Raw genomic sequence first — 288,358 nt, 5'->3', positions numbered from 1 at the left:
GGATGGGTCACCTCTTTCCTCTGGGCCTCAGCTTCCCCAGAATCCATAGAATGGGATGACCCATCCCCGTGCTACATACTTCTGAGGGGAGGCAAGAACTCATACTTCGGAGGCCAGCAGCTCTGTGTTCTAATCCTGAGACCAAAGCTTGCCAGTGGCATTCGGGAGCCTTCACACCTCATAGCCTCCGTTTCCTTGACCATGAGATGGGCGTGGTCGTGTCCAATACGCAGAGTTATTGCAATAAAGCGAGACAAAATAGGTACAAATAGCTGACACGTGGTTTATTGGTTTATTGTCTCTCTCTCTCTCCCGCTAGAGTGGCAGCCCCACGAGGCAGGGACTTGGTCTCCTTCACTGCTGCACCCCAGCACCCGGGGTGGTGGCTGGCCCTCAGTAGGAGCTCCCTAAACCATCGCTGACTGAATGGATGAACAGAACAGGTGCTCGATATACGATAGGTCTGGTTGTGATTCTAAAATGTGCTGAGACAAAAGCTTTTGAAGTTCATGGTTGTTGAGAAAGGAAATTCTGGAAAGTAAGAAATAATCTTCAGGGTTGGCATGGGTGTCTCTGTCACTCTGTCAGCCAGTGGAGGACACCAGGGAAGCTGGGCTTATCTGGACCAGGGGAAGACATGATGTGCCCACAAGAGCCAGGCGGCAGCATGCACAAGTGAGGTGGGAGGTACTTCGCAAACTGGGGAGCCCCCGTGCATCCTGTCTGATAGGGGTCCCTCTTTCCAGCTGAGTGCGGCCAAGGTGGGAATGCAGGACCAATTTGCCAGTGCAGCTGATTTTACAAGAGAAGCCAGAAAGCCAATTGAAGACAGATCATTTTTAAAAGAAAAACACAGATGAGAGCAAACAAAGCCCATCTGTGGGCTGGCTGTCGTATCCCAACCCTCTCAGGCAGTGTGGGCAGAAGGAGGGAGGGCCCAGTGGTGGGGCCCCTGGAGTGGCGTCTACGGGGTCCTCATCTCTCCAGGCCTCTCAGGCAGTCCCAGCCCCTGAGACACAGGAAATGCTGACATGCTGCCGAGATCCAAAAGGCAGGGTCGCACACAGCCAGGGAAGCAGCCGCATCCCTGGGTTCTTGGACTCAGGGTGGATCCAGACTTGGGGCTCCCAGGCTCTGGGTAAGTCAGCACCCATAATCTGGCCCAGGTTAAAGTTCAATAAATATTCACTGAAAGAACCTCTTCAGTGTGACTTTGAACACAGACCTCCATCTCTGGGCCGCATCTTGTAAAATGGGCACAGTTATGTAGCCGCCCCTACCTCACAGGGATAATGGGGAAATCAAGTGAGATTAAAGGGACAAAAGTGTTTCCAAAGATCAAAAGTGCTTTACAAATGCAAAGTGTGGTCGTCCTTGTCATCATTATTACCATGAGCAAGACAAGTTTGGCCAGAGCAGAAGAGGGGGCCTGGGACCCAGAAGAGCAGAGAATTTACAACGACTTTACAAGGAGGATCCGGATCAAGCCCATCAGAGCTCTTGTGCAGAAGGGATGCTGCTCACGAGCTCTGGGACAGACCGCGTCAAGGGACACGGAGCCCACAAGACCTTCTCCCCGGCCACCTGGTGTCCAGCTGGGTGGGCGCCCCAGTCAGTGCAGCTGCATCTCCCCAGATAGACGGCTTCCAGCAGAATACACAAGCCCCAGAGCAGCTGCCCATAAAATATAGAAACTATATAAATAACATAAATATTTTCTCATATATCTTAGCTATATAAATTATTCTCTTTTGCCCTAAAAACTATATATGCGAGGTAGACAAAAAAAATACCCTGTGAGTGTTTCCCTTAAAGCTGTAGAAGGAGAGGTCCGTGGTCACTGGTCCCAGGGGCCCCAGCGGGGCTGAGGTGGACCTTTGGGGGCAATTGGAAGAGAAAGGGGTGGGAACAGGGAAGTAGAAGAGGGGAGATGGCTGCACAGGGAAGACCTCACAGGCCGAGGGGCCCTCAGAGCCTGACCCGTGCCCTTGGCCTGGTCAGTGTTAGTGGCCGACTGTGGCCACAGTCCCTCAGAGGCTACCCTTTATCTTCCTGCCACCCCGGCACTGCCAGCCACGGACTTGGATGCAGATGGCATGTTGGTGGACTGGGCGCCCTCTTCCTGCTGCCTTATGCCTAGGGCTGAGCCAGGGTGGAGGCAGGGTTGGGGTCTCAGAGGAGGAGGATAGAGCGGGCTGGCAGAGAGAAAGTCTCCTTGCGGTTGGGGAGTGGAAGAAACTAGGGAAACAGCCCTCTGTCCTTTTTCTCTTCCTGCCAAGATGTGGGCCAGCTGCTTGGGTCAGCAAAGTCACTCTCGGGAGGGGCCTCAGGTCAATTTGGCTTCTCATCAGAGCCTCTGCTGCCAAAGATCCTTCCAGCATCCCTCTGGAGGCTGCCTGATCCACCGAAGACGGGGCAGCTTCTCCTCACCCTTGGAGATCACGGGGAGCCCCGGGGGCTTCTTCCTGGGCCTGCACAGATGGTTTCTCAGCATTCGGCTGATTCTGAAGAGTTTCCTGTCTCAGCAAAGGGTCAGCAACTCTGGGTTCCGGGAGAAAGGAAGCTGACAGAGGGCGCGGCAGGGCCAGCAAAGCAGCCAAGGGCGTCCCGAAGGAGGTCACTTCCTCCCGGCTGGCATCGGGCTCTGCTCTGGGAAAGCACACAGCTTCCAGCAAAGTGACACCTGCAAGGTCTTGATCCTGAACCAGAGAGGTGTGTGTCACTGAATGAGAGCCCTCAGCCTGGCAGGTCCAAGGGGTGTGCATGCATGTGTGTGGGGGGGTGCCTGTGTGCACCCGTGTGTATGTACCATCTTCTCTCTCCTCCCTCTCAGGGCCTCAGTAGGCAGCAATGGAAAGGTCCACAGGATCAGAGGGAATTAGCAGTCACTTCTCTTCCTCAGGTAAGAGCCAAAGTGGCGGACCATTAGTAAATGAAGGGGTCCCCCAAGGCGCCAGGCTTAGCAAAGACTTTCCCACACCTATAATGCTAGCCCTGGTAAAAATCTTAATTAGATGAGTAGCTGTGAGTGTACAAACGTAACCGAATCAGAACTCATAAACCAAGTCTTGTGTATCACGAATGCCAGCTGCACTGGGGCCTCACAGCACAAGTGGACCCCCGGTCACACTTACAGCTGGACTGACCCATCCCAGGCAGACTCCGGCCTTTGCTTCTGACTGACCCTGCCTCCCTGAGCCTTCCTGGCCCAGAAGCTCACCTCCCAACATCTTGCTGGCTTTAGGCCACTAATCCCAGGAATCGAGATGGCGGGATGCACCCCGTCTCCTCTCCAAAACCTCAGTCCTGCCCTTCTCTTGGCCTCCCTTATTTCCCTCCACATCCTTCCCACTCTGCCCTCCCACTCCAACTCCTCAACAAGGCTGGGGACCCTTGGGTTCAGGGGTGGGGCTCCCACCTTTTGAGTTGAGGGAGGGGAAGGCTGATGGGACCCAGTGGGGAGAGGAACACATGTGCACTGGCATGCACGTGGGTGAGTGCACACACGCTGCGTGCACCTGCCCGGGGGGCTGGCTGGACATCTGGGTGGCGTCGAGGTGGCCCGGTGCCATGCGAGGTCCTGGCAGAGTCCAGCTGGCACACTGGGCAGGGGGCCTAATGCTTACAGGTGTACACAAGCTCCTCCTGCACGCACTGCTGGCACTCCACGTAGCAACACCACTGCACCTGGCAGTGGCAGGAGAAGGCCACCAGGCGGCTCTGGGTGTCGTAGCCCCGCCCACAGCATAGGCTGCTGCAGCTGGCCTCCCGGGAGCACACCCTGCCCGCTGTGCCGGGTGAGTACTTGCTGGGCCGGCAGAAACTGGGTGAGTCCTCCATGTAGACCAGGTCCCCAGGCCGTGGGGCCGGGCCCTTGGTGGAGCTGCCTGCTCTGGCTGGTGCCCACAGCTCCAGGCGGCCCAAGGCCTCGTTGGTGGCGCTGGACACCTTGACGGCTGAGTCGTGGCGCAGCTTTAACACCTGGCCTGTCTCGCGGAATGGGGAGAGCTGCTTCCAGCAGGTGCGCACGGCGCAGGAGCCCGACACGCCGTGGCACTTACACGTGGTCCTGAGGCCACTCTTCACGGCCTGCGAGGAGAGGCAGAAGGGAGGCGTGGTCAGAGACCCGGGCCCACAGACCCTAGAGCACCAACCCTGGCTGGGGAACAACAGGAGGATGGGAAAGAGACAGGGGAAGGTCCCCATGGGGGGTGCAGATAAGACTCTAGCTGGCCCACGTGGCACCTTAGTGCAAACTAGCTCTAGGCGCCCCTTCCTCTGGGCAGAGACGGTCCTCACATCTTGGTGAGAGCAGTGTGGGCCGGATGTTAGCCCCAGCTCCTCCCCTGGCCCAAAGTCCTTGTGGAGCAGACAGCTTGCACAACTGAGCACAGCAGCCCTGGTTTACACAAATTCAGTGATAAGGAAACAGAACACAGAACTCAATTTCTTAAAGAAATGGAGGCCTAGCCTCTCCCAGCTTTCTGGTCCGAGTAGACCTAGATACTTTTTACCCTCCCGCCCTCCCACTACTGTGTGACCTCAGCCAAGTTCCTTCCCCTCTCTGGGCCTCCTCTGTCTTCCCATCTGTAAAATGGAGAAGGGACAGGGGTTGTACCAGATCAGTCTTCAAACTACCTCGGCTTCTAGGACCTCCAGGAAGGCCAGTGCTTGGAATGGAGACCCTTCTCCAAACACGTTTCTGCCTCACCAAGGCCCCATCTGAGCCAAGCTCCCACCTGCTGCCCAGCCGACAGTGATGCCCAGGATCCTTCTCTACTTCCTGGTACCTGGTAATGGTCCAGAATGGATGCCCAAGGAATGTTGGTTGCAAGGATGCGGTTCATCCTGGGCCGGCTCTATGGGTGTGCTAGGGGGCAGGGCGGATAATGGCCTAGAGACCTCGCTCCCCAGCCCTGCACTCTGGCTGGGAAGGGCTTGGGTCACCCGGGAACGTGCTCACCTTGATGCCCACGTGGGTGTTGTGGGCGTCTACCCGTGCCCGCAGGTCTTTGCTTCCTCTCTTGGGCCCCAGGAAGTTGTTCAGGAACTTGGTGCTGTACTTGAGGTTGTCGCCACACACGCCCCACTGCCAGGCCTGCCGGCTCTCCAGGCCTGGAGAGTCATCACAGGTGCAACGCTCCATGCGCCCGGCGCTGCAGGCCCGGGCCAGAGTGTGCGTGAGGGCGGCCGAGGACACCGCGTACAGGAAAGCCGTCTCCTTGAAACCTGGGCCGGGCCCCGGGGGGATGGGGAGGGAGGAGGAGAGTGGGCTCAGGGGCTGTCTGCTGCCCTCTGAGGATAGAGTGGGTGGTGGGGCCACTGTGGCGAGCAGGATGAAGGGCCTGTGAACCTGAGGGCACAGCTCAGGGCAGCCTCCCTGTCACCTGCCCTTTAAACTCAGCATGCAAGTTGCTGTTTAAATGGAACTTCCAATTCCCAAGGGAGTGTGTGCCCAGGTTCTAAGGGCAGCAGGACAGGGGCTTCTCCTTCTACTAAACAGGTGAGAACACAGATGCAGAGAGAAGTGACATGGGCATCTGGCGAGTGGCGAAGCTGGGTTAAACCATTGATCTTGACTCCAAGCTGATGTGTGAGCAAGTTGGACCAACCCGTTTCTGAGCCCCTGATCCTCTGAAAACAATCACAACGCTTGCACCATGGGGTACAGCCCAGAGCTGGCCTCCCCTGTGAGCTCGCTACCTTCTACCTGCTCTCTGATATACCTGGGGTGCTTGTGACGCTGAGGTGTGGGGGGGGGCATCAGCTCTGCTCAGACGCTCCCAGCCACGGGGAACAGTTGCCTAAAAGGTGGTGGGCTGCTCTGATCCACCATCGCTCCCTTTTTTGTCAAAGGATGACCTTTTCCCCCACTTGAGCTGAATGCTTTCTGAGGGAAGATGGGGTCTTGTTTGGCTCCATATCTCCAGCATCCAGCACAGTGCCTGGCTCATGGAGAGCCTCACCAGATGCTTAGTGAAGTGATGGCCAAGTGGAGACACGGGGCGGGCAGGGAGGGAGGGAGGGAGCGTGGGAATGGAAGGGAGGGAGGGAGGGACAGACTGATGCTTATGACCAACAAAGAAGCAGGTGAGTCAATGAACAAATGAAGTCTGTTGTTGGCCTGTGTCATGTCACTTGGCCAGCTATTAACTGCCATCCCTCCTTAACTGCTCTCATACCTTTGTGAGTGTGAGTGTGTGTGTGTGTGTGTGTGTGTGTGTATGGAGGCTGAGGGAAGGGACTGGGGGACCACCCATCTCATCTGTGGGCTCTTCCAGGAATGGGTTGTGCTCCTCCTCTCCTCTCTTGTGTCCTCCTTGCTCCCCTGCCCCCGCCAAACAGGGAAAAGCTAGGCCTCATTAGCTCCAGGACGCTTCTTACTCAGGACTGCGCTGGGCTCGTAAGGGCAACGTGGTCTTGGGAACGTTGGAGTGGGAAAGGCAGCCTCCTCCCCCCAGCCCTCCTCCCTCCCAGCCCTCCTCCCCCCAGCCCTCCTCCCTCCCAGCTCTCCTCCCCCAGCCCTCCTCCCTCCCAGCCCTCCTCCCTCCCAGCCCTCCTCCCCCCAGCCCTCCTCCCTCCCAGCCCTCCTCCCCCCAGCCCTACTCCCTCCCAGCCCTACTCCTCCCAGCCCTACTCCCTCCCAGCCCTACTCCCTCCCAGCCCTCCTCCCCCCAGCCCTCCTCCCTCCCAGCCCTCCTCCCCCCAGCCCTACTCCCTTCCAGCCCTACTCCCCCCAGCCCTACTCCCTCCCAGCCCTACTCCCCCCAGCCCTACTCCCTCCCAGCCCTACTCCCCCCAGCCCACCTCCCCCCAGCCCTCCTCCCCCCAGCCTTCCTCCTCTCAGTCCTCCCCCCAGCCCTCCTCCTCCCAGCCCGCCTCCCTACCTCTCTTGAGCAGCCCCGTCCTCCCCTCTAGGCTGCAGTTCCAGCGCTCATGCCGGAACTGAAACTGGCACTCGAGCAGGCTGAGGTGTGCGGCATCCTGCAGGGTCTCAGCCAGGCCTGGCTCCCGCCGGCAGAGCTGCTTCTGCCGGCGGGACAGCTTCAGGAGGTCACACTGCTTCAGGTGGGCCCCACCCTGTGCTGGGGCAGGGGCGGTGCCCAGACCCGGGAAGGGTGTCAGGACCTCCCGCCCGGTTAGGCTAGAGGGGGCAAGAAAGAAGGGAGACCAGTGACCCTTGGGTCGTGACAGGGGAGGAGGAAGGATGACAATCCCTAAGAATGTGGGGCAGGTGAGTGGAAGGGCCTTCCTGGGGGCTGTACTATTCGCCCTTCTAGGAGGGAGGCTGGCCCCATGGGGTCATGCCCCCATTTTACAGAGCAGGAAACCAAGGTGCTTATAACAAGAGCTAGTGCAAGATCTCAAACCCAAGTTTTCCAGAAGCCAAAGTCTCTGCTCTTCTTACCCACCTTATTCCCCAAACTTGCCCAATCAGAAAAATCGTCTGAGGTGCTTATTAAAAATACAGATGCCCAGGATCTATACTTAGCAATTCTGCTTCTCTTGGTCTGGAACAGGACCTGGGAATCTGTATATTTTCCACATTCCCTGGGCAGCTTTGGGGATCTGGGCAGTTTGGGAAACATTGCACATAGCATAGGCTGCTGCCTGGCTTGTATGTTCCTAAGAGAGGCAGGCAGAGGGATGTCAACAGGAAGAAGACGTCCAGCCAGTTTCCCTGGTATCCCTCTCTCCCTTACATTAGGTTGCTGCCCAAGTAATGCCATGCCAACCTAACTTGTTTCCATAATCCCCAGAGAGATCTTTAATCATCTGGCCACTCCATGCCTGTTACAAAAAGATACTTAGGGAATACCTGAATGGATGGAAAGGTGGAAGGATGGAGAGGTGAAGGGAGGAAGGAAGGATGGGTGGATGGACTGACAGGTGGATGAACATGAAGGAAGTATATTTGCATCAGGCCACCAGCTCCAGACTCTTTGCTCTACTATATCTGAAGTCCATGGATGCTGACGTCAGGCTGCCACGTTCCAGTAGCCCGTCACTTCCTAGCTGTGTAACCTAGAAGCACTGATTTTCTCCTCTGGAAAATGGAAAGTGTGATCCTCGCTACCTCCTGGGGCTGCTGGGAGGATTATTTGAAAAGTTACTAACCACAGGGCCTGGGACTTGCTGTTTCACTTTCCTGCTAGCTGGAGTTTCTCAAAACTCTTTCCTCTTGCAAGATGTTTTACTCTCTAACCTGGGCAGAGTCTTCCCTTTGTACAGATAAGGAAACAAAGGTTTTACAAAGAGGCAGTGACTAACGAGTCTTACAGCAGATCAGCAGCAAGGTGGGGACTACAGTGATTTTTTTTTTTTTTGGCTGTGCCCCGCGGCATCTTATTTCCCCCACCAGGGATCGAACCCATGCCCTCTGGACTACAAATAGAGCTCACCCTCCCTCCGCCCAGAAGCGGTCCATGAGATGTTTCTCCCAGTTCAAAATATATACTGTCCTGTACCCTGGTGGCCCTCGGAGTGGGTGAAATATACATCATTCTGGCACCCAGGCTGGAGGAAGCAGCCCCTTTCTGGAATTTGCTGGCCTTGTGGCCGTGGTAAAAGATCAAAGGTGGAACGAGGCGATGGCTCTTAAAGCTCCTGCTTGGATGTGGCACTTGTCACTTGTGTGGCCAGGTCTGGGCTGCAGTGCTCAAGTGCCCCCAGCCAAGGCAAGCCCTGAGTGGTCAGAGAGGCGCACATCCCACAGAGCCAAGGGCACGGCTCTCCTCTTTGGAGCCACCTGCCCCAGCCAGGACATCTGGTAAACCTTCCCCATTTACCCCAGGGAGGGTGTGGGTCCTGGCCGGGTCCCAGCTGCCCCCAGAAAGTGCCCGTAGATCCCAAATCCATCAGGTGCAGCCAACCCAGTGTGGAGCAAATCTCGGAAACCCCCGAGGAGAGACAGATGCTATCGGGCTCCTCCTGGCCCAGCCTGGCCCTGGGCTCCCCTCCCAGACAGGGTGAGGGCAGGGACCCGTTAATCATTAATCTGGGGGCAAATGGGTAAATTTCCAGTCCACCAGGTCTACACCCAAACCCCTCCCTGCAGTCTGGCAGGAAACCCTTAGAGCTTGACCCTTGGCAGGTCCAGAGCAGAGCCCAATGTCAACTCCAGCCCAGGAGACCCCACCCTGACTGACTTCCGGTGTGGAGGGCAGCTTGGGGGCTGCAGGAGCAAAGGGTGCAGCAGCCATCTAGCCCCTCAAATGTCTTCCTCCCCACACCAGGGACTGGTGTGAGGGGCAACCTCTGTTCACGCAGTTCTTGTGTTTCAGAAGTTGGGATCTCCCTTGTAGTAGTGATTAACAGATGAGAGAATGAGCAGGGAATGATGGGAATTTTGGCCAATAGGACAGCAGATCCTTCAAGGATCAAATTCCATTATAAGAACAATAGCTATTATTTTTATATCATTATAGCTATATTAAATAATATATAATGTATAATTTATATTCTATTATATAATATTATCTACCACAGGGTTTTTTTTGGCCATGCCATGTGGCTTGTGGGGTCTTAACCCCCTGACCAGGGATTGAACCCAGGCCCAACAGTGAAAGTGCCAAGTCTTAACCACTGGACCATCAGGGAATTCCCTTATCTACCACATTTTGAGTGCTTATTACTAAGCCCTTTAAATTACTCTTTCAGACACTTGTTGGGTTGGCTGCCTACCTGTTCCTTCTATCTACATGGTCACCCTGTCAGCCATTTTATACCATATGATCTTGCTGCTCTGGCCTGCTGATTGGACTACTGAGGATCACATGACCCAGGCTGGGCCAATCAGTTCTTTCTCTGGGAATTTGGAATTTGACTTAAGAGAGCATACATTTGCTTTCTCTCTTTCTTTGACTTAAGAGAGCACACAGTTGTTTTCTCTTTCTTTGGGCTCGTAACTCAAGAGATAGAAAGCTGGTCCAAAGAGAGAGAAAAAGAATGAACCAAAGCCATAGAGAGGAACAGAGGTGAAAACGGGAGGGAGAATTTGGGGAGCTTTTCAGCGCCTGGCCCCAGAGTCTCCCTGTGGTCATCTCTGTTCTTACTTGAGACACTCCTATCTGTAGAACAATGTCAAGGCTGAGATGAGAGTCAGTCTGTCTAATTAAGGGTGCCGTCCCTGATCACCATCTTCTGACAGCTGTGCAGTACCAGCACACCCTACCCTGCACTTGTGAGCCAGGCTCGGCAAACACATTTTCCTCCCATCAACAGGCCACTGTTTCTTTAATTTCGTGTAATAGACCCTGTGATTGATGGCCCCAGGAGTCCAGTATAAAGTCGGTTAATTTTATTAGCAGTAATGACACTTAGTAGCGATTAATGGTCAGGAAAGGCAGCCAACCGCACAGGAGCTTCAGGCCGTACTGGGCCCTGGTCTGCCCAGGGCTGCTCTCCAAAAAGGCCCCCTCACACTGCCTCAGGGGCCCCCATAGGACCTAGGAAGACAGCCGAGAGACATACCAGGACCCAGTTTGCCTTTCATTTGTTTTCTATGTTGCACTTTGGGACCATTTTTTCTTTGAAGAAATAGTGGCAGGACATCAAACTTAGAAGATACCTCAACTGATTTCCTTAAACAGTGCTAGTAAATGCTCTGACACAGGCCCTGTGGATGCCAGGGCATCTGCTAGAGACGGTTTCTTCTTGGACCTCAGAAGAATTCTAGGTGTTGCAGGTTCCAATCTATTCCGGGGTCCGTGGGCATGATCCGTTCCCATTGAAGAAACCATTCTATCTGGCACTCCAAGCCTGAGAACCCCACCCCCCAAGCCCTTCTGCAAAAATCTCTACATGTTATTTGCATCTTGAGGGTAAGATGTACAACCAGAGCAGATCGAGTGAGCTTTGTTGAGTCTAAGGAGTCCAGACAAAATCTGGGGTTTTAATGAAGACACCTCCCCATGGTCAGGTGGGACGCTATCAGTCAAGCAAGCGAGCGGTGTTCTGGACTGAAGAGCAGAGGACAAATAACCTGTAAACTTGCTGATTAACCTTCTGGGCTGAGGGATAAGAGCACCTTCAGGCTCCTGCCTGACTCAAGTGCCCCTGAGCCACCTGGGACCAACCCTTCCCCATCAGTTGCTTCTGCTTTGGCCCAGCTGGTCTGTCTCCCCCATTCCTGTTTCCTGTCGGGCTCTCCCAGGTTGACTTCCAGCATCTTTTGTCCCATTAGGAAAGCAACCACCCCACGTGACCGGCTCCGTTCACCTCCCTTCTTTGCCCCCAGCCTGTGCCCCCTCTGTCCTTTGCACCCTCAGCCCATGGCCCTTGGTGGTCAGGTCGATAAGACTGGAAGCCCCCACCCTCACACAATGAGATGCCTTTGGCTTTGACCCCAGAGCCTCCCCAGACACTTTCCAGGCCACCACATCTCCCTCCAAAGTGGGAGAAGTCAAGGGTGCCCCTCCGGACTTCATCTCACATCCCGCGCCCCCAGACCCCCTCTGTCCATGCCTGGTCTTTCCCGCCCATGCCTTCTTTCACCCTGCACAAGGCTCACACCATCCAGTTTTGGCTAAAGCCGCCCCATCTGGGATGACCTTGAAGGAAGCAAAAGTAGGTTCTCCCAGGCTTTGGGGAAGCCTCCCAGGAGACTGCTTTGGTCTATGGTCAACAGGACACCAGGGACCAGCGAACCCCTGAGCAGAACTAGAGTTCACCCTGGAATGATCACCCGCCACTTGCTAGAGTGTGGGGACCAAAGGACCTCAGGCCCCCAAAGCTGTTCTGGCCTGGGTAGTCTGGTCCCAGGTCTGCCCTCACTCACTGGTGACCCCAGGGATGTCCACTCACCCCCTGAGCTCATTCTATCTAACAAATACACCTTGACTAGTGGGAGAGCATGACTGGAGCCTCAGTTCAAATCCCACCTCCGCCTCTTACTAGCTGTTCTACCTTGGGCAAGGCACTTCACCTCTCTGTGCTTGATCTGTGAAATGCAGATAATCACAGGACCTATTTCACATGGTTATTGTGAGGATTAAATGAATTAACATCTGTAGAGCTCTTAGAACAGTATCTGGCACACGGTAAGCGTCATTCTTAAGCACCTACTACGTGCCAGGTGCTGTGCTGGGTGCTGGGACACACAATCATAACCTCAAGGAGCTCACAGTCTGGAGGGAACTTGGCTGGATTCAGAGCACTGCAAACTCTCCCCAGACCCCAGGGGACAGGGAAGGAGAAGGCTCTGAACCAGCCCAAGTCCAAGAGGAACAATAGCTGCTCGGGGGCCTGGATCAGATCTCCTAATACCATCTGGGTAAGACCCTGACCTCAGCCAGTCCCCTCCTGCCTGTAGTGGGAGGCCCGGGGTGGAGAGGTGGCTGAAGGAAGCTCTTGGGAGCTCTCTGGAGAAGGCTCGGCAGGTGTAGAGCACTTCCCATCACCTGGGGGTGCCCAGGCTCTGTTCTCCCACCCCCACCCCCATCCCTGTTTCTGCTTGAGAGGGTCTGATGGTTCCAGAGGAGACCGCCTCTGGGATGTGGGTGGGTGAGCAGGTGGGTGGCACAGGACAAGACTGGCGGTTCCCAGGACACCAGGTAATGCCAGCCTGTCTGGACATTTAGCTGGAGGGACCAGGAGCTGTTCCTGGCACCAGGGCTGGTGCCAACTGCAGGCAGCTACCTGGGAACCAGGAAAGCCTTGCCCTGCCTGGAGCATTGGCCTTGGCCCCGCAAAACCCTATTAGATGCTCTGATAACAGGCTTCCTCCGCTGCAGGGCCATTTGCATGGTAAGTGCACCTTTTGTGCTTTCATCTCAAATATCTCAGCCCACCTCTCCCGCCCTCACTAAATCCCCCTACACACACACACACACACACACACACACACACACACACTCACACTGACACTTACACTCCCCACCCCCACCTGCCCTCTCCAGTCCCCACCTTTTCCCAGCAGGGGAGAGTTAGTGAGGACAGTGTCTGGCCCAGGAAAAGAGGGCACATGGCTCCGGGCAGTCCTTCTTCAGAGAGGGGCCCCCTCCACACCCCTGGATCCTCTCCTCTCCTCCCGCCATCTGAGGGGCCCCGAGGTTTACTCTGCTGAGAAGCACATCCCTCTCTCCATCCTTCAGACTCCTCTCTCCTTGACAAGACTCACCGTCACCTCATACGTCCTCCATGAGGATGTCCTTACTGAGCAGCCTTAATGGCAGATTTGGCAGGTGCCGTTTCCCACTTTTCCTCCAACTCCCCCTCCCCCATCCCTTCACTCACTCTTTTATTTAAATATCAATATTGAGCATCAGCTTCAGGCCACAGAAGAGCAAAACAAACCAGACTGCTCACTACATCCCTGTCTGGGTCTCAGCCTTCCTTTCCTCCCCACCTCTTAGCCTCAGAAGCCACCTTGAGGACTGAATCAGCACACCTCCCCGCCCCCCACCAGCCCACCCCTGGTTCAGAGAGAAAAGAGACTGGCCCAGCTGTGGGCTTTATCTCTCCCAGAACAGCTCCACTTCCTGTTTTGCAGCCACCCGACTGGGCTGCCTGCTGAGGATGGCATCGTGGAGACCAGTGTGCAGGAGCTAAGTGGGCAGCAAGCAGGCCGCCCAACAAGCTTGCTTTGCATCTCAACAATCTCGGGTATTTAGAGCCTGGCTGGTGCAACATCTGTGGAGGAAATGCTTCCCCCTTCCTCCTCCTGTCTCCCTGCCACTCCGCTCAGGCTCAGGCTGAAGCTGAGGAGGGGAAGTCTTTGTCCCTGGCATGGATGGATCGGGTGGCACAGTGGCCATGGAGGGTACCAAAATCACTCCTGTGCAAAGGAATCCCTCCCCTTCACGAGTCTGGGATGATGAGCATCTCCCCCACTTCCCTGGCTGGGTCCAAATGTACGCCACTTGAATCATTATATTCTAGGGCTGGGGAAACCCTTCAGGATCACCCAGTCCAGATGTTTTGCCCTGATGGCTTCTGGGAGGTACCCCAGAGGCTTCTGCAGTGCAGGCAGGAAGGCAAGAGGTTTGCCAAGTATGCAAGTCTCTGCTTTGATCTGTCTGGTGCCCTGGAAGTTCATGTAAGATTTTTGTCCAAGATGATCCACTGAGCTGGTGGCAGGGCTGGGACTGCACCCTGGGTCTCCTGATTGTTTCCATCAAGACTGACGGTCTCTGCTTTCAGTTTTAATGTAACACTTCAGGGAAGCAAAAGCAGCCTTCACCATAGTAAATGTCTACGGTGATCGGAACGCAAGGCTGGTAGGATTGAAGGGAAGGAAGACTGGTCAGGACTCCTCTGGCCCCCTGAGCAGCTGAAAGGAGAGAGGGCCCTAGTCTAAAACTCAGTTTCTTTTCAGCCAAGAGTCAGAAATAAAGCTTGGAGCAGTGGCCTGCCAATTCATATTGAAGTGTGAGAGTCTGATATAATAATGCCAGTACCTGAGAACATACTTTGCTAGACAGAGGAAGCTCAAAGGAGAGAGCCTGGGATCATGAAGAGAAGAGAGAAAGGGGAAGTCTGGGGTGAGGAAAGGAAGGGGAGGAGAGAAGGGGGGCTGGAAGCCTTAAGATAAGCTTCCCCAGCTTCTTGGGTTCACAGGCCCAGCCCTGACCCAGGGGAGGAGTCGTTTAGGGGACACAGCATGGGGATGGCAGAGAAAGGCAAGTAGTCGCTGATGCTGTATCATCTAGGGGCAGCCAACACCCACACCCAGCTCTGCCCCGACCATGGGATCCTGGCTCATGGGCTGGCCAACTTTGGCCAAGTTTTTTTTTTTTTTTTTTGCGGTACGCGGGCCTCTTACTGTTGTGGCCTCTCCCGTTGCGGAGCACAGGCTCCGGACGCGCAGGCTCAGCGGCCATGGCTCACGGGCCCAGCCGCTCCACGGCATGTGGGATCTTCCCGGACCAGGGCATGAACCTGTGTCCCCTGCATCGGCAGGTGGACTCTCAACCACTGTGCCACCAGGGAAGCCCTGGCCAAGTTTTTTTAACCATAGTAAGTTGACCAACTAACCAGCTTGGCAGGCTCTTGGATGGTCACCCTTATCCCTGTGGACAGGCAGGCTCAGGCTGGGCTGTGGGCCCTGGGAGGGCCTGGCCCCTGGTGAATGCCCTGTGATGTGGACAATTCCACAGTTTACGTATGCTCTCGGAGGAGAGGTTCCACGCTGCAGATTCCACTTGTCCTCCTGCAGGTCCCAGGGATGGCTCATGCCCCTCCACACCCCTCCCCTCAGCCCTAAGGATAGCAGGAACCTCCAGCCTGGTCAAGGAGCTGCTCCCTGAGTATGCCTAGTGAGGGCCCGAGTGGTCAGGACAGCCCCAGGGTATGGATGGAGTTATAAATGGCTTCCCTGAGAATACAGCAGGGTCCTCCAGAGCAGGACCAGGACAACTTCCCACCTCGGAATCTCCTGGATGCAGAGCCAACCAGGGTTGTAACAAAGGGCCCCTCCCCTCACGCCAGGCCATGCTCTTCCTTGTCTTCCTGCCATGGCTAACTCAGTCCAACCTCCATGCCTTTCTTCATGCTGTAATTGCTACCTGGGTTGCCTTTCCCAGTCTAAAAGCCCTCGTGGATCCTCTGGACTCTTATAACCACAGCCTTTTTCAACACTTGACTCAAAAATGCAGGGAATGGGAAAGGTGATCCTGAGGCCCTATCCAGCTCTAGTAGCCTAAGATGCTTGTCTGCCTCTTCCAGGAAGTCCTCCTTACTTGCCAGCCCCATCCCACTCTAACCATCCAACTTCTTTGTCTTCTCCCAGTTGTTCGGATGTAGTACCATTAGTTCTGCACGGCTCACTTATTTTCTTCCTCCTCAGGGCTGTATAGACAGTCTCTCCAAGTAGGCTGTAACCCCCTTAGCAGAGGTCCTGGTTTCTCATCCCCTGAGGCACCCCCATCCCCAACCCAGGCACCTGCTGACTGCATACATCCCTCAGGTGTTAACTGCCAGGCAGAGTATAGCTCCAGGCTCTCCCTCAGTCCCCTCCACTCCCAGGTCCAACCACCGGCCTCCCTACTGTCTCACTCCCAGGTTGCAGGGGTTACCTAATATCCCCCATCCTCACCACCAGACCTTCCCAAGCTCAAGCCTCTAAGGCTCTGGAAGGGCGTGGCTCTGGAGGGGTGTGGCTCTGGAGAAGCTTCCCTGTGGCCATGCCTGCCCCAGCCCTCAAACTGGGATCTGGACCGACCCAGATCTCAGGGCAGTCTGGCCTCAGTCAGTCAGACCCTGACTCCTCCAACCAGCTCAGCCCCTATGGGGACAGGGAGAGCTAGGCTGCCTTCCTCTGAACCCCAGTTTCTGGGGACAAGCTGTGCTTGGGCAGCCAGAGCCTCCCTTTGATACACAGTGAGAACTCAGCCCAGGTCTTTCTTTAAAACTCAATGTACCCAACCTCTCGTGATGACACGTGACAGGTTCACAAAATTTTATCCAAGATTCCGGACTCCAGAAATCTCCGACAACTACAATTTTGGGGTACAGTTGTGGCGAACTCATATGGCAGCAAGACTTGGCCTGAGCCAAAGTGAGAATATTTATGGTCTATATTTATCCCAGCATGTAGATGTTTTTCTGCAAAAATAATCGTGTCCGATTACTGGGGGCTGCCCTATACCTTGCTAGGGATATGATGTTATACGTGGTATGAGTATTATATTATCTTGCTAAAATTTGAAAACTCCTGAAATCTGAAACACATCTGGCCTCAAAGGGATTGTCACTATGGGGAAAGCAGACCTTCTCTGCTCTTGCCCTAAAACTAGTCTCTTTGGAATTTCCAAGACAGACTGAACATGGTGGTTTGATTTTCTCTTGACTCTTTGAGACCCTTCACCCTCTCTCTTCAACCTCTCCAGTGAGAGGGTCTGGGCTTGAGGTGTCTGCCCCACCCCCAGCTCATCTCTGCTGCCCCCAGGATTCCCATGGAAGGCCAGGTGTGGTTGACCTCCGGAGTCTGATGGGGGCTAGTGCCTGCTCTCTGCTTTGCTTCCCATTCCTTTGCTGACAGAGGCCAGGTCATGGCCAAGCAGCATGTGCCTGAGAGGGCCATGCAGAAAGAGCAAACATGATGGGGCAGAGAGGGAGGTTCTGGGGGCGAGGAAGGGTCAGCAAAAGGGAGAGGGGACTGCCCACTCCGACACTCACTGTGGACCAGGAAGCAATGCTAGGGACCGTGGGTGGAGTCAACCAACAACAGGGCCCCAAGACTTCCGCTTAAAGGGCGCTATGCACGAATCGGAGACGTGAGCACATAAAAAATTAGGTAACAAAGCAAGAGCTGAAGACATGCAGTGCGAGAGATACCTACGACACATGCCAAGTGAGAGATGTAGGCTACGGGGTGGAGGGCTCAGAGGGTCAGAGCTGCCCAGGGGAAGGCAGGCCTCAGCTGGTAGTCAACAGGCGCAGGAGGCAGGGTTGAAGAGGTTGGCTCCGGGTTCTGACAGACTAGAATTCAAATCTAGGTGCTGCCCGCCACTGGCTCTGTGACTGTGGGCAAGGCACTTGGCCTCTCTGAGCTTCCCCCCACGCCCCCACTCACCTGTAAATGAGGATAATTCCACAAGCATTTACCTCCTGGGATGTCACAATGGTTAAATGAGATTATGCACGTAAAGGGCTGAGTATAGGAAGGATTCAAATTATATAACGACTGGATAAAGACGAAGAGAGGAAGGAACAGATGTCAAAAAGATACTCCTTAACCTGGGATGCTCTAAGACGGGCCACTAGGTTTCCTGGACTCCATACATGTGGAGAGCATTTCAGCACTTTTATATACATAAAACCCTCATAACAACCCTACAAGGTAAGGATAAGCCCATTTTATAGATGGGAAAACTGAGGTCAGAGCAGTTAACTGACTTGCTCTGGGTCACAACTAGTAAGTGGTTGGCTGGAGGATTTGAACTCGATCTGTGTGATTCCAAGTCCAGCGCTCCTTACACTATAGCAGGGCATTAGGCTGGCTCCCATCCTGCTCAGGCTGATGCCAGGGTGAGGGTCTCCCTCACAGCACCTGGCCCACCTCCTCCTGAGCCCAACTTCTACCTGAGCACACAAGCCTAAAGGCACCAGAACCTCTCTTCCTTAGGAGATTCCAGCCCAGGTGTCCCCCGGACCCCTTGCTTCTCTCTCTTCTGTTTCCTCCCCACTCAGCCTCAGAAACTCCACCACCGTCCACTGAGGAGGCTGGTTTGACCCCAGCTCTAGAGCCCAGCTCCTCACGGGTTACAGCTGAGCCCAGAGACAAGCTAGCCTAAATTCCTTCCCCCAATGCAATGATTCTTATCAGTGATGTTTGGCTTGCAATCCACCACCCCAAAGCAGTAAAATTTCTTTTACCCTTTCTTCCCTCCAACCGTGTTTTTCTCAGGACCCAGTCAATTCCTAAAACTGTTTTAAAAAAAACATCCAAATACATAAAACACTTAGGAATAATTTTTTAAATGTTGGCAAGACCTATACACTGAAAATTACAAAACACTGCTGAAAGAAATCTTAAAAGCCCCCAAAAGAGAGATATGGGCGGTTTATAAACCTGAAGACTCAATTGGTTAGAATGCCAATCATCTGTAAGTTGATTTATAGATGCAATGCAATCCCAGTCAAAATCCCAGCAGTCCTTCCTGCAGATATTGACAAGTTGATACTAAAATTTATGTGGAAATACAAAGGATCTAGAGTAGCCAAAACAATTTTGAAAAAGAAGGACAGAACTTATAGTACTTGGTTTCAAGACTTACCATACAGCTACAGTAATCAAGACTGTGGTATTGGCCTAAAGATACGCTTATGGAATAGAATAGAGAGTCCAGAAATAAGCCCTCATATATTGGGTCAATTAATTTGCAACAAAGATGACGATGAAAAAAGGATCATCTTTTTGACAAATGGTGCTGGAACAAGTGGATATCTACATGGAAGACAATAAACTTCAACGCTTACCTCACACCATCCACACAAATTAACCCCAAAAGAATCATAGACCCGAGTGTAAAAGCTAAAACTATGAAGTTTCTAGAAGAAAACATAGGAGGAAATCTTTGCAGCCTCTAAGAGGCAGAGATTTCTTGGATGAGACACACAAAAAGCACAAACCATACAAGAAAAAGTTCAAAAGTTGTACTTCATCACAATTAAAATCTTCTGTTCTTCATAAGATAACAATAAGAAAATGAAAAGGCAAGCTACAGACAGGGGAAAAATATTGCCAATACCTTCTGAAAAAGGACTTATATCCAAAATATGTAAAGAACTCTTACAACTCAATAAGACAAATAACCCAAAGAAAAAGACATTCAAATGACCATATGATCCAAATAACAAGTCCTAGATATGTATTCAAGAGAAATAAAAACATATGTCCACAAAAAGGGATGTACATGAATGTTCATAGCAGCTTTATTTGGAATAGCCCCAAACTGGAAACGATCCAAATGTCCATCAACTGGTGAATGAATAAACAAATTGCAGTACATCCATACGGTGGAATACTACTCAGCAGGAAAAAAGGAATGTGCTCCTGATACATGCAACAACATGGATGAATCTCAAAAAGTTATTTTGAAAAAAAAAAATTATTTTGAGCAAAAGAATTCATACACAAAAGGCTATATACCATATGATTCCATTTATATGAAATTCTACAATGGGCAAAACTAAAGTGACAGAAAGCAGGGAAGTGGTGAAGGGGGTGCTGGTGGGAGAGTGTTGACTGCAAAGGAGCACCAAAGATCCTTTGGGATGATGGCACTGTTCCATATAGCAATTGTGGTGGTGGTTACACAGGGTATACATTTGTTAAAACCTAAACCATGGGGGCTTCCCTGGTGGTGCAGTGGTTGAGAGTCCGCCTGCCGACGCAGGGGACATGGGTTTGTGCCCCGGTCCAGGAGGATCCCACATGCCGTGGAGCGGCTGGGCCCGTGAGCCATGGCCCCTGAGCCTGCGCGTCCAGAGCCTGTGCTCCGCAACGGGAGAGGCCGCAACAGTGAGAGGCCCGTGTACCACAAAAAAAATAAAAGAAAAAAAAAACCCAAACCGTGCACTTAGAATACATGCATTTTATTGCATGTAATGTTGATTTGGAAAAAAAATTAAGGTTGTGTTTTGCGTCTTCACAATGATGACACTTCCACAACCCAAGGGGATGGTTAGAACCCTAGCACCCACCAAGAGTGAGCCTGTACTGAGCACTTAGTATGTGCCAGGCACCCTACCAGGCCCTTTCATCCGTTGTCTGAATTAAGCCTCACATCAGCCTTTAGGATGGGTATTATCATCACCCAAAGCTCAGACAGGTTAAGACATGTGCCTGGAGTCACACAGCTAGCAAGAGGCAAAACCAGGATTCAAACTAAGTTCTAGACCACTCAAAAGCCTGTGCTTTCATAAACGGATCTGTACCATCCCTAGATAGGAAAGAAACCCAAACAGGGCAGAGGTCACACATTTAAAGAGCACCACCAAAGTCAACTACGATTTTAAAAGCTGCATCCGCAGGAACTATTTCTAGATACAAAATTCACTGAGATGACTTTTGACAAGGCCTAACGTATACCCAGCTCATCACATAATACAGTGAGTGTTCATTTATAAAACACCACAGAACTTAAGATTTGCAGAATTCCCAAGCCATCTGAGCCAAAACATGAGCTCGTGAGTAATCCTAGACTTCCAAGCCAGGACCAGCTGGTTAGGGAACATTAGGACCTCCAGATGCTAAAGACCTTGAAGGCAAGTGACTCGATCGTGGACAACACTGAGAGTGGTCCAGAGCCAGGACAAACCTGGTCCACCTTCCATCCCACTGTCATCGTGCCATCCTCTGGGAGCCCACCTGATACCCAAGCAGGACTCAGTGCATCCTATCTCACTGCTGAGGACAGAGGAGAATGCTGTGACCTCACCCATCCCGCTACAGCCAAGAATCTGACAGATTTAACCAAGTAGGGGAGGGGGCAACCCTCTACCTCCTCACCCTCTGCAGCTCCTTTGCAGCTGCAGCTCTCCTCGGTGACCACACAGTATTAGCTCTAGTGGCTAATATTCTCTGTAGAACAAAGAGTCCAGATTGGCGGCAGGACCTGGTTTCTATCCTGCCTCTCCCGCTAGCTTGCTGTGTGACATAGCGTGAGTCACTGAAACTTTCTCACCCTCAGTTTCCTTTTGGGAACTATTTACACCCATCCTGTATACCTCAAGAATGGGTCTGAGGATCAGATGGCAGAGGGGCTGAACAAGAAAATTATTTGTAAACTGCAATACTAGTTACGTTATTATCGGCATCACCAGAATTAGGTACTAGGCTCAAGTAAAAGCACCAGAAGCAGTTGCTGGCTCACTGATTTGGGGATGATGGTTCCTTCATCTGAAAAATAGGAATAATAATACATGACCTGCTTGAAGCAGGGAGTTAGACCAGAGAAACTTTGGGGGTCACTTCCAGCTCTAAAGCCTGATTCTATGATCTTAAAAACCCCAAGAAGATTGGCCTCACCTGCTCTCCTGATGTCTGAATTTTCTTTTATCAGGATGCCAAAACACTTGATCTTATAATCAGAAATGAGACTTCAGATGCAAATGACCTAGAGGGGGGAGAAGCACATTGCCTCCCATTCTCACTACAGTGTTATAGATTCCTTCCAGAGAGCGAATTCGGATAGTACGATGGAGAACCTGGCCTAACTGAGTCATGAAAGGGCTTCCTCAGTGAGAATTCGGGCTGCATCCTGTCTGTTCTCTGAGACCAAACACAGAACAGCACAAAACCCCAGTTTTAGCTTATTCTCTGAACATTTTTCCTCCTCCCCAGACTGGGGTGGTGGTGGCTTGAGTGTATATTGCCAGCTCTGTCCAGGGGGGCTCATGACTTGGAAGAGGTTCCCTCTCAGCCCCAACCCATGCCTGATCCACCATCTCCCTTTTCATTTCCAAGACTGCCCTCTTGCTCACGGCCCTCAAATTCTAAACCCGTGCACTGCCACAAACTCCTTTCCCTTCCAACCACACCAGCCTGGGTGGTTCCAGCTTCCTGGAGCCCCTCTCCTCCCATCTCATCTGGCCCTTGCCCCATCCTCAACCTCCAAACCCAAGCAAACACAAGGATTGTGAAAATGAGCTGATATCCAAGAGGATGCAGGCACCATTTGTCCACACCCCTCTCCTGCCCCCACTTTCCATTCCAGCTCAGAAACCCCTGCTGGGGCTGGAATATCAAGACACTGTATCTCCTTAATAATTAGTAACATTAGTTGAGCATTTACTATGTGCCAGACCCTGTTTTAAGTGCTTTACATGTACTAACTCACACGATCCTCATATGAAATAAGCACTATTATTCTCATTTTAAGGATAAGAAACTGAGGTACAGAAAGGTTAAGTGACTTGGCCAAGAGCACACAGCTAGCAACCAGATGGATTGGGGATTGAGCCCAGAGTCTGTGCCCTATAACCATTTTATCCTGTCTGCTGAGGCAGGAGCAGTGCCTTTTCAAGACTGAAATCATTGGGAAACGAACATGAATGCACAGTGCTCTTGAAGTGGATAGAGAGGCTCAGTCATATCAAGTTTAGCCCCTTCTCTGTACAAAAGGGAACAGTGAGGCCAGAGACTAAGTGATCTTCCCAAGTCACCAGCAAGCTGAGCCCTGAGCTAGGGTCTGGGCTGATGCCACCCGCTATATATTTCAGGAGCGGCCACTGCCCACAGCCAAGGCATGTTTTAACCAGGGGTCATGACCTGGAAATTAGCCCACAGCCCTTATTCCAGCCTGTGCGGGACCTCTCAGACCCTCTCAGACCCTTATTCGCCCCCTCCCTGCCAGGTCCTTAAGAGCAGTCTCTGGCAGGTCACTTGCTTCGTGGTTTATGTTTTTTGGTTTTTGTTTGTTTGTTTTTGCCTTTGCTGGGGTCAGACTGTAAACCTCACCTTGATTTGGGGTGAGGATCACAAAAAGTGCCATGATTTAAAGTAAGAGACTGTATATATTTAGAACAGGCTTTGGGTGGAGGTCAGGAAAGTCCCTTCACACCCACGACCCCATCTCCCACCCCAAGTCCCTGCAATTCAGGGTCAGAGAAGGAGGGACAATTGCCCTGTAACGTGCTCTCCAAACACTGCCCACTCCCACCCATTCTCTCCCCAATTGTCACCCCCAACTCTGACCCTCCTTTTCCAATCATGTATACCGCCTCCTCTCTTACTCTCTTCGTCATTCTCCTGAGAAGTCACCCGACGCCAGGTCTGAGATTTGGTTGGGTTTCCCCCACAGACGGTTCCCTCCCGCTCTCCAGCTGACACTCCCCACGGTCCGCAGGTTCCCCCATCCCTCTTGGATCAGCGCGATCCCCTCCCCCGGCCTCGGTAACAACCCACCCCACCCATCCAGCCAGCCCTCTGGGTCTCCGCTCTGCGGGGCGAAGGCAGAGGGTCGGGAGGGAGCCCCAGGCAAGGACGGGTGGCTGGACAGAGCCCAGGACGGGGGCGGACAGGGCACCGAGTGAGGATCCGAGAGGGCATCCGAGCGCGGGAGGGACGCCTTGGACAGGCAGGGACAGGGAGCCCCGGGGAGGACGGGGACAAGGTCCGAAACGCCTGCAGAGTCCGGGAGCTTGGGTGGGGGTCTGAGACCCGGCCGAGGGGGCGGGATGAGGTCTCGGATAGGACGGGGTGAGAAGAGCGGCGGTGAAGGGGACCAGAGCTCGGACGCTAGAAGGTGGGATCCGGGTCTGAGTCGGGGAAGCCAGAGAAGGCGTTCTGGGCGCGAACTCCGACCCCGAGATGGGGCTGGGTATCACCGGGGCTAAGGTCTGAGTTCGAGATCCCGCCGGGGCCAGGGCCAGCGGAAGGGAAAAGTTGGCCTTGCTGCAGCGGGAGGAGGGGAAGGCAGGCGGGCCGGGGCGCGGCGGGCACTGACCCGAAGTAGGCGGCGGCGGCGGCGGCGGGCAGCGCCAGCAGGCAGAGCGCGGCGAGGGCCAGCGCGGGCGGGGGGCGCATGATGCCGGCGGCGCGGCGCCCTGTCGCATCTCCTCGCGCCGCTCAGCGCTAGCAGCGCCGCCACCAGCCGCCCGCGGGGCTTTAAACCCCGGAGGGGCGGAGCGGGCGGGCGGACAGGAGCGGCGCTGGCTGCGCACCCCCGCAGGCGGCGAGCCCCCCGCCTCATTGGCCCCGCCGGCTTGCCCCGCCCCGTCGCGGGTGGGGCCAACCGCCCCGGGTCCGCCCCCGCCCCGCCCCCAGCTCCCGCGCCCACCCTCCCCAGGTGAGAGCTCACCTGACGCGGTGCGGGCCTGGAGACGCGGCGGCTGAACGTGAAGGTCCCGCGCCTGGAGAGGCGAAGATGGGGGTATGAGCCGGGGACCAGGGAGTTTTTGCCCCTCCGGGCGGGGTGGAGGCACACGCAGGATACCTTCCCCCAAAGAACAAGGGGGCGTAGAAGGAGGGAGGCGCCTGGAGTCTGAGCAGAAGTAGTGTCTCGTCCGCTCTCTAGACGGGCCGGTGCGGGTCCCTCTGCCCAGGCTCCACGACTCCGAAGGCAGGGCCGGCTGTGGATGCAGAGCCGCTCTTCCAGAGCAGGAGAAATGCACGTCTAACGGCAAAGGGAGTCCTGGTTGGGGCCGGGGTGGGGGTCCCTTGGTCAGAGCGGAGTGGGGAGAAGGGAGCCCAGTTTCTAAACAGGAGACTGTCAGGAAGGACGTCTCAGTGAGCATTTGCTGATGTTCATGGAACAAAAATGCAGATCCTCTGGTCAGTGAGGGCAGGCAGAGCCAGGATGGGGGTGGGAGAGGAACCTGCTTTCTTCCAAAGAGTGTAGACGCCAGAACTTCTGTCAGACAGGGTGGAGGTGTCCAGTGTTGGGCCATAAAGCTCTGTCTTGCTTATTCTTTTTTAAAGTTTAACCCCAATTCCTGCAGCGAAGGTGCAGTGATCAAGGCAGTGTGTGGCACCCATCTAGGAGGGAGGCATACAACAAATGGCCCAAGCAAGATTTAATATGTTTTTGAGAGTCTTGAACACTGGGTCAAATCAAGCAAAACAAAATAGAACTTGCACTGAATGTCAAGATCTGCATGTAAAGTTTCCAAAAAATCAACCATGCATGCGGAACATCAGGTGACAGTGACCTTGGCTTTGTGAACACAAAGGCGCTGGGAGACTGGTGGGAAGATGGGAGCCGCAATATTAAGAGGAAGCCCCCAGCCATAGTGAGCCTCTCTGGGCTCAGTTCCCCTGTCCAATGAGGGGAGTGATTAGCTAATGCATGATCTTTAACAACTCTGACAGCGATATCGCATCTCATGGCTCTGTTTATTGAAGCACACGGTCCAGTGTGGTGGCCAGAGACATGAATTCAAATCATGTAAATTATGAACCTCAGATATGAAATGGGGATGACGATAAATATCTCACAGGATTTTTGTGCAAATAAGAGTGCATGCCATGGGAGTTCCCTGGAGGTCCAGTGGTTAGGACTCCATGCTTTCACTGCCAAGGGCACAGGTTCAATCCGTGGTCAGGGAACTAAAATCCTGCAAGCAGCGTGGTACGGCCAAAAAAAAAGAGTGATGCCAAATGCCTAGCAGGTGCTGGCACTCAGTATCAGGGGTTGTTATAACTGCAGGTATGACCAGTGGTGTGCTGCATGGCGGGGTGGGTGGGAGTCTGATTTATATCATTTGCAGATGCCCGTGCTGCAAATGTTGCCACCGTGGCTGATTTCAAGCTACCAATGTGGCATCATCCTTGATCTAAGGAGTTAGGAAGAGATTTGCACAGGTGGCTCCACAAGCCAGTCCAAACCAGCTCCAGCACACAACTAGTAAGACCTTGAACCAGGCTCAACGAGGCTCAGAGGAGGGGAGGCCAAGCTGGACCAGTGTGAGTCAGAGAGGAAAAAGAGCCCCCACCAGGCGCCAGCCACCCCAATGGGCACCTGAGTTCGGGCAGGTGAGGAGGGAGCTGCCCCAGCTGCCCCTCATGCCCATGGGCACCCACCATACATACAAGTACACACAAGCATCCACATGCCTGGAGGGGGGGGCGAGGAGGGGGAAGCACATTCTCCCAAAGTGACACATTTTCAACGTTTCATAAAAGTTACATGTTGACATCTGACAGTTAAAGCTGTGATGCAGGGAAATTGGAGAAAACACCAAAGATTCACTGGGGACATTAGTGGTTGGATGGTGAGATACACATGGAAATATCCAGAAGGAAGTTCTTTTTAAAAAAATTTTATTTTAAGTATAGTTGATTTACAATGTTGTATTAATTTCTACTGTACAGCAAAGTGATTCAGTTATACGTATATATACATTCTTTTGCATATTCTTTTCCATTATGGTTTATCACAGGATATTGAAATAGTTCCCCATGCTATACAATAGGACCTTATTGTTTATCCATTCTATATGTAATAGTCTGCATCTGCTCATCCCAAACTCAGAAGGAAGTTCTTGAGCCTCCACCAGCCAATGGTGTGAACCCCACCCTTGGGTCCAGCATGTCTCACTGAAGCCTCAAGCCTCCTGAGAGGTTAGGGCAATCATTATTCCCATTGCACAGATGAGTTAAGTGAAGCTCAGGAAGATTAAGTAGCTGGTGCTTGTGACCCAGCTGTAAGTAGTGGAAGCAAGAGTTAAGCCCAGCCCCAGTGGGTCGGTCACACTGCTTGTCACTCATGATTGGCCACGGCTGGCTGAGGGCCACCCAGGCATAGCCTGACTCACAGTGGCCTTTTGCATAATTCATCCTTACAGAGCATCATGTACCTCCTAAGTGCCAATCATCATTAAGGGGCTCTAGTCTGGAGGAGGAGATGATGGTGAAAACAGATTATCTCCACAGTTGTGATATTGTGGGACCCCTGAGGAAAGACACAAGGATCAGCCCTCAGGACTTAAAGCCTGGGCCATAATGATTTGTTCCTCACACCTCCCGCTCTGCCCCGTGAGCTCCTCAATGGGGGGTGGGGGGGAGGGGGGGAGGGTGAGTTTTACTTCTTTCTGTATCTCCAGGGCCTGACACAGGGCCTAGCCCTTAGTATGTACTCAGGTAATGTGTGTTGTCGTCAGCTTGTAACTTAGGTCTAAGGCCTTTTTATGGGGCTGCAGAGATAGAAAGTGTTATTCTGACACAATGCCTGCTCACAGAAACACCCCCTCCCGTGCCCAGACACGTGCTCCATCACACACACACACACACACACACACACACACACCTTGACACTCTACAACACAAGTCCAGGCATTCAGTGACACACAGACTCCCCCATACCTCCCCCGTGGCTGTCTAAATTCCTAGGCAGACCCACAGCTGCTCCCGGACCTACACGTTCACACAGGTATGCAAGAGAAGCATTCTTAGACATCCACATGCAGCTACCTGTCTCCAAGAACCAGCCCAAGGCAGCCACAGCTTGGGGATGGAGTTCTCCTGGCCCCCTGTGCGCGCAAGCACACATACACACACACCATGGAGGTCACAAATGAGTGATCTGAAAGGCTTGTGTAGGCTGTATCAAATCCAGCTTCAGGCCTCTTCATCCTCCCCGCAAACCTGCCCCCAGACCAGGCCACCCTGCCTGAAGCAAACCCCCAGGAGCCATTCATCCTTGTCTGACCCCAGGTCCCCCAGAGCTCCAAAGTCAAGCCCAGGCCCCAGGCAGAGCCCGGCACTCACACAATCCCCTGTGCTCACCACCAGGCTGTGAGCAAGTGGAAACGAGGGATTCCAGGCTGGCTATCTCTCTCTAACCACCCTCAGGGCTGCACCGGAAATGGACTCGACCCAACAGGAAGTGGGGCAAGTGATACCCAGTGGCTCGGAGGGAAGGCACCAGCACCCAAGCCAAGCCCGAGGCATGGCTGCTCAGGGGAGCTGGTCCTGGGGAGGACCCAACCGGACAGGTGTGGGTGTGCTCACTTGTCCCTCTGCCTGGGCTCCCCCACTCCCTGCGACCTAGCTTTCTGTGCTATGGCCTCATTGTAACCAGTTCTGTTCTGACCACTCCCATCCGTCCTACCCCAGCACATTTGAACTGGCCTTAACTCTCACTCTCTCTCTGATTTGGTTCCAGGGGGCCATGAGGTATCACATGGGGCATCACTGTCCCCCCTTTACAGATAGGACACTGGAGTTCAGAAAGGTAAGTAACTTCCTCAGCATTATGGAACTGATCGGCACTTGGTGGCTGGGTACTTGATCTTTCCAGAACATCAGACTGAAATAGGACTGAAACTAAGTGGGGAAAGTGGGCCACAGAATTCCACACGTGGGAGACACAACTATGCTTGAAAACAGCCAAAAAGATGGGAGAGAAGGATACGAAGATATTACTTTTTTGTGGGTGCCTTGGAGGTTGCGAGTGTGTGTTAAAAATGTTTTTATCCTCTTTGTATTTTCCAATTCTCTATCGCAAGCATATTTAACATTTATAATGAAATTTTTTTCCCTTAAATGTGGGAGGGAACAAAGGCACAAGATTAAATCTCTAATGGTAGAACTTTTTTTTCCCCCCATTTTTTGGCCACACCATGAGGCATGTGGGATCTTCGCTCCCCAACCAGGGATCGAACCTGGGCCCCCTGCATTGGAAGCACAGAGTCTCAACCACTGGACTGCCAGGGAAGTCCCTCTAATGGTAGAACTTTAAGCATTGGCAGGAAAAATATTTGGGAGGGGAACCGGGAAGGTATTCCTGGACATTCTCCTATGGCATCTATCTACCTAGTCTTCTATAGGAAGGGCTCCTGTCCTGTCTTGGGGAGCTTGTGCTATAGCTGGCAGGGCACACCTCACCCATGGCAATTCCAATTCGAGCCCTTCTTACCTCTGTTCCTTCCTCCCTTCCTAGCCTTCTTTGCTCTGAGTGGAGGTTGTGTTGTATGGAAGGTGGTATGACACTTCCTTGCGCCTCTGTCCCTGCTTCAGGCCTTTCTCCAGCCTCGATTCAACAGCATCTTTGTTTTTGGCCACACCGTACAGCTTGCAGGATTTTAGTTCCCCGACCAAGGATAGAACCCGTGCCCCCTGCATTGGGAGCGTGGAGTCTTAACCACTGGACCACCAGGGAAGTCCCACAACAGCATCTTTGAGCTTGACCAAGGAAGACTGAATGCAGAGGTAGGTAGAGAAATGGCAATCTGGATGGACAACCCCAGTTTCAAACAGCCTGCTCCATTGTCCCCCAAAAGTGAACTCAGAACCGTCAGGTGACATATATGCCTGTGCTCTGCCTGGGTACTGGGCTCACCATGAATATACATACCCACCCCCTGGGTTCCCACTTCCAGAAGCATTAGAACGCAGTGAGATGACCGGGCAAGCAGCACCGAGCAGCATGCTTTCTGCCTTCGACTACTGAGAATCCACTCCAGAGCTATCCCACTGGCAAAGCGCTAATGAAAGACTCTACTTTTGGGTGTTTTATAACAGAAAGGTGTTCCGGACAAGCCACGGCTACTAGCACGGCTCAAAAGAAAGAAAACAAGGAAGGAAGGAAGGGTACGAGGAGGACAAGAAAAACAACTTTCTAAGGAAATAGAAGTGAGAAATCATCCAGAATTTACTATCAATAATATTCTGAAGATTCGACTCTGAACAGAGGCACACTTCACGTATTCTTTTTGTATAGTATGTTTTCACCTGAGTAACTTCTTGCTTCTGAAAGGGAAGGGTGAGAGGAAAGTGTTCCCATCTTGTTCAGAATGTTCAGCTGGTGCCTGGAGGAATGCAATCCGTTGCATTAGTTCTAGAAGGTGTCCATCACAGACCACCTTCTCCAGGTCACATTTGCACAACCACAGGTACACATGAGTTTGCAGGAAGTGCTCACTAACAAAGTCTTACTAGTAGACAGTTGGACCACAGCATGTTTTCCTAAACTCAATGTGGGCGTTCAATGGCCCAGCCAGAGGTCTTCCTTGAAACTGGGGAGAGGGGCTCAAATCTTAATTTATCTCTGGGAAACAGTAAGCTCAGGCTTAACTCCTCACACACAAGTGCACACACACACACACACACACAGTGACTAACTCCATTTTACTACAAAATTTCCTTTTCATAGAAAGTATGATTATATACTATTCAATTTAACAAACTTTGACCATCTGATATTAAGCCCTGGGAGTAAGAGATGATGAACCAGGTCCTGTCCTTGAGGAGCACAGAGTTTGTTGGGAAAGACATGTCCATAAGTACATATAGCATTTTGACATTTCTATATCAGTATAAGCCGTTATTGAGTACTTACTACGTGCCAAGCATTGTTATAAATTCTATAGGAATATTAACTCATTTTATCCCCAGAACATTTTACGGATGAAGAAACTGAGGCACAGGGAGGTTAAGTAACTGCCCAGCTAGTAAGCTTGGGATTAGAAACCAGGGAGCCGGTATGTTTCACCACTGAACTGCAGCAAAGAGAAGGAACTGCCAAATGAGATGGGAACCAGGCAAGAGGACGAGCCATTCATTGTTCCAGGGAAGATATGCCTGGGACAATACTGAGATGTAGTGATATTTGGGCAGGATCTTGCAGAGTGACTTTTCTTCAGTCCATGTTTCTTCACTTTGCCAAATGGTACAATCCATCCTAATTTGCCACACAAATGTTTGAGAAGGAATCAAGTTTTACCACTGGTTGTCATTATAATTCTAAGAGATGATCCTGTGGAGAATCCCTTTGCTATTCTGAGTTCACCTTTGGAGTGAGAAGTAGATTGAAAGGGTGTTGGGGACTTTAGAATAGGAAATGCCTTTGAGACTTGCTGAACCTTGTCGCTCTGTGTTATTGACTCTGGAATCTCATTTTTAGCCCCCAGCTCCAGTGTCAAAGTGTCCTCCAGTCTCTCCTTCTCTGGATTTTGCACCCAGGTTGTGCCTACATGTCTCCTCATGACCAGGCATTGTGTCCGCTATGACCTGGATGTAATACAACGAGTCTCCAATAGGGGTCGCTGACCACAACGGGATGGACACCTGCAGTTGAGCAGAGAGAACCCTGGGTCCTAACTTAACTTTGTCCTGTGACCTCGGTTTCCTCATCCATCAAATGGATATAGCACCCTCTGTCTGTCTCCCTCACACAACAGTGGTGAGAAGTGTGAGGATGAACGTGGACACCTTGCAGTGTCACTCAGAAGAGGCAGCTCCTGTCTGACTTTCTCACAGCTCCGGTCTAGATGATTTCAAAAAGCCAGTCATTCCGCAACTATCTGTTCAGCATTACTCATTGTGCCAGCGCCATACAGAATCCAGACGTCATTTCTACCTTTGCATAAAAGGACTTCGAGGACGTCCCTGGTGGCGCAGTGGTTGAGAGTCCGCCTGCCGATGCAGGAGACACGGGTTCGTGCCCCGATCCGGGAAGATCCCACATGCCGCGGAGCGGCTGGGCCCGTGAGCCATGGCCGCTGAGCCTGCGGGTCCGGAGCCTGTGCTCCGCAACGGGAGAGGCCACAACAGTGAGAGGCCCGCGTACCGCAAAAAAAAAAAAAAGTACTTCGAGTAAAAGTTTAAAGCAAACTGTAATCCTGACGGCGAGGGGGAGGCTCTGGTGGGCAGTAAAAGCAGCATCCCCCGTCCTGGTGAGATCATGGAGTGTGAAATGTCAGGACATCTACTTGTCCTGGACACCTACTGTGGTTGGAAGTCTTTCCCACCCAATAACTCGTCTCTTCTTCCCATAACCCAGAAAACAGAGGTACAGAAAAGGGAAGTGACCGGCCCCCAAACCTGGATTCCAGGAACCTCCCTGCCAGCTAATCCCAGAAAGTGGGGTGGGAAGGAGCAGTGCGGGAAGACGAGTGACCCGAGAGGGCTGGGAGGGACGGAGAAGGGAGGATCTTCCTGTTCTGACCCCCTGGCCAGGCAGACGGAGCCGAGGGCGGCCGCGGCGGCCAGCCTTCTGCCGGAGCGCCCCCTGCTGCTCAGCGGTGCCGCCCATTGCGGAGGCAGCCGGTGGAGGACGATGCTCCGCGCTGGAAGGGCTGTTCTCTAGGCGAGCCGAGACGCCCCCAGAGTAGAGAGCAGGGAGGACCCAGAGGAGTCGCCCCAACCTCTTCACTTTGCACATGGCACGCGAAGCTCGGAGGAGGAAGTGACTTGCTCAAGGGCTCTCAGCGAGCCAGCAGGAGGCGGGTCTCTCAGATGTCCTGCCTGACACCGCAGAGCCCATCTCCCCTCCCCTCCTACTCCGAGTTCCTGAGCCCAGAGGGCGCCTCCCTCCATGCACTGCGCCTGGCCAGCCCCCCCACCCCCACCCATTCCTCCTCTCCAGTCCCTACCCGCCCCACAAGCCCATCTCCTCCAGGAACCCTCCGGCACTGCAGCCCCAGAACTCTCCCTTCTCCGAAGCCCTATTGCCTCCAGGGGCCGCGATGACTTTCAATTCGGAGACATGGCTTTGTCAGGCAGTTGGCACGGTCTTGGGAACCATAAATGAGGCCTCTTTCTTTGGAATTCTCTACTCACCTCCCCGCCAGCCTCTCCCCACGCAGAAGTGCCTGGTATAGGGCTGAACTCACTGGGTGATGAATGTTGAGGAACGTCTTTTTCTTCTTCCCACTGCAAAGCAGCCCAGCAGTATCTGTAGCCCTGGACAGCCAGGATGCCTGTGCTGGCATTGGGGCTCTCCTTCTGAGCCGGTGACCTTGGGCAAGTCACTTGAAATCTCTCAGAGCCCTGGTTTTCCCGACTGTAAAATCAGGCAGGGATAAAGCTATTCTTTGGGCTGGTTGTGAGGATTAAATGAGGTAACGTGTACAGTGTGCCTGGAACATTGTAGGTGCTCAATAATCGGCAAGGTTGATCAGTCAGGCTTCCAAGGAGCCTTAGGTTGGTCTCTCTGGCCTCATCCTTCTTCTAGCTGGAATCCTCTTTCCTAGATGTGAACCTTCCAACCCTAAGCTCCCCACCTCCTGTCCGCTGTTGTAAGCGGCATCAGGGAAGGGGACACACGGTGGCTATGTAAGGATCATAGGAAAGGAGGATGCTGTTGGAAGACAGAAAAGGCTACACAGTGGGGAGTAGTCAAGTCACACTGCCAGGCTGATGCTTTTACTAACAAGGCTCTCAGGTACCTGGGTCTGCCTCTCTCGCTCCCCTCTTTGTGCTGGCTTCCTCCCCCTACACTCTTTCTAAACAGGTCTTTCTGCTTCTGCTTCTATTAACTCCTCGTTCCTGTTTCTTTCCTGTTTCTCTCAGAACTTACAGCCGGCACGTGGCTCATCATGGCTGCTGTGACACCCCCATGGTGCCACGGCCATTCAGCTCTGGGGCCCAGTGGCATCTGCCATGTATCCTAACACATGTCTGAGGGGAAAAGGGGGACCCCACACTGGCACTTCCGGGATCTGTCAAAGGCTGTGGCCAGTTGTGAACTGGCTGCCCAAGGGTCAGGCAGCCACACCTGGTCCAGTTGGCTGTGGTCGTGGGGACAGGGTATCTGCTGCAAGCATGGCCACCAACATAGTTGCATGTCTAATAGAATAAATATTCAATAGACACTGTTATTATTAATAATAACAACAATAATAATAGAAACTCATGGAAATTCATTAGTAAAGGAAACAACCTCTTGTGAGCTGTTCTATGTGGTGAATAATTCCCTCTACCTGCACAGACCTCATGCCATATTATCTGTTCTGTACACCCAGATTTTATGGACTGTATCTGCTTGAAGCTTGATCTACTCATATGCTTGTTACAACAAATACTGCTCCAGGAAACAGTCCCAGGGTCCCCAAACTTGACCGAGGCTATTGAGAGGACTTTCCCCTTTCCCCAAATGATCTTTGATGTTATTTTAAAAATGAATTTGTGATGTGAAAAAAAAAAAAGGCAGCCCCTGCTCTACATCTTCCCTTGGGCTCACCCAAGGAGCTCCAGACCCTTCCTTTCCTCTCCCTCCTTCCCTTCCCTCCCTCCTCCCCAGTTATGAGGTCCTGCCCCAGCAAGCAGAGCAAAAGCCTGAACCTTCAGCCAGGAATCTCTGAGAGGAGACAGCAGGACAGGGGGACAGTGAGGGCTTTCACTCCCTGTTGCCCCTCTGATGAGTGCTGGGAGCAATGAGATGGGGCAGAAAATGTTCCTCCACTTCCAACACCTGCTCACTCCCTTGGGCGGAGGTCTCAAGGAAGATGTGATGTACGTGTGGGAAAGGCTGGCAGGACACTGCCCAGCCACCATGAAGTCCCCCTGAATGATTTAGAAACAGCTATTTCCTCCTCCAGGCATTTTATTTCCAACTGTCAGAAATAGTCACTGCAGATATGCCTGTGATGCGGATGGCGCCCTCCTACGTGGGGTACCCTTTTGCAGTGCACAACCTGAGCAGTTGTACATGGCAGTCCTAACGGTGTATACCCGATCGTCTTCTGCCCCATGAGTGGGAAACTGGGCCTTGCTGACCATTGGCTATCTATCCCCCCAAACATTCCTCCATACCCATTCCGAGCGGGGTCACCACCACCTTTCTGTGTACCCAGCCCCAGCCCTTTGGAGTCACCCCTCACTCCCTGGCTTCAGACTGAGGTGGACCTGGATGCACGTCCCCGTTGCAGCACTTACTAGGACTGTGACCTTGGCTAGGTCACACAGCCTCCCTGGGCCACAAGTCCCTTATTTGTTGTTGTGGTTGTTTTGGCCATGCTGTGTGGCTTGTGGGATCTTAGTTCCCCGACCAGTGATCAAACCTGGGCCCAGTAGTGAAACCACAGAGTTCTAATCCCTGGACCACCAGGGAACTCCCACAAGTCCCTTATTTGTGAAGTGAGAGTGGTGCCAGGTCTCATGTGGGGCTTTATTGAGGATTAGATGGGAAAGCAAATGAAACCCACCAAGACCAGGGCCTGGCGCCTGCTGAGTCCCCAACATTAATCCCGCTCCCCAAATTCTCCCATTTACACTTCAAACTCTGGCCAAGGAAGAGCATCAGTATCTGGCTAAATGGGTAGGTTATCTCTGTAGCCCTGTCGTTGCTGGTGGAGTTCGATTATCCAAGTTAAGGGGTGTAAGAGCAAAACAGATGATATGTGAAATACTTGCAAGAATCCTAGACTGGGTTCTTCCCGAAGTGAAGGGTTATTTGGCAAACTGAAATCCTTACCCCTGGATTTCTGTATTCGCACATCTGACTCTATTTATCCCAGGGAGTTACTAAGCAGCACACCTCCACGGTAGAAGGACACAGCTCAGCGGGTGGCTTCCAACCAAGACATCAACCAACCTGTGGCCCTGGGCACCTCTGCTCCCCTCCAGCCTGGCTCACCAGGGAGGCCGATCACCTTCCACCGTGGAGGAATTGCCCTAACATATTGAGTATTTATCAGGTGTCAGGCACTGTGCTAATTCACTTCACTATCTTATTTATTCCTCCTAGTTTCTTCAGAAATTGACTTTACAGTGATCACCTGAACTGTTTTTGTTTGTTTGTTTGTTTGTTTGTTTTAAAGGGCTTCAAATGCTTGGCTTTTTATTTATTTATTTATTTATTTATTTATTTATGGCTGTGTTGGGTCCTCATTTCTGTGCGAGGGCTTTCTCTAGTTGCGGCAAGCGGGGGCCACGCTTCATCGCGGTGCGCGGGCCTCTCACTATCGCGGCCTCTCTTGTTGCGGAGCGCAGGCTCCAGACGCGCAGGCTCAGTAGTTGTGGCACACAGGCCTAGTTGCTCCGCGGCATGTGGGATCTTCCCACACCAGGGCTCGAAGCCATGTCCCCTGCATTAGCAGGCAGATTCCCAACCACTGTGCCACCAGGGAAGCCCAGAACTGTTTTTAATCATTGACATTTGCAGTATTACATACTTCTCTTCCTCTCATGAAGGAGATAAAACACAAAGATATACAAAACGTGTCCTTGTTCTTTGCCCTTAAAACTTCATAGAAATGCAGAGAACAACCTCAGACTTCCTCTGGGTACATCCCTAGAAAACAGACTCTGAATGAAGTTCAAAAACTACCACTGGTTCCAAGGAATGCAGCTCATGTCCCTGGGAGCCCCAGGTGGAATTCCCCACGCCCTGTTCCCTGTGCATCTTCTTGTGCTTCCCTCCTGGAAAGGGGATGAGGGTTTAATAGCTGAGGCGAATTTCAGGATCTGTGGTGAGATGTTACACCAACTGCCCCTAACCACCGCCCCACACCCGGCAACACTCATTGTCTGTGCCTCCCCAGCTGCTGTTCCTAGAAGCCCCAGCAGGTGTCACTGTGACCCCGGCCATCCTCACAGGCTCCAGTTCTGGGTCGGTGCACGTAACACGTTTGTGGCCTGGGGGACTCTCAGAGGTGGGACCTCACCACTAAGGAGTTCCACAGGGAGGGTCTTGTCCCAGAGAGAAGGGCCCTGTCTCTGCTTCACTCTTTTCCAGGACCATTTTAGGGAATGGCTGTGGTTCAGTGAAGGTTCAACCTCATGGTCAAGGGGCTGAGGGTGCAGAGGGTGGAGAGTGAAGGGCGCAGAGGGGATCTAGACCCTCCTCCCTCCCCTCCAACCCAGCGGGATATCTTCTTCCATTGCATTAGGAGAGTGTCCCCCCCACCAAGCCCCCTCCCCACTTCAACCCCCCTGACCACCAGCCCCAAGCTTTGGGGACTAATCTTGGTGACTGCTGAGGGCCCCTCAGGATCACTATATTGATGAGGAGCTAGAAGGCACAAAGAGGGCTGTAGGTCAGGGAGGCTTCCTGGAGGAGGTGAGTGTGGACCCAAGAGATTAATTCATGGCTCTGCCCCACATTGAGAACAAGGGAGATGAGGGGCCAATCTGGGGGATTCAGTACTGTCTTGGGGGAGAAATGCCAATGGGTGAGTTCATCAATGGCCATTTGGGGAGATGTTTCTGGGGTCAGGGTGGGCTTCTCTCCCCCCACAAGTCAGAGAAGCAGGAGCCACAGAATAAGAGGGTGTGAGGGTATGGGAGAAGCTGGGCAGGAGTTATAAGGGGAAAACAGGACGCTGAGCTGTGAAAGTGGAGAGAGAGAGACCTTCCTTCCAGGCTAAAACTGGGTCCTCTGAATGGGGGAGGGGTGTGACAGCCCATGGAGTGGGAGGCGGCAGGGAGGAAGGACTAAACCCGGTGCCTAGCCTTCAGAACAGCGCTGAGCCACCAGGGGTGTTTGCGTCCTTGAGCCCTTGGCCTTTCTTGGAATAGAAAGTCAGTGACAAGCCAGGGAGATGGGCTTTTCCACGAAAGACTCTCAACACCTCCGGTTGTAAAACCCAACCAGAGGACTTCCCTGGTGGCGCAGTGGTTAAGACTCCGTCTGCCAATGCAGGGGACACGGGTTCGAGCCCTGGTCCAGGAAGACCCCACATGCCGCGGAGCAACTAAGCCCGTGTGTCACAGCTACTGAGCCTGCGCTCTAGAGCCCACGAGCCACAACTACTGAGCCCGTGCACCACAACTACTGCAGCCCGCGCGCCTAGAGCCTGTGCTCCGCAACAAGAGAAGCCACCGCAATGAGAAGTCCGCGCGCGGTAACGAAGAGTAGCCCCCACGCGCCGCAAGTAGAGAAAGCCTGCGCGCAGCAACGAAGACCCAACACAGCCAACAGTAAATAAACAAGCAAGTAACTAAATAAGTAAATAAATAAATATTTACAAAAGAAACCCAACCAGACCTCAGAGGGCCCAGCAGAACTTCCCGGTCCCCTAATGGCCCATCTCTCCACCCCTAACCCTAACCCTTCTGCCCAGCCAGCCTGCCCTCCCCCAGAGAGCCTCAGGCAATCAGTACTAGTCACCACCCACCCCTCTAGCCACCGAGCAGGACACCACCAACCCCCTACACCCACACCCCATTCCCCCTCTGAGAGTTTGCAAGTTTGCCCTTTTGGTTATCACCTCATGGAGATTTGGCCCTTCTGGAAACAAGTCTTGACACCTGGGGTGGGGCCTGGCCCCGGGTGGATGAGGACAGGAAAGAAGAGAACCAGGAAAAACACACGCTTCAGCAGGAACAAGATGCAAAAGAAGTTGGAGGAAGAGTAAGCCTTCGCACCAGGAGCCGCAGACAGACAGCTTCTAGTGGGCAGTCTCACCCGCCTGCTCTCTCCAGGAGTCCTGTTTTCCTGGACACTGCCTCGCATGGAAAGCATCTCAATGCAGACATACGTGCAGAGTAAGAGATTTCTTCGAAGATGCACTCCATTTTGTGCAGAACTGGCCTCTGCTGAGCTATTTCTCTCCCTCACTCACTCCCCGGGGGCCAACTCCGAGGGGCAGCAGGGGATGCAGGGCTGCCCACTGCCCGGGGCAGGAAACAGGTGTTGGAGCCCAGGCAAGCCTCCGGCAGTGCCCCTGAAATTCAAACAGAACTTCCCAGACGACCAGCTGGGAAGTTGGGGCGGGCTGGCTAGCTGTGTCTTTCCAGCACTAACACTTCGATGCTTTGAAGAGGGTTGGGAAGGCTCACAGGACTAGAACTCAGACCTTAGCGGCTTGCGGGAGAGCAGAAGAAACCCCTCCTCCTCTAATTTGACTGCTACACGAAGCAACAGATATGGCAACCTGTTTTCAGGGGGGCACAAGAACACAATGCTGAAGGAACCCTTATACCACGGAGCTCACACTCAAGTCCATTACGACCGGTCGGGCCTCCAGATGAGCTGCCAGGCGCACCTAGCAGAGGATGCCCTGGTCTCATTTACTGACAGCCCCTGGGCTGAGAGCACCATGCACAGCCCTCACGGTTGACATCCATCGATTGACAGCCGGGGCCTGGGACACCGGAGTCCTCGTGTTGCCAGCGGCCCTCACCCTCCATCTACCCCCGTGGCTGTGTGGCAGACTCCTCATGGAAATAGACGCAGTCACCAACTGACCAGGCTGCAAAGATACTGTCCCCAGGTGCCAAGGCACAGCCTAGGGCAGCCTGTTCCCACATGGGATCTGTGACAAGGACCAAAGGGCCAGAGTGCAGGCAGGGGGACTTGTCAGCCCCCCAGCCTGCCCTTCTAAGTCCCCGGTTGAGGATTCCCAGACACCTGGACACCCCCAGGCGCTAATGGCCCATCCTGAGCCCACAGAATACTGTGACCTGCCTTGTCGGATTCCCCCAGTAACCCCATCCCGATGCCGCCGGCCCTGCCAGCTTCCTGGGGACCCTGGCTGGTGAGTTTCACCCCAGAGGTGGCTGTGGCATTTTGGTGGCCAGGGCCACCGCCTTCCCGAGTCCTTTTCCGTTGCTCTGTAGCCCAATCTCGTTCATCCATAACCCTCAGGAGCGGGTGGCAGGGCTGGGGGCGACAGGGGCTCTCTCCAGGCAGCAGCGGGGGCGGGGCCGGGGGCTCCCCTAACTGCAGAGGCTAGCCTTACACACCCAGCAACACATGTCCCCCTTTATGGACAGGGCTTTCTCTCCTTGCTTAAAGGCAACTGTGAAAAGAGCAGGGCTGATTCTAGCTGCCTAGCCGTCTCCTGGCAACAGGCCTGGCAGGAGGTCTTTCTTTCTCCACCCCCCCACCTCCCTTCTCTCCTCCACCCCCCACCCCTTTCTTTCCCCCCTGTGTCTTGTGTTGTGTATCATTAAAACTTCCCTCCCAGCCACTTCGCAGCCAACAACCAGGCCCTTCTGGGGCCAGTTCCCTTGGGGCAGCTCAGCCAGCCGGGCCCTGGGGGTGGGGGACCTGAGGGGTCAAGCCCCCAGAGAAGAGCCTTTGTGTTCTGGAACCAAGGCTTAAACTCAATTTGGCAACCTTCGGCATGTTCACGAGAGCAGCCACTAGAACTGCCTCCACCCAGGCACCTCTCCCTTCTCTCCTCTCCTCCCTCCTTCCCTCCCAGGGCTCTGTCTCTCCCGTTAGTGCCTTAAGCCTGCCAATAGGGCCCCTGGGCACTGCCCAGCCCTGCTAGAGCCTCACCGGGCTGGACACCAACAACCCCTCACCTAGAAGGACAGTCCCAGCCACAGGCCTACAGCCAGCGCTGGCCAGTGTCCTAGTCTGCCCTGAAAGGGGCAGGAACACAAAGGGTGGCGGTCGCGGGAATCATGGGGAAGGGGGCCATCCAGTCCATGATGTCAGGACCAGAAGGACTCCTCACTTGGCCACTGTAATCTAGAGAGACACCGGGACCCAGGGAGGGTAAGTGCCTTGCCAAGGACACATAGCCAGTTGGGAGAAAGCTGAGGCTGCAGCCCTGGTTTCTGGTCTCCCTCTTCTGTGGCTCTTTACACCCCTTACAGGAGGGAAACAGGTGGCTCTCTGAGGCCGATGCACCGTCTGGGGCTTGATCTGCCTCCTCAAGTCCTTCTGGCTCCCGCATACAGAGAGCCTCTGTCAGTCCTGGACTGGAGACTCGGCTTCCCCCTCCACCCCTCCCCTGATGGGAGTATCTGGGTCACCAAGGCCTGGTGCTGGGCCACCCTGTCATCCAACACATTCGTAAGGCTGGATGGCTGGCCCCAAGGCTCCTATCTGATACCTCAAGGCAGGGACGATGCTGGTGGGGTGATTCTCAGCTCACAGCAGGGGTAGCTGCCACTTACGACTCCAGTGCCCTCCCATTCTGCCAGCTTCTGGAGCTAGGTCACCCCCCGGGGCCCTGGCCAATCGTCAGATGCCGGCCCCTAAGGTGCCCTGACCACACAGTGGGACTTGCAGGGCACCCTGAGTGCAAGCGCTCAGCTCTGTTGTCCCCACGATCCAGTGTTTTCCAGACTGCAGGCATTTCCATGCCGCCTTCACTTCACGGGTGTTCTGCTATTACCACTTTTCTTTAAATTCATTTGCTTTCCTTTTAATAACTTCAATTACAGAGGAAACTTTAGATCATTATGATTTTCAACAATTTCTTTCTAACCAGAGGCTACGCCCCTCCAAAGACTGAATGTGTGACCTTCTCTCTTTATTACAAAGGGACCTTAGTAAGCGTTGCTTTAGCACCAGACAGACTCTCTCCTCCCTCGACAATAATCAGGAGGAGTGAAGGGAACAGGGATAGGAAATGTGACTAAATGAGATTTCTCACGTGTGACTCCACGTGATTTAACACCACGCTTCATCTCGTGGGGCATCCATGGTCCTCTCCGGCCTCTGAGAAACATTACCATTAGCCATAAAAATGCTCTTGAAATTCTAGCCTTTGGCCAAACTGTATTTCAGACTTTCTTAAATTCTGGAGCAGAAAAAAAAAAAAAAGAAAAAAAGATAAGAGAAAAGAAAGTAAAAGAAAAATATTTTGGTTATGCCACGTTCTCTGATTTGGGTTTCAGAAAATGATTTTTCCTCTTAGCACTACCCTCTTAAATATGTAGAACAAAAGGCAGAGGGGAGACGGTCAAACTCGGGGTAGGTAAGGAGGACGAGTGGAAGGCAGCCTTTCGGACCACGCAAAGCAGGGAAGCTGGGAACATCATCGTGGTCACCATCAGCCTTGAATCAGGAGACGGTCTGGTCAAGATTTTGCCATTTGTTTGGTCACAAGTTAATAACAAGCTTTGGGGAACCAGCATTTGCGGTCAACTGTATGCCCCCAGCTCTTGGGGTAAATTATGCCATTTGACCCTGTGAGCTGTGGTATTAGTACATGTACCCATTTGCCAGATAAGGAAACAGGCACACGGAAGTCTAAATAACTTGCCCAAAGTCCCAGCTAAGCAGGGTTGGAAATTGCCCTTGTCTGATCACAGAGCCCATGCATCCCCGCAGTATTATTCTGACACCCTCTCCCCAAACCCGAGACCATCTGGCCAGTGCGGACAGACCCGAGGAGATCCCGGCCCCTCAGATAAAGGGGTGAGGCTGATGCGCAGAGGCCTGAAAACGGTGCGTAGAAAGTAGAACTCAGCTCTCTGTTCACAGATGAGTCTTCCGCCAGCCCCTCCGAGCAGCCTCAGAAAGTGGTGCATGGATGTGTGGGAGGGGGGAGCCTGAGGAGGCCAGCGACTGTAGGGCCGAGATCACAGGTGGAGGAGAGAGTGTGGAAGGAAGGCAGGGGAGTTGCTGCAGCTTGTTTATCTTTTTTAAAAAAAATGAAGATATAATTCGCACACCGTGAAATCCACCCGTTTACAGTATACCATTCAGTGGCTTTTGGTAGATTCAGTAAGTTGTGCAAACATCACCATTATCTAATTCCAAAACATTTCATCACCTCTAAAAGATACTCTATACCCATTAGCAGCCATGCTGCAGTTTCTTAAGGAAAAGGAAAAGGCAACACCAGATGGAACGCTATTCCGGATTAGTTTTAAGCCCCACCTCAACCCTACACACCCTCCCTTTTGTTGTTTCCTTCTTCCTCCAAGCCATCTCAGAGTGAGTCTCCCAGCTCCAGGCTCCAACTGCAACCTCATTCCCAACCAGACTAAACCCCCAAACCAAGAAAAAGAAAACCAACCAGTCCTTAAATTAAAGCAACTCAATTTGTAAGTCAATTAACAACACTTTACCTAACTGCCCTATGCCAGACACTATGGGCAGGAGGATACAGAATTCAGTTAGAAGGACTTCGGGTGCAAGTAACAGCCTGAAGTAGCCTAAACAACAAGGAAAATATGTTATTTCACATAACAAGAATTTCCGAGGCAGGACTCCCCTGGGGTCAGCTAATATGTCAGCAATGGTGTCAGAGACCCAGCTTCTTTCTCTATTTTTCTTCTTTTCTTCCTCTGCTAGTCAGCCTCATCCTCAGGCAGCTTCCCTCATGGCACAGAATGGCTGCTGCAGCTCCAGGCATCACACCCAGACACAATAATGTCCAAAAACAGGAAAAAGGGACATGTCTTAGTATCATTTTAAGAGCCCCAGAAAATTTAGGGCAGAAAAGTTTTTGTACCCTCCAGCAGACCTCCCCTCATGTCTCATTAGCCTAAACCGGGCCCCAAATCCCTGGCAAGGGGAATGGGTGTCCATGATTGGCTTAGATGAATCAGAATTTAACCACTGAGCCAGGTTGGGGAGCCAGAACAAACTGGAGACCCTTGCCAGCCTGGAGCAAGAGGCCACCAGCAGTGTGGGCTACACTACAGCCTAAATAGAAGTCTTTGCCTTTGAGAGGCTCAAGAAAGAGCAGCTGACTGTCACAGAGAAATGGAAGGGGCACTTACCCATCACTTAACATGTCCCAGGTGCCATTTCTGACACTGCAGGAATCACTCCACTGAACAAGCAACAGCCCTTTGAAGCAGCTGTTATTATACCCATTTTGTAGGTGAGGAAACAGGCTCAGAGAGGGTAGGTAATGTGCTCAGTGTCACACAGTTGAGAGGCAGCACTGGGATTCATTGGGGTTGTGGTGGTGCCATGAGATCTGGGCTCTAAGACCACCACTCAGACAGAGGGTCTCTCCAGACAGATATAGGAAACTCCATTCAGGCCTTACCTGGAAGCCAAGGCAACTGAGCAGAGGAGGTGGGCTATGCCAGGTGTGGAACAATGCCAGACAGGTGCCCCTGGTCTGCCCAAGGACTCGCCTACACCTGTGCCAGCCACAGCTACCTGTTCCTGGGTACCTGCTGGTGAGGCAGCTCTGACCCCATTGCAAGCCCACTGGATCCACATCCATATGTCCAGGCTCCCTGGACCCAGAGCCAATGGTTGGGCCCATGTGAGTTTCCAGCAATGGCTGCTACTGGCTGCATTGTTCTGTGGGGAAGATAATTAGCTGGCAGAACTCTGGAGGGTGCAAACCAGGATTTGACCAGAAATTTCTGTGTCATCTCCAAGGATAACATTAGGCTTGCTCTATCCCATCTCCCTAATGGGCCCCCACAAAAGTCTCCCCACGAAGACGCCTGAGATGAAAAGAATCTTCACAGCTCTTACCTTGGTTTAAAGGAAATATTTATTTGATCTTCTGTTGGAAGACTGTCTCTCCCACAGATGGCAAGGCCTGGACAGTTTTTGGTCATCAGCGCTTACCCTGTGCTCTATGAAAATGTGTTGAATGAATGAGCCATCCCCCCACCCTGTGCACATAGAGCACCTACTGTGCTCCTGGGGTCCCCTTGAGGATGGACCATTCCTCCCCCAGAGCTTGGCCTCAGGCTTTGCCCACAGCAGGCGCAAAGTATGTGTTTGTGGGTGATGGGAAAAACAGAAACACTTTCCTGCCCTGAAGCCCAGGTGAAAGGGGGCCACAGCTTGGCTGAGGTTGGAGACAGAAGAAAGCAAAGATGGTTCCTGGGTTGCATCTGGGGCTCCCCTTCCTGGTTATGTCCCACCCACTGGGGAATGGAAAGAACACTGGGACCAAGAGAAACTACGTCAGCCACGCACAGACAGCCACGCAGAGGTCTGGCTCGACTTCTTCAAGGAAGGAGCACTTCCCCGGGCAGGAACGGACCTTGGGTTAGAGCCCCAAGGCCTCAGGCAGGCCCGTCATGTCTGGGTGTGGGCTCAGGGCTTGGAGGCAAAGGCAGAATAAAGAAGGATGGAAAAAGACCTAAGAGTTGGAAGAAACGGAAAGTGGGGGAGGAAAAGAGGGGCAGAGATGGGGGCTGGCAGCACGAGGCCCACCAAGCCCCAGGGGTCCCGTGTTGTGGTAACTTCCCGACAGGCTGCCAACCCCTGATCTCAGCCCGCTTGGGGCAGTGCAGGTGTCATCTGAGGGGGAAGCAGGTGCCAAACTCAGAGTAGGGTAGCTAGGGGGGAGTGGCGAACTCTAGGTGCCAAGATCTCAAGATGGGGACCCCAAAGGGCCATAAGGACCTCAGACAGTGGTCCCCCATCTGAGGCCTCAGCCTCTGCCTCCCCCCTTACTCCCTCAGCCAGTCATCGGCGGCGTTTATAAGGGCCTGTGCCAGATCCTGCTCTGGATGTTGGGCCTTCAGCAGAACTGAGATTTTCGAGTAGGAAAGAGACAACATTAAATGGGCAACTTAACAGACACATTCAATATGGAATGTATGAAATACAAGGTCAGTGTTTAGGGCTATGCAGAAAAATAAAGTGGAGTAAGAGGCCCAGAGGGACAAGGTGGGGGAGCAGCTAGGAGGATGGGGCTGAGGGTCTCGCCGAAAAGGAGATTTTGAGGTGGGTCTCAAGTTGGGGTGTCAAACAAGATTTTCCTGAACAAATCCTTCTGGCAGAGGCTCCTGGGCGCCTGCGGAGCAGCTTAGCTGAGGCTGACAGGAGCAGAAAAAGCACCCCAAGACAGCCACTCACTCCTCAGCCCCTAAGAGAAGAAAGAAACCCAGTATTTATTATTCGCCATCCTCGGTCTGGCGTTCTGTCAGCACGGTTCTCATTTAACGCTGACAACTCCCTATGAGATATAAAGTATTGTCTTCACCTCGGATGGCACAGAGGAGGCTCAGAGATAACAGGCAGCTGGCCAGGGGTGCCCCCAGCCCATTTTTCTGTTGTCCCCTCCCTTCTAAAGGACTTTGACCCCAAATCCCTTTCCAAAATGCCCTTGGGGAACTAGAGATGACTAAGACAGGAGGAACTACTGGGACAGGGAAAACCCCTTACCACCCCCACAGGTGGCACCTGTGATCTTGGGGTGCTGGTGGGCCAGGCCAGGAAGGACTCAGTGACATCACCCTGCCGTTTGCAGCCTTCCGTGTCTCGACACAAGGTTGAGGCAGCTGCACGGAACCCGCCTGACGCCCAGGAGTGGGAGCCCGGGGCCTCACATCACCCCGCCCGCGCCCGCGTCCTGCATCTCGGACGTCCTGCGTCTGTGGCGCGGCCCACTCTCCCAGGGGAGCCACCTGGGTGGGGAGGAGAGGGGAGCCTGAAGCCACGCACACCTTATCCCCAGCTAAGCTCGGGGATTGCGAAGTAGATTAAAGGCATTCACTCACGAGGATGCCTGCTTAACCGGGATCCCCAAAGATCCGGGCTGCTCACCGACAAAGGCTCCGGCTCCCAGCCCGCGGGGTCGGGGGCGGGGCGGAGCCACCTTCCTCGCCTGCAGACTTCCTGCCTTATTATCAGCACCGCCGCCAGGGGGCGCGCCGGGGCCGGGAGACCGAGAGGCTAGTGGGCTCCGGGTCGCCTTTGTGCGTTCGGTTGGCGTTTGTTGCTCACCTGTGTGCTTACCCAGTGCACGCTTCCGGCATTTCCAGGACGCTGCCTCTACACTGGGCGGTTTAAAGAAATCTCGTTTGATTAATTCCTGCGCCACCACCCACGCTGTGGACCACCTGCCTCCTGGTTGCCCTCTCCGGTTGTCTAGCTTTCTTTCTAGTGGCCTCCAAGGAGAACCTCGCTTGAAACCGTTCCGCGGCTCCTGAAGCTCTTGGGGTAAAGTTAAAAGCCCCTCTCTCGGTCGGAGTCCGTGGAGGGAGCTCCCACGCGCCCCCTTCATGCTGTTCCCCGCGGGAGTCGCGAGGTTGCAGACCTTCCGCACTTGCTGTTTCCCCCGTCCGCAGCAGCTTTGCCCTCTCCCCTCACCCTCCCCAGGCTGGTCTGGGCTCCTGGTTCCTGGGCCCCAGCAGCCTTCGGGCAAGTTTCGAGCAAAAGTGAAGCGCACAGCGCTGGATCGAAGATGTCCTCCTCCTCCCTCCCCGCGATAGACGGGTAGCCCGCTGCGGGCGGGGACAAGGCTGCCCCGTCCTTTGTCTCGGCGGTGCCTCCGCAGGGGGCCCGGTTGAGCGGCGCTGAATACACAGCGGCCGACTGCTTGCCCCGGGGGAGCGCACGTAAAAGGGAACCTCGGGGCAGCTAGAGAGGTGGAGGTGGGATGGAGATGGGCGGTCACTCGGTCGGTCTGAGGTCCCGGACACTCACACAACACAGAGTGCTTCCCACGTGCCACCCCTCAGCCCCCAGGTCCCTTTCAATAGGCCACCCTCCCACTCAGGCGGAGGCCTCGGGGTCCAACGCCCGGGAGCCTACACCTCACCCGCCCTGGCTGGCCTTGGAGTGAATTTAACCCTTTCCCCACCGCGTGCAACCCTTCGTGCGGTTCGGGTGCCCATGAGAGAGGGCGTTTCCGTTCGTGACACTTGGCTCTGGGGTGCCCTCCCCCTCCTGGGCAGGGACCATTCCTGTGTTCCCACTGGCAGCGTTGGGCCGGCAGGAGGAAGGAAATTAAGCCTGTGTTGAAGGAAGGACACCTGGCAGGGGAGGGAAAGGGCTCAGGAATCCCCTCTTCTGGGGAGCTTTCAAATGGGGGGAAACCCCCACACAGTTTCCATTCTCCAGGGCGCCTTGCCCGACCGCTAGCAGGTTCCCACATCGCCCTATCCAGTCCTCTCCTTCTTCACTTTCTCAGTGTGAGGCTAGCAAAAGTCTGGGACTCCACCCTACCACCCACTTGTGTCCCTGTCTCTCTTCCATTCTCTGCCCCATGCTCAGGATCGGGATCTCCGGGTGCTCCCAGGCTGCCTGGAGAAGGCATCAGGATACACGCATCCCTTCAGGGAAAGGCCAGCCTTGCCTACACAGCCCAGGGCCACTGGCCAGGCGAGCCAACCCCCACCCCACCTGCAGCCTCGGGCATCTCCTGCCCCCACCTCCCAGGCTGGCACCTATGGAATTTGGGGACCCAGAAATGACCCCGAAGAGATCATCTAGTCCATTCCCCACCTGCCTCCTGGCCACCCTGAATCTGCAGTGGTGTCTTGGTGGCCAGGGAAAGGTAGCCCTCCTCAGCTCTCAGAAAGACGACTGTGGGGCTCCAGAGCCCCCCAAACTGACAGGCAGGATTGGAGTTCCAGCGGGCACGTCTGATCAGAAAACCAGCTGAGAACCCCCTTTGGGGAGGACAGAGCTCCAGGTAGGACTTAGGGTGTGTGTGGAGGGCTCTCTACCCCTAGAGTCGGGGCCCTGAGGCTCCGCAGTCAGGGAAAATGGCAAATCCTCCGCAACCCCCTTTCCAGGTGAATCAGAAATACGGCACACCAGAATCAGCCCGCCACGGGGCCATCTCTGAAGGTCCCCATCTCTGCAGCCTCCACCCCGTCCACTGTCCAGGGCAGGTTGGGGTTTTCTCTTCGCCTTGTTCATCCTTCCCCATCTCTGCCTCTCCCTCCCCTCTTCTTCCCCTTCTTTCTCCGTGGGCTCCCTCTGCTAGTCTCCCCTCCCTCTCCTCTCTCTCTCTCTTTCTCTCTCAGGCCCTTGCTTGTGCTCTCTCTCTTTTTTCACTACTCTGTCTCTCCCTTTTCTCCCCTTCCCTCCCCTCCTCTCTTTCATCTCCCCCCCACCCCCCCTCCAGTCGAACACCGGGCTAGGAACGCGGCAGAAGCTGTGACAAGCCCAGGCGGCTCTCCCGACCCTTGATGCCCCCGGGCCAGTTTTCCAAGCTCCCCGCGCCCATCACAGCCTTGTGCGGAGAGGGCTCTCGGGATGGGCAGGGGCAGTGGGTTCAAGCTATGGGCACGGGTGGCCCAGATCCAAGGCTTGGAATGTCTGGCCCTGGCATGGACTTCCTCCAGCCATGCCCCCATCTGGCAGAGGGCCTGCCACTCCCAGCCTTGCAGCACTGGGGGTCAGCTCATTTGCTGCCCCTTCTGCCACAGTTCTGGGAGTCACTGTCCTCAATCCCTCTTACTGCCCTTGCTTTCTTTGCCCCAGGCCCAGGGATGATGCTCCAGCACCCATCCCTCGCCTGGGGTGCCTCTGGGGGCCTTGAGTGGCCTGGGAGCAGGGTTGCGGGGCAGGTGCCCAGGTGACAGAGGTCAAGGCCCCCCAAATCTGGCTTCAGTCTCAGCACCACTTAAGGCAGACCTAATTCCTTGACTCTGGAGAGGGAGAAGAGAGAAAGAACCCACGGAGTCCTTGGAAGGACTTTCTTCCTATGGCGAGGGGTGGGGTATTGGGATACATTTGGTGTCCACACAGGAAAGGGGGACGTTATCACCAAACCCCAGGTTGGAGCCCAGGGCCTCAGGCAGGAGAGTTGGGCAGGGAAGGGGGTCTCAATGGCAAGGAGGTCCTCCGAGGACCCCAGCTGCTCCCTATTGGGGCTACTGCGTTTCACGCGCCCCAAACTGTTCATCCACAAGATCCAAATGGGACCGCGGGTCGTCCTTCTGACCTGAGCCTGAGGCCGGGCCTGAACCCCTCTAGGAGGAGAAAGTGACCCGGCTCCCCGCGCAGGAAATGCAACTGGCCGCTGGTGTCAGTTGCAGGAAATGCAAAGGCAGCAGGAGGTCCCGATACCGATCTGATCCCTGACAAAAGACTCAAATGACACTCGGCTCTGTCCCCCGGCGCCGCCCGCAGCCAGACCTTCGAGCCTCCGCGGACCCTTCTGCGCGCCTCTCGGATGCCCGGGAAGCGACCTCCCGCGGCTGGGTCGCGTGGCCGGCCCGCTCGCGGGCTCGGAAGGCTGGGAGGGGTTGCATTTTCCAACCCCCTCCGAGACCCTCGGATCCTGTCCTGCCCGAGCGAAGCTTCTGGAAACATCCCTGTGCTTTCTACTCTCGATTCCTCATAGGCCCAAGTCCCAAGAGGTCACGGTCTCCCGAGAGAAAAGGAGCCACCCATCAATACCCACGCCAACCTGGCACCACGTGAACGCCCCAGTCACAGCCCCGGCTCCCTAAACCTGGCTGGCGGGGGGCCGCGGCGGTCCCGCGCCAGCAGAGGGTCCAACGTGCCATGTCCCCCCAAGTTCCCACTGTGTCCGGGGTGCGGGCTTTGCCCAAGTTTGCTGGGCGATGCCCTTCCCGGAGCCCGACTCGTGGGCCGGGCGGGAGGGGCGCGTGATTGACAGGCTGAACTACAGACTCATCTCTTACCTTAGGCCGCGGGCGCTGATTGGCTGCTCGCTGACATCCTCAAACCCGGCTGCTCCGCGCTGGGCTCGGGAGGGGGGCAGCTGCGGGTGGAGGTGCGCTTCTGACAAGCCCGAAAGTCATTTCCAATCTCAAGTGGACTTTGTTCCAACTATTGGGGGCGTCGCTCCCCCTCTTCATGGTCGCGGGCAAACTTCCTCCTCGGCGCCGCTTCTAATGGAGCCCCACCTGCTCGGGCTGCTCCTCGGCCTCCTGCTCTGTGGCACCAGGGTCCTCGCCGGCTACCCAATTTGGTGGTAAGACTCGCCTCTTATCTGCCCGCGGCCAGATTTCTCCGCGGAGCCCCAGGGAGGTGGGGGGCGCTAGCTGGGGGTGGGCTGCGGCAGGGCTGGGGCTCCTTTCTTCTTACCTTCCTCCAGCACCCCGACTCGCCCACCTCCCTGGATTTTCTGCTGGTGTCGCCTTCAGAATCCAACTCCTGGTTTCTCTGATAATCACCATTTTCCCTGCTACTCGCTGCAGAGGCTGGAGGACTTTCCCCGTCTCAGAATGTCTCTTATTCTTAGATCCTAACCCTCCACCCGTCCCAGTCTGGGGGCCCCGAAGACCCTCCATTTGCTTGCAGTTGGCTTTCTGGAAATCCAGCGATGTCCCTGGGGCCCAGCCACTCCTCTTCTCCATTTTGGGGTCTTCATGGGCAAAATCATCCTGTTCCTTCATTGCCACCCTCACCTCCTCCGGCGCCTCCATCAGGAGATTTCCCCACAATAACCCCCCTGTGCCTTCAGATTTTAGACCCCAGTCGCTTCAGGGATCCCCCAGGGCAGGGGGGTGGGGGGTGGATTTCATCAGATTCTCCCCACTCTGCTCTAGATTAATCTGGAGCCTCAGAAGTGAATATGGTATTTGCTGATCCGAGATGCCATTGAATTCAGATTTAATTCATTTCTTGCTTGTCCATCCTGGCAAAAGCGGGGCTTCTTGAAAATGTAGTTGTTTGGGAGGGGGTGGGTTTGTTCTTTGACCAAAAACCCAATTCTCCATGTCAAATTCGTTCCTTTTGGAAAAACCCGAGGACCGAGGAGAAAGGGAGAGAGGGAGAGGAGGATCCCGGTCCCCGAGAAATGTGGATACAAAAGACATTTTTAGTAAATAAGGCTGGGAAACCAGGCGCGGTGTTTTGGCGGGGGCCGGGTGGGGGGTTGTGCGTGTATGGGGGAACTGGCCGTGGAGTAAACAGCCCTTTGGGAGCCCCAGTTCCAGGGAGTCCCCTTGTTTTCCAAGCGGCCTCATCGACACCCAGCAGGTCCCAGAGGCCGGAGGGGAAAGACACACTGAAACCAGTTCTCTAAATTACACCCCGCCTCTCCTCAGTCTCCAGCCCCCTGCATTCCGGAAAACTTTAATTAAAGAATCTTCCCCTCCTGGATGTAGGAGAGGTTCGGCCAGGGGGTGGGGTGGGGGGGTGGAAGGTGAGGAGGAAGAATTTGGGATCTGTGAGTTAGCAGAGGGACTGTGGCCCTGGAATGAAAGTCAGAGAGGAGTGCCACCTGCGTGTCTCCCTTTCCCTTAACCACCCTTTGCCCAGCTTGGGATAGGGGGAGCAGAGCAAGGAGATTTGGGGCCACACCCCGAGTCTGCCTGCAGCTGTTTGGGGGTGGCAGCATTTGTGTCTGGGTGTTTGGGGGGGTCAGGATGGGAATAAGAGCAGTGTATGGCCAAGGGTCTCCATTTAGAGGGTACTGAGAGTTGCTCCCAGGACAGACATCCAAGGGGAGGTCTTTCTTCTGCCCAGCCCTTCCTTCCCCGTGGCGATGGGCTGGCCTGAGGCCTCCTGTACATAAAGAAGTCCCCAGGGTGGCCGGGGCAGCCAGGGATGCCAGGTTGGGGACTTTCCCAGTTGCGAGGAAGGCTGCTGCAGAAACCAATCCTGCCCCACTGGCCCTTCCCGACCCTCTTCCCATCCCCTGCCCAAGGCCATGCCGGTTCTCTTCTTTCACAGGGACCTTGGGGGTGGGCGGGGAGGGTGGGAAGAGAGGGCTTGGGGCCCCATAGGCTGCAGGAACCAAGGGGGGAAGACCAGCTTCCCCTATCCTATGAACTGGACAAGAGCACTTCCGGGGTCAATGCTGGTGGCTGGGGGGTCTGCTGTGTAATGGTGTATTGGGGAGCATCCCGATAGGGACCACCCAATAGGAAGATGTTGGAAAAACCTGGAAAGCCGGGACATTGGCCCTAACATAACGCTGGACACATGGCTTGTTTGGGGTTGGCGGGGACAGGGATGCTGCTTTGTCTGAGCTGTGTGTGTGTGTGTGTGTGTGTGTGTGTGTGTGTGTGTAGGCCTATGACCCTAAGGAGTGTCATCTGTACACTAGTGTGCCTCTGTGTGAAGGAGTGCCTATACCTGCAACTGGATGACTGTGGACGTGAACTTGTGTGAGATGTGCCTGAGGGTTCCATGGCCCGTGACAGGGTGTACCGTGTATGGGCACACGAGTGTCAGCAAGTGGTTGAATCTATGTGAGCGTGTGCGTATGTGTGTGAGACAGAGAAAGTCTACAAGTACCTATGCCCATGTAAAGGTCAGCACCTGTGTCTGCTTATGACACCACATGACTATGTTCATGACCAGGCATGTGAGCGGTGTGTGTGCGCGTCTGCGTGCGTGCACGTGTCTTCATGATTGTATAAGGGGAAAGCTCCACAGATGTCTTTGTGCGTGGATATCAGTGCTCATGGCCATGAGCTGATTGTATGAGTGTGGTGAGGGCTATGTCTGAGTTTGCCTGTGACCCTGTCCTCAAGTGCTAGTGACCATGGCTGGGCCCACGGCTATGGATAGGTTTGCAGACATATGACCTGTAAGTGTGAATGACATCCCAAACTTGGGTGCTTGGTGGGCGTCCATGGTCCTGGAGGGACAGTCCAGCAGACACAGACAAGGGTCTAATGAGGAAGCTGCAAGGGCCACAGTGACCTGGGATCCGGGGCTGGGCAGCATGGGGAAGGGGGACGGCGCAGAGCCTTCTTTGGCACGAGCTCATCCTGTCTGTCTGAGGACTATGGTCACCAGCCCTCCCCTCTTACACCGTTTGTCTTTGGGCTTGGAGCTAGGGTGGTGGGTGTCATGTTCTCAGGGCCGGGGCAGGGGGCCAGGGCTGGGACAGTGACAGTAGAGTAGAGGGGCCTCAGATTCCTATTCCTGCTCTGCCCCCAGGGCAGCCAGATACCAGTTCTTTAGCCCATCACGGCCTGCCCTCTTTGGCCCTCCCAGCTCACACATTCCCTAGGAGAGACTTTAGGGGGAAATAGTTCAGCTGGGATTTCTGCCCCTATCACCCCTCAAGGAGGGCACCCCCATCCCAAGCGTTCTGTGCTGCTCAGGCCCCGGCCCTGAGAGAAGGTAGACCAGAAGCCTGAGCTACAAGGGGCCTCAGACAGAGGCTCATGGAAGGAAGAGACACGTTCCAGGGCCTCGCAGCCAGGTAGTGGCGGAGCTGGGACAGGAAGCAGTGGCAGCAGCACTGATTTCTATAATTCCTCTTGTCAGTCCCAGTTAGTGCCTGGTAGAGGAACTTGTCTTTCTTCTCCTTCCTGGGGGAAAAATGAACGATCTTATTAGGGCCCAGCCTAGTGCCTGCTGCATTCCGGAGGCAGAGGCCCTGATGGAAGGGGCCTGTGCTGGGGGTCGGGAGCCCACCTCTGTGGGACACATCCCTCTGGGTCTCTGTTTCCTTACTCAGGAATCACCAGCCTGCCCCTGCTTCACAGCTTGGGTGAAAGGGCTCCGCAGAAGTCAAGGGCAGTGAGCTGGGCAATAACAGCTGAGTTCTCTCTCCACCATCCTGGGAGCCATTTCCCCACTCGAGCACTTGCCCTAAGCCCTGCCTCAGTTTCCCCATCTGTCCGATGTCCCGCTGCCTCCCCCACCCACTCCCACCTCCACCCGCCTTTCAGAGGCTTGTGAACATGTTCAGTCAAACCCCGTGTGGGTCAGTGGGCTGGGCCCAGGGAGGCACCTGGAGACTGCGGGGGAGGAAAGGCCCCAGGCCAGGTGTTAACACTTGTAACAGGCAGGAATTACAGCTGGCTGGGGCTGGGGCTGGCAGGAGCTGAGCTGGCTGGAGGCTGTTGATCCCACAGACAGACAGACAGACAGACAGATGGGCAGATACCAGATCGGATGGCCAGGCTTTAACCGGGTGGTCTCTCCCTTCCAGGGCAGGCCTTACCCTGGGGGGATGTGGTGGGGAAATTAATCCAGGTCTCTTGGAAGTGAGTTAACAGCCCTCCTGCCCGCCTCACCCCCCACTGTGGGCGGGGCTTGCTGTCCAAAGGGAGCAAAATCAGTTACTGATCTGTTTGTCTTCTGATGGGACCACGTTTTCCCTAAAAAACAAAAACAAAAACAAACAAAGCAACAACGACAAAACGCAGGTCAAATGTTACTCTAATACCAGGAGCCTGGAGCTGAGTTATGTTCTTGGAAGAACCTGCTTTAATATGTGGGGGGGAAGGTATGGGGGGTGGGAAGGGGTAGCAGTCGGGGAAAATTCTCCCAGAATCTCAGAGCATTTTATCAACAGCTCTGTGGCCATGAGGTGAGGGATGGGTAGTATCTGGGCCTTGAGCATCTCCCTCACCCCAGGTATCCTGAGGGCCTCTGGTCTGGGGAGGGCCTGGGACAGCTGCCTGGTGGAAAGAACTTTTGCGGGGAGGTCAAAAGAGGCAGGAGCTGGACTGCAGTGCCAAGTCCTTTAGTGGGCACGCTCCCCTCCCTTCCTGCAGCTTTCCCAGTGGCAAACCCGGCCAGGCCCTGCCAGCACCCACACCCTGTGGCATCTGGGTGCTTGCTCAATCACTGGTGCAGGTGGAGAAACTGAGGCAGACAGAGAGGGCCCTAGGTAGAAATCCCCAAAGAATAGACTCAGCCACGCAGGTATCTCCCATCCTTCCCACTACAGAACTTAATGCTAACAAACCTGAATGGTACTCAGGCAGATGTAGGATGGAGAAGGTGTTATGGACACCAAGTGGGCGAAGGGAGCTATGAGCTTGGGGTTTTCTCTAGACTTTGAATAGCTCTCTCCTGGGTCTGGGCAGGAGACAAGGAGCTTGGGGTTGGGGCAGGAGAGGTGACTCTTCTCAGAGGATGTAGCTATCGGACCCTTCCAGGGAGCGTGGGAAAAACCAAGACCTTTCTGGCTTCAGAATGTGGTCAGCCCAGGGGTTGAGGAGGACATGGTCTTCTAGCCTTTTCTGCCCACCCTGCCATGAGCCACAGAATCCTTCTAAAGCCACCAAGGAGGGAAAGGACATTCTCTACTCCCTATCCCTAGTTGGGGGAGGAGGTTAGCCTAACCCCTTCCTCAAAGGTTAGTGCCATCCTGATGCTACATCTACACATTCGTGTTACTTGGGTGCCAGGAAGTGGGTAGAGCTTGAATGGAGGGACCTGTGTCTGGGTGTGGAGTTTACCAGTGACTGGCTGTGTGACCCAGGAAGAGTCCCTTTCCTCTTCTGTGCTTTAAGCCCTGTCCTCCCTCTGGGCTTCATTTTTCTTGAGCAGCCTGAGGGACGCCTTCTGCCTCTTGAAGTCTACAGGGCTATGACAGGGAGCTGATTCACGGCTCTGAAGCAGGGAGCTCCAGGTGGCCCCAGTGCCACTACCCCCAGGAGCCTATCTCCCCCGGCCCTCCCTCGCCATTCAGACAGTCAGAGCCTGCCTTAAGCAGCCCAGCCCTTTCATTCTGCAGCCCCATCTGACCTACATCCCAAAGCTGGCTGCCCCACTACTGCCAAGCCTGCCTGCTTGCACCCCCAAACCTCATTTTCCCCAAACACTCACGTTCCTCTGGAGCCAGGCTGCCTACATTCACGTTCACACGCTGGGTAACCTAGGGCAAGTTCACCTCTCCGAGCCTCAGTTTCCCCATCTGTAAAATGAGAACAGTGACTGTTTCTACCTCACAGGGTTGTTGTGAAGATTAAATGAGTGAGTACACGTAAAGCTCCCTAAATAATGCCTGGCATACCGGAAGTACTATATACATATTATTTTCACCCCCTGTGCGCAAGCTATTTTGACTCCTGGATCTAAACTTGCCTCTTCCAAGAAGTCCTCCCAGGTTGGCCCCACATGGCTCTGTTTTCTCCTTATCCTCAGAGCCAGCTTGCCCTGTTATACTTGGTACTGGTGACCGTGAGCCTGTGGCTTTATACTTAACCTGAGGAAGTTAGGCTGGGCTAACCTAAGCTCAGCTGTTTGCCTGCCCAGGAAAGGGGTGGGTAGAGAGGGCACTGTAGTCTCCCCTAACCCTCCTCCCATCCTACAGTTTAGTTTGCTGGACTCTTGCAGCCACTGCCATTTCCAGCTGAGCCACCTTGGGCTAGGCCAGGGAGGGGTAGGGGAGGCAGGTTCACGGCAGAGGGGTTGGGAGGGGGGGAGTGGCACTGGGGCCGCCTGGAGCAGCCCGAGCAGAAGTTACTCCTCCAGGAGCTGAGAGATGATTCAGAAGGTGATTTATAGACGGAAGGCAGAAAGCTTGGCTCCTGGCAGAGGCCTGCTGCTTAATTACATTCTTTGGCGGGTGGAGGTATGAGTGGGGCAGCAGCGGGAAGCATCTTCTACCCCCTCCCCCTCCAGATCTTGTCCCTGTAGCTGCCCCAACTCCAAGCGGGGTCCCTTGGTCTCATGCTGCTAGAGAGGGAATTCCCTGTTCTCAATGAGAGACTAGGCCGGGGGGCAGGAAGAGCTTTTGGGGGTCAAGCGGGTGGAGAAAAAGGGAAGAGGCCGGAGTCCCAGCTCCTGGACTCCTGCAGGGGAGTCTGGGATGCAGAGGGGGCTGGAGATCACTTGGTCTCCTCCCTGCTCCTGGGCAGGTGAATAGCTAACCCACCTGGGCAGAGGGCTTCTAGAATCTTCCTGAGGGTGCAACCCCATACCTTCCCCCCAGTGGCCTATCCTACAGCTGCTTCAGGGTTCTTCCTTCAAGTTGGCTCCATTTCTGTTGCTTGGTTCTCAGTGGGCTGGGGGCTGGGGATCTGGCTCTGTGCTCAGAGACGGAAACCCAGTTCTTCGGCGTTAGGCAACCTGTGGTACGTGGCACAGTGGCCGCCTTAGATCCAGAAGGTTCTCCAGGCAGGGTCAGCCTTGCATCGGAGGGAGAGAAACTTTCTTATCCTCACATTAAACTAATGTCTCAGGGAGTTGCCACAATTCAACGGCTAAAGCTAAAATCACTTCTGTGCTGCTAACAAGCAGTCCCCGTTCTGTCGGTCACTGGCTGTGGTGATGTCTGGGTTCCCTCTATGAACACTGACCCGTGCGGCAACCAGCCTGACATCTCTCCACTGTTCCTTAGTTCCCATGCAGCCTCCATCACAGCTTTGAAACCCCCAAACTCCGCCTCTAGTTCTTGAGGCCAGCAAGGTGTGTGGGGGGCAGGGGGTAGGGAAGCCCAGGCCGATGGCGTCTGTTTAGCGCGCACAGCCGGGAGGAGTTGGCAGGGGTCAGGATGGGGACACTAGACAGCTCTCTGGTTCCCCCTGAGGCGAGCCTTCTCAAAATGGCTTCATTATGTGTGTGGAGTGAATTCCAGAAATGTCAGGCACACCCATACATCTAGGGGAAGTATGTTGGGAGACAAGAGGGGGCAGTGTGGGGCGGTGGGAGGTTTCTGGGCAGGGAGTTAGGAGACCTGAGACCCGGCTCTGCCACTGGTTGCAGTGTGACATTAGGCAAGTCCCTTCACTGTTCTTGACTCAGTAAATAGGGGAGTTGAACAAGCTGCTGGCCTTGGACTTCCAGCTATTCGGATTATCTGTGTCTGGTACGTGGGTGGGGGCAGTCACTTGAGAGCTGACCTCAGGGCAGTGTGGGGAGGACTGAGCCCAAAACTTTATACTCAAACAGCTGTGAGATCATGGATGAGTCTCTAACCTCCCCAGGCCTCGGTTTTCTCATCTGCAAAATGGGCCATGATAAGGCTGTTAAGAGCTTCAGAGGAATACTCTTTATGAAAGCCCTGGAGAAACATGAAGTTCTTTCCAGAGAAGCTCTCTGTCATTGCTGGTCCTACCAGAAAAGGGGAGTAGGAGCCAGCCCCTAGTCAAAGGGTGCTAAGGATGGACCTGGCAGGACTCTCTGAGTCTTTGAGCTTGAGATTTGGTATTTCCAGCAGAGGAGGAAGGAATGGGAGCCGGACAGGGGAGTTCTCAGCTCCTTCCTGAGGGGGTCTTGAGGTTCAGTGGGGAACACCGAGGGAAGAGAGCAGAGGTCGGAGGTCAAGTGGCCACAGGGCATGCCCAGGTTCACCCGAACTAGTGCAGAGATCACAGGCCTGACCTGGGCTTAGCCAGGTGTAGGATTTCTAAGCAGGGGCACAGTGGTGGGAGATGGGAGTAGAGGTTAGGAGGAGTAAGGGGAGAGGGCCAGGAGCTGGAAGGGGCTCTTCTGAGGTCTGTGGCCGTCAGGAAATCCAATCACCTGGATGGGCACCAGCAAACTGGGAAACCATTCACTCAAGCTAGGCTGGAAAAACAGGAAGGACCGTGTGTGTGTGTGTGTGTGTGTGTGTGTGTGTGTGTGTGTGTGTGTGTGTGTGTGTGTGTGTGTGTGCCTCCCTCCCTCCCTCCCTCCCTCCCTCCCTCCCTCTCTCTCTCTCTCTCTCTCTCTCTCTCTCTCTCTCTCTCTCTCTCTCTCTCTCGGTGAGGGGGATGGGAGCAACAGGACCAAACGCCCTGCCCCTGGGCACAGAGTCCCACTTATCTGCCAGAGCCAGCTGGGCCAGCGAGGAAAACCGAGGAAAACCAATCTCTCCTCGCAGGGCCCATTGGGAATGCAAATAGGGGCTGCGGCAGCGGGAGTGAGCCAGCCTCCTACATCCTGTCCGGCTCACCACGTATCTCCCTAACCTGGCTTTCTGAGGCTGTCTCTCCCCTGCTCTAAAACCTCCCATGGTTCCCCACTTCTTGTCGGGCACCGAGGCTCCCTAGGCTTGGCCTCCACCCATATCAGCTGTACTTTTCATAATCCCCCACGAGCCTCCCAACATCCCTCTGTGCCTGTTCATGGAAATACTTCGCCACCTCCTCTCTCCCCTCCCCACACGCAACTGCTGAAATTCCATTTTGCTTTCTAGACCCAGACCAAAATCCTCTTCCTTTGGGAAGCCCTCCTAGATTCCCGAACCATTGCCCTGCAAGCAGGGAATATGTCATCACTCCCTTCCCTCCCCACCTCCCCCCAGCCATGCCATGTATTCCCACCACCTTCTCCCACGGGCTGTGGGCGTCTTCTGCTCCTCTACCAGACTACAGATACCTTTCAGCCGCCTCGTGGTCTCCTCCCCCAGTGCCGAGCATATGGTGGGGGTCAGTAAACAAAAACACAGCTCTGTGCTGCGTGTAAAGGCAAGCGGGCAAAAGAGGTTCTGAAGAGAGCCAGCTGCACACGGTGAATCACGACAGTGCCGTGAGCGGACTGGAGGAGCAGAATGAATTAAAACCTCGTCCCTGGGTGTGACCCGGGGTTCAGGGCTCAGAGCACAGTGTTTCTACTGACTTTGAAAGGCAGCTGAAACTGATTCCCATTGCTCAGCTCAGGCCCCACGTGGCTAACAGCCCCTAGGTTCAGAGGGCACCCAAGAGGATGGGACCCTGATCTGAGTAGGCTGCTGTCCCAAAAGCTGAGGTGCACCTTGTCTCCGTGGGCTCAGTTCCCCTGGGATTATTTTTTCCATCCCAGCTCCATTTGCAAATGTTTCCTATCCGTGTCATATTTCTCCCTCACAGCTCACACGATGCTTAGGTGTCTGAGTCTTTAGCTTAAAAATCCCATTCGGTGGGACTTGTTTCCCTATCCAGGCGTGGGTCAGTATGTTTGTTAATGGTGTGTGTGTACCGGTCCCTATACACCCATCATGATTTAGAACGAAACCCTGCCCGTTTTACAGATGAGGACTCAGGTCACAAAGCCTGTGCTCTGAACCCAGGCTCTGTTGGGCCCAAAGCTTTTTCCTTCTACCACCATTCAGACTCAAAGGTGGATTTCTTGGGAATTCCCCGGCAGTCCAGTGGTTAGGATTCCACGCTTCCACTGCAGGGGACCCGGATTCGAGCCCTGGTTGGGGAATTAAGATCCTGCAATCTGGCATGGCCAAAAAAAAAAAAAAAAAGTGGACTTCTTACATGCGGCAGGAATTTACTTATTCATATTCTATGTCGGTCCTCAAAGGATGGCTTTGAGTCAAGATTACATCTGACCTTCAACTTGAAAGCTGCTGCTTTGTGTTTGTTGATACTATTTCTGAACCTCTGGGAGGTCTCTTATTTGGGGACATGTGCAAGTCACTGGCAAGCTTTCCACATCTACGAAACTGGCAGTAGTGGCCCTGTGACTGTTTTGTTGCCTGGGTGGGAGTGGAGGGAGGGTGGCCTTGGGCAAGTCACTACTTCCCGGGCCTTCGTTTTCTCACCTGTGAAATAGGAAGAAGGTAGAGTCATGACCTCTCACCCCTCACATTACTTCCAGCTGTAAGATTTCTCCTTCTACTTAATCCCTTATGCTCCTTTGCATCCAGCCCCCATCACACATACCAGAAAACAATAGGACAGAATCCTCTTTCTTGCCCCAAACAATTCTTGTGTTAGTATCCCTGATATAGATGATTTTTTACTTGACCTTTATACTTCAATATTCACCTTGATCTCTCTCTGAGGAGCTAGGATGATTCCTCCTTGCAGTTAAAGTATGTTTCCCTTTCTGTCCTGACTGTGAGAAAACTAAGTCAAACGTGAGCTCAGTCCTTGCACCTGTATTGACCTTGACTTGGTGTATTTGTCATCTTCTTCACCTTAATCCTGATTTTCTATTTTCATTTTGTTATTCAATCCCATGTGTTTTTTTTGTTTTTTGTTTTTTGTTTTTGCGGTACGCAGGCCTCTCGCTGTTGTGGGCTCTCCCGTTGTGGAGCACAAGCTCCGGACACGCAGGCTCAGCGGCCATGGCTCACGGGCCCAGCCGCTCCACGGCATGTGGGATCTTCCCAGACCGGGGCACGAACCCGTGTCCCCTGCATCGGCAGGCAGACTCTCAACCACTGCGCCACCAGGGAAGCCCCCAATCCCATGTGCTTTGTGTTATAAATTCCTTGAGGGCAGGCACTGTCTCCACACCGCTGTCTTCTCTGTGACTGGCAAGTACATAGTAGTTGCTCAATAAATATTTGTTGCCTTTGGAATTTGTTGCCTCAGGCACTTCAAATCCTTCTGGAAAGAGGCAAGGCATACATAAATTTAAAATATTGCTATATCAGAGAGCTGGCCCTCACTGGATTGTTTTGGGTTGCAGGAATTCTGATCAGTTTCTTTCTGTTTCTTTATCATCAGAGTGTCCTCCAAGTCTACAGAAGCTTTTTCTTTGGGGAAGTCACCATCTTTTCTTTTCTCCATGATCTTCTTCATTCTAAACTTGAAGCTGATACATAATTTTCCTCTTGGGAAGCTCTCTTATTTCTGGCCAATGGTTGTGCTTTCCTCTTTCCCTGTCTCCCTTCACCCCTGGTTCCTCCCACCTTCCTTTGCCCTGGAAGGCAGCCAGTGCTATTGAGGCCATTCTGCAGGTGACGGGATGCCCTGGTAGCATCCACCCTGTCTCTCCAGCTGGGCTGCTCCCACCTCCCGCCCCCCCAACCATCTTGAGAACTGCTGTCACTGTGGGCACAGGTGGGAAGGAAGAGGGAGGCCCCGGGCAAACATCGCACACAGCCCTCGCTGCCAGCCAGGCCCTTCCCATTAGCAAAACCCTAGTGGGGCACTGGCTTGACCTGGGAGGTGCTAAGCCCCCATCAGTGAGGGGAGCCTCAAGGAGGGACAGAGAATGGCTGGCGAAGGGGGGCCAGGCTGGCCTCACCCATCCGCCAGCAAGGTGTCCTCTTAGCCTCTCACCTCCTCTCTGCTTCTGCACCTCTGGGACCACCCTCCTCAGCCCCTAGACTTCAGGAAGGAGAATGCCGAACCACAGGCCGGGTGGTCCTCCATCCTAACTGAAGCTTCTGCAGGAGAGACTCTGCAGCCTTCCTCAGCTATCAGTAAGGAAGGAGTCTATGACCTTGGCACTGTCCTTGAAGCTAAAAGAGCCCCATGAGATTGGCATCTTCATCCCCATTTAATCTGTGAGAAAATGGAGACTCTCAGAGCCCAAGCAAGGAGCTGGGAAGCAAGTGGGGAGGCAGGATTTAACGTCCAGCTGATAATTCATTGTGTATGGTGTGTGCTGAGGGAACACAGCACACACTTGAACTCATCCTCCCAACACCCTCGGGAGGCAGATACTCTCGCTATCCCCATTCTACAGATGAGGAAACTGAGGTCCTGAGGAATCCACTCCATTGCCCAAGGCTCCACAGCTGGCAAACCCCAGAGCTCCAACCATGACACAAACTGCCTGGAGCCGAGCTCGCCAGGCTTCACAGCCTGTGACATCACATCTCAACAGTCAGGAAGTTCCTCCTTAGGTCTGACTGCAGTCTTTCCTGACTTAGTCCAAGCCCAGATTCTCTCATTTGGTCTCTTGGGGTCATGAGCTTCATAGTAGATTTTCAGCTTGACTCAAGGACCAGGATGCATTGCTCACTGAGTCTTCCTTTTTCCAGAACAATCTCTCCCAGATGACCCAGTCTCCTGCACACCTTTAACCATCTTATTCTCCTTCTGATCTCTCTCCAGCTTCTCTACGTCCTTTTGCCAGTGCTGTGACTCATAGCACAGCTGTTAGAAGAGGGCAAAGGGGTCCTGCCAGGCCCTTCAATTTAGAGGGCTCCACTCTGGTGTCCTAAGGCTGCACCCCTCCCCGCAGGGCAAGGAATCTGGGGCCCAAGGGGTCATACCCACAACACCTCACCCCCAGCCATGCTCTGGGTGCTCAGAAGTATCTGCAAGGCACCCTGAAGAGCCTAGCTTCAGTGGCTGTGAGTCTACTTCTGGGCTGGGCGGACCTCTGCCTGGCGTTCATCCTATCAGGTCAGGCTATGCTGCTGGTGTGTGTGCCCCTAGGGATGAGAGTGGTAAAGGAGAGACTGTTTGCAGGACCTGTGAACGGAGCCTGGCGGTTCAGTCGGGGTGACCAGTGTGGATGAAGCAGGGATGAGGGGGCTGCTGGCTGTGAGCTGGGGGCTGGTTCTCTCCATGTCACTTTCTAGCTCAGAACGCCATGGAGAACCTAGCCTTCCAGGTGGTGAATAAGACAATAGAATTTTTTTAGCTTATTATTGAAGAATACCTAAATAAAAGTACATGAATTATAAGTGTACAGCTCATCGAGTTGGATAGAATATATATTTTTTAATTGAAGTATAATTAATTTACAATGTTGTGTTCGTTTCAAGTATACCACAAAGTGATTCAGTTATACATATATATATATATATATTCTTTTCAGATTCTTTTCCATTATAGATTATGAAAAGATATTGAGTATAATTCCCTGTGCTATACAGTAGGTCCCTGTTGTTTACCTATTTTATATATAGAAAAGATATTTTATTTAACAGTATTTTAACCTGACATGAAATTTTTAAATATTGGGCGCCTGGTGGATGAGGCTTCCTTTAGTACTCTCACCCCAGGTCCTGTAAGTGTTCCATCCAGACCTGGGGACTTGGACAGGAAACGGGGTTCCCCGGGGTCTGACTAGCACAGAAGCTGGAAGAAGCCCTGCTTTCTCCATCTCTGCATCATCTTATCATCTTTCTCCATTTCTGCATCATCTTCCTACCTTAGTAGGCTGACTTCCTTCTACATCAACAACACTTCTACCTCCCTTGCAGTCTGTGGTCACCTCTTAGCTTCAAGTCCCTTTTGATAAACTGGGACCTTGTCTTACACAGTCTTGGCCTCAAAGGATTTTCCTTCATAGTCGGTCAGTTTTGTCTTCTTTCTTTATTTATCTGTTTAATAAAGACATATAATCCAGGCTGGATTATATTCATTTTTTCTCTTTCTGATTTTTTAAAAAATATTTACTTATTTACTTTATTTATTTTCTTTCTTTTTTTTTTTTGTCTGTGTCGGGTCTTAGTTGCGGCATGTGGGATCTTCGCTGAGGCATGCGGGATCTTTCACTGCGGAGTGGGCTTCTCTCTAGTTGTGGCACGCGGGCTCCAGAGTGTGTGGGCTCTGTAGTTTGAGACATGTGGTCTCTCTAGTTGAGGCATGCGGGCTCAGTAGTTGTGGTGTGCGCAGGCTTAACTGCCCTGTGGCATGTAGGATCTTAGTTCCCTGGCCAGGGATTGAACCTGCGTCACCTGCATTGGAAGGTGGATTCTTTACCACTGGACCACCAGAGAAGTCCCAGTTTTGTCTTTTTTTTTTTTTTTTTTAATTTATTTTGGCTGCATTGGGTCTTTGTTGCTGTGCACAGGCTTTTCTCTAGTTGTGGCGAGCAGGGGCTACTCTTCATTGAGATACATGGGCTTCTCACTGTGGTGGCTTCCCTGTTGCAGAGCACGGGCTCTAGGCGTGTGGGCTTCAGTAGTTGTGGCACTTGGGCTCAGTAGTTGTGGCACTTGGGCTCAGTAGTTGTGGCACATGGGCTTTGTTGCTCCGCGGCATGTGGGATCTTCCCAGACCAGGGCTCGAACCCGTGTCCCCTGCATTGTCAGGCAGATTCTTAACCACTGCACCACCAGGGAAGCTCCCAGTTTTGTCATTTTTAAATGGCCCAACAGAAGAGCATTCAACCAGCAGGTCTGACTGTGATGTTCCACCCTCTTTTTTTTTTTCTTTTTTAATTAAAATTTTTTCTTTATTTCTTTTAAAAAAAATTTTTATTGAAATATAGTTGAGGGCTTCCCTGGTGGCGCAGTGGTTGAGAGTCCGCCTGCCGATGCAGGGGACACGGGTTCATGCTCAGGTCCGGGAAGATCCCACATGCCGCGGAGCGGCTGGGCCCGTGAGCCATGGATGGCTGCTGAGCCTGCGCGTCCGGAGCCTGTGCTCCACAACGGGAGAGGCCACAACAGTGAGAGGCCCGCGTAACGCAAAAAAAAAAAAAGAAAAGAAAAAAAAAGAAATATAGTTGATTTACAATGTTGTGTTAGTTTCAGGTGGTGTTCCACCCTCTTTAGCATGGCCTGTGAAACCCGGAATGATCTCGCCCCTTCCTGACTCTCCACCCTAACTCACCTCCCACCACCACATCCTCACCCTATGACCTACTTTCACCTGCACAGGCGAGAGCCTGGACGTTGGGTGACAGCAGTCCTGGGCTCTAGATCGTTCTGCCTTTAATATCTTGGTGACCTGAACCTGTCTGAGCCTCAGCTTTCTTTCTGTAAAACGAGGAGTAAAGGATGAGGTAACACATGAGAGACTTAGTATAGTGTCTGGTGTCCACCCTTTGCCATCAATGTTTCTTTATCATTTGGGTGTTCTTACACTACCTCCCATCTCCAGGCCTTTGCGTTTGCCCCACCTTCTTTGGAATGACTTCTGTGAACTCCCCTTCGTTCTTCAAAGCACAGTCCAGGCACCACCTTCTCTGTGCTTCCTTCTTTCACACCTGGCCCCAGCTCAGCCCCTTCCGGGTGTATCCGATTCATTGATTAGACTGTGAGCGCCCCACAGGCAGGACCGGGTCTCCATCACCTTTGCGCCCACATCACAAGGATAACGCAGGGCACACATTGCATCCTCTATGATGGGTGGTAGGATGAAGGGACACCATTGAGAGTCACCTGCCAGTTGCAGGCTCAGTCTGCAGCCCCAGCTAGATTCCCATTGCCTCTGTGAGGCCCTCCTAGGAAGACCTGGGGCCCTTGTCACTAGTTACCTCTTCACGTGCATCTGGCTTGTCTTCCCAACTAGAGGGTCAGCCCCTTGAGGGCATGATTCTGCTTTGTATTTCTTCATATCCCAAGTGAGCCCCACACGTCATCCTGAATATTGCAGGAGCACAGCTGGTAATAGTATTGGTTGTTGGCTAATGCTCCGGGCTCCTTCCCAGACAAGCTTGAGTCCAGGCCCAGCTGGTTCCCACTCTCTGGGACAGTTTTCCCCTCACTCTGTGATTTCCCAGCTCTGAGCTTCTAGCCTCTGTGCTGGAAGGCAGCATGTTGTTCCAGGAAGAGGAGTCAAACCGGCCTTGATGTGAATCTCAGAAGTGCTACTTAATAGCTCTGGAACTTAGGGCTGTTAAAAAAAAAAGTGAACCTCAATTTGTTCATCTGTAAAATGGGAGCAAAGATTCCGATCTCAGGGCAGTTGTGAGGAGGAAATGAAATAGTACTCAGGAACTGAGTTAAAGATAAAGAAGTATTAAATGAATTAAGGATGTTCTGAAGTCATTCCAATGTATCAAGGGTCATAAGATATTCTATCCCAGACCAGGCTTCTTTGGAATAGGAAGATCTGAATTCCTTCCAAAACAGGAAAGGCCATACTCAGGGAAAGCTCTACACTTCGTGGCTGTTGGAGTTTTTTGGGGGGGTTTCCTAGGACTGGTCTGTGTAGGTTTAACATGGCCCTAGTTAATGGCTAGACACTGGCCATTTCAGCCCTGCTAAGCACAGTGAGAAAGTTTGACTGGGGTACCAGGCGGCCTGGGTGGGATGCAGGCTGACCCAGGGATGGCAGTCACTGTACACTTCCAACCTTTAGGGGAGAAGAGCCTGCTGGACCATAGGAAGGAAGGTGAGGAAACCGAAGCACAGAGAGGCCACATAACGCTTTCTGTTCTTAAAAACATTTTTGATTGCAGACTGATACCAAATGTTTTTTTATGATGTGACGCTTGATGCACATGACAGAGTAAACATACCATAAATACAGGATATAATAACAAGATAAAAACAACCTGGGCCTTACCACACCCCTGAAGAACCAGAATATAATCAAGGTCATTGCATCTATCTGTGGGGTTCTCCCCGTCCTATCCCCGTATCTCCCTCCAGGCATGATCACATTCTGAATTTTGTATATTTATTCCATCACTTTATTATTTTTTATTTATTTATTTATTTATGGCTGCGTTGGGTCTTCGTTGCTGCATGTGGGCTTTCTCTAGTTGCGGCGAGCAGGGGCTACTCTTTGCTATGGTGCACGGGCTTCTCACTGTGGTGGCTTCTCTTGTTGTGGAGCATGGGCTCTAGGTGCACGGGATTCAGTAGTTGTGGAGCGCGGGCATCAGTAGTTTTGGCACGTGGGCTCAGTAGTTGTGGTTTGCGGGCTCCAGAGCACAGGCTCTGTAGTCGTGGCTCACAGGCTTAGTGGCTCTGCAGCACGTGGGATCTTCCCAGACCAGGGCTGGAACCCGTGTCCCCTGCATCGGCAGGCAGATTCTTAACCACTGCACCACCAGGGAAGTCACTATTCTATCACTTTAAAATAATAGTTCTCCCAGCTAGGAATGCCTAGACAATATATATTTTTTGTTTATTTTATTTTATGAAAATTTTTAAAATTGAAGTATAGTTGATTTACAATGTTGTGTTAGTTTCAGGTGTGTAGCAAAGTGATTCAGTTATATATATATATATATATATGTGTGTGTATATATTGAGTTGGCCAAAAAGTTCGTTAGGGTTTTTATCAGAAGATGTTTGTCTGTTCCATCTCCTGTCAGTGGGCGAGTGTCTTGAGGTGCACATGAGGGAGAGTAGCTCTCTGGGAGGGGTACCTACCCAGGAGTGGAACTTTGGGGCTGCAGGACGTGTGAAAGTTCTGCTTTGCAAGTTGATGCTAAACTGTTTTCCAAAGAAGTTGTGCCCATCTGCACTCTCATCTTTGCTCTACATTTTCACCGACACTTGAACTCGAGTGAGTTCGCTCTTGTCAGCCTGGCAGCTGTAGAATGTGGTCTGTGGTCTTCATTGGCAGAGGTGGGACTGCTTTAAGGTCCCAGAGTTGGGAGAAGCAGAGGCAGGGCTGGGACCCTGGGGTTCATGTCAACACATAAAGATGTGCATTTGGAAGAACATATGGCCACGTCTGGTGTGTCTGGTGGACATCCTCCCCGACCGCCAGCGCCTCACGTTGTCGGCCCAAAGGGCCAGAGGGCGCCACTGGCCATTTGGTGGCAGGGGCAAAAGTAGCTAACGGAGCTCCAGCCTTCACTTCCCTGGCTCACCTCTTCCCCCCACCATCTTCCCCTTCGTACCCTCACTGGCTGTGAATGCCCTGCCCAGTATTCAGAGATAAGGCCACTCTTCCCAGGAGTCCCCATCCCAGAGCCAGGGCACATTTTCCTCCTGGCCACCTCTCTGCCCTTCTGTCCCAATGGGCCACCCTGCCTGAGTTACAGAAATAGCATCTCTCAGGTGCCAGTTTATGCTTTTTTTTTTTTTTTTTTTTTTTGCGGTACGTGGGCCTCTCACTGCTGTGTCCTCTCCCGTTGCAGAGCACAGGCTCTGGACGTTCAGGCTCAGTGGCCATGGCTCACGGGCCCAGCCTCTCCGCGGCATGTGGGATCTTCCCGGACCGGGGCACGAACCTGCGTCCCCTGCATCGGCAAGCGGACTCTCAACCACTGCGCCACCAGGGAAGCCCTATGCCATTGTTTTCTTTTGGCTGTGCTGTGCAACTTGCGGGATCTTAGTTCCAAGCGTGGAGTCCTAACTACTGGACTGCCAGGGCATTCCCTCAGGTGCCTTTTCAGGGAATACCAGCAGGTGACCTTCTTCCCCCAAGCCTTCATCCAAGCGCTGGGACTCCCTCCTTCTGAAAGAAAAGCCATGAGCTCTTCAGTACACATCAGAAACCAGATGCGGCTGCCATCACCTACTGGCATCTCTGTCCTCACTGTTTGGTCCTTATTCATCCTCCCTTCCTGCCCTGGAGCAAAATGCTACTTCCTCGGGCCTCCATTATAAAGATAAAGTGGTCTTAGGACCCCTTTCCTGACCAAAACATTCTTTTCCATCACTCCTCCATCTGGCCATGACCTTCCTGGAATTTTTCAAAATCCCGTTCAGAGCTGTCACCTTCCTGGGAATCTTCCCAGTCTAACTTCCACCCTCTCTCCCAGGTCTTCTGCACACCTTTTGGGTCAGAGCAGGAAGTTGCAAACTGTGTTTCTTACACCAGTCCCACATAATCCTGCTGAGGAGGGCTTTTGGCGACAAATAAGTTTGGGAGGTGCCACCTGCTCCTTCCAGCCTCTAGGTGTTTGTGGTGCTCATTAGCATATTAGCATCTTGTATTAGCAACACAGAGAGGCCTGCAGGCATGATCCTTGTTTTCATTTGTTTAGTCTGTTTTCCAAAAATATTTACTCTCTCAAGTAACAACTTATTACCTGTTTGGAAAATGTGATCTAGGAGATTCTCCTGTCCCTTTTAGTGTCAGTTTGTCCTTGTGGTCTTATTCATCTCAGCAATTGGGCTATGATTCCTCTGACTTTTAAAAATCATTCTGTGTGAACTAGTTCAGTCCAGAGCACCCATCCCAGAGAGTCTTGAGTTGAATGAATGCATGAATGGATGAATGAAGCAATCAGCTAATCAACTGGTCAATTTAGCTGAATCCCCTTTCCTGTGAGGCTGGCAGAAACCAGGCCCAGCTGATCTCCGTACCCTGGGGACATGGGTCTCTCTGGCCAGTGTCAGACCCTTCCCACAGTGTTTCTACAAAGCCTAACCCCATCACCCCGGTAGAATGCATCTCTTGCATTAGGTCTCCTATCGTTTTCGTTTTAGGCATCTGTCTCCCTATGAATCTGGGAGCCTCTGCAGGGCAAGGACCATGTCACACTCACCTCTCTGTATTCCCATGAACGGGTGCTCGGTCCCCACCTGCTGAGTGAGTAATGAAGCTCTCCACCGACTTCTTCCAGAGAGCCGGTAGAGCACTGTGGTTAAGGCTGAAGGCTCCGGAGTCAGGCTGGATGTGCTCCAGACTACTTGGGTAACCTCCAGCAAACTACGTAATCTCTGCAGTTCAATTTCCCTCCCCCCCTGAGGGTGATGATAACAGTACCCTCCTCACAGGGTCGTTAGGAGGATTAAATGAGTTAATACGGGTAAAGCACATGAAGTAGTACCCGGCATAGAGATGGCATTGGTCTGTGTTAGCACTTATAACAATAGCAACTACCATCCATTGTGCCAGGGATCGTGATAAGGGCTTTACCTACATCCTTTCGATGACTCCTTCCTCCAGTCTCTTTGAAGTAGGTGATGTTTACAATTCTCCATCTCATGAACTGGTGGTAGCAAAGGGACCAGGACTCAGGTCAGCCAGATCGGCCCGTAGTAGGCGGCGCTGCTCTCCACTCAGGGATTGGGCGTCTCCTCTACCTCTTTTCACCTATAATTAACCCTAATGAGAACCTGACTTGTCCTCTAGCCTTCCCAATAAGACGGAAATCCATCGCAGGGTTGGGTTTTACGTGTACGCATGCGCATAACAGAGAGCACATTCGCGCGAGAACGAGAAAGGCCGCGGTTGTTGCCAGCACCTTCGTGGCTGACCCAGGAAGACCAAGATACTGAGGCAGGACTTCGAGACGACACAGCAGAAAGTCACCCGTGAGTCAGCAATGCTGCCGAAAAGGCACAGAGGTCCTGGAATTGCTTGGTATCACCGCCGCCAGCACCTCGCCGCGGGCCCCGGGTGAGCCTGGGAAATGTTCGCAGGCAGGACGCCTGTGGTAGCGTTTACCCAGTTTGGTTATCCTGGTGAAAGATGGAAAGATTCCTGAGGGTTATAAAGGGGCACCCGGATTTGCGGGGGAGGGGGCGCATCTCCCCGGCTTCTGAAATGAGCAACCTGGAGTCCCCTTCCGCACGTGGCAGCTGGGCTTCTCAGACCCCGGAGGTGGACTCCATTCTTCCCCAGCGGTCACGGGGTTGACCGTCCTTCTCTTTCCGAACTGGCCAGGGCTTTATTCTAGCACCTTCCCCGGTCTGGCCGCACAACAGAAGTGAGAAGTGGGGGCCTTGGGAGAGGGGCTGAAGCTGGTTATGCGAACCAGGAGATTTAAGATGCACATGCCAGGGCTTCCCTGGTGGCGCAGTGGTTGGGGGTCCGCCTGCCGATGCAGGGGTTCGTGCCCCGGTACGGGAGGATCCCACATGCCACGGAGCGGCTGGGCCCGTGAGCCATGGCCGCTGGGCCTGCGCGTCCGGAGCCTGTGCTCCGCCGCGGGAGAGGCCGCGGCAGTGAGAGGCCCGCGTACCGCCAAAAAAAAAAAAAAAAAAAGATGCACATGCCAGAGGCTGTTTCTCTTGGAGCAGGGAAGGTTGGGGGACTTCATTCCAGGCAGGTGAGCGGCTGCTGCCTCACCACCTGAGCACAGGTCATGGGGGCCCAAATGGCGGCCGGAGGGCTGGCGGTGCGGTGAGCGGGGAAGATCTCCCACCAGCTGTCATGAGGCAAAGGCACCCCCAAATGGAAGCAGCCAGTGTATCTGGCAGAGGGAGTGAGAGAAGGGGGTGCTGAGATCTTCCTGGCCTGGAAAGAAGAGGGAATTCCCAGGAATCCCTCTACTGATTGGGCTAGCAAAAGCTTGAGTCTGGTAAGGTGTCAGCTTTTAGATTTTTATCCTCTCCACATGGTGCAGTGTGTTTGTTCTGTGAACAAAGGAGAATCTGAATTCCCTGAAGGCTTGGAAGCACCCCCTTCCCCCAGTTGGCTGTGTTGCCCAGCACCTCAGCTTCTGGGACCCCAAGTGAACTCCCCCATCTGGGCCATGGAGCCTCTTGGGGGCCTTTGTTTTGTTCCAGCTTCCCCCAGCGTTCCTTCCAGCTCTGAGGGACCCCTTTCCAGGGGTCCAGCCCTGTGTACGGCCCGGCTCTTTCAGGTCCATGGGTGGTCCCCACTTCCCTGACTATGGGATCTAAACTCATCAGCTGGGACCTCAAGCCCTGGCCTCCTCCCTCTTTGCTCCTCAGGTTTCAGTGTTTTGAGTCACATCACTGTCTCAGAAGTGCCCTTCCTCTTCCTTTTCTCTCATAAAGATCTACTCCAGAGCACAGCCCTTTGAGGTCTTGTGGATTATCCGCACCCATCCCGCTCTGCGTGTTCCTTCTATCTCCACCAGGACGGTCTGTGTGCTGGCTGGTCCTCTGCTTCTGTGCACATGGCCTGCCCGTCCCGTTTTACCCTCCTCCAGGTCAAGGACGTGACACTGTCCTGTGCCCAGTTCCGTACCGAGCACACAGTGGGTGCTGAATCAATGCGTTCTGCTTGAATGAACTGGTCATCACCAGTGGGTGGAATCTCCACAGTGGAGCAAAGTAGCAACAGTACAGGATTTGGGGTCAGACAGACAAGGGTCAAACCCCACCGCCACTTACTGGCTTATGCTGCCCTGTCTGAACCTCAGTTTCCTCATTTGTAAAGAGACAGTATTTACCTCCCAGGGCTGTTGTGAGGATTCACTGAGATGCCATTGATGCTTTGCAAACTGGAAGGTGCTAGAACATGTATCATCTACCCTGACCTCTCTTGGAAGAGGTCCTGAATTCATGTGTCCTGTCTCACACACAAACCTCTTCAGCCCTCAGATGGCGGTCTCCTCTCCCCGGGGAAGCCTTGAGTGTGGGTCTGGCCTTGTCTGAGATACAGAGAAGTAAACCTCGAGTGTGGAAGATCCATGACAACATTCAAAGGAAGAAAGATCAATAGGCAGGGGGCCCAACATTTGAATTTATAGGGCTGTTAATCCAGGGAGCAGCCTGAGTAGCCCCCTCCCCCTCAGCCTTCCACCAACACACTCCATACAGACCTTGTCCTAATGTCTCACCTCATTGCTGTAGTGGCCAACTCAGCACCACCATATCCTAGCTGTGTGACCACAGACAAGTTACTTAGCCTCTCTGAACCCATGTCAGATGGGGATAATAATAACCTCATAGGGTTCTTTGGCAAATTAAAATATATGTTCTATGTTAAGTGCTTTACATGGCTCCTGGCACTAGTCAGGGCTCAATAAATGTTAGCTATTATTAGTAATAATAATGACCATTCTGAGTGCCCCAGTAAATTGGTCCCCTCACTACCTTACACAGTTCAGTAAATTATTTCCTCATGACCTTATTAACCACTCTCTACCCACATAAATGCACTCACGTTATCTTATGCACCGCTGGGTGTGCACCTGTAAAGGCCTTCCGCTTTATTTTATTTACAGCTCCGCATGTCCCCATTACATCGCTCTGTGTTTTGTGGCTACCTTCTCCTATCTGTGGTACTCAGGCCTTCTCTTAGCCCAGGTGATTTATGAAGGACCCTTAACTGGAGCTAATTGCTATGATATTTTTCCCCTCATGTTGAACACACATCCTATTAGTAGAGAAATTGGTAATTAATTAAAAATTTTTTTTTACTTTAAATGCCTGCTCTGTGTGTGTGTGTGTGTGTGTGTGTTTGTGAAAGAGAGAGAGAGAGAGAGACTGATTTTATCCTTTCTGTCCAAAGTGTATTTCCCCTGGAAGAAATACTTTTGTAACAAATGTGACTAGGAACACAGGACTGAAAATATGGAAATTGCCTTGGCACCAGCACTCGTGCAGGGATGCAGCTGGTCTGGTGGGACAACGGTGTATGCAGTGAGCAGAGATGAGGGAGGGGAAAGTGAGGACAGACCGAGAGGAGGCGGGTGGACAGGAGGGCTCCACCATGGATGTGTGGAGAGAAAGCACTGCCGGTGAGAGATGAGTGGGGAACTTGAAATCCTAGACAAAAACTAAGTAGCTGTGGGCAAGAACCAAGAAAGAACCTTGAACCCCAAGAGTGTTTGGTGGCGTCCTGCATTTCTGCAGAGAGAATTTCCACTTAACAGACATATACCCCACCACTGCAAGGCTAAGAAAAGGACACAGGATTGAAGGCTTGGGTGGGAGGTCACTAGATGAGGCTGTAGGAGGAAATGATTCTTTTGAAATATGCTTGCTATCTTGTCTTTTTCCAGTGCGTGTTAGCGTGTGTTTTGTAATGCACCTGAAAGGTGAGCGTGGTGGCAGGCTGGCGTGTGATTTAGACCTAATGTATGTAAATGGAGGGGCGTGCCCAAATGCTTTTTACTGATGTGTTGCTGGATCAAAAAGTTTTGCTTCCGTTCCCATAAAGATGGAGATTTGTTGGGAGGCCAGGAGAGACACGATGAGGGAGAGCTGCTTCATGAGAGGATGTGGACAAAACCGTGGTTGTAAAGGATGGGTTAGTGCTGGCGCAGGAGGAGGTAGGACCCCTGGGGATGGATGGCAGAGGGCTGAGGAGGCCCAGCTATGCCCCCGCCCGACCCCCGGTGACCACTGGCAGGTTCTGAGCCTTGTCTGTGACCGAGGACAGTGTTTCTCCTCCATCTTGCCTCCTCTTTTATTTTTTTGGTCCCCGACCAGGGATCCAACCGGTGCCCCCTGCAGCGGAAGCGTGGAGTCTTAAACACTGGACCACCAGGGAGGTTCCTTGTGTCCTCCTCTTATAATGGAGGAAGGGAGGCTACCACAGAGAGGAGTGGGCACCCAGACCAATTGAATCCCTTTCTCTGGGGATGGGGCCCCAGCATCAGTAGTTTTAAACTCCCCCGGGGCCATGTGACATGCAGCCAGGGTTGAGAGCCGGTGACCCACCCCTCTGAGTGCTGGAACATTTAAAGGTCCTGCATGGGTCTGCGGTAGACCCGAATATGACTCCTAATAGGTGCTGAGTAGATGCTTGCAAAACTCAGGCGCCTGTGGCGAGGGGGCCCTTGAGAAGAAAGGACAGGGGGAGTGAGTGCAACGACACTGCAGAGGAATTGGCGGCGGGACTCCGGGACTGATGAATTTGGAGGGGCGCCGGGGAAGATGTTGAGGCTCGCTCGGGCTGCCTCACCTGAGGATGGGGATGGGGCCGGGAGGGAGGGGCAGCCACCGCTTTGAACTTGCGTGGAGCCTCCCTAAACAGAGCGGGGGGGTGGGGGGGTGGGGGTGGGGTGGGAGTCCAGGTGCCGGGCAGGGCTGTTTCCCACCTGCGCGTGCTCAGCGCCCTGGGGGGACCAGGGTCAAGGAAGCGCTCCTGGGAACGCGGTGGAAGTACCCGCCCTGAAAGGCGGGGAGCGGACGGCGCCTCGAGCGCCCAGCGATGGCGCAGCGCACCCCCACCCCGCCCACCCGCCCCGCTGGGTGCACCTGCTGCCGCAGGGGCCACGGCGGGTCCGGAGACTCGGCCACCCTCCGTGCTCGGGGCGGGCCAGGTGCGAGCCCCGCGCGGGTCGTGTCCAGAAGTCCCCACGAATTAGTTGGAGTTTATGTTCCTTCTAACTTTTATTATGAAAATTGTTAATCAGGAAAACAGAAAAAATAATTCCAGGAGCACCCACGTACACACCTCCTAGTTCAAGTGCTTTTCATTTTGCCGTAATTGCTCCCCACTCCCCTTTCTCTCCTACCTCCTCGCCCCCCATCCCCTACACAGTGGTTTGCTGAACCATTTCAAAGTAAGTTATAGTCATCATGACTCTTCACCTCTGTATTTTACAATGTAAGGATGACGCCTATGACCACATACCATTATCACACTTAACCCAATTATTAATGATTCACATTTCCCCGATTATCCTCAAAATGCCTTCATGGCTAGGATTTTCAAACCAGTTTCCAATTATTTGTTCTGTCTCATAAGTTTATTTTAATCGAAAACATCCCTCCCCTCCTTCCCCCAACACACACACACGCACACACACGCACACACACACACACTTTTAAAAAGTGACTTGGACTTTGGAGAGTTCAGGCCTGTAGCCTTGTGAATTTGTCTGGTCGCTTCCCCATAGTGTCATTTGGTTTGTTCCTCTATCCCTCGTGTTTCCTGATAGCTGAAAGTTACTTCTAAAGGCTTGTGGAGATTCAGGTTAAACATCTTTGGCCAGAGAACTTTCTAGGGTATGCTGGATACGTCGCATTGCATCATCTTATACTGTGCTGTTGTCACACTCTGGAGGAGGTTTTTAACGATCCAGCTTCCTGGACTCCTCCCCTGAGAGTCTGATTCAGCAGGGCTGGCTTTGGAGCCCAGCTGTCTGTATTTTTCAAAACCACTGCAAGTGATCTGAGTCCCGTAGTGCCATGGCCCGCACCCCCGAATAGCAGCCAGCTGGTAAAATCATGTTCTTGGTCCTCCAAAAGGCGTGGTGTGAGGGAGTGTGGGTGGGATGGTCGAGGCAGGTGAAGTTCTCAGGGCCCCAGCCCTCACCAGGGCAGGTGGTCCTTGCTGTCTGGGTGTGAGGCAGGGTGGGTGGGCACACCGGCCCCGGTCAGGGAGGAGTGCGGGCTACCTGGGGCAGTGCCCAGGCTCAGCTGGGAGCTCATGCAACACCAGGGGTGCCCCAGGCACCACAGGGCCTGACCTACCATGGATATTTGTTGAGTTGAAGACATAGGGCTTTCAGAGGAGCCCTAGGGAGCCACTGTGAGAGTGAACTCCCAGCCAAGCAGCTCTGATTTCCAAGTTCCCTCCTGGGCTTCTTCATAAGATTCAGATAAAGGATTTCCAGACAGTGGAAGCAGAGGCTGTGTGATAAGGCCCAGAGGACCAGTGTGGCCATCACCTGACCTCAGCTTGTCCTGGTGGCAGCCTGTGGGATTTGGGGGAGGTGAGGAGGTTGGGGTAATCCGGTGGAGCCGCTCAGTGTGGCAGAAGGAGGAGGTGTGCTGGGCCTGTTGGTGAACCAAGCACTCTGCCCACCCAGCCTACAAAAATGAAAGAAATGGTTCCTCCTCTCAAAAAACTGTTTTAGTGGAAAAACACAGCGTCAATGGACAATTCAATGGAAAGTGTCTGAGTTTCCCTCTGAAGTATATATAAGAACTGGGAAATACCCAGAGGGAACAGTTTAAACTGGACACATTAAGAGGGGCTTTTAAAATTGGATCTTGATGGATGAATAGGAGCCCAAAGTAAATAAGAGGGCTGATGGGCTTCCCTGGTGGCGCAGTGGTTAAGAATCCGCCTGCCAATGCAGGGGACATGGGTTCGAGCCCTGGTCCGGGAGGATCCCACATGCTGCGGAGCAACTAAGCCCACGCGCTCTAGAGCCTGTGCTTGGCAACAAGAGAAGCCCATGCACTGCAACGAAGAGTAGCCCCCACTTGCTGCAACTAGAGAAAGCCCACACGCAGCAACGAGGACTCAATGCAGCCAAAAATAATAAATAAATAAAAATAGATAAATTTATCAAAAACGAAAAGGAAGAAGAAGGAACTGCGTGGTGGAAGGGAAGCAGAGTTGTAGCTGGGGGCATCTCAGGCCTGGGCTGTGCTCCCTGCACTGTCTCAAGCCTGGAGGTACCCTGGGCAAGTCTGGGCTTCAGCTGGAACGGGACCAGATAGCGGCCAGGGTACCACCAACCTGGACACTGCGGCCTGGTACTGTGATAGAGTAACTAAGGCCTGTGTCCGCTCACAGAAGGCTTTATAAAGCCTCTCTAGGGCATCTCATGTCCCTCCCCCGCCCTGCCTCCTCCAACTAGCAAGAGACGGCAGGGGAATCTACCTTTGTACCCAGTGAGCACCCCAGAGACCTGGTCCCACCGTGGTTTCTAGAACGCTCAGCGCCTCTCAAGTTGCTAAGGCTGGACTTGTTTGGAGAGAAGCCATTTGGCAGAAGTATCCTGAACCCCAAGCCAGTCATTTAACGTCTTCAGGCCCCAGCTGCCTCCGCTGTGAAACAGCATAACCACCTGTGCGGGTCTGGGGGCAGAGGGCAGAGGCTGGGCCGCAGCTTCCAGCTCTGAAGGGTCAGGACTCAACAAGTGTGACGTGTTTTTAAATTATTTTATTTATTTATTTTTGGCTGTGTTGGGTCTTCGTTGCTGTGTGCGGGCTTTCTCTTGTTGCAGTGAGTTGGGGCTACTCTTCATTGTGGTGCGCAGGCTTCTCATTGCGGTGGCTTCTCTTGTTGTGGAGCACGGGCTCTAGGCGTGCGGGCTCAGTAGTTGTGGCACACGGGCTTAGTTGCTCTGCGGCATGTGGGATCTTCCCGGACCAGGACTTGAACCCGTGTCCCCTGCATGGGCAGGCGGATTCTTAACCACTGCGCCACCAGGGAAGCCCGTGACGTGGTTTAAAGGGCTCGCCTGTGAGTTCCGAAGTGCTCGACGAAGCCGGTGCACTTGGGAGTGCGTCCCTCTGTGTCACCTGGAAACATTGTCTGCCAGGGGTCTTGGTGCCCCTCGGGAGACCCTTTGGGGGTCTGAGGAGTGAGGCCCTGGGCCCCCTTTCGCTTCTCTCTGGACACCCACCTGGGCTCAGGCCCAGTCTTCCCAGGCTAATACCTGCCTGAAGGAAGAGGCCGAGAGCTCGTGTGTCCTCTCGGTGCGAGGAGGACACAGCCCTGAGGACCCAAGCTGGAGCCGCTGACGGGCCAGAGAGGCAGGAGCCCCTCCCCCTTCTCCAAGGCCTCTGTCCCCCTGCTTCCTCTCAGTTCTCACCCTCTCTTCCTCCTCCCCAGGTCTGACCATCCTGCCCTGTGCCACCCCCCCTCCCCCTGCAATTTGCCTGAAGGGGTCGATCCCTCTCTCTTACCTCCTCCCCTTCTCCACTCTGATCAACTCCACTTTCCTATGAAATTGAGAAGGCAAAAAAACCCCTAACGCTCACAACACAACAAAAAACAGGTTTCAACATTTTACAGGTTTCAACATTTTTCAGGCCGCCTTGTCACATCTTATCAGATCAGCCAGGAGCCTCAGGCCAGGCACTCTGGGAGCCGCTTTGGAGAACAGAAGCTGTAACATTCCAGCCGAGGCCCTGCCCCACCCTCTGCACCCCTCTCTTCCCTCCCCCCTCCCCACCTTCTTCTCCCCAAAGAAACGTCCCGCAGGGCCCGCCCCTCCCTCTTACTGGGAGCTCGGCAAGACCTTGGCTTTGGGTGTCCCCCCACTCGCTTCTCTCGCTTCCACGGCTGTGGCCCCTCTGAGCTCTCAGGTGGTCTGAGGTGCCCACTCGGTCCTGAAAGGTGGCTTCTAGAAGTTGGGCAGCAGAGGGGAGTTGTCATAGCCACTCACAGAGTGCACAAGTGGCCACTTGGCCAGTAGGGCCCTGAGTTGTGCTGGAGAGTTTAGGGCACCGTGGCCAGTCCTCAGGGGCTGCTGCCAATGGGAGGGAACGGCTTTTTACTTTGGTTCCATTTGGGGGGGGATGTGTGGGTTTTGTCACCCATGGCGATGTGGACTGCTGGCCTGGAATACCCCCTTTCCCCCACATTCACACCAGTACAGATCCAGGAAGTGCTGACCAAAGTCCAAAGGGCCAGATTTCAGCCAAAACAACCTGAGGGAGCGACCCAGATCCTGGGTCCCAGGGCGAGCAGGACGAGCTCCCCGGGGTGGGGGTGGGACAGGCTGGGAGGTCCCACTGTGAGCACAGAGAGGTGCCTCCACCCCACCCCGCAGGAGGACAGGGCTGTGAACTGAAGGCTTAGGGTGCATCACCCAGGGAGGAGGGTGGGGACAAAAGTGGAAGAGGGAAGGAGCAGAGGAAAGGGAGGAAGGAAGGGCGTGGTGACTCGCTCTGTCCAAGGCTATTGGCTGCACGTCTCCTGATCAGGAATACCTGCAAGAAAACAGACCCGGGTGCTTGGTGCCCGTGTTGGCAGAGCCCAGCCCGACCAACCTGCCTCCTGCCGGGTTTTGAAAAGCCCTCCCCACCTCTTGGCCTGAAGTTCTAGCCCCCGTGGTGTGAGGGCCCTGTCTCTACCCTCGTGCCTCCTCCCTCCCTCCCTTGGCACATGGCATCCACCACCGCCACCATGAGGCTCCCCGATTGTCTCACCCTTTTTCCGGGGGCCCCCTGGGGGAGACAAGGCCTCGAGTACTATTCAACTGTTAGCTCCGGGACAGATTCCCAGATCTGAACTTCTAGCCTTGCTCTTTCCCTTGGACTCCCGCTCTGCACCCCCGGTACTGTCTGGACCTGGCTGCCTGCAGGTCTCACCAGCCCCACAAACTTCCACTTTTTTCCCCAAACTGCTTTGCCTCCTATGTCCCCTTTCTCGGTTGACGGCATCTCCATCTTTCTGGTCATCCTGGCTCAAAATCTTGGTCATCGTTTCCTCCTTCCTGTTGTTTCCATGTGACCCATCCTTACTCACTGCTTCTGTTTTGTTTTTAATTTATTTAATTTATTTTTTGAGCTGTGTCGGGTCTTAGTGGGGTGCATGGGCTCCAGAGCGCATGGGCTCTGTAGAGTGTGGCCTGCGAGCTCAGTAGGTGTGGTATGCAGGTCTTAGTTGCCCCGCAGCATGTGGGATCTTAGGTTGGGATCAAACCCACGTCTCTTGCATTGGAAGGCGGATTCTTAACCACTGGACCACCAGGGAAGTCCCTTCCTCTCTGCTTCTAAGGCCACTGTCCTGAGACCCAGAGCCACAGGCCCTGCTAAACTAAATGGGAGGGGCTCGGGCCCCAGGCCAAAGAGGTTCACCCCTGACCCCTGAAACCTGTCCCCCTGGGGGACTGTAATACGCAGACAGGCCTGAGACTCTCCTTAGCATAGAGTGTCACCCCGGCCACCTCACCCCCACTCCTTTCCCAGCCTTGGGTCTCTTAGTGCCCACCCCCTGGCCCCATTCTGCAGTTAGACATTGTCTAATAGGTTAATATTCCAAAGCCCAGCTCAGGAAACTTCAATAGCTGCACATGTCGCCAGAGTAAAACTTGGCCCTCGGGGCCCCCTTCCCCTCCTCTCCTTCGTAAGGTCCCTGGACTCCAGATGGGGTGGGCCCACCGCTGTTCTCTCCCACCTCTTGCCTGGGGCTCTTCCCGGGCACCCCAGCTCCCCCTGAGGGAGCCCCAGCCATCCTTCGCCAGCTCAGTGCCTGCCAGCCAGCGTGCTTCATGGTCACCACTGCCTGGGACTCGCTCGCCCCTCTTCCAGGATGCCCCCGCTCTTACCATGTGCTTTCTGGCATGAGGGTTGCTTGGGTGCCAAGCTACAGGTGCCTGGGGACCCTTTGTCACTCATGGCACACATGGCACCCAGACCTAGTAGGTGCTGGAAAAACGCTTGTTGGTCTGTAATTGACAGATGCCTCCTGGTCTGGGTGCCCCATGGGTGTGGCTCAGTTCATCTCCATGTTTCCAGTGCTTGGCACTCGGCCCCATTCAGTGGTCACTTAAATGTGTGTTGAGTGAATAGGTGGGGAATGAATTTGTTTACCAAGGGAAGGCTTTAACCTGCTCTGCCAAGGGCAGGCACCTCTATGCGCGCCACGTGTTTACTGCTCTTGGGGTCAGGTTCTTGCAGTTGCTTCTTCAGTGACTCCTCTCTGGACCTTGGGTCCCAGTTCAGTGTGTGGATGCTTTCTACCCTCACCCTTCCCTTCCTGTGTATAAACAAGGGTGGCCCTGTAGCTCTTCTTGGGACACATGAGAACCAGAGGACCCATCCATGCCTACTGAGTGAATGGACCAGCTGCTGACCGGAAAGGTCCAGGGAGATGTTGATGAAAGGCACCTGCTGGGGTATCTAGGCCTGCTCTGAGGACTACGGGACCACGTGAGCCCTTTGGACTCAGAAGCAACTCCCTCCCCTTGGCTCGCACTGAGATGGGTTCAGGGTTGGGTTGGGACGGTGTAGAGCTGTGCCTAGCACCCGTGGGGCCCACATGTGCTCCAGGGAGGATAAGCGGATGGGTAGGAAAAAGTGGGAGCTTGTGACTCTTGCCCTAAGGCCCTCCTCTTGCTTTGTCACAAGCTCCCTGCCAAAGCACCAGGGTGAGTGGCCCTTGCCACTCGTGTTTAAGCTCTTTGGAAGTTCCAGGAGTTGGTGCATCAGGGCCCGCTAGGCCCTGCCCTCCCCTACCACACGGGGTACATGTGCCTCTGAACCGGTCAGGCTCCCCTCATGATGTCCACCAGCCCTGAGTGGCCTCTTGAGCTAAGTAGAAAGGTAGTAACCTTGAGTTCCAAGGCCAATGCTGGATCTTTACTTTCTGCCCATTTTCAAGATTTTCTTTCCCGTTCTGGAAGTTTCCATCTTGCCCCAGGCCAGGGTTGGGTCCCTCTGGACCCAGGAACAGGAAGGCCATCTGTCCAGTACTGTCCAGGAGCCAGCTGGTAGAGCACCAAGCACTGGGCTATTGTTTCCAGAAACACGGTGGTCACTCTGGAGGAAAGAGACAAAGGACCACAAAGGAGGTGGTTCTGATTCCTCCCTTTTTCCATCTCCTTCCCGTCCTCCTGAACTCATGGCAGTCAGCTTCGGAGGCACCGGTTCTTTGGGTCAGCATCTTCAGGTGGCCTGTCTGGGTCTAGCAGAGATGGTCAGTCCTCGCCGTTGGAAAAGGTGAGGCCGAGAGGACCATGACTCCAATGAAGGCGTGACCAGGGGAGGCTTGGCCACGGAGCTCACGCTGAGACTGGAGAGCAGAGGTGGGGACCCTGGAGCCTTTCCCGGGGCTGCACCCTTGGATCCACCTTCCACAGCCCCGCCCATATGTGACTGTGTGACCTGGGAAAATAACAAACTCTCTCTGGGTCTCAGTCTTCCCATCCAGGGGAGGAAGGGATTAGATAAGACCAGTGGTTCTCAGACTGAGCAAGGGGGAAGGTCAAGGGATAGGTCTCTGGGCCCCTGCCCTTCTTTTTTTTTTTTTCCTTCAATTTAACCATTTTTAAGTGTACAAATCAGTGGCATCAAGTAGGTTTGCAGTGTTGTCCAACCATCACCACTGTTTCCAGAACTTTTCATCGTCCCAAACAGAAACTCATACGCATTAAGCTGTAACTTCCCCTCCCAGCCTCCAGCTACCTCTAACCTACTCTTGGTCACTATGCATTTGCCTATTCTTGGTACCTCATGTAAGTGGAATCATACTGTATCTGTCCTTCTGTGTCTGGCTTATTTCACTTGGTATAATGTTGTCAGGGTTCATCCATGTTGTAGCATGTATCAGAGCATCATTCTTTTTTGTGGCTGAATAATATTCCCCGGTACGGATTCACCATGTTTTGTTATCCGTTCATCTGCTGATGGACACTCAGGTTGTTTCCACCTTTTGGCTGTTGTGAATAGTGCTGCCATGAACACTGGTGTGCAAGTATCGCTTGAATCCCTGCTTTCAATTCTCCAGGATCTATACCTAGGAGTGGAATTGCTGGGTCATACGATGATTCTATCTTTAGCTTTTTGACGAAGAGTCCCTCTTTTTATCTGTTTTATGTACCAGGGAGGGTGGGGGGAGGATGTATATTAGGAAAAAATGGCTAACAAATAAGAAACACCCTAAACTAGATGACTCCTGAGGCCCCTCCAATCTCTCAGATACTATAATGTTGGAAGAGTCGAAGGTCAAAAATGTAGGAAAGTTGGAGTGCAGGGGAGGGCACCTGGTTGGGTGTAGGGCTCCAACCCACGTGGCTCGTTAAGGGGAGCAGGGCAGGGACAGCACATAGTCCCCGCCGGCAGGTCATTGCTGGGTGGACAGCGGAGTCTGTGGGTCCACGGTGCCACGGTCACCGAACAGGCTGCGCCGTGTGGGACCCTTGTAGGCCTCTCACTATATGCTGTGTGCCTAGGCTGGCTCAGCACTGAGGTGGCCTGTGCTCACCATGCAGGCCCACCTCCAGCTTCTGGAGGCCGAAGGCACCGAGCGGGGCGGTGAATGGCTTGGTGGGGCTGGGAGGCTGATTAGACCGTGCATGGCATTTAAGCCTGGCCTGTTTGGAGAAGGGGTTTCATCCTCAGAGGTCAACATCGAGGCCTCTGGAGCAGCCTGTCGCTGGCTGGCACCTGCCACCCATCCGCCTGGCTGCCTGTGTCTGTCCTCAGCCCAGCTGGGCAGTGGGTGGTTGGGCGGAGGATGAACTGTCCTTAGGGGAGGGTGGCAGGGCCCTTGGGCCGGGCAGGGCCAGGAGCTGGGTATAAATAGGCTTGGCGGTGCCCTCCCCCCTCCCCCTCACCAGCTGCCAGCGCCAGGCAGGTCCCCACCTCCCTTGGGAGCCCAGCCATTGTCTCGGGTCCTAAACGTAGGAACTTCCTCAGCGGAACTGAGGAATCTTGTCCTGTGTGTAGGTGGAACCTCCGGAGGCCTGGAGGCCTGGGGAGTTTGGCTGAGGGGCTGCAAGACTGGGGGTGGATCAGACCGGCCTTTTGGGAAGGAGTCGTTCTTTTATTCCTCCCCTGGAGAATCAGCGAGTACCTGGCATGGGCCTGGCCCTTTGGTCGGCCAAGTGTGCTTGTGTGGGTGCTTGTGTGTATGTGTGTGTGTGTGTGTGTGTGTGTGTGTGTGTGTGTGTGTGTGTGTCTGGTATGGTGAGAGGTGTTGGTGGGGGATGGGAGGAGATGCAACACAACCTCTATCCTCAGGGAACTCACACTAGCACAGCCAGATGGAATTGGAAACAAGTCAGTTCAGCCCTTTGAGATAAGGTCTGAGTGAAGTAGAGGAGAAACAGAGGGAGGAGAGGTTACTTCTGTCTGGGGGCCCACGAAATCTTTCAGAATGGAGACGACCCAGGAACTGGAGGTTGAAGGATGGGTAAGATGTTTGCCGGGGACTTGGGCAGCGGAGAGGCGATGGCGGGCTGCTCATCAGCCAGCAGGCCGCTCACACTTGGGTGCGAAGAACTGAGGGGCGTGAGGCTCGCTGTGTGGCCTCCTCCAGGGGAACATGCACTTCGCTGGTGGGGACAAAAGGAGCTGTGAGTCAAGTTAACGCATCCGTGGTGGTGGAATCTCAGACATGCGCATGTGTGGGTAGGAGGCTCAGGGGTCGGGTGGCAGGGCGTATTTGGGGGAGGGCAGCTCTCCTGCAGAAATCTATCCCATGGCCACAGCCCCGTTAGCCCCAGCACCAGCCCTCAGAGCTAAACCCCCATCCCTAGAGGCCCTTGCTCATCACCGGCAGGATGTCCAGATCTGAGCTGAAATCCTTGAACGGAGCATCCTGGAAAGGTCCCTATGCCCTTGCCCTTTGGGTTAACTTTAACACTCGGCCAGATCACAGATGTCTTTTCAGCCACCCTGGTTAGGACTGAGCTTCCGGGAAAGGGGCCAGCTTTGCATCCTTCCCAGTGATGGATGGGAAGGGGCTCTGAAAATTTCGATGTGTTCTGTCAAGTCAGGGATGGGAGGGCTGAGAAATGAGGTTGATGACGTAGCAGGGGACAAAGTGCTGGGGACAGCCCCTAAACACATGGTAACCACCATGACCACCGTGACTTGAGGGCTTCCTCTGTGCCAGGAGCTTTCTATCCTTTATCCCTCCCGTTATGTCTATTTAATAGGTGAAGAAACTGAGGCACGAGGGGTTAAGTACACTGCTTGAGATCAGCAGCTTGGAAACAGCAGAGCTGGATTTGGATGCAGGCAGCCTGGCTCCGGGTGCACGATGGACCTGGACAGCAGCAAGGAGACAGGGTTTGGTGGGAGGAGGGAAAAGAACTCATCGTCTCTGAGGCTGGGAGTTATTCCTGGAGGATAGCATCCCTGGAGTCAGACAAACCTATGGTTGCCCAACTTCTCTGCCTCGGTTTCCTCATCTGTACAACCGAGATGACAGTACCCACGTCATAGAGCTCTTGTTGAGGATTGAGTGACGTGGTACCTGTGAAGTGCCTGGCATATAAGTGCTAAATAAGTGGTTGTCGTGATGATTGCTAGTGTTGAATGCGACTGCAGAGGAAAGGAAATCTGCTTGGTCAGAGGAGAGATTGCAACTGTCCAGGAGGAAGGATTCACAGTCAAGGGCTTGGTGCCCCGGAGGAGAGCGCAGGGGACCGTGGCAGCTCCCTACTGGGAGATGTTTGGGGGACAGCTCTGGCCTTTGCAGCCAACCAAGCCCTGCCGGCCAGTGTGTAGGGCGTGGGCATTTTGCTGGGCTGGGTAGCCCCACCTGGGACCCACTGGGGTGGGGATGCTGGTGAAATGAGGGAGCAGGGAGCCGCTTGGAGGGCTGGGATCAGGGGCAGCCTCACTGAGTGGAAATGAAGAGCCAGCCGGGGATCCCCCACAGCCCAGCACCCCCCCCCCCACCCCTGCAGCGGCACCAGCCGCACCTGGCTCCGTGCATCTGGCTGTGTGGCCTTGAGCAAGCTGCTTCCCTCTGTGGGCCTCTGCTTTCTCATCTGTATAATGGGCTTTGTGCTCTCTAAAGGCATCTCTTGTAGGTTCTTATTCTGATCCAGCTTAGGGTGCCCAGGCCTGCAGAAGTGCCAACGGGTGTAGGGCAAAGGCCACTAGAGGGCAAGGAAGGAGGAGAGGGACAGAGGATGTGGAAGGAGTACAGGAAGGAGCCCTGGGGCCCCGGTGTGGTTGGTAAGCAGACCAGTAAATGGGGGACGACATGGGACAGAGCCCCCTGGTGCCAGAGGTGATCGTGACACAGGCCTGACCAGGTTGGAGTTTGCAGTGGGTCCAGGAGGCCAGGTTGAAGGAGCGCGTGGGCTCCTCAAGGCCAGTCCATCCCTCTAGGGACAGGCATGGATGGAGCTGCCTTTTGGGGGGAGACCGGGGAGGGCTCTGGCCGAAGGGGAGGGACACGGAGGCTGGGCAGTTGGTGCCAGGTCTCCCCATGATGCTCTGGGACACTCAGGGACCAGGCCGGGTATGAGGAGGTGGCAAAGAATCGCCATATTCCTTTAGAGGGGTCCTCAAGGCCCACGCTCAGAACCAAACCCAGGTGAGGCCATGGGGGTAGCAGCGACCTCCATCTGGCCCCAGCTCCCCTCTCCAGCTGTCTGCATATAGGGCTTTGGGGCCTAAACGTCAGAGGAGGGAGTGGGAAAGGCATGGCCTTCTTCCCTTCCTCCCATGATGGCCCAATGCTGAGTCATCTGCGCTGAACCCTGGCTCGGTTTCTCTATCCGGTGGTTGCAGTGCCACTGGGGCAGCTGCAGGGCAGGCCTGGATGTGCTGGTTCAGAGCACGTGGAGAGGCAGCCTGAGCTGGGGCGGGAGGCTCAACTCTGCCGCTGCACAGTCCTGCAGACTTGGGCAGTTTACTAAGCTCCCTGGCCTCAGTTTCCTTGTCTATGAAATGGGGTGTTGACGATGATAAGGAAGTTCCTACGTCACAGACTTGCTGTGAGGTTTCCATCAGGTAAGACATGAGCACTCAGAACCGGTCCAGCACACAATAAATGATAGGTGTTTGATTATCATTATTATCACAATAACCAGTTTATAACTGCAACCTGCAAAGCCCTGTCAGATGCTGTGTGTGTCTTGGTGTGCATCAGGGGGCTCTGGGCTGACCTGCTGTATCACTCAGGTCCAGTCTTAAGGCCCAGGGTGCAGACGGGCCAGGCCTGCAGTCACTCCCACCCCTCAGGACCCAGGCAGGCACCGCAGAAGGCAGGGTGGTCCGTGGTTAGCCCCACCTAGACTGACAGACTACTGACTGAAAAATGAGGGACATTAGAGTGACGTGACGTGATTTGATCAAGGTCACTTGAAATGGATGGGGGGAGTACGATCTGAGGTCTTCTCCCTCCTGACCCTGAGCTAGACTTTCATGAAACAAAGCCAAGCTCCAATCTCTGGTCAGAAAAGAGATGGTGCTCCAGAAACTTCTAGGGAGCTGCAAAGATGGTCACAGAGGCCCTGGCGGACAAAGACCTGGGGAGAGACACTGGGAGGCTCTGGGCTGGGCAGGCATCGTCCCAGGGAAGAGGCTGAGAGGTATTGCCACAGGTGGTATGTGTGTATGTGTATGTATGAGTGCAAGCTTGCACACGTGCAAGCTCCCTGCTAGGACTGAGGCTTCTCTACTTCCTGCTTTCTCTGAGATGTGATGGGGGTCAAGCCAGCTCCTGCCATCTTCGTCTCCATAGATTTTGTTTCCTTCTGATGGATCATTGAAAGTCTCCATGTGGCCCTAGAAACTGAAACTCCCAACCTGACCTCTCCCCATCAGGGAAACTGGCCCAGAGCCTGGGAGGGACTTGACCTGGGCCTCTAATACCATCTTTCCATCCAGGGTTCTTTTCATAGAATTGCATTGCTCCCGGGTGCCCCTGCAAACTGGAAATGCCCATGGCAGAGGGCCGACTCCCTGGATCAGAGCTCTGCTCTTCAAGGGACAGTATACACACCAGGTCGAAGGTAGTGCATTCAGATGCCAGGTTTCTCAGGGCCATGGCTTCAGGCTCACAGGCCCTCCATGGCTCCACCTACCCTGAGTACTCACGGAGAAGAAACGATGCCCACAGTGGGCCGCGTGCTTTGTGCCTGCAGTGCCACTGCCTTCTGTCTGCCTGCAGGTCCCTGGCCCTGGGCCAGCAGTACACATCCCTGGGCTCACAGCCCCTGCTCTGCGGCTCCATCCCAGGCCTGGTCCCCAAGCAACTGCGCTTCTGCCGCAATTACATCGAAATCATGCCCAGCGTGGCCGAGGGCGTGAAGCTGGGCATCCAGGAGTGCCAGCACCAGTTCCGGGGCCGCCGCTGGAACTGCACCACCATCGACGACAGCCTGGCCATCTTCGGGCCCGTCCTCGACAAAGGTACCGTCTCTGGGTGGGTAGGAGGTACGCGAGGAGGTGGGGGGAGGGCATCAGGGCACAGTCACTCTTCCACATCAGGGCGTCTCAGCTCTGAGCCCAGGGTCACCAGGGGAGGGCGATAAAGCTGGTCACGACCCGCGGCCTCCACAGAAAGTGGGCCAGGTCCCTCTCTGGCCTGACCCAGGCTGTTGTCGGTGGTTGCCACACCTTCCCAGGTGCTGCTGGGGGCTGGGCAGCCTTGAGATCCCATCCCGAGATCCTAGGGTAGGCTAGGAGGCTGCAGCCTTCCTTTCCTCCTGGCCGGCACAGTGGGTGGCCCCAGGCTTTGATGTGGACTTTTGTGACGTTTTCCCAATGCTGTGTTAAGTGCTATGTAAATCTAGTTTTGGGGTGGGGTGAGAGCATAGTCCCCCCTTAGGTCCCTCCCATGTAGAAAATTCTGGAGTTGAGGAAGCTGCCTCGTGCTGGTGGCACTGCATTGCCCCCAGGTGCTTCCGTGGAAGCTTCAGCTGGTCCCCATGCCCCTGATAGCTGGATATGCCCACGGATTGTGGTGGGGCTAGAGGGTGTGCTGGCTTTTGGGTAACTTGCATCTTGCAACCTGGGAGTCTCATTGGCTGTGTCGCAAATGAATGGGATTCACATTACTTGACTTTGAACATGAAGGCACTGGGAGAGAGGCATGAGAGGCACAACTGCTCCCAAGAAGGGGATTTTGGGGCTGGTGAGTTCTGGGCTGAAGTTGGGCTACTCTTTGAGCAATCGCAGTGTCTAGGAATGTAATGACCCAGCTGGCCTCCCGGGAGCTACCATTCCTTTTCCTCAGCAACTTGAACCCTCCTCCGGCCACCACCAGGGCTTTGGCACCCAAACAGGTGAACCGGGCCCTCCCTCCTTTTAGAAGAGTTGCATTTACAGCCAGAAAGAAAAGGGATCTGAGAACCAGCTGGACCTGGGGAAGGGTTGCGGGGGAGTGGCAGGGAATGAGTGGGGCGAAGCCGACCCCCCTTTTTAGAGTGGCGTCCCCCTTTACCTGTGTCTCAGGTGCACCTTGTAAGTCCGACCTACAGGCTATTGTCATGGGACAGAAGGGCAATTAGCGAATCAATGGATGATGATTCTGCTTACGCTTCTATTACCAAAGCTAATTATTCCTTGTTTACATAAAAGGTTTGGCCTCCGATTGGGGCCAAGTGGCGGTGGTTTGCATTTCAAACCTGATCTTGCCGGCGTGTCAGTCTCCTCGCCTTCCGGTGCCCCACCTCGGGCCAGGCAGTGCTTAATCAAACAGCCTGGCGTCTAGACGCGCTCCCCAAAGCAAGACTCACCTTCTGATTGCTCTTCCCCGCGCGGGACGTTAGCCTGCGAAAACCGGGTCTCTGAGCTTATTATCCCTTCACGTCTGTGTTTAACGTTTTAAATCACCGTTGTAGGTTCTAGGGCTTGCCTACATCTCGAAATTGCAAGAGGGCAGTTTTGTGTGGGGGGAGGGAGGGAAGGTGTCAGAGACACTGGGAGTCTGAGGGAAGCTCTGCGGTCTCCGGGAGGAAGGCCCCCGCATGCACGCACGCCCCAGCGCCCAGAGCCCGGCGGGAACGGGCTCGAACGCAGCTCTAGGCTCCACGCTCGGGCCCCGCTTCTGGCGAGTCCCGCACCCCTGCCGTGTGGGCCGCCAGGGTAGACCTCTGCCCACGGCTTTGAGACCCAGGGTGGCAGGGAGGCGGTCTGCTCCGGGGCGCGCATCTTCCGCGGACGCCGGGGACCGACTCCCCGGGGCTGGCCCGCCCGGAGCGGAGGCCGGGGCGGGGCTGCACCCGGGCGCGGGGGGCGCAGGGGTCAGCGGCCGGAAGGCGCGAGGCTGCGACGGCGGGGTGCGGGCGGCGGGGGATCGCGGTCCCCGGGCGGGGCGGGCGGCCCGGAGGGGCTTAAGCGTCTTGAAAAGGGGCCCGAGAGCCGCCCCCCACCGCGCGGCCCATCCCCGCGCCCGCTGCGGCCGCCGAGCCATTCACACGCCCTCTGGCCATTCGGCGCGGCGCGGGGGCGGGGGGCGCCGCTTCAATGGGGATTTCGCGGGCCGGCGCCGGGGCCGGGGGCGCGGCCCGGCCGCGGGAGCCGCCCGTTGCTACGCGGTGGCGGCCGGCCCGGCGGCCCGGGCCCGGCGGCCGCATTATGCGGGTAATGCGGTGTGACACCGCGCGAACAAAGGCGGATTGAGCGGCCCAGCGGGCCCCGCCGGACGGGGACCAGCACAGCAGGGCTGTCAGCGCCGCTCCCAGGCTAATCCCCGCCCCGCCCCCGCCGCCCCCGCGTCCCCGGGGCTGGGAACCGAGCGCGGCCCGGGGCCCGGGCGCCGCCGCCGCCGCGAGAGGCCGCGGGCCGGCCGGAAGCGCGGCGCTCGCCCTCGGCGCCCCCGGCCCCCGGGTCGCTGAGGGGTGGGCAGCCGGGGCCGGGGTCGGAGCCGGGGCGCAGCGCCTCAGGCCTCGGCCGCGCCGTGTCGCAGTCGGCGCTGGCTGCGCGGGTCCACTGCCCAGGCGGGGACCGCTCCCACTCCCCGCCGGCCTGCTCGGGAAGGGGGACGCACCCTCCTCTGCAGGTGGCCCACGAGGGCCCCGGGGCCTCTGAAGAGATGGCAGTGGCTACGAGGGGTTACCAGGCTCCCTCGTCCGCCGAGCTGCCCTCAGAGCTCAGAACCAGAGCCACAGCCCAGGAAAGGAGGCATCCAGGCCAGCAGCCCGGCGTTTTGCAACCTGCCTGGCCTTGGGCAGGTCACCTCCCTGCTCTGGGTTCCTCACCAGTAAGGAGAGAGATGGTTGGACTGCAGGTGTTTCAGGTCTTTGCCTCCCTAGTTGTCAATGTCTGTATCTGCTAAATGGGCCTGTAATAAGACTTTCTGCCTCACAGGGGTGAGAGGATTAAATGGGGTAAAGCACACGAAGGGCAGAATCTGGTGCAAACCCAGCACTCAAAGGTAGTTATCATTATAATGATGTCGGTGGGGTGGGGGGCACCCCGAGAATCTCTTCTTTCTCTTTGCTGGACCCTGGGGCAGAAGCAGGGAAGTGCCCTGTGTCCCTCCATCCTCCCGGGAGGGGCTTGGCCTTCTCAGTCCAAAACCTTGGCTTTGTCTGGGTGGAGGACAGGAGAATGGAAGGGGGAAGCTGACATGCTGACCACTGCACTCCTGGTCAGGAACTCTGGTGGCAGAGGGAAGTTGTACCCACCTGCCAGAGTTGTCTTTGCACCCCTGTTTCTAACAGGCTCCACTCTGCCAGCTCTTAAAGCCCTGGGTTAATCAGTTAGCAGCTCTGGGCCTCAGTTCATCTGTAAACTGGGGACACCCACTAGGGGCTAGGCCAACCAAAGAGGAAAAGGCACTTCTTCTTCCTTGGGGCTGCAGAGCCCCTTTTCGCAGCTGGGGAGGTCAGGGCAGGGCAGCCGCGTCCCAGGGCCCGGCCTGAGCAGCGCCTCCCAATGCCTTCCCCACAGCCACCCGCGAATCGGCCTTCGTGCACGCCATCGCCTCAGCCGGCGTGGCCTTCGCCGTCACACGCTCCTGTGCTGAGGGCACCTCCACCATCTGTGGCTGCGACTCGCATCATAAAGGACCGCCCGGGGAAGGCTGGAAGTGGGGAGGCTGCAGCGAAGACGCCGACTTCGGGGTGCTTGTGTCCCGGGAGTTCGCGGACGCACGTGAGAACAGGCCGGACGCGCGCTCGGCCATGAACAAGCACAACAACGAGGCTGGCCGCACGGTGAGCCCTGGCCGCCCTCACCCCAGCCCTGCGCAAGACCTCTTTTCCGGACCTGTCCCTGCCCCTCCCTGTGGCCCTTGTGCATTCCTGGCTCCCTGCTCTCCTCTTTCCCCCTCCTTTCTCCTCGGACTGCTCCGGGTCCCCACCCCCACCCCACCCTGGGGATGCGGCAGCCCGCGAGCGCAGGTACCAGCCAGCCCATCCGGTGCACCTCAGCTGCCTGTGTAGGGCTGTGAGACCCATGGACCTGGCTTTGAATTCAGCCTCCATCCTTTCTTATGGTTGCTTGACCTAGGGCTAGTCACTTAAGCTCCCAGCCAGTTTCCCTATCTGTTACACGGGAATAACAATCCTTTCCTAGGGCTTTGAGAAGTGGATGTGATTTCTGCCAGTGCTTGGGGTGTGAAGGGGAGGGAAACAAGGTCATCATTCTTTAGGTCTGAGCCTCAGTCCCCAGTCAGTTCTCACCCTGGCATAGTGTAGGAAGAGAGAAGGCTTCAGCGATGGGGGTGGGTGGGTCAGAGTGGGAGGGCCTGGGTGTGCTCCCAGGTGGGGTCAGTCTGGGGACCAGCTGCTACTCGTACCCTTTCTAGACCATCCTGGACCACATGCACCTCAAGTGCAAGTGCCACGGGCTGTCGGGCAGCTGTGAGGTGAAGACCTGCTGGTGGGCCCAGCCCGACTTCCGTGCCATCGGGGACTTCCTCAAGGACAAGTACGACAGCGCCTCGGAGATGGTGGTGGAGAAGCACCGGGAGTCCCGTGGCTGGGTGGAGACCCTCCGCGCCAAGTACGCGCTCTTCAAGCCGCCCACTGAGAGGGACCTGGTCTACTACGAGAACTCCCCCAACTTTTGCGAGCCCAACCCCGAGACGGGCTCCTTCGGCACCAGGGACCGGACTTGCAATGTCACCTCCCACGGCATCGATGGCTGCGACCTGCTCTGCTGCGGCCGTGGCCACAACACAAGGACGGAGAAGCGGAAGGAGAAATGCCACTGCATCTTCCACTGGTGCTGCTACGTGAGCTGCCAGGAGTGTATCCGCATCTACGATGTGCACACCTGCAAGTAGGGAGCCAGGTAGGGTGGCCCGGTGGGGAGGCTGGGGTGCCTTGGTGCAGGGCCCTGGGTTTGGCTGTCTCCTCTTCTTGGCAACCCTGTTCTGTTTCTGGGCGGTCCAGGACACATTTCCAAAGCCAAGGTAGGAAGCCAGGATTTCCCAAGCTTCAGTGGGAACGGTCCTTGGGCAGTGTCTTGGTGGATTACACAAAGCACAGATAATAACCAAGTGTGTACACAGGAGGCTGCAATTGATTAAATTTGTGTACAAGTTAGTAAGTAAATTAGGAGCCAGGTCAATTTTTCACACAGCCACTAGCTATCATTATTGAACATCTGTGGAGCCAGAGGAGGGACTGTGGGGCTGGAGGCTGGGACGCCCGACTTCTGGTCTTGACTGTGCTCCTAACTTCCTGTTCTTTCACTTCTTTGGGCCTCAGGTTTCTTACTGTAAAGTGAGGGGGTTAAAATACTTGAAATAGCAGGCCAAGAAGTCTCTTGTACCCCTGAGGCAGAGTCGTTTTGCATCCACCTTGAACTTAGAGGGCAGGTTTTTGTGCAAGCGTTAACTCCTACCACCCTCAAGGAGGTGGGCGGGAGGAAGCGGTGTATAAGCCCATATCTCGGCAGATCTGAAGCTTGGGTGGACGGTGATGGGGAGGAGGAAGGAGTCAAGCTCAGAGTGATGGTGGTGAGTAATCAAGGGATCAAAGGCTGGTGGATTAGGCTCCCACGCTTCCCAGAGGTGGCCTGCGTGGGAGACACTCTTGCCCAGCCCTCGGGTCCATAGGTCCCCAGGACAGGTCAAGATTGGCGTGTGGTGGTCCTGGTCTTGGAGGGTCTCTAAGGCCCAAGGGGGAGGGTTTCTCCCCTTTCTCTGCCCTGAGAAGGGGCCTAATCTACAGGGGTCCGAGCCCTGGTCCAGCTTCCACCACTCGCCCACCTTGTGACCCAAACAAGACCATCTCCTCATCTGTCATCCTCCCCAGAGGTGCTGTGAGGAACAAAGTGAAGGACACTGGAGACAGTGCTTGAACTGTTGTGAAGGACCCCCCTGCCTGGGTCATCGCTGCCTGGGGCTGTGTCAGCGAGGGCACCCCACTGGGCGATGCGGTCCCACACAGGGCGGGACTGGGGGAGGGGTCGGACTTCTGTGCTGCATGGAGGGACCTCACGTGCTGGGGAGAGCTCTGCTGGAGGGGTGGCTCAGCCAGTCTGGGAAGCCCCTCTGTGTAGCTCAAGTTCCGTCCTGGCAGGGGCAGAGTCTGGGAAGACAAGCAGGAGGCACCACTTTTCTTGGTGTCTGAATAAAAGCAGTGTGGGGAGTGGAAAGAGGACAGAGGCGGTTCTACCTCCACCACTTCCCAGCTGGAAGTCCAGTTTCCTCATCTGTACAGCAGTGGTGATGATGTGGGCCTAGCAGAATTTTCCTGCGGTTCAAGCAAGCCAGCAGATGTGAATGCTCGTCTGAATAGGGTGCTAATAGAAAGTGATAAATGCCATGAGAGCCAGGACGTGAGGGCAGTCATCGTGCAAGGAAACGGTGTCATCACTTGGGCACTTTCATCTACTGCTTTTCAAAACGATGGAAGAGAAGTCAGTGAATAAGAGAGAACGCCCAGGCTCCCTGTGGCTTGTCAGGTGGAAGGAATGTTTGAAACCTGCAGTGCTTCCTTCCTCTGATGTCCACTCTGGCCAGAGGCAACAGTGTCCCCGCTGTCAAGCAGGACACGGCTCTCTGGCCATTCTGAGAGGAGGCTGGGGGGAAATCGGAATTTCAGAACACTAGCCCTGGAGGGGGCACAGAGGGCCGTTTGTCTAGCCTGCCCATTGCACAGATAAGGACACTGAGCCCAGGGGCTCTGCCTCCAGAAAGGCCCCATATGTGGGTCCTGCAGAGGCCACAGCGGCAGCAGCCCAGGCCCCGGCAGTGGCTCTACGGGGCTCCAGGGTGTCACAGCTCTGTTCCAGCACCTCCCTTCCCCTCCCCTCCCCTCCCCTCCCCTCCCCTCAGTGAGCAGCCGAGAGAAGCCATCTGCCAAGTGGGAAGGGGATGCTGGGTTTGCCCTCAGTGTCCATAAAAATCCCCCGCCTGCGATCTGATACTGATGGTAAGAAGAGTCAACACTCTCCATCAGCCTTCTGTTTCCCGTTTCTGAGACAGAATGGCATTGCCCCCAGCCTTAGGAAAGTACTACGTGGATGTGGTTTCAACGTGCCACACCCAGGTCGATGGTGGCCCCCCGGGCCCTCATATATGGATACTCTGGAGTCCTTGTCCCCCAATGTGGTGCCTTTCTGACAAACACTCAGTTTGGTGAGTGATTTGGGGCAAGTTGTTTTGCCTCCGAGCCCCAGTTCCCTCACCTGTGGACTAGAGGTCATCCATACAAACAGCCCTGGCACAGGGTCCAAGGAAGCAGCAAAAGATTCCAAGGCTGAGTGGAGCTGACCTCCAAGGGCGACTTTCCCCCAGGCCTTCTGCTGGTCTGGAGCCACAGGCTGAGACCAGTTACCTTTCCTGTCCTTTCATCCACACCGACACTCTGCAGGCAAGATGAGAACTTTCGAGGCAGGCTGGCAGGGACTTCAGGGCCCAGAGCCTGCAGCCTCTCTCTTGGCTGCACTGTCTCCAGGGCAGGTGGGAGAGAGAAGGGCGCCCCAGAGCAGGACGTGTACCCTCCACACTCTCGGGGAGGAGCCCCAGTCAAGATGCTTTATGCCACAGGAAGGCCAGAGTCCTGGGCTTTCCTTGTGGGGAAACCTCTTTCCATTGCTTGTAGATTTTGTCCAGTGTCTTAGGCTAACCACTGATTTCCTACCTTACGAGTTCCAGGCTTATTCCTTGTTATTCAGATTCTGTGAGCACAGTAAGCTGGAAAGGGCTCTGCGTGAGAGTCAGGTGGCCTGGCTGACCCCAAGTCCTGGGTCTGTCACTGTCTTGCTGTGAGACTTTGGACGTGTCCTTTTAATCTTGCTGAGTCTGTTTCTCTCCATGTAAAAGTCTGCTGGCCAAGGAGTTGGGGGTTGATTGGGAACACCCGTCAGAGTCCTTTGGGCTTAAATCCTTTGTGACATGTAAATACAAATACAAATGAAGAAAATGTACACATCGGTGCTCCTATGAGAAGGAATTATTCATAATGTAATAGACTGCCTTCTGTTTGGAGAGCTTGATACAGAAACACAGTGTACAGAAGTCTATGAAGTTGGGAATTGGGCCCTAGATCTGCAAGGTTTCTCCCAGTCTCTATGTAAGACAGGTTCCTATGTCATTCTAGTTACCTGCTACTGGGCTTCCTGTTGCCCAAGCCCCAGCTAGAGGGTGGGGAGGTAGGATGTGGATCCCAGCGTGTAGACGCTGAAGCTCTACTGTTCTGTAGCTCACACGCCCTTCCTCAGTGGTAGACCCCAGGTAGCGGAGGGAGCATGGAACAGCCACTGGAGTCTCCTGTTACCTCCAAGTTCAAGAGAAATGCTGAGACACCTGATCAGCAGCCTCTGAGCTTTGCACCCTGTGGGTGGTCTCTCTGGGAAAATAATCATGTTCCTAATTCTTCCTCTTTACTTTCCAAAGGGCACTGGGAACGGGTGAAGTGTGTGGCTGGGCAGATTCACCGAAGTCCTATGGGAAGCGGGACCCAGAGCCGGGCTCAGCCCTCAGCATCAGACAGCAAGGAATCCGGACTGTTGCCAGATGCACGTGTGGTAAATTACCTGGATCCAACCCGCCCGCTGCCTGGGAGGCCTCCCTCCCTTCTCTCTCATCTTAAGTTTCTCACCCTACTCTGGATGGTGTGTGGTTTTTAAAGAAGGGGCTTTCTTTTTAGTTCTCTAGGGTCTGACAGGAACAGACCCGAGGCTTATCTTTGCACATGTTAAAGAAAATAAAAATGGAAAAAAATAAACCCCCACAGAAAACCACTTCTACTCCAACAGAACAGGCTGGGCTCATGTGAGCGCTCTGCCTGGTGGTAAAGACATCAACGTGGGCAAGATTCTGTTTCCCAGCTGCTTCTTCTGGTGACATTCCAAGATGCCTGCGAGGTGAGAGTTAGGAAGTAGGACAAAGCCCTGCAGTCTCCTTTTCTCTGTCTACTCCCATTCAAATCTGATAGACTTTCACATTCTGATAAAAGCCATAGGTTTAGCTGGGATCAAGTGGTAGGGAGGCCCAAGGCAATCGTTAGAGTCAGGTTTTGAGTTTGAAGAACCGGGAGTTCCAGGCGGCCTGGTAAAGCTGTTTGAAGAGCAGCAGTATGTTCTTCTCAGTCCCATTTTCTCTGTAACCCTGTTCTGCACGAGAGGCTCTTGGGAACTGCAGTCAGATCTCAAAAATCTTTTTCTACCATTCTGCAGTTTCCACCATTAACGCAGTGCTTTTTTTTTTTTTTTTCTTCTGTAGTGAACGTTGTAAATAGGTTATGTGTGTGGGGCAAGCCTCCTCTAGCTCCAATGGCTTCCTGAAGAAAGTGGTATCTTTAAAGGGGCCATTCTGTCCCTCCCAGCCCTGCTCACCTGCAGATTCTCCATAAAAACAAACTCCAGGTTGAGCAGTTGGACTGTAGGTCACCTTAGTATAAATTAGACAAAGGGTCAGAGGGAGAGTAGCAATATATTCCTGAAGTTCCAATGTTGTGGCTAGTAGATGGGGAGGATACCGATGATTCCTTCGTTTCCTCTCCTATAAGGACACATCGTCCTGCATCCTTGTCTTTCGTTGGCCTGCGTGAGGAAACAGAAATGCAGAGTCCCTTCACACAGGTCTTCCGGCCTCACCTGTATGCTGACAGCATCAATCCGTGCAGACACCAAGGATCAGCATTAGGTGTTCAAAGTGGGGCAAGCCGTCACTTGCTCCCTTGGGGAAAGCGTCTCACAGCTGAGTTCTCCTCGATCCACACGGGTCCTCTGGAGTGTCCTAGAGGAAGCGAGCACAGTGGAGGCAAACGGGTCTGATGGTACGAGTCAGTGCAACGGCTCTGCCTTAAGAGTCAGAAAGAAGAGATGCAGCAGGGGCACAGTACAGAACACAGTGACTTCTTCCTCTTCCCCCTTCTCTCTTTGCCTAACACTGACCTAAGGTACCGGGTCAAGCCATCTTCCTATGTGCTCAGGCAGGTTCGCCAAGACGATTGTCTAGAAGCCGTGCCTGCACTCTTGAATCTGCTGGCAGTGAGCCCTGCTAAAAAGATACACATCCCATCCCCTCTAGAGAGTCTGAAATGCCCCTCCCCATCTCAGACTGAAGTTAAATCATGTCAACCAGATAATGCTTGCTTTATGTGAGAATTCTTTCAGCAGAATGGATACAAATTTTCAAAACAGTCTTTTCATATCTATGTATTCTATATTAAAAGTGATAAAGTCATGTTTCTGGGGCGTATTCAAGTAGCTGACAAGTAATTATTTAATAATAGTACATCGAGTGCATTGTAATTATTCTCGCCATAGTCAGGTAATAGTATCCAACAGAAATTTCCTACCAACCTGCTGTATCCAAAGTTTTGTAAAAAGTTGTAGAAGTTGTTGATCTTTTTGATTTTATATTCAAAAAGTCTCTTTTTATAAATATTATTTATTATACAATGTATATACCTTTGAGTTAACTAAGATTATATATTATATAAATATATATATATTTGGAGAAAATATATTTCATCATGCAGTTTTTTTCTGTTAAGTCATTAAAGAGAAGGTAAACAAACTTAAAACGGATACATTGTACAATGTGTGGAGTTTCCAGATTAATGCTTAGGAGGTCAAGAAATGAGACTCTGAATGTGGTTGCCTACACTTTCACTCTGAAAATAGTGGCCCAAATTAAGGTAATTTCCTTTGTTTTCTAAGCAAGATCATCTGAGATGTCGTGGACAGTAAGTCTGATCTACTAAAGGACTTTCTTGCAGGCTTACTTTGTTCTAAATCAGCTTCTAACAAAGAATTTCCAGTTTTAGAAGTCAGCAATTGGAGCAGTAATTCACCTCATACACCCCAGCACTTCCAATGCACAAATTAATGTCACAAACACTGAGATACGGCTCGAGGCCCACAGACCATGGGGTTGGCCACCGACTTAATCCCTTTCTAACCCATGTTTTCAACTCCATTTATTGGGAAAATAGGATTTGCTTTACTGAAAATGAAACTTGAGTGGACATGGCTCTCCCCTGCTAGTTCCACTTGAGAGCTAAGCTTCGGAAAGGGTAGGTTGGCGGGAAAGAAGAAACGGTGTGCCCTGGGCTCTGGAACAGGTGTCGTTCGAGGGTTTAGATCTGTTTGGGCAGAACAGACCCACTAGTGGGCATGCTCTTGGGAAGGCCATTCTCTCCTTGGACTGAGGCTCTTAAAGGACTCACCTGAAGCAAATAGGTAACGCCTTTTCATCAAATGAGATGCTGTAACTCAGTCTTATGACCACAGACAATCCTTTGGTCTTCAGACCTACCCATAAAATGTCACCTTCGGTTTACTTGGCACAGCAAAAATGTTTTCTCTTCCTTTTTCTTTCTCCTGATTTACCTTTAGTAGGAGTAAGTAAATTCATCTCACTTCACAGAAAAAACAACAGAAAAATAGAGGGGTCTGCCTTGTGCGGTGGAGATGGGCTGCCTGTGCTCTAACCTTAGATTAGGGATGGCTACTAGAAGTTCATGAACTTTCTTTTGCCCGTGACATGTCTTTATTTAGTACCTGAAAAGCTCAAATCACAAAAATGGTGGTTTCGGCTGTGCAATGAATCGGACGTGGAAAGGATACAGATCTCCCCGTCTCATGGAGCTGCTCATCTTTGTATTTCACTTTTACATGAAGCTAATACTCATCTACCCCAGTATTTTGGGCACTTTTTTTTTAACCTATGAAATCGCCAAATATTTAAATGGCCCCTGGTCACACTCACCAAGGCCATTGGTAATCCTTTCTATGATTTAATTATATTCTATGATGATTTAAGAGAATACAGTTTATAGCAGTGCTTGAACATTTAGTTTCTCCATAAGCATGAATACTATTAAACATCTAAAAACAAGAGGAAGATCCGCCCCCCCCAAAAAAAATCCAAAAGAAAGAAAAGATAATATAACGGGAATCATTATTATCTTTCAAAGCAGTATTATTTTATGAAGAAAGAAGGGAAGGGAAGTGTGTGAGAGAGTTCAAGGATGAGGGGATGAGGTACAAATAAAGGCAGAAGGAAGAAGCAAGGCTAGGGGAACGATGATGGTGAGCTTATTCTGGGTGCGTCAGATGGTGGTGTCCAACGAGCCAACGGTGTGTCCACACCGGCCCTGGGGATGTGGATGTGTGCTAATGTGTGTGACTCACCTACACGCACACACAAGTGAAGCTATTTCAGCAAAATTATGGCTGCTATAGTGTCATCATTTCTCCTAGCTCAACAGAGGACTTTCTAGGAGGCAAAAAATGATCTTACCATTAATCTTACACTCCCAAAATGGAGTGACAGAGTCAGCTGTGTGGAGACTGTACGCTGGGAAAATTTCAAACCTGAATCCCCCTTGCAAACTGTCTCCGCTCCTTGGGATTCTTGCCGATCGCAGGTGCCATCTCCTGCATCTTAATGTCACGGTGTCCACACAGCACACGCCCTCCGTGGGCCCAGCTCCAAGACCCAGTCTCGGCACTGCTTGCCAGCCGAAGAGAAACTTTGGATCATTTTGCAATAACTTCTGAAATCTACATGCTTTTTTGAACTCTCGTACACACCTTTCCCAGTCACTTCTTTGAAGAGGCTTATGGATCAAGTTGCCAGGCAAGGAAGATGAAATCTTGCTTTTACCTTCTGTGTTTGGGCTGGGTCGGTTGTTTATAGCTGACTCAGTGCTTCAGCAAGTCTGTTTACCAGGATTTGATTATTATACACACTTAAATCTACTTCAAGACTTGTTGCTGAAACTTAGGGAGGCTGTTCACTGTAGTTTTTAGGATATGAAAAAGCCTTAAAGTAAAACAAATTTCAGGTTTGACTGTCATTATCCAGGTTTTCTGTGTTACATTAAAAAAAAAAAAGGTGTTTCAGGGAAGTTGTACAACTTTAGAAAGGATAAAAGAACCTCCTTTTCTGAGGTTTTAATTACATCTTCTGATAAAAAGTAGCCTGTTAACAGTTCATCCATAGAAGAAGCAAGCTAAGGCAGCAGATGGTGGAGTCTCCTTTGCTTTATCACCAGGCCGTGCTGTAATCGCGAACGCTCTCTGCCCAGCATCGGCTTTGAAGAGTTCCGGGATGGCTTTAAGACATTCTCAAGGCTACGCAGGGACCAGGTGACCTCAGGGTCCTCCTCCCAGGAGGGTGTGGACAGCTCCTGGGGAGCTGACCCTGCTGTTGGAGGAGCCCTGAGGTTGACCTCTCCCCACAAGCCTTGCTGATTTTCTGGGTGGCTTTTACTCCTAACCCGAGCCACCTCTAAGGATCAGGGTTTAGGCTAAAAGATCTGATAGCTCAGAAACATGCAAAATGGATGAAGGATACCAAAACGAACCATGTGAAGAAATCTCACTGAGAGTGTTTGAGTCCCTTGGCTTGTACGTATCATAGGAAGGAGTAATTCTACTTGAGAAACAATTTTCCCTTCCGGTTTATTACTAACCCGCTTATGGCGTTGGTACACTTCAGTTTTTTAGTAAAGGGAAATATGTAAAAGAGGTATAAAGATTCTTATTGTGCACTAACTTTATAAAATATGCTATCAATCTGTATTTCCTTTATTTATTTATTTTTACATCTTTATTGGAGTATAATTGCTTTGCAATGGTGTGTTAGTTTCTGCTTTATAACAAAGTGAGTCAGTTATACATATACGTATGTTCCCATATCTCCTCCCTCTTGCGTCTCCCTCCCTCCCACCCTCCCTATCCCACCCTTCTAGGTGGTCACAAAGCACCGAGCTGATCTCCCTGTGCTATGCGGCTACTTCCCACTAGCTATCTATTTTACATTTGGTAGTGTATATATGTCCATGCCACTCTCTCACTTCGTCCCAGCTTACCCTTCCCCCTCCCCGTGTCCTCAAGTCCATTCTCTAGTAGGTCTGTGTATTTCCTTTAAATTAACTATATTTTCTGAATGATTAAAATCAGAGATTTTAAAATAAAAATCATCCATCTCCTTACACTAGTTAAAACAAGGAGGGGCTTTTCTGATCCCTTTCTTCATACACTCATATCAGTTATGTATATTGTTTTGTACAAGATATTGGTCTACAGAATGTTTTCAAGTATATGTACTCTTTATTGCATTCCTTCATTTGCATTAAACAATATTTATATTTTTTCAATATAGTTTTGGACAAAACACAAAGACATTAACCTTATTTAACAAGACACATAAGTTAATACAATGTGTGCTGCTTTCACGGGAAGAGAAAAAAGAGGCAAGATCTAAAACAGATAAGGGACTCCAGGATATTGGCCACCAGCAATCACAGAATTTCACAATACAATCCACCTAAAAAAAACACAACAAAACAGCCACAAAATAAGCTAGGGATGAAAACCCAAAAGAAAGTAGTTGTGACATACAAGTCTACTGAAAATATAGAGAGAGCAAGATCTGGAGATAATTTACCTTCTACCATGGGGACAGATGACATAGCTACACCCAAGTACCTGATGCGTGACAAGCCTTACAGGTGGTGGTAGGTACCTTCAGGCGGCTCCTGATTGCTTGTCCTAGAAGTTTAGGCAGCAACGGACAGAGAGTGGCATGTTCCACAAGTCTCCTCACCAAACATGACGACCTGATTAAATTTCTTCAAACTCGGCTTACACCACCGTTCTCCTTCTCTTTGGAAGAAGTGCGCAGTGGGGAAAGGAAATGTCTTCAGTGTATTGGAATGGATATTAAAAGACTGAGGGGAGAGGACTAGAAAGTGGTTTATTTTTTCTGGAAAATAGTGTTTTATTTATGCTAGGTAGTACAGATAATTTAAAGGAAGGATACATTCTAAGTAAGTCATTAAGCTAAGGAAAAAGGAAAAGTGGTGATACTAGATAAGCCTTTAATACTAAACTAAGGGATTGACCCATTTAGAGTTGGACACTAATGAGTGCTGAGAGGGTTTTAAGTTACTTTCATGATGCCTTTCTGTTTAGGGGTGTGTGCTTTTCCCATACACATCTCTCACAAGCTGTTAACAACATCTACCAAATGGTAATGATTAGCATATCTCTTGCCACAGAGCAAATTACTTATATTAAGGGGGTGTCACAGCCAACATGGTAATAATCTGACTTTCTGTTAAGAAAGATCTCCTGACTGCAACTTGGAAACATCTCTGAAAATGACTGAGAACAGCATCTTAGAAATTCAAAGCCCTGTTTCTTTAGGCAAAGATAACCAGGCTTCCGGGAGAACCTTTAACCGTATATCCAATTACCTTTAGTGTTAGCACAAGGAAGTTACAAAATAATCCCTTTGAACCCATACCTCTATTCACTGCTCCTGGTTTACATGTAGAAAGTCTTCCTTCTACTCCGTGAACTGCTGTTTTGCAACATCGTTGCGTTTATTGAGAGTTTTGGGCTGACGGTGGTGGTAGGGAGCTTAGAATGTGTAGTGTTCACAAGCACGGTATGTGTCCCACGTTTAAAGACTGAGCAAGAAGGAATCGGCTTGCACGGAAAGGTGAGCACAGCATATTCTAAAGCAAATTTATACCTTCCGCAAAACTGGGTATCTCAATAAGCACAAGGAAGCGAGTCTCACTGCACTACTCATGCAGAGCGAGCACGTGTTGAAGGTAGGGAACATTTCACTTCGTCCAGTATCTTGAGTAAGTCGAGTGAAGATCCCAGGCCACCTTCACCTTGGTCCCTTTCCTTGGTCACTTTGTATCTGAAAATAGTTCATTTTCAAAGTCGAGGGGGCTACTGAAAAAGACATATCCAAAACACAAAAAACAGATGACGGTCTGCAAAAAGCCGTTCATCACAAAACCACACTAAAAGCTTCTTAGTGGCTTTTCTACATTTTTCACTATGTATTTGCTATTAGATAAGCATTTCACAGAAGCAAATGGTTATGCTCCATGCAATTTAAAAGCAGGTTCCAATAAATATGTACCACTGAGCTTTTTCCTGCCTTGTGACAAGGAAGTTTTGCAAAGCAGGACAGGGAGAGCAAACCAAAAGTACAACCCATTTCCTTGCTTGGTCTCCTAGACCTACAACACAGCCAAGAATTCTAATAAATGGAAACAAAGTTGTCCAAGAGAGGCTGAGAATTCAAATTCACACGCACTGTACAGCAGCTCTTAGAATAGGCACGTGGGTTTAAGAGTGGGAAGTCTGGCTGGCGGTCTTAAGTGTCGCATGTACTTACGCTCCTTCTTCTCTCAAGAGGGCCAAGAATTTTCTCACACGGTATTCAGGATCCATCTAAACACATCAGAAGAAATAAAGACAACAGGTTAGTGGTGCCTTCTAATAATGATGCACTTACTTCATGCCAAGAAAATGATCGGGTTTATACTTCCTTAGCGCTTTGCTGGGTCACAGAACTGTGTTACCTGCTCCTTGACCGGTATTCTGATGCACAGCAAAGCAGACTGTGTCACTCAAGGGAAGTGAATGGGATTTCCCAGCACAGAGAATCGCCATGCACGAGGTTGCGAATGACCCAGCTGGTCATCCACAGGCACCTCAGTTGAGCGCTCCCTTAGCTAGCACCGGGTGAGGAGGCAGCACTGAGAGGCACCAAGTGTGAGACCGGGGCTGCCCACTCATGGGGGTGCACACGGCATCCAATTCACAGGGTTCATCGAAGGCATCAAAGTAAGACCAAAACTGAAGAAACCAATTGGTGTTGATTAAGCAACTAGAAAATAGCTTATTAACTCTATATAATGGACACTTGAGCTTTTCTTAGCCTTGGTCTCTCTTGCATAGTTTCTTCTTTGCAATTAATGAAAAAAATTGTGCTGAAACTAAAAAAAAAGAACAGTGGGGCTGATTCCTCTGACACGCTCTCTGGATAATCCGGGTCTCTTGTGACTGAGAACCACATTGTGAGTCTAAAAAAAAGATGGGGGAGTTAGTTCTGGCTCAGGTTATTATTAATTATCCCTACTCATTTTCATTTCATATTCATATTTCTACTAATTTGTTTAATTATATTCTCATTGGTCCACCAGAGATGTGAAGTAATCTAAAAAATGATCATTAGAAACATCTTTAATGGGGCTTCCCTGGTGGCGCCGTGGTTAAGAATCCGCCTGGCCAATGCAGGGGACATGGGTTCGAGCCCTGGTCCGGGAAGATCCCACATGCTGTGGAGCAACGAAGCCTGTGCGCCACAAATACTGAGCCTCTGCTCTAGAGCCCACGTGCCACAACTACCGAGCCCGCATGCCACAACTACTGAAGCCTGTGCGCCTAGAGCCCGTGCTCCACAACAAGAGAAGCCAGCACAATGAAAAGCCCACGCACTGCAACGAAGAGTAGCCCCCACTCGCCACAACTAGAGAAAACCCTGCGCGCAGCAACGAAAACCCAATGCAGCCAAATATAAACAAATTTATAAAAATGTAATTCCTTAGGATTAATTTTTATTGTAAGAAACACAATAAATTTTTATTGTAAGAAACACACCTAACTTTTTAAAAAATGTTCCAGGGCAAGGAGTCTGTTTCCCAAGAGGGAACTCCCTGCCCTCCAGGAATAGCTTTCAAATGCTCAGTGCAGCTGTGGGTAAATGTGCAATTGGATTCCCCCCTCCAACCACTATTTTTTTTTTTTTTTAAGATTCCTTCTCTTCTATCCCAGAAAAACATCTGAACAGAAGTTTCAAATGTATCAAAGTTAAGAGGTCAGACTACAAAGGACTAAGAAAAAGTGTGAATATTTAACAAGAGAAACATTTTTCCTCTTTGGGAATAGAATTACATATGAGTCAATTGTCAAGTTCTTTAAAAAAAAAATGGAACTGGCTGGAGTTCCGCTGTAGTCAGTACTTGCAGGTCTTTGCCCATTAAATATATTTAATATGTGTGAGCAAGGACTTACTGACTTGCCTGTAGCTATGGAATTAAAAGTCAAGAGAAAGGGAGGAAAAAAGTAATCTAGATAAATGACTTTATTCCCTCAGGTGACATCCAGTCAGAGCAGATCCTCAGCACTGTGCAAGTTTTAACAGAATTGTGTATAGTGAACAGAGAGGTAACATGACTTACATTCTGCTAAACTACATGCCTCCTCACTTAGGCTCGGTCTCTCTAAGGCAGATCTAAAGAGAATTCACTCAGCTACACCAAATCCATTTGATGTGAAGGGGTTCAAACTCAGAGGCCTATGAAGTGTCAGTCGCCGAAGATTAGGCCTGAGTGCCCCACTCTCACTTTCCACCCCACATACAGAGGAAGCATTAACTTGATCACTGACCGGTGGGCATCAAAGGAAGAGGAAGGGGTAGGGATTGGGGAGAAAAACCCACATAGTTTCTTCTATGCAATTATTGAAAAAAAATTGTGCTGAAACTTAAAAATTGAAGACTAGAGCTGACTATCTGACAAATTTATCTTTTCCAAGGAAAGAGCCAATGTATATGCACCTTTACCAAGAATAATCCTAAGCAAAGTGATTTGTCTGTAACTTTAATTTACTGCTCAAAATGAAAAATAAATAAATTGGCTTTAAAATAGTCCAGCTGAAAGTTCAGTAAATTAAACTTTAGGTTTCTGAAAGCTACAATTTTATTTATTTTTTTTTTGCGGTACGCGGGCCTCTCCCGTTGCAGAGCACAGGCTCCGGACGCGCAGGCCCAGCAGCCACGGCCCTCGGGCCCAGCCGCTCCGCAGCATGTGGGATCCTCCCAGACTGGGGCACGAACCTGTGTCTCCTGCATCGGCAGGCAGACTCTCAACCGCTGCGCCACCAGGGAAGCCCTACAATTTTATTTTAAAATAAATTTACCGGACTTCCCTGGTGGCGCAGTGGTTAAGAATCCGCCTGCCAACGCAGGGGACACGGGTTCGAGCCCTGCTCCAGGAAGATCCCACATGCCATGGAGCAACTAAGCCCGTGTGCCACAAATACTAAGCCTGTGCTCTAGAGCCCACAAGCCACAACTACTGAGCCCGTGTGCCACAGCTACTGAAGCCCATGTGCCTAGAGCCCGTGTTCCACAGCAAGAGAAGCCACCGCAATGAGAAGCCCACGCGCCACAACAAAGAGTAGCCCCTGCTCACCACAACTAGAGAAAGCCTGCGCACAGCAATGAAGACCCAATGCAGCCAAAATTAAATAAAAATAAAATAAATAAATTTATATATAAAAAAAGAAATTTACCAGCAAAGATTAAAAAGCATTTGCTTCGTGATTCCAATTTGTTATTGGTCCAAGAGGCTATTTCAGAAGTAAGTGAAACTTAAATTTCACCTCATCCACCCACAGCTCACACTGCTGGAAGAGCAGGACTGAGCATAATACATGACTCTCAGAATGCAGCCAGCCTGTCCACCTAAGACCTGGGAGAGATTCATCCAACGGAAGTTTACTGAGTGCCCAACTATGTGTCCAGTTCTGTTCCAGGGGCTGTGGATTTAGTAGGGAGTGAGAGCCAAGGTCCCTGAACTCACAAAGCTTAGAAGTGATTTATTATCTAACTAGTATGTCAGATAAGGACAAAAAGACACAGGATGTGCACACGGAGGGGTGGAGTTACAAAAAGAAGAAAGGGAAGTTGCCTGTAGACGTGAGAAAGTCCCAAAGAGGTTTCATCTGTTTTTGCCCAGGCAGTAGCCAGGGGCTTAGTTTTCTATGTGATCCTGGACGCTTCAACCCTACAGTAGTTTGCATAAAATTTCTAGGAGCCCTGCCAGGGGAGAATATACACAGCTTAAGTCTAATCTGTACACTCAATTACCTTGTTCCTTGAAACTGTCTCCCAGGTCCCTTTTAGTGTCTGTGCGTCGCTTCCTGACCTCTGATGGACAACGCCATCCCACCCCCCGACCCCTGTAGATAACTGGCTGTGACCCTGCATAACTCATTGACAAACCGGTGGGACACTCAGGACCCTCACCTCTAAAGTGAGGGGGCAGCAGAACAATTGTTCTTTTAAGTCCTCTCTAGTTCGAAGACCTAGTGACTCCCTAAATTAAAACTTAAAGTAACTCTATATTCTTTTCTTCTATTTTTGAATTTTAAGAAGTAGGAAAGAAAAGTACCAGTAAGTTATTGTTTGATCTCAGAAGCAGGCTACTAACACCAACCTGATTCTGGAAATAATATAAAAGAATTATAATTTAAAACCTCAGTGAGAGGGAATGATAAAAACTCTTGGGATATATCGTGAAGCTTCTATGTCTGAACCATACGGAGAAGGAAGCATCTTACCTGTAGGGACATCTCGATCAACATTAGTAACTTCTTGATTCCTATCCACACCTTCTTCCCTTTGACTTGCTGTGCAATTGTGGTGCGTTCTTTATCCCTGAAGTTGCCCAACAGCTACAAAAAAAACAAAAGCACTTCTATAAGTGCATCAACAACATTAGTTAATTCCCACATTTACCCTTAAAAGAACAGTGATAAGAAGTACCTAACTGGTTCAAGCTGACAGAATTCTCTCATATTTTAAAATCTAACCTGACTTGCCTGAAATCCATTAGCTGCAATCATGAAAATGAAAACTGGTATCCTAAGCTCTGTTTTCTTACGGACCTTGATTATAATTTAGAGATATATTTGCTGGGGGAAAAATAGCTCCAATCCATAATAAATATCAGTTAAAATTTTTAACATTCCTTTCTAGGAATAATCTGTTATGTGTCAAAGCAGACTAAATTTAATTCTCTTACTCAACCCCAGCACAAAAACTGCTCAAACAGGTAAGCTGGAAACATTTATCATATAGTTTCTATTTTGTTGGGAGTATGCCCCAATTGTATGGGTCGTGAGGATTTTAAGAAGCCTTCCTGGGCTTCCCTGGTGGCGCGGTGGTTGAGAGTCCGCCTGCCGATGCAGGGGACACGGGTTCGTGCCCCGGTCTGAGAAGATCCCACATGCCGCAGAGCAGCTGGGCCCGTGAGCCATGGCTGCTGAGCCTGCGCATCTGGAGCCTGTGCTCCGCGACGGGAGAGGCTGCGACAGTGAGAGGCCCGCGTACCGCAAAAAAAAAAAAACCAGAAAGAAGCCTTCCTGACTCTCACTGCTGAACAAGTCACTAGATAATATTTTCTAACACCTCATCAAGTCATTTGTGCACATTGATACTAATCAAAAGTTTAATAAAGGATATATATTTTTTAAAATTAAAGACTATGTCATCCTCAAAAAAATACTTCCACATTATGAACTTGTTAATAAAGGGGTTGCTTTTACTTCTATAGCTTTTTTCAAGTTTCTAAGGCTTTAACCATTACTCCAATTTATTAAATGCAAGTAAATGGGCTGAAAGCAACTATGAATAACTGAATTTTCTATTTATTGATGACTCTCCTCCCTTGCCCCATTCCAAGTTTCTGGCCCATGTAATCTATATGCATTAGTCACGCTGGGCACAAAGTAATTCACTTCTGGCAGTTTGTATGCTGCTTCCACCAAGGAATGAGGAATTACTTCACTCTCACTTATATTTATCTCTTCTTCCTCTAATTCCTGAAAATGACTGCAGGTGTATCCCAGGTTCCGTGTTCTAGGTTAACACAGAAACTAAACACCAGGTGCGATGTCTGGGGCACCCTTAGCATTAATCCAGCCTCAATTCCTTTCTTTGAACGGTGTGCACTCCACTGGCTCATTCTCACCTCCAAAGCCTCTAGCAGCTGCTCTCCTGTGGCAATGCTGGGCACATGGATGGTGGTGCTGAAGGCGTTAAGCATTTCCATCTCCTGAAGGACATCTTTGCGGCTTGTGGTCCCAATGATAAGAAGCTTGCGGCCCTGATCATAGGGAGAAAATGTGTTAAAACACATGTGAAAGGACTGAATAGGAAACTAGAGTAAGCCTGAACAATATCCATTTATTTAATCGCAGAAATGCAAATGATTAGGCAAAAGAGAAGGAAAAAAATTCAGAATTGTCCTCTTGAAAATCCTTTTTTTTTTTGGGCCGTGCTGCGTGGCATGTGGGATCTTAGTTCCTGCCTGCAGTGGAAGCACAGAGTCTTAACCACTAGACCGCCAAGGAAGTCCCTTGAAAATCTTTAAAAAATGTATGAACAACATGATTCAGAAAGAGCAACACTTTCTTCAGCACGTGGTTCAGAAAGAGGCAACTGCTCTTCCTCTTATCCATATCAATAACATCACGGATCAGTACATCAGGAAGATACACAAACCAAATAGCAAGATACCTGAGTATATGTTTGTAATTCATTTTTCACAGCCAACATAGTATCAATATATGTATGGTTGGGAAAAAAATGAAATGAATGAATGGAAACCCCATGCCACCCACTTAGCAAGGCTTTATTACCGTTTTTAGGAGAGGTAGGATAATAATAATAGCTTACATTTATGCAGCAGTTAACTGTGAAAGGCATGGTGCTAAGTGCTTTACATAATTGTCTCACTTAATATCTTTAATTTCTTTTTAATTTTTAACCCCAAAATATACAAGGAATGTTTAAAAACTATAGCAGGCCTAGGCCACCATTCCTGATTCCCTCTCTCCAGAAGCAACCATTTTCTACTCTCTTAGTTTTTCTTCTTGTATTTACTTCCTTATCTTTAAATAACAATGGTACACTATTATTTTGATTTTTCTTTTCAGCTTTAAATATTATTTCCTGAATTCCTATTATGGAAGAGGGAGAGTTAATATTAATTTTGCACAGCCCCCCGCCCCAATATGTCCTTTTTCTCATCCTTCCAATTATTTCACAGTCTTTAGTTAAATCTATATTCAGTATTTATTATGATTATATAAATATGATTTACAGCTAAGCCATGTAGTGTACTATTAAATTTCCTTTCTTGGGCAACATTTTGCTTTTATTAGAGTTAATAATTGCCATCCCCCCCCACCCCTTTGCTTAGTTTATCAAATACTTACCACAAGTTCATCCCAAACAAATACAGCCATGGATATCATACCAATATGTTCAAACATGTTAGGGAATTTTAAAGTTTTGGCTGTTTTTTCTCAAAGACATTCCCCTCCTGGAGTCCTCTGTTCTCAAAGTTCAATCTGAACTGACTGTTCTCTAGGGCTGCTGCACAGCTATAGCCCTAGAACTTTCTTCTCTCCTCTGTTAGATCCCCTGTCTCCTCACCTTCCTTTGTTTTTTCATTTATTCTCTCTTTCCATGGTACATATACTTCAAAAGCTTCCTGAGAAAGGGTGTATGGGAGGTAAAAATTTTAAGACCTGGAAATGCCTTTATTCCACCCTTAATACTGTACACTTTATACTTGATAGTTTGGCTAGGTATAGAGAACAAGGTTAGAAACAATTTTCCCCACAGAATTTTCAAGGCATTGTTCTATTGTCTTTTAATTTTCAGTGTTGCTGACTAGAAGACTGATGCCATTCTGATTTCCTGACTCATTGTTTCTAACTTTTAAAAATAAATACAATTTTAAAAGAATCTTTTCTTTATCCGTATGTTCTATAAGTTATGAACCTTGAGATAAGTCACTCTTTCTTGTTTATTGAATGTTTCTTTTTTAAAAAAATTACATCCTATTATATTTCATGGATACTACCTTATTTTAGATCTCTGTGAATACTACACATTTTAAAAAATGTTTTCTTCTTTTCTCTGCTTTGTCTCCTCTGAGTTCCTTTTTCTTTTCTTTCCTTTTTTTTTTTTTTTTTCTTATTTGTTCATTGGTGGTTTTCTTCAAGTGTCTGGTGATTGTTGGATTACTATTCACACTTAAGAGTTAAACTAGTGACTGGAAGCTCTGAGTCTGAGAGCTTCATGATAGGATGATAAGACTTGGCTGATTACTGGGCGTCCCCCAAAGGTCAGGATGTGTACATTTTCCCCGGAGAATCTTCCAGTCTCCTTCCTGAGGGTTATAGAGACTAGTTCCCAACATACTACATGGGAGTCGATGGGGGAAGGAGTCTGGGCACCTCACCACTCAATATGGAGACTTCCATTTACTCCTATTTGCAGTATGGCGCCTCTTTAGATCAATCTCTCATTCAGTGTCCATTATGATCCTAAGAATTAAGTATGAGCATTATCTCTATTTTACTGATGAAGCTACTGAGTCTTATAGATTTAGCTAATTTGTTCAAGGTCTAATAACTAATAAATGATGGAGCCAGGAATGGAAACCAGATCCAGAATCCAAAATTGTATACTGCCTTTTTTCACGAAGAAAAACACGTTTTAAAAATGTTTACTCAGAAAATGGAAGAGGAATGGATTTTAAACTATGTCACTAGATTTATGATACACACTCATTCCACAGATAAGCCTTTAATACAATTAAACCTTTCACAGATCTTAGAAACTCAGGGCATTAAAATAAATGAGAAAAATTTTAAATTATGTGAAAATTAAATTAAATGTAGGAAAAGATTTTAAGAAATTGAAGATCAGATGCCAAAACAATTTCAACTGGGGTTTTGTAAATATTAAACCACTATTGCTAATAAGGTGTGCTAGCCTTCCTCAGTCTTGCTGATTGCTTTTGTCCATCTGTTGTGCCAAGAATAGATGATGCACCAACATAAACAAAGGCCTACCAAAGAAACAAGGTTGAGGCTTTCTGGTATAATTAGTAATTGGCATACCAAATGCCTGTGCAAAGACTGTGAGAGAGAAGTATACCTCTGAAGTATACACTTAAAGGGTAATCATTGTTATTATTCAAGAAACCAACTAGCTAAAAATCAAACACATTGTCAACAGACCTTTACCAAGCTCCTGGATGAATACGGAACAGACCTCGTATATACAGAGAGACAGATACAAAACAGATCATTATAATACAATATGGAAAGGTAGAGGTATTGCACATAGGATGTCATGGTAGAGGGAAGAAATGTGTGGCAGAGACACATTTTCTTTTTCTCTGGAGGAGACAATATCTGAACTGAGTCTTAAGGAGTGAGTGGGGTGATTAGGAGACGAAGGGGAAGGACATCCAAGCCAGAAGGAACAGAAACAGATAAATCCAAAGGCAAAATAACAAAAACAAAAACTGGGGTGCTGGGGTAATTACGAACACATAAAGACATATAAGCTTCTACTATGTAACAGAAAAGTGGTGCATTTACACTCGAACTATTCTTCAACTATTTTTAAATTCTCTTTGTAAACTTAGGAACATATCCTTGAAGGCTCATAGATGCCAAAAGCCACACAGGCTGGTATATCTTCATTACAATTAAAGATAACTGTTACTTTGCTTTTTTCCTTAGGTTTTTAATGTTCCAGAGTCCATAATTCAAACCCCCTCATCTTGCCCCTCTCTTACAGAGGACAACACTGGCCCTAGAAGAATGGCTTCTTACCCATTCCCGAAGGCTGGAATTGCCATTTTCCTAGTGAAACTTTGTCTTATGTTACCAGTGACTATGCTCTTCAGAGTGTTAAGACTGGGAAATGTAGAGCAACTTATAATGGAGATGTTAATTTATGTTCTGCTCTTCTTCTTGTTTAACAAGACTGCAAACACTGCAGAGAGGTCATGACCCAGGGAAGTTCAGGCCTTGACTTGTTAGCATCATCTTTAAGAAAACACCGAAAAACATTACCAAATAATTAAATTGTGCTGGGTCATTCTGTATATTAATTAGTGGTAATACTCATGAGGACGCTTTACCATGAAAAACCAGCTCTGAATATATTAATATCATAAATCACACTGGAGAACATTTTGGAGAAAAAGTTGCCAGCAGCATGAAATGAGAAGGCCAGCTTTAAAAATAAAAGTAGAGCTTAACCCAGAAAGAGAAATCCAACTACTAGTGGCTACTAGTCTGAGTCTATAATGCCAAAACATGCCCCTTGATGGAAAGAAAAAAAGCTGAGCGACAACTTACTTGGAAAAAATTGTTCCCAGCATACTCTTCACTGAGATTTTCTAGTCCTGATGCAATAAAGAAAAGGCCTAAATAAAACGACTATCTGCCAATCGGATTATGATAAACATTGTTCCAAGGTTAAATAAGTATTAGTTAACTAATTCTTAGTACCATAAGAAGCAACTCAGGTGAAAACATTACCATGAAAAAGGCAGGGCTCAGTCAGGTGTTGATCCTTCAGAAAAACCACTTCTTTACATGATGAAGAATGAGCCAAGTACTAAGCAGTATCTAAGCCTTTTGCCACACAAAGGACTAACCAGATAATCCACACCCTTTCATAGGTCCTGCCCATTGATTGGCCCCAATAAACTGATTTGCAACAAAAGTTCATGTGGAAGAAAGCTTTTTTTTCCCTCCCTTAAATAAAAATGCCACCAATATAATACTGCAGTGAAATGGAAGGGCTGATTTTAACCTGCTAACAAAAGTAAAGTCAGTTATGCAGTAAAGAAAGGCCAATTATTTCCATATCATTCAACGCTGAGCAAGGGCAATACACCCTTGCTAAGAAGAATGAACTGTGAACAACTGGAAACACTGAAATGGATTAAGGAGTGAGTGTACCGGGGGCCTTAAACTTTATTTTCTCGTTGTTAGAATTTGAGGCTTTTGTAAACAAAAATGAAATTTTTCAGAATTCAGAATTTATAAGCCAAGTTAAAGATAAAATAGATTAGTTGATCAGACCATTAACATGAATTGACTCTGTTCAGGTATTTATGGAATTATGAGATTCAGTTTGTGCCTCTAAAGTGAGTACAATCTGGCTGGGGAGACCAAGTAAATATTCAGGGACCACTGCCAAGTAACACACCAGCAAACACCAATGAATAATGGCTATGGGGACACAGCTTATGGGCACAGCTTCACTGGCATGGGGTCATCCGGGAAGATTCCTACAGTATCATAGAGACACTGATGAAGAGGAGGCCCTGGAGGAGAAGGGACAGGCCTTCCATGCTCCTAATTCCCATGTGGGTGGTGGAGGCAGCTGAGCCAGAGCCCTCAGGGCTGAAAACGAAGTCTTTTTAGAGAGATGCGGAGTAGGCAGCCGACAAAAGGAAGACTCAGAATGCCAAACTAAGAAAGGAGATTTAGTATAAAAAGCAACAGGAAACTAAAGAAGGTGCTGGAGGAGGAAGAACTGTGATGACGAGAAAGATGATCCCAGAAGCTTCATGCCGGGCAGTCCGGCAGCCTGTGAGGGAGCTGCTGCGGGAAAGACGGCTCTGAGAAAGGGTCTCAGAGTGAGCGCGCCTGGGAAGGGTCGGCGCCTCGTCATCAGTGATGCACACACGTGCCTTCCATTTCAACGCAAGCCCAGGGTGGGCAGAAAGCAAGGGAGGAGAGGCAAGTCCCCTGACGGACAGGTGGCTTGGTGCCATACAAAAAGTACAGGCTCCACCATTCATAGCTGGGTGATTTGGGCTAGATTACTGAACTTCTCAGCACCTGTTTCATCCTCAACCATAAAAACGGGATTAAAAATCCTACCTACTTGTCAGAGTAGAGCATGAGGTGAGAATGTGTGGGGGAGGGAGGCCTTTGCCATCACTGTCAGAGGAGGCAGGAGTGAAAGGAAGTGAGAGCTTGAACGATGGTCTTGAGGGGAACCTGAAAAACTGTCCTCTGCCTGGGATGTCAGGAATCTATGACATCGGGTTGGGTGGGCGAGCAGTGGGGCACCTGAGAATTCCTCTCTTCTCAACAATGCACGGCACTGGCCGCAAACGATGCCAAGAGAGTGCATTCTCCCAGAAGGCCAAGATTCACTCTGCATTAGGGGGAGATGAGCGCACCGATCTTCAGCTTAACGACAGTTAGTCAAGGCCCAGACGAGGCCTGAAGCTAAAGATCAAACGCCCCTCAGAAGCAGCCGTGACAGCAGGTTGAGAGTGAGGGGCCTCGGTGAGAGGCAGGGACTCTGAGGAAGAAATCAGCTCAGGGCAGAGGATGTGAAGCTTTTCTGGTAAGAGGTGCTTCAGTTTGTCACACTAGCTTCATTCTTGAAATGGGAGTAATGTCTGATATTTTAACTTAGTTTGTTATTATTCAGTGCAGATTAAATAAAAAATTCTATCCACCATAGAGCTTATACAACTTTACCACTGCATTTATTTGCAAGTCTGAATCTTGTATCTAGCTTGTCAGCTCCCTGGGGGCGGGGCCATGTTTTATTCATCTCTGTCCTTGCAGGTCTTTAGCACAGCATGCCTGGCACACAGAAGATACTCTGATGTTCCCTCTACCTAGAATGCTCTTCCCTTATACATCCACATGGTTCTCTGCCTCAAAGTCAGGGCTCTGCTCCGGTGTCACCTTTCCCACAAGGCCCACCCCCCCCCACCCCCGCTTCATCTCCCTTTATCCTGCTCTTTCCCCCCACAGTAGGATCACCTCTTGACATACTATATACTTTACTCATTTACTGTCTTTACTTATGTATTCTATTTATTGCTGGTCTTCCCTCATAAGGACAGGACTTGTGCCTGTTTGGTTTCACTGATGGATCCAGGGCTAGCACAGTGCCTTGAACATAGTGACAGGTTGATACATTTGTGTTAAATGAATGAATGGTGATCTCAGTGTAGGTTTCAAGGGCTGCAGATCACTCCTTCCTTGTTACACTTCTCTTCTGGCCCTGAATAATGCACACTATACCAAATGTTCAACAGGAAAATAACTACCATTTCAGAGTCTATACATCTGAGCCCCAAGTGTTGAATACTATGATAACAAGTCAACAAGTTTTAAAGAAAACAATCCAGAATGATCAGCATGTATGCTTCATTTACAATATAACTAGAGGCAAAGGATGTCATACCGCTTTCTTTTAGCTAATCAATTGATCGTCAATAGTTAAGCTATCCATAACTATTCTCTACCAGAGAAAAGATAAGACTCATTAGAGGCCATTAATTTAAGCTAGCGAGATAACTATTATTAAGCATCTCCTACAACTCTTGGTTTCCCCAAATCAAGGGAAAAATTTGACTACTATTAAAAACAACCAAAAGTCTGGACAGCGAAAGGAGAGGAATGGGGCCTCTTTGCATATCCTGCATGCATTTGATTTCTCACGCTCAAATGTCTGTAACTTCTTTTTTTGGTAGTTAAATGTTTAAGTTGAATACCAAAGGAAGGATGTTTCAAATAAATCATGTTACAACTAGGCAGACAACTACATTTAAACTCTCCATTAGATTTTACCCTGAAGCGAATTCTTGGCCTACTGTCTTTGTAACCATCCTCCTGGTGCTGTAGGCAGGACAGAGGACAATAAAGAGGGGGAATTCATAATACATATTGAATATGAAATGAGGAACTTAACCCCAAATAATTTTTTAAAATTACTACAGGCAAGAGCAGACCACTCTGAGATATTAAAGAATATTCTAGTACCAGTTTGTGAAAAAGACATGGAATCATCAGATTTTATACTCGGAGCAGCTCTGAAAGCTTGCCTAGTTCTCTCCTCCTCCCTCTCCTCTCCTGGCTATTTTGTAGGTGAGAAACGGGGGTAAGATTTTACATCCAGGGAGGGAGCTGAAACCAGAGTTCAGGCCTCACCGATATTCCCACTATGCTTTGCTGTCCACTCTCTTTTTTTTTTTTTTTTTTGCAGTACGCGGGCCTCTCACTGCTGTGGCCTCTCCCATTGCAGAGCACAGGCTCTGGATGCGCAGGCCCAGCGGCCATGGCTCACGGGTCCAGCCGCTCCGCGGCATGTGGGATCCTCCCGGACCGGGGCACGAACCCGTGTCCCCTGCATCGGCAGGCGGACTCTCAACCACTGCGCCACCAGGGAAGCCCTGCTGTCCATTCTTATTTGTGTAATTTTTAACTTATATCAGCAATGGCTGATCTCTTAATTATGAGTTAGATATATCACCTAGAAATTACGACCTCTGAGCTCTTAGGAGAAAAGGTTAAATAAATTAAGAAAATAAGGACGTACTGATGTACGGTATTCTTCGTGCCCAGTTTTGTAGGTGCTCTCTCATTAGAAACTTAACTAAGATGATCACTGACTCATCAGCAAATCCAGACTCTTCCACCTGGCACCCACAGTGCACTTTCCCTCCCTCCCTCCGCTTTTAGCTGAGATGCCCTAAAATGACCCCTGTGCTCTAATCAGTTCAATTCTCTTCTTCTTTCTCATTTAACTTCTACCTCCGTGATTTTTATCCATAGCATTCCTCTTTATTAAAATGCTTTCCAGAGTTTTCTACCAGTTCGCAATTATCCCTTATGTTCAAGATATTTCAGAACTTGCCTTCTCTCCACATTCTGCCCTCCTTTAACCCTACACAACCCAGTTTGCTCCTTCAGGCTCCACCCTCTCCGAGCATGGATTCAATATGCCCAGTAAAAACACCTCATTTATCTGGAGGCCAATTTACTGAACAATTTCAACTATCTAGAACATAGCCAAGAACCAAGATATATGCAAAATTCTCTAACTTCTAGAACTGAAAAAACACAATAAATGAGGTTCAAGTGACTACTCACAGGTAGTACCAACTTATCCACTGGGCACAGCGGGCACAGGGGCAAGGGCCCACAAAAATATTCTAATTTCTTCTAAAATCAGAAGAAAAATAAAAGAACTTTCAGGTTGAGGAAAATGTTTTAAATACCAACAGTTGGAAAATAAAAGTTTAACATTTTCTTTATGAAGAAAGGGATCCACGGAATTCACGACATGGCCCTGCTGGCAGGAAGCTCCTCCGCCTCTCATCAGAGTCTAGTTGCTCTCACTTTACAGACAACTCAAGGGTCCTGGAGGTTGCCTTTCTTAGCTCACAGCTAAGAAGCAGCAAATTAGACGAGGGGGAATTGTCAGAGGCAGGCAGACTGACACAACTGACTTGAATTCCTCAAGTAAAAGCTGATAGCAAAACCATTAAAAACAAGAAAAAGTACACCAAACTCAAAAAAAACAGGGCACACTAGGTCTACTTAATGACTCCCAGGGCAGAGTCCTCTACATTCCAATAGTTCTTGCATAATCGCCATGTGATTATGGTTTGTAATGAAGATCCTTATTCATTGACGTAGTGTTTATAATACTTTGCTTCAGACACCAAAGATGTATGTAGCATTTCTTTCCTTTAAAAAGGCTAAAGTATTAGAGCAATTAATATTTAAAGAGGTTAAGCTTCAGTCATTTCGGAAAAATGAAGCCTTTGATTTCTTACTAATTCCTATTCTTCCCTCCAGTGAAACTGAATATGCCATATGAAGCCTAAGATAAGTAACTGTACACAAAACGTATCCTTAAATTCCCAAGTATCAGTAAGTATGTAAATAATAAAAATGTGCTAGTTCTGGCGCAGGCATATCCTTCACCATCTCTGCCCACTGCTGCAGAGCTGGAATTCCTCAGCACAGCATAATTAATGGTCCTGATCAATCTCCCTTTTACTCATCTTTCAAGACCAGGATCAAGAACTACTATTTGTGAAATACTTGCAGATTTTCTCGGGCAAAATGGACCATACTTTCCTCCATAGTCCACTGGAACCCACATAAGTTATAAAACTTAACTATTTACATCATCATGTTTACACATCTTTCTCCCTCACTGGATTGTGTCAGGGACACTAGTTGGCCTACATACAAAGAAGAAAAAAAATACCCCTCCTAGGTGGATGAATTAGAAAAAAGCAGTCATCTAGGTATATGTAGCCACCCTTGTCCCCATCTCCTAAAGCCCCAGCACCTTGTATGAGTAAAAAGGCACCCCTTTTCCTCTTCATCAGGCTAGGGTTGCCAGATAAAGCCCTGAGTATAAGTATGTCCCAAACAATGCATGGGATATACTTACACTAAAAGATTATTTGGTGTCTTTCTGAAATTCAAATTTAACTTGGCATCCTATATCCTCATCTACTAAATGTGGCAACTCTACTCAGCTGGGCAGTTACAGCCCACGTCAGGGTACACGGCTCACAGGGCGACTGGAGTGTGGGCTGGATGTTAACCCCCACTTGCCAGTTGACCTTGTGCACAGCTTGTGCCCAAACTGCGCAACTGAATAGGTGGTCCTGGATTATGAGCTCTTTGAGGGCAGGTAGCATGTCTTACTCATCTTTGTTATTTCTATAGTACAGAACAAAAGTATATGAAATGTACATCCTAATAAAAGCATATAGAAAGAAATATTTCAAACTTGCATTTCAAAAGAAATATTTTTGGATAGAAAGAAACTTCTCATCTCCTTTCCATGAAGGTTAGTAGTACTGTCACCATCTATCCTGGTCACCCTTGGTCACACTGGCATTCAACCATCGTTAAGTTCAGCCTGGAAGCACAGCACTGAGCTGAATGCCAGGTGGGTGTCCCAGGACAACCGCGAGAGTCAGGAGGCACTTACATACACACTTTTACTTGCAGGACCACAGAGTATCTTACAGACCAGACCTTAAATTAAATCAGCCTTAAAGAAAAAACAAGGCTAACAAAATATATTGCATACAGACAAGCTTAGATACAAAGGTAGATTCATTTAACGGTTACTGTTAGTCAAGCAGCAACTTAGTTGCAAAGGACTGGAATTTTGACAGTTATACTGCTGAGTTAAAAATAAAAATGACTGGGCTTCCCTGGTGGCGCAGTGGTTGAGAGTCCACCTGCCGATGTAGGGAACACGGGTTTGTTCCCCCATCTGGGAGGATCCCACATGCTAGGCCCGTGAGCCATGGCTGCTGAGCCTGCGTGTCCGGAGCCTGTGCTCTGCAACGGGAGAGGCCACAACAGTGAGAGGCCCGCGTACCGCAAAAAAAATAAATAAAATAATAATAATAAAAAATAAAAATGACTGTATACACATTAAGTTTTTATTTTTCCTGATGATAAAGTAACAAATGCTTATTGTAGAAAATGTATAAAATGTAAGAAATAATAAAGCAGAAAAACCCACCTATGATCTACCATCTAAGAGCAGTTGTCTTTAAGATGGAGAAATAATAGAACTTCCTTTAACTTTTGTTTTTCTCTTCATTCTTTTTAAAAATTCCTTTTTTGTACATTTTAAAATGAACATCAACTAATAGAATAATAAATGCATTAAAATATTGGGAGGATGAGCTCAAACTTTTTTTTCAAAATTTTGAGGTAATCACAGAAAACAATTTTGGCATATTTCCTCCAGTCCTTTTTTCTTCATAACTGAAATCACACTTAGAGAATAACTGAGGATTAAGTGGAAGGTGATTTGATCCTTAGGCAGGCAGTTTCTGACACGGGCCCACTTTATATAGATAATGGATCACTAGCAGGGCGGCCACCAAGCTTTTCATCTCCCTGCTCTGGCTGGTATTTCTCCCTGTCCTCCCTTCCCATTATTACTCCTTACTTGGGGAACTGGCACCCTTCTTCCACCTGCTCCAGGGCTAGCCCCAGCAGGGTCTGCAGGAGCCCGATGGCTGGCAGCTAGAGGGAAAGGAAGCTGTCATTCCTGCTGACATTTCTAGGGCTGGCTTCTTCCGCAGCAGCAGCCACCTGGAGCCTAGCTCCTTTGATATGGGTTGGTTACTTTGTTGGTTTTACGTATTTTTTTTGTGAGGAAAGACAGAGTCAGAATTTTCTTTAAAGTGAATGATAAACTAACAATTGAGTTGTGATTTGCAGTTTACAAAGAACTATAATCAACATTTATCTTATTTAATTCTCACGATCTAAATATTAAATATTACTACTGTTCCCATTTTACTATGAGAAAATTGAGGCTCAGAAATTGACTGAATTCAAGTTCAAGTCTTCTAATTCTAACTCCTGAGCTCTTATTTACACTGCCAATGCCAGTTCTACATGTAGACTCACCATCTTCAAGATATCCATTCAACAAATATCATCATCTATGTAGCCTAAATAGGTCTGCAAAGAGAGAGAGAGGGGAAGAGAAGAAGAGAGGAAGAGAGGAAGGAAGGAAGGGAGGAAGGAAGGAAGGGAGGAAGGAAGGAAGAGGAGAAAGGGAAGGGAGGGAGGGAGGAAGGAAGGGAAGGAAGGGGAGGAAGGGGAGGAAGGAAGGAAGGAAGGAAGGGGAGGAAGAGAGAAAGAGAAAGAAAGAAGAGAAGGGAGGGTCTAGGCAGATTGTCTGGAGCTTTCCTTGTGAAAAGCACTCTTGACATTTGCCACTCCCCAATGTGAGAGGTAAACAGGATTGTCAAGATGAAAACGTGGTTACAGACCAAGCTGTGACGTGAAAAGATCACGGTCTTGTTCCATCTACATTCCAATAACTATCAGGAATATTGACAGATTGTTTTGGACCCTTTGTAAGGTTCCCCTTATTGGTTCTTCTCACCCAATAGTTGTTATGTCATATAGTATAAACCCTTACGGATCTTCAAAGATCTGTGTATTTGTTTTGGGGAAAGGTAGGTAGAAGAGAAGCTGTGAAATGCTATTCTGTCCCACCTTGGATTAGAAAAAGAGGTGAACTTTAGTCACAAGCAACAGGTAGCTACAGGGAAAAAGGAAGGAGGGCCAGTCCCTGGAGGCTAAGGACAAGTGTAATGGGTAGTGTACTTGGGATCCCACAATGGCCAGAAGCCCGGGCTCTCTCTCTACTCCTCACGCTGTTGAACTCTGAAATTCCTGTTTCTACTTCATTCTCCCTTTTATAATAGGGATCTCCAATCCCCAGACCAGAGTATTTGTCTTAGGACTCAGGAAGCTTCTAAATTTCAGTGAATGGGCGATGGGGAAGCAGGGTGCCTTTACTTCTTTTTCCAGTATTGCAAATGAGAGAAGTTGAACCTGGGCATTCCAACTTGAAACACTGAACTCACTTTCCATGGAAATTTGCTATATACAGTTACATTCTTTAGTTTTCCTATCTTAAATGCTAAAGAGGTTCTGTGGACTATCTAAGGGCACCTCTTTTCTTAAAACAACAGCTGGGAAATACATTTCTAGTTCTATACAACAGCCTTAATAAAATACTAAACCCCTAAAAACTTTGAAACATTAAGAAAACAGGAAGAAACAGAATCTTAGATGTCAACCCCTAGGCTCCAAGCAATGGGAACATTCAAATCACGCAAGAGAAACATTCATCCTTTTTTAAGGATAGGACTTTATAAACTGATTCTTTACAAATGACATTCTCTGTGGAAACAGCATACTCCTACTTCTCAGTAACTCTATGCTTTTCACAATAAGGCATTAATACCTTCTATCTGTGCAGCCCGCAGGTTTACACAGAACTTACATTATGTGAGTTGGCCGTCATTGTGGTAGGTAAGGAGGAATTATCTTCATTTTACAGATGAAGAAATAGACACAAAGGTATTAAGGGGCTAGTTCAAGACTAAAATGCCAGGGCTGTGCTAAGACTCAAACTCAGGTTTTCTGACTCCAAGTCCAATACAATGAGTAAGTTGTGCAGAGAGGATACTCATAACTAGATTCATGGCCCCATGGAACATTATGATGGTACAGTCAACACTTTTCTAATGCTGATGTCAAGTCACAGTAATATATTTAAGGCAGTGAGAGGATATTTTGTCTCAGCACCATTAGTATTTTTCTATGATTAAAATTTAGATATTTAATTTTGAGCTACCTGAAAATGGTGTGTATGTATTTATAATTTTTTGCATTAATTAATACATATTTTAGATGTGCTCTACTGAAAAACAAAACAAAAAGCCCTGTTTTGAAAACATGATTTAGCAGATATCTGCAGCAATGTTTTATGAAAGGACTCACCAAATTTCTTTCACTGTTTTTTCTTTTTTTTTTTTTAACATCTTTATTGGAGTATAATTGCTTTACAATGGTGTGTTAGTTTCTGCTTTATAACAAAGTGAATCAGTTATACATATACATATGTTCCCATATCTCTTCCCTCTTGTGTCTCCCTCCCTCCTACCCTCCCTATCCCACCCCTCTAGGTGGTCACAAACCACTGAGCTGATCTCCCTGTGCTGTACAGCTGCTTCCCACTAGCTATCTATTTTACATTTGGTAGTGTATATATGTCCATGTCACTCTTTCACTTTGTCACAGCTTACCCTTCCCCCTCCCCATATCCTCAAGTCCACTCTCTAGTAGGTCTGTGTCTTTATTCCTGTCTTACCCTTAAGTGTCCATCAACAGATGAATGGATAAAGAAGATGTGGCACATATATACAATGGAATATTACTCAGCCATAAAAAGAAACAAAATTGAGTTATTTGTAGTGAGGTGGATGGACCTAGAGTCTGTCATACAGAGTGAAGTAAGTCAGAAAGAGAAAAACAAATACCATATGCTAACACATATATATGGAATCTAAGGAAAAAATAAAGGTCTTTCACTGTTTTTTGATGAACTTGAAATTGTTCTCTCTCTCTCTCTCCTTCTCTCTCTCTCTCTCTCTATATATATATATATATTCCATTTACATAGAACTTTCTGAGATAACCTAGTAAGTAAAGTACACTTTTAGAGAATTTTTAAAACTATAGTAGCCATCTAACGTCACTGACTTAATAAATGAGAAAACTGGGCTACTAAACAGTCAATCATCACACAGATTTTTTATAAAGAAGTCCAATGCAAAAGTCACCACATCAGTGATTACAATTAATGTGTCTGGCAAAATTACTAAACCTCTCTCTTAAAGTGGTTATATATCTTCTTGAGTCATACTGTAGTCATTAGCCAGAGTTAATTTTGAACAGATAGACAGAGAGATATTCATGTTTAGGCCTGTGTGATTTGGAATCTCTTCCATTATTTGGTTATTTTGCTAAAGCAATCCAAAGACTGAAGAGTTGCTTAATATCACCAAGACTCCTAATAACATATCCGAAGTAAGATTGCACTGAGATGTCATATAAGGATTACAGAAAAAGCAATCTTGTAGAGAGACTGGTGATCTTAAATTAAACCCATGGAGAAACAAATATGTCTGCCTGAGTTCCCATCAGGAATTTACTAACAGTCTTATTGTTAGTTATGCCCTTCCCAGCTCTAAGCCCTACTTCTTTCTTATCAGGTAATATTCCTAAGTGCCAGAGCAGTAAGGAATTTTTTTCAACAACTTTATTTTTCAGCTAAAATTCTAACTGTCAGGTCCAAGTTCTACTTCAGTAATATTGCTATTAATTTGGAGTGATCTTCTTTACTTCTTTACAAGTTTACAGTTTCCAAAGAGTTTTCCAGCTGGCATGCTGCGAGTGAATTATAAGTGTTCTAAGATATCAATTCTCGTCAGCCCTTGGGAAGGCTGAGTGGCACTTGGCGTGGCTGCATCTCTGGCCAGCTGTGAATGGCCTCATCTACTTACCCAAGTACATCATCAGATGTTATCATTTTCTACATGCCATGATATGAAAAAGGCTGGGAAGCACTGAAGTGAAAAAGGAGTGGTTCTCCATTAGTTACAAGGTTATTCTGGTACATATGGATGAAGTCTTCCAAACTGATTTGCAAAAGTGTCAGGTAAACATTAAAGCAGTCAGGTTAATGGGCTTAACTACTCTCACACTTGTTGAGGAAACTGGAAGTCATGTCATTTTACAGCTGAGGAGTTCCTTTTCAGGCACTTTGTCTCCCAAAAAGAAAAAAAAGAAGGTGCCAGAAGAGACCTATGAGGAAAATCATAAAGCCGCTGGTGCTGCAGTCTGCAGGAAGATTTACCTGGCCTTACTGCATTACTACTGCCTCTTCCTTGACACGAAGACTAAGGCTTTCATCCTCCTGATCCTGAAAGGCACATTCCCTTCGACTTCCATAAATCTGCAAAGCTTGAAAAGAGCCCCAGTGTCATCAAGCAAAAGAGCCGGCTTTAGGAATCTCACTGGAAGGAGGGGTGTCTTCAAGCCTCTCACTGCTAAGCCGGACATTTCCTAACACTGGACAAATTGTACGTCCAGCTCAGGGAGGGTGAACTGCAGTGGTCTTTTACCCTCCAAGCCAATTGTTAGCTTTTCACAAGAATCAGCAGGGAAGCACATGTGAAACCTCTGTGGTGATGGTGAGCACCCCCATGCCTTGTGTGACTCTGCATGTAGATGAAGCAGGCTGGGAGCTTTCTTAGCTACTGCTGCTGAGTTCTCAGAGCAGCCCTTTTCTGCGGCGTGGCTCCCTGCTGGGACAGCCCTTTTCAATTTTTCTATCCCCCCTCGATCTCTTCTCCTGCAGAACACAGGGAAACTTGATTGAAATAAAGACTTAGGGAACATGTTTTATTTTCTCCTGTTCAATCCATTTTAGAAAAGCTTTTAATTGGTTTTAAAAAGATGCTAAACAAAATGTGATGATGTTTTTCAGTCTTCGTGAACTACAGATACCACTTTTTATACTTTCAAAGGGCTAATAAATCAATCATGAAATTAACTCTCCAGCTAAATTTAAAGCAAATCCACTGAATACTGGGTTCATTAAAAATCTATGCATCAAGTTGGAAAAATTTTAAATTCAAAGAAAATTATCCTAGTAACTGAAATCTGACTTGAATTTTCAGTCCTACACTGAAAATCCAAGACCAAAGCAATCACAAAGGGAAAAAGGAAGGCTTGTGAACCAGTTTTAATAAGCCAATTTACAATGAGGGAGGGGAGATGGGGGAGGGGAGAAGTAGAAAAAAAGAATATCTTGATACAGAACAACACGGTACCCCTGAGGGGTTCTTTTATTTGAGCATGTGCACACATGCACATACAATTTTTCTATGTGAAAGCTGAATTACAACAAATGCAAAATTAAGGATTCTGTGACTGATATGATTACTGTATTGTATGCATGTACAGTTCCTCTTTTGAAAGAAAAATGCCTACAACTTTTCTGTTTTCTTGACAGTGATAAAATAATAGCTTTCTACCAGTCTATGCATCTCTACAACATTCAGATTCATATACATTTAATATTTAATTGAAAACATCTGAAAAACCTACATGATAATGTTTTGGTAAAGTGAATGCTTCTACTTTAGAATGACAAATAGTCTTGACACTGGATCAGCCTGAAAAATTTTCCCTTATTGTCCTGAGAGAATACAAACTAATTTTAAAAAGCAAGGTGGTACAGAGAAAGCATATTTTTATTTTGTTAAATATATGCCAACTAGAAATATTTTAAATCTTACCTTCTTCTGCCACTGATTCACTTATACAGCAGGTCATCTAGCAGTCCAGGTCAGAGTCACCAAATTCTGATTAAGGACAGGCTGGTATTCTCTTAAAAGAGAATCCCCACCATTTCCAATCACTAAGGCAACTAGATCTATCTTCTACTTCTTACATGCTCCTATATCCTTCCTTTCCAATCCTTAGAGAAATTCATTCCACAGCCGTTTTTTAACAATTCAACTCCTGTTTCTAAGATTTCTTCCAATCTGGGCCATGTATGTTGTATGCTCACTCCTTACCTCTAGCTCTGCATAGAATCCTCCTTTCATCATTTAAGCTTCTGACACTATCTATCTATGTATCTATCTATCTATGTATCTATCTATTGTAACCATTTAATCAAGATGTAACTCATATAACACACGGTTCACTGACCCTGTCACTGACCCTGTACAATTCAGTGTACAATTCAATGGTTTTTAGTAGATTGCACGGATATGTGCAACCATCACTGGAATCAATTTTAGAACGTATTCATCATCCCCCAAAGAAACCCTGTACCCATTATCAGTCACCTCTCATTCTCCCTATCCACCCCTCCAGTCCTAGGCAACCACTGATCTGTTTTCTATCTCTATAGATTTGCCAGTTCTGGACATTTCATATAAATGGAATCATACGATATGTAGTTGTTTGTGACTGGCTTCTTTTGTTTAGCATGTTTTCAAGGTTCATCCATGTTATAGCATGTATTAGTACTTCATTTCTTTTAAATGCCAAATAATACTCCATTGTATGTATATACCATAGTTTATTTTACTTGATGAACATTTGGGTTGTTTCCACTTTTTGGCAATTATGAATAATGTTGCTATGAATATTCATGTACAAGCTTTTGTGTGGATATATATTTTCATTTCTTTGGGGTATATACCTAGAAATAGAATTGCTGGGTCATATGGTAACACTATCTTTAACTTTTTGAGTGCTAGACTGTTTTTCAAAGGCTGCACAATTTACCTATTCCCACCAACAGTGTATAAGGATTCTAATTTCTCCATATGCATATCAATACTTGTTATTATCTGACTTTTTGATTATGGTAATCCTAGATGATATAAAGTGATATCTCACTGTGGCTTTGATTTGCATTTCCCTGATGGCTAATGATGTTGAGTATCTTTTTGTGTGCTTATTGGCCATTTGAACTTTACTTATTTTTGAATGTTTTCACTTTAGTCATATCTTGCCAAATATAAACTACAGCAATACTAAATACTCAATCCCACCAAAATGAGGGGACACTCAAAAAATATTTAAAAGTTTATATATATATGTGTGTGTGTGTGTGTATATATATATATATATTTGAATAAGTTATTCATGAAGCATATCTGTATAAACCTCAGTGCCAGATGCTGTAAGATTTAAAAGCATAAGATAATGTTCCTTTCCTCAAGGGTGTTAACAATTATTTTTTTTTTTTTTTGCGGTACGCGGGCCTCTCACTGTTGTGGCCCCTCCCGTTGTGGAGCACAGGCTCCGTACGCGCAGGCTCAGCGGCCATGGCTCACGGGCCCAGCCGCTCCGCGGCATGTGGGATCCTCCCGGACCGGGGCACGAACCCGTGTCCCCTGCATCGGCAGGCGGACTCTCAACCACTGCGCCACCAGCGAAGCCCAACAATTATTTTTATAAAACAAAAAGTTATTCCTAAGTCTTTATTCAAGATTTTGCAAATCATTTGTCAATATGTTCTATTTATTTCTTTAGTATCTATTTTGGATTACAAATAATTCTCAGGGGATGTCTCTGTTTAAATCCATGTGTATAGTATTTAACAATGTAAAGGGATAAGCAGTTTAAAAAGTACCATTGAAAAATTATTCTTTCTCCTTTCAAATGGCTTGTAGCATAAATTATTTTTAGCTAAAAACCTGAATATTATAAGAAGTAAATTTTAATACCTGGGAAAAGTCTCCTAATCTTATAATTTTTTAAATGTTGATTTCATAAAAAGGATTTTTTGTGTGTGTGATATATATATTTTAAAATTTTATTTATTGGGGTTATTTTTATTCTAGAAACTTTAGATATATCTATATATATTAAAAAAATTTTTTAACATCTTTATTGGAATATAATTGCCTTACAATGGTGTGTTAGTTTCTGCTTTATAACTATATATTTTTTGAAGGAATCAGAAAAGAAAAAAATTCTCACTTCTCTAATTTCAGCTTCGATATAAGCTGAAACTCCAACTCCTGGGAATAATAGTTTACAGAAAAATGATTTTAAAAAATCCTTTCACCGTGCAAATATGTAGTAAATTTTCAAGGTTGTTGTATGTTTCTTTTCACTAGTTTAGGGGAAAAAAAAAACCCCCTAGAAAGTCAAGACAAGTCCTTTACCTTTAGGCCTAACACATACACACATATAATTTTAAATGTTAAATTAAATATTAGATTCACCAGCTTAACACTAAATATTTTCCATACAGCTTAGTTTATATCTCTAACTTCAAATATGAGATTCCCATACAGACATTAAGATGTTTTTTAAGTTAGTGCTTCACCCCTTTGTATCTGCCTTTGGCATTTCTTCAAGGTTACAACATGCAGAATCAACCAAGAGAATTCATGTCTTATGTCATAGCCAAACATGCGCAGCCTCTACATAATTAACATATTTAACCAACCCTCATAGGTTAGTTTAAATGTGTTAACCTATCAAAATCACCAGTCTCCAACAGCCACATGAGTAAAAACTATAACCACATGAACCAAGGTTCTGGCCATAAACTCACTCTTCAAAACTGCCACATTACACAAGAAAAATAACTCAAGCTCATCCGTAAAAACTAAAAACAAAACAAAACTCCCTACAGGATGTAAATTACCCCAAATACAAATTCTTAGGAAAACTTATGAAATGAAAAACAAAACAAATGGGAACATGGGTTTAATCCCTTCTACATTACTATCATGTATTAATATCTCTCATGGGAAACGGAGGGAAGTAGGGATGTGTAATATGGTGGTGAAGTTATAAAGCAACACAGAATACTAACTGAAACTGGGATTTTGAGATCTTCAGAAAAAGAACAGAAAATTTCTCTGATTAAGAAAAGTGATTAAGAAAATCATTTACCTTAAGGCAGAAGGCCAGACCAGACAACCTTTCAAAATCTCTTCAACAAGAAAATTTTATATGTTTATGATAATCTGCTTATTTAGAGAGTGCACCGTTGTATAATTTACTGGAGAAACTCTGTGAAAATGTTCCTTATATTATTTTTACCTGAGGAGGCGCCTTTTTCAGTAACACAAGAAGAGCCTGTAATACCAGATTAGAAAATCGAGGGCCAATAGGGACATAATCTGAAAGAGAAACATTGTTACGTTTAGGGATTCGATATACATATGCACATATTCCAAACATTCTGATTTTTCTGCATAAAGAGTCCTGGGGGGTGGTGGTGGGATGAACTGGGAGATTGGGATTGACATATATACACCAATATGTATAAAATTGATAATCAATAAGAACCTGCTGTATAAAAATAAGATAAAATAAAATTCCAAAAAAAAAGAGTAAACACAGTCCTAAATAACAGTCATGCAACTAACGATAACAAGACAAAATATCTACAATAACTTAAATGCTTAAAATAGTACATAAGAACTCTTATCTGTAAAATTTTTTAAAAGCGTCTAAATATCCATTTTGAGTTCATGTAGACATCTCTGCCTGATATTCAGAGACAGTTTTGTTTTTTTTTTTTAAAAGAGGAAAAAAAAATCCCCAGGAGTATTTACTAAACATTTACTAAGTATTTACTAAACATTGCAGAAGTTACTGCAAACCATGGTAATACAGTGAGTACACAGGCAACAAAACATGATACTAGAAAATGGGTAGAGGGGGAAATGGCAAGTAATAATAATGTAAGTAAGGTACTTCAATACAAGTGAAATGATGGTAAAGCCACTAAGATTGGTCCACAGATGGTGAAGAACAGTGAACTTCTCAAATAACTTTCTACCTGTTAAAACTTCTACCCATCCTTCAAGATTCGACACTAATGCCACCCCCTTTGCTTTCTCTGCATGTTGCACATGCACCCTTGCCCTGTGCTCAGAGCTGCCTTCAGGCATCAGCCCTCTGAAGTCAAAAGTGATCCTCCCCTTTCTGAATATCCAGAACACATGGCACATTCTACTTTGTATTAATTTTTGCCAATGTATGTCATAATGACAGCATCTTACTACTTATTTTTCTGAAACCCTAATAATTCTAGCACAGTGGTAAAGGCTCAGCAAATGCTTACTGAATAAATGAACAAATAAGTATGGATAATAACTATTCATACAAGTGAAAATATACTCAGAGGGCACACATTCCTGACATAGTACTGTTGCTATGACCACACATCTCAATTGTGTTTAGATAAAGGACTTTACACAGAGCTATGAGTATGTGCCTAAAAGCTTTTAAAGAAATAATCCCAGAAACTGAGCTGAAGTGTATCAAAAATAGCAGACCCAAAACCCAGGTCACTAGATAAAACTATTGATTTAAGAAGACCTCATAGATATACCTGCTCTGCTTTGTAATAAACATTGCCTTAGGAAACAGGAAAATAAAGAATAGAGGACGTAACGCAAGTCTGAAAATCATGGGAAAAATGTAGTAGAACAGTTAACGTGAAATCATTACTACACCATTATGGACCCCTTAATGAAGAAGGGGTTAGTTAACCAGGTGTTGGCAGTATTTTCAGATATTTATTAAGTTACCAGGTAGGTTCAATTTCAATCAAGTTTATTATAGCATCCTGAGCCATTGTTACAATGAATTTATTCCAGATTTATCTATTTTTTTGCAATGAAATAAAATGTAAGAGTAATAACACTGTTCTGGCATTTATTTGTAGCATACATCTTATGAGCTGAGTACAGGGGCTGTTTTATTCATCTTTGTATTCTGTAGGAGTGCACTTAAACATAGGAGATGTTTAATAGGTATTTTAAAAAATTACTGTAGAGCACTTTTAACTTTCAGAATGTTTTCAACTTTCACAATATTATCTCATTTTTGTCTTTACAATTACCCTGTGGGATAAGTAAGGAAGAGAATATAGTCTCTTTTTTATGTGAGCAGAAACTGATGTACAAAGAGATTACAACTTCTGCCCCAAGTGCTATAGTAGCTAACCTGTAGATTTCACTCCAGCCCTAAACCCTTCTTTCCTTAGTTCTGTCAAAGTTCACAAATGGAATCCCTAAGCTACAGGCAGCTCAGAAATAGTATACAGCAAATATATCCATCAACGAAAATTACTGATCATTTATTATGGGCAGGGAACTCTGTGAAAGATACAAAATAATATGAGACATGGGCCCTCATAGGAAAGCAGTTTATAATGTAGCTACGGTCATAAGGCATATCTAACATGAATACCATTGTTGCCTTCAGATATAAGCGATAGTGTTATATTTCCTTATTAGACAAAGAAAGGTATTTCTATTGCCCTATAGATTATAAACACCTGTATTTTCTCTTGTAATTTGTGAGACATTAGCTGTAATGTGGCAAGGATAGTACGATGTCAAAAGTTATGACTCACCAAGCAGTCTCTCAATGTCATCCACAACCACACAACTGAGCTGGGATTTATATGCATCATCAAAGATCTAGAAGAAAGCAAAACCATTTATTATCTCACTGCCCTCCATAATTATGACAATTTCCAAGAAGACAAAATTTAGCTAATTCTGGACCAATGCTCAAACAAAACACAGTAAAACACCCAATATTTCTGACTACACAAAACTAGAATTTAATAGAGCTTCAGAACTTGAAGAGTTCTTACAATTTTAAAAAATTAATTAATTAATTAATTATTTATTTTTGGCTGTGTTGGGTCTTCATTGCTGTGTGTGGGCTTTCTCTAGCTGTGGTGAGCAGGGGCTACTCTTCGTTGAGGTGTGTGGGCTTCTCACTGAGATGACTTTTGTTGCTGTGGAGCACGGGCTCTAGGCACGCAGGCTTCAGTAGTTGTGGCTCGGGGGCTCTAGAGTGCAGTCTCAGTAGTTGTGGCGCACGGGCTTAGTTGCTCTGCGGCATGTGGGATCTTCCTGGATCAGGGATAGAACCTGGGTCCCCTGCACTGGCAGGCGGATTCTTAACCACTGCCCCACCAGGGAAGCCCAAGAGTTCTTACAATTTAAAAGGGAGGAAACTGAGGCCCAAAGCAGTTAAATGACTTGCCCAAGATGTCACAGCTGGATCATGGCTGAGCAAGGGCAGGGTAATGCTGCTTTCAGCTCTAAGAGCTGGATGTGTCACATTGGGGCGTGCTGAGGAACAGCTGGAATTAATCAACTGACAAATCCATCAAGTTTATCATAATGGTCTCTCCTATCTATGTCAGAAGCATGACTTCAGTGTTATGACTCAAGAGCTAGATGGAGCCACAGGGATGTGCAGGGTAGAACTGAATATCATTTTATTATCTATAAGAATTGTGGCCTGTCAAACAGGAATAACACAGAAAGCAGAGAATTCTGTCAACTCAAATCAGACCACAGCAACCAAAGTGTTTACAAAAGAATTAAAGCTGGTATAAAGGATCAGATAGATGCATGTTAGAACTAGACAAAAGATAACAGAACATTATCTTAAGATAACCAAAGAAATGCAAATTAAGCAAACAGTGAAGGAAGCTGTTATATGCTGGCAAGGATGTAGCAATTTCAAGCCAGACAGAAGAATTAATTTATGTATAAATTTAATGTAAGTGCTCAAGGCCTTGAGACCAGCCTTTTTGTAAATGTTGGGCATTCCTATTCCAGTGACCATAACTGGGGCTCAGTGAATCCCACTGGTGTCATCTGTAAGAATTAATTCCTGTATCCCAGCCTAATCTGATTGATAAGTAACCTCAGTGCACCAAGATGGTAACCACGCCTCTCCCAAGTTTGTTTGTAGTAGCACAATATTCCTTACTGGGTATCTTTAAACTATAGAAGATTAAGAATTAGGTATAGAAATAAAGTAAATTAAACCTAAAATATTAATCTTTTTCATATTAAGTATAAAGACAATCTGTGAATAGTTGGTCTTTAAACTTCTGTAACAATTAACTTACCATGTTAGATTAACAGATTAGCCTTGCTAGTTCAATTTAAAATATGCAGTTGAATAATTAATTTTGATAAACTTTTATGTTGGAAGGTAAAATATAACTTTAATAGCCCTCCAAATGGTAATGGTAATCTGAGATTCACCATAGTTATATTATTAGTTTTAATTTATTACTAAGTAAATGTACTTATAGATTTACTTTGAAATTTAGAATGTTTTGTTTGTTAAACAACTGAAGTACATCAAAGAGAAAATAGGGCTTCCCTGGTGGCGCAGTAGTTGAGAGTCCGCCTGCCGATGCAGGGGACACGGGTTCCTGCCCCGGTCCGGGAAGATCCCACATGCCGCAGAGTGGCTGGGCCCGTGAGCCATGGCCACTGAGCCTGTGCTCTGCCACAACGGGAGAGGCCACAACAGTGAGAGGCACGCATACCGCAAAAAAAAAAAAGAGAAAATAAAATATTTTAAATGTGTAAATATTGTTTAAAATATTTAAAGAAATTTGTTATAAAAGTCTCTTTTTGAACTACCTTTTACTAGACTTACAAATAGAATAAAAGAAGTGGACTTAATTTATTTTTATTTATTATGTATTTATTTATTTTAATTATTTGTTTTTATTTTTGGCTGTATTGGGTCTGCGTTGCTGCGCGTGGGCTTTCTCTAGATGCAGCGAGCAGGGGGGCTAACTCTTCATTGCGTTGCGCAGGTTTCTCGTTGTGGCTTCTCTTGTTGCACAGCACGGGCTCTAGGCTCGTGGGCTTCAGTAGTTGTGGCACGCAGGCTCTAGAGCGCAGGCTCAGTAGTTGTGGAACACGGGCTTAGTTGCTCCCCGGCATGTGGGATCTTCCTGGGCCAGGGATCGAACCTGTGTCCCCTGCATTGACAGGCGGATTCTTAACCACTGCGCCACCAGGGAAATCCCAGGGGTGGACCTTTTTAAAGTTTAAGTTTTCTTTTGTGTTGAAAAACTGGATTTTAAATTATATAATTTTAATATGTTGAATTTTAATTTTTTAGACCTCAAATTAGCTACACATGGTCTTTTCTATGCTCAAAAGTCGCCCTCACAGATGCAAAAACAAAAAAAACAAAAGCAAAATAATAACTCATGTTGACAATCTAGATGGTAAGTTCCTCCCCAACATACTGTATATATATATATTTTTTTTTTTCTTTTTTTTGTATATTCTTTAAGGTAGGAATTGTCTTCCTCAGTATTATGTTTTCAGGGTCTGATGCCTCACTGGTGCCTAATAAATGTTTGCTGTATGCATGCATGAAAAGAATGCCTCTGTTGCTTTCCTTTGCACCATCCCCCATACCCCTCAGTCACCCTTCCACATTGTATCAAAATCTCACCTACCCTTTCGTCCTTAGCTACCTGTCTCCTCACTGGACTGTGAGGTGGAAAAAGAACTTTATTCATGTTATCCTCAGTACCCAGCATAGAAGAGTATTTAGTAATAATATTTGCTCAATGGATTCAATGGTTGAAACAACACAAGTTCTAATTCCATCTTGCTGTAAGTCACTTGTTTCTCTTCTCCTTTGGTATAGCATTTTGTATATTGTGTATATATTAACGGATTCATTGTATTCTTCCCTATATTACACTAGATTTTAAGCCCTGTGAAGGCAAGTACTATTGTATTTATCTCTGTATCCACATCACTTCATATAATGCCTTATCAGAAAGTAATCAATAAATATTTACTGAAGGAATAAATTTAAATTTATGCATTAAATTCAAGTAGAAATACCAAGTAAGTAGTTGGAGATGTAAGATTGAAGTCAGGGTATGGACATCACCCTCAGGGCAATGACTGCTGAAACCATGAGAGAGGCATGTGATCTTCAAGGAGAAATGGTAGAACTAGAAGAATAAAGAGCTCAGGACGGAATCTTGGAATGTTGTTCTATTCATTCATTCAACAAATATTTTTGAATTCCTATTATGTGTCAAGCACTAATGAAGGCAATGGAAAGAGTAATGAGTAAGGTCACATGTAACTATAATAAAGCATGGCATCACGATGTTAGAGGAAATACCAGATGTGCTGGTATACAGCACGGGAGCGGTGGTAGTCCTTGGGGATACCCTACACATCCTGGTTCTCTCTCTGGCACATGGTAGGATTGTACTTCCTTACCCCCTCTTAAGTTAGGGATGATTATGGGGTTTGCTTTGGGTAGTAAAATGTGAGTACAGAGTGTATCACTTTCTGAAAGGAGCTTTAAGAGCCACTGCTTGATTCATCATACATCCTTTATCCTGCCTTGGCTATCATGGAATCGCATGTGAGATGGAGTCTCTATTACCTATTAGCTTGAATCTCTGAGAAACTATGGCAGAGCTTCCCCTCTGAGTCATGATGGACATGTAATGTGGGCAAGAAATAAACTTTGTTGTGTTAAGCCCCTGAGATTTTCAGCGTTGTTCATTATCGCAGCATAACTTAGCCTATTGTTACTGGTAAGAGCTTATGGAGTCAACGATGGTCTCCTAAATTTAGGAAGTGACATTTAAGCTGAGACCTGAAGGATGAACAGTGCAGTAAAAAACAGGAAAGAAAGTGTTCTAAGCAGAGTGTACTGATTATTACGAGGCACAGAGATGAGAAAATTTAGGAGCACTGCAGGAACTAACATACAGTCAATAAGAATTAAAATGAAGAGGTGTCAGCGTTGGTGCTGTGTGTATGGGGAGTGGTGGGTGAGAGATGAAGCAGAAGAGAAATGGAAGAGACAATGGAAAAGTTTAGAAGCAGTTCCACTGTGGTTCTTTGCTCTTTTTTGAAAACTGGACCATACAGCAGCCAATGTGGTATCCTGCAAACTCCGGTGATTTTAAGAAGTCACTGAAAAAAATGCTTGGCTCTTTAAAACATTTGTTCAGAATTCTACTAAGGGCTCTGATGCAAGCATATCATTCTGTCTGACAGGCTGTAATATCGTGGATTAAAGCCACAGGGGCCCAAGACATCATGGACTGGCTACTTGCATTAGTTTTACACTTTCCCTGAATCAGCCCTTCTCCCTTCTTAAAGCTTACAGGGCTACAGGAACCTTATTCAGGACTCTGCTGGGGTCTAAACTGATGATAAATTTATATGCAGTCTCACTAACTTATCTCAGATACTGTGATTCACAAAGCATTACAAATCACTTCACAGCTGACCACATGGGTTACCTATAACATTTTAGAAGAAAAATACCTAGAGCAGTCTTTTTTTTTAGAGCAGTCTTTAATTTAGTTTTTTTTACAGACAGCTCTTAATGTACTAATTACTACCACGGGGATAGGAGTACTCACAGCAAACTCTCTTAACAACATACTAACCATGACAAATTCCAGTTGTAATCTGACCAGTTTCAGTTAACTCTGTTTTAATTTAAATACACACACACACCTTTCACTTCTTACACACACATTCTTTTCCTTATGTAGTCACGAGTGTAATATAAGGTCATCACTCTTTCCCTGAATCCATGTTTCTGCCTAGTCTCCTCAGCCTCTTCCATTCTTGGCTTCCTGGCCCAATGCTAAATAAGGAGATACTCAGATTCCACTGGCAAATATATGCGATTAGCTGTCAGACTAAAATCTAAGTGAGATATTTACATACTGAGCTGGGAAGTTCTACCATAACTTTAGGTAGATAAACCCAAAAAGTAGGAGAGGTACAAGAAGGAAAGATGAAAGAAAAGTAAAATTGTACAAACTGCTGCAGCTCGAATTGAAGAACTAAAGTGCCAAACTTGCCGTCAGTAACAGCACACAGCAAATACACAGTGCCTGCTCCAGACCAAACGTCCAAACAACATTTAGCCAGGTGGGCTGAAGCTGGGGCTACTAGTGGTATCTTACAGACTCTTTAAAAAATTAACTTAAATTTTGATCCTTTCATTTAGTAAGATGAAAGTATGATGCTCAAGTCTTTTCTTGCTGAAGAGGTTATCAGAAGGGGATCATAGAAGTTATCATGCAAAGCAGGACACTTGAAAGGTGAGAGTTGTTAATAATCATGCTGGAACAACAGGTAAAAACCATGATTGCACACAGCACATTGGAGTGTATGGTCATCCTAGTTCTATCAGGGAGTTTCCCGTAGAGCAGGTAAAATTAGCAGAATAGACGTATTCTTAGAGTCAGGTGAGAAGTCTGAAAGAGAAGGCTAAAGAAACAGAATGGAAGAACGGAAGAAAGGAAAAATATGGAAAAGAGTGTCAATAGTCAACAGGGAAAAAATGAGAGGTCTATTCTAGAAGATGAAGAACGTCTCTAGAAAACAGAGTTCCATAGTCTATCTCTAGCTGTGGACATAATGAGGTTGTCATCATTAAACTCTCTGGTGCCTCCACTGTTGCGTGCAAAGGCAGGCGTAGTGCGTCATGAGAGACAACATGGAATGTGTGGGGCCTGGGATTGCAGCAAAGGCATGCTGGAGGCCCTGTGAGAGGAGGTGTGGGGCTCCTGCTGCCAAGGGTTTAGGGGCAGGTCTGTTATGGTCTTGAAGGACACAGCAAGCTCTCAAGGCACAGAGCCCGCTCCTGGACTCTTCAGACAAGCTGGGAGCCACCTGTGTGCAGGGGAGGGGCAGCAGCTGCAGACGCTGGAGTCTACACGAATACAAATGGGAACACGCCAGCATTAGCTCCATGTTAATCCCAGCCTTTCAGAATCACAAACCACAGCAAAGCGTGTTCTAAGTAGATTCTGTCCTCCTTTTTCTATAACCTCTTTAGCGCTCTGAGGTAAGTGAAGCCAAATTTTCAGGTTCTTTGGGGGCTGTAAGAGCTCATCTCAGTTTTGAAGTGGCTGGCATGAAGTACCTAATTAGTAGAAATCTGATGACAGTAGGAATTTGATGACTTAGAAAATCCCTAATGTAGTAAATCTGTCAGCAATTAGTTGAAAGAATACTCTAATCATATTTGGTAGCACATAAAAACGTAAATGAGCAAATTCAAATTGGTGCTATCAGTAATAATCTCTAGTTTCTAAAAATAACTTGGGAGCAGACCAAGCAAACATTAGTTGTCTTCTAATGAAACTGCCTCAGGAAGTGGACCTAAACTTTTGGCAAAGCACTCAAGCTTCCTGGAATGACCTTAAAATCCCTTATTTGTTCTCCCTGCTTTTCAGGAATAATTCTTAAATTTTCACATGACATGAGCGACAGAGTGGGGTATTTTTAATAATATAAAAAGTCACAAGATCTGAAAGTTAAATTCCACTATAGAGCTACACCATCTTCCTTTGTGTGCCGAACAGATACAAACGTCAAAAGACAGAGTGTATTAAACAAAAACAACAAGTGCTCGTCCCCCAGCAGCACAGGGACCTGTAGTCACTTCCGGGGTGTCCACTTCTTTCAGTTAATGCACGCACAATCTTCAACAAATCAGCTACATGATATATTAGGATGTTAACCAAAAACATCCAAATTCTGTTGCTTAGTAACTGCTGTCAAAAGATCCAATTTCCAGCTCTGCTCTTTGTATGGACTAAACCATGAAAAGAGGAGGATTAGGCACCATGATTCTGTTCTGTGCAGACTACAATTTGCAGTGGGATTTACAGGAGGATATTCAAAGAAGATTATTTCTTTCTTGCAAAGCTAGTGGAAAGGAAAATTTCTTCCATTAATTTTCAGTCCTTTTAAAAACAAGACTATATTATGCTATTAATGGGTATAGTTTTATAAATCACTAATTTTCTACTTAATTTTGTTCAAACAATGTAGTCACATCGGATTGTTCTATTTCACCTCTGTACTGATTGTATACTCGGAAAGCACCAACATTAGGTAATTAGTTAAAATCAAATTCTACTGCTTTGTTCTTTTGTTCATTTAATGCCATTAATAGAACCAGTAAAATAGGGTTTTTTTTTAAGTATAGATGCAAAAATGGATAAAGGAATGAACATTTTTAAACAGAATAAAGTTGGGGAAACAAAAATAAAATGGGGGAGAAGAGAAAGATCTGTGAACACTTCAAATATCTTAATGGAACACATAGTATCCCCTCCAGAATGTAAGGATAATACTTCATACAGACTTTGCTAGTACTGAGGAGTTTATCTATGGAGAAAGGATTTATTAAGCAGATTAAGTATAAGGTGAATTTTAAATTAACTGAGAATAAACTACTTTCATATATTTTAGCACCATCTGTATGTGAATAAGAATACCTTAGTTGCAATTAAATCTTAGATACTCATTAAAGCAAGCCTAATGGCCCTCTCTACTAACAAAAACTCATCTCTTGGTTTAAGTAATAAAATGGTATATAAAGATATTCTATGACTTAAGTATTCAGACCACCTCTCTCTAAGAAAAATTAATGTATTATAATATTTCTGAGTTTCACAAACTATTGCCATTGCAAAACATTTTGAAAAATCTTTAAAACTGAGGATCTAGTCATTAAAATGTAGGTGAATAAATGATTTTCATGCCAATCTTTTACCTATCAAATTTGCAAAAAATATATATATATTTTTAAACATCTTTATTGGAGTATAATTGTTTTACAATGTTATGTTAGTTTCTGCAAAAAATATTTTAACAACATCAAGTTCGGGCAAGAGCCCAAGGAAACTGACACTCTTATATGATGGGGTTGCAAGTGTAAATTAGCACAACTTTCTTAAGAGGTGGGCTTTATAAACATTAGTATTTTTACATAAGTTTTAATAGCAATACTTATAAAAATTTGAAAACCATTAATATTTTTACCTTAGCAATCTCAATTCTGAGAATTTATCCTAAAGAAATAACCAGAAATGTATGTGCAATAATAATAAGTAAAAACAACCACTATACTTTACTGAGCACATATTATATCCCAAGGCACTACGTGATACCGTACATAAATCACCATCTCATTTAATTCTCATAACAACCCAATGAGGCAGCTATTAATATTATCTTCATTTGGTAGATGAGAAAACAGAGGCTTGTATGTTAAGTGACTATAAGAGCTGGTAAGAGCAGTGGAGCTGGGATTCAAATTCAGGTCTATTTGAAACCTAAGTCCAAATTCTCAGCCAGTAAATCAGGATGCTACTCTCAGAAAAATGTAATAAGAAAATGGGGGCAGTGATTGGGAGTTCTACAGAATATTGTTTATAATTGTGAAAACACCTGGAAACAACATAAATGTTCAACAAAAAAGCAATGTTTAAATGGATATTATACAGCTATTAATTTAACATAATATTGAGATAAATTTAATGACAATGAAAAAATTTCATATTAAGTGAAAGAACCAGGTTTAAAACAGTATGTCCAATGTGATCCCAGATATATGTGTGTGTGTATGTGTATCTGAGTAGAGAAGAAAATAGAAGGACAAATATGGGCTTTATTTTCTTCTGTATCCTTTTCTGCATTTTCTAAATTATTTTTGAAATTGGGAAAAGTTACATTTTGGGGGTGGGAGGGAAGCACTTAAAAGGAAAGAAATGTCTTCTCCCTAATGATAAAGAATTATAAATTATTTGTGCTTTGAAAAAAAAATCTTTCCATCTTCACATTAAAAAAAAAGAAGGGAAGAGAACAATGGTGGGAGGGAGACTAGAATTACTAAATAATGGCATTAATATTTCATTTTCAAAAGCAAACTGGAAGACTTAGCACCTTTAGATGGGTTTGAGCCCTCAGGCTTTTGTCAATCTATCATTAGGCAACAATGTGAAAGCTATTTGCAGGGAAAGATTTTGCAGTATTTCTAATATATTTCTAAGACACCTATGCTTCATTCTTTTCTCTGTTCTGTTCTTTAGTCACAAGGCATAATATTTTTCCCCAAGGAAAACCCAAAAAGTCTTAATATGAATTTATTATACTGTTGAAGCAGAAATGATTTTTGTGACTTTAAGGGTACAAGGATGATCCAGACAGTGAATCATGAATCCAAACCATTTCAAGTAAGCTTGTATAGACACTTATTTTTATACACCTTAGCCTTCTACTCATCTGAAACCCTACCTTGAAAGGCTTCAACAATTTAAAGATTAAATCATAAGTTATTAAGCCATTAATTTAACCATTTAAGCCTCCAAAATCAGCACATATTACCTTCCCCCCTCAAGTCAATTTGCAAGAGACTGAAATAATAAAAATGATAATATCTCACACTTGCAAAGCAGCTTTGATGTGCAGGAGCCTAAAATACTTCAAAAAAAAACTTTATAGAAAAAACCAGGACCATCCACCCACATCTCAGAGTACATGTGAGGTAGAAGCTGGCAGCTGGTGGAAAGCAGTGGAGTAATTTACCATATGCACAGAAGACGACTACTTTGAACAAGTATAAGGAATAGATGGAGTTAGGAAAATAGAATCAGTTGTTCAATTAAATGCTAAGTTCAATGGCCACCAATTCCAAGGGTTATTTAAATTTTCAACAAAAGTGGTTTAAAGGTTCCCTTTAAAGGGAAAAAGACCAAAAAATAAAGAAAAGCAACCCCTACCTACATTAGGGAGGTTACTGGTCCTAGTGATTCTGTCCAGATTTTCCTGGGAAGGATAGATACTACAGGTCTCACTTCAGACACAGAATAAACAGACTATGATATTTAAGTTCTTGATCTACAACATTTCCCTCGCTTTCACACTCAACTTCAAAGACCTTACGCAGAATATATTTACGTTGACGTTTTGGTGTGGAATCCTGTTCCAAGCTCCGCCTCCTCTATCCATTTCAAGCAATCTACACAAATGATTTTCTGCTACCTGCACAAACATGAGACTAACTTCTCAAACTTATATTTTTTTGGAGTCTGCTTTTGAAAGAATGTATTTTCCTCTTCAATCTCTTCCCTAAAGAAAAACTAAGGTAATTCTATCCTACATCTTTATAAAGTGAGGGCCTAAGAACAAGGTAAAAGAACATCTGAGCTGTCTTTACTAGGCAGCAAGCCCATTCTCAAGATTCTTTCCCCTCATTCTGATTTTCTCACATCTCTTTAACTTACAGTAAGTTCTTATTTATAAAAGATCAAGCATGAAAAAAAGGATTTAAGTAAAATAAACACTTCAACTAAATATATAAAAAATAATCCTTCTTCACTGTCTGGGAGTATGCAAAATCAGAATATCAATAGAAATTAAGTGAGGTGAAACAGGCATTAAGAGTGTTCAGCACTGATTTTTTTTGTTTTTGTTTTCTGTTTTTAATGAGCAACCACCTACTATCCTAAATGCCTTACATGGTACCTGCTTGAATGTAAGAGCGATGAACCAGACGATCTTAGAGTTCTTTCAGTGCTAGGATTCTATGTTGTTCTAACTTTCACCAGTGGTTCAAAGCAGCTGTATTAAGAAGGTGACAAATGGCACTTGGAGAAAGGCAAAAAGACAAGGACTGCACTAAGTCTGCCAAGCAGACTGATTACTATCTAATATACCACCATCTTTCTGTAGGGGTTTTGAGAATATCTTTCCAATGATACACCTCTGTTCTTTCCCAAACTATACAGTCAATTTAATTGACCCTAGTCTGACTTTTTACATTGATGAAAGAACTTAAAAAATCCTAAATGAATTTGCTCCACTCTACTCAAACAATCTTAACTGTGATCTTTCAATCAAGACAATACAAACTTAAGAAATGAAAATTAGTCATAATACACACTAAACAAAGCATAATTTGGAAGATAAGGATACTCTACTAAAAATGCATTACAAAGTTAAATACTATGTCTAAAACAGTTGCTGTTTCCCACCAAATTCTGCTGATAATTTAATTCTACTTGAGAAGAACATAACTGCCATGGCATATATATATACACACACAAGGACAGATATATATGTACATGTGTACGTACACACACACACACACGCGTGCACACACATCTAAGAGATAGGAAATTAAAATGAAAGTAAAAATCCTGATACCTTCTTCATGGCCTGACACTTGGCTGTCTCAGAAAAGCCAATCATCTTATCAGGAGAACAGATCTTGATGAAGGGGAAGTTGGATTCCTCTGCGATCTTTGCAGCCAAAGCAGTCTTCCCACTGTGAGGAGGACCTGCATAACAATACAAGCAAGTCAGGGGAAAAAAGCCAACCTAAGCAGAGAGGAATAAAACAAGTTTAAACTTTTATCCACAATGTACTGAGGCCTCAACTAGTTGCTCATTAACATTTCCTGACACAATTTCATGGCAGACATGTTTTCTCTTATTTATTAGCAACCAAATTTAATGAACTGATTAGCACTTCTCAAAAGTATATTGAAATATATTACTTCTTTCTTTCTCACATAACCTTAATCTTTCAAACTTCTGGCTAAATATACAAAATGCAAGCGTTTTGCTTCTTTAAAAAGAAAGAGAATGCATTCAAATGCATATCAGTACCTATGTTATTAGTTCTATCAAATCATTTGTCTGACAAAAAAATACAATCTTCTTAGGAGGTGATATTAGGGGCAGGGAAAACTGCCTTATTAGAAGCAAACGTGACTTAAAGAGCTAGGAAACTAAAGACTCAGGTCTTCTCATGAAAGCAACCAAAGCTACAAACTTACTTATATTTAGACATCTCCTCCTTCCCTTCTGTGTAATAAAAGATGTGCCCTTCTTCCAACCATAAACTGACCAATCATTCTTTCCCATCTTCTCAGGAACCTGACATTATTATTATTTTTTTTAATTTTATTTTTTATACAGCAGGTTCTTATTAGTTATCCATTTTATACATATTAGTGTATACATGTCAATCCCAACCTCCCAATTTATCACACACACACACACACACACACACACACACACACACCACTTTCCCCCTTGGTGTCCATACATTTGTTCTCTACATCTGTAAGGAACCTGACATTATTGACTGTACCCTCTCCCCAATATGTTCCACCCCTCCCTCTTGCCTGGAGCCTTACCAACGGCATTTAAACACACTCTAGTCTACTGACAGTTTAATAAACAAAACAAAAAAAACCTCTTTCTTGACTTCACTACTCTGCCTTCTCCCTTCGAAATGGAACCTCCCTAAATAATCATTTACACCAGCTGCCTTCACTCTTCACCTTCCATCCATCCTCAAACAAACGCTATGGCTTCCGTTGCCATTACATGGGACAGGCTCCCATCAGGGTCACCAATGACTTCCACGTCACCAAATCCAACACTTTATCTGTTGGCCTCTCAGGAATATTTGATACAACTAATAACTCTCCTCTTTATTTATTTTTCTTTTTTTTATAATTAATTTTTATTGGAGTATAGCTGCTTTACAATGTTGTGTTAGTTTCTACTGTACAGCAAAGTGAATCAGCTATACCTCTCTTCTTTCCTTAAATACTTTTCTTGGCTTCTGTGACAGCACATTCTCTTTTTCCCCCCTCTTACCTCTCTGGTTATTTTTGCTCAATCTCTTTTGTCAACTGTTCCTGCTCTACTTAGTCCTTAAATGTTGACACACCTCAGAGATTAGTCCTAGGCCCCCCATTTCTTCTCAACCTACCCTTTCTGTAAGTGACTTCATCCACTCCCATGGATTCAACAAGTCTACATACTGACAACTCATGAATGTATACTGCCAGCGAGACCTCTCTTCTAAGCACTAGACCCACATATCCAGTGGGCTACTCAACATTTCCCATTCAATTATCCTATAGGAACCATGAACTTAATGTGTCCAAAACTGAACTCATGATCTTTCTTTCTGAAATGTACTTCTCCACTAGCGTTCCCAGTCTTGGTAAACAATAGCATTTACCAGCCGTGAATACCAGAAACCTGGGGATCATGTTTGATCTCTCCCCATTTTCAATCTACTTACTATTTCTAAGCTTCAGCTTCCTTATCTACAAAATAGGGATAACAGCAGCATCTGCCCCCACAGGATTGAAGTGGGGTTTAAATGAGAAAGTATATGTAAAGTGCTAGTAGACTGACTGGCAAATAGTTAAGAGTTCAAAGAATGTTAGCTTAATTATGCTTAATAATTAATTAATCATTATTATAATTATCATAAAGTCTCTTTTATTCTCCCTCCTAAATATTTCTCAAAATGGTCTACATAACTCCATCTCTCCTACCACTACAGTACTTCAAACCATAATCAGCTCTCATTAAAACTAATGCAACTGCTTCTCACCATTGGTCTTTCCTGTGTATTTTTGCCACTCTAATCCTTTCTCTATCACAAAGCAGTCATGATGTTTTGAAAATATAAATCTGATCATGTCACTTCACTGCTTAAAATCCTACAAACGGCTCCCCACTGCCCCCTGGACAGAGTCTAAATCCTTAACATGGTCTACAAGGCTTTGCATGAACTGGCTCCTGTCTACTTCTCCAGTCTCATGTCTTAGCCAATCTCCCTTTCTGGTTCAGTCTCCTTCCAGCCCAGGGCTTTTTCACACGCTGGTCCCTCTGTTTAGAACATCTTCCGCAGTTACTATGCACGCCCAGGTTCTCCTCGTTCTTTAGGTCTTGGCTTAATGTGTTTCTCTCAGGGAGCCCCCACCCCTAGCCCTTTGGAAGGGGCTGGATTCCCCTGTCATGTGGACTCACTGAACTTTTCTGTTGTTCTACTAATTATAACTATAAAAAATAATTGGTAGAATGTCCTTCCTTTTTTGTCTACTTGGTAAAATCCTAACTGATCCTACAAAATCTAAATTGAACACTTTCTTTGACCACCCCTGGGAAAAATGACTTGCATTCACATACCCTTACACACATACATGGTAGTTAGGTATTTGTTTACATGGCTTTTTTCATGACCAGACTCAACTCTGTGAATGTCTTTGTGTCTCCAGCAACCAGTTCAATGCCTAAGACATAGTAAATACTCAGTGAATATTTTTTTAATTGAATTGAATATTATGTGGTATCATAGAGTCTATTAAGTAACATAGAAATTTAGATACAATCTTATAAGAAAACTAGTTGCTATCATTCATTAGTAACATTCTAACCCAAGAAGATTTAAATTCGTGGACAATACTGGAACACAGAATGGATTGTTATTTTCAAATCATGAACAGGTTTAGAACTGAAAATAATTCATTTTTCTGGAATGTGCTAAATGGCTTTGTAAAAGTGCTTCTTTTTCTTTTTTCAGCTTTTGATGCTATCACATCATTTTTTCTCACCTTCCAGAAGGACGCTAACCAATGGTGTGCGGTCACTGTTTTTAGTCTGTTGGACCAGCAGCTCCCCATCTTCTAGAACTCGAGTAACTGGATCACCCCATTTGATGATACCATTCATAATGTAACTTGCATAATCCTCTTGGTTTGTGCCAAATGCCTATGAAGGAAAAGGACAGTTTAAAGCATTTTCAGCGTCAGTATTAAAAATTAAATATTTAAAGGTATAAAGGATGAGTAATAATTCCTACATGCTAGGGCTATAGCAATATCCCATATTAATATAAAAAGCCTGAAAAGAAAAAAAAACTTTTATAATTTCTCATTTAACTTTTTACCCAATTGGAGCAAAAACTGCTTCACGTGACTTAATGGAATAAAAAATATATTCTAGGCTCAGATTCTGTGAGGGCTCAAGCCCTCGCAATCCCTGAGAAAGGGTATGTTCCAACGTGCTTGTTTCTATAAGGAGTACATGGGTTGTGGCCTTCTGTCAAGAGCAAAGAGAAAGAGAGAATATGGATTTAGAAATTAGAAACAGTTGGCTCAGCACACAAAGATACTATCCTAACACTGACTGTAGGTGTCAGATATTAAAATGGAAATATGAAATGGTAATGAGGAGATCTTGTCCACATACACTTGGTGGTAGGGGATATAAGTCGAATCGCACCAAAAGGTAAGTGTGTGTGTAAATGTAAGATTTAGAACGAGCTAGAAATGAGCAGAGGTAATGAAGATTGAAGGGTTAGGGAAAGGAAAGAAAAGCAATTGCTATATATAATCATTTCATTTGTACTATATATTGGGGCATAAATCACAACCCTTTTCATTTTCAACTTCTAATCTCAAATTGTAACGCCCATCAAACCAGCTACCAAAAGTAGTTAAAAACTTTAGTACTTATTTACTTAATTGAATAGCATTTCCACAAGGTTAACAGGAGAAGAAATGGGTAGGAAAATATAACCCAATGTAATGTAAAGCTCATATAGCTTGACAATTTCTAATTTAAAAAAATTATCACAACCCTCAAGTCAAGTTCTCACTCCCCAATGTCTGGAATAACTTTAACAGTTCTTTAGAACTTGCACCTAACAGAAAGTCATCCTTTGTAATACTGTTTATAAACAGTATACAGTGGTCTCATCACTCTATTACTTTGCCACCAAATCATTTTTCAGACCACTCTTTGGTCCTTGCATACACTAGTGCTTTGATTCCTGAGTACAGAGTAAAGTTCTTATTCCCTGGTCTGAATATGGTAAATGCAGTGGCTGTGTAAAAAGTTATAAAGGAAGAGCCTAATAAATACTGGTTGGAAGGCTGTTGTAGGAAATATGTAGATTGACTGGCTTTTGTCTAACAGCACTGAGATACATGAACCAGAAAACAGTGACCCTCCCAAGCTATATAGTATGTATGAGTCATCCTTACTTATCCTGTCATTTCAGTTTTTGTTTTATTCCCCAGACCCCTGGAATAAATAAAAGTTACTGCTTACTTAACTAAGTTATCTTAGTTGCCCCTTTCCTTGTAGCCAAATTACCTGCCTTGAAAAAATTTTAAGATAGATGAGTTAGGCTGGGCTCTAATATTTTTGGTAACTATTATGAATAATAACAGCAAAAGATTAAACCATTTCCACTGCTGAGTAACTTTTGAAAAGTCAGTTAAAAGTCAGAATAGTCATAAAAAAGCAGACAGGGGGCTTCCCTGGTGGCATAGTGGTTAAGAATCCGCCTGCCAATGCAGGGGACACGGGTTTGAGCCCTGGTCTGGGAAGATCCCACATGCCACAGAGCAACTAAGCCTGTGCGCCACAACTACTGAGCCTGCGCTCTAGAGCCTGTGCGCCGCAACTACTGAAGCCAGTGAGCCACAACTACTGAGCCCGTGAGCCACAACTACTGAAGCCCACGTGCCTAGAGCCCATGCTCTGCAACAAGAGAAGTCACCACAATGAAAAGCCCGCACACAAAAACGAAGAGAGTAGCCCCCGCTCGCCACAACTAGAGAAAGCCCACGCGCAGCAACAAAGACCCAACGCAGCCAAAAATAAATAAATAAATAAATAAATTTTTTAAAAAAGCAAATGGGCTAAAACAAGTTGATTTTTGTCTTTAAAGGAGATACTTGCAACAAATAATTGTTGTCAAGGATATATAAAGAACTTATACAGATCAAATAAAAATAAACAATACAACAGAAAAATAGGCAAAACACATGAATGGCATCTCACAGAAGATACTCATATAGCCAATAAACATATGGAGAAATACTTCATAGGTAATCAGTGAAATGAAAATCAAGACCAAAATGTGATCCCATTTTACATCCAACTGAATGGCAAAAAATAAGTCTGACAATACCAAGTGTTGTAGAGGATGTAGAGAACAGGATCTCTTTTACATTATTGGGGGAAGTGTTTATTGGTTCAACCACTGAAAAAAACAGCTTGAAAATCTTAGTTTGAATTGTACATTCATATACCCAGCAACCCAGCAATTTAATTCCTAAACATATATCTAGGAGAAACTCATTCAAGAATGCTTTAGCAGCAGTTGTTTGTAATAACAAAAAACTGGTAATGTTCCAACTGCCCATTGACAGGAAAACAGACAAATTGTGTTAGTCACACAATGGAAGGCTATTCAGCGATGAAAATAAATGAGGCATAGCACAATCATATAGATGACTTGATAATAAAATACATAATAAAATAGCAAGTCTCAAAAAATCAATACATACCATATTTTATTTTACACATTGTAGACTAATGACAGTATGTCATGAATTAAAGATTAAGGTTAATCCAATTCTGTGCACCCAAGGTCCATTGAAGAAAGAAAAACAACATACACACCTTTTTAAGGTTCTACAATTTGTTTTTGTATTAATATAGGACTCCAAATAATGGTTACTCAAACATGAGTGGTTGTTTTATAGAAAAATGGGTTAATGACCTTATAATGTATTCTAAAACTCCAACTATGACTATTGGTTTTGAGTATATTTTAAGAAAATTGACACCTTTTTAAAAAAGGGCACTGAAAATGGTTAAAAGTTTTAGAAACTATAGCAGCTAGAGGAACTGGAGGTATTGAGCAAGAAAAAGGGATGCCTTGGAGGAGGGTGGGGAAAGGGAGAGAGAAAGGAGATGAGAATTACTTTTAAACATAATAACTAACATATGAAGGATGGATGAATTAGGATGAATTTAGGTTTCCGTAGCTTCAGATTATATAAGAACTAATGAGAAAACTATTTCTAGTTCAAAACAATTTAAGAATAATTAGAAAGTCTCAAAATTGAATGGTCTGCCTTACAAGATGGTGAGCTCCCTATCATGAGAAATATTTCAGTAAGTCTTGGTTAATTACCCAGCCATCAGAGTTACTGAACAGATGTTTCTTATATTGGACAGTTCCAGTACTGAGATTTTATGATTTTTTAAAAACTACATGTGATATAACCTTCCAAAATATTGGGTAAAATGGCACTTATTTTTCCCCTGAATTATTATTATTTTTGGCTTATACATCACTCAGTATTCATACTCACTGGTTTGATATCATTCTCCAAAGAAGCAAGGAAGTCTCCTCTTGTCACCTGCAGGCTCTCTGCTTTCTCCATGTCCACTTCCACTTTAGTACTGGCCTGATTAGAAATGAAAACAAAACCTTAAGGACTTCCAAGATTTAAGAATATTTTCAGCCTAAGAATATAACATGAGGATATAAAAGGCATATTTCCACAGACAAAAAAAATCTCTCTCAAATTCACAAACATACACACACACACACACACACACACCCCTACATATACATATATTATGCCTTTTGCCTGAACAACTCCACTTCTAGGTGTTTATCCCATGAATATACTCACAAATGTGCACAAAGTTATATGTACCAGGATATCTACTAGAGTAATTTGTAATAGCCGAAGACTGGAAGCAAATTAAATGTCCATGAAGAGGGTACCAGTCAAGTAAATTATCACATATCTTTACCAAAGGACACTGGATAGAGTTTTTTTTTTTGTTTTTATTTTTCAAAATGAGGCACGAGGAGGAGAACCTATATAGAGAGGGTCTCTAGGAACAGTGGTTTTCATCCTCGGCTGCCTATCAGAATAACGCCTAGAGTCTTTAAAGATATATACACACACACCCCTACATACTTATATAGATGCCCAGCCCCACCCTGCAGGATTTTTGATTTAACAGGTCCAGCAGAGGGTCCATGCATTTACATTTTTATAAAGTGCACAGGTGGTTCTGATGCTCAACCAGGTCTGTGAACCATTATTCTAGGAGACCAAGGACCTACAACTTTGATTTTTACTCATACTCTCTGCTTGAGAATCTATGTGCCAGCTCCAAATATTCTGCTTATTGCACCTGAAGCTACCACTTAGAACAGACATCTGGAGAAACATCAAGGCCTTTATCAGCACTTGGAGCTGCCTGGACCTGATGAGTGATTGAGATACCAACACACTTTTTAATGTGACTGGGCTCACTCCCAATAGCACAAGGCAAGTGAGTCTAATTTTTAAAATGGTACTATGGGCTTTAAAAAAAACATATCTTCAAAAAAATCTGACTACAAAACCAAAGCATGTTAAGCAGTATCAACCTTCCAAAGGTTATTATAAAATATGAGTCATGTTCCTTTAGGAATGGACTGCTGAGACAAATAAAATGACAAACATTCTGTAAAACTCAGCCTTATGGGACAAAAAGAACTCTGTCAGAAAACTAGATCAAGATGGCAAACAGAACACTTCTATTTGTCTCCCTTCCTGCCCCAAATCCCATGAAATGACAGAAAGTGAGAGAGAATGGTTAAAAAGCATGGAACATGTATCTGGAAGTTTTAACACTGATCTAAGAGGAGTCTCAGAAGGAAAGAAGAGAAAGAATGATAGAGAAAAAAACAATAAAAGACAGAAGAAAAAAAATTTCTCCGGCTGAAGAGAGGTGTATCTTTGCAATTTAAAGGTTTCAATGAGTGATCAGGGTAAATGAAAAGAAACCCACATCTGTCTAGACACAGTGTTGTAAACTATCAGAACACCAAAGGTGAAGAGAAATTTCTAGAACCTTTTTGAGAGACAAAAACAGGTCACCTGTAAAAGGAACCAGAATAAACACTAGAAACTAGAAGACAATGTAACCATGTCTTCAAAAATCCATCTGGCTATCTATCTATCCTAGAAAATGATTCTCGTATGTACACAGGGAGGCATAGGCAAGCATCTTCATAACAGTGTTATGAAATACTATTATGATTTCCTTTTAGAGTGAAACTGAATTCAAATGACAGAAACATATAGCAATATGAAGGGAAAATCTTGTCTATCTTTCAGCATTTGCTGAAAAATATGACAGATTTCAGGACTGCAGCTGGTATGAACCTTGCATTTTTACTACTAAGAAAGAACTCACCCAATGAATTAAAGTGAACTAAGATGGCTGGGGGACAGTTACTTTAGAACAAGTTGTTTTTAGACACTCCAGGAATTTCAGAAGTCACCTAATTGTAAGTAATCAATACTACAATGATAAACCTTTCATACCTATTCATTAAAATAAGTTTAAGGACTTCTCTTGGCTAACTTTTACTATTTTGTCAAAATCTCAAAATGTTATTTAAAAAAATCTACAATTCTGAATTTTTACTCATTCAGAAAACCTTTTCTTATTTGTCTGAATTAGTGTGATTTTTTCTGCATTTTATTTATAACAGCTAATCAATATGGAAGAGGCAACATCTTTCAGCTTATACCTGCAGAAACTAATAAACTTGTATTTCAACACTAGCAAATATCCAGTGGTCACACTTAAATTTCATAACCTTTTAAATCTGACCTTTCAAAGTTCTTATCATTCCTCTTAAATTAAGGGTAGAATGACCTTAATCATTCAAAATTCTACAGAAAATAAAAAAGAATTTTATTGAAATTCTGAAAACATAAATCAGCTTTGATTCAGTTGTAAAGTGTGTGTGTTTGTGTGTGTGTGTCCTCAATTTATTTCCTTACAACAGATTAGAGCAGAAGAAATTTGTGTTATCTTCTCTACCTGAAGCAGAAATTCCTTTCAAGCTAAAAACAACCAAATGTCACATGAATTTTAGTTGACCACAAACATGGATTCAAGCACAAGTGACATGCACATCAGGTGTTCATGACTAGATTTTCCACTTGCTTCAAAAAACCTGAAAGAACAGTTTAACAGGGAAGACTTGTTTAGTTTATTCCACCTGACTTTGTTTAAACCTAATTCTTTTGAAAAGGAAGCAAAATAACACTAATAATGGCTTTTTTCTTGGCCATGCCAGTAGACTTGCGGGATCTCAGTTCCCTGACCAGGGATTGAACCCAGGTCCTGGCAGTGAGAGCACCGAATCCTAACCACTGGACTGCCAGGGAATTCCCAATAATGGCTTTTTATAATACAAACAAAGAACATCATAATAAACAGATGAATGTTGTGTATAAGTTCTACACCAACTGAGGCACTTCCACAAACAGTATTTGATTTCATTTTCACAAAAACTTGATGAAATAGGTAGTTATTTCCCCTTGACAAACCAGAAACAAAAAAAGTGAGAAGAACTGTAACACATAACCATACCTTCTGACTACAAAACTTGTGATTTTTCTACCGTTTCTCATTGCCTCGTGTGTAAATAAATCCAATACATGCTTAAAGAAAGCATGTTTCTTGACAATGGCTTAGAGACACTTTGGGATAAGATTATTGTGATAAAAATGACAAATGACTAAATAAGATAAAAAATCCAGTGGCTAATGCATATGAAAAATCTGATACCTAATAAACTAGCTATTGTGGATTATAGTTTCAAGAAGCACTGATGTGGTCTGAGGTGAAAGATCGGTATCGTGGGGAGCAATTTTCACATCATTTATACAATTTTTCTTGAAGTCACCGTCACTTTTTCTAAGACATTTCTTATGACAAGGAGAAAGAATGGATGAATGAAATGAATGGGTCCATTCTATAAAGGACCCAATACTATATTTCCCACACTATCCAGTCCTTTGGCATTCTCAATTTTTTTGTTGTTGTTGTTTTAATGCAGTAGTACTAGTATCCTCCTCCCCACTGGGCCTCCGGTATTTTAAAGAGGTTTACCATCTTGTCTAAAGTGGCCTCTTCCATTATGGCATTCTTGAGCTAGAACAAAGTCAGTTCCATTATGTAGGGGAATTATGGCTTTATGAGTTTGATACAGAATACATATTTACTAATTTAAAAAATATTTACTAAACAGCTACCATATTCTCAGTATTAAGACCTATATGAAATACTGTGGGAGATTCAGAAATGAATAAGATATGGACTTAAAGTCTACAACAGGGGTTGACAAACTTTTTCTGTAAAGGGCCAGATAGTAAATATTTTAGGCTTTGTGGGCCATGCAGTCTCTTTTGCAAATACTCAACTCTGCCATTGTAGCATGAAAGCAGCCACAGACAATACATAAATGAACAAGGGTGGCTGTGTTCCAAAAAAACTTTATTTATAAAAACTGGTGGTTGGCTGGATACGGCCCATGGGCCACAATTTACCGACCCTTGGTTTAAAACCATTGCCAGGGTATACCCGAATAAAACATACTCTACCTGACTGTTCAGGCTTTTACTGTTTCCTGCGTGAATTGTTATACAAGTTCCCCTCTCTTGTCTTATGTCACCAACTTCACTCCCCTAAATACTCCACTCGACAAAGCTGCCAGAGTGAGCTTATGTTTTAACACTATGTCACTGCTATTCTTAAAACTCTTCAATGGCTTAGCACAACTCACAGAAAAGAAGTCCATACTTCTTAGCACAGTATAAAAGGCTCTTTGTGCTCCATCCCCTGCTTTAGCCTCCTGACTTATCCCCTACGTCTCTTTCTACCTCCCCTTCCCTACCTTTTATGCTGCAGCAGTACTGAATTACTGTAACACACCATGCTGTTTGTGTGTCTCTGTTCCTTTGCATATTTGTTCTTTCTACCTAAAATGCCTGACTCCATCAGGAAACATCCACCCAGAAATTCCTCTGTGAAGGCTCCTCTCACCGGACAAGCTGACCACACCTGACACCTTTTCACTTCCTTACCCCATATGTACTTTCTATTACTGCATGTGGCGGATTAGACTGTGAGCTGCTCAAGGGTAGGCAATTGGAGCATTAACCCCTAGTACAGTGTCTGGCACACACTAGGCTAGATAAATCCACTGATCGAAAGTCAACAGAAGGTATTGTAAATGATGCGTTACTATTTCTTTTTTTTCTTTTTGGCTGCACTGTGTGGCTTGCAGGATCTTAGTTTCCCCATCAGGGATTGAACCTGGGCCACCGCAGTGAAACCACCAAGTCCTAACTACTGGACCGCCAGGGAATTTCCAATACACTACTAGTTCAAGAAGGAATAGAACATACCATTCTTGAAAGGGAGAATGAGAAAAAGTTTGAAGAAAGTGGTGGTACATGAGCCAGGTATTGAAAAGATAAGTAAACATAGAGGGTAAATGTTCTCAGTGAAGAAAAAAAAAAAAAAGAGATAACAGCAGAGAAGGAGAAAAATACATTAATATCTGATGACTGGTAAATATTCAATATTTTAGTTTGGCTAAAGTGTATTGAGGGCTTCCCTGGTGGTGCAGTGGTTGAGAGTCCACCTGCCAATGCAGGGGACACAGGTTTGAGCCCTGGTCTGGGAAGATCCCACATGCTGCGGAGCGGCTAAGCCTATGAGCCACAACTACTGAAGCCCATGAGCCTAGAGCCCGTGCTCCGCAACAAGAGAGGCCACCATAATGAGAAGCCTGCACACCAAAACAGAGAGTCCCCGCTCGCTGCAACTAGAGAAAGACCGTGTGCAGCAATGAAGACTCAACACAGCCAAAAATAAATAAATAAATAAACAAATTTATAAAGTGTATGGAGAATAACCGGGAACACATCAGGAAAGGCCAATTTAGGGTCAGATCTAAGAGGACCTTAAAGACCAGACTAAGACTTCTGTACTTTGTTCTGTAGATCATGGTGAGTCACTGAAAGTTTCTGAAGAATAGAATGCTGTGAAACAGGAAGGTTAATCAAACAGAAGACAGGTGGTGGCAATGAGAACTGAAAGATACTGCCAAGATAGAACTGACAAAATTTGGCAAATAACTTGATGTAGGACACAGTAGAGTGGTAGAAATCAAAGATAATCTTGGAGTTTTAAGCTTGGAAATTGGGATAAACAGGGAAGTAGGAGCAGGAAGGAAAGTAGTAAGAAAAACAACAACAAAAAAGTGAATTTGGTTTTGGAATATTAAATTTGAGACCTGATAACATATCCAGGTAGAGGTATTTGGTATAAATCTGAAAGTGAGAGAAAGATACTTTCAAGAGATGAGACATAAATTTGGGAGTCATCTAACTACAGGTGATAAGTAAAACCTGAAGAGAAGCGATGGTAAAGGATCAAATGCACTTTATCAAATTTTATTTACCAAAATGAAAGTATCCTTTGTATGTATTTCTACCAAAGTATCAATAACATTATTGTATTAATTTGCAAACATATCCATTTCCCTGACTCTCTACTCCTTGTGGGAAAAGGTCGTGCTTTATTATCTTTGTGTCTCCTGCTTAATACCTTGAAAATAGCAGGTATTCAATACATTTACTTAATGAAGCAGCCCCCGTAATTCTAGCATGTAGAAAATCCAACTTCCTATGTCATGATACAAGTCAACACAGCACAAATTTTAAAAAAATTCTTCAAAATCTTCATCTTCACGTGTCTGTATCAAATGGTGGCAACCTAAGGTAAATGGGTCAGTGGTTACCATGGGGCAGATGCTACCATTATCTTTTTTCCAACTACTCGGAAGATTTAGCAGTTGACAATTAATCCCTATACCTTTTACCATGTCTATTCTCCATCAAAAGTCAGTATTACCCTAGTCCTTAGTATGCTTGAAAGGAAAGAGAAAGAATACTGGCATGGTATTTACAGGGCTGCAGACTCCTAATATACGGTAGTTGATTTCACTGACCTTTATGTGTCTGTTCATAGCAGTGGACTGCGCTGCTCGCACCAGACCCTCGAGCTCAGCACCGCTGAAGTTCTTGGTCTCTACGGCCAGTTCTTTTATGTCTACATCAGCAGAGAGCAACTGATGCCCTCTCATCCTTGCTGTGTGGATGTGAAGGATCTGGAGTCGGCCTTTCTCATCTGGTAAGCCTGATAAAATTGAAAATAAAATAGACATTATTATAATCTTAATGTTTTTCTTATAGGTACTCAAGCGTGTAAATACCTGCTTCTGATACACAACTTTTCTAACAAATAGTAAGTTATATGACTTTGCTCCTGCTAATGAACTCTAATTACACTCCCCTCCCCCAATCAATGACAGATCTATTTACCTATCTCCATTTTAACTTCCAGTCTTCCAGGTCGAAGGAGAGCCTCATCTATGAGATCTGGTCTGTTGGTCATTCCTGAGCACAGTTGTTAAAACAAAACAACACACAAATTATCAGAATTCAAAAATAAGATAAAATGCCCCTTCAGTATGTGTAAGAATAGCAATTTCCCTGACAAGCTAAGAGGACATTTTATAAAAGTCAAATAGAAAAGCAGTCATTTTCAAAAATATCATTTGTTCTCGACCTAATGAAAATACCTGGGGACTTTGCTTTAGTATTTCACTACTGTACAGGCCAGTGGAATATAAATGTAATGAAATCTTCAAATATTTAAAAAGAAAATTTTAGGTTCAGAGAAGGTAAGTAAACTATCAAAGTGAGAGAGGGGCAATGTGAACATGATCTGTCTGACCCCAACATCCCTTCTCTTTTTTGTAGGCCAATGGTTTTCAACCTTCATAAACGGCAGAATTTTTGTTTTGTTTTGTTTTCAAAGTCATCTTAAGAAGAACTTCAGTACATAAAGCAGTTAAAAAGATAAGTTATAATAGGGATGCATGATCTGAAGCTCAAACCCTGGCCACACAGACCCTGAAGTAGCTCTGAGGACTCCTGGAGGCCTACAGGACCCAGTTTGAAAACCACTGCATTACATCGTGCAGCCTTTTTCACCTGTTAACTATAAGTTTAAAGCCATGAGTTGGGACTTCCCTGGTGGTCCAGTGGTTAAGAATCTGCCTTCCAATGCAGGGGACGCGGGTTCAATCCCTGGTCGGGGAACTAAGATCCCACATGCCACAGGGCAACTAAGCCCACATGCCACAACTAGAGAGAAGCCCATGTGCCTCAACGAAGAGCCCACGTGCCGCAACGAAAGATCCCACATGCCACAACTAAGACCCGACGCAGCCAAAAATAATAAAAAATAAATTTTTTTAAAAAGTGAGGAGTTTTATTAAAAGAAAAAAAAGCCATGAGTCACTAAAACCCATTTTTCATTTGTCCTATTAAGGCTAGACATTAAAATAGTGAAATTCTTCAATATCACTTGATTCTAATTTGGGAACACTGGCAAAATAGTATAATTACAAGCTACACAAATCTGAATTCAGAACCTATGTATCTAATGTTTTTGAAATCATAGTACCTTTTTTTTTTTAAACCAAGCAAACATACCAATGACTAAGATGTTGTTTAGTTGCTCTACCCCATCAATTTTGGACAGCAACTGGTTGACGACAGTGTCATGAACTCCTGTGCTACCAGCCATGCTCCCTCTCTGTTTGCAGATGGCATCAATTTCATCAAAGATGATGATGTGCAAACCACTGTTAGCACCAAGCTAGTAAAAGAAATAACATTAAAGATCATAATTTGAATATATTATTAAACAAACTAATCAAAAGAGCAAAACAAAGCTTTCTCGCTTTTTGACTAATAAATGTAGCCAGTATAATCATGACTGCTGCCCTCTCAAAGGTGTTGGAACTGCAGTCTCAGAATTCTGCAAAGTGAAAAGACATTCCAGAACCTCATATTTAATAGACATAAAACGAAAATACACATTATATACTGATGAAAATGAATAGTCCATCATAACTAACTATTCATTCACACACATTTCTTATCTCACTCTTTGAAAGAAGAACTGTCAAGCATTTCTTAAGTCAATGAACGGCAGCTCCCTCCCATTTTCCCTGAGTTTTGGTGAGAGGATAGCCCCCAAAGCAGTAAGTTTAATATTTGTCATACTATATAGCTGAAGAGTAACTCCACACAGAGGTGGACTGGGAATTGGGCAAATGGGAGAAGATACTGAACTTGATTCATATTCAGTTATATCATATGAAAACAGATTGCTTCTTCTGAACAGTAAAGTGAGAACAGAGACAAAGTTTATAAAAAGAACATGGTCAAGCAGATGCTGTTTCTTCTACATAGTGATTTGTTTTACTTTGTCAGATATAGAGTTATCATTAAAAGAAATCAGTTTATATATTTTGAACTTTTAATAGATGCAAATACTTTTAAATGCCAATAGTTCACTAGGTTAAGTTAACATGGACTTTCTAGCAATTTATATTTAAGTAATTAAGCCTCTTGTTAGGAACCAAACGGGGAAGTGCATTGCAGAGATTTTTTTTTTTTTTAAACAAAAACCATTAGGGATTAGCAAAACAAAACAGGTGAAAATGAACATAACCTAAATATGACAACATACGGATGGTATAAATGATGGGCATAATGAGATTCAAGATTAGATATGGTTGGTATTCACTAAAACTCTGGCAAGGATATCATTTTTTCTAAAAAATAGATTTAAAAATTTTACTATGACAGTATTAGATGTTAACTGAGCAAAAGTTATAAAATAGAAATAAGTTAAAAATAAACTATATTATATTGCTTAAAGATTAATGCAGATTTATTTGTTTTAATTTTATTTTAATTAAAAATTGGAAACTCACTGCATCTTGCATTCTCTTGAACATTAACTGTTTTTTAAAAACAATTTAAAATTGTTATTTTGGGTTCTAATTGCAAAATACATGATCACTATAGAAAACTTGGAAAAAATACCAAAAGATGTAAAGAAATCTCAATCATCCAAAATTCAACTAGCTAGAAATAACTGATATTATTAATTTGGTACTACATAAAAAGTTTGTATCTCTTTTTTTCAGCCCAGATATTATCTTAAGCCCTTTCCCATGTCTATAAATACAGCTATACATTATGAGTTTTAATGGCTCCATAATATTTCATCATATGACTGGTTTCACAATTTAATTCCCCTACTCCACATTAATTCTTTACTGTCACATATTTAACAATTTCTAAGTTTTTAGTATCAAGAAGTTGTTGCAATGAACTTTTTTTTTTTTAAGAAGATATTGGGGGTAGGAGTTTATTAATTTATTTATTTTTGCTGTGTTGGGTCTCGGTTTCTGTGCGAGGGCTTTCTGTAGTTTTGGCAAGTGGGGGCCACTCTTCATCGCGGTGCACGGGCCTCTCATTACCACGGCCTCTCTTGTTGCGGAGCACAGGCTCCAGACACGCAGGCTCAGTAGTTGTGGCTCACGGGCCTAGTTGCTCCGCGGCATGTGGGATCCTCCCAGATCAGGGCTCGAACCTGTGTCCCCTGCATTAGCAGGCAGATTCTCAATGACTGCGCCACCAGGGAAGCCCGCAATGAACATTTTTATACTTAAATCTTTGACAATATGTATGATTACTTCATGAAGGCAAATTGTTATGTTAAAAGGTGCTTTGAGTATTTCAATGCTCTTGAAATAGGCTTTCAAATATTTTTCTAGAAAGGTTTTTATCATTTTGTAACAATCCTACCACCGTATATGACAGTGACTATCTTGGTATATCCTCGAAAGTAATGAATACTAGAAATTTTTTAAAGTAGTTATCAACTTGATGGATGAATAATGGTATTTTTCAATCATTTTTAATTGGCATTTGTCTAATTATTGACGAGGCTAGCACTTTTTAAAATCATTTTTTTACCATTGATAATTTTTCTCTTATTTGTTCATGTCCTCTGTACATTTTTCTGTTGGGATTTAATAATTTTTATTGATTTATAAAAATTATTTATATATTAAGGGTATTATTATATTTGTTATAAATGTTTTATCTAGTTTGCTATTTGTCTTTTAATTTTATTTATGGTATATTTTTGATAAATGGAAGGGTTTTAAAAAATGTATTTTTACTATTTAAACAGCCAACATTATCAATTTTTATTTTTATGATGTTTTCCATTACTTTTATCCTTAAAATCCTCTCCCATTACAGACGCTGGTAGTCACCTACATTTTCTTCTCTTGTAAATTTTTACTTTACATATAATTCTTTAGTCTATCTGGAATTTTATTTTTGTATATGGTACAAGTGAAGTAAGAATCCAAGTAATTCTTCAAAGAGTTAACTAACTGGTCCAATATTGTTGACTAAATAACCTTTTCTTCATTGACTGAGATGCCATTTCTATCAGGCTTTATATTTTCATATATGCTAGACTATTTCCAGCCTATACTATGGACCATAACAGTGGCTTGGGCAAGCTCTTACCCTCCACACATTCTTCTTTTTTATAACTGTCTTGGCTACTTTCAACCATGTTTACTTCCTTACGATTATTAGAATCATTCTACTAGAGCAAAAACAACTTTCTCCAATGAAAAACAAACAAAAAAAGTAAAAAGTAAACAAAAAAGCCAAGCTTTGATTGGAATTAGATTCAATCTCTAAATCAGTTTAGGAAGTACTAATATCTTTATAGTACATTCAGTTCTTAAGAATATGTCTCCAATTATTCAAGTCTTTTACATCTCCCAATAAAGTTTTGTACTTTTTGTCATACTAATTCATTCATAACATTCCTAACTATTTATGTTTTTTGGTTGCAGTTGTGCATGGGATTTTTATATTATATTTCAAAAACAGTATATATGAAGAAATATTAATTTTTGTATATTTATTTTATATCTGGCTACTTAACTTTCTTCTAACATCTAAGTTTTTTTAGTTGATTCTTTTGAATTTTCTAAGTAGACAATCATATTACCTGCAAATACGACTTTGTGTCCTCCTAAATCACAGGTATACTTGTTTTGGGGTATGAGAAATTATTCCTGAACAAAGACATGTAGAAGGAGAAAGAGAGGGCCTAACAGATAAGAATTTAGAAGCATGCAGGGCCACTTGAGCAAATGACTAAGAGGCAATCCGGGCCCTATAAAAGGGATAATAAAATTTACCTAACGTGAGAAACAAAAGTTATAGTACTATCACAACAGGGAGCAGGCCTTTCTATTGAAACTCTCTCTCTCTCTCCCTCTCACACACACACATACACACACAACTGCAAAAGCAGAATGCTCTTTATGTAAGATGATTTTAATCCTGACTTTAGGATGGAAACAGAGAAATACGTAGTTGGAAGGTCAGTGAGAAACAATGGTATGTAAATGAGGTAAACAGAATCTGTAAGAGAGTTTTGGTGATGGGAGTAGTGATGACTAAAAAGCCAAGTCCTAGGTTTGGTTACTGCCTGCAAGTAGAAGGGGAAGTAACAGCAAAGGTAAGAAATTATCTTGTAGTTATGATAAGAAAGCTGTAGAAGGGAAAAGATGGAAGGGAAAAATTTTTTTAAGTTTCTACCATAAGAAGATTAAAGAGTTAACAGGACACCTAATTAGAAATGTCCTCCAGAGAATAAGATATAAACTGAACAAAACAGGTGAGAAAGATAGATCTGAAAGTCATCTACAAATGGTAAAGAAGAGTATAGTAGCAAACTAGATTCTGTAAGAAGATGAATCATATAATTAAGCTGGAGGCATATAAAAGCAAGATAGATTCTGGGCTACAACACCAGAAGATGACTCCAATAAAGGCAACCCAAAGGAAAAAGGATCAAGCAAACATGACAAAGATAAAAGATGAAATGTTACATCAGAAGTAGGAAGAAAAACAGTTCTAAAAATGACCTGAAGGAAATTGGATTGGATCTAAAACACATCTGAATATATATTAAAAAAAATAAAAAACAGATAAAACACTGTATGATCAAGCAATTCCACTCCTTGGTTTATAGCAGCTCTACTCATAACTGCCCCAAACTAGAACCAACCCAAATGCACTCTAGTGGGTGAGTGAATAAACAAACTATGGTACATCCATAAGATGGAATACTACTCAACAGTAAAAAGGGATGTTTGATACATGCGACAACTTGGATGAATCTCAAAGGCAATATGATGAGTGAAAGAAGCCAGTCTGAAAAAGAAGAAACTGGTCATAGTTGCATACTATGATCCCATTTATATGACACTTGAAAAGACAAAAGTATAGGGATGGAAAACAGATCAGTAGTTACCAGGAGTTATTAGCAAAGGGACAGCATGAGGGAATTTTGGGGGCTGATGTAAATGTTCTGCATGTAGATTTTGGTGGTGGTTACATGAAACTATACACATGTTAAAATCTATAAAATGGTACACTAGAAAAGTTAGTTCTACTTCATAATAATAAACAAAAAATAGATACAGTATCTTATAATACTTACATTTTATTATTCATTATTTGGAGTACTGTTCATTCTTTAATGCATTCTTATGCAAGATGATACTCATGTGTTCATTAAGGTTCCAAAATTTAACTAAGTTTCATTATATTTTTTCCTGAACATAACTTACAAATTGTTCTCTTTCCACAATTGTTTTAAAACTAAATTAAAACCTGAAAAAATTAACTTTATTTCTCAATTACTGTCATATTTATTGAACAGATGTCTGATGATAAGTGATAGCTTGTTGCTTAAAAAAATTTCAACACCAAAAACTATTCACCTTTCCATCTGTAGAGAAGACCGAGAATGAAGAATTGGAACTACAACCTTAGCTTTGCCAAACACTTCTATATAGTAGAGCATTAATGCTTGCTGTCTTCAAGGAAAAACTAGGACACTCCTGTTTGTGACTAAAAAGCTGTGAGATTCTACATTATTTTTAGAAAACATTTTTATTCAAAGTTGTCTGTCAATACAGCATAAAACAAAAAGCTGTTATAATGTATGAATTTTGCTATCAATGTGCCTTATGTTACCACTGGAATCATGACTTCCTTCTCAGTCGAACCTCAAAAATCATCTATGTGGAAGGGAAGCCAGAGACAATAAGGATACTGTGCTTGATTTAATGATCACAGGAGCAATCTTCCCTAAACATAATTCAGTACAATTCTGACCTTTTCAGAACCTTGCTAATCTTATGACTTGTCATCAGGTCCCTTCCGCCAACCTACTGAGTATGATAACATCAATTTCTACAGGTGTGTTACTTAAATAAAGGCAAGTTCTTACTGCAATAAATTACGAATCAGGTAAGGAAGATGTCAAGATTAATGTTCACAGATTAATATAGCTGAATTATCAATAAACCCTTTACCAAAGAGTTTAAAATTCCACAGTGCAATTCTCTTCAACTCACTGACTTCTAGCTCTGTTCTTACCATTTGCAAAGTCTTCCCCCATAGAAACAGAGCTGATGCTGTTGAGCCCCTGGCAACAGCCTTGGAAAATGGCTGTTCTATATTTAGCTAGTTTGACCTATATGCAAGTGTTCATCTTTGTCAGCCTGGACTGTCCAGAATCACAGAGGTGATGCTTTTCTTTATTATGTAACACATATATACTCTCCATGGGGTCATTAACCGAATATACCAAGCCTTTCTGGATGTAAGGATTGAGAAAAGTATATCAGAAAAAGCTGGCTATGATTAATATCTACCTAGAAATTCTTTGCCAACTCAGTTTTATTATTAACAGTGTCATACTTAAACTGTCTGCAAGTTTAAAAACAGCACCAAAGATACCTATGCAGCCATGTGGAAACTATCACAACAGATTTTATAAAATGCTTCTCACCTGCACCTAATAATTTAATCCTCAGTATACCATTAGGGTCCACTTGAAAAACAATTTCAGTGTTTAATTTTCACTGTTAAGCAGTTTTAATTATTTATAAAGATTGATATCTCATGACTACGTTTTTTCTAGAAGTATTCCACAGGAACAAAACGGAAAATATATATTTTTAAAAACAGAAAAAAAACTCACTCTATCTTGCAATTACTGTATGGGTCCACTGGATCTTTTTATAAATCTAAGATATATTATACTATTTCAAAATTCTAGAAATTATGTCATCATTACTCATGTTGGAAGATCCCACATGCTGTGAAGCAAATAAGCCCATGTGCCACAACTACTCAGCCTGCACTCTAGAGCCCGCGAGCCGCAACCACTGAAGCCCACGAGCCTATAGCCCGGGCTTCGCAACAAGAGAAGCCACTGCAATGAGAAGCCCACGCACTGCAAGGAAAAGTAGCCCGTGCTCGCCACAACTAGAGAAAGCCCACATGCAGTACCGAAGACCCAATGCAGCCATAAATAAATAAAGTTAAAATGATACTTTAAAAAAATTAGATTGGGGCTTCCCTGGTGGCACAGTGGTTGAGAGTCCGCCTGCCGATGCAGGGGGACGCGGGTTCGTGCCCCGGTCCAGGAGGATCCCACATGCTGCGGAGCGGCTGGGCCCGTGGGCCATGGCCGCTGGGCCTGCACGTCCGGAGCCTGTTCTCCGCAACGGGAGAGGCCACAGCAGTGAAAGGCCCGCGTACCGCAAAAAAAAAAAAAAAATTAGATTGGCCATTCTAAAAGGTGTATACAAATCTAAAAATAAAAATATTTTGCAATTATGGAGTGCCTGGTGTCCATCCCATCTTCAACAAAATTATAAGCCAAAGATTTTTTTTAAAACTCTTCAAGTATTGTCTTGACGACGCAAGTAGAAGAACAAGAAGTAATGATAAGCTATAATCTATTAGAAATGTATTTGAAATTTAGAATCAGTGTACAACTTCACGCATGACAACTGATGAACAGTGAGTTACATACAGAGGCTCCTGCGCATTTTGGGTATATATCTATCGATCAATCAGTAGATATCTTCAAACCCAGGAAAATATGGAATAAAAATTTGGTTTGCTATATTTAAGCTCTATTAAATATTTTAATAGTCTCTACTTCCCTTTATTTTTGTTTGTAAGTGATCTGTAATCAACTTAAAAACAATTTTTAAAAAGAAGTTCTTTCAACCCAGATAGTAAATGGTAATGACTATTTTTCTTGGTATTCTGAGAGGTAAAAAGATATCTGAAACAAAAAATATTGTAGTATTAGGAACGAATTGTAAAAACGAATTGGTTCTGGGACTGTCTGAAGAGTTGAGATCAGTTATTAGACTTGCAATAATATACCAGGATGCAATGGAGCTGAGATGGCTAGAGATCTGAATATGAACAAGAACTTAATGGGATATAGGGAAGCAGGGGAGAAAACCACCTTGTGTAAAACTGAAATGATTAAGCACCCAACAAGTAGATTTGAAGCAGTAGAAGGGTTGTTATAAACGCAATGCTTAAAATTTATTTTTACCATCAACAAAAATAAGAAAAAGTAGGAAATGACAGGATAAATTAGATTTAATAAAGCTTACTAGATTAAAAAATAGATATTATGTTTCTGGGTGTTATGCATATTGATCCATGTAAATCTGTTATTTATTTTAATGTCTAAGATGATATTCCATTTCCTACTGAGAAGAATCAAGATATTTCTAGCTTTCCCCCCATTGCATATAGTGTGGCAATCAACATTCTGGTACATGTCATTTGGTGCACAAGTGCAAGAGTATTTCTCTAGGGTAGCTGTCTTGAAGTAGAACTCATGGGTCATGAGGTTTGTGCATCTTCATTTTTGTAAGATGTCAAATTAATCTGCACAATACTACTATTTTTCTAATTTATACTATGACTAGTAATGTATATGAAGCCGTTTCTCCATAACCTCATCAACTTCTGGCATTATTGGCCTTTGTAAATTTTATCAGGTTGTTTATAAGGTGATTTCTCTTTTATTATGCATTTTCCTGAGCATTGTTTCATCTGCTTATCGTCAGTTGGGTTCTTCCTCTGAGAAACTGCCTATTCATATCCTTTGCCAGTCTTTTAAAAAAATTGTGGTGTTTGTCTTTTTCTTACTTATTATATAGGAGTTATTACAGAGAATTTATTATAGAGGAATACCAATTTTTTGTGGATTATATGGGTTGCAAATATCTTCTCTAGTTTGAGACATTTGTATCCAGTGTAATTTGTCAGAGAGAATTTTCTTTATATTAATGTAGCCAAATAAACTTTTTTTTCTTTTATGGATTTAATTTCTATATCTTATTAAGAAATTCTTCCCTAGCCTCAATTCTTAATGCCTTTCCCTAGTTCTCTTCTAAAAATTTTCTCTTGTAAGTTTTAGTTTTGTTTTTCGCAAATCTATTTTGTAATTCTGTATGAAGCGAGACAGGGACTGCATTTTATCTTTTTCCAAACAGAGAGCCAATGATATCAGTCCCATCTTGGAACAGTATATCATTTCCCCTCTGATTTGTATTGCCACTTTTCACATAACAAGTTCTTCCTGTGTTCCTCTATTTCCATGGTCTGTTTTTTCATGAATATATAAAATTGTTTCAATTACTATAGGTTTCCAGTAAGTCTTGATATCTGAATAAGTAACTTTTCATTATTCTCCAAAATTTTCATGACTCTTCAAGCATCCAAAAAAAAAAAATGTCAAATTCCAAAGAAGTCCTGTTAGACTTGACTGGAAAAACACTGAACTTACAGATTAATATGGGCAGAACTGTCCTTTTTATGATAATGTCAGGATTCCCATGTGAAAATGTTCTATCTTACCATTTATTAGCTCTTGAAAAAAGATTTTCAAAAATGTTTATAATTTTCTCCTTTAACGTTCCTGTTAGATTTAATCCTAGTTATCTTATCATTCTGAATGCTATTCTAAGTGAAATCTTTTTAAAAGTTACGTTTTCAGTATCTTCACATTTTCTTTGAGTCTTGTTATTCCTTTCTTGCCTTCTAAAGTATTTGAGTTTTCTTTATTCCTTCCCCCACTCCTCCCTCATGCCTTGGAAAAGCTTGAGAACTATAAACAATTTTCACATAAACATTTACTTAAGTTTTATGTTAATTAACATGTCTAACTTTTTCCCAAATAATACAAGGATCTTACATGGATTCAACCCACTTCCCACATGTTTTGTTCCATATTTTAGTTCTATCCTTAAAAAGATATATTGATCATCATTATTATTTTGTACAGTGAATCCTTCTTAAATTTAACCTCTTTTAAACGTTTTTATTGTGGAATATGACATACATAGAGGGAAAGTTCCACAAATGTGAATGTATGTCTGAAGGAACTGTGACAAAATGAACATCCATGTAACCATAACAAGACGCAGAAGAGTGCATCCTGGCAGTGCCTCCTCACCACCCTTCCCCAACACCCCTCCCCTCTGTGCCCCAAAGGCAACCACAATCTGATTTTTAAGGTAATTATTTCTCACTTTCCTTTATAGTTTTACCAACTTAGAAGCATGCATCATTAAACACTGTACTTCAGTTGAGCTGTATATAAATGGAATCATATAGTATATATGATCCTTTCTTGTGTTTTCTTTTGCTCAGCATTTATTTGTTAGATTCACAACTGTGTACAGCCAGTCTATTTTTATTACAATACAGTACTTTATTGTATATTTACATGACAATGTAAATTCTAAGTTGACAGCTATTCTCTTAAAAAATGACATTCAACTGATTTCTGATTTTCGTCATTTCTGTTGAGAAGACAGGTGCCAGCTAATTGCTGTTTATTGGAAGGTAATCCTTTTTTTTCTCTAGCTGCTTTTAATATTTCTCTCTCTCCTTTTTTTATTTTCAGCCATTTAACAATGATTGTAAGTGTAGAATTCTTCAGTATTTCTTTTGCTTGAGGTTTATATCACTGCTGGAATCCATGGACTGATGTTCTTTACCCATTTTAGAAAGTTCTAAACCCTTTTCTCTTCAAATACTGCTTTTGCCCCATCATCTTTCTCCTGACTTTCTGGAAATTTAAATTGTGCACTAGACTTTCTTGTGGTATTTATCTCTCTTCATTCCTTTCATCCTTTGTCTGTAGTTATTTTTGTCTAACATCTTTCAGTTCACTAATTCTCTCTTTAGATGTGTCTAATCTGTTGTTTAAACTTGAGTTAATTTACTGAATTTCTCATTCCCAGAGTTTCCATTTGATTTTTTTTAACAGTTTCTAGTGCTCTGCTAAAATTTTCAATCTTGTTTCTCTTTGAATGTAATAAGTATACTTATTTTAAAAGTCTGTATCTGAGAATTCCAGTATCTTGAGGCCCAATTTCTATCATCTTTTGTTTCTCTTTCTTCATGTTGTGTATGTCTTTGTGTATCTGATTGCTTTTGATTATAAGCCAGGCATTGCATTTGCAAACTATAGAAATAGTTTATGGCCTTGCATGATACTACCTTCCACCAGGAAGGATCTACAATTCTGCCAAATGTCTGGGGGCACTAGTGGTTTAGGAACCCTCAGCCTAATTTTAGAGAATGACATGACTCAAAGCTGATCTGTAGCCTCTGTAACAGCATGTCTGCTTCTGGTTAACGCTTGCTCCTATGGTGTAGTCCTTCAGAGTCCCAGCTCAAAATGAGGCATGTTCATCAGACGTCCCCTCTTTGTGGGCCATAGGCTCTAATCTCTGTCCCCCTTATACCCACTAGCCCGTCAAGGGGGCTGCATAGCTGTTTAGCAGCTCCCTCCAGAAATGGCTAATTTCTCCAGAGGAACAGTGACCCCCATAAACTGGGACCTTTTTTTCTGGGCCTCCATTCTCCCCCTAGATCTTGTAAGCTCTCTGATACCTCCAAGCACATTAAAAAAAAAAAAAATTAAAACATTTTGTTGAGCTTTTCCAGTAGTCTTCAGTGGCAGGCATGATTCAAATTACCTAATCTGCCACAACTAGAAGTAGAAGTTCCAGATTTTATCTACATTTTTACCAATTTCATTGCTCACCATTGTTTCTTGCATCCACTGCTTTCCTTCTGGGTTCAATTTTCTTCATTCTCAAATATATCCTGCTTCACATTCTTCCAACAATCTTCTGTGACTAGTTAATTCTATTAGACTTTGTCTGAAAAAATATCTTCATTTCATCTTATTCCTGAATGAGAATTAAGCTGGGTATAAAATTTTAAGTTGACAGTTATTTTTACTTAGCTCTGTGAAGATATTCTTCCACTCTTTTCTGGTCTCTCTTGCTGTTGTTAAAAAGTTTACTGTCAACATAATGGATATTCCTTTGGATGTCATCATCATTTCTTTTTTGTTGATACTAAGACATTTCTCTTTTTTTCTTTGGCATTCTCCAGTTTCACTACAATGCATCTAGATATAAATTTCTACTTATCCCATTTGGGCTCATGGTGCTACACGAATCTAAGTATTTATGTTTATTAATTCTAGAACATTCTCAGCCATTCTATCTTTGAATATTGCCTCTACACTATTCTTTCTATTTGGACTTCTCATTTTAACTCTGTTATCTCAATTTCTCTTTCATATTTTCCATCTCTCTATCTCTCTGTGCTACATTCTGGGTGATTTCTTTAGATCTATTCTACTGTTTATCACTTCTCTCCTCAGCTGAAACTACTGCTTATGTTTAACCTAGTTGCTGAGTTTAAAATTTTGATGATGACATTTTCAATTTATTGGAGCTATTTTAGCTTCCCCTGTGAGAATCTCTTGTGGCCTGGCTTTGTTGGAGTATCCCTTGGGGTGTGCTTATATCTAACAATCCTATGTGGTAACACTGGCCCAGGATTCATTTTAAAATTAATTTCTCAATTTTGGGGCCCCAGACTACATAGTGGGGTGTGTGTGTGTGTGTGTGTGTGTGTGTGTGTGTGTGTGTTTTCAAATCCTAAACATGAGTTAAAGATCCATGGGTTAGAATTCCCATGGCAGATTCCTCATCTCCCACTCTAGAACCCAGGCAAATAGTTAAAAGGTTTTGTTATTTCTCTGTGCTGGTAGGGAAATATTTTCTAGTCATGCTTTTCATTGATGACAGAGCTGCTTTGAAGGTTCCAGTTCCTAGGCCACACCTTAAGTAAGTTCAAGGACTCATTTTATGTCCCCTAGTGGATGACAAAACCCAAATGCACACATTACCAGAACCAAAAGCTGCAGCTCATTATCTTTACTACTCTAGTTTTCAGTTTTCTTTTGATTTCTGAAGACTTCCTTTTCTTCCCTGAGAGCTCAATTGTGCATTTGAAATGATTTTAGCTGGATTATATTTTATCCAGCATTTGAAGATTTTTGTAGAAGGAAGATTTTCAGGTTACCTAGTCTACTGTATTGCCAGAACCAGAAATCCCACAATACTGTTTTTAAACTTTCCTTTAATGAAACAAATATATTAATACTAGTATATTAGTCAAAGTTTTCCAGAGAAACAGAATCAATAGATCTATAGATCTAGTCTATCTATTCTATTGGTACCTGAAAAAAAAAAAGAATATATATATATAAAATCTATCTAGAGATTAAATGTAAGGAGTTGGCTAACATAATTATGTAGGCTGACAAGTCCCAAGTTCTGCAGCTGGCAAACTGGAGACACAGAGAGCTGATGGTGTAGTTCCAGTCCAAAGGTCTACAAGCTTGAGAGCCAGGAAGAGGTGTTTCAGTTTGAGTCTGAAGGCAGGAAAGAACTGATATCCCAGGTCAGGCAGTAGGAAATTCCCTCTTACTCAAGGGAAGGTAAGCCTTTTTGTTCTATTCAGGCCTTCAACGGATTGGATGGCATATTAGGGACAGTCTACAGATTGAAATGGTAAACACAACCCACCCAGAAAAATGTTTAACCGATGTCCGGGCACCCTGAGGCCCAGGCAAATTAGCACAAAATTAACCATCACAATTAGTAAACTCTGGCTTGATTTTTAGTTAATTTTATTTTTTTCTAAGACCCCAATCAAGTTCTCCTTTGAGACCTAACAACTTATACCTGTCACTACAGCTGAGTTAAGTCAGTGGTAAGTAAACTAGCTTTCTGCACATGAACCTTACACATAATTAATTCTACAAGTCCTTTTATGGATTTAATTTCTCTCTTTTAGGATAAATGAGTTCAAGTCTCTGGAAGTAATGTGGAATAAAAGTGTCACTTAAATACATATTCATGATCTGTTTTGCAAAACCTTTGGCTCATATAATCATCTATCTTTGTATTATGAACATGTGGATATTGACATCTGCTCACAACATGTAAATCTCCCATAATCCCAGTTCAGTGACATAACTCGGTTCAAAATAAATTTTATCTGCAATTTCTTCAAACTATAAATCACAGCAACAAGTCTTCCACCATAACTCTGGGTTTCAATCATCATATAAGTGATAACAAACTTTCACTAAATTGTACTTATGTTAACATTACCCTCCTTTGCTCCTCTTCAGCATCAGCAAAGAGTTTACGAATGTTAGCCTCTGATTCTCCCACATATTTGTTGAGGATTTCCGGCCCATTGACCACTTTAGGCTCCCTTGCATTCAACATCTTGCCAATCTGTCGAGCCAAGAGAGTCTTACCACAACCTGGAGGCCCATATAACAGAATGCCTTTAACGTGTTTGCAACCTAAAAAGGAAAAGAAAACAGTCTTACATCAACTAACTAAAATCCAAGTAAGACACCAAAGTTTTCTTTCTTCTTCACATGAATGTCAGGAAGAATACAGCAATAGCAATAACATATATTAATATCTAGGTGCTATGAACAGAACAAGAATGAACTGAAGATCTTTTTAAAATAGAAAATCCACAAACAATTCCTACACCAACACCAAAAGTTGAGGGGGAAAGCTGCCAATTAAAGGTCTTTGGAAAAGTATATTTGAATTATCATTGAGAACGAATACTCTTAACTCTGAAAATGTCTCTTTGACCTAAATACCTAATTAGGAAATATTACTTCTTTTTCATTACCCTTTACTTTAAAGCCAGGGGGAAAAAAGATCTGTTTTTAGGCAAGTTTAGCCCAACACAGATCTATTATGATACGACAGGCTACGGAAACTGTATCTTAGTCAAAGAAATTACAGGTCTACCTGTCAATACAAGCACTTGAAGAAAGGGCAGACATGTCTGAGTTGGGTGGGTATAGAGCAATCCATAGGATCCAGATGGATGTTACAGACTTTGTGGATGAAGTCGAATGCCCTATTTCACGTGACTATGCCAAGTGAGAAACGTGTTTTCTCAGAGCCACCAGGATGAAAATGAAACTGAAGCTTCATGAGAATAGTATTCAATTCTTTTCTAGGCAACCATTGCTAAATGCCTTAAAGGTATCATTAACAATAGCAAAATAGCAAGACTAATGATTTAGACTCCCTGGGATTTCTTTAGCCCACTCTACACAAGCATTTACTCCATTTCTTAAGATTAAGATGAAATTTGGTTTCTGTTTACTCACTCTAGGAATCCTCACCTATTTAAGTTTCACACTTAAGATGCATGACTCTTTACTTATGCGTTTTTTCTTTATACTACACCAAAAATCACTCTGTGAAATAATGAATTCTTAGATTTCAAGCGTTACACTCAAAACTACAGGTGAACAAGAAAATTTCTGGAAATGGGATACAGTGTATTTTTATGGAAAATGTCCTCATTTGGAACAAAAGCCTTAAAAAATTATATCTTTAAGAAAAATTACAACAATACATCAATGACTCAATTAAGGAAACCACAAGATTCAACCAACTCTACTAGAAATTTTAGATTCTGAGGAGGAAGATATTTTGGGTTGCCAGTACAGCCATTGCTTCTATCTTTGTTTCAAAAAAAGACTCCCTTTTAAATCCTTAAAAGTAATGAGATCTGTGCTTCTGGTTAGACTTGTAGAGACAGGGGGAACTTAGTGGAAACTCTTAAAGGCTTAGATTCTTAACCCTTCTCATCACAGAGTAAATTCCTGTCCTAAGAACTGTGGCCCAGGGACTTCCCTGGTGGCTCAGTGGTTAAGAATCCGCCTGCCAGTGCAGGGGACACGCGTTCGATCCCTGGGCCAGGAAGATCCTGCATGCTGTGGAGCAACTACGCCCGTGTGCCACAACTACTGAGCTCGTGCTCTAGAGCCCGCGAGCCACAACTACTGAGCCTGTGTGCCACAACTATTGAAGTCCACGTGCCTAGAGCCCGTGCTCTGCAACAAGAGAAGCCACCGCAATGGGAAGCCCGTGCACCATAATGAAGAGTAGCCCCCACTCACCGCAACTAGAGAAGGCCCGTGCGCAGCAACAAAGACCCAATGCAGCCAAAAATAAATAAATTAAATTTAAAAAAAGAACTATGGCCCATAAAATGTCTTTGCCCTTGTCCCACCCTTGGGGCATGAGGGGTAAGGAGATAAGGGGATAAGCCTTAAGCTTCTCCTAGAGGCCAACACCACCACGCACTGTCAGCATCCAAGCCACTGGGACACATCTGATGAGGACTTTGGAACCTGGCTCCTAGCCTTCCTCTCCAAACCAACTGCTACTATCATGATTTGAAACTATTTGTATAAACCATTAAAGAGGCAGGTGGTGGTGGAGGGAGTGAAACAGGCACAAGGAGGGGAGAGCCAGGAAGGATAAACTGAAGACTTGCTAAGTACCTACAAAGTACCAGCCCTTAGCCACATCTCTCCAGTCTCAACCTTCTCCAAGTTTATCAACTTCCTTCTAACCACACTTCCTTCCATATTAAGCCATGCTTTCTTTCAAAGACTCTCACCTCCTCAGCATTCTTATACTTCTGTTATACCTACCCTATGAACCCTGAACACAATATGGCTTTACTGCACCTAAACATTGGCCAGAGCATGACCAGAGAAAATTACACCACTGTGCTGACTGATATCCTAACAGTCTCATGCTATCTGATTTCAGTTCTACTCTCACTGCTTTCTCAATATTGCATGCCACCCCTTACCTGTTTCTGTTCATCTCCCATTCTCCTTAGTTATTATCCAGACTTCACTGTTCTCTTCTCAAGCACTACCCATGCCATTAATTCTTAGAGATGATCTAGTTTCCTACTTTTCATAATAAAAAAAAAAAAAAAGACTATCAGGTATGAACCCCCTTCACTCCCTACTTCTTTTTTTCTCCTTTTGGCCCCCCCTCTTTTTTTAAACACTGCAAATTTATTATTTCACAGTTCTTTAAGTCAGAAGTTTGGGTGGGTTTGGGTAGCTCTGCTCCATTTTTCATAAGACTGAAATCAAGGTGTGGGCCAATGGGGCTCTGGGAAGAATCCACTTCCAAGTTTACGTGGGTTGTTGATAGAATCTATTTTCTTGTGACTATAAGACTGAGATCCCTCTTTCTTTGCTGGCTGTCAGCTACGGGTCAGGTTGATCTTTTCTCCTAGAGGCTGCCTACTTTCCTTTTGACACTTTCCATGTGGTCCCCCTCCAGCAAGTGACTGAGTTTCTCTTATGCTTCAGTTCTCTTCAGCTTCTCTTTCTGACACATCTCTCTGCCTCTTCTGCCTTAAACTACCTTATGTGATTATGTTGGGCCCAGCCAGATATTTCAGGTTAATCTCCCTATCTTTTGATGAGGTTATTAGTAATCTTAATTACATCTCCAACCCCCCTTCACATCCCTGCTTCTTTATCTACAAATTTATCTGCAGGCATCTCTTTTCTCATCCTCAGCATCAGTTCTCAAAGAAGGAGCTTCCTTCCTCTTCTCCAAAGTTTAAATTGCAATTATTTGTTTATATACTTTCTTTTCTCTTAAGACTGTAAACTATTCAAGGGCAGGTACTGTCTCATCAATCCTCAATTGCAGACACCCAGCCTAATGCCTAGTACATAATATGTACTCAATAAATGGCAGAATAAGTAAATTATTGATTCTTTTCCTACAAAACTCAGAGAAAATGGGGGGATAGAAGATGGTTTTTAAAAATTATTTGAATAAGACAGGAATAAAGACGCAGACCTACTGGAGAACGGACTTGAGGATATGGGGGGGGGGAAGGGTGAGCTGTGACAGGGCGAGAGAGAGTCATGGACATATACACACTAACAAAAGTAAGGTAGATAGCTAGTGGGAAGCAGCCGCATGGCACAGGGATATTGGCTTGGTGCTTTGTGACCGCCTGGAGGGGTGGGATAGAGAGGGTGGGAGGGAGGGAGACGCAAGAGGGAAGACATGTGGGAACATATGTATATATATAACTGATTCACTTTGTTATAAAGCAGAAACTAACACACCATTGTAAAGCAATTATACCCCAATAAAGATGTTAAAAAAATTATTTGAAGCTCTTAAATTATGAACAGTATGTACTTTCATGGCTGAACTAATTTAAATACCTAAAAAACACCTTTACAATGACTGGGACTTACAAATTTAGCAAGACAAACTACATAATACATAAATACTAGATTTTTAACTCTGTAACTCTGTTTTTGTACGTGGGAAATGCTCAATTTAATGTGTTTTGAATTAAATTGACTCAGATGTCATAAAATAAATAACCCACAAAATATTACCATGAAGCTTGAAAGATAAAATGCACATCCGTGGAACTTATATGTAATACAGATCTGTGAAATTACAGAATCTATTCAATATAACATCAATAAGAATGTCATAGAAACTCTAGTCTGCATGAGAACCATAATTCTTTTAGGATGTCAAGAAAGCACATTAAAAGTATACAATGGGGCTTCCCTGGTGGTGCAGTGGTTGAGAGTCTGCCTGCCGATGCAGGGGACACGGGTTCGTGCCCCGGTCCGGGAAGATCCCACATGCCGCGGAGAGGCTGGGCCCGTGAGCCATGGCCGCTGAGCCTGCGCGTCCGGAGCCTGTGCTCCGCAACCAGAGAGGCCACAACAGTGAGAGGCCCGTGTACCGCAAAAAAAAAAAAAAAAAAAAATATATATATATATATATATACAATGACATGCGAAGATTTTCAAAATCCACTTCCACAAAGGAAGCAGTTACTTGAATAATCAGTGGAAATGGGACTTTGTTATTCCTATTATTATCATAGCCTTTCTGACTTATTAAATAAGCATTGGTCTCTAATTTAAATGAGTCATAAAAACTCTGCATAAGTAATTCCATTCAACAAAAGTGTATTAAGCTCCTGTTTGGACTAGGCACGAAACTAGGTGTTTGGGATACAAACATGAAAAAGGCAGTCCCTACCTGCAGGGCATTTCTGATTTAGTAGGAAAGACAAATAAAAATAGGTTATCTACAATATAATATGACATTATCAGAGATGTGCATGAAATGTTTTTTTGGAACCTAGCCAAGAGAGACTGATTCTGCTAGAGTGATGGCAGAAAATTAGGGATGGACACAGGGGAAGAGGTAACATACAGTCTGGGTCCTGAAGGCCAGTTTGAGGTTCATGGTTGGGCAAGTGAAGGGAAATGGCACCCTAAAGAGAGAGATTAGCATTAGATTAGGCATGGCAGTGTGGACCTAGAAGCTGTCCTCTCAAAACAGCCAGTTATCACCTTCTGTGGCTGGGAGCCTTGGAGGTGAGTGCCTGAGTAAGGGGATGACAGGTTCCCAACTAAGGAAGGCCTTGACACCATGCCCGGGAGTTTTTAATTTGTTTTGTAAAAACCCAGTGTTTTTTAATCAGGGAGGATACATAACGAGATGTGTGTTTAAAAACTAACCGGCAGTGGAGTAGACGAAGGACTAGAGAACAAAGATCAGAGGGTGGGAGTCTAGTTGGAGGAATGTTCTTAACCTTTTTCTGGGGACACTGCCTCACTGGCTGGCTCTGGATTTTTGCCAATTAAGCTTTCCTTTTCCTATCCCTCCAAGTCCCTCCAAGCACATAAACAACTGGGTCCAGAGGCCTCAGAAGGCTGCCTCCCTACTGATACCCCAGCTTTCCCCTGAGCTTCTCCAGGACATTAAGGCCTAGCTCTGATGCTGGGGAGCCTCTGATCTCTGACTGTTGGACTGTCTGACTGCGAGCTGTACTATTCCTTTTTTTTTCCTTTATGTCTTACATGCCCCCCCTCACTACTCAGAGATCAGTTCCCTGGGTTAGGGAACTACATAGCAAAGGGCAGGCACAGAAGAATGAGAAATCAGTGGAACTGCCTTGTTTAAAATGTCATATTCTCTGATTCTATCTCTCATTTTCTTTCCCATGGAATAGCCTAATGGACCTGCCCAGAAAAAATGCCCATGTACAAAAATTTGCATGCAATTTTGAGAAGATTTTTTGATCCTCTGGGGTCGAATCATGAAATTCAAATTAAAATCCCTGAATGTACTACTGAAATAATCCAGACAAGAGACCAGGAATGGAAAGAGGTAATAATCTTAAGAAATAGTAGTAGGAAAAGAATGGAAGAGAACAGAGATATTCATCAGAGCTTAGAGACCAAATGAAAATAAGAAAAAAAGGAAGAGTCAAGGATGACCTTAAGGCATCTAGCCTGGGGGCACATGGGAAAAATGATAGTAATCTCAGAAAACAATCAAGAGGTTAGCAAGAGGAAATCATAACTTTGTTTTTGGCTATAAGGCATCTGAGATTCAGGCAGTAATGTCCATTAAGAAAGACTTGTTGAAAGCTCAGAGAAGATATCAAAACTACTGGTTCAATATTTTTGAATGCCCGTTCTGGGTACATGAAAAGCCTCAAAAAGCTTTAAGCAGAGGAATGTGACAATAGGGACAAATGCTCCGGAGACAAAGGATGAGGCCTGGAAAGAGAACATCAGATTTAAAAATCAGAAAGTTCATGCTGATCTGGGTCAGATCATTTTGGGTTGTGGTAGGAGAAGGAAGCTAAGTAGCATAAGCAAGAACAGACAGAGATCACACTTTCAGGAACTCTGGCAACAAAGAGTAGGGATTTAAGGAGACAGCTGCAAGGAAACTTCTTCTGAGACTAGTTAAGTAAAGAGAAGAGGAAGTAAGCTGAGGTTATGCCTGTTGGGTTCTGTTTACTATGTGAAGTAGGGGGCTTAGGTCATCTACAAAATGCAGGATGAGGAGATGATATTGGGAAACATGGTAAAGGTTTGGAAAGAACGTGGGGAACTGGGAAAACGTGTGGGGAAATGTGCTTGAGCAGACAGATGCCATTGGGTAAGTGAGCTCAGCATACGAAATTCAGGTTACTGAGGGACTCTCCTCTTTGCTGTAATTATATAAGCAACTTACAGTTACGTAAGGTAGGTTCTTACTCAATTATATAAATATAAATTTTATCAAAGCTGGCATAAGAATATTGACTTTTTTGGTTTTAAACATCTCTTTTTTTCAAAACTGAATCTTAAAGTTTAGCAACACAAGGTAAAGTATTAATTTAATTTGAAGTTTATTATCTAATTTTAGCTAGAGTCTATTATCTAATTTTTGCTCAAGTCTTACCTAATTTTCCATCCAAAAAAATCCAAAACTATCACATGGCCTGTTTTCAACATTCTCCCTCCATTCTCTACCAAGTTTGAGGCTTTAGTCTTCATTTCTAAGTCTTCGCACCTTTTCTCCTTCCTCCATAACTTACATAAGTAATAACTAATGTGGGCTAATAGTATAATCACATATAGTGCAAAAGCAGTTCTTCTCTTCATTTCCTGAGTTCAGTTATTTAACTGCTTATTTTATTAACTGCTCCTGTTAATCTTCCTAAAAATAACTAATTTTTATTTGGTTGAGGCAAAACATAACAACTCTTGGTTACAGTAACATAAAGGAAGGTGGTAGTGAAAAGTGTAATTCAAAATGGCCAAAAATGGCTTTATATATTTGGTTTTGGAATTTTAAGTTGCTAATTATATTTGAATATAGGAGTAAATGAAGTTCTGGGATATCATGTTCTTTGATTCATTCAACAAATGCTACATTTGGAGGTGGGAAGATGAAGCAGTTCTCTTCTGATTATTTCTATTTTCTCAGTGAAATAAAGATTCCAGGTCATCAGCTGCTGGTGAAGATGGAAGGATGGAAGAGGTGGTGTTGGATGTTTGAGAAGAATGGAGAGGAACCAGTCATCTCAGAGAGTAGGTGAGGAAACTGATGAGGCTAAGGAAATACATCCCTTCTCGGCCTTTTGGCTAAGATCAAGTGTAGATTAAGGAAATACAGAAGGAATGCAAGGAAATACTGATTCCAAGAAATACTGAGGGCTTGCTTGAGATTTGGTTCTTAAATTTAAAGTGAGGTCAAATACCATGGTTTTGTTTTTCTTAAGCCATATTTAAGTCTGGGTACTGATACAGAGTAAGCAGGTAGCTGAGAAACACCTGACATATACAAGATGAGGAGCAAGGCTGTTAAGGGTGTATGTGAGGAGGGTGAAGGTAATAGACCATGGAATCTAAGCTGGGTAAAGATGACAAAAAGGCTGGGAAGTGACAGAGTAAATTAACTGGAAGGTCCCCATGTCAAACTTGCTGGAGTTGGGGTAAGGGCTATGCTAGAAGAAAGCAAGGAAAAAATGGGAGGTGGCTAGAGAGGAAGATGCTTAAAACTGAGATCCCCGAAGTAGTGGTTATTAGCGATGGTTCAGTCTTGGGTATGACCAAAGAGTGAGCAGCTGAGATGGAGTGAAAGAAAAGTTAAATGGAAATGAGAACTCCAAAGAACTGTGAAGACAGACTGTTGAACAAATCACCAACAAGGATACTGAAGTCGCCAATGACACATAGATAAATAAAGCCAACAATGAGGATTACAGTTAGAGCAACAAGTAAGCCAGACAACTTCTTTGTCTGGCTCCCCTGTTCATTCTTCTCTAGCAGGGCTACTCTTGTTCTCTTCCATTTTGTTCTCCATATGTTAGGGACAATGAAAAGTATTAATATCTATTAATATATCATTATGTAATAGCTATTAATAACACTACAAATAATGTAAAACACCAAAGAAATAAACATAGCAAATGGTAACGCCATTGTTTACTAAGGATTTAAGTGAACATGACACTGGAACCTCACTATAAGACTACATTCTGTAAATAATTTAGTATAAGGCTTCTTTGTATCTCATTCTAGAGTCCTTGTCATAAAGTATTTTTAATGATTTCCTAAAATATGAACCGCAAAGCTGCATTTCAATTATATTTCACTACAGATATTTGTCAAATGGATGAAAGTATGACTTGTGGTCAGGTGCCAGATAGGTGAGGACTGATTGGATTAAGTGCATTAGGAAATAAATCAAGTGAAAAAATCTCTAGAGAACATTAAAAATTAGTAACTAAGAGTCCCATTTTTCTGACCAGTGATTCTCAGACTTAGATTTCCAAAACTAGCTAAACAACTTCTTTTTTAAAAAATATCTGGAGACTAGTGTTGTCATTGGGTTGCTTAGTTTTTAATTTACAAGGTAAAGATTTCTTAAACAAAAATATCAAACCTGGCATCTTCTATCAGCACCACTTCATATAAGAAAATATACTGTAATATCAAAAGGTATGGTGGACATAATCTCAGAATAAAGGACAGCTTTTTGTATTAAATAAATTCAAAAGTGGGGGCTCTGGAGTCAGCTTGCCTGGATTCAAGTCCTGGTTCTTCCTCTTACTAACTGGAAATAATAGCAACTACCTCAGAAGATTATTATGAAGGTTAAGTATAATGCACATAAGGCACTTAGAATACTTCCTGGCACATAGGAAGATCTCGTAAATATTGGCTTAATAAATATTAACTTATTTTTTATCACCTTGCTATAGAGGAGTGATGAAATGGAACCAGACTCCCAACTGTTAATGTGAGAATTAGATCATTGTTAGGTGACTGTAAAGCTTGAAAATAAGTGACAATCTTGCTTGTGAAATTCTTTCTGAGACTATTGTGACCATCTGGCCCCTTAGGCACTTTATCTAAAACACGAGTGTCACTTGGACACTGCAAATTATAGTGCCCATTCCTTTGATGAATCTCAAACTCCAAATTAACACTGTAGTAAATGAGTTGTAACACAGCAGTTTCACAAAGATTTTACTAGTGTTCAGTAGAGAAGGATTCTCTGTAGCTTTAGTCTCTCTCTTCCAGGTGGATTACTATCAGAGTCAATCCTGCCTGCTTCTCTTATGCCTTAGGCAGAATTCAATTCACACCTATTTCTCAAGCCTTCCAACTTCATTTAGGGTAAAGATGTAGCTCCATCCATAAAAACCAAGCTACCACAACTATCAGTTCCATGTGTACACATCCTTCTATCATCTTTCTCCCCAACCTGTTCTATTACAATAAATATTTCTTTTCCAAAGTTCCCCTTATCCTCCCAATTGCACCCACTCTCATAGCCCTAAACTACCAGATATTAGAAAGCTGCCCCTCCTCTTTCTTACGGGGGCACACACCTCACTCTGCTAGCACCCACCTGGGATGATTTGGTTCTATTGAGAGGAACTGGGGCTATTTCTGGGTTCTTCACCCGAAAGGTCATTTGCAATGCTAGATTACCACTGCCCATCCTTTGCCTCTTAGTTTGAGGTAGGTTAGTATGATATGCACTTCTCACCTTAATTCTAACTACCACTCTCTGCCAGTTGAATTAGCAATTCTCCAACAATGTAAAAATTTGCAGCCCCAGGTATTGATATTCACTGATACTGATATTCAGTGATTATAATCATACAAATTTTGGTGGAGAGAACTTTAGGAGGCTTTAAGTGTGTGCTATGAATAGCTTGAAATGATTTTTGACCTAAAAGTCTAAATATAATAAGAACTTATCCATTATAATAAGGCTTATGTAGCCCCTGATGAAAATAATACATGAAAATATGTATGAGACCTAATATACTAATTGTAATCCCTTTTTAAAAATAGCTCAATGAAAAATACATAGCCTATTTCTGCAGTAAAATGAATAAATAGTAATGTTTATAATCTTTCAAATATTATCCATAAAAGTGACAAATTTGTATTTGCTAATCTCTTCAATTTTAAAAAGCAGTGAATTTTCTTTGCTTTCCTGAGATTATATCAGAGGCAAGCTGCACTGAGGAAAAATTGTCAGTCAACTTTTAGGTATCCAAAAGAGGAAAAAATTACAGCAAACACTAATTTTACACAACAGTAAGCATAATAATAATAAATTAGGAGGAATGTCTGTCAAATTAGCATCAGGATAAAGAGTGTTTAATTTATTTTGTGGGAAACATGATCTATAAAGAGAGAGAAGTGTGAAGTGGGTTTTGTGATGTTTAAAGGGGAATCCCAAGTAGCTTCCAGTTCAAATGCAGACAGATTTGCCAAGTTTGCCAAAACAGGGAGGATATCAACAGACTAGCAGCAAGTCAGGACATATTCACAAGTCTTGCAAGCCTCTCTCTGCAGTTGTGCAAACCAGATTTGAATGCTTATTTTTAAGTCATGCATGCACTTGCAGAAAATACAATCACAAATTAACATCAATATTTAATCTTTTAAAGTTTGCATAATTCTAACTTCTCCTAGAATTATGAGTATTTTCTTAGTTCTATTCAACTTCTCATTTTAGTAGTACAATATGATTATTTACACTAAGAAACAGTTTTCCAACCATGCAATGAGGACCTGGAGAATAGCTTCCAACAACTCATAATATAGGAGGGCTTTTTGTTTGTTTGTTTCAAAGATCGTCAGTCAGCCTCTAAAATGAGTTATCTATATTTGCTTAGCTGGGCACTTAGCAAATCTTTAAGAAAAGGAAGTACTTAAGACTAAAAACACAACTTCTGACCCCATTTGAGCAGTCAGGTCTTTGATCGTCTAATCTCTGGGTATCATTTTGTCCAGTAGAGACCTGCTGTTGCCCCATCAACTTTAAAATGCCAAGAGCACCTTGAGTTCCGTTATGATAAAGTGGAAAAGGCCTGTGCCCTAAGCACCAAGCATCTATGCAGGATGCCTACCACCCAACTAGTCTATATCCAAATTAGTCACCTGAGATTCACTATAGATCCTCTCATTAGATAGCCTAGAACTAAAGATGGGGTATGTGTAGTAACTCTCCAAACTAATCTTTGCTGACACCCCCATCCGTTTTTTACTCCCTCAGAGGGTGTGGCCTGGTATTTCACAAATTCTTGATGACAAAGATCATGCTTCTACTATAGCAGGTCCTGCCTTGCTGCCATCTGGCAGCATGTATCTTTATTAGTTTCAGAATTTTACAGCTTTTCCTTTCCCCTTTTTTTCCCTCTGTCCCTTAGCTTTAAACCCATTTTACTTGCAGTCCCCAATGGAGCCTCTTAAAATGCAGATTTCCAAGCACTACTCCTAGAAATTTGAATTCATTAAGCCTGGAGTGGAGCTGGGGAAGCTATTTAACAAGCACCCTCCAGGTGACTGTAATGCAGACCAGAGGACACTCTGAGAAACATCATTCATAGTTAAAACTGACACTACATTAAGCTGCCTTCTAAGAGTTCTTAGGTTTTTATTTTATTTAGTGTACATGTTCTATAGCATTAATTAAATCATAAGCTAATAAGGATATTTTTTTATTCCTCGACAAGCTGTAGCTGTTGAAGAGCAAAGAGCTATTCTAACAAGATAAAAGTTACCAAGAATAAATGTAAGGGACCTCCTTGGCAGTCCAGTTGTTAACACTCCACGCTTCCACTGCAGGGGGCACAGGTTCAAACCCTGGTCTGGGAACTAAGATCCCACATGTCACGAGGCGTGGCCAAAAAATTAAAAATTAAAAAAATAAATAAATGCGGGACTTCCCTGGTGGCGCAGTGGTTAAGAATCTGCCTGCCAATGCAGGGGACATGGGTTCGATCCCTGGTCCAGGAAGATCCCACATGCTGAGGAGCAACTAAGCCCGTGCACCACAACTGCTGAGCCTGTGCTCTAGAGCCCGTGAGCCACAACTACTGAGACCACGTGCCACAACTACTGAAGCCTGTGTACCTAGAACCCGTGCTCCGCAACAAGAGAAGTCACTGCAATGAGAAGTCTGCGCACTGAAACAAAGAGTAGCCCCCACTCGCCACAACTAGAGAAAGCTTGCGCACAGCAACGAAGACCCAACGCAGCCAAAAATAAATAATTTTTAAAAAGAATAAATGCAAGATTTCTACACTTGAGTACAACTGGGGGAGATATGGTTTTGTGAGAGATGACTTGGGGGTTTTACTCAACAATAAAGTCGGTATGAGTCAAGATAGAATGTGGATGTCAAAAATGTTAACGCAATTTCATCCTGCATTGAAAGGAGATTGATGTTTTGAACAAAGGATGGATAGTTCTGGTCTACAGCATGACATGGACTACACTTGCAGTACTCGAAGTACTCCACTGATTTCTGAGTTTCACAACTTAAAGCAAACATAAACAGATGTTAAAGTTCAGAGAAATGAGAATAGAATGGTAGAGGAATACAAATTAAGTTATAAAAGGGTTTACTAGAAGAACCAATCAAGCTGGGAGTTTTAGCTTAGGGAAAACATGAATCTGAGGAGAGTTTAGTTCTGGACAGAATAGCTTTCTTCACATACCTAAAGGGCTTTCACAGGGAAGCAGGATTATCCTTGTTCTGTATAGTCTTAGGGGAAGAAATAGAGTTTGCAGAGAAGCTACAAGGACATGTATTTCATCTTAAGTTAAGGAAGACTCAAATCAACAGTTGTCCAAAAAATGGAACGCAGTGTTCAGAAAGAATGAGTTTCCTGTTATTGAAGGAATTCAAGCTTAGCCTAAAGAACTTGGCAGAAGTTATTCAGCAGAAATGGAGAGAAAATGTAAACAAAAGACAAGTATGTGAATTAAATGACTTTTAAGATCCCTTGCAATGCTGAGATTCTATAATTCCTTTGATATTCTGATAGAAACAGCTAGTTTTGCAAAGATAGTAATATTTAAAATAAATATTCCAGGATGGGAACAAAGGAGACCGAAGGCTAGTAAGACAATAAAGAAGCTATTGCTATAATTCAAGTGTAATTTACTGAAGCTATGAAAAAGATAAGAGGAATGACCCAAAAAACAAAGCAGAAACAAAATTAGCAGTAGTCAATAATGGATTTGAAAAAAATGCACGCACACATGAATAGAGCCAACTGATCTTTGTCAAATAATCAAAGGCAATACAATGGGGCAAAAATAGTCTTTTCAAGAAAGTGGTGCTAGAACAACTGGACATCAACATGCAAAAAAAAAATTGATACAGACTTTATACCCTTCACAAAAATTAATGCAAAATCGATCACAGACCTAAATGTAAAACGCAAAACTACAAAACTAAATGTAAAACGCAAAAACTACAAAAGTATAGAACTTCTAGAAGATAAAGCATGACCTTGGGTCTAGATGACCTTGGGTATGGCAGTTCCTTTTTTTTTTTTTTTGCGGTACGCAGGCCTCTCACTGCTGTGGCCTCTCTAGTTGAGGAGCACAGGCTCCGGAGGCGCAGGCTCAGCGGCCATGGCTTACGGGCCCATCCGCTCCGCGGCATGTGGGATCCTCCCAGACCGGGACACGAACCTGTGTCCCCTGCATCGGCAGGCGGACTCTCAACCACTGCGCCACCAGGGAAGCCCCTGGCAGTTCCTTTTTAGATACAACACCAAAGGCACAATCCATGCAAGAAAGAATTGATAAGCTGGACTTCATTAAAATAAAAAACTTCTGCTCTATTAACAATGTCAAGAGAATGAGAACACAAGCCACAGAATGGGAGAAAATATTTACAAAAGATACATCTGATAAAGCATTATTATCCAAAATACACAAAGAATGGGACTTCCCTGGTGGCACAGTGGTTAAGAATCCGGCTGCCAATGCAGGGAACATGGGTTCGATCCCTAGTCCGGGAAGATCCCACATGCTGCAAAGCAACTCAGCCCATGCGCCACAACTACTGAGCCTGCACTCTAGAGCCCGTGAGTCACAACTACTGAAGCCCACGTGTCTAGAGCCCATGCTCCTCAATAAGAGAAGCTACCACGATGAGAAGCCCACGCACAGCAACGAAGAGTAGCCCCCACTCACTGCAACTAGAGAAAGCCCGTGCGCAGCAACAAAGACCCAACGCAGCCAAAATAAAATGAATTTAACAAAAACAAACAAAAGAACCCAAAATACACAAAGAACTCTTAAAACTCAACAATAAGAAAACAACCCAATTAAAAAGTGGGCCAAAGACCTTACAGACACTTTACCAAATAAGATAAACAGATGGCAAATAAGCATATGAAAAGATGCTCTACATAATATGTCATCAGAGAAATGCAAATTAAAACAACAGTGAGATATCACTATATACCTATTTGAGTGGCCAAAACCCAGAAGACTGACAACACTAAATGCTGGTAAGGCTATGGAGCACTGGGATTCTCATTCATTGCGGGTGGGAATGCAAAGTAGTACCGGCACTTTGGAAGACAGTTTGGCAGCTTCTTACGATCCTAAACATATTCTTTCCATTTGATCCAGCAATCGCTCTCCTTGGTGTTTACCCAAAGGCGTTGAAAACACATCTAAACTAAAACCTGCACACAGATGTTTACAGGAGCTTTATTCATAACTGCAAAACTTGGAAGCAACCACAATGTCCTTCGGTAGGTGAACGAATAAATAAACTGTGGAACATCCAGACAATGGAATATTATTCAGGACCAAAAAGGAATGAGGTATCAAGCGACAAAAAGACATGAAGAAACCTTAACTGCATATTACTAATCCAAAAGGGCTACTATATGACATTCTGGAAAAGACAAAACTATGGACACAGTAAAAAGATCAGTGGTTGCCAGGGATGGGTGGGCGTGGCACAGAGTATGTTTAAGGCAGTGAAAATACTCTGTATGATACCATAATGATGGATACACATCATTATATATTTGTTCAGACTCAGAGAATGTACAACACCAAGAGTAAACTGTAAGGTAAACTGTGGACCTGTGTGTGATTATGACATGTCAAAGTAGGTTCATCAGTTGTAACAAAGGTACCACTTTGGTGGAGGATGGTGATAATGGGGGAGGCTGTGCATGTGTGGGAACAGGAAATCTCTGTCCTTTCCCCTCTATTTTCCTGTGAGCCTAAAACTGTTCTAAAAAAAAAAGTCAATTAAAACATGCATACAAAGCAAAAATGATATGACTGATAAGGGATTAATATCCAACATAAACAAACAGTTCATACAACTCAACATCAAAAAAAAAAAAGACAAGCCAACTGAAAAATGGGCAGAAGAACTGAATAGACATTTTTCCAAAGAGGAAATGCAGATGGCCAACAGGCACATGAAAAGATGCTCAACATAGCTAATCATCAGGGAAATGCAAATCAGAACCACAAAGAGGTATCACCTCACACCTGTCAGAATGGCTATCATCAAAAAGAACACAAATAACATGTTGGTGAGGATGTGAAGAAAAGGGAACCCTTGTACACTGTTGGTGGGAATGTAAATTGGTGCAGCTACTGTGGAAAACAGTACGGTGGTTTCTCAAAAAACTAAAAATAGAACTACCATATGACCCAGCAACTCCACTCCTGGGTATATATCCAAAAAAAACGAAAACACTAATTTAAAAAGATAAATGCGGGCTTCCCTGGTGGCGCAGTGGTTGAGAGTCCGCCTGCCGATGCAGGGGACACGGGTTCGTGCCCCGGTCCGGGAAGATCCCACATGCCGCAGAGCGTCTGGGCCCATGAGCCATGGCCGCTAAGCCTGCGCGTCCGGAGCCTGTGCTCCACAGCGGGAGAGGTCCACAACAGTGAGAGGCCCGCGTACCGCAAAAAAAAAAAAAAAAAAAAAAAAAAAAAAAAAAAAAAAAAAAAAAAAAAAAAAAGATAAATGCACCCCAACATTCTTAGCAGCATTATTTACAACTGCCAAGATATGGAAGCAACCTAAGTGTCCATCAACAGATGAATGGATAAAGAAGATGGGGTGTGTGTGTGTGTGTGTGTGTGTGTGTGTGTGTGTATGCACACACATACATACACAATGGAATACTACTCAGCCATAAAAAACAACGAAGTTTTGCCATTTGCAGCAACATGGATGGATTTGCAGGGCATCATGCTAAGTGAAATCAGTCAGACTGAGAAAGGCAAATACTGTATGATATCACTTACATGTGGAATCTAAAAAATACAACTAGTGAATATAACAAAAAAGAAGCAGACTCACAGATATAGAGAACAAACTAGTGGTTACCAGTGGAGAGGGAGGGGAGGAGTAATACAGGGGCAGAGGAGTGGGAGGTACAAACTATTGGGTATAAGATAGGCTCAAAGATGTATTATACGACATGGGGAATATAGCCAATATTTTGTAATAACTGTAAACAGGAAATAACCTTTAAAACTGTAGTAAAAATGTGTAGAAAAAATAAAAATAAAAAGTTTAAAAAAAAAAAGCATGCAAAGCAAAGGAAAAAGGGAAGAAAACATGACTCCAAGGACCTAGAAAATAAAGGTAACTGGGAAGACAGAACTATTTGTGGGATGGGGAAAAAAATGTTTAATAAATGTAACAAAGTTTTGAACATTTCAAGAATTCACTTCAGTAAGAATTCTAATGGGAGATGGTGAAAGCATCTGGAGATACAGTCATACATTACATACAGTAAAGGTGATCTAAAAATTACCACTAAATGCTTGGATAAAAGGAAGTAAGCCTCCGGAAAATAGTGAAGCTTATTCTAGAGAATGGGTAGTGTGGCTTCACATCCAAGTTGTGAAATCTAGAATAAGAAACCTAATAGTAAATCAACTCATTTAAAATGCTGAATCAAGAAGCCTAAAGAGCACCAGACTGGGAGTAAGGCAACCTGCATCCTAGCCCCTACTGTGACTCTAGCTTAAATAAATTGTTTACCTTCCTGGGGCCCCAAAATCCTCATCTATGAAATAAGCTTTTAAATAAGCTTTTCTCAAACTGGCGTTCCTTGAAACATTAATAGTAATATCTTTATGTCCGTATGTTTGTTAAGTAAGTTTAAGTAAATTTGGAAAATGTCAGACTAGAAAATTTCTATGGTCTGCTGCTCTAACATGGTGAAATTCTGATCCAAATATATAGTTACCTTAATGAATTTAAATCTAATGTATATACAGATATACTATTTGCTTTTGATTATCTCATAGAGAGGAGTATCAAAGAATGTAAAATGGGTGACAATCCTTTTTAGAAAATTTCATACCTCGACAGTGGCGATTGAGAGCAGAAAGCAAAGAGTCTAATAACAAGAGGGACAAAAACTGAGAAAGGACTGGATAATTAACATAATAAATGTAAATAATGCCTTTCATTCTGTTTGTCTATCCTTCTAAATGATCTTTTCCTTCAAATTCTTAGTGCTAAGAACAGAATTACCCAACTACAGGTTCAACCCATTTGATTTTTTAAAAATTCATTTTTAGGCAAAATGGAGAAAAGGATTCAATCTTTTGAATGTGGCAATAAACTATCATCTTTATGTTACACACAGTGTCTCACCTGGAGCCATTACTACATATAAGACAAATATGAATTTTGAATGGCTGAGTTCTATATCATTTAGTATGACATATGGTCAGCCTTCTGTAGCCAGATAAAGATCAGACTACAGAGAATTTGTAACACAATAAAGGGGGTCTTCCTATCTCCCTTTTTCTAAGCTTTCACAGCTACAGTTGGTTGCCTAAATGAAGGGTTATGTTCTGGGCAGTTTTTTGCTAACATTATTGTTAATTCTTTCTTCCACTTCCCTTCCTACAACAACCTATTCTCTATAGTGTCTATCAAGATGGTTGTTGTTTTTCTAAGTCAGTATACCACATACAAGAAGAAACTGATGAGATTTATAGAAGGAAGTGATAGAGCATTTATCAGCTCTCCTCTGATGGAATGTGATAAAAAGTAAATATAAATCAGCCAAAGTATGAGTTCACAAACAAAGAAAACATATTTCTAGGTGTTCCCTTGACTACCTTATCAACAAACACTGTTCAAAATGGGTAATTACAAAATAGCATATGAGGATAATCTAAGGCGTAAACTATTTTGAACAGCAACAAAAGTTTAAGATAAGGATTTGATTAAAGGGAATAGATTAAACATTTTTGTCTTTCATAAAATTACTTTTTGGCAATATAGTCATACCAACCACCATCTACATAGTACCTTGCTCACTGTGAACACTATGTTAGAAAATTTATACACATTAATGCTATATTGACAATAAACATACAAAGTAAATAATTTTGCAGGTGAGGGTACCAAGACTCAGAGAGTCTAGGACCCAGGGCCCTTAAATATTAAGAGGCCCAGGACCATACAAGTGATAAGTGCAATAATGGTAGACTCAAAGCGAGCCTTGTTTTGGCATACCCAAGAGCCTTCTTACTGCTGAGGAAGAGATGCTAATTTACCAGTAAAGGGCTTATCTGGATACAATTTTGCTAATACTATTTATCTTTAAAAAAAAAGTTATCTACCTGTTCTTTCTTGGAAAAAAGCTCATGACACACTATTAAGTAGAGAAAAAAGTTACAGAAAAATGACTAGTATGATCCTATCTAAACAGAAAAATAACCTATACATGAGTACAGACAATCAAAAATACATATGTGTATAAATGCCTAAGCAAAATACTTTCTCCCTTCTTATTTCTGTAGTCTAGTTCCATCTGGGGCCAATAAAAGAGGTCTTTCCTAGATTAAGAAGGAATCTCAGAGGATCAATGTAGATTTAGTAACTTTTTAAAGACATGGCTCAAGTCTTTACTCCTTGAGTAAAGTGCATCAGCAGTGCATCTGCTGCTTCCTCATATTGCCTACTTTGTTAATTTGGTTCACAATGTGCCTTATACTTTACACAACCCCGCTCTGCGGGACTTCCCTGGTGGTCCAGTGGTAAAGAATCCACCTTACAATGCAGGGGATGCGGGTTCGATCCCTGGTCGGGTAACTAAGATCCCACGTGCCGCAGGGCAACTAAGCCCACGCAACACAATTACTGAGTTCACGGTCCTCAACTAGGGAGCCCGTGTGTGGCAAATTACAGAGCCCATGCACTCTGGAGCCTGCACAACACAACTAGAGAGAGAAAACCCACACGCCACAACTAGAGAGAAGCCCGCGCGCCGCAGTGAACGATCCTGTATGCCTCAACGAAGATCCCATGTGCAGCAAATAAGACCCATCGCAGCCAAAAATAAATCTTAAAAAATCTTAAAAAATAAATCTTAAAAAAAAATACCGCTCTGGGATGTGCAAATATAGTGTTAGTCCCAAATACACTGTAAGCATCTTGAGGGCAGGACTTGGGTCTAACCAACTAAAGTGTTCCACAACTGAGATTAATCAAGTTCTCGGCGTTTATTCTTTTCCTGAAAATTTATACTATGAGCCAGGCACCAGCACAGGAGCAGAACATACACTAGTAACCAAATAAACAAGGTCTCTTCCTTACTGAATTTATATTATGCTTGTGGGGGGTAGGGGCATGCAGGGGGCTGGAATATATGTAATAAGCAGTTTGCTACAAGGTAATAATGCATAAAAGAACACATGGAATTACTGGAACACCTAGGAGGACACTAAAGTCAAAGCATTCTGAAAAAAGTGAGATCAAAGCTGAGGCCTAAAGGATAAACAGAAGTTGGATAAAAAGATGGTGAAAAAGTACCCTCGGATATAGAGGTAAGAAACAGTAGCATGGCAAATTAGATGAACTGAAAATAGCACAGGTTGGCTGGAACCCAGAGCATGGGAGAGGGGCAGAGGCTGAAAGAAAGGGTGGGAAAGTCTGGCAGGGGGCAGACCACATAGGGCTTGTAAGCCATGGATAGAGTTAAGGAGAACTACTAAAGAGTTTTAACCAGTGGAGTGACAGGATCAGACTTGCCTTTTTATAAAAATCGCTCCAGTTACAGTGTGGAGAATGGATTAGGGAAGGGCAAGGCTGAAGGCTTAAGGAGCAATTCAGGCAAGAGATAATGGTGGCCTGAAGGAAGGCAGTGGCGGGGGAGATGGAAAGAACTGGACAGATTTGAGATTCTGAGAAGACTGCAGCACTGACAGGAAATGGGAGGTGAGGGAAAGAGACGAGTTAAAGAGGGTACCCAGATTCTCAGCTAGAGCATTGCCTGAGCTAGAAAACAGAAGTATGTTTAGGGAGGATGGAGGGGGCAGTTGAGTGAGTTTGACTGTGAATTTACTGTATGATCATGAGATAGCCAAGAGGTTATGCTGCTAAGAGCTCTAAGTTAAGACTGTGATGGAATATGCATATTTGAGAGTTAATGGCATAAAGACACTAATTTAACCTGCGGAAATGGATGTGATCAATTTGGAGGAGAACAATTACAGAGTGAGGAAAAGAGTAGCTCTAAGACAGACTCCTGAGGAACTCCACTGTAAAGGACACAAAAGAGACTGAGAAGGGACACCCAGAGAGGTCAAAGGAAGATCAGAAATCCTTGGAGGGAGAAAAATCAAGTAATGAGATTATTTCAAGAAAGAGTGTTCCACAGTGTGTTTCTTAAATGTGTGTAGACTGACTGAAGCTCCCCTTCAGTAAAAGTAAATATCAGCAATTCTTCCTTCTATCCTCAATTCAGCTTCCAGCTTCTTTTTGTGGTGATGAAAATATGTGCAATGATTATTCTCCACTCCCCCGAAATGAGGTCCTCCTGATTTTATTTCTAACATTTCCTCACTGAGACATGAGTCTCACCTCCAATTCTGTCACCACAGTAAATAATGACCAAACTCTGCCAATTTCATCTTTGTAACTGTTTTCACATCTTTTCTTCCCTTTCCATTCCCACTGTCACCGCCCTAATCCAGGTTCTAAGTACCATACAACTGGACAATTATGGTCTACTGGTCTCCCACTATTCCATCTTTCACTTCCTCTCTAGAGCAATGCTTTTCACATAGAATAACCATATTAATTATTTAAAATATTAACTTTAATTGCTTTATGCCACTGCTGAAAATTCCCCAATGATTTCCCATTATAATTGCTCACAAATTTCATTCATTTAGCAAATATTTATGTAGGGTAGTACTTCTCAAACTACCTATGCTAAGGTCCTGTTGTTTTTCTTTTTCTTTGAAGTTTTCAATCCATTGCAGACCAATATTGTAAAATGCAATAAAAAACGTTGTGGTAATGTTAAATTCCTAAAAAAAGTTTCTAAATTCTTGTTTTCAATTTTGATATTTATCTTATCATGGACTGGTAACAACAGTTCATGGTCCAGCAGTGATCTGTAAACCACATTCCAAACAGCCCCAGTGTTGATAATACATGGATAAAAAAAATTACAGTTCTGCCTTCAATGCAGGGCAATTCTGCAATTCAGGGGAGACATTTTTGATTGTCACACAGGAGAAAGGAGGGAACTACTAGCATTGAGTGAATAGAGCCCAGAGATGCTGCTAAACATCCTCTAATGAACAGGATATACCCCCTCCAACAAAGAATTATCCAGCCTAAAATGTCAAAAATGTCAAGGTTGAGAAACTCTGTTTTACAAGTGTAATGCAAATGAATAATTAGAAGACATTAAGAACAGAGCTATACACCCGAGAACTTGCAGTGTGTTTCACTGGCATAGTTTCACCCATTGTTGGAGCCCATTGGGCTGGCCAGCCTCCCACCTCTCCACCAGTGTGTCACGCATTCCTTCCGCATCTACCTACTTGAAAGCATCCCTCCGTGATGAGGATGGGGTGGTGGTCCACAGAGTCCAGTACCAAGAGGGAAAACCGTGTGGCTGACAGGGTCTTGGTGCTCTGGCCGGGTGTCAGGCCTGAGCCTCTGAGGTGGGAGAGCTGAGTTCAGGACATTGGACCACCAGAGACCTCCCAGCCCCATGTAATATCAATCAGCAAGAGCTCTCCCAGAGATCTCCATTTCAACTCTAAGACCCAGCTCCACTCAACGACCAGCAAGCTCCAGTGCTGGACACCCCATGCCAAACCATTAGCAGGACAGGAACACAACCCCACCTATTAGCAGAGAGGCTGCCTAAAATCATAAGTTCACAGACACCCCAAAATACACCACCAGACGCAGTCCTGCCCACCAGAAAGACAAGATCCAGCCTCATCTACCAGAACACAGGCATCAGTCCCCTCCACCAGGAAGCCTACACAACCCACTGAACCAACCTTACCCACTCTGGGCAGACACCAAAAACAACAGGAACTACGAACCTGCAGCCTGTGAAAAGGAGACCCCAAACACAGTACGTTAAGCAAAATGAGAAGACAGAGAAATTCACAGCAGATAAAGGAGCAACGTAAAAACCCACTACACCAAACAAATGAAGAGGAAATAGGCAGTCTACCTGAAAAAGAATTCAGGGTAATGATAGTAAAGATGATCCAAAATCTTGGAAACAGAATGGAGAAAATACAAGAAACGTTTAACAAGGACCTAGAAGAACTAAAGAGCAAACAATGATGAACAACACAATAAATGAAATTATAAGTTCTCTAGAAAGAATCAATAGCAGAATAACTGAGGCAGAAGAACAGATAAGTGACCTGGAAGATAAAATAGTGGAAATAACTACCACAGAGCAGAATAAAGATAAAAGAACGATAAGAATTGAGGACAGTCTCAGAGACCTCTGGGACAACATTAAACTCACCAACATTCAAATTATAGGGGTCCCAGAAGAAAAAGAGAAAAAGAAAGGGACTGAGAAAAAATTTGAAGAGATTATAGTTGAAAACTTCCCTAATACAGGAAAGGAAATAGTCAATCAAGTCCAGGAAGCACAGAGAGTTCCATACAGGATAAATCCAAGGAGAAACACGCCAACACATATTAATCAAACTATCAAAAATTAAATACAAAGAAAAAATATTAAAAGCAGCAAGGGAAAAGCAACAATGACATACAAGGGAATCCCCATAAGGTTAACAGCTAATCTTTCAGCAGAAACTCTGCAAGCCAGAAGGGAGTGGCAGGACATATTTAAAGTGATGAAAGGGACAAACCTACAACCAAGATTACTCTACCCAGCAAGGATCTCATTCAGATTCAATGGAGAAACTAAAACCTTTACAGACCAGCAAAAGCTAAGAGAATCCAGCACCACCAAACCAGCTTTACAATAAAGGCTAAAGGAACTTCTCTAGACAGGGAACAGAAGAGAAAGAAAAGACCTACAATAACAAGTGCAAAACAATTAAGAAAATGGTAATAGGAACATACATATCAATAGTTACCTTAAATGTAAATGGATTAAATGCTCCAACCAAAAGACAGAGACTGGCTGAATGATACAAAAACAAGACCCATATATATGCTGTCTACAAAAGACCCATGTCAGACCTATGGACACAGGCAGACTGAAAGTGAGGGGACAGAAAAACATATTCCATGAAAATGGAAATCAAAAGAAAGCTGGAGTAGCAATATTCATATAAGATAAAATAGACTTTAAAATAAAGAATGTTACAAGAGACAAGGAAGGACACTAAATAATGATCAAGGGATCAATCCAAGAAGAAGATATAACAATTATAAATATTTATGCACCCAAAATAGGAACACCTCAATACATAAGGCAACTGCTAACAGCTAAAAAAGAGGAAATCAACAGTAACACAATAACAGTGGGGGACTTTAACATCTCACTTATACCAATGGACAGATCATCCAAACAGAAAATTAATAAGGAAACACAAGCTTTAAATGACACAACAGAGCAGATAGATTTAATTGACTTTTATAGCACATTCCACCCAAAAGTGGCGGAATACACTTTCTTCTCAAGTGCACATGGAACATTCTCCAGGACAGATCACATCTTGGGTCACAAATCAAGCCTCGGTAAATTTAAGAAAACTGAAATCATATCAGGCATCTCAACTCTATAAGATTAGAAATCAATTACAGGGTAAAAGAATGAAAAAAACACAAACACATGGAGGCTAAACAATACATTACTAAACAACCAAGAGATCACTGAAGAAATCAAAGAGGAAATCAAAAAATACCTAAAGACAAATTACAACGAAAATACGACAATCCAAAACCTATGGTATGCACTAAAAGCAGTTCTAAGAGGGAAGTTTACAGCAATACAAGCCTACCTCAAGAAACAAGAAAACTCTCAAATAAACAATCTAACCTTACACCTAAAGGAACCAGATACCTAAAGGAACTAGAGAAAGAAGAACAAACAAAACCCAAAGTTAGCAGAATGAAAGAAATCATAAAGATCAGAGCAGAAAGAAATGAAACAGAAACAAAGAAAACAATAGCAAAGATCAATAAAACTAAAAGCTGGTTCTCTGAGAAGATAAACAAAATTGATAAACCATTAGCCAGACTCATCAAGAAAAAGAGGGAGAGGACTCAAATCAATAAAATTAGAAATGAAAAAGGAGAAATTAGAACAGACACTGCAGAAATACAAAGCATCATAAGAGAATACAACAAGAATTCTATGCCAATAAAATGAACAACCTGGAAGAATGGACAAGTTCTTAGAAAGGTATAACCTTCCAAGACTGAACCAGGAAGACAAAGAAAATATGAACAGACCAATTACAAGTAATGAAATTGAAAGTGTGATTAAAAATCCGCCAACAAACAAAAGTCCAGGACCAGATGGTTTCATAGGTGAATTCTATCAAACATTTAGAGAAGACCTAACACCCATCCTTCTCAAACTCTTCCAAAAAATTGCAGAGGAAGGAACACTCCCAAACTCATTCTATAAGACCACCATCACCCTGATACCAAAAACAGACAAAGATACTACAAAAAAAGAAAACTACAGGCCAATATCACTGATGAATATAGATGCTAAAATCCTCAACAAAATACTAGCAAACAGAATCCAACAACACATTAAAAGGATCACACACCATGATCAAGTGGGATTTATCCCAGGGATGCAAGGAATCTTCAATATACACAAACCAATCAATGTGATACACCATATTAACAAATTTAAGGATAAAAACCATATGATCATCTCAATAGATGCAGAAAAAGCTTTTGACACTCTCCAGAAAGTGGGCATAGAGGGAACCTACATCAACATAATAAAGGCCATATATGACAAACCCACAGCAAACTTCATTCTCAATGGTGAAAAACTGAATGCATTTCCTCTAAGATCAGGAACAAGACAAGGATGTCCACTATCGCCACTATTATTCAACATAGTTTAGGAAGTCCTAGCGACGGCAATCAGAGAAGAAAAAGAAATAAAAGGAATACAAATTGGAAAAGAAGAAGTAAAACTGTCACTGTGTGCACATGACATGATACTATACATAGAGAATCCTAAAGATGCTATCAGAAAACTACTAGAGCTAATCAATGAATTTGGTAAAGTTGCAGGATACAAAATTAATGCACAGAAATCTCTTGCATTCCCATACACTAACAACAAAAGGTCAGAAAGAAAAAAAAAAAAAAGTCAGAAAGAGAAATTAAGGAAACAATCCCAAGCACCACTGCAACAAAAAGAATAAAATACCTATGACACAAACAGATGGAGAGATATACCATGTTCTTGGACTGGAAGAATCAATATTGTGAAAATGACTATACTACCCAAAGCAATCTACAGATTCAATGCAATCCCTATCAAATTACCAGTGGCATTTTTTACAGAACTAAAACAGAAAATCTTAAAATTTGTATGGAGACACAAAAGACCCCAAACAGCCAAAGCAGTCTTGAGGGAAAAAAACGGAGCTGGAGGAATCAGACTCCCCGACTTCAGACTATACTACATAGCTACAGTAATCAAGACAATATGGTACTGGCAAAAAAACAGAAATATAAATCAATGGAACAGGATAGAAAGCCCAGAGATAAACCCACGCACCTATGGTCAACTAATCTATGACAGAGAAGGCAAGGATAAACAATGGAGAAAAGACAGTCTCTTCAATAAGTGGTGCTGGGAAAACTGGACAGTTACATGTAAAAGAATGAAATTAGAACACTCCTTAACACCATACACAAAAATAAACTCAAAATGGATTAGACACCTAAATGTAAGACCGGACACTATAAAACTCTTAGAGGAAAACATAGGAAGAACGCTCTTTGACATAAATCACAGCAAGATCTTTTTTGATCCACCTCCTAGAGTAATGGAAATAAAAACAAAAATAAACAAATGGGACCTAATGAAACTTAAAAGCTTTTGCACAGCAAAGGAAACTACAAACAAGACGAAAAGACAACACTCAGAATGGGAGAAAATATTTGCAAATGAATCAACGGACAAAGGATTAATCTCCAAAATATATAAACAGCTCATGCAGCTCAACATTAAAAAAACAAACAACCCAATCCAAAAATGGGCAGAAGACCTAAATAGACATTTCTCCAAAGAAGACATACAGATGGCCAAGAAGCACATGAAAAGCTGCTCAACATCACTGAATATTAGAGAAATTCAAATCAAAAGTACAATGAGGTATCACCTCACACCAGTTAGAATGGGCATAATCAGAAAATCTACAAACAAATGCTGGAGAGGGTGTGGAGAAAAGGGAACCCTCTTGCACTGCTGGTGGGAATGTAAATTGATACAGCCACTGTGGAGAGTAGTATGGAGGTTCCTTAAAAAACGAAAAATAGAATTACCATATGACCCAGCAATCCCACTACTGGGCATATACCCAGAGAAAACCATAATTCAAAAAGACACATGCACCCCAATTTTCCTTACAGCACTATTTACAATAGCCAGGTCATGGAAGCAACCTAAATGCCCATCGACAGACGAATGGATAAAAAAGAAGTGGTACATATATACGATGGACTATTACTCAGCCATAAAAAGGAATGAAATTGGGTCATGTGTAGAGATGTGGATGGATCTAGAGACTGTCATACAGAGTAAAGTAAGTCAGAAAGAGAAAAACACATATTGTATATTAACGTGTATATCTGTAACCTAGAAAAATGGTCCAGGTGAACTGGTTTGCAGGGCAGAAATAGAGACACAGATGTTGAGAAGAAACATATGGACACCAAGGGGGAAAGCAGGGGCTGGGGTGGTGGTGGTGGGATGAATTGGGAGATTGGGATTGACATGTATACAGTGATGTGTATAAAATAGGTAACTAATAAGAACCTGCTGTATAAAAAATAAATAAATTTTTTTTTAAAAAAAAGGAATCCTGGGGCTTCCCTGGTGGCGCAGTGGTTGAGAGTCCGCCTGCCGATGCAGGGGACACGGGTTCGTGCCCCAGTCCGGGAAGATCCCATATGCCGCGGAGCGGCTGCGCCCGTGAGCCATGGCCACAGAGCCTGCAGGCTCCGCAACGGGAGAGGCCACAATAGTGAGAGGCCCACGTACCGCAAAAAAAAAAAAGGAATCCTAATTGAGACAGTTTGTCAACTCAAATTTTAAAACCCAAACAGATAAAGAGATCTTTATGCTTTCAGTCAATACCCTCACTGCCTTGACAGAAATCTGAGATTTTATAAAATACCTCTACTCTTAAAAAGAAAAAAGGGAAGAAGGAGGGGTTGGGGGGAAGGGGGAGAAGCAGGAGGGGGAAAAAGAAGAGGAGGAGAAGGAGATGTAAAGGAGGAGGACAAAGAGGAAGAAGGAGGAGGTAGTTTAACTCTTTAGCAAAGGAAGAGAGGCCAGAGAAGTTTAAACAGTTGTCTGATATCTAAATGCAAAGGTCAGATTTCTGTAGTTATTAACTATCTCTATATATACTCAATATGTAGAATTCTACCAGATCACTAAAGTACTGGATAATTTCTGAGTTCGAAGGCTGTCATTTATAAGTGCATATAGGAAATGGTAGGGGGTGAGGCCAGACCTATAGATCTTCAGTGTTTTAATAATTCCTCCCTTCCTTTTCACCCCCAAACCTATTTTGTCTAAGTTCTCACAACCTTTACATACATGGAAAGCTTTGTAAATTTCCTTGAGAATTAATTCAGGAAGAAAGGCAAACATGGAACATGTATACTCATCATAGGATATTCTCTGACATAAAATTCAAGGCTTTATTGACTACTTGATTCTTAGATCTCTTCAATATCCAGAGAGGCAGTTCAGAATATAGACCCTGGAACCAGACATCCTGATTTCCAAACCCAGTTCTGCCAATTACTAGTTGTACAAACTTAGTGAGTCATTTTCTTTTCCTCTTTTTCTCCTGGTTCCTGGACCAGGAGAACCAAGTTCTAGTCCTAGTTCTGCCTGTGACTTGCTTAGTGACCTTGGGCCACAGTTTCTGCATCTGTAAAGAGAAGGAGTCAGGGGACTGTAGTAGATCAGTTCTCAACCAAGGGTGATTTTGCCCCCAGGGGATGTTTGACAATGTCTGGAGATACTTCTGGTTGTCACCACTAGGGGTGAGATGGGGAGTGTTACTTGGCATATAGTGGGTAGAGGCCAGTGATGCTGCTAAACATCCTACAATGCAAAGGACAGCCAGCACCCCATGACAATTATCCGGCTCAAAATGTCAGTGGTGTCACAGTTGCAAAACCCTTGGCTCCAGTTCCCTCAAAGACCACCTCAGAGGTCCCCAAGAAGTGGGGCTGAGAAAGCCCATTTTAACGGTTTTATGTTATGGGCTTTCATGAGAAAAGAACAATATAAGAGTTAACAGCATGGGACTTTCCTGGTGGTCCAGTGGCTAAGACTCTGGGCTCCCAACGTAGAGGGCCCAGGTTTGACCCCCGGTCAGGGAACTAGATCCCACATGCCGCATCTAAAGATCCCTCATGCCGAAATGCAGATCCCACATGCCGCAACTAAGACCCGGCGCAGCCAAATAAATAAATAGAAAAAAAAAAAAAAGAGTTAACGGCATGGACTCTGAGGCCAGACTGCCTGAGTTCAAATGTGACTCCACCACTTACTAGCTATATGTCTTGGACCAATTACTCAACCTTTCTGACACTCAGTTTCCTTCTCCATAAAATGGGGACAATATAGTATCTACCTCATAAAGTTGTTGTGAGGATTAAGTAAGTTAATATATGTAAAGCATTTAGAAGGGTGCTGGCCCTATATAGGTATTAGCTAACATCATCATCACCACCTAAATATGGGGATAAAATGGAAAAAAACACCAACCATTTCACTTTAGGAGTCACATGAGTTAGGTTCCTCAGTGGAAAGGTTTTTAAGACTGAACAAATTCAAGCACAGTTCCTCACACGTCAGAAACTCTGCTCTCCCTCCTTCCCTTCTCCCACTCTTTCCTCTCTAATGTTTTCGCAGCTGCTTAAGCACTCAGATGCAAATGTTCTCAGGGTTTGAAGGGAATACAAACTACCTGTACCCATTCTATAATGCAAAAAGTAATTGGAGGAGGTAGTTTGTTACACATCAAGAAATTGTTTTTATCTTTTAGTAGAAAAGGACAGGCACGTCTGCCTATGCTCTGTAAGGAGCTGCAATTAAAGCCCTCGGGATCCAGGCCTCACCCTCTTCTCCACTGAAACCTCATGAAAGGAGTGGGTCATATCCGTCCCCCTGCTCCTTTGCTGTGCTGTCAGGGGAGCCCCACAAGACAGAAACAGCCTGTGATAGTACCTTTTTGTTTGTTTTTTAATTACACAAGTAGAAATATAATATCCCAGTTAAACATTCAGAGAAGGGGTACACAGAGTGAAAGAACAAAAATCTCCCTCTATTTCCATCCTAAGTTCCCTTTCACAGAAGTAAACAATTTTTTCAATTTAATGTGAGTCCATATGGACTTCTGTAATGCATTTGCTTCAGATTTTTTAAATTACTAAAACATATCTGTACATTTAGAGCTATGCCATTTTAAGATTCGCTTCACTCTTTCATAATGAGGATGGGAGGATGCAGCATAGTTTAATCATTTCCTTACTGGTGGACATTTAGGTAAAAACTTAGACTTCAACTTCATAGTGACCCGATTATTGATTTATAAGTAACTCAACTGTAGTTGCCAGCAAATCTAATCCATTGGTGATTCATAGACAGCTCTGCCTCCCCAAAAGAAAGAAATCACTCTAAAAGTCTGTTTATAAATAAAAAATGCCAGCTGAATTTACATATAATTTGACTCTGAGATATAAGCACAACTACATTATTTCTATTCAAATGTAAGTAAATTTAACCTGAAAAATTAAAACCAATGGAAAAATTAATTCAAGGTTAAATTTTTCAGCTTATTAAAAGGCACCCATAGTATTTTTAGGTTGTCTGCTTTATTTCTATATCCTGCTCTAGAGATTCTGGAAATCCCATGATCATAAGGCCATTTTCTTCTTCTAATTAAAAAAAAAAAAAAAAAGATAAATTCCCCAACCTGAGTTAGAATTAGTAAATTATTACATTCTTCATATTCAAGTATCATCTATAAGTACTCTGTGGAAAAGCAGAAAGGGTAAGTTTTGCATCTCTGACTAGTGAGCAATTGCTTTCTTTTCCTTTCTTAATAAATTACAGGCAGACTTGAACAGATGTCAGGTTGGCATTCAAAACCTAAAATATAGCTGAAAAGCAAGTTATGACTAATACAAGGAAAAAAAATGAATGTCAGGAAGCTTCATTTTTTTTTTTTTTTTCAAATCTCAGATAAGCTCTTTAGCCTTAGGGTTCCTTTTACAGAGCCCTGGAGTTTGGTAAGATGTCTTAACCACCATGTAAATTGCAATCTCTCCTCATGAGTTGGGGGTGTGAAAATGCATTTTAAGAGTGTCAGTGTTTATGTTAATCTTAGCAAGAACTCCCTCTCTCCCAAATATGGCATGTACAAAACCGTAGTGCCCTTTCTTCCACTGTATTTTATTTGCACTGTTCTTAGCATGTGAAAGATGTCTGCATGTGACTGAAAGGCTCCTTATCTTCTCCGCAGCTCTACTCATAGAGTAACTGCAGTTTCACTTGTGATACCAGAAATGAGTTGCTTTCCTCTAGAATTTCAAAAGAAACCTTAAAAATACAGATTGAAAATGGGCTTAGAGAGGGAGGCACAAAAAGGGGGACCAAAAAGAACAGTGTCAGTTTCAAAGAAAGGGCATACAAAACTCTAACCAGTGGCTTTCCTCCCCATTGGGCAGCCTGCAATATCTACAAGGTACAGGTCCACCCAAAGACAGGACAAGGCTTGAGGCCTTTAAGTCTCTACACTCTTTTCCTTTCAGCTCTAATACAGATAACTTCTGCCAAAGCCCCTTTCCTTGGATACATGTGAACCTAGTCCTAAAATTATATTACAATTCTTTAATTCTTTAACAATTATTTCACTGTTCTTTGGAAAAAAATTGTTACTGTTGTTTTGCTCTGACATTTATAGTTTAGAGGTAACTTGCCAGGGATGCCAAAAAATGAAGTTTCTCTATGGAAACTATCTTTTCCAACAAAAGAGCTACAATGAGAACTGAGGTAATCAATTATTTATCCAGAGCACTATGCACAAAACTGCACACAAGGGAATAAGCGTGGTGAATGTCTGAAGAGGAGTACATGCATATGCCATCGACACCTGGGTACACCCAAGGACTGCTGAGTTTATTCACCCATACTTCCAGATGCTGGTTTTTGATGCCCACATTTCTATCCTGGGACCCAAAAGGTACTTCTATATTATCCCACAAAGGATTTAAGGTCTTTCCTAACTTAACGGCTATCATTGTAGGCATTAGAGGATATTCTAAATTACTGAGGGTATCTGCTAAGTGCAAGGTTTAGGTCTAGTTTTCCTTGCTAATGCTTTCATGTGCTTTCAAGGAAGAGCTGCCCCATGTGGGTTTGGGTGAGTCCAACTGCTCCAGACAAAGAAAAAGTTAGTTACACTGATTAAATACTTACACTGATTAAAACAAGAACAACAAAAGTCTAAACTGATATCCCCCCAAAGTAATCCCTTTTCATACTTCTACATATGACCTTTCTTCCATTCTCTATAGGGCTGGCTGTATGTGACTTCTTCTTTTCCCTTTTAAGGCCTTCCTTGACTTTAATTCTATAAAAATGTTACAACAAAAACAGGAAGTACTTGAATGCATTTCAAGAGAGAAACTAACATTTTAGAAAACTCTAGGACACTTATTTCATGTGTATTACCTCATCTGATCCCTATATTTTCTGCATAAATGTGTGCCTCTGGTTAGTCCTTTAGTCTCTCTGTATCTCACTGGCAACATTCTGTATTACCTAAGGTATATTTGCAGTTTTCAAAAGCAACGTGAAGTTTTTCAAGCAAAAGGAAAGAACTATATTACTTACAATTCTCAGTCTCATAAACACAATGACAGAAGATAATTCTAAATTTATCACTTTGTGAATTTGAAACTTTGATATATAGGCAAAAAGATTCATTTAGTTAAGATTCCTGTTTACAAAGCAGACATAACTCTAGACTCCATGGTAAAAACAATGATTTGGTCTCAAGCCAAAAGTAAAAATGTTCTCTGCTTAAGCAAAATAAAATAGTCCCATAACCTATGTTAATTATTCTTTTCTAATCCCTATTTTTGTTCCATTTGAATTGATTTAATCAATCATATCCAGTGTCCAGTGAGATCTCACAACCATATAGGTTGACGATTTAGTTAACAGAGAGAATGAGGAAACAAATTAGCCAATTTTGTTTCCACCCGGCAGGGTAAAAGAACACAGGATATATATAAAAAAGGACACATGTAATGTCATTTTATTTATTTATTTATTTTTAATTAATTAATTTATTTTTGGCTGTGTTGGATCTTCGTTGCTGCGCGCAGGCTTTCTCTATTTGCAGCGAGTGGGGGCTACTCTTCGTTGCGGTGCGCGGGCTTCTCACTGCGGTGGCTTCTCTTGCTGCGGAGCACGGGCTCTAGGTGTACGGGATTCAGTAGTTGCGGCGCACGGGCTTAGTTGCTCCGTGGCATGTGGGATCTTCCCGGACCAGGGATCGAACCCGTGTCCCCTGCATTGGCAGGCGGATTCTTAACCACTGCGCCACCAGGGAAGTCCCTGTAATGTCATTTTAAATTAAATGTAGTAATCTGTTCTTTTATATACCTTTATCAAAGCCCAATGAGAACTTTAAAATCACACTGCACTTAGAAGGCAATGAAATATTCTATTATGTAATTCCCCCAAAATTCAAATGAAAAAAGAACATTCTATTGGAAAATAAGGAATGATACGTGCACAGCAAGAGAATTATTTTTCAGCCATTTTACCATTAAAAAAAGTAGCATAAGGACACTGAGAATCTTAATTCAGAATAAAGAAAAAAATGTCTTTCAGTTCAGCTCAAAAGCCAATGTACCTTTAGACTTAATGTCTTTTAAATCAAATTGATAACACAAGCTTCTGCATAGCAAAATGCCATAAAGCAAAAAAATTTACTACATTAAAAAAAGAAAAAAAGAACTCATTTATGCCTAACTAAGTCAGTATAAAAGTATTAGAAAAGTAAATCCATAAAAAAGGTTCTAGGGATTTCCCTGGTGGTGCAGTGGTTGGGAGTCTGCCTGCCAGTGCAGGGGACACGGGTTCGAGCCCTGGCCTGGGAAGATCCCACATGCCACAGAGCAGCTGAGCCCATGTGCCACAACTACTGAGCCTGCGCTCTAGAGCCCGTGAGCCACAACTATGGAGCCCATGTGCCACAACTACTGAAGCCCGTGCAGCTGGAGCCTGTGCTCCACAATAAGAGAAGTCAATGCAATAAGAAGCCCACGCACTGCAACTAGAGAAAGCCCAAGCACAGCAACGAAGACCCAATGCAGCTATAAATAAATAAATAAATAAAATATAGTAATTCTCTGTTTGCCTAAAATAAGTTAATGGTTAATGTCGCAATTAAATAAAAGATTTATTTAAAAAAAAAGGTTCTGGGTAGTAGTACTCACCAACAAAACTGAAATTCAAGGTCCTTGGTCAAAAAGCACATTAAACAACAACAAAAAGCATACTATATAATTCAACTAAGTTCAATATGGACTGCAAAAACAGATTGAAGTCACTCAGAAATCCCAAATCTGTTTTTTTGTTGTTGCAGTACGTGGGCCTCTCACTGTTGTGGCCTCTCCCATCGCGGAGCACAGGCTCCGGATGTGCAGGCTCAGCGACCATGGCTCACAGGCCCGGTCACTCTGCGGCATGTGGGATCTTCCCAGACTGGGGCACAAACCCGTGTCCCCTGCATCGGCAGGCGGACTTTCAACCATGCGCCACCAGGGAAGCCCCCAAACCTGTTTTGATTTAATTTCAAACTCTTCAACAGCTGGCAGAGTCACAAATTGACTGAAATGAGTTTACTCCTTTACGTGTTATCTCCTCAATCTCAGACAGAGGCCCTAATGAGCAGGGTTTGGATAATGCACAAACAGAAAACTAGTATCTGAATAACTGAATCCTCAAAAGTTTCTAAACCGTGAGAAAATACTTATACTATAATTAAAAGATATAACTTATAGAAGCAGTAATTTTTCTACTTGTTGGCTGAAGAGTATACATGCTCAAAGAAACAATCATTAGACTATTTCTATATGGGGCTCAGGCTCGAAAACTAGTAAAAATATTCCACAAGAATAACTTAGAACATTTGGAATCACCCTTTAATCTCTGCTTATACCCCAAGTGTACTTAAAACAATATTTCCATGTCTTTATTTAAAAGTTTTATGGATTTATTGTGCCTCAAAATACACATTACCAAGATAGTGAACTACCATATTTTTAACTATTTTCCAAATTAAAATTGTTTTTTATGGACTTGGCCTTTGTATCTTTCAGATAAAAAAGTATGCTATTGCCATTTCAAGGTGTATAAAACTCAGGTGATGAGGGTCTCTGTCATTTTCTCTTAATCCAAATCCAAACTCGACCTTTAGCCAGTGAACAGGTGTGTGCTGTGCCTGTAATTTATCAGAGTGAGCAACCAGGCAGAAAAGCTACCAACAATAGGAGGTTGATAGAACCAAGCACTTAGTGCCTGGAAAGCAGTTCTTATCCCCACCATGATGAATGTACTTTTATCTCCCAGTAGCAATTTAAAGATAAAGAATGATGGAGGTGAAGGGAGTAATATATTTGTATTCCTTCAGTTTTTTTGGATACTGTTTTTAATACTAATAGTCTTCCAGAAGCTGTTATGTTATAAATTCCTTTCTCAGATATTCTGTTGCTCACATTCCAATCCAACCTATGATATGGATATGAAAACAGTCATGACAGCATTTCCACCAGGGCAAATAAAGCCATTTCACACACACAGATAAATTAAATAAACCTTCAAGAAAAAAGTGATAAATGACTAGTGCATTTCTTTGTATGCAACATGGAAATTCCAATGTCTATCCTGCATCTGTCCTTTTGCACAAATTTAAAACATGTCAAGTATCCATTTACTAGGTATGAAGATGCACCAACTGGGTAATACAACAGTACAATAAGAAGAAACAACAGCTAATATTAGAACAATGCCCATAGTCTAATCGGTAATGACTATTCAGCAGGGTAAATCTGACTTCTAGTGAATCTTTACAGTCAGATGAAATCTCTAAATATGACCTATTAAAAAATTCATAAATATATAAATAAAATGAAATTTATAAATATGTCCTATAGAAAAACATACTTGAATACATAAAATCAAGCAACCACAAATATTTCTATGATTTCCCCATAAAATTAAAATGTAATTTAAAAAATCCTAATACTTCAAAGTTTTTTTTTTTAACTTTTTTTTTTAAGTTAAAAATACTTTGTCGAGTCTGAAAAATAATTTCAAAACATTACTGAAAAGAGACTATCACATCCATTTTTTAAAAAAACAATACAAGATTTTATCAAAATTTCCTTTTTAAACTCACCCATCTGCTCCACAATCTCTGGAGGAAATACCCGGGAAGCAAACGCTCGTCGAAAAATATCTGAGAATTCCTTGTCCAGACCTCCTATTCCCATTTTTTCAAAGTTCCAGTCAGGATTGATAATAGACTGGCGATTTTCCTTGGTTTTAGCTTTGCCTATGTCAAACAAAGATAATCAAATGTGAGACAAGAACTTCATCACTAAATGTAAAAAGATAGAACTCCCTGGGTATCCTCAGTGAATAAAGAAAAGCTACCCTTATACAAAGATGAACAACATGCTCTTAGCTGATTTCTAAGAAGGATGAGTTTTGCTATATTCACTACTTTGTCTGGTCCCCATTTAGGGTCAGTAAAACACTTTCAAAATGACTAGCTAAACTCACGCTGTAGTCAATCCGTGGAGTCTGGTCTTATTAACCTCTAATCCTAACCAAGTTAACTAACTTGGTTGATTAGAAGAAATCAACCATATGCATGTCTGATGAAGAAAACACTAGTTGCCAGAAATGCAAAGGAAATCTAGCAGTCCCTCAAGGCTCCTAGAGCAAGATTTTAGGATACATATATTTATCTAGACTAAGTATATAATTGGGAATATAACCCCTCAGTCTGAAAAGATGCACTAAGTTTGATGCCTTATTTTTGCTTTTTCTTCATTTGCACACAAAAGTCTAAAATCATCCTAAAGTCTTTCATGATTTCAAAATTCATGTTTTCAAATTCTTTCGCAAATGAAAATTATCTAACTTAAATGTCATAGTGCCCCCTAAAGTAACTCAAGAGAACCACATTAACTATCTCAAACACAAAGAATAAAAGTGCCTTAGTACATTCCACTATAAACAAAAAAAAGAAATATTATAGTTTTTTTTTAATTAGGGGATAAAATGTCACATTACAAAAAGTTTACCCTAGATGCTATTCGTATGGTTAGTTTTGTGGACTTAAACATTTCCTTTATGAAGCTATCAAAAATATTTTTCTTACACTCTACTGCCCTCTTGTGGTCAAATTTACTGCATGTTAAATCACTACACAATTTTACTTTCCAATGGAAAAAAAACTATCAATTACACCTTTGCATGAATTACTTAGAAATATCCACATTGTACGAAAGTCATGCGACTCTCTTGGGATAATATACCTTAACGAAATGTGTACAGAATATGATATACAAAGAAATCACTCCAGAAATGTATTGGATCAATAATAGGAGATTATGATATATCCTACATCCATGAAACAATATGTATAGTCATTAAAAATTATATTGTAGAAGTGTATTTATTAAGATGCTTGAAATATGTTAAGCAAAAAAGAACAGATTATAAAACAGTATGAAAATATAATCAACTTTAAAAATTTTAGTGTGTTATTTTTGAGTATCCACATTTCATGAGCTAAATATTTTATTTTATAATTAAGAAAAAACAATAAGGGAGGAATGATAATTTATGGATCAAGAGAAAGGCCACATATTCGAAGTTAAATGACTTTGGATATAATGGTGTGCAACCACTGAAAATCATCTACCTTGTACTGGGTTAGACATAACAGTTAAGTCAACCAAAAGTACGAATTACTATATAATTAACAGCATCATTATTCTGGTGAGTTACTATTTTTAGAGATCTTCATTATTTTAATATAATAAAAGTAGGGCTAACGTACAAGAGTAGGACTGAACTATGAATCTGTTGGAAAGATGCTCTTTACCTGTACATTCATCATTTAACTCAATCAGTAATGGATGTGATGCTAGTACCACATTTAACACACAACCAGCTGAGGAACATCCTACAAAATAAGTGACCAGCTCTCAAGGTCGTGAAAGACAATGAAAGACTGAGGAACTGTCAGAGACTGGAGAAGACTATGGAAACTAACCCACTAAACGCAATGTGGAATCCCGAGTTAGATCCTGGAACAGAAAAAGGACATAATGAAAAAACTGGTGAAATCCAAATAAAGTCTGTAGTTTAGTTAGTAGCAATGAACCACGTTAATTTAGTTTTGGTAGCTGTACTATGGTTATTTAAGATCTAACATCAGGGGCTTCCCTGGTGGCACAGTGGTTGAGAATCCGCCTGCCAATGTAGGGGACACGGGTTTGATCCCTGGTCCGGGAAGATCCCACATGTCCCAGAGCAACTAAGCCCGTGTGCCACAACTACTGAGCCTGCACTCTAGAGTCCGTGAACCACAAGTACTGAGCCCACGTGCTGCAACTACTGAAGCCCATGCGCCTAGAGCTCACGTTCCACAATGAGAGAAGCCACCACAATGAGAAGCCCGCTCACTGCAACGAAGAGTAGCCCCCACTCGCCGCAACTAGAGAAAGCCTGCGCACAGCAACGAAGACCCAATGCAGCCAAAATAAAATAAAATAAAATAAAAAGATCTAACATCAGAGGAAGCTGGTGAAGGGTATACAGGAACTTTCTGAACTATTTTTTATGGAACCTCTGTAAGCCTGAACTTACCTCAATATTAAAAGTTTAAAAATTAATTTTATCTGTATCTTTTCCCTTATTTTTAATGTAGTTACTAGGAAATTAAAAATGACATACATGGCTCACATTATATTTCTATTGGACAACACTGACCTAGTGAAGGTTTTAAATTCTTTTCTACATCATCACATGTGACAGATATGACACTCCATGATTTTGTGATAAGCCTTCTCAAAGGAGGTATCCCTATTCTCCTTCCCTGCTTAAAAATCACTGTAGTTGAGTCACGTATTATAACAGAAATAGTCCCACTTTACTCAGAATCTTCTAAAAACTGTAAATCTTACCAATAAGATTGAGTGATGAATTTTCTGCTTTTTCAAATGCAACTTGACTGTTTCCAACAACCAGTCCTACTTCAATCTGTATAGAAAGACAGTAATTAGTAGTTAGTCTAATAGCAGACTTCTGGACTTCTCAAAGCAAGGCAGAAAACAAAGGGGAAATGAGGTCTCTCTGAGCAAAGTAAATCTTCCAAACTATCAGCTAAGTTACATTTATTTCTGTCATAACTACCTTCTATTATTCCTATTTTATTTCAACACATATATTTTTGATAACACCTGTCTTATTATTTATTTACAATAAATATCACTTGCATTCAACCAGAATTACAAGTATATATACAAATTTCAAGTTACTATTAGATCTGCAAATAAGTATATTTTACACTATATTTTAATAAATATGCTGGCTAGAAAAGCAATTTTTTCCCCTACTATCTTAAAAGAAAGAGCGCATAATATAAAAGAAATCACTGAGGGAGAGAATGGCTAGGAAAATTATATTAACTTGCATAATGCACATCACAAAGATTATTAAAAATAAAACATACCTTTTGTCTTTTACCTGTCGCAGGCTCTCCCTTCAGGATGCTAGGATCCATGGCTTCAATGTCTTTTACCAGTAAGCCAAAAAGCTTTTCATTGAAGCTAAACACAAGCTATGTAGAAAAGAAGTAAGGGGAGAAAAATCACTTCATGATTCAATGGCTTGATTCTCACATCATCATCAATGTTTTCCAAATGCAGGCAAGCAGCTTTCTCTTGTATATCACCACGAGCAAACTACCCACATAACCAATGAGAGGTCACCACTGGCTACCATAACCAACTAACATTTATTGAATATCTGCTGTGTGCCAAACAAACATTACAGGAGGTTGTATAACTAATACAAAGTCTCTTGCAAACAGAAAGTATTCCTCAGTTTTACTAGGAAGGAAGCTGAGATCCAGAGAGGGGCTAAACAATGGGACCTAGAGTCACAGTAAACGACAGTGCCAGGATGCAAGCCTGGGTGTGTGACTCTAATGCTTTTCTACAACCAATACAAAGTGCCTGCCATTCGAGTGCAGAGACAGCTTCTGAATGGTCATTCATTCACCAAATATTTATTGAGTACCTTCTACAAGCTAGGCCCTCTTCTAGGTACCGGCATACAACAAAAATATAATAAACAAAGCTGACTGTCAATCCTGCCACTACTAATTACTACGAATGAGAATAAATACTAAGAAAAATGATTTGAAGTAAGATGTTTACTTCTTCTCTGTATTATGGAGGATTTTGTTTCATGGGTTTATAGACATCTGCATGTTACTGGGTTTTAAATTATTACAAATACCAAAGCATTTTCTATTAAAATACAAAAGCTAAAGGAGAAGGTAAAAACAATGAAGTCTAGTCAGGCAATTTGAGCACAACTATCAGTCAGAAAGTGTAGGAATCCAGAAGGACTATGGTAAAGCCCCCAAAACAATGGACAGGTAAATCAACAAATTATCAGCTAATCTCTGCCATCCTGCGGAGCCTCCTCAATCCATCTAATCCGAAGTAGCAGCCCAGTGGCTCTCTAGTGCATCATCCCATTTTACTGACATCAAAGTACTAAACAGTACATGGCATTTCTTATTTTCTCTTTCCCAACTAGAAAGTAAGCTCTATGAGGGTAGGAATTCTGTTTATTTTGTTCACTGCAGATCCACAGGGATACTAAAATAGTATGTATTGAACACATACTAGGTGTTCAATAAGCATTTAATTAATTAATTGATCAAATGACTAATAGGTTCTTGTCTCAGCTACAACCCTGGCTGAGAAGGTCATGGACCTTCGCTGGATCTAAATAAAATTCCTCATTTGCAAAATGAGGTTAGACAAGATAACCTCTGAGATTCATTCTAATTCTAGTACTTTTAAAAACAATAATAAATGCTCTACATCCTTTTCCTGTCTACCATTAATTGAGTTTACACTTGTAAAAGTTTGATATTATGATGTATGGTGTATGTATGTATGTACTCTCAAATCATTAGCGTCTCATTTCTCCAGCTAATGACACTCCATTCACTCCCACAGGTCTTTCCTTCTACCACTTCTCTCATTCCCCATCTTACAGACCTTCCCATGTGAGAGACGCAGAGACAGTCTACGTAACTTGTTACAGATCAGAATTCTATAAGCTGGGATTCTCAAACTTTTTGGTCTCAGGATCCTTTTATATATAAGCCTAAACATTTTTGAGGACCCCCAAAATTTTGTTTATATGGATTATAACTCTTGATAGTCACTGTATTAGAAATTAGAACAAGAAACTTATTTTTCAAAAAACAATTAAGTACATTATGTGTTAATAACATATTTTTAATTTGTTTAAAAAAATCCCTCCATTTTCCAAAATAAAAAATATAAATGGGAAGAGTGGCACTGTGACATTTTCGCAAATCTCTTTAATTTCTTGCTTAATGGAAGACTGATGGACACTCATGTCTGCTTCAGCAGTCAGTGTGCTATACCCATCACACAGTCTACAACACTCCACTGTAGACTTGTGAGAGAATAAGAGGAAAAGGGCACGTAATGTCTTGATATTATTATGAAAATAGTTTTGACTTCACAAACCCCTTGAAAGGGCCTCAGGGACCCCCACAGGTCTCTGGACCACAGTTTGAGAACAGCTGCTACGGAGCTATGGGAGGAGGAAGGAATTAGGAATGATTAAGAAAAGTCATAGAAAACGAGACAAATGTAATGGTGAGGTCAAAAGAGCAATGATTATTTATGTGTACAAAGAGCAATTTATGAACTCATACATTTTTTAACTAAAATTTTAAAAGAACAGAATTTCTTCCTAGGAGGTTAAACAATATGATATTAACTGAAGTCCAAAAATAGGGAGCAATGTAAATATCATTTTCAAGAAAAGAAAATCTGGGTTTCAAAAGCTCCATGAAAAAAAGTAAGTGTATATATATATATATATATATATATATATATATATATATATGTATATACACACACATATACATACACACACACACACACAAAATTTTCTTAAGATTCTCAAAGAAGTTCATAACCAAAAAAGTTAAGAATTACTTTTCTACAGAAATATATCAGTAAAAGAGAACGACATCCAGAGACAAATGTTCCACAATAAGAAGAAATTTGAGACATGTATGTCTATAGTATTTCCAAATTTACAGAAGGAAAAGCTGCTGTAATTATATATGACACTGTAACCTAAAAGCTACTTTAGAGTTTTCCTGAACAGACTGCTAGAGGTTCAGCAAACTTATTTCCCTCACTTTTTATCATTCATCTTAGATATAGCTGTTCACATGCAAAGCTCCTCTCAGTTTTTAAAAAACAGAATTAATTTTCCACAACTGCAGAGATTAGAATGTCTAGAAATGAAAGAAATGAAAGAAAATTTAAAACTACCTGTTGTCCCACTGAGAATGCCTGGTTGTTGAACTGCTGAATAAATTCTGCGGCCATCTTGTCAGTATCATAAGGGTTAGAGTCGATACTTTTTTTCTGCAGGAAATCAATCTCGATGGTCATTGTGCCAATACACTGTTTGGCTTTGTCAAATGTATATAAGAACACTAGAGAAAAAAAGAAGCATTTTTTAAATCACAGAGACACCAAATACTTGCTGTGCTTCAAGTAGCTAAAAGTTTCATATAAATGAATTATAACAGAACTTGACCAAAAGGGGATTTTACAAGGCCTTCATTGGAGAGACACATAAGCACAGATTTTTTAAAAATAACAATAACCACTAGAGATGTTCTTCCCTCTGACTTAATTAGAACATACTGAACAGCACTCTCCTATACTTCTACCCCTCACCTGACTCTTCTAGGGAAATCACAGCCCTCCCTACGCAGCCTCTGCATCTTCCTCCTTCTCATTAAACAAAGGACAAAATGACAGTGGGAAGTCCCAGTGGAGTTGGCATAACATACTGTTTCCAAACAAGATGTTTGTTTGACACAAGAAAGAGCTAAGGTGAGAGGTGTGTGAGCTCTTTTGCCCTAACAAATTAGAATGTAGGACACACACACCCACAAAAACCTTGAGAAAAAAAAAATGTTTACTAGAGGGATTTCCTCCAGAGCAACAGAGTGTAACATTTCTTTTTTTAATACTACAGAAATATTTACTGAGCACCTATGATATGCAGGGAACTACAGTAAGTTCTACATGTATAACAGGACAAAGGCCAGGTTTTTAGCTCTTCTTTGTATTAACAGCACCCAACAGTGTCTGTAGGATGCTTAATATATTCATGAACTGTTTAAATGAAACAGCAGCAGCAAAATACCTATCGTCTCCATGCTAAAAACAAAGGAGGCAAGACAAAGGGGCTTTGGAGTCTGTGTGCTTCAACAGAGTCTGTTAGTAACTAAAAGACTCTCTGTGCCTTGATTTGTCAGTAAAATAAGACTGCCTAGATAAATCTTTATGGTCCTTTCATACTCAATTTCTGTTCTAAACTTATCTCTTATAGTCTAGCCACTTGAAGAATGTAAAAGGATTTTCTGTAAATCCTCTGAATGAAATTGCTTGAGTAATCATATTTTTATATTTTGGTTTGCCATAATAAAGGAGACACACATATTTTAAAGATAAACATTTCAAAAGCAAAATAACAAAGAAAGCCAGGGTGAGGGTTGGGAAATTCACCGAAGATTGAAAAATAAGTTCAAATCTCAGCTGAAAGTTTCAGAATACTCTCTGACCTCCACTTCTGGGTGTTTTGTTCTTTAACATTTCCTAGAAAGTACAGGTTACATTCTGAGTAACTTTCATAAGCAAGAGAGCTTAGTTGTTTCCCAAATAATGAAGATATTTATGGGATGAAATAATGTGAAAAGGAATAAGGTGATTCAGCAATTCCATTTCTGGGTGTCTATCCCAGAAAGACTCTTGAACATTTGTCTAAAAAGAGATTTATAGGGCTTCCCTGGTGGTGCAGTGGTTAAGAGTCCGCCTGCCAATGCAGGGGACACGGGTTCATGCCCCGGTCCAGGAGGATCCCACATGCCGCGGAGCGGCTGGGCCCATAAGCCATGGCCGCTGAGCCTGCGCGTCCGGAGCCTGTGCTCCGCAATGGGAGAGGCCACAACAGTGAGAGGCCCGTGTACCGCAAAAAAAAAAAAAAGAGAGATTTATAGGGAGGTTCACTGCAGCATTATTGCTAATAGTCAAACACTTAAAAAATGCTGATCAGTAGGGAAATGATTAATAAAATGTGGCATATTCATAATGTGGAATAATGTATAGCAATTAAAATTAAAACTTGATGTATATTTAATAAACACAGATGGTCCATTAAAACATAATATTGAGTGAAAAAAGTACACTTCAGAAAGATGTGCACAATATAATACCATTTTGTGCATTAAAGACTCCAAAACAATTCCATAATGTCATAATGCATATATATGTATGCATATATATACATATATTTATTTATACATGTGTACATCATCCTTATATCAAGAACTTTGAATAAGTGTATTAAAATACCATCATCACTGACTATAGTTTTCAAATGCATTTTAATTTAAGGTCAATGTTCCTAAACAGAAAAGACCAAGCTGTTATCATTTCAAATGCTAGAACAGTACCATGGACAGTTTCATAGGCAGCACCATGGCCAGCACCATCATCAGCCCCAAAGGGACAGATGCCCTGAAGGTTTCAACCAGAAGCAAAGGGCCAGAAGGTTGAGAATGTTTTCTTATTTTATGATTAATAGCATTTTAATGTCAGACTAATAAAAAATATTTTTATAAACAAAAGAATTATAGCCAATGCTTTGAATAAACAGACATTACAAAGACAGGTAATGGGCAAAAAACATGTGCTAATTGAACATCAGTATGCAGTACTTAAAATATGGCATTTCCAGATGGAAAGAAGACAATGATTCTTCTAAGAAGATTTAGTCTGAGGACTAAAATCATTGACTTGACTAAAAAAAATGTCTCCTTGCAGACAGAACTCCTGTTCAGAATCTCTGAATTAGCACTCCCCTTCATACCAAACTTCCTACCCTTTCTTTGCCTACATCTCTACTTACACTGAACCAGCTTTCTATCTTTATGCTACATCATGACATCACTCAGGGCCCCAAATCCTTCCTTGCCTCATGCTTACTCCACCTTAGTCCCACCTGAACACTTAGTTTTATAATTTTGCCCATTAGGTCTGTTTGAGTTGCCTTTTAAAGAACTGACTTTACAATTAAGATAAGCATTTCTGGTAGCAGGAGAATGCTTTAAACACAATTCAGGCCACAAAACACATTTCTCATTTCATCTTGAATTTTCACTTCTTCACAACAGAATTTATCTGCATTAAAAGTTAAATTTACGCACACTCCACCCTATATTTAGAAAAGTTTAAGGAAATTAGAAACCTAAGCTACTTACACACCCATTTCCTCATTAGATTTAACAAGTGTTCATTTTTATTTCTGCCACTGTCCACAAATAGGGAACCCTGGCTTCAGGAACTGACCTACTTCCCTTTGGCGCCAAACTCCTCCACTGTCTCAGCTTCACACTATGCTTCAGGTGAGGCAGTGATAGTTAAGGGAATTACTTATGTCAGTGTTTCCAAAAATGTGGCTGATAAGAGCTACTTAAGGGTGATTGTTAAAAACACAGATTCATGGGGCTTCCCTGGTGGTGCAGTGGTTGAGAGTCCGCCTGCCGATGCAGGGGACGCAGGTTCGTGCCCCGGTCCAGGAAGACCCCACATGCCGCGGAGCGGCTGGGCCCGTGAGCCATGGCCGCTGAGCCTGCGCGTCCAAAGCCTGTGCTCCTCAATGGGAGAGGCCACAACAGTGAGAGGCCCGCGTACCGCAAAAAAAAAAAAAAACACAGATTCATGAATCAGACTTCCCAAGGGAGGGGCCTGGGAATCTTTTTCTTTTTTAAAAAACAAACTCCCCAGGTGTTTCTCTGAGGTAAGTTTAGAAAGCACTAATTATGCAACTACCAGCTACCTATATCTAAAGTAATTTCCTTTATTTTCACCCCAAGTCAAAAAATTTTCTCTCTCATCCTACTTCCACAAAGAAAAGGCCAAATAAAGATATTCCCAGTATTTAAGTTCCCTCTAACTCAGAAAAAAAAAAAGTATAAGTTGCCATGTTCCTAAATGAGGAACAAGATATTCTCTCCTTCCACTTTACCAACTTCTCTTCTCAGGCATCTCGACTACAGACAGACTAACCTCGTAATGTGTTCCAAGCAACTGCTTTCAGTATTTGTTTTCTTTCAACCAGTTTAAAGTTAATATATCTTTGAATATCTTCAAAAGCACTGGATCTAGAGGATCTGAATGTGAATCTGAACATTCCCACACATCTTCCTAAAACCCCGTGGAAACAAAAAGGTGAACAAATAATGCTACATACGTCCATACCTTCAGCATTACTTGGAGACAGAGAATACCATGAAACTCAAATTACTTGAAAGTAGAGAAATATGTAACAAAATTAGACAGAGCTCCCATTGAGGAAATAAAGGAGAAGGGAGAGCACTACATAGAGAAAATATAGACAAAATCACCCCTCGAAAGAGAAAGTCCAACACCAAAAGCCAAAACACTACACACAGGTTTGGGACTTGGTAGTCCATGACTCCAGGTACAGGGAAAGGACCTGAAAGTAAGTAGGACTGGAAGTGGCAGCATCAAAGAACTACTGGAAAGAATCAGATAAATAGAGAAGGGATGGTGTCCTTTGAGATGTGGCAATGAAGGGAAGAAGGCAGTAAGAGAGGAAAATTAAGGATCATGCAGAAACCAAAGAGAAATAAGCTATGCCAAACAACCTCTCTACCTCCCCCTCCACCTCACCATTATTCCTTATTAAAGAAACTGCACTTCTCTGCACTAACAGAAAAGAATGCTCTTGCACTAGTAATTTTGTCTACAAATCATGTGAAACAGAAAAAAATAACTCCACAAAGTTACTGTAAATAAAATATAGTAACAAAATATTGTAGCATTTCAGCTCATGAAGCATCTTCCCTAAAAAGATCAACTATGAAATAGAAAATGTATGTAACATTTTAAACTAAATTAAGTATCCTCAAATAAGTATTCAGACATATAACAAAACACCTAAAATCAGAAGATTAAAAACTAAGACCAGAAATAGACAAATAAAAGAAATGCAATGACAGTTTATCAAACACAGGAAAGAAATTGAGGAAAAAGACAAACTACTCAGAAGTGAATAATAAATTACAAAGTGCCCATGGGAGAACAGATTCAAATTAATATTTAGTAAGAGGCAGTGAATAAAGACAGGAAAATAACCAAGGTAGTAAAAATAAGGCAAAGAAAGAATTTGCAAAGAACAGAGAGAAAGTAGTTGAAATGGAAGACAGGCTGATAAGGCCTAAAATACATTTATAATTGGAGCTCCTGAGAAGAAAATCAAAATAACTGGGCCAGAACTAATACTTAAAACCATAATCTAAGAAAATTTTCTGGAAATAGAGAAAACTTAAATCTACATATTGAAACAAAGCATTGTATACCTGGTTTGTTGATCCTAAATGACCAATTCCAAGAAATATCCTAATTAAAGATATTAGAATTTAAAGACAGAAAAACCCTCAGCGTTCCCAGGTAGAAAAATCAAATTTCTTATAAAGATAAGAAATTTAGACTGGCATCAGCCTTTTTTTTTTTTTTTTTTGAGGTACGCGGGCCTCTCACTGTTGTGGCCTCTCCCGTTACGGAGCACAGGCTCCGGACGCGCAGGCTCGGTGGCCATGGCTCACGGGCCCAGCCGCTCCGCGGCATGTGGGATCTTCCTGGACTGGGGCACGAACCCGTGTCCCCTGCATCGGCAGGCGGACTCTCAACCACTGCGCCACCAGGGAAGCCCGGCATCAGCCTTTTCAAGAGTTTCATACAAAGCAAAGCAATGCGATGCACTATTTTCAAGAAATTCAAGGGAAGAAAACAAGCCAAGAATTTTATATCCAGCCAAGCTGTCCTTAAGATATCAAAGGTATAAAAAAATTAGTTTGAATATTCAAGAACTTAGGAAACACTGTACACATTTATACTTCCTGGAGGGATCTACTCAATTTATCCAACTAAGTAGAAACTGGCAAAAGGACTGATCATGATCATTTAAGAGATTTAATTGCAGAGTTAAGGCTAAAACAAGTGTGGGGTCGTACGTGGAAGAACAGCATGAAAATACCATGCTCTTATAGACAGAAATCAACTAGCATGGTCGCTATAATTAGTGATACTGTACTGCATATTTGAATGTTGCTAAAAGAGTAGATCTTACAAGTTCTCAACACAAGAAAAAAAAGCTGTAACTATGTAAGGTGACAGATGTTAACTAGACTTATTGTGTTAAGCATTTCACAATGTATACAAAATATCAAATCATTATGTTGTATACCTAAACTAATATAATGTTATACGTCGATTATATTTCAATTTTTAAAAATCTGCTTCTTCCAGTAAAAAAAAAAAAAAAAAGAGAAGACTTAAAACTTGAAAAAAAAGAAAACAATTAACAAAATGGGAGGAGAAAGGGGAAGGCAGAATATTACAGTTAACTGTTGTATAGGTAATAGATGAGAGTCAAAGGATATCATTTAGAACGGACAGGACAGTTTTTTGAAAAGGTTAAGTAAGGAAAAAAAGAGGAAATACTAAGGGCACTACGAGAGGTATAAGTGCAGATGTAATCACTAAAACAAAAATGTAAACATTCCTAAATACCAAAATAAATTTTAAAAAATAGCAAAGAGGTTGGTTCAAGATGGCGGAGTAGAAGAACATGTCCTCACTCCCTCTTCCGAGAACACGAGAATCACAACTAACTGCTGAAAAATCATTGACAGGAAGACAGTGGAACTCACCAAAATAGATACCCCACATGCAAAGACAAAGAAGAAGTCACAATGAGACGGTAGGAGGGGTGCTATCACAATAAAATCAAATCCCAAACTGCTGGGTGGGTGACTCAAAAACTGGAGAACACTTATACCACAGAAGTCCAGCCACTGAAGTGATGGTTCTGAGCCACACAACAGGCTTCACAACCTGGGGGTTTGGCAACAGGAGGAGGAATTCCTAGAGAATCAGACTTTGAAGGCTAGTGGGATTTAACTGTAGGACTTTGACAGGACTAGGGGAAACACACACTCCACTCTTAGAGGGCACAGACTAGTGTGCACCTCGGGACCCAGGGGAAGGAGCAGTGACCTCATAGGAGAAAGAACCAGACCTACCTGCTAGTGTTGGAGGGTCTCCTGCAGAGGCGGGGGGGGGGGGGGCAGCTGTGGCTCACCGTGAGGACAAGGACACTGGAAGCAGAAGTTCTGGGAAGTACTCCTTGGCGTGAGCCCTCCCAGAGTCTGCCATTAGCCCCACCAAAGAGCCCTGGTAGGTTCCAGTCTTGGGTCGCCTCAGGCCAAACAACCAACAGGGAGGGAACCCAGCCCCAACCATCAGCAGACAAGCGGATTAAGGTTTTACTGAGCTCCGCCCACCAGAGCAACACCCAGCTCTACCCACCACCAGTCCCTCCCATCAGGAAACTTCCACAAGCCTCTTAGATAGCCTCATCCACCAGAGGGCAGACAGCAGAAGCAAGAACTACAATCCTGCAGGCAGTGGAACAAAAACCACATTCACAGAAAGATAAACAAGATGAAAAGGCAGAGGGCTATGTACCAGATGAAGGAACAAGATAAAACCCCAGAAAAAGAATTCAGAATAATGATAGTGAAGATGATCCAGGACCTCAGAAAAAGAATGGCGGCAAAGATTGAGAAGATACAAGAAATGTTTAACAAAGACCTAGAAGAATTACAGAACAATCAAACAGAGATGAACAATACAATAACTGAAATGAAAACTACACTAGAAGGAAGCAATAGCAGAATAACTGAGGCAGAAGAATGGATAAGCGACCTGGAAGACAGAATGGTGGAATTCATTGCTGCGGAACAGAATAAAGAAAAAAGAATGAAAAGAAATAAAGACAGCCTAAGAGACCTCTGGGACAACATTAAAGGCAACATCATTCGCATTATAGGAGTCCCAGAAGGAGAAGAGAGAGAGAAAGGACCAGAGAAAATATTTGAAGAGATTATAGTTGAAAACTTCCCTAACATGGGAAAGGAAATAGCCACCCAAGTCCAGGATGCACAGAGAGTCCCAGGCAGGAAAAACCCAAAGAGAAACACACCAAGACACATAGTAATCAAATTGACAAAAATTAAAGACAAAGAAAAATTATTGAAAGCAACAAGGGAAAAACGACAAATAACATACAAGAGAATTCCCATAAGGTTAACAGCAGATTTCTCAGCAGAAACTCTACAAGCCAGAAGGGAGTGGCATGATATATTTAAAGTGATGAAAGGGAAGAACCTACAACCAAGATTATTCTACCTGGCAAGGATCTCATTCAGATTCGACGGAGAAATCAAAAGCTTTACAGACAAGCAAATGCTAAGAGAATTCAGCACCACCAAACCAGCTCTACAACAAATGCTAAAGGAACTTCTCTAAGTGGGAAACACAAGAGAAGAAAAGGACCTACAAAAACAAACCCGTAACAAATAAAAAAATGTTAATAGGAACATACATATTGATAATTACCTTAAACGTGAATGGATTAAATGCTCCAACCAAAAGACACAGGCTCGCTGGATGGATACAAAAACAAGACCCATATATATGCTGTCTACAAGAGACCCACTTCAGACCTAGGGACACATACAGAATGAAAGTGAGGGGATGGAAAAAGATATTCCATGCAAATGGAAATCAAAAGAAAGCTGGAGTAGCAATATTCATATCAGATAAAATAGACTTTAAAATAAAGAATGTTACAAGAGACAAGGAAGGACACTACATAATGATCAAGAGATCAATCCAAGAAGAAGATATAACGATTATAAATATATATGCACCCAACATAGGAGAACCTCAATACATAAGGCAACTGCTAACAGATCTAAGAGGAAATCGACAGTAACACAATAAGAGTGGGGGACTTTAACACCTCACTTACACCAATGGACAGATCATCCAGACATAAAATTAATAAGGAAACACAAGCTTTAAATGACACAATAGACCAGATAGATTTACTTAATATTTATAGGACATTCCATCCAAAAACAGCAGATTACACTTTCTTCTCAAGTGCACATGGAACATTCTCCAGGATAGATCACAACTTGGGTCAGAAATCAAGCCTCAGTAAATGTAAGAAAACTGAAATCATATCAAGCATCTTTTCTGACCACAATGCTATGAGATTAGAAATCAATTACAGGGAATAAAACGTAAAAAACACAAACACATGGTGGCTAAACAATATGTTACTAAATAACCAAGAGAACACTGAAGAAATCAAAGAGGAAATCAAAAAAAACCTAGAGACAAATGACAATGAAAACACGACGATCCAAAACCTATGGGAAGCAGCAAAAGCAGTTCTAAGGGAAGTTTATAGCTATACAAGCCTACCTCAAGAAACAAGAAAAATTTCAAATAAACAATCTAACCTTACACGTAAAGGAAGTATAGAAAGAACAAACAAAACCCAAAGTTAGCAGAACGAAAGAAATCATAAAGATCAGAGCAGAAAGAAATGAAATAGAAACAAAGAAAACAATAGCAAAGATCAATAAAACTAAAAGCTGGTTCTTTAAGATAAACAAAACTGATAAACCATTTGCCAGATTCATCAAGAAAAAGGGAGAGGACTCAAATCAATAAAATTAGAAATGAAAACAGAGAAGTTACAACAGACACTGCAGAAATACAAAGCATCCTAAGAGATTACTACAAGCAACTTTATGCCAATAAAATGGCCAACCTGGAAGAAATGGACAAATTCTTAGAAAGGTATAACCTTCCAAGACTGAACCAGGAAAAAATAGAAAATATGAACAGACCAATCACAAGTAATGAAATTGAAACTGTGATTAAAAATCTTCCAACAAACAAAAATCCAGGACCTGATGGCTTCGCAAGTGAATTCTATCAAACATGTAGAGAATAGCTAACACCCATCCTTCTCAAACTCTTCCAAAACATTGCAGAGGAGGGAAAACTCCCAAACTCATTCTACGAGGCCACCATCACCTTTATACCAAAACCAGACAAAGATACTACAAAAAAAGAAAATTACAGACCAATATCACTGATGAATATAGATGCTAAAATTCTCAAAATACTAGCAAACAGAATCCAACAACACATTAAAAGCATCATACACCATGATCAAGTGGATTTATCCCAGGGATGCAAGGAATCTTCAATATACACAAACCAATCAATGTGATACGCCATATTAACAAATTCAAGGATAAAAACCGTATGATCATCTCAATAGATGCAGAAAAAGCTTTTGACAAAATTCAACACCCATTTATAATAAAAACTCTCCAGAAAATGGGCATAGAGGGAACCTACCTCAACATCATAAAGGCCATATACAACAAAACCGCAGCAAACATCATTCTCAATGGTGAAAAACTGAAGGCATTTCCTCTAAGATCAGGAACAAGACAAGGATGTCCACTATCACCACTATTATTCAACATAGTTTTGGAAGTCTTAGACACAGCATCAGAGAAGAAAAATAAAAGGAATACAAATTGGATAAGAAGTAAAACGGTCACTGTGTGCAGATGACATGATACTATACATAGAGAATCCAAAAGATGCCACCAGCAAACTACTAGAGCTAATCAATGAATTTGGTAAAGTTGCAGGATACAAAATTAATGCACAGAAATCTCTTGCATTCCTATACACTAATGATGAAAAATCTGAAAGAGAAATTAAGGAAACAGTTCCATTTACCAATGCAATAAAAAGAATAAAATACCTAGGAATAAACCTACCTAAGGAGACAAAAGACTTGTAATGCAGAAAATTATAAGCCACTTATGAAAGAAATTAAAGATGATATCAACAGATGGAGAGATATACCATGTTCTTGGACTGGAAGAATCAATATTGTGAAAATGACCATACTACCCAAAGCAATCTACAGATTCAATGCAATTGCTATAAAATTACCAGTGGCATCTTTTACAGAACTAGAACAAAAAATCTTAAAATTTGTATGCAGACACAGAAGACCCCAAATAGCCAAAACAGTCTTGAAGGAAAAAAATGGAGCTGGAGGAATCAGACTCCCTGACTTCGGACTATACTACAAAGCTACAGTAATCAAGACAATATGGTACTGGCACAAAAACAGAAATATAGATCAATGGAACAGGATAGAAAGCCCAGAGATAAACCCACGCACCTATGGTCAACTAATCTATGACAAAGGAGGCAAGGATATACAATGGAGAAAAAACAGTCGCTTCATTAAGTGGTGCTGGGAAAACTGGACAGCTACATGTAAAAGAATGAAATTAGAACACTCCCTAACACCATACACAAAAATAAACTCAAAATGGGTTAGACACCTAAATGTAAGCCTGGACACTATAAAACTCTTAGAGGAAAACATAGGAAGAACACTCTTTGACATAAATCACAGCAAGATCTTTTTTGATCCACCTCCTAGAGTAATGGAAATAAAAACAAAAATAAACAAATGGGACCTAATGAAACTTAAAAGCTTTTGCACAGCAAAGGAAACCATAAACAAGACAAAAAGACAACCCTCAGAATCGGAGAAAATATTTGCAAATGAATCATCAAAGGATTAATTTCTAAAATATATAAACAGCTCATGCAGCTCAATATTAAAAAAACAAACAACCCAATCAAAAAATGGGCAGAAGATCTAAATAGACATTTCTCCAAAGAAGACATACAGATGGCCAAGAAGCACATCACTAAGTATTAGAGAAATGCAAATCAAAACTACAATGAGGTATCACCTCACACCAGTTAGAATGGGCATCATCAGAAAATCTACAAACAACAAATGCTGGAGAGGGTATGGAGAAAAAGGAACCCTCTTACACTGTTGGTGGGAATGTAAGTTGATACAGCCACTATGGAGAACAGTATGGAGGTTCCTTAAACTAAAAATAGAATTACCATATGACCTAGCAATCCCACTACTGGGCATATACCCATAGAATACCATAATTCAAAAAGACACATGCACCCCAATGTTCACTGCAGCACTATTTACAACAGCCAGGTCATGGAAGCAACCTAAATGCCCACTGACAGACGAATGGATAAAGAAAATATGGTACATATATACAATGGAATATTACTCAGCCATAAAAAGGAAAGGAATTGGGTCAAGTGTAGAGATGTGGATGCATCTGGAGACTGTCATACGGAGTTAAGTAAGTCAGAAAGAGCAAAACAAATATCGTATATTAACGTATATATGTGGAACCTACAAAATGGTATAGATGAACCAGTTTGCAGAGCAGAAATTGAGACACAGATGTAGAGAACAAACGTATGGACACCAAGGGGGGAAAGCGGCAGGGGGTGAGGGTTGTGGTGTGATGAATTGGGTGATTGGGATTGACATGTATACACTGATGTGTATAAAATGGATGACTAATAAGAAAAAATTAAAAGTAAACATAAAAAAAATAGCAAAGAGGACTCACCACATAAATACAACTAAAGCATAAAATGAAGGAATTGAGGGCTTCCCTGGTGGCGTAGTGGTTGAGAGTCCGCCTGCCGATGCGGGGGACAAGGGTTCGTGCCCCGGTCAGGGAGGATCCCACATGCCACAGAGCAGCTGGGCCCGTGAGCCATGGCCGCTGGGCCTGCGCGTCTGGAGCCTGTGCTCCACGGCGGGAGAGGCCACAGCAGTGAGAGGCTCGCGTACCGCAAAAAAAATTAAAAATGAAGGAATAGAGAACAAAGCAGTCATATCAATAACTGTGAATGGGCTTAACAAACCTATTAAAAGAAAAAGATCTTTAAATTAGTTCATAAAGCAAAATCCAACTCTACGTTGTATACAACAGACACATCTAAAACAGTGATTCAAAAAGGCTACAAGTCAAGAGATGGGGAAAGGTATTTTGAGCAAATTAAAAACAATAAAAAAGCAGGGATTATGATCCTAATATCAAAATATAATTCAAAACACATTAAACAAGATTAAAAAGGATACTTTATAATGCAAAAAGGCATAATTCACAATAAAAATATAACAGTTATGAATATCTACATACCAAATAACACAGAAAGTACTGTGTAAAGTAGAAACTACAGGAGATGCAAGGAAAAGTAGAAAAACACTAATAGTAGATTTTAACACACCATTCTCAGTGCAAGACAGGTCAAGTGACCAAAAATAAGTAAGAATATAGAAGATCTAAACAGCACGATCAATAAAGTAGAGCTTATGGATACACAGCAAACAGTACATGCTGATAACAGAGAATATATCTCCTTCTCAGTGCACATGAACCATCTTCTTTCCATGTGCGCGTGTGTGTGTGTGTGTGTGTGTGTGTGTGTGATGAGAACACTTAAATCTACCCTATTAGCAAACTTTAACTATCCAACACAGTATTGTTAACTACTGTCATCACGCTGTAACTAGATCTCCAGAACTAATTTATCTTGCAAAACTGAAACGTTGTACCCTGCGACCAACAACTCCCCGTTATATAAATGTATTCTTCAAAAATGTCACCATCAGGCTTCCCTGGTGGCGCAGTGGTTGAGAGTCCGCCTGCCGATGCAGGGGATGCGGGTTCGTGCCCCGGTCCGGGAAGAACCCACATGCCGTGGAGCAGCTGGGCCCGTGAGCCATGGCTGCTGGGCCTGCACGTCCGGAGCCTGTGCTCCGCAACGGGAGAGGGCCACAACAGTGAGAGGCCCGCGTACCGCAAAAAAAAAAAAGTCACCATCGTGAAAGGAAAGAAAACTGAATGTTAGAGAAATGATGACTAAATGCAATACACGATCCTGAACTGGATCCCACACTGAAGGGGAAAAATACTATAAAGGAGATAATTGGGACAATTAACAAAATTGGAATATGAACTATAGATTAAAGTTTCAAAGTTTCCTGAATTTGATCACTATTACGAGCACATCTTTTTTCTTAAGAAACACACACTAAAGTATTAGAGGTAAAGAGGAATGATTTCTGCAACGTAATCTCAAATGTTCAGGAAAAAAATGGGTGTGTGCAGGTGTGTGTGTGTGTGTGTGTGTGTGTGTGTGTGTGTGTAGAGAGAGAAAGAGAGAGAGAGAGAGAGAGAGTAAGGACAGAGAGAAAAATGATTTTAAAAAATGACAGTGAATCTGGGTAAAAGTAGTACATAAGAATTCTCTGTATTATTTTTGTAACATTTCCATAAATATGATTTTTTTTAGGTCTTAAAAGCTAGCAGAAAAAAAAGCTGACTTAATCACACTTGCATTCTCTTTTCTCCCCCTACTGAACCCATTAAGTTGACATGAAATTACCTGACAAAAAGACTCATACTCCATTTTCGCAACTTTGCCACAATGACTAACAATTCCAGTTTTTACTTATTAGCTCCTTAGTTTATAAACCACAAGTGGTTTAGTCTTTTTTCCCCCTGAAGTCGTAAGTTGCCTTCCATGCCCTTCCCTAATGAACTATGATGACTTTATAACACATTTCATTTTAAAAAGTACATTGTTTTCTTAAGTATTGTCACCCTTTCTTCTCCTTACCCTAAATCAGATTTATCTTTCCAAACAAAGACATTAGGAAACATATCTCAGTATACAGTAAAATGGAATCACCATGTAATACCAATTATTCCTCTTCAACATAACCTTGACTTTAAAAAAAATTTTTCATAGCCATAATTTCACCAAGTCCTATTCAGCTTAATTCTAGGCAAGTCAAATAACCTCCCAGCTATTTTCCTTCACTCCTGAATTCTCCTCACTCCTCACTAGACTCCACAATGATACTAGAATTCTTTTCTAAAGGTAGGATTTTGTTGGGCTCGTTCAGAAATTCTCAGGAGCTCTAAGTGTCTTTGTGTAAAATCCAAAAATCTCAGTATGTACTTCTAGGCCCTCCACTAACTTCATGCTCTACTCTAATCACTTAATACAATCCATTCAGGCAAATCATTTCAGTCAGACAAACATACTTATGAGCACTGCCTATGATTTGCTTGCTTCCAACTCAATGCCTTTTATTTATGTTATATCTCATCTTAAGAGTCTTTCTTCCTTGTCTCTATCATGTCATGCTTTTCCCCTACTTCATAATCATGCTCAAAATTCCAGTGCCTAGAAAGACTTCTCTGGCTAATTTTCCAATCAATTCATCCACTCCTGTTCCATCTTAGCACTTTTACACAGAGCTCCTAAAGGTAATATTTGTGCACAAATTTACCTTGTACATCTTCTGTGAGGTATGAACATGTGGATATTCCTTTCCCTACTAGACTGTAATTTCCAGATAGAATAACAAGTAGATAAAGAGGTAGGTTCCATAACTATTTACTTTCCATTCTCATAGACCTAACTGTAATGTGGATGAAAGTGTAATGGCCTGAGAAGTAACAGAAAATTGTACAGATATCTATAACTATGAGAAAATCATAAAGAAAATCTACCTCAGGTAGCTAAAAAAATATACCTACCTTCTATTTCTTGCCCAATAGAAAGTCCAGCCCATTTTCGCTGTAAGAAAAGAGAGAAAAAAAGACACTTAACACAAAATCAATCAAAATTAGAGAAATGAGGAAAAGAGGATTTCTTTGCATTTCATTAACACGTTCCCAGACCAAAACACGGCTGTTAAGTGTTGAATTGTGTCCCACAAAACGATATGTTGAAGTCTTAGCTCCCGACAACTGTGAATGTGACCATATTTGGAAATAGGGTCTTTGCAGATGATATCAAGGTAAGATGAGGTCATATCGAATTAAGGTAGACCCTAAGCCAATATGGCTTCCATATAAGAAAAGGACACACAGCATACGGGGAGAAAGTCATGTGACAATGAAGGCAGAGACTGAAGTGATATATCTACCAGTCAATGAACATCAAGGACTGTCCACAACACCAGAAGCTAAGCACGGAACAGATTTTTCCCTAGTGCCTTCAGAGAGAGCCTGGCCCTGCTGACACCTTGACTTCAGACTTCCAGCCTTCAGAACTGTGAGAGAATACATTTCTGTTGTTTTAAGCCACCCAGTTTGTGGTACTTTGTTACAGCCACCCTAGGAAACATATGCTATAGTTTATTTATGCCTGAACATCTATCCTCAAAACATATAAAGCTTTTGCCTTTTTACAGTAAAGCTGGCACCACTGAATAGGATGCTCCTTTGCACAATATAATGCTCCTGAAAGACTTCGTAGTATCAGGTATTCCAGCGTTCTAAATGTACTGTGGATAGTTATACTGTTTGATACAGTAGCACAAAAAGGAAGACGGTCAATTCATGAAAACTAAATTAAAACTTGTCAGATAATCTATACTGAAACCCAAGCAGGGATTCAAATCATTAGATGGTCATGACTATTCTTTGTGTACTAGCCAAAAGAGTGTCAGGCATTTGGCTTTAGCTTCTCCCCAGTACTGACTGGCAAGAATGTATGGAAGCAGGACAGACTGTGTTCAGGCAGGAATTCAAGACTGGCTTGGTATAGATTCAAAATTAGCAGTTACTGACAAAACTCCAAAGAACAGTGAGAAAAATAATTTTTGACTGGAAATCAAAAGTTTGTCTACTCATCTGAACTTTGTGGATTTTGTGGTGGGTAGTTAAGAAGATGCTGCGTTTTGAATATGTGCAACAAGTGCTCTACCTTCCAGCTTTCTTACCACCTCTCCACCCTTCACATGTCTTCTGTAGTACCCCATCTCACTTCTGGCCAACTGGGAATTTAGTAGCATACTGGTTAAGCCCAGACTTTGGGTCACAAAGCAGCCATAATTAGGTTCTACACCCAGAGACAGCCTCAAGGACGATAATAACAGTATCTATCATTTGGGGTTGTTAAGAGAATTAAATGAGTGAACACAGGCAAAAGCACTTAGAATAGCACTTGGCCTATAGTAAATGTTGGGAAAATTTTTTTAAAGCAGAGACAAGGAAAAATAGTTAGAAACCCCATTTCTGGCCAGCAGAATCTCAAATGCAGCTCTGTAAAAGCTGGTTAACTCTAGAATATTCCAAACCTTTGATCTATAAGAAGCAAATGCGAAAGGTAGTCCTGATATTGGAGAGGCATCTGAACAGGGAAAAAGGGAACAGTGAGTGAACACTTCCCATAATTTTTGAGGGATTCAAGAGATCTTTAATAGTTCCCTAACAAGTGTTTGATCTCCTTCCTTAAACCTCCAGGTGTGGGAGGGCAGAAATCAATGCTTATTAGCATACTACAAGGAGGTAAAGGTCGCATTTGCATTGTTTGGGACTGGGGATCAGCAGCATGAGTAAGGTGACAAGGGAGGAAAGGATACAGACTCCTACTGGCGATGCTCCTACATTATATATTATGTGCCTGCAATAGTGCTAGGCAATTTCTCCTCCATAGAATCCACCAACGGTTATAAATGTAATCATAATCCTTTCACTTATTACAGAAGCCCAGCAAGTTAGGTTGTAATTTGAGATAACAGCTACTCATATCATATTCTTTAGCCTAACATCATTGCATTTTAAAATCACTATTAGATGTCAATTTCAGAAGTAAATGCTATTTTTATATATTTTATACATTTTCTGTTACCCTGTGAGCTAACATTAAAATAACTTGACACTTTGATAGCTGATATCACTGCAGAATTCTTTTAAATTAGGGGGAAAAAGTCAAGGCAATAAAAGGTAGACACAGTTAAAATTGGCAATTAAGAATATATCTTTTAATCCCTTACATAATACCTAGATGGTTTTCCTCAATATGAATCAATACAGTTACAGTGTGACACAGCTTGCTTTAAATGAATTGATTCTTCTACGACTTTCAAGAATAGAAGAGAATAAATTCCTGAGTTACCTGAGGTAAGCTGAATGCAATGCTCCCTGGAACCACAGATGGGTGGGTCCTCAGTGTAAACGTATACCTGTGGTTGGGGGAGGTCCTAACCATCACGTGCCTAAAGGACAGAAACACAGTCAATACTCCACGTCAAAGGAAATAAAGAACATCAATTCCAAATGTGCTCATTTCCAACAAATGATGTTTGATGAGTACTGGGTGGAAACATGGCATTATATGAGTCCTGAAGAAACAGGACCACAAATTTCATTTCCAAAAATTGTCAGCAATTCAAAACGTTTTCCAGGAATAAGGACCACCTCAGGCCAAACAGACATCAAGCAGAATCAGGACCAAGTTCAAGAGAGTACATACCATCCAAAACCTCAACGTCATTGCATTTCCAGTTTACATAAAACTGAAGACAGTAATTTACTTGATATTAAGTAAAAATTAGATGAATTTCCTCTCCTGAGACTTATTTCACATTCTAACTAGACTAAAGGAAGGAGAACCAAAGATAGAATAAAGCCAGGATATAGCAGTCAAAGAAAAAGTTAGTTTTTAGGACTATTCATTAAATCTCTTTGCAGATTCCCACAACAGGTTGAAATAGTAACAGCCTGTAATATTAAAAAGGTGGTAAAAATGAAAATTTTTCACAAAATATATCAGCTTCCATATAGATATCAATATTTACTATTTCAAAGCATTTTGTGCTAATTCACCCTGCTCAGAAGTTACCTGTAAACAGATGAACTATAGTTATCTCACGATCATCTCCTATACCAAGAAACTACCAAGGACTGTGTGTGAGATAGAAGCTTCAAACTCTGCTACAATAGCACTATCTTTTTAAATGTTATCTTTTAGAATGCTATAATTTTAAAAATATTAATGGTTAATGTTTCTATACATATCATTTTGTCAGTAGGACACAAGTTCCTTGTATCTACTATACTTTTAAGTAACCCCCTCATGTGTACAGTGAACATCTAACACATAAAAGTATTCCATAAGCATATTCTCACACTGATTGTCTGTAGTGCAGTTTATATGTAGAAAGTTCTATGTTCAACTTAGAATCACAGAATTTTTAGGACTGGAAACAATGTTAATACAATTATGTAGTATAGCCCTTTACTCTGAAGCGGAAAACCACAGATGATTAGCAGTTCTAACCCTGTGAAACTCATGTATTTCTCAGATAGCTTTAGAAACAGAAAAAGGCTCAGTTAAAATCTCACTTCCTTCCTCATTCCCCTAGTCTGCCTTCTGGAACAGCCCCTTCATGTCCTTATCTCCACCAACCTTAGAAGCACATGGGTGGCAATGAACTTGGTAGCAGGGTACTTAGAAGTTCTGCCAATGGTGATGTGAATCAGTTAAAAATAAATGACAGTGAAAAATGCTTGTAAAGATTCTACAACTGTTGTGCACCTTCCAATTTTCATATCTCTTGGATTATCATAGTAATAATGATCAAAACAGCTAATATTTATTGAGGACTTATTAATGTGGTAGACTCTGTTCTAAGTGCTTTATTTGTGTAACTCAATATTCACAAACACCCTGAGGAAGATAGTACCACCGTCCCCATTTTACAGATTAGGACACTGAGGCACAGTCAGGGTATATAACTTACCCATGGTCACCCAGTATATAAGTGGCAGAACCATGATCCAAACTCAGACAATCTGACTCAAAGCCAAAAACCTAATGACTATGCTATATATGATTCATATATCCAGTATGTTTAGTTCTGCTAAGAAAACCAATGGAAAAATAAAGTTATATATAAAAAACTATGTATCATTTAGAAAACATTTATCAAAATTTGATACAGTAAATACATGACTCTTTCTCATCTCCCATTTTCCAATTCAGCAAGAGGAATTAAAAAATTATACTCAAACGTTTCCCAAAATAAATTAATTAATTAAATAAGGACTCTCTAGAAGTTTCTAAAATACCATTTAGCAGGTTAGAAGAAAACAAAGTCAGATACTCACTGGCCAGACTGGAAATCCTTTTCATTCACAACTGCACAGTTAGTTAAAGATAATTCATCTGTAGGACATCTTGCAGCTTGCATACTCTGTAAGAATCAATGATTAGGAAAATAAAATTAAGTCACCTTTTATTTTCTTAAAGAATATTTTATGCTTCCCTGTCCTCTATTCCCCATCACCTGTAGTAAACGCTTACTGTTTTTGACCCCCAGCACCCCTAACTCTGTGGTAACAATAAACCCTGCCTTTCGGAAACTGCTCCCTCCCCATTCCACGTGCTTCTGTGGGCCTGCCAATCACAGCACACGTGCAATCACACAGAGTACTATCCCATCCACGGGACTTTATACAGACAGGCGCTAGAAGAAAGGCACTCTCCCTCGCATCACCACCACACAAAGGAAGCCTTTCTGCTCTAAAAGAAGAAAACTATCGCAGAGAAAGCAAAGGTAACAGAGACACAGACAGACACCTTGAGACTCAGACCTGACAACGAAGTTAAAACCCTTGAGACCAGTTCTGAAAGTTGGTCGAGTCAATAAACTCTTTTTTGCTCAAGCTTATTTGAGTTGGTGTTCCATTTCTTCCAAAAAAAAGAGATTTTGACATAAAAATGCAATGATGTAAATTCAATACATTTGAGAAAGTATCTCTCCATGAGAGATCTCAAGTGGCTATGAACCATTTCTTCTACAGACTAAGAAAAGCTATCTTCCAAATACCTCCCAGCAAAAATAATTACAGGTATATTTAAAATAAAATAGCAATTAACAGTCCTTTTGATCAACATTGATCAACAGCTACTAGTAAAACATTCCTTCATATAATGTATGTAACCAATAATCCTTCCACCATCCTCTAGGGTTTCCTAGTTATTGAAATATGACACTCATAGTCTGTTTATGACTAACGTACTCACTCTTCAAACCTCAAGCCAAAGCTGATTCTTCTTAAATTTGTCTCCCAAATACAAATTTATAGAGGAAAATAAATTACTCTTTGCCTTGCTTTTGTTTTTAATAAAAGGCTAGTTTCAATACAGCTATCCCAGTTGCTCAGAGCAGTGGTCTCTAAAGTGGGGTATGTGCACCTGAAGGGTTTGCTGGATAATCCTTTGGGGTATAAGAAGAAAATATCAGTTCTTCTATTTATATTTATTTATACCCATTTTTATTAAAGATGAACCCCATGCTAAGTGTATATTCTGCCTTAAGATATAACCTTAATGACACTAATAAAGTCTTCATAATCTGCCAGGACTTTAAAAATTCAGTATTCACAGAAGAGATAAACTTCTCTAATTTTTCGACCTATGTTTAAAGTCACATCCTATTGAATCTAGCAATTCACAGCATTGTATTAAAGTTAAATAACTGTTGAAACTGCTAAGGTTTCCTGAGAGAAAAGACAAGAAGCTATGACCCACAGTAAAAATGACTAAAATGATACATGGAAAATAAAATGGTGACAAACTAGTATTCTTTTATTGGTAAATATAGCCAAAATCTCTTAGAAAACTCTAAAGAGCTGAAGATATCAGGACATATTATAGAGTGTAGGAGGTCTGCTATATAGTTGAATCAAAATATAGTTATTTCTTTCATCTTAGAAGATTTGCTAGGTAATTGCAAAACACACCAAGAACTACAATTTTGCGAGTCACTAAAGGAAAGATGTACTAAAAAGATAGTCTAAGCTATAAATGAAACAATACGCTTTATGGGAAAACTGCAACCACTGATGGAATGGCTGTTTTGACTGGAATAAAAAGAATAATTCCAGAATAAAGTTACAAAGACAGCACATTAAGTGAAAGTTGTTCACTGTTTCATTCACAGGTAAACTGTTGCTGCATACAAGTCAGAGCCAAAGGTGTGCACATGTCTTTCATGATGTCACTGAGGTCAACTTTATCAAAACAAGACCCTTACAATATAGAATCTTTCCTACACTCTGTAAAAGGCCAGGAAGCAGTGTAAAATCTTTTTTTTTTTTTTTGTAAACCATATAGGGATTCACTGGTTACCAAAAGGTAAAGTGTTACCAATAAGATATTTAAAAAAGAAAGAAGAAAGAAAAAGAAAAGAAAAATTCACCTTGCTCCTACAAGATAAAAATGAACAAAAACAAAAAGTAAAAAATACCTTGTGCTAACGAATAGAGCACATTTCAAAAATGGTTACTTAGAAACATTTCCATTGCTAAGCGATTCTGCTATTGAAACAATGTATATTACCTAAAAACAAGCAAGAAATAAAAACTCTCATATCTGAATGCTTTAAAAAGTTAGAAACAAACTTTTCTAATCTTTAAAAAAACCATCTAAATGATTTTTCAATGATTTTTGAACCCATTTATTAGTACTATAAAAGTACAATACATTCTGATTAGTCTGCAAGAAAAACTAATAGATGGAAATTTACCAACCACATTTCACACATTTCAATAAAACATTTCCATAAATGGTACACAATCTGGGGGAATTTCAAAAGTACAGCTAAATTTCCCCCATTCTTATCTATGCTTTGATGGCCATTAAAATCAAGTAACAAAAAACCCCTAAATTTAGGGCTTCCCTGGTGGCACAGTGGTTAGGAATACGCCTGCCAATGCAGGGGACATGGGTTTGAGCCCTGGTCTGAGAAGATCCCACATGCCACAGAGCAACTAAGCCCATGCGCCACCATTACTGAGCCTGTGCTCTAGAGTCCTAGAGCCACAACTACTGAGCCTGCGTGGCACAACTATTGAAGGCTGCACGCCTAGAGCCCGTGCTCCACAACAAGAGAAGACACCGCAATGAGAAGCCTGCACACTGCAGTGAAGAGTAGCCCCCACTCGACGCAACTAGAGAAAGCCTGCGCACAGCAACGAAGACCCAACGCAGCCAAAAATAAATAAATAAATTTATTTTTTTTAAAAACCTGAATTTAGAAATAGACCTCTGAATAGCTGTATCACAAAATATTAAACCTCGATTTTAAAGAATAGTAAAGCATCACCTTGCTTTCTGAATTATTAATAAATAAAATTAAGAGAATTTTCTACAGTTCATCTTTAGCTCATCCTTTTTTGTGTATGTTTTACTATGTATATAAACTATTAGTGTATCACTTAAAAATAAATAGGTATATATACTGGGGATATAGAATCAAAACATATTTTGTGTATGAGATCTATGAAATCACTAATTTAGAACATGACACAAATAAGGTCATAAGTTTGCTTTCCGAATGAGATAGTATTTTTGCCCATGGTCATCGTTTGACCAGCCACCTGACCAAAGTGTGCAGAACTTTGTTTCCCTCTTACCCTGGGGTCTCTCTCACCTACAAGCTTCTTTTTTTTTTTCAATATTTTAACCCCGAGGCCCTGCAAAATCCAGAACTGCTTTCTATGACATTCAAGTTCTTTTTTTTTTATCCTATAAATTTATTTATTTTTGGCGGCACTGGGTCTTCGATACTGCGCTCAGCCTTTCTCTAATTGTAGCGAACGGGGACTACTCTTCATTGTGGTGCGCGGGCTTCTCGTTGTGGTGGCTTCTCTTGTTGCAGGGCACAGGCTCTAGGTGTGTGGGCTTCAGTAGTTGTGGCTCGCAGGCTCTAGAGCGCAGGCTCAGTAGTTGTGGCACATGGGCTTAGTTGCTCCACGGCATGTGGGATCTTCCTGGACCAGGGCTCAAACCTGTGTCCCCTGCATTGGCAGGCGGATTCTTAACCACTGCACCACCAGGGAAGTCCCACTTCTTTCTCTTATATTCCTCTCTTCCCTAACTCTGAGCCCCTTGTCCAGCCAACTCCTACTTATTCTACAATTTCTCAGCTCAGACATTACATTTTCTAGAAGACCTTCCTAGATATCTTCTCCTCCTATAAGATAAAGGTCAAATGGAAGAACTTAACTGTATTTTTATTATCTGCTTACACTGCGTAAAAGACATAAGGTTCTCAAGGACTGAGACTACATCTTGCTCGGATCTATGGTTCCCAGGGCTAAGAAAGGGCATGGCACACAGTCAGTGCTCATTAAACATTTGTTGAATAAATGAACTTACAGATCAATACAATCTATCCCAACTTCAGAATAAACAATTCAAAGAACATGGACACAAAGGACATTTCAAGGTTACTTGGGAAGTGATATAATTTAAATAAAATTATCTAATAGTTCAAAATTACACAGAATTGATATAGCCAAAGTTATGTAAAAATTTACAAAATGCTAAGTTAACCTTTTCATTTGTAAACTTGTTTACTTGTCAAAGAGTTGATGTCCTTTAAATAAGAGTGAAAAAATCTGTAAAAGTCATGTGGCTGGCCAACTAAAACAGATGCTGTGAGCAAACGGCCTCCCTACTGGAGTCTAGAAGCATCTGTGTTTTTATGGTAAGCCAAGCACGGTATCTCATTTGCTCATCAAAATATGAGACCCTATAAATAGTAGCTGTTTACTTATCACAATAATGCCAAGGGAACATTCCACAATTTTTCTAACACTGACCTTGCCTCTGGGAAACAATGATAAAAGCCCAGCCACGACAGCCACATAGCTATTATGAAATGAAAATACGAAACTGACAGGCAAATTTATATAAGTTTAGTTATCTGAGGTACTAGAATATTTAACTGTCTGAAGGCTATAAAATGTTTTCATTAACAACTTGAAATGTAAAAAATTATTAACTCATTGCTACGCAAAAGAATGAAAATCTCAACAAATCTTTAATGAAAACTTCAGCAGAAGTAATTATATCATTACTTTGAACCCTCTTGCACTGTTGGTGGGAATGTAAATTGATACAGCCATTATGCAGGTTCCTTAAAACACTAAAAATAGAACTACCATATGACCCAGCAATCCCACTACTGGGCATATACCCAGAGAAAACCATAGTTCAAAAGACACATGCTCCCCAATGTTCATTATAGCACTATTTCCAATAGCCAGGACATGGAAGCAACCTAAATGTCCATCAACAGAGGAATGGATAAAGAAGATGTGGTCCATATATACAATGGAATATTACTCAACCATAAAAAGGAATGAGGGCTTCCCTGGTGGCACAGTGGTTGAGAGTCCGCCTGCCGATGCAGGGGACACGGTTCGTGCCCCGGTCCAGGAAGATCCCACGTGCTGCGGAGCAGCTGGGCCCGTGAGCCATGGCCGCTGGGCCTGCGCGTCCGGAGCCTGTGCTCCGCAGTGGGAGAGGCCACAACAGTGAGAGGCCCGCGTACCGCAAAAACAAAAACAAACAAACAAAAAAAAGGAATGAAATTGGGTGGTCTGCAGAGACGTGGATGGACTTAAAGAGTGTCATACAGAGTGAAATAAAGTCACAAAGAGAAAAAAAATATCATATTAACACATATATGTGGAATCTAGAAAAATGGTAGAGATGATCTTTTTTTTAAATAAATTTATTTATTTATTTTTGGCTGCTTTGGTTCTTCATTGCTGTGTGCGGCCGTCTCTAGCTGCAGCGAGCAGGGGTTACTCTCCGTTGTGGTGCATGGGCTTCTCACTGCAGTGGCTTCTCTTGTTGCGGAGCACGGGCTTTAGGTGCACAAGCTTCAGTAGTTGTGGCACGTGGGCTCCGTAGTTGTGGTGCATGGGCTTAGTTACTCCGCGGCGTATGCGCTCTTCCCAGACCAGGGCTTGAACCCATGTCCCCTGCACTGGCAAGCGGACTCTTTAACCACTGCACCACCAGGGAAGCCCGATATAGATGATCTTATTTGCAAAGTAGAAACAGAGACACAGACATAGAGAACAAACGTATGGATACCAAGGGGGAAAGGGGGTTGGGTGGGATGAATTGGAAGATTAGGACTGACATATACACACTATTGATACTATGTATAAAATAGATTACTAATGAGAAACTACTGTTTAGCACAGGGAACTCTACTCAATGCTCTTTGGTGACCTAAATGGGAAGGAAATCCAAAAGAGAGGGGATATATATGTACATATAGCTGATTCACTTTGCTGTACAGCAGAAACTAAAACATTGTAAAGCAACTATACTCCAGTGAAAATTTTTAAAATACTCCTTTCTTTTCCAATTACATATCTGCATGAGACAACAGATTGAATGCAGATGCAGATGTGTGAGAATTACAGCTGTCTTCTAAGTCAGAGATTTGCAAAAATGTAAAACAGTGCCACTCACTATTTTTTTTTATGCCTTGTAAACTATAGTTATATTTTCATAAAGATAGGTTCTTTTTTTTTTAAACATCTTTATTGGAGTATACTTGCTTTAAAATGGTGTGTCAGCCTCTGCTTAAAGATAGGTTCTTTATGATAACCTGTAATGGGCTTTAATGTTATTTTTAAATGACTCAATCAATAAATATTAAAAATTTTTTTAAATATATAATCCTTATGCCAAAGGAAAAAAAAGTTATATCATTACTTACGTGAGAGCCTTTAAAGTGCAGAAAGAGAACTGGCTTCTTCCCATCAAAAAGAAAAAAATTGGGCGGGGGGGTGCGGGTAATCAGGACTCCTCTGGGCATCACTGCATAGTTTTCAAATTTAAATAACATACTTTCATCCAAAGGTCCACTTTAAAAATTGGATTTTTAAAATATATGCTTTATTGTTTACCAAAGAACTCAGTAGGGCAAAATAAATAGAAAAACCCAAAGCGTGTAGTACCTGATTATAAGACCTCATTACAGATAACCGCAACACTCATGAATCCATTGGTCTTCTCTGTGGTGCTTCAGGCCTAGGTTACATCTGTCTAGAGACACAAATTCCTCCACAGGAAAGGGAAGTAGGACAGAATATACGAACTTGCCCCAGAGCCAGCTCAGCTAACAAGTCTCACTCAATTTTGTGCTTCCTGAAAAATAACATTTTATAACTGCACTATTCAATAAAGTAACCACTAGACACATATGGTTATTAAAATTAAAACTAATTAAAATTTTAAAATTCAGGTGCACTAGTCACATTTCAAGTGCCACATGTGGCTATTAACTGTCACTGAAGAAAGTTTCATTAGATGGTGCTAGTCTAGAGCAGTGTGAGAAAGGCCATCAGTAATCCGTGTCTTCAGGCCTATGGAACCACTCTGCTATAAACTCCTGAAATAATAATTTCTATTAAAATTGTGAAGTCCTGTGGGACTAGAAGTGATGGATAGAAATAAGCTAAATTTGTGTGTCCTATAGTAATCTTGCAAAGAGCATGGAGGGATACCCTTCACATTATCCATCTCAAATCAGTAACTATTCACATAGGTGACATCCCTTAGGGCCTTAAAATGCCTTTACAAACTTATATTGAAAAAGAAAAAAAAACTGAGCTCCCATTTTGGTTTTTTGAGGGGAAAAAAAGAAACACAAAGGAAAATATAAAAGGCTGACAGCACTAAATAGTGGCAAAGATGTGATGCAGTTTCTTATAAGGTTAATGTGACCCAGCAGATCTACCCCTAGGTTTTCAGCAAAGAGAAATGAAAACATACAGCCACACGACTACTGGTACACAAACGGTCACAGCAACTTTATTCATAATAGTCAAAAGCTGAAATAACACGAAGATCTACCAACAGTTGAATGGATAAACAAATTGTGGCACAGCCACACAACGGAACACTACCCAGCAATTAAAAAGAAACCACCTACTGATATATGCAACAACATGAGTAAACCTCAAAAACATAATGCCAAGTAAAGCCAGATGCTTATATAATATAGGATGAACTCTTTTTTGCATCACCTTGTAATTACATGAAATCATAGAAGAAGCAAAATTAATCTAGAGTAACAACCACACACACACAATCAGTGATTGCCTGGGGCCGGGGTGAAATGAACAGCAGAAAAGCATGAAGTAATTTTCTGAGATAACAGAAATGTTCTGTATCTTGATTGTATTTTATTGTATATAGGTTATACCTCAATAAAGTTGAGAAGTGATGGTCTGATTTTTTAATGGCTGGGCAATCACCAATAATTCCCATGTAAAGACAGTATAAATGTTCAAACAAGAAAACATAGTTTAGGTACAAGGTACATACACACATGCAACAAAGACCTAGACCTTGGTACATCTGTACTCAGGTAGGCCTACTGGAAAAGAGAGCCAACTAGGTCTGCAGAAGATTCAGTTCTCTCCTCAACCAGTCCTCATCCAAGCTGTAGGAATAAACAGAACTAGGAGAATGGCCAGATCTACCTCTAAAGGCCAGTCTAAGGTTGCTGACCATATTGGCCTGCTAGTCCTGGGCACAGGATGTGAAAAGAGGAAGCATAAAACCTACAACTCCTGGCATGAATGTCCCATACTAACCATCAGACTGGCAATTCTTCCTCCTGAGAAAAGTAAGATTGTTTGTTTTCCCTGTAATAACTCTTCCACTAAGACGCAAGGGAATTTGATCTAAAGTTCTACTCTCCCTATGGGCAGGAATGGAAACAGAAGGACATAGGAATAAATGCACAACCACCCAAACATACACAAGAGAATTAAGTGAAGTATTCTTATTTACTTGATATAGAGTAAATAATAAATCTCAGCTATTATTATGACCATCATAGAGATATTCAGTAAAGAATTATTTGTAATAGAAAAAAAAATCACAGTCTAAAGCTAAATAAGTGCCGTGAATAGGCGCATGGTTAAAAGTATCACAACTATGCAGCCATTTAAAAGGTCAAGGTACCTCTGTATGTACTGACAAGGGAAATGTCCACAATATAGAATTAAGTTTTAAAAAAGAAATAAAATAGCATGTAGAGTAAGTTTTTAATAAAAAAGATACACACTAAATTAGTTACCACTGAGGTGAAACAAGAAGGTATAAATGAAACACCTTCGCTTTTCACAATTCTGAATGGTTGGAACTGTTTTTTACAATAAATTGTTTTTTACAATAAATAACCCTTATGTTAGGAAAATAATTTTAAATATAGAGAACTTTTATGTACAAAGTTGTCCTCTACAGGATTACTTTAACGGTGATGAATTAGAAGCAAACTAAAAGTCCTATTTCAAAGTGATGGTCAATGAAAACTAAAACATATCCACTTAATTAAATATCATATCCTCATATTATTCAAATCACAGGATAGTATATGTATACATGTATATATATACATATATATATATATATAAATTTCACTTTTAGTTTTATTTTTTTATGTATAGCAAAGAAATTAAATAAAAACACACCAGGGCTTCCCTGGTGGCGCAGTGGTTGAGAGTCTGCCTGCCAAACCAGGGGACGCCAGTTCGTGCCCCGGTCTGGGAGGATCCCACATGCTGCGGAGCGGCTAGGGCCGTGAGCCACGGCCACTGAGCCTGTGCGTCCGGAGCCTGTGCTCCGAAACGGGAGAGGCCACAACAATGAGAGGCCCGCGTACTGCAAAAATTAATTAATTAATTAAAAATAAAAACACACCAAAATGTAAAAAACAATTGTGATTGGACAATGGGACTATGAGTGACTTATTTTCTTCCTTTCTGCATTTTCCAAGTTAAAAAATATAGATAGCTGCTATTTTACTACCCAAATTAAAATTTTTGTATTAAAGTTAATTGATGGTATACTTCATTTCAGACCTCTGTTTCTGCATAGACAGTGATGACCTCACACATTAGGAAAATAACTGGAAGGACATGCTTAATAAAAGGACACTGTCATTATTCATGAAATATAAGACATGGTCTCATAATTTGCTTATGTGTGTTTTTTCTTTATAATTAAACCATGTAGGTTAAATCTAATTCTCTTTGACTACAGTGTGGCAAAGATTTTTGTATATAAATTAAGAAAACATACTTTTTAATAAACTCTGTAAGAAATTACAAGATATGGTCTGAAACACAGAATCTTTTGATAGATATACAAAGAGTTAAAATTTTATTTATACTGGGCAGATTAACCAATGACTGAGCATCAAAATGAACACCAAGTCATAAGCCAGTTAACTAAATCCTTGGCTCTGTGAATAAATAATTTCCTCTCCAAGACTGCATTAACTTGGGAAAGTTCATTAATGCCTCAAAATACATTACTTTAAAATTTGGAGAAGTACCTGGTACAATAGTTAGCACATAATAGACACTCAATAAATATTTGTGGAATTAAAAAATTGGTAGGGCTTCCCTGGTGGCACATTGGTTGAGAGTCCGCCTGCCGATGCAGGGGACACAGGTTCGTGCCCCGGTCTGGGAAGATCCCACATGCCGCAGAGCGGCTGGGCCCGTGAGCCATGGCCGCTGGGCCTGCGCGTCCGGAGCCTGTGCTCCGCAACGGGAGAGGCCACAACAGTGAGAGGCCCGCGTACCGCAAAAAAAAAAAAAAAGAATATCCAAGTAAATGTAGAGATATATGATGTCATTCTATGCAATGACTCAATACTGTAAGGATATCATCAACTCCAAATTAACCTATAAACTTAATGTAATTATAAGAAAATCCAGTGGGACTTCAGCAAATTCAATCTAAACTGTAACTGGCAAAGTTTTATAAATGTAACAGGCAAAATGAGAAGGGAACAAAATTTTTTTTTAATTTGTGAAAGTAGCCAAGAAAAATTTCACAAAGAACGAGACTGGCCCTACTAGACATCAAAACATGCCGTACACAGTAATTAAAACAATTTAGTGGAATTCCCTGGTAGTCCAGTGGTTAGGCTCCACGCTTTCACTGCCGAGGGCCGGGGTTCAATCCCTGGTTGGGGAACTAAGATCCCGTGGCCAAAAAAAACTAAAATTAAATAAAGTAAAACAATGTATTGTAGTATTAGTACAGAAACAGAGTTCAATGGAGTAGAACAAACAATCCAGAAATAGAACCAGGTGAGAACTTGATATGTGAGATTTAGAATCAGTAGAGGAAAGCTGAACTATTCAATAAATGGCACTGAGGTGAATGATTATCCACTTGGTGGCTGGACTGCAGGAGTGTCAATAATAATAGCTAATGTGTTTTGAGAGCTTATTACACGCCAGGCGCTGTTGCTTTACACACCTGCAAACACCCAGCCCTCGCTCTAGCTAACATTTTTGTTTTCTCATAGGAAAATTACTTCTCTCTAAATGATTTTTAAAATATGACTCATTCTGAATTTTGTATACTTAGAAGATAAAAAAATCTAATTTTAAAGTGAATAAACTAAAGATTGTGTGTTTTAATCCTATAGCTACCTCTAATTTGATTCAAGCTCGTACTGTAGCTCCATTTGGTCACATTCAAGGATCACAGCATTCTATTCTTAACCTTACAGAACCATCTTAAGGCACATATCTCAAATGTATAAGGAGGTAGAATCCCTCATCTGTAGGTTTGATGACAACCCGCCTATCCAGCCTTTGGTCTTTCGCCTCTTGGGTCACTGACAGTAAGCCTCTCTCATTCCAGAGGCAGGTCCACACCCCTCATAGTGACTTAAAAAGCAAAAGTTCCTTAATTCTCTTACCTCAAATTATCAACCTTTCTCTCTTCACTTTACAACCAAATTTCTCAAGTCTCCCTTCCTTGCCTCCCATCTTCTCATCCTCTGGCAATCTTCTTTGAAATCCTCTCCAGCAACTACTTTACTGCAATGGCTCTTCCAAGTCACCAATGCCTTTCTAATTGAGAAACTCAGTGGTATCTCCCTCTCCTCAGTATTCATTTTGTTTCTCTGGCTGTCCTAACATCATCATTATCCTTTCAATTCATTCAAATTCACAATTTCAAGGTCATTCTCCCCTTCACCATCCAATCCACTCATGCACGTGCATACATACACACAAATTGGGGCCAAGACCTATTAATTCTACTTCTGCTCTGTAACTTGCATTTGATTCCTCCCTTCCATCCTCACAACTGTTGATCTATTTCAGCCAACATCACCTCTCTCCTAAAAAAACTGCGATAACCTAATTGGTTTCCCTGACTCTAATTTCTCTTCTCCAATTCAATCTTCTGTCTGCCACCAGACATGGCCTAAAACTAAAAATGTGATTCCTAAATAATAAAGCCCATGTATTGATACTTCATATTCCTAACTCCATACCTTTCTTTTATACTACCCCTTTTGCCTGAATTTCCTATTCCAAACCCCTTCCACCTATGGAATCTTACCCATCTTACAAAGCCAAGTCTATGCAACTCTTTATTTGGTTCCTAGTAAGACTGGGTATCTCCCATATCTCTATTATTTGTGCTTCTCCAACAGTCTTATCACTACTTATCACCAGCTGCCTTAAACTACTTAGTTGAGTACCACTATTCTAAGCTCTGGCATGCCTGTGCCACCCAGTATATGCAACGTTAGTTGAAGTGTTTATTAGCATTTTTTGAGATACACTTCTGCTGTGGTTTGATGTTTGTCTTCCCAAAATCCATATGTTGACAACCTAATGCCCAAGGCTATGGTATTAGAAGGTGAGGCCTTTGGGAGGTGAGTAGGTCAAGAACCCTCATGAATGGAATTAGTACCTTTATAAAAGAGGGCCCAGAGAACTAGCTTGTCCCTTCCAGCAGGTGAGGATGCAATGAGAAGTCTGTGACCCAGAAGAGGGCCCTCACTCAACCATGCTGGCACCCTGATCTTGGACTTCCAGTCTCTAAAACTGTGAGAAATAAATTTGTTGTTTATAAGCTACCCAGTCTCTGGTATTTTGTTACAGCAGCCCAAACAGACTAAGACAAGTTCATATAACATAAAATTCATCACTTTAAAGTGTACACTTCAGTGATTTTTAGTATATTCACTACATTGTGCAATTATCACCACTATCTAATTCCAGAACATTTCTAGCACTCCAGAAAGAAACTCTGTACCTATTAGCTATTTAATCCCCATTCTCCCCTCCCTCATCCCTTGGCAACCACTAATCTACGTTCTATCTCTATGGATTTGCCTATTCTGAACATTTCATATAAATAGAATCATACAATCTGTCATCTTTGTGATTGCGTCTTTCAATTAGCATAATATTTTCAAGATCATCTATGTTGTAGCAAGTGACAGCACTCCATTCCTTTTTGTGATCATATTCCACTGTATGGATAACCCACATTTGTTTTATCTATTCATTAGCTGATGGACATTGGGTTATTTCCACGTTTTGGCTATTATGAATAATGCTGCTATGAACATTCATGTACAAGTTTATGTATGAACATATATTTTCAACTCACTTGGTTATATAGCTAGAATTGCTGGATCATTCTATGTTTAACTTTTTGAAGAACTGCCGAACTGTTTCCCACAATGGCTGCTCCATTTTACATTTCCACCAACAGTGTATGAGGGTCCCAAATTCTCTACACTGTCACCAACACTTTTTTTTTTTTTAACTATAGCCATCCTAGTGGGTGTGAGGTAGTATCCCATTGTGGGATTTGATTTATATTTCTCTAATGACTATGATGCTGAACATCTTTTCATGTGCTTATTGGTCATTTTCGTATCTTTTTTGGAGAAATACCTATTCAAATCCTCTGCCCATTTTAAAAGAGTTTCTTTTTATTGTTGAGTTATAATGGTTCTTTATACATTCTGGATACTAGACCATTATCAGACATATGATTTATAAATATTTTCTCCCATTCTGTGGGTTGTCTCCTCACTTTCTTGATGCATGATAATTTTAAATTTTGATGAAGTCTAATTTATCTATTTTTCCCTTTGGTGCTTGTGCTTTTTGTGTCATATCTTTTTTTAAAAAATCACTGTTTAATGCAAGGTCATGCAGATTTTCACCTTTGTTTCCTTCTAAGAATTTTATAGATTTAGATCTTTGACCCATTCTAAGTTCATGTTTGTATGTGGTGTGAGGTAAGGGTCCAGGTTCATTCTTTTGCATGTAGATATCCAGTTGTCTCAGCATCACTTGTTAAAAAGACTATTCTTTCCCCACTGAATGGTCTTGGCCCTCTGTTGAAAATCAATTAACCATAAATGTATGGTTTTCTTCTGGACTCTCAATTCTATTCCACTGGTTTACATGACTATGTGACTATCCTTAGGCCAGTGCTATATCATCTTGATTACTGTACTTTATAATAAGTTTTGAAATCAGGAAGTGTATCCTCCAACTTTACTCTTCTTTTTCTTTTTCAAATTGTTGTGGCTAAAATGGCTTTGCAACTCCATATGAATTTTAGGATCAGCTTGTCCACTTCTGGGAACAAAGCAGTTGGAATTTTGAAAGAGGCTGCACTGAATTTATAGATCAATTTGGGGAGTATTCCGATCCATGAACAGATTTTCATCTACGTTTCCTTCTAAGAAGATGTCTTTCCATGTATTTAGATCTTTAATTTCTTTCAATGTGTTTTACAGTTTTCAGTGAACAAATCTTACAATTCTTTGGTTAAACTTAGTCATAGGCATTTTGTTCTTTTTGATGCTATTGTAAATGGAACTGTTTTCTTAATTTTATTTTCAAATTGTTCATTGCTAGTGTATAGAAATGCAACTGATTTTTGTACATTGATCTTGTATCCTGCAACTTTATGGGATTCATTTTTTAGCTCTATGTTTTTTTCTTGTAAATTCTTTCATCTGTATATAATTTTCTTTCTTTCTAATTTGAATGCCTTTTTTACTCTTTTACTTGCTTAACTGCCCTATCTAGAACCTCCAAAATAGTGTTGAATAGAAGTGTAAGACAGCAGACATCCTTATCTTGTTCCTGATCTTAAAGGGGAAGGCTTTCAGTGTTCACCAGTAAGTATGATGTTAGCTGAGGGTTTCTGTGCTAGTTGAAATATATTTGTTGAACTGAATTTTGAGAGTGCCAACTCATAAGGTTGCTCTGAGAGTCTAACAAGAAAGGATCTGTGAAGGTGTTTTCAAAACTGTAAAATACCATTCATTCAATTTAAGATATTCTTATTTAGTAACTTAGTGTTCTTACTCTGAAAAGTTTACTCCAAATGTTCTAAAAGAAATCAAAACAATATTTGTGAAGCTTTTTTTTTTTTATTCCCAACATCCTGATGAAAGTTTGGCACCTACGTTCTTTTGAAGGGTGAAGAAGGAGAGAAGAATTTTTGGAGAAGGAATCAGAACAAGGATCCCAGGCCTTAGAGCCTCTCCCCAGTCCCAACCCCTAAGTCCCATATCTCTGGGCTCTTCCCTTAGCGAGACACAGGGCATTCAGGAAAGCAGAAAGTTAGAGATGCAAGACAGGCAAGAAGCAAGAGGCAGCATGGTACAGAAGGTGGAACACAAGTTTCAGTAGAAAAAGTTAGCTGTGATTTCAGTTGTTCAGAAAAAAAAAAGAAAAAAGTGAGATACCCGAAAATATTAGAAAGTCTACTAAATTTCACACCTTCAAAGCTGCAAAATCTATTGAGTTACATCCATATTAATCTAAACTGCTGATGTTAATCTGAGTCACTATAATTAAACATGCTAATAATTCATGATGCAAGTGCCTGTAATACTGAGAGGTTTCTCTGTTTAATAAACTCAGCTTGATAGTATAAGAATAATATAATGGTATTATTTATATTTTTTGGTTATTTAGAAATAATTATTTATAAATAATTGAGTAAAAGATTGGCTGTCGGAAGGCAAAAAGGAATTACTACCCTACTTTTGTTCAATGGAACAAATATTTAATGAATACCTATAATGTTCCAGGCACTGTGCTCTGTGCAGGAGATGTTCAATTAACAATGAAGTAGTGACTACTTTTTATATTTTTTGAATACTGAATAAAAATAAAATATTTATTAAAAACGTAAGATATAAAATACCAAGAAACAATCACCATGTTCCTACCACCTAGTTTAAGGAAAAGAACATTACCACTTCTTTAAATCAACTTTTTATTAAAGAAAACATAGATACAGAAAAGTACACACATTGTGTTTGGCTCAAAGAATTTCTGCAAAGTGAACACACCCAGGGTAACCAACACCCAGTTAAAGAAAGAGAACATTACCAACATCCCATACTGCCCCCTCCTAATCACTAGCTCTTCACCCCCAACCACAGATAACTGCTATCTTGTTTCTACCACCAGAGATAGAAATCAGAGTTTAGCCTGTTGAAAACTTTATATAAATGGAATCATGTAGCTTGTATTATTTTGTGTGTGACCTCTACCCATCAATATTATGATTGTCAACACTCATCCATTTTGTTGCATGTAGCAATAGTTCATTTTCCTTGCTTTTTACAGTATATAATTATATGAATATACCACCATTATTTATCCGTGAGTTGTTTCCAGTTTTTAATTATGAATACTGTCACTAATAACATTACATGTCTTTTGAATAATATATGTATGCATTTCAATTGGATAGCTATACTCCCACCCCCACCCCCACATACACCCACTCCAGAAGAACTGCTGGATCGCAAGCATACATGCACACATTCAGCCTTAGGGAATTTTGCCTAAGGTATACAAAGTGATGTTTTGATATAAGTATACCTTGTGTAATGATTACCACAACAAGCTAATAAACATATCCATCACCTCACAAAGTTACTTCTGTGTGTGTGTGTGTGTGTGTGTGTGTGTGTGTGGTAAGAACACTTAAGATCTACTGTCTTAGCACACTTCTTTGGCGGCCCAGTGGTTAAGACTCCGTGCTTCCAACACAGGCAGCACAGGTTCGATCCCTTGTCAGGAACTAAGACCCCACAAGCCACCCAGCACGGCCAAAAAAAAAAAAAGAAAGAAAAAGAAAGATCTGCTGTCTTAGCAAATTTCAAGAATACAACATTTTTTAATTAACTATAATTACCATGCTATCTAGCATTGCAAATATTTTCCATGGAAAGGTCAGTCAAGGTACCTAATTCTCCATACTGCAGGAAATAACTTATGCTTTCTTAAACGTCTGAAAATTGGATACAGGTGAAGAAGGTATTAAAGGAAAGGTAAGACAATAACGCTGAAATCTAGAAATAACAAGGTTGAGTATACATTTGGAAGGAAATCTGGAGAAAAAAATCTCGAACAATTTGTTAAAGTAAATTGGAGAGCTCAAAATCCTAAGTCAATGGTCCTCAACTTTAGCATACAACATCTTCAGAACTGTTAAGGGATTGCAGGGGCCCCACCTCCAGTATTTCTAATTTAATCAACCTCTGTGGGGTAAGAGAATCTGCACTTTTAACAAGTTCTCAGGTGATGCTGATTAGCTGGTCTGCAGATTCCACTTTGGGAATCATTGCACTAAGAGAAATAAACTTCATAAAAACAGAAATAATGGCAGGTTCATTTCCTTCTACAATAGAAGAGAAGAAAATACGGAAAAGAGACTTCAATAATGCTCTTGGTCCATTTCATCCTTTAACTCGGTAAAACTTTATAGTAAAGTTTATTTTGATGCTTTTTAAGTAGTAAATTGATTGGAAGTCTATATAAACAAAAAAGTTATCACACTCAATATTTGCAGATCGAGAAAAGGACTGTATCGGAGGCCAGTAGCTATTTAAAGTTAGATCTATGCTATATTAATGATTTGGATAACAGAATAAACAACAGTATTCAATAATTGGCAGAGAACATAACATTAAAATCCAACTACAGACACTGTCCAAAATGATAATTTACTAAGGTATACAGAAATAAACATTCACCCATTCAACAATCATTTACTAAATAACACTTTCATGCCAGGCTTTGTTCTAAACAGTGGGATCTAAGTCTGCTATCATCTCAAAAAATTTTGTCAATATTATTCTCTAGGAGAAAAGTAACTAGGATAACTAAATCGTTTTAATCTCCGCACTCAGGTGTTTTTTTGGAAGACCCAGAATTAGTGATAAGTTTTATTTTCATTGCTTGTCAAACCAAGTAAGAAAATGTTTGCTCATATGCCCATAACACTAAAAACACTTTACACTTTTAAAAAATCCACCAGCGATGGGAATTCCCTGGCGCTCCAGTGGTTAGGACTCTGCACTTTCACTGCCGAGGACCCGGGTTCAATCCCTCATGGGGGAACTAAGATCCCATAAGCCACTTGGCCAAAAATAAATTAATTAATAACAAATTAAAAAATAATAATCCATCAGTGAAATCCTAAAATTCTCTTTAATATTTAGTGATTTTATAAAGAAGTGAATGTTGGATTTCAAAAATGACAACTTATTTCTTACTTTAATTATTTTCTCCATTACCAAAGATCTACATAGCTAGTGCAAATTACATCAGAATTTTAGCACTTCATTCCGAATTGAGCAAAGGACCCAAACACCCTGCATTACTCATAAACAGCTAATGCTAATTCATCTGATTGCAAATCTATAGGGCACAAAGTTGCGATAAATTATTAGCACTTTTTGCTTAATGGCAAAAAAACAGGAAAGAAAGGAGGGAGGGAAGGATGGGCAGGGAGGGAGGGAAGGATGAGCAGGGAGGGAGGGAAGAAAATCAGCTTACAGCTTCCTAGAGTAATCCAGCTAAATTTTATTGAAATGATCTTTGTATCTGCCCTTATAAAATACTATAAGGAAAAATGTAAATCAATGGCAAAAGATAAATTTAAATATAAAATTTTTTTAAAGGAGGGATTAAGTTGCTCATAAACTTCATATGGAAAAGGGCAAGAAATGCCAAATGAAGAAAAATGAGGGGGACTAACACTACCAGATAGCAAGAATAATTTTAAAGCTATGGTAATTAAAACAGTGGTATTGGTGCACATACAGACAAACAGAATAATGAAACAGAATAGAGTCTAGACTTACAGTGGATATAAAACAGAGGTAGCATTACAAATCAGTGGGAAAAAGGATGGAGTCAATACATGACATTGGGACAACTGGTTATACATACGGAAAAGATAAAATTAGCTTCCTAATTCACACCAAACACAAAAATAAATTCCAGATGAATCAAACACCAAAACCTTTTAAAAGAAAATCTTTCTAATTTCAAAGTGGGAAACGATCTGTTTTAAAACATACAAGTACACTAATTATAGAGGTTTAAAAAAAATGGGTAGTTATAACTAAAATAAAATTTAAATCTAAAACTCTGCAAACATGAAAAGATCACCACTGAACAGCCCAAAATAAAAAAAATGGGCAAAGGACATGCAAACATAATTCACAGAAGAGGAAACTCCGAAGACCAATATGAAGAATGCTCAATCTCACTAGTAATCAGGAAAAAAATGCAAATTTAAACAATAATATTATTTTACCCCTATCATATTGTAAAAATTAAAATGTCTGCAATATTAAGTGCTGGAGAGGACATGAGTATCAGGCACTCATATACTGCTGGTAAGACTGCAAACTATTACAACTAGGTAAAGATAAAGGTCACTGATCACCCAACAATTCTATGTAGCTATTCTACATAGGGTAAATGTCCACGTCTCTAGACATACATCTTAAAGAAACTGTTACACTCATATGTAAGGAGACATATACAAGAATGTGTGCACCAGGAGAAATAAAATTGAAAACCACCTAAATTGTCCTCTGATAAGAAAACAGATAATTGTGGTATATTTACAAAATAGAATACTACACAATAAACAGAATTAACTAGCTCTATGTAATTTCAACATGACTAAATCTCAATTTTAAATGAAAAAATGCACGCTGTACAAGGAAATATACATTATGACACCACTATATACATTTTTAAAACACAAAAAACAATATATTAGTTATGGGCACAAACATACGTAGATGTGAACAGAAAGGATTTATACCAACTTTAGGGTAGTGGTTACTTCTGGAAAAGGTCAGTGGAAAAAAAAAAAAGGTCAGTGGAATCAAGAAGGGATACAAAGGGGATTCAATTGAATCTATAAGGTTTTATTTCTAAAAGTTAAAAGATATAGAGCAAATTTCACAGTATGTAAACTTCCCTGGTGGTGCAGTGGTTAAGAATCCGCCTGCCAATGCAGGGGGCATGGGTTCAATCCCTGGTCCGGGAAGATCCCACATACCGCGGAGCAACTAAGCCCAGGCGCCACAACTACTGAGCCTGCACTCTAGAGCCCTCGTGCCATAACTATGGAAGCCCATGCGCCTAAAGCCTGTGCTCTGCAACAAGAGAAGCCACCGCAATGAGAAGCACGTGCACCGCAACGAAGAGTAGCCCCTGCTGGCCGCAACTAGAAAAAGCCCGCGCACAGCAACGAAGACCCAACGTAGCCAAAACTAAATAAATAAAACAAATAATTTTTTTATAAAAAGAAGGGATACAAAGGGGATTCAACTGGATCTATAAGGTTTTATCTCTAAAAGATACAAAGCAAATATCACAATACGTAGACACAATCTGGATGATGGGCACATAGATATATGTATGTTATACTATTTTCTGTACTTTTTATCATGCTTGAAATCTCTTAAGGCGCATATGAATTATTCTTGTTTAAAGTGCATAGAGCTAGAAATAGTTATAGTCACACAAGGAATATTTAGTTTGCATCATAAAAAAATAAGTTGAAAATGAGTTTAAATCACTAGGAAATTGAAGGCAGTGTAAGGTAGGTCTCAGAGCCCATTCAAGGGCATTAATACTGAAGTAGGATAAAGGACCTCATTAAGAGATTTTAACCTATACACTATACCCAGAGTATGGACCCTTAAGAACAGCCTTATAGGGACTTTCCTGGTGGAATGGTGGTTGAGAGTCCGCCTGCCAATGCAGGGGACACGGGTTCGAGCTCTGGTCTGGGAAGATCCCACGTGCCACGGAGCAACTAGGCCCGTGTGCCACAACTACTGGGCCTGCGCTCTAGACCCGCGAGCCACAACTACTGAAGCCCACGCGCCTAGAGCCCGTGCTCTGCAACAAGGGAAGCCACTGCAGTGAGAGGCCCGTGCACCACAACAAAGAGTGGCCCCTGCTCGCCACAACTAGAGAAAGCCCACGCACAGCAACAAAGATCCAACACAGCCCCCCAAAATAATAAATAAATAAATAATAATAAAAAAAAAAGAACAGCCTTATAGCAAGTGACTAATGTATTGCCAATGTAGCTGTTTCCAAGGATTCACTGCTCTAACAATTCAAGAATTTTCAATAGTAAAATAATATACTTTCACCTTACACCTTTGCACCCTTACTTAAATACCTGAAAAAAGAATACATCCATCTTAAGCATAAATTCCTCTGGGTTTCAGAAAGGAGCTAGCTGATGGTGCTTAAAGAGTTCAATTTTATTTTCTAAAATGTATTGCATTTGAACATACTTTATAAAATCTCCACTAGAGTGATACACAAAAGCAATAACTACTGCATACAAGATTGCAGAGAGCTGATATGTTCCGGACAGTAAAACTCTGATTTAGGAAATGGGACTACAAAACATTTTATATTATTTGTTTTGACTTGTGGTACTGCCCGTGAGCTGTCCCCCATCTAGGACTTGTGTTCCAATCTGAAGGTTGGTTATTTGGTAAATATGTCATTCACCCATAAAAATGTTATAAATGGTTAGGTTTCTGGTCTAGGTTACAAAAACTTTTTCAATATACTAATACTAAATATACTAGCCTGACCTAGACAAACAGCCAGATTAGGTAAAACTTACCTCTAACATCCTTCTAAACCCCTTTCAACAGCTAAGAGAGTTCCCTCTCTTAGATTCCTATTTAACATCATCTTACTCCTATTTCTTAAAACAAATTACCTCCACTAGATGTAAGAATTTATGAAGAAAACAATCCCTTGGTTTTATTTTCATTAATGTATGTGTATTTTCAGAAAGGGACTGCTAAATTTCCAGTAAGTGAGATTTCTGGCAATTTTAAAAGAGAGAGTACAAAAAAGTTCAGGCACTGTGGAAAGCCTATCTTCTTCTCTTTCCTTTTTCTTCAGGAGTGGGGTGACAGTGGTAGTCTAAGGGGTCTGGAAAGCAACACCAAACAGAGAAGCTTTACTAAGGAGCTTCTCCCTGCCTAGAGTCAGCTCTCCTCAGCTATTAAGGCTACATTTCAGATTCTTTCCTCTGCTTCTGATTCCCTGATTCCAGAGCAAATGCAGCACGAGAGTTCTGAAAGACGGTGTGAAGGCCTAGGGCAGTGGCAGCCATCTGTACGTGGAGGTCTTTTATAAATAAGTCTATAGTCAATGTAAGTAATAAAAACTATAACTTTAGAATCTGATTTATTACTAGCAAAAATTTAAAACAGCTGAGAAAAACCTATTACGTAATTGAATCTTTTGAAAGGCCAAAAGGAACCAGATACGTTTAAATTAATTGATCGTGTTATAAAATGTATCCAACTTGTCATTCCATATTTTTCTCTTATAATAAATACACTAAAACAATAATGACAAAAATTATTTTCTTTTAGGTTCTTTAGTTTTGAGATTAGGAGCTTCAAAGTATTTTAGGGATTAACCAATTTCTGGTGACCTAGATGCTATATTGAATAACATCACACAGTTTATTCTTCAGTTTCCCAGATGGACTAAATATGATGCTTTCTTTTTTGGTCAGGAAAAGCAAAGGCCAAGATACACAGGTTACTAATGCTATCATCAGCAACACTGATACAAATCTTCAATTACAGAGTGAACATAAATACCATTTACAAGATGATGTCAGAATGCCAAAATTAACTAAACCAATCAAAAGCAGTAAAAACTCAAAATAGCTTTTCTCCCATAAAAAGAGTATTACAACAAGGCTGACTGTATTTGTTAAACATGGATAGGTAGTTGTTAGACAATTATGGCTATAGGAAGAAAAGATAAGACCACTCAAGATGGGCCGAAGGTGCTTAAATTTTCCGAAAGATAGAAGGTAGTTTTTGAAAATTAAACTTTGACAGCAGGCTCTAATAAGTTCTAGGTAAGGTAAATCTACTCTTCTTTATACCCTTGCAACTAAGTTGATAAATTGACCTGAATTCAAATGCTAACCCTGCTTCTTGCTGGCTGTGAACCTGGCAAGTTACTAAGTCCCTCTCTCTGAGTAAAACAAAGTTAATACTACCTATCTTGCAGGGTGGTTTTGTCATGATTAAATGAGATACATTTGTAGCTAAGCAATGGTACCCAAAGCACTAACCCTAGGCCCCAGGCAGGTGCAAAGCACTGATGATAGTAAGTAAAAAACTAATATGGTCTCTGCTTTCATGGAAAGCAAAGTCTAGTGGTAGAGGCAATCACACTAATAAATTTTAAATGACAGACATAAATATTAAGGAAAGGAATTCAGTTCTTCAAGAGCATATTAACAAAGGATCCTGACTTAGTGGGGGATCAGAACAGGCCTCCCTTGAGGAGCTGAGTGATCTATGAGTAAGAGGTAAATGGCTGGGAGCAGAACATCACAAAGAAAGGAAACGCACATGCAAAGACCCTGTGGTAAGAGGTTCAAGGAACTGAAAGGCATAACCTGAGCATAGAGAGTAAGGCAGTGAGTAGAGATGCAGGAGCAGAACCACAAAGGGCCTTCAAGGCCCAGTTAAGGATTTAGTCTTCTCCCAAAAGTAATGAGCTGTTACTGAGGGAGGGGTTTAAGTAGCAATGGGCACGGGAGGGAATAATCAATGTGGTGAATGGCATAAGGAGGCCACTTGGGAGCTTCCCAAAGTAGTCCAGGCCAGAAATGATAGTAGTTTGGGAAAAGGGGGTGGAAATGAAGTTGTAAAGAGGTTGACAGATTGGAGAGACTTTTAGGATGTTAAAATGACAGAACCCATGTGAGTAGTCCAGTGGGTGTTTTGGATACAGTTTAAAGCAGTAATGCCCAACCCAGATTCTTTGGCCCTAATAATTAATAATACCCTTTTCTGAGGGGGGAAACAGAACTCAGTGATGAATTTTCCTTGAGGGCAGAGGATATGGTAAGAGACAGAAGTATAAAGAATGACCCACTCCCCCCCTCCTCAGGCTTCCAGCTTATTATAAGTGGAATGCATTGTGATGCCATTCACTGAAATAAGAAACCCTGTAAAAATACTGATTAGGTGGGCTAAGACCATGGGTTTGAATTTGAACAAGTTGAGTTTGAGGTGCCTTGATTTTAAATAGTCAGTTTGACATACTGATCTGAAACTTAAATGATAGGTCTGCACTGGGAGTAAGATACTGAGAATCGTTGGCATCTATATAGTAGTTGAAGCTGGGCTTAGAAGTGATTGCCTGGGGAGAAAACAGAGTGAGGAGACAGCCTTGAGGAATATCTGCACTGAATAACAGAGTAGAGGAGGGTGAGTCTGCAAAAGAGCAGTCTGACTAAAAACAGGAGGGAGGCTGAAGCCAAGGGAAGAGCATTTTCCATGAAGGAGGCAACGGTCAACAATGTCCAACGCTGTTGAGATATCAAGTAAGACAAGGAATGAAAAATGTCAGTTAAGTTTAGGGGCACGTTTCAGTGGGATGATAGGGCCAGAAATCAGGCTGCAGTGGGTTGAGGCGTGAGTAGGTGGCAAGCAAATGGGAGACAAATAAATGGAGACAAGATTTCTAGCTGTAAAGTGGGAAGAGAAAAGGTGACAGCTGTGGGAGTGGAGGGAGGGTTTACGATGGGAGAAGCCTGAGTTTGTTAAGAGGGAGCAGGTGAATATAGAGTAATGGGGCTCCTTAGAAGCGGGGGGGAAAGAGAATGTGAAGCACAGTTGGAGTAGCTGTAGATAAAAGGAGAGGTTGCGGGGAAAAGAAGAGAAAGAGGCCTAATTATATGACCTTTAAGGTCTCTTCTCACTCTAGAATCTCCCGACTTAACAATTTCCTTTAGGGAGAACATTTGCGTGTATGCATAATCTATGCAAATTTATTCAAATATTCCAGTAGAAATAAATCAGTCAAGCACATCCTTATCCCCTAATGACGCAGTTAACGTCCCCAGGTTTATGACCAGTGTAATCTCTGGGCAGGATCCATCCCTCTGAGAGGTTTTTGCTCAACGCACACTGCAGTACACCCCAGAACAGGCCTTATCTCCCCTCGCCAAACCCATACTACCCCGCGATCTCAGAGGCTAAAGGAGGAAGTAAAATTTAAAACCCTGAAACTACAACATATCCTGCAGCATTCGAAACGTCTGTCATTCATGAAAGGAAAACGCGACACTCCAAATCCATCCCCACTCCAAGCTCAAGGCATTTCTGCCTGAGCCGGCAGTGACACGTCCCCCAGATGGCCGGGGTTCAACACTAAAAGTCATTTGCACCCTCTCCTCCTTTCTCAAGACCTTTTATTGTGAAGAACCAGAAATGGGTTCCTTCTGGTCCCTGTCACAGCCCTCGCCCCAATGCAGCGGACGGATCCCCCGCAGTTTTTCCAGAGGCGGCACCTAATAAGCCCTCGCAAGAGAGTGCGGAGAAACCCCTAGAGCCCTCAGACCGGCCTGGGACGGCCACGAGCCTGCCGCTAGCTTGAGAAGAGAGGGGGACAAGCCCCAAGGGATGTAAAGGGAGGATTAAGGGAGACCTAGGAGACCCGGGTAGCGAGGTGGTCTCCTCCCTCGAGCTTCTAACGGGGACGGAGTTTCTGAGGAGGGCTAATCCCCTGCCACCGCTCCCTCTTCCCAGCTTCTCTGGCCTTCCACCCCCCTCCACCGCCCCGTTTGCTCAGGCTCATTCCCCTGCCCTGGGGCTGTCTGGACCTCCAGTTGCCCGTGAGCCAGGCACCCCCGCCTCGAACCGCGGCTCCGCGAACTGTACTCACCCGGCCCGCCATCTTCGCGGACACGTCCGGCTCCGCCGCTGCAGCTCGGCGCTCTGAAGAGCCCGCCCCCGCCCCGCGCGCGCTCGCTGCCCGCTCTCGCGCAGGCGCGCAGCCGTCTAGACGCCGCGCACGCGCCCCGCCGCCCCCGTCCTGCAGTGCACGCGCGGACTCGACGGCAGCGCGGGGCGGGCGGGGCGGTGGCGCCATTTTGAACGCGAGCTTCCGGGGCGGAGGGGCTTCTGGGTCTTTTACGTAATTGTCTGCTGCCGACTTTGCCCAGGGATCCTTTTGCGAATCTCATCACAACTGGCCGTTTGCGCCGGACTTTATAGGAAGTATAGGACGTTGATCCTTTTAATCACTGAGCCCCTGCTTATCTCTGCCCTTTAATGGCCTTTTAACTTTATGCTTCCAGACTCACTTAAGTGTGAAAATGTACGTAAGAGCACCCAGCGCGGTTACTGGCCTTCGCCCCTGGGAAGATCAGTAATGTGTAGTTGGTTCTGAATTCAAATTCCGCGTGAATTCAGGCTTTTGTTTGTAGGCGGACGTGTTTCCTAGCTCCTGAAAGTGATGGGCCTTGGCATTTACATTTAGCTTATGTGTAGCCTGGAAAACTCAGGTTAAGATTTACTTCAGGGGCTTCCCTGGTGGCGTAGTGGTTGGGAGTCCGCCTGCCGATGCAGGGGATGCGGGTTCGTGCCCCGGTCCGGGAGAATCCCACATGCCGCGGAGCGGCTTAGACCCGTGAGCCATGGCCGCTGGGTCTGCGTGTCTGGAGCCGGAGTCTGCTCCGCAGCGGGAGGGGCCGCAGCGGTGAGAGGCCCGTGTACCGCAAAAAAAAAAGATTTTCCTCAAATGTGTAAGTGAATTGTGACTGTTTGTATATCTTTATATATTAGTTTATTATTAAATATATTTATTAATAAAGGTAATTTGTGTCTAACAACTTTTGTCAGTTCCCAGTGTTCATTTCAGACAATATATACACGGTGGAATTTGAATAAACTGTGCCCTAAATTCGGCCTTTTTTTTTTTGACCTTGATGTTTCCTTTCTACCATACCATTTCCTCAGAATAGATAATAATAACAGCTCTCTACAAGAGGAGAGGTTCTCCCAAATAGGGTCTCTGATGATCTTATTGCTTCTACTATCTTATATTTCTCTTTATATTTACACAAGACAATAAAAAATGATCAGACGTGTTACCTTTTCAACAGTTAATTAGAAAAAAAATAGTTTTTTCCAATATGAGCAAAGGAAAGAAAGAATTAGAAGAGCTGGGCAGGCTTTAGCGATTTAAAATGGAAAACTAATAACAATAAGTGACCTGAAGATGGGCAGGGGGACAGAAGAAAAAGGTCAGGTAAGTTTCGTAAACTCTCACACTGTACCTGAGAACCAGAGTGTGCTGTTGGACAAATCAGATGTTAACTAAATCATCGATGGATCAGAGAGTTTATCAGGAAGGACAGGGAACTAGTTGAACTCTGATCTATTAACTTGGAAAAGCTATAAAAATAATTTAAATAGATTGGGGAGTTGGAAGATTCTCATCCTTTTCTTTTCTCTGCCACTAACTCCCCACCTCCCTTCACCTCTCTGAGCCCCAGTTTCCTTACTTGGAAAGTGAGAGGTGTAATTTGATGAGCTTAACAGGTTGTCTTACATTTTTTGATACTTTGAATCTATAAATCAAGAGATTTTGCCCAAATAATTACCAGATCCAGAAGATGACATTGGCTCTCAGTACAATGATCTGACGTTATTTTCAAGGCCAGAGAATAAGCAAACGTATTTACCACTGCTTTGTTGTCTTGTTTTGCTAGGTAAACTAGATTGCAGGTGAAAATGTCTTCAGTCTCTACACCAAGGAGGAGTGTTTATCACGTAGGAAAGACAGGTTTGCTGAATGCTGCAGAGGTTCCACTGTGTCAGCTTACAAGCATATCTCTGCACGATAAGGGACTCTTCGTATCCTCTCACAAGTGGTATAAATTCATTAGAATCATGTACACAACCCTCTGCAGGGTCTACCAAAGAAATCATAAGCAGACATGAGCTCCTGCCCTTGGGGTGCTTAGCAACCAGCTGGAGGGGAAACATTACCCCAGGTTGTCACATGCCTGTGCGTCCCATCTGTGCCTTGCTCTAATATTCAAGGTTGTCTTAGAAAGAGAGTGGAACTGATTCTGCGTCACCTTCTGAGCAATCCTTGCAGTTATGGTTGATAGATAATAAATATTTTTGCTGCCCCAAATTCATTCCCCTTTTTTTCTGGTCACAGCTACCCTGGTTCATGCAGCCTTGAAAGCATAGTCAGACCATGCACCCTGCCGTCCCCTGGCCTAGGAGGGAGCACAGAATCCAGGCTCAGTCAATCAGATGCTCTCTCTCCCAAGCAACTACAATCTGGACCATCCTGAGGAAGAAAGACAGAAAATAGCAAGAGCTGATTTACCCCAATGGTGATATTCTGAAAAGACCATCCACTAATTATCTAGACCTGGAATTAACTGATTTCTGTCTTTGGCAAAATCTGGTTGTCTCTCTTTGTCTTGATTTCTGTGACTTAATCAGTCTTTCCTTTCCTCAAAAAACAAAAAGCAAAACTAAACGAAACTCCTTCAGTTTGTCATTGATCCCTGAAATCCTTAATATACTTTCCTCTCACGGTGATGAGAAAATAGGTAAGGCAGCTTACAATGATTTAAATTTAACCTAAAGTGCAAACGTCTAAGGTCATTTTCTAAGGTCTGGAGGGATTTTTCGGGGTAGAGGAGTTTGGTGAGGTGAGACTAGGGATAGACTAAGAGAGGAAAAGGGGACTAGGTACCTGAAAGGTGAGGAGAGAAGATGACGACATGATGAAATGGAGATAACAGTGCCCAGGATAAAGAACAGTGAGGCACGTGGGGAGAGGGGTAAGGGTTTGACCAAGGTCAGCTCTTGCTGATTACAGCTACTCTGTGACCCATTGTGATGGTTAATTTTATGTATTAACTTGGCTGGGCCCCAGTGCCCAGATACTTGGTCAAATGTTATTCTGGATGTTTCCATGAGGGTATTTTGGGACGAGATTTACATTTAAATCAATGGACTTTGAGGAAAGCAGATTGCTCTCCATGAGGCCTCATCTAATCCACTAAAGGCCTGAATTGAACAAAAGGCTCATCTCCCCAGAGCAAGAGAGAATTCTCCAGCAGACTGCCTTTGGACTTGGACTGTAGCTCTTTCCTGAATCTCCAGCTTGCCAGCGTCCTCCATCAGATTTTTGGACTTGCCAAGCCTCCACAATCACATGAGTCAATTTCTTAAAATAAATTTCTCTATATATACACATCCTGTTGGTTCTGTTTCTCTGGAGAACCCTGACTAATACACTATGTTTCCTGTCAGTGACAAGGAAGTGATTCCAGACTTTTATGTAGTGAAACTTGGTATCACCTGTTGCTCCCTGTTAGGTAACGGGCATCTATAGGTGGAGGCCCAATTCAAAGTCTTGGAAACCCCATGGATATAATTCTATTGATATGTTCAAATTACGTCCAGTTAAACATCACTTAACAAGTGCTCCATTAGAATGGGGCTGAGTAACTTTGGGACATTCTGGTTGTAACAGTGATGCTTAACTAGGGGGAAGTAGATTTCTTCTGTGTTTTGAGGAGTGAGAGCAATAGTAAGCTACATAAAAGTGAACTGATTCACTGTTATCCAGTTTATTTAACAAAGCAATGTGATGTTTTGCTGATTTCCACAGTAGTCAAAGGAAAACTAGTCTGTGGAAGCCTAGGGTTAAACAAATGGCACTGGGGATAGAAAGGAGTTTTAATCACTCCAAGGTGTAGGTTTCAAAGATCTTCCAACAGGACTGCATGCAGGAGTTTCAGGGAACAGCGCTGTGCATTGAATTCACCACTGCATTGTGACTGTCAGAGGGTATCCTCCAGGGTGTGTGTGTGTGTGTGTGTGTGTGTGTGTGTGTGACAAGGACCTGCACTGACCCCTTGCAGAAGATATCCCTGTGAAGCAGACAAAGGTGGTCTTAATAAATCCTTTGATACCCTCCTCCTCTTTCCCAAGTTCTTTCAGCATTAATAACCTAATATATTACTCTTTCCAGGAGTGTAGGCAATTTAAGAGACTATTGCTGGGGAGCAATAAAAAAACGAATCTCTAAGGGCAAAATTTCAGAGACTGGGACATCTCTATGTGGACAGCGATCCTTATTCTTGCCCTTCCAATCATAACCCACAGGTCCGCCACCCATGTCCTCAGCCCAGGCTTTCAGAGAGCCCTGTTGAAAACTTGATATTATGGCCCCATCATAGCCAGTTTTAGGAAGATGCAGCTGCCATCTGTTTGTTTTCTGTCAGAGAAAACTAGTTCCCAAAAGGATGGATAAGGCTAGAGAACAGAGCAAAATGGAGAAAGAATATAGGGTTTTATTTAAAAGAAGGAAGACCAGCTGATGCAATGCAGCCTTTTAGCTGCAGTCAGGTATTTTATTGTTGGGTTATTTATTTATTTATTTATTTTGATGAGTATGCCTTTTCTCTTTGGAGGATCAAGGACAAACACCTATAGTCACAAAAATCAATTCATTCTGGAAAGTCTCAGTGGGCAGAAGAGATGATAGCCTCCTACGTGGAAAGGAATGAATGTTGCTATGGAAACCAGCTGATCCTTTAGTGCAAGCCCCAATGCACTTGCCAGGCTGCATAACCCTGCATAATACACGTCGTGGGTCCAGAGAGCTGCCTGCATCTCTTTGAAAAAGAATCATTCAGATACTGGTCTGATGAGCTTTTATGCATCTTGAGAGAAGGAAGTCACAGTCTCCTGGGAGTGGTTGAGTTGCCTAGAACTTCAAGACACCAGAGGCCCACAAACCACATTGGGGGTGACTATATTTTCTCCAGAGGACTCCTGAGAAAAAGTGAAGGGTGTCTTAAGGTTTCTCCTAAGGGCAAATTTACTGGAGAGGTTTGTTTCTAGGGCAAGGAGTATGTACAGCAGGACTTTCCAAGGGAGGGAAAATACATCTCTCCAGCAGGAGCATGACCAGAATAGAAGGATAAGTTTAGTGATACTTGAGGGGAGGTGGTCCCGGTATACTGTGTTGCATTTAAACTCTCTAAACTTAAATGTATTCATGTGAGAACTGGATGAGGTAATTATCATACAGTACCTAATACATTAAGCACCTGACCCAGCAATTATAAGGCAAATACTAACTACCACTACCAAGAGTGCTAAAACTAATACTAATAACACTATTAACCAATTTTAAAGTCGAACTCAGAGTCAGGGACCTATCTCCAAATAATATGCTTCTCAGGATGAAATTATCTCTCTGCTTCTCCCAAGAGCACTTTGTACTTTCCATGTTGCACAAATAACATTATATTGATGAGAAGTGTTTTCTATTAAGAAAAAAAAAAACCCACTCAATCAATATCACCATAAGCAATTTGTATTTATAGAGTTGCCAGAGTTTGAGCTTGTTAAATTTCCCCTGAGTACCAATCATGATTTCTATTATTCTATTACACTTCCTTCATAATTATCAAAATTTTGTATTTTTTAAAAAATAAGTTGTTTTGCCTTATAAAGTTAGTACAACATTTTCTCACAATCACTTAAAAAAAAAAAATCACAACCTCAACTCCTGAATACAATCACTAGTAAGTTAGGTCTCTTTTCCTTCTAGCCTCCTCCCATGCACGCCCCATGGATATTCTTTTTTTTTTTTTTGGCCAAACCAGCGGCATGCGAGATCTCAGTTCCCTAACCAGGGATTGAACCCGGGCCCCTGGCAGTGAAAGCATGAATCCTAACCACTAGACCACCAGGGAACTACCCCCATGCATGTTCTTATTAAAAAAATAAGCTCTTCCTCAGCTAACAATGTGGTTATGTCCCTATAAACCATCATAAGTTGAAAATATCGTCATGTCGAAAATGCATTTAACACACCTTACCTACCTAGGCTGAGCCTAGCCTATTTTAAATATACTCAGAACACTTACGTTAGCCTACATTTGGGCAAAATCATCTGACACGAAGCCTATTTTGAAATAAGGTGTTGAATATCTCATGTAATTTATTGGATACTGTACTGGAAGTGGAAAACAGAATGATTGTAAGGGTACAGAATGATTTTAAGTATATCAGTTGTTTACTATTGTGAATGTGTGCATAACCCACAGACCTTGTGGGAGCTGTGTGGCTTCGTGTTAGATGATTTTGCCCAAATGTATGACATATCACTGGCCCAGAAAAAGATCAAAATACAAAATTTGAACTATGGTTTCTACTGAATGTGTACTGCTTCCCCACCATTGTAAAGTCGAAAAATCATAAGTCAAAACTGTAAGTTGGGGGACTTCCCTGCTGGTGCAGTGGTTAAGAATTCGCCTGCCAATGCAGGGGACACGGGTTCGATCCCTGGTCCGGGAAGATCCCACATGCTGCGGAACAACTAAGTCCGTGCACCACAACTGCAGAGCCTGCACTCTAGAGCCCGCGAGCCACAACTACTGAAGCCCGCGCGCCTAGAGCCCGTGCTCCGGAACAAGAGAAGCCACCGCAATAAGAAGCTCGCGCACCATAACGAAGAGTAGCCCCTGCTTGCAGCAACTGGAGAAAGCCCGCGCGCAGCAACAAAGACCCAACGCAGCCATAAATAAATAAATGGACCCTATTTTTTTTTAAATTGTAAGTTGGGGACCATCTGTTTATATATATGAAATATATATGCATGTATGAAACATATATATGTATGTACCTACATAGTTGTAATCCTTTAGCAATTGAGTGCCATATGGACTGGGACTTTGTTTTATTCACAGGCTTGATGCAGCTCATGTGAAAATAATGCATATTCTCAGGCAGTGAAGGTTGGAGACAAAAAGCTCTATTGTTATCAGCCTAAACATTGCTTCTGTAGGTACAATGGTAGGTAAAAAAAAAAATCTTATCTTTGCTGTTTCACCTTTTTTTCAGGTTATGATGACTCCATTCGAGCAAACAAACTTCATAGTTGCTGGCAAACTTCTTTACATCTTTTCTTGCAAGTCATCAGGACATAAATAGATCATAGTACAGGAAATAAAAATACTAGTAAACATTTGGGGAAAAATAAACCAAGTAATCAAAGAATTGAAAATTAAACCAACATAAGATACTTTTTTTTTTTTTGGTTATCAAGTTAGTAAACAAAACAAAAACACTAAAAACCCTCTTTTTAAAAAGAGCTTACCTAATGATGAAGTAAGTAAATTTGGCTTTCACTTGGTTGATGGGAATGGAAATTTTTATAATATACTCAGAAAATAGTTTGGCACGTAATATGTATCAAGAACCTTAACAATTTTAATGTTTTGACTGAGTGATTGAACTTTTGGAATTCTTTTTTTTTAATTAGCAAGGAATGCAGGAAGGGAAAAAACTGTTAGCTGCAGTATAATTCATAAGAGAAAAAAATTTTTTTAATCTAAATATTGAACTATGATGAAATACAAATTTGTACTCTAAAGCAAGTCAAGGAAAATTTAAACTTATTTTCTCAGGAATTCCCTGGCGGTCCAGCAGTTAGGACTCCGAGCTTTCACTGCCGAGGGCCCAGTTGATCCCTGGTTGAGGAACTGAGATCCCACAACCTGCGTGGCGCGGCCAAAAAAAATTTTCTTTTTCTCTGCCCTTGGGCCTCCTCTCTCCCCTCTACTAGGGATTGTGTATCTGCGTTACACATTCACCAAACCTCCTTATCAGCAGAAATACCTGCTCAACCATAAGTAGCAACATTCTCCTAGCATCACCAAGACAACTCCCCTCTCTGCTTAATTTTATAAGGGGCCACCGTGACCCATGACCCACTACTCGCTTTGTCCATGTAGATCTGGATTCTGTAAACTGTCAATAATATGTCATTTAGGGACTTCTCTGGTGGCGCAGTGGTTAAGAATCCACCTGCCAATGCAGGGGACACGGGTTCGATCCCTGGTCCGGGAAGATCCCAAATGCCTCGGAGCAACTAAGCCCTGGCGCCACAGCTACTGAGCTTGCGCTCTAGAGGCCGCAAGCCACAACTACTGAGCCTTCGTGCTGCAACTACTGAAGCCCGTGTGCCTAGAGCCCACGTTCAGCAGCAAGAGAAGCCACCGCAATGAGAAGCCTGGGCACCGCAACAAAGGGTAGCCCCCAATCCCTGCAACTAGAGAAAGGCTGCACGCAGCAACAAAGACCTAATGCAGCCAAAAATAAATAAATTAAATAAATAAATTTATTTTTAAAACCTATAAAAATTAATACGTCATTTAATGTACAGCCCCCTCTGTCTCAAAAAATTTATATAACTGTGCTTTGACCTTTAATGGGCAGAACAGTTCTTGAAGCTTTCTGAGGAGCTGTTCCTGGGTTATGATCCTTAATTTGGCTTTAATAAAATTGTCCATGTCTTTCTTAGATCAACCGATTAATTTTTTTCTTCGACAACTACATGAAAATGATTAAATAAATCAGTATATCCATATGATGGAATATCACACAGCTATCAAAAACGTTTGTAAGAAAAATGTTAAACGATCTGGAAAATGCTCAAATTAAAATATTAAGTGAAAAAGACAAAATTCTACACATTCATAATCTGAACTATGTAAAAATTTCATGGAAAAATGACTGGAAAGGAATAAACCAAAATGGTAGCAGTGATTGCCTCTGGATGATAGGATGATGGGCAATTTTTTTCCTCCTCCTCCTCTTTTTCCTCTCTCTCTCTGGTGGGAAGTGTCTTTTTTTTTCCATTATATTTTTTAAAATGACTTTTTTTATAGTTAGGAAAAAATATTATAATTTTAAAGGAGTCATGTAGAAAAACCTCTCATATGTACTTATATTTACCCTCATATATACAGTCATTGTGATCAGGAAAGCATTTGATTAAAAAGATTAAGGTGTCAGACAGACCTAGGCTTAAAACTCTGCCCGGTTACTTAATTTTCCCCTTTGTAAAATGGGAATAATAGTAGATTCCAACTAACGGGGCTTTGTGGTCACGCAGGTTAAGTCCTTAACATATTTCCTGGCACATACCACGTTCAATAGGTGTTAGTTTCTCTGTTTATGTACCATTAGGAACAGTTATGTACCATTTACGGGCGTTTGTAAACTTTTTAGTGAACCAAGTTGGCATTAGGGGGCTGAGTTACTGAGAGTATTTCTCAGGAATTGAGGACTGTGGTTCTGTGCTCCTGAACGCAGGTGCAGGTGGCTAGTATTTTCCCCAACTGTTGAAAACCTGTTCAAAAGCAGGGCGTTTGTCTAGCTTCAGACTGAACAGGAAACCTTCCTTATGCCTTATTTCGGTGTCTTGTCTGGATGTTTCCCACACAAAACAACGCCCCAAACTAGTTTCTACTTTTAGCTCAACCTCAGCAAATTTCCTTAAATAGCACTATGAGCTTGGCCCCGCCCACATGCCCCTACCCAGTTGGTCCGAATGGGGTTAGTTCAATCCTTTGAGTTTTTCCGAGTTGATTGGCGGAGCAAACCGGAAATCTTTTTACTTTTTTGATTGGTCGTGCACAGCCTAGGGGCGGGGCATATGGGCGTGTCTCGCCAGGACCCGGTGAGCTGTCATTGGAAGATTAAGCCGGCATTTCCAGAGCTTCGTGCCGTCGCCTAGGTCGCGAGGGGCAGGTGTCCTCCCTCCCCGGCTTCTATTGTCCTTTTCATTGGCAAGATTTGTTGTCACTCACGGAACCTCGCGCTCACTGGTACAAAAGCTCCAAGAGGCGAAGGGTGATTGGTTGGTTACTGTTCCCGCCCCAAGCCTGTCGCCATTTCGCAGAGAGCATCAGAAATCCTTTAAAGGCCGCGGTATTGGTACCCGTGGTCAGTTTGGGGACCGGTGAGTCGCGGACTGGTGAGAGCGGGTTGCGGCACTCAAGGCCTGGCTGGATTTCCGCACCTTCAGAGGTCGGGAAGCTAGAGAGAAGCGGGTGGCTTGCAGAAAGGGATCTTGTCCCTTCTCCGCCCTCGTGTAGGCCAGGGGCTGCGGGGATCGAGAGAGGCTTGGCTCGTCCGTCGCTGGGCCCTCCGCTCTCCCCGGGGCCCGGAGGTCGAGAGGAAGCGGCCTGGCGGCTGGGCAGAAAGGACACTCGGACGCCTTCCCCGGGGACCCAGCGCGCGTGCCTGTCCGCTGCGCACGCCCACTTGGCCACCCGCTCTGGTTCGTGTCCTGGAGATGTCCACGCAGTTTTCCCTGATGGACAGCTGGTGCTTGTGGTAGGGGAGGTGAGCGTGCCAAAGAGGCGCCAGGGTCGCCAGCGTTTTCCAGAGGGTCTCTGGCAGCGCAGCGGGCTCTGGCCGCCTCTGGCAGATGAGTAGGAAAAAGAGGAAAAGAGAAGCAGGAGGGAAAACCTTGGAGGTGTGCTGTAGTTGGGAGGAGGAATCAAGTATTTGCTTCATAGGACATCTAAGTGGGAAGTACCTTCCCTCTCCCAGAATGTTCCTCACTGTTTTTTTCTAATCTGTGAGATTTACCTTTTTTCGGAAACGAAGATAAGGAATCTTTAGTTTTGTCGCCCAACAAGATTTTGAGTGCCATGGTGCATTGGACTTCTATATACTTTCTATATGGCCCTTCTATGAATGATTAAAACATTCATCATTATTTTTTGGTTGTAGCAGTTCCCCTGTACCTAATTTATGTACAGGATAAATGCTCTGCTCTTTTTCTCAGGTCGTAGAATAAAATGGTGTGTGCTTAGACATCATCCATGAAGTTAAGCTACTGTAGGACACAGTTGAATTTCAGAGGTGGGTCTCTGGAACTTGGTGACCTCCCCTCTGAGGTCCCTAGAGTCCCAATGAATGGGAGATGGGCTGTCCTTGTTCTGTCTTAACCCTGCTCTGCCCAGGAATAAAGTTTTCCTATGGTTAGCAGTTTAAAGGGAAACAAGGATTTTTTTACTTCTCTTTGAAGAATTTTTGTAGACTTCCGAGAGCAAGGTTAGTGTTGTAGACAGTACTACTTTCTTTCTTTCTTTCTTTCTTTTTTTTTGCGGTACGCGGGCCTCTCACTGTTGTGGCCTCTTCCGTTGCGGAGCACAGGCTCCGGACGCGCAGTCTCAGTGGCCATGGCTCACGGGCCCAGCCGCTCCGCGGCATGTGGGATCTTCCCGGACCGGGGCACTAACCTGTGTCCCCTGCCTCGGCAGGCGGACTCTCAACCACTGTGCCACCAGGGAAGCCCGACAGTACTACTTTTAAGTCTTTAATAAGAATGTCAAGTTCACCCTTCAAATAGGCTGATCTGTTAAAATTTAAGACGTAGAATAAATTTCTGCAGAGCTAATCTGTTTTTAAAATTTTTATTTATTTTTGGGTATGTTGGGTCTTCATTGCTGTGTGCAGGCTTTTCGCTAGTTGCAGCGAGCGGGGGCTACTCTTCGTTGTGGTGCTCCGGCTTCTCATTGTGGTGGTTTCTTTTGTTGCAGAGCACGGGCTCTAGGCACTCGGGCTTCAGTAGTTGTGGCACGCGGGCTCAGTAGTTGTGGCTCGTGGGCTCTAGAGCGCAAGCTCAGTAGTTGTGGCGCATGGGTTTAGTTGCTCCTTGGCATGTGGGATCTTCCCACGTCAGGGCTCGAACCCGTGTCCCTTGTATTGGCAAGCGCATTCCTAACCAGTGCGCCACCAGGGAAGTTCGTAATCTGTCTTTACTATTGCCTTCCTTTATAGAATCTATCATGCACTCTACTGAAAAATATTGAATATTTATGCAGTTAGACGTCAAGATAGTGATTACCTTTTGGGGAGTAATGATTGGGAAGGGCACAAGGAGATCTGGGTCGCTGGTAATCATCTTTTTTTGATTTGGTTCATGACATTTCACTGAACTGTACGTTATCATTTATGTTTATATGTGCGTGAATTGTTTCCAAAAAAGCTAAAAATAATTAAGAGTAAGGTGATGGTGGACGCTGGATGCTATGGTATCTCCTCTACTCTTTGCCTAGTTAATTTCTCTGTTAGCAGTGCAGTTTCCCAGTGCTGTATTTCCTCACCTCTGAAGTTTTTTAGGTTCTTTTCTGGGTCTTGATACTGTTTGCTAGCCAAAGGCAACTACTGAATTTCTAAAAGGTACTGATATTTAACCGGCCTGAAAGACTTTGCTTCACATCGTGTAAAATAAACTGGTTCTCCGCGTCCTGAGTTCTGCTTTCAGAAGTGTTAGTTGTGTCTGTTGTGACATTGCTTTCATACTTAAGATGACTAAAGCCTGCCACCATTGAGACTGTGCTTCACGTATCCCACTTGGATGCTGCAGTGGAAAAGAGAATTTTTTGGCAAGGCATCAAAAGGCTTAGTTGAGTTTCCCTGTGAAAACAAGATACTCTACTCCTTACTGGCCAAACTATACTTAAAATTGTTCAGTATTTACTAGGAGCCACCTCTAATGGAGACTTGTATTTCAAGTATATATCTTGTATTTATGTTTCTATATCTCTGCAAAGAACAATGACTTGATTTGCCTTTCTTTTCCTTCAGGTCACAGAATTCAGTTACAATGGGGAACGTTTTTGAAAAACTGTTTAAAAGTCTATTTGGGAAAAAAGAGATGCGGATTCTTATGGTGGGTTTGGATGCCGCTGGAAAAACCACCATCTTGTATAAATTGAAGCTGGGAGAGATTGTGACTACCATCCCTACGATAGGTATGTTAAGGATCTATGACAAGACCAGTTTACACTTTAGTATGTTATACGTTTACATACTTCTTGCATTATTGAATTTTTTGGGGGAAAATCTTGTCCGCCCTAAGAGCGGTTTTGAGGCCAAAACCAGGTAATATACAATTTCCTAATTGCTCCCTGGCATCTCTGGCACATTGCTAGGTTTACAGGGGAGTCATACGGACACATTTAGGTGGAACAAGTTTAACCCTATCTGCTTGGCCAAAAAAAAAAAAGAGATAATGATTATTATTATTTTTTTTTTTTTAGAGATAATGATTATTAAAATCCATCTTTCTTCCAGCTGACCTTTCTAAGTGGAAGCATCTCTCCATACCAAGTATGTTCCTAGTGTTTAAAGATGTAGTATGATTTTTTTTTGAGCTGGTGGTCAAGTGAAGAATCTGATTTGTTCAAATGCTGGAGGACTATCTGGCGGTGTAGTTATTCCTGCGAACCAGCACTGTGTTTTGTCAGCTATTTAAGACTTTTGCAAAGGCAGGGTTTTTTTTTGTTGTTTTTTTACAAATTTATTTATTTTATTTTATTTATTTTTGGCTGCATTGGGTCTTCGTTGCTGCGCGAGGTCTTTCTCTAGTTATAGTGAGCGGGGGCTACTCTTCATTGTGGTGCACAGCCTTATCATTGCGGTGGCTTCTTTTGTTGCAGAGCACAGGCTCTAGGCGCTCAGGCTTCAGCAGTTGTGGCTTGCGGGCTCTAGAGCGCAGGCTCAGTAGTTGTGGCGCACGGGCTTAGTTGCTCTGCAGCATGTGGGATCTTCCCAGACCAGGGCTCAAACCCATGTCCCCTGAATTGGCAAGCGGAGTCTTAACTGCTGCGCCACCAGAGAAGCCCCTCAAAGGCAGTTTTGACAGAACTTAGTCTGTGCCTCATCAGCTGCCTCCAGATCCAAACTCCTGAGCGAGAATAGCCTCCCCAGGATGGCATGTGAATGTCAGTAGTGTTCCGAATGTTGGATTAGGCACAGGAACCAAATGATCAACTTCCAACTTGGGCAGTTAGCTTCAGAGATTGCAGCACTTAAAGGAACAGGAAACCAGATGGAGAAAGTGTTCATACCCATAATTTTAAAAATGTTATTAGTCCAAAATGAAATAGCATAATTACTTGGTTTTCTCCAATTATAAAAATAATTCATGCTTCCATGATGTCATACATACAAAAAAAATCTAAACGAGTGTTAAAAAACACTGTGACTTTGGTGAATATCTTTGTGAAGTCATATGCATGCTGTCTTCCAACTTACTCTGCGTTAAACAATGTGTTTGGATCTCTTTCTATGTCATTTCCTCTCTGGAATGCTTTCCTGCCTTCTTTTTTACCCCCCCTCCCTGCCTTTACGTAGCTAATGCCAGCTCATTCTTTCTGTCTCAGTTTAAGCATCATTTCTCAGGGTCGCCTTTCCTGATCCCTTGGACGGGTTTTCCCGTGTTGTAAGTTTCCATAGCAACCTGAACTTCTTAGTAACTCTGAGCACATTTGTCATTGCTTGCTCACTGTCTCTCTTCCAAAAGTGTGAATAAGAGCAAGAATCATGTCTGCGTTGTTCACCACTGTCCCCAGGCGCCTAGCAAAATGCGTGACACATAATAGATGTCCAGGAAATATTTGGTGAATGAATTGGATACTGATTTTGTGGTAGATTGTTAAACTAATGGTGCCCACTGAATCATGCCACTCAGTAGCCATACCCCTGTGCAGTCCCCTTCCACAGTGGTGCTGAGCTTGGTTGGCCATGTGACTTGCTTTGGCCAAGGGCACATCAGCAAATGTGATTCACACAAAGATTTGATAAGTGCTGTGTCTTGGGGTTTGTTCTTTCGGAATACTACCACCACCACGTGAGGAAGCTCAGTGCTCCTTGGGAATAAAAAGACCACCTGGAGAGAGAGAAGTCCAGCCTAGCCCCCAAAGGGCTCAATAGTTGAATGCATCTACAAGAGGAAGCCCAGGCAACCCACAGAATTGGGTAGGGGGGGAAATCATTGTTCTAAGCCACTATGTTTGGGGGCTTAATAATCAGTACAGATCAACGTGAAATTTTAGTAACTAGATAGTATTCCATTATGTGGCTATATGTTTAACAAATTTCCAGTGATGGATGTTTAGGTTATATGCAACAGTTCTATGTAAATGATTTTGAACTAAGCATCATTTAAAGATCAATCAGATGTGGCTGAGCTCACTAAAGAGACTGAGAAGGTACAGCCATGGAAACAGAAGAAAAATGGGAAGCCAGGGAAGTGTTTCAAGGAGGGAGTGAGCAGTAGTGTCAGATATAAAATCAAATCACATAAAAACTGGAGAGCATTTGTCAGATTTATTGACGTGGTGACCTTGCTGACCTTGGCAAAACCAGCGAAACATGGTAAAGTAGAACTAAGGTGTATTGGGTGAGAGCTGACAAAGTTGGCACAGTGAAGGTAGCTAAACGTCTTAGAGAAGTTTGACTTTAAAAGGGAAAATAGAGGGTGGTAGCGCGTGAAGGTGTGGAGTCATCTTTTTTGAAAGGTGCAAAAGACTTAAACAGGTTGAAGATTTTGAAGGTTCTGGACAGCGTGGGTGAATTGGATCCAGCACATGGGGGGATGGGATTGGCATTAGCTAGTTGCCCCCTTCCATTGCTCCAAGAGGGAGGGAGAAAAGGGTGGGTGAAGATGTAGTTGGGTTTCTACAGTGTGTGGTGGGAAGTGGAAGCAGTCCCATTGATGGCTCCTGTTTGCTCTGAAGTATGCAGGAAGGGCTGCTGGGAGGGGAGGGGAGGGGAGGTGTGAGGAGGGAGGCTGGAGGGAGTGGAGAAGGTTGGAGACACCTGTCACAATGCATGGGGGAGAAAGCTGACTAACACATTCTGTTTTGTAAGCTATGGATCTTTGACCGGCAAGCTGCGTTGTAAATGAAAAGTACTGTCCAAATGTTAGCTGAAATTATTTTGAATTGTTGAACCAGGAGAAGTCTTCATTAAACACTTTCTCCATCTTCCCAATTTAGGTTTCAACGTGGAGACGGTAGAATATAAAAACATCAGCTTCACAGTCTGGGATGTTGGTGGCCAGGACAAAATCAGACCTTTGTGGCGACATTATTTCCAGAACACACAAGGTAAAGATTATCCAGTTCTAGCCTTGCAACCATTTCTGTTAAACGCACCTAAAGGTCGATGCTTGAAGCAAAACCTTGTGGCGCGCTGCTTTATTTGGACTGTCAGTCATTCCTTCTTTTCTGCTGACCCACTTACACTTACTGGGGAGGTTTCTTTTTGAGAAGTGGTCCCTGCTTTCCTTGAAAAAGTACTTGGGCGTTAATGCCTTATATAGGAATCTCCTCTTAATCCAGAACAGTTAGAAAATGGTTGTTCTAATGAATTTCATCTTTTGGTTAATTGAAAGTTGTATGTGCCTTTGATGAAGTACCAATTTTTGAAGAACTTGAATTCAGTACACTCTTTTAGACCTGTGGAGAATATTTGAAAATCATCCCTATGGAGAGAAAGAAGTGAACAGGGATGGCTGGAATCCCAAATCCCAGCATCCTCTGTGGCCACAGTGCCTCCCTACTGTGCTGTTATTCTACAAGTGCTGGAATAAGCGTGAATATCGCAGATCATTACCTTATTTCCTTATCACTGGTTTCTTAAAATTTGGGGTTTTAACGTGTCCCAGTCCCCTATCAATCTATTTGAGTGTTTTTCATTGATTATATTTTGGATAAATGATACACCTTACAGAGTATCACCTGTCAAGATATCTGTAAGCTGTTCATATAGTTTTTACACCCTGATTCTCACGTAGGATCATAACCACCTGGCATCTACATACTTATTTTAGAATTTATTTGGACTCTTTTAATTTTGAAGATTCTACTACCTATGGTGTTTTCATTGCATGTGTTTCATAGTAAAGACCCATATTTGTTGATATTTTCAGACCAAATACCCGAGTCGACTGTCCCTTTATATTTTGTATCATTATTTTAGCTATTACCTTTAACACTTAACTCTATTTGTACTTATTTCCTTAGCCTATAGATTTAGAATGTCTTTCCTCAAAATAGAGCGTTTATCTTTTCTTTTTTCAGTTTTGTTAGTGGAAAATTTAAAGCAAAAAAGGAAGAGGATACTTAACAAATCCCCATGTACTCATCACCCAGCTTCAACAGTTATCAGCGTTTTGCCCAGTGTGTTACAGCAAATGCCAGACATGGTGCCTTTTACTCATACATCCTTCAGTGTTTATTTCAAACTGATAAAGACATTTTTAAAACATAATCTCCATGCATTATCACACTTCCAAAATTAACATTCTTTCTTTAATATCTGGTACCCAGTCCTTATTCAGATTTTTCCAGTTGTATCAAATACGTCCTTTTCACATTTGATTTGTTTGCGAAGGAATCAAAGTTTACACGCTGCCTTTCATTGTTATGTCTCTTTAGTCATCTGCTACTCTCCAACAGTTTATCCCTCCATTTTTTTCTGTCATTCCATCTGAGTCTATTAAGCTGAAATCCTTCTAAACAAAGAATCCCTTCATCAGGTATTTGCTTTCTCTGAAATATAGTTTATATGAGAAAGGCAGGAAAAATATTTAATTCTTTCCCTTTATTGATTTTTAGAGAAACAACTCGATACCCTAGCAACCTTCCATGATGACTCTTAGATTTTTATGTCTTTGTGTTTCAATCCATTGCAGACAATATGCTTTTTGATACTCAGAGTGTCCATTTAACCTGGATTGGCACTTGCCATATTGGTCAAACTATTGTAATTCCTCACCAGTGATAAGAGTAGAAAATGTGGGTTTGAACCACAGCTCTGCTATGAAACCTTGGGAAAGTTAGGTAATCTTTCCTGTCTCGATTTCCTCATCTATAAAATGGAGGTGAATACCTACTGTGCCGGATCATTTGGCTTGAATGAGATTAATTTTATAAAATGCTTAGTTCTGTGGTTGGAAGGTAGTGGGCACTCAGGAGCCTGTATTAGTCTGGGTTCTCCAGAAAAACAGAACCAGTATGATGGATGGCTATCCATACATGTTTGCACATATGTTTTTGTGTATATATATGTGTGTTTGTATGTGATTTCTTATAAGGAATTGGCTTACATGGTTGTGGAGGCCGAGGAGTCCCGGGATCTGCAGTTGGCAGAGGCTGGAGACGCGGGAGAGCTGATGATTAAGTTCCATTCCAAAGGCAGAAGATGCATATCCCAGCTCCAAGACGAGTGAATTCTTTCGTCCTCTCTTTTGTTCTAATCAGGCCTTCATTGGATTGGACTAGAGCACACTGAGGAGTGCAATCTGCTGTACTCAGTGTCCTGATTCAAATGTTCATCTCATCCAGAAACACCCTCCCACACACACCCAGAATACTGCTTGACCAAATGTCTGGGCACCCTGTGGCCCAGTCAAGTTGACACATAAAATTAACTGTCACAGAGTCCAAATTACTAGAGGTTTTTTGTCCTCATTCTCAGGCAGGGTTCCCTTTACCCACCTTATTAAGAGTTGTCACACTCAGTCACCAAGTAGAAATGCCTGTTTGTTTTCAATCTTCTATTTTTTTTTGCTGTCCCTGAAAATTGCATAATACTAAAGTGCTGCCCACATTTTTCTGTGGATGTATAGTTCCCTGGGCTTGTGGTCATAATTAACGTGGATGAGAAGGATTACTACATTTCTCTTCTCCATGCCCCTTCCCTACGCCAAAGGGAAGGTGATTTTTATTACAGATAAATTCATATTTTTTCCTTTCGTTTTTATTTTATTTATTAATTGGCCTACAATATTATGTTAGGTTCAGGTTACTACATAGTGATTCAATATTTTTGTGCATTACAAAATGATCACCATGACCCTCTAGGTCCGTCCTATTGCTGCAAATGGCAAGATTCTTTTTTATTTAATGGCTGAGTAATATTTCTTCCTTTTACTCTTCACATATTAGAAAATCCTGTTGGCTTCTCTCCAAACTATATTCAAAATTGACCACATCTCCACCACTGCCCCTCCAGTCCCCTGACCCCAGCAGAGCTGCCTAAATGAGCTCCTTTTCACTCCATTGACCCTTTAAGGTCTTCCTCACAAAGGAGTCAGAGTGATCCAGTTAGAATGTGAGTTATATTACATCAAAGGAGTCCTATAACAAGCCTAATTTTATTGAGTTTCAGTAACTACTGCTGTGATGGTGGAGAACTAACTGGCTATATTCTAGGACCTTGTGGTGGGTGGTTTAGACTCTTCATGAAATTAGCAGATGGGGACTTTTGAAGAATGGATTTGCTGTCTGGTGGGTCCAAACATTTCAGCCATTAGTAATCTTGCATGTTGCCCCTATTTTTCCTGCCAACTTCCCAACAGTCAGGCTGTCCTTTTTATTTTTTAATTTATTTTTACTTTTATTCTTTTTTTTGCGGTACGCGGGCCTCTCACTGTTGTGGCCTCTCCCATTGCGGAGCACAGGCTCCGGACGCGCAGGCTCAGCGGCCATGGCTCATGGGCCCAGCCGCTCCGCGGCATGTGGGATCTTCCCGGACCGGGGCACGAACCCGTGTCCCCTGCATCGGCAGGCAGGCAGGCAGGCAGGCAGGCAGGCAGGCGGGCGGGCGGGCGGACTCTCAACCACTGCGCCACTAGGGAAGCCCCAGGCTGTCCTTTTTAATTTAAATTTTCTTCTCTCCACTTCTAAAAACAAATTACAGCATATTATTCATTTGTAAATTTACCTTTTCTAGGTTTTCTTAGTTCAGAAGTGTAGTCAGTCTGATGGCTAGGTTCTTTTGTTTCTCACATAAGGATCTAAATAAAAACAGTATAAAATGGGACCTAATATTTATAAACCTTTCTTTCTATTAGGAATGGCAAAGGGATAATATGTCAGCTTCTACCCTGTCAGTTTTGCATTGGAGACTAAGGATCTCCTCAAATTTCAGGATAACCTCGTTTGCTTAGTTATGATCAGAGTCCAGAACTTATTGGCAGCCTGTCCAATCTTTGGGGGGGAGTTTTGAATGTTCTTCATTTTTTTGGTCTGATGTGATGTAACAGACATGACTTTGAGTCTCATGTAAGCCCCAGACATTCAGAAGCTGTGGGCACTCCTGTCTGCCAGAGTGGGCTGCTCCAGACAGCTGGTCAGGCAGCTGTTGGGTGGGCCTGGGAAGCACAGAGGGAAAGGGCCGAGGGCCAGCACAGATTTTCCCTCCTAGACATGGTGGTGCGATCTCAGTGTCAGAAGGAACCCAGAGGTCCTCTCATTCCACGGCCCTTCCCGTCAGTAGAATCCCTTCTGCAGTGTCCCCACAAGTTGCCACTTAAGCTGGGCACAAGCATCTTTAGTGACAGGCGCGCTCCTGAGGCAGCCCATTGCACCTGCATTTCTCTTGACTCTGTATCACCTTGACCTCCTGTAGTTGTACCCACTGATCTTCTATCTACTTACAAGTTGAACCTCTCTTTATGTCACAGCTTCTAGATATTTGAAGACAGCTGTCAGTCCCTTCAATGAATCTTTTCTCTAGGCAAAATATTTCCAGTTATATAAATTTGTTTTACATATGACACGGTACCTAATTCCTTTGCCGTCGTAGTCATTCTTTGTCCCTCCAGTTCACTTGTGTCTTAGAGTGTGGGGTCCAGCACCAACCACGTAACATTCCCAGGATGTTCTGACTGACGCACTGTAGCATCGGCGTTTTGTTGCCCGTATTTTAGAAACTGAGCTGCTGTCACTACTGTTGATACAGCCTAGGATCAAGTTAGCTCTTTTGGCAGCCACTTCCCATTTTTGTCTCACAGAAGGCTTATTGTCAGCTAACCATCCAGTTGTTATTACGATTAATGTCACGTGGACTACTGTTAAGAGAGTCTTTTGCATCCTGTGTCTGGAGTGTGTGCTGGATCCCTCCTGGGCACCTCCTCTGAGATCCTATTGGCCCCGCCTCTGTCTCCAGCCAATGTGGCAGTGACCAGTTCTGTGCAGGTTTCAGCCACCTTTGCTCAGATACAGTGTGGTGGTCCCTTTCTCTGACCTGTCTTTTGCTTCCTGGGATTTCTCTGCTGCTGTATAGTGTGGGATGCTGGGAAGACTTCTGACACCAACTACCTGGGGTTGGGCCATACATCACAGGTTAAGGGCACAAGACTCCCTCACTTCAGGCACCAGCTAGAAATTCGGGGCTCCCCAGACCACCCTCACTTCTTTCCAGCTGTCTGCAGATTTGGCAGTTCCAAATATCCCCTCAGGTTCAGTATTCATTAAAACAACTCACAGGACTCAGGGGAGCGCTATACTTACAATTACAGTTCTGTTATAGCAAAAGGATACAAGTGAACAGCCAAAGGAAGAGATGCATAGGGCGAGATCTGGGAGGTACCACACACAAAGCTTGCATCGTCCTCTTCCCATGGGGTCAGAATGCATTACCCTTCTGGCACATCGCTGTGTGACATACGCAGAGCATTGCCAACCAGGGAAGCTTATCTGAACTTGGATGTCCATAGATTTTTATTGGGTCTTCATCATGTAGGCATGATGTAGAAATGAAGTGATTAAAAGTAAGCCTAACCTTTTCTCTCTGTATTCTTATTATTGTTAATCTGGTGAAGGGCTATGATGCCTCTGAAAAAGTCTAGTTGGGTGTACAGGAGGCTTCCCAACTCTAAAGATTATATATCCTTCTGTATTGATTGCTTTCGGTGAAACCACATGTGTAAGCAGGGAGACGCTGTAAGGACATAAACAGCTGCCTTCCCAGGTTCAGATTACTAACACACTTGTGCTTTCTTTCTAGGTCTGATTTTTGTGGTCGACAGTAATGACAGAGAGCGTGTCAATGAAGCCCGAGAAGAACTAACCAGAATGTTAGCCGAAGATGAGCTCAGAGATGCAGTTTTATTGGTGTTTGTAAATAAACAGGTATGTCGCTGGCTTTCCGAATCCTGGGACTGAAAGGTACCGCCAGTTGCTCACTTAAAAACAGAGATATCTAATTAGCTGCCTGCCTTCCTCTCTCGTGTCCTTAGCCTTTCTCTCCACCTCTTTGTTAGCATGTCTTAGATTCATTCACTCGCTCAACAAATATCGACTGAGCATTTACTAAGATCTAGGCATTGTTGTAGGTATTGGTGATATAGATATAGTAGTAAACCAGACAGACAAAAATCCTTGTGTTCATGGAGTTTATGTTCCGGTGGGAGGAGAGTCAGTCAATAAACCACAGGTAATATGTCTGGGGGGAGTGTCGTGGAGGAGGGGGCAGATGCGGGGAAGGACTAGAATGCCTCTCTGATAAGATGACATCTGATAAGATGACACCTGAAGGCCAGCAGGAAGGCAGCCTGTGCAGCTGGGAAGGGATTGGGGATGGGGGGAAGCAAAGGAGGAGATGAGATTGGATCATCTGGGGTCTATCCTTGGGAAAACTCGGCTTCCGTGTAAATATAACCAAAAGCAGTGAAAGAAGAGTAGGAGGAGGGTGTAGAAACATCCAGCCTCAGGAAGCTGAACTAAGCGTGGAAAGGAAGGCAGAATCCTGTGGAATGTACCAGCCTGAGATAAACCAGGGGCACGTTTTGATGTGTGTCCCCGCACTTTCTCCTCCATGCGTACATTCGTTATGTAATCGAGATCGTACTGTTTGGACAGTGTTGCATCCTGTTTTGTCCCTTTATTGAAGGCATTTTCTCTTGTCATCTAGCCCTTTGTAAACATGGTTTTAAATGGTGGGTGGATCATCATTCACTCGGCCATTAGATTCGATGTCAGTTTGAAGTTCACTAGTGAACACAACAGACTTTCATAAGAGAAAATGACATTTGTTCTTTTTAATTATAAAAGCAGAACATGCTCATGGTATAAATATGCAGACAGTTCACAATATCAAGTGAAACATTCTAGCCCCACTCTTCAGGGTAAAACATTGTTAAATGTCTTACATTCCTTTCCAGAGATAAAACTTTCTGTGCCTATATGAGCAGTTATATGATTGTATTCATATTTAAATTCTGGAGATCATATTCTGCATTCTGGTTTTTTTTTAATATAACTTTTTTTTCCCCCAAATGTATTTATTTATTTATTTATTTGTGACTGTGTTGGGTCTTCGTTTCTGTGCATGGGCTTTCTCTAGTTGTGGCAAGCGGGGGTCACTCTTCATCGTGGTGCGTGGGCCTCTCACTATCGCGACCTCTGTTGTTGCGGAGCACAGGCTCCAGATGCTCAGGCTCAGTAATTGTGGCTCACGGGCACAGTTGCTCCGCGGCATGTGGGATCTTCCCAGACCAGGGCTCGAACCCCTGTCCCCTGCATTGGCAGGCAGATTCTCAACCACTGCGCCACCAGGGAAGCCCTCTGCACTCTGTTTTGTAACCTGCTTCTTCACTTAGCATATCTTTGATGTCCTTCCAAATCATTGCATCTAGATCTACCTTGTTCTTTAATGCTAATTTATTCAAATTTGGTTTGAGCTTACTACGTGCTAGGTGTAGTTCTAGGCACTTGGAACACATCAGAGAACAAGATAGAGATTCCTGCCCTGGTAAAGTTTGCATTCTAGTTACGAGAGGCAGATAATAAACACACTAAGTAAGTCAATTTTATAATATAGTAACTTGTGGTGAGGGCTGTAGGTAGAGCAGGACAGTTAGGAGGGGTCACGGGGGCTCAGGTCACGAAGGCCTTGCAGAGCATCCTGAGGACTCGGACTGTTACCCCGAGAGAGATGGAGACGTCACAGGGTTTTGATAGAAGAATGACTTTCACTGACTGCTGGGTTGTGTTTAGACTTTCTGGGAGCAAGAGCAGAAGCTTGGAGACCAATTTGGAAGTAATTTCAGTAAAACCCAAGTGAGAAGTGATGGTGGTGGTATCCGGGTATAGCTGTGCAGGTGGTGAGAAGTGGCCAGATTCTGGATATATTTTGAGGGTAGAACTGGTGGGATTTCCTCATGTGGAGTTTGTGAGAGGAGAGAGAGAGAAAAAAAAAATTAAGGATGATTTCAAGGTTTGGAGCCTGAGCCACTGGAAGGCGAGAGATAAGACTGTGGCTTAAGGGCAGATGCTGGGGGAAGAGCATAATGTTCCATTATGAGGATATAACATTTGTCAACTGACTTTTGAATATTCTCTCTCAAGGATCTTCCCAATGCTATGAACGCAGCAGAGATAACGGACAAGCTTGGTTTACATTCCCTCCGCCAGAGAAACTGGTACATTCAGGCTACTTGTGCTACCAGTGGAGATGGGCTTTACGAAGGCCTGGACTGGCTCTCCAACCAGCTCAAAACCCAGAAGTGACGGGCAGCGCTGCGTTCCCTGTGCGTCGTGGCAAAGTCAGCTGGCCTCTGCTGTGTGCGTGTGTGCGTGTGAGGAGCTGAGTGTGGGCGCGTGGCCGGGCGTGGGAGCAGCTTTCCCACATGGTGCCTTATACGCCCTCTAAGGAAACCAGTCCTACATGGTACAAACAGCCAGTGTTACATTTTATATGCCACCTTCCATTTCCGTAGCTTTGGTGACCAGTTTTGCAGTCGACGGAGGAGTCCCAAGGGCTCCCTGGTGCCCGATAGCCAGAGTGGTCTTCGCGGTGGGAAGAAGGGGGAGGGTGGGCCATGGACTGACTTCCTTTGTGTGGTTCTAGTCCAGGTGTGGGCTCTCTGCATACCTGGGGGTCCTGTCAGGCTTGGCATCCTTTTGTAAAAAGGAAGGAACTGTCATTCTTTCCCATCACTGCCAGAGCTAGCAACTCACTTCTCAGTGCTTTAAAGCAAATGATCCTCAAAGACAAAAAGGCCCTTGCTTACCGCAGATGTTAAGTTGTTAAGATGTTAAGATCTGAGCTTAAGTTATTTTCCAGCCCAGACACCCTGGTTTAATGTACTTCATTGGGAGGAATCAGTGATCTTTTTTCATTAGAAAAAACCCCCATAACACTAGACCCCATAACAGTAGAAATCATCTAGCCCTGCCATTCCTTGCCTCGTATTTGCCAAATGGAGACCCTTTTGGGGGTGGGAACCCAGTGCACGGCCAAGGCTCTTGCTCGCAGGGCTGCTTTAAGGAGGGGAGGTGCCGTCATGTTTGTGTCCCTCAGGCTGTGTCCTGAGGCTGCTGCCGCCACGCCTCTGCACTGAGTGTTCTCGCTCCCGGGCTGGAATCGTCACCGTGTACAGTATCTTAGCCCAACTTGCAGTTTAGGTTAGCTGTGTTCCCAGAACCACACACCTGTGAGTTCTGAGAGTTTGTGAGAGAATCAGGAGGTTCATTCGGGGAACGAGACTCCCAGCAGCCGAGTTGGTTGGTGCTAAATTTCGCTATGAAGAATGTCTCGTCCAGACCACTCTCCGTGGCACTGACTCCTTCTTCTGGTTGGCAGCAATGTCTTCCGTGGAAACGTGCTTTATGTTATCCTCAAAATTGTAACAATGGCCTGGAAATGAGCTGGATTCACTCAATAGTCTAGAGCTCTTTTGCTCAGACACCTGTTGGCCACATTTGTACCTAAGCTGTTCCACTACTACCTTTTAAAATTCCTTTTTCAAAAAAAATCTTCATTTCAGATTACAGAGGTGGAGAATGTAAGATGAATTTTAACAAAAGTAAACCTTGTTTACTGATAACAATGAAGTTGCTCTTACTAGGAAGAAATTTCGTGCCATGATAAATGTGGAGTTTTTTTCCTTAAAACATTGACTTTAAAGAATGTTCCTTGCAATACTGGCAATGAAGTCCAGATTTGATTTTTAACCATGGAGTTAAGTCCTGAGAAAGATCTAGATTGTACGCCTCAAATTGGCAGGGACTGTGTCTGAGACGCTTGTGTTTATGCTTAGTACCGTGTATGTGGTACGGTGCCGTGCCTCATTAAACACTTGTTGATTGGTTGGACAGTAAAGAACTTGCTCTGGAGGAGGAGAGGACAGCCATGTGCTGGATGTCTCGAGCTACTACTTTAAAATCCCTTTCCCTCTCCATCTTAGCAGACTTGCTATTGAAAACTCCCAGGGCACTTGGTACAAAAGGCAGAGCCCGCAGAGGTGCTGTCCCGGCCCTTCTGCTTTCAGCAGTGCTCCCCATGCTTACCTTACATGACACTTTCAACTACTGTCTTTCTCTTTCTGTGAATTTGGAGCTGGTCATTTGGGGTTTATGGGGGGGGCACTTCAGTGTACTGGGTTTGAGCAAAGACTTGGGTCCCTGAAAGCCATGTTCACATCCCAGCTGTGTCCTCACTAGCTGCTTGGCCTCAGGCCTGTTACTCTTTGACTCCATATCTCTGAGCCTCAGTTTGCTTAACTGTTAAATGAGGATAATACCTACCTCATAGGGTTGTGAGACCTTTGTATGCCTTGCCTGGTGTTTCCCTGGGAATATCTTGATGTCTAAGGTGTGAAAAGCAGTGCTGGCCACAAACTGATCAGTATTATTTACAGGAACAGTTAAGTGGGGTGGGATAGGGGGCTGTGTTTAATCTTTCCCACTCTATTCACCTAATCCTGCTGAATCCTCTGTCCTTTTCTAACCGTGGGAAGTGCTAATAAGACCATTTGGGATGCTTGTTTAAAAAACCGTATTGCTGTGTCCCACACTCACTGTTTTTCTTTTTTTTTTTAAGTGTGATTTTTAGCATATCCACAGAGTTGTGTGGCCACCCTACTAATTGTTCATCATCCCCCAAAGAAACCCTGGATCCTTGAGCATCCAATGCCTATTCCTCCCTTCCCCATGGCCCCCTGGCCACCACTAATTTACTTCCTGTTTCTATGGATTCACCTATTCTGGGCAGGTGAGGGGTCTGGGGAGCTGGTGGGTGCTTTGGGAAGTGCTGAGGTGCTGTTGGCCTGAACACAGCTTCAGTCCTGAGGCATCAGCTTGATGACAGATGAGGCAGAGCCCCAGGGACTGCCCCAGAGTTAGGTGACTGGAATTTATTACCTTCAGAGGGAAAGAGGTGCTTCTAATAATTATGCAGGGACACGGGGCATAAAAGGGGATGTATGGTTGCCCTATCAATCAGAATGGCGAGAGCTCTGAATCTGGAATCAAAGGCCAAGGCTGAAATTCGAGCTCTTCTCGTTCACTAGCTGGATTCAACTGGACTCAACCTCTGACTCCCAGTTTCCTTGCCTGGAAAGGAAGTTCCCAGGCTTACCTGGGGTACAGCTCTGTGTGAATACCAAGAATATGGGGGTAATGGCGGGGAGGTCCATGAGTCAATTCTATATATTGTGGGTCATGTAATTTGATCTATTTAAAATGCCTTAACAGGGCTGAGAATATTTGCATGTGAGTTTCTGAAGACAGGTAGCTTTATACTCCTGTGGAGGTAGATTTCAAGTGAAAGGAAGCATGACATCTTGAAGTGACCTGAGTTCTTTGTCCACGGGTATCTGGAGGTTGTCAAACAGTACACAGAAAATCTGACAATATGCTCTGAGGACCCTTTTTTCTTTTGAAATTTTTGATATTCTTTTCACCCTTTCTGGCAGCAACCTTACTGAGATACATTTCCATAAAGTTCCCCCATTACACTTCGCTGGTTTTATTCGATAGTATCCTCCCAGGTTTGCACAACCATCACTGCAGTCAATTTTAGGACATTTTCATCACCTTGAAATGCAACCCTGCAGCCTGTAGCAGTCACTCCCCATTTCTTTCATACCTCTCGGCTGTAGGCCATTACTAACCACTGGTCTGCGTTCTATCTAGATTTGGTCGGGACCCTTTTTTTTTTTTTTTCCCCACCTATACGCGGGCCTCTCACTACTGTGGCGTCTCCCGTAGCGGAGCACAGGCTCCAGACGCGCAGGCTCAGCAGCCATGGCTCACGGGCCCAGCCGCTCTGCGGCACGTTAGATCTTCCCGGACCGGGGCATGAACCCGTGTCCCTTGCATCGGCAGGCGGACTCTCAACCACTGCGCCACCGGGGAAGCCCGGTGGGGACACTTTTTAAACTGCTTTTTACCACCAGGTGAACTTGGAGGAGTACCACAGTTAAGAACTTTTCTCCTATTTTGACTTTCATTCTTTTACTCTAATGTACGGCATGGGAAGGCTTCTAGGAGGATGCTGTGACCAACACGTAAGCCTTGGAGGGACCCCTGAACTAGGTGACTTCCAAGGTGTGTCCAAATCCTTAGACCAGCTAATTTGGTCAGTAAATAGCTTGCTGCAGCTCACTGCCACTAGGTGGTACTGCTGCGCCACCCGACTGACACGCAGCCCTTGCCGGGGTGGGTCGCCGGGGTTCCCAAGTGTGGGAGAATCCATCCTCTT

At 44.0% G+C, this 288,358-nt stretch overlaps 3 protein-coding genes across 7 annotated transcripts; 2 read left to right on the top strand and 1 right to left on the bottom strand.

Annotated features, from left to right (window-relative positions):
- The first annotated feature begins 49,828 nt into the window (after positions 1–49,828).
- WNT3 (Wnt family member 3) lies at positions 49,829–92,866 on the top strand. Its single transcript, XM_065897559.1, has 4 exons — positions 49,829–49,908; positions 87,800–88,041; positions 91,528–91,793; positions 92,387–92,866. The coding sequence occupies exons 1-4, from the start codon at positions 49,829–49,831 to the stop codon at positions 92,864–92,866; spliced, it is 1,068 nt and encodes a 355-aa protein (XP_065753631.1).
- Positions 92,867–102,083: 9,217 nt separating this feature from the next.
- NSF (N-ethylmaleimide sensitive factor, vesicle fusing ATPase) lies at positions 102,084–260,456 on the bottom strand. Of its 3 annotated transcripts, none has more exons than XM_065897813.1 (21): positions 260,325–260,456; positions 234,738–234,823; positions 232,744–232,843; positions 230,376–230,415; positions 215,194–215,360; positions 212,304–212,411; positions 211,756–211,831; positions 208,953–209,108; positions 172,633–172,832; positions 158,843–159,008; positions 157,664–157,738; positions 157,291–157,478; positions 150,779–150,874; positions 147,218–147,374; positions 143,997–144,130; positions 132,566–132,632; positions 130,237–130,316; positions 109,623–109,757; positions 108,211–108,324; positions 104,198–104,253; positions 102,084–103,746 (listed from the first exon to the last, which is right to left on the bottom strand). In XM_065897813.1, exons 1-21 carry the CDS (start codon positions 260,334–260,336, stop codon positions 103,701–103,703), a joined length of 2,259 nt encoding a protein of 752 aa, XP_065753885.1. In that variant the 5' UTR covers positions 260,337–260,456; the 3' UTR covers positions 102,084–103,700. The 3 variants fall into 3 exon arrangements, with proteins under 3 accessions (XP_065753885.1, XP_065753887.1, XP_065753886.1); XM_065897815.1 differs by lacking the exon at positions 260,325–260,456 and adding an exon at positions 243,109–243,117 and having other exon boundaries at positions 103,701–103,746; XM_065897814.1 differs by lacking the exon at positions 260,325–260,456 and adding an exon at positions 241,545–241,574 and having other exon boundaries at positions 103,701–103,746.
- A 9,761-nt stretch (positions 260,457–270,217) lies between these two features.
- Positions 270,218–284,784, top strand: LOC136137988 (ADP-ribosylation factor 2). 3 transcript variants are annotated; one of them, XM_065896436.1, is made up of 5 exons: positions 270,218–270,239; positions 272,882–273,048; positions 276,079–276,189; positions 281,879–282,003; positions 284,221–284,784. In XM_065896436.1, the coding sequence occupies exons 2-5, from the start codon at positions 272,901–272,903 to the stop codon at positions 284,380–284,382; spliced, it is 546 nt and encodes a 181-aa protein (XP_065752508.1). In that variant the 5' UTR covers positions 270,218–270,239; positions 272,882–272,900; the 3' UTR covers positions 284,383–284,784. The 3 variants fall into 3 exon arrangements, with proteins under 3 accessions (XP_065752508.1, XP_065752509.1, XP_065752510.1); XM_065896437.1 differs by lacking the exon at positions 270,218–270,239 and having other exon boundaries at positions 272,901–273,048; positions 281,879–281,976; positions 284,251–284,382; XM_065896438.1 differs by lacking the exons at positions 270,218–270,239; positions 276,079–276,189 and having other exon boundaries at positions 272,901–273,048; positions 284,221–284,382.
- The last annotated feature ends 3,574 nt before the right edge of the window (positions 284,785–288,358 follow it).

Source organism: Phocoena phocoena, chromosome 19 (genome assembly GCF_963924675.1).
Source record: "Phocoena phocoena chromosome 19, mPhoPho1.1, whole genome shotgun sequence".
NCBI classification, from domain to species: Eukaryota; Metazoa; Chordata; class Mammalia; order Artiodactyla; family Phocoenidae; genus Phocoena; species Phocoena phocoena.
Note: the sequence above shows the minus strand (reverse complement) of the source record. Positions and strands in the feature narration are given on the sequence as shown.

Bases quoted from the DNA above. Each gene is read 5' to 3' on its own strand.
- WNT3 (XM_065897559.1), top strand. From the start codon at position 49,829: ATGGAGCCCCACCTGCTCGGGCTGCTCCTCGGCCTCCTGCTCTGTGGC. The intron at 88,042-91,527 runs GTACCGTCTCTG...CCTTCCCCACAG, and splicing joins CGGGCCCGTCCTCGACAAAG to CCACCCGCGAATCGGCCTTC. The intron at 91,794-92,386 runs GTGAGCCCTGGC...TACCCTTTCTAG, and splicing joins ACAACGAGGCTGGCCGCACG to ACCATCCTGGACCACATGCA.
- NSF (XM_065897813.1), bottom strand. The intron at 172,833-208,952 runs GTGAGTTTAAAA...TTTCCTTTTTAG, and splicing joins AGAGATTGTGGAGCAGATGG to GTTGCAAACACGTTAAAGGC. The intron at 130,317-132,565 runs GTGAGTCATAAC...TTTCTCTTTCAG, and splicing joins TGACATTGAGAGACTGCTTG to ATTATGTCCCTATTGGCCCT.
- LOC136137988 (XM_065896436.1), top strand. From the start codon at position 272,901: ATGGGGAACGTTTTTGAAAAACTGTTTAAAAGTCTATTTGGGAAAAAA. The intron at 273,049-276,078 runs GTATGTTAAGGA...TTCCCAATTTAG, and splicing joins GACTACCATCCCTACGATAG to GTTTCAACGTGGAGACGGTA. The intron at 282,004-284,220 runs GTATGTCGCTGG...TTCTCTCTCAAG, and splicing joins TGGTGTTTGTAAATAAACAG to GATCTTCCCAATGCTATGAA.